The 274,787-nt window shown below is 38.2% G+C and overlaps 38 protein-coding genes, 4 long non-coding RNA genes, 1 other non-coding gene and 2 pseudogenes across 60 annotated transcripts in view; 27 read left to right on the top strand and 18 right to left on the bottom strand.

Annotated features, from left to right (window-relative positions):
• Window positions 1–5,156: 5,156 nt before the first annotated feature.
• LOC117621966 (zinc finger MYM-type protein 1-like) lies at window positions 5,157–7,142 on the bottom strand. Its single transcript, XM_034352488.1, has one exon. It carries the CDS (start codon window positions 7,140–7,142, stop codon window positions 5,157–5,159), a length of 1,986 nt encoding a protein of 661 aa, XP_034208379.1.
• A 2,298-nt stretch (window positions 7,143–9,440) lies between these two features.
• Window positions 9,441–10,776, top strand: LOC117621965 (protein trichome birefringence-like 19). Its single transcript, XM_034352487.1, has 2 exons — window positions 9,441–9,914; window positions 9,994–10,776. Exons 1-2 carry the CDS (start codon window positions 9,441–9,443, stop codon window positions 10,774–10,776), a joined length of 1,257 nt encoding a protein of 418 aa, XP_034208378.1.
• Window positions 10,777–11,232: 456 nt separating this feature from the next.
• On the bottom strand, window positions 11,233–12,450 carry LOC117622881. Its single transcript, XR_004585046.1, has 3 exons — window positions 12,132–12,450; window positions 11,937–12,048; window positions 11,233–11,404 (listed from the first exon to the last, which is right to left on the bottom strand). It is a non-coding gene; the product is annotated as an uncharacterized LOC117622881 (long non-coding RNA).
• Window positions 12,451–13,145: 695 nt separating this feature from the next.
• On the top strand, window positions 13,146–16,204 carry LOC117623299 (protein FLX-like 2). The gene is made up of 5 exons (XM_034354213.1): window positions 13,146–13,418; window positions 13,712–14,300; window positions 14,428–14,573; window positions 14,669–14,766; window positions 15,468–16,204. Exons 2-5 carry the CDS (start codon window positions 13,756–13,758, stop codon window positions 15,912–15,914), a joined length of 1,236 nt encoding a protein of 411 aa, XP_034210104.1. The 5' UTR covers window positions 13,146–13,418; window positions 13,712–13,755; the 3' UTR covers window positions 15,915–16,204.
• Window positions 16,205–17,073: 869 nt separating this feature from the next.
• LOC117622114 lies at window positions 17,074–21,308 on the top strand. Of its 3 annotated transcripts, none has more exons than XM_034352662.1 (8): window positions 17,074–17,450; window positions 17,747–17,895; window positions 17,993–18,126; window positions 18,544–18,727; window positions 18,882–19,025; window positions 19,392–19,997; window positions 20,174–20,350; window positions 20,781–21,308. In XM_034352662.1, the coding sequence occupies exons 1-8, from the start codon at window positions 17,276–17,278 to the stop codon at window positions 20,955–20,957; spliced, it is 1,746 nt and encodes a 581-aa protein (XP_034208553.1). In that variant the 5' UTR covers window positions 17,074–17,275; the 3' UTR covers window positions 20,958–21,308. The 3 variants fall into 3 exon arrangements, with proteins under 3 accessions (XP_034208553.1, XP_034208555.1, XP_034208554.1); XM_034352664.1 differs by lacking the exon at window positions 17,074–17,450 and adding an exon at window positions 17,458–17,624; XM_034352663.1 differs by lacking the exon at window positions 17,074–17,450 and adding an exon at window positions 17,458–17,637.
• Window positions 21,309–33,237: 11,929 nt separating this feature from the next.
• Window positions 33,238–34,130, bottom strand: LOC117622629. Its single transcript, XR_004585011.1, has 2 exons — window positions 33,692–34,130; window positions 33,238–33,595 (listed from the first exon to the last, which is right to left on the bottom strand). It is a non-coding gene; the product is annotated as an uncharacterized LOC117622629 (long non-coding RNA).
• A 4,636-nt stretch (window positions 34,131–38,766) lies between these two features.
• LOC117621788 (protein trichome birefringence-like 19) lies at window positions 38,767–41,795 on the top strand. Its single transcript, XM_034352336.1, has 2 exons — window positions 38,767–39,439; window positions 40,823–41,795. Exons 1-2 carry the CDS (start codon window positions 38,900–38,902, stop codon window positions 41,648–41,650), a joined length of 1,368 nt encoding a protein of 455 aa, XP_034208227.1. The 5' UTR covers window positions 38,767–38,899; the 3' UTR covers window positions 41,651–41,795.
• An 18,498-nt stretch (window positions 41,796–60,293) lies between these two features.
• On the top strand, window positions 60,294–61,647 carry LOC117621964 (protein trichome birefringence-like 19). Its single transcript, XM_034352486.1, has 2 exons — window positions 60,294–60,767; window positions 60,859–61,647. The coding sequence occupies exons 1-2, from the start codon at window positions 60,294–60,296 to the stop codon at window positions 61,645–61,647; spliced, it is 1,263 nt and encodes a 420-aa protein (XP_034208377.1).
• Window positions 61,648–62,013: 366 nt separating this feature from the next.
• Window positions 62,014–64,546, bottom strand: LOC117621559. Its single transcript, XM_034352112.1, has 6 exons — window positions 64,092–64,546; window positions 63,644–63,766; window positions 63,325–63,513; window positions 63,119–63,200; window positions 62,578–62,642; window positions 62,014–62,467 (listed from the first exon to the last, which is right to left on the bottom strand). Exons 1-6 carry the CDS (start codon window positions 64,380–64,382, stop codon window positions 62,171–62,173), a joined length of 1,047 nt encoding a protein of 348 aa, XP_034208003.1. The 5' UTR covers window positions 64,383–64,546; the 3' UTR covers window positions 62,014–62,170.
• A 979-nt stretch (window positions 64,547–65,525) lies between these two features.
• LOC117621962 lies at window positions 65,526–69,287 on the bottom strand (annotated as a pseudogene).
• Window positions 69,288–70,681: 1,394 nt separating this feature from the next.
• Window positions 70,682–72,775, top strand: LOC117621961 (probable endo-1,3(4)-beta-glucanase ARB_01444). Its single transcript, XM_034352485.1, has one exon. It carries the CDS (start codon window positions 70,682–70,684, stop codon window positions 72,773–72,775), a length of 2,094 nt encoding a protein of 697 aa, XP_034208376.1.
• Window positions 72,776–74,259: 1,484 nt separating this feature from the next.
• On the top strand, window positions 74,260–76,878 carry LOC117622121 (probable endo-1,3(4)-beta-glucanase ARB_01444). Its single transcript, XM_034352672.1, has one exon. It carries the CDS (start codon window positions 74,456–74,458, stop codon window positions 76,658–76,660), a length of 2,205 nt encoding a protein of 734 aa, XP_034208563.1. The 5' UTR covers window positions 74,260–74,455; the 3' UTR covers window positions 76,661–76,878.
• Window positions 76,879–76,952: 74 nt separating this feature from the next.
• On the bottom strand, window positions 76,953–78,228 carry LOC117622122. The gene is made up of 2 exons (XR_004584951.1): window positions 78,141–78,228; window positions 76,953–77,373 (listed from the first exon to the last, which is right to left on the bottom strand). It is a non-coding gene; the product is annotated as an uncharacterized LOC117622122 (long non-coding RNA).
• A 1,871-nt stretch (window positions 78,229–80,099) lies between these two features.
• Window positions 80,100–85,683, top strand: LOC117622313 (proline-rich receptor-like protein kinase PERK8). Its single transcript, XM_034352957.1, has 8 exons — window positions 80,100–81,847; window positions 82,550–82,960; window positions 83,304–83,390; window positions 83,919–83,989; window positions 84,250–84,326; window positions 84,442–84,589; window positions 84,841–85,002; window positions 85,083–85,683. Exons 1-8 carry the CDS (start codon window positions 80,857–80,859, stop codon window positions 85,422–85,424), a joined length of 2,289 nt encoding a protein of 762 aa, XP_034208848.1. The 5' UTR covers window positions 80,100–80,856; the 3' UTR covers window positions 85,425–85,683.
• Window positions 85,684–85,886: 203 nt separating this feature from the next.
• Window positions 85,887–88,401, top strand: LOC117622428 (cinnamoyl-CoA reductase-like SNL6). Its single transcript, XM_034353095.1, has 5 exons — window positions 85,887–86,580; window positions 86,891–87,063; window positions 87,151–87,336; window positions 87,472–87,619; window positions 87,827–88,401. Exons 1-5 carry the CDS (start codon window positions 86,355–86,357, stop codon window positions 88,120–88,122), a joined length of 1,029 nt encoding a protein of 342 aa, XP_034208986.1. The 5' UTR covers window positions 85,887–86,354; the 3' UTR covers window positions 88,123–88,401.
• A 3,236-nt stretch (window positions 88,402–91,637) lies between these two features.
• On the top strand, window positions 91,638–95,800 carry LOC117623459. Its single transcript, XM_034354452.1, has 9 exons — window positions 91,638–91,995; window positions 92,910–93,018; window positions 93,205–93,299; window positions 94,024–94,149; window positions 94,256–94,376; window positions 94,470–94,554; window positions 94,780–94,893; window positions 94,996–95,035; window positions 95,406–95,800. Exons 1-9 carry the CDS (start codon window positions 91,819–91,821, stop codon window positions 95,556–95,558), a joined length of 1,020 nt encoding a protein of 339 aa, XP_034210343.1. The 5' UTR covers window positions 91,638–91,818; the 3' UTR covers window positions 95,559–95,800.
• On the top strand, window positions 95,621–101,084 carry LOC117623458 (isoprenylcysteine alpha-carbonyl methylesterase ICME-like). Of its 3 annotated transcripts, none has more exons than XM_034354451.1 (11): window positions 95,621–95,724; window positions 97,165–97,241; window positions 97,851–97,920; window positions 98,004–98,084; window positions 98,299–98,373; window positions 98,911–99,012; window positions 99,107–99,247; window positions 99,630–99,695; window positions 99,797–99,940; window positions 100,355–100,445; window positions 100,615–101,084. In XM_034354451.1, the coding sequence occupies exons 1-11, from the start codon at window positions 95,696–95,698 to the stop codon at window positions 100,774–100,776; spliced, it is 1,038 nt and encodes a 345-aa protein (XP_034210342.1). In that variant the 5' UTR covers window positions 95,621–95,695; the 3' UTR covers window positions 100,777–101,084. The 3 variants fall into 3 exon arrangements, with proteins under 3 accessions (XP_034210342.1, XP_034210341.1, XP_034210339.1); XM_034354448.1 differs by lacking the exon at window positions 95,621–95,724 and adding an exon at window positions 96,309–96,867; XM_034354450.1 differs by lacking the exons at window positions 95,621–95,724; window positions 98,299–98,373 and adding an exon at window positions 96,308–96,867.
• Window positions 101,085–101,287: 203 nt separating this feature from the next.
• On the bottom strand, window positions 101,288–102,576 carry LOC117623460. Its single transcript, XM_034354453.1, has 2 exons — window positions 102,495–102,576; window positions 101,288–102,006 (listed from the first exon to the last, which is right to left on the bottom strand). Exon 2 carries the CDS (start codon window positions 101,980–101,982, stop codon window positions 101,650–101,652), a length of 333 nt encoding a protein of 110 aa, XP_034210344.1. The 5' UTR covers window positions 101,983–102,006; window positions 102,495–102,576; the 3' UTR covers window positions 101,288–101,649.
• Window positions 102,577–102,749: 173 nt separating this feature from the next.
• Window positions 102,750–106,373, top strand: LOC117621960 (protein GAMETE EXPRESSED 3). The gene is made up of 10 exons (XM_034352484.1): window positions 102,750–102,977; window positions 103,078–103,265; window positions 103,393–103,719; window positions 103,918–104,164; window positions 104,262–104,546; window positions 104,633–104,719; window positions 105,014–105,046; window positions 105,120–105,179; window positions 105,271–105,413; window positions 105,619–106,373. The coding sequence occupies exons 1-10, from the start codon at window positions 102,887–102,889 to the stop codon at window positions 106,216–106,218; spliced, it is 2,061 nt and encodes a 686-aa protein (XP_034208375.1). The 5' UTR covers window positions 102,750–102,886; the 3' UTR covers window positions 106,219–106,373.
• Window positions 106,374–108,499: 2,126 nt separating this feature from the next.
• Window positions 108,500–114,844, top strand: LOC117622620. Its single transcript, XM_034353363.1, has 9 exons — window positions 108,500–108,671; window positions 109,262–109,839; window positions 110,046–110,127; window positions 110,277–110,352; window positions 111,067–111,147; window positions 111,541–111,677; window positions 112,728–112,980; window positions 113,625–113,688; window positions 114,009–114,844. Exons 2-9 carry the CDS (start codon window positions 109,311–109,313, stop codon window positions 114,611–114,613), a joined length of 1,827 nt encoding a protein of 608 aa, XP_034209254.1. The 5' UTR covers window positions 108,500–108,671; window positions 109,262–109,310; the 3' UTR covers window positions 114,614–114,844.
• Window positions 114,845–114,964: 120 nt separating this feature from the next.
• On the top strand, window positions 114,965–126,068 carry LOC117623169 (histone acetyltransferase HAC12-like). 3 transcript variants are annotated; one of them, XM_034354049.1, is made up of 17 exons: window positions 114,965–115,030; window positions 117,038–117,266; window positions 117,377–117,479; window positions 117,814–118,072; window positions 118,164–118,439; window positions 119,138–120,645; window positions 120,777–121,058; window positions 121,142–121,420; window positions 121,910–122,038; window positions 122,184–122,384; window positions 122,487–122,629; window positions 122,798–123,101; window positions 123,602–123,741; window positions 124,294–124,372; window positions 124,578–124,967; window positions 125,160–125,469; window positions 125,557–126,068. In XM_034354049.1, the coding sequence occupies exons 2-16, from the start codon at window positions 117,049–117,051 to the stop codon at window positions 125,388–125,390; spliced, it is 4,542 nt and encodes a 1,513-aa protein (XP_034209940.1). In that variant the 5' UTR covers window positions 114,965–115,030; window positions 117,038–117,048; the 3' UTR covers window positions 125,391–125,469; window positions 125,557–126,068. The 3 variants fall into 3 exon arrangements, with proteins under 3 accessions (XP_034209940.1, XP_034209939.1, XP_034209941.1); XM_034354048.1 differs by lacking the exon at window positions 114,965–115,030 and adding an exon at window positions 116,072–116,189; XM_034354050.1 differs by lacking the exon at window positions 114,965–115,030 and adding an exon at window positions 116,206–116,469.
• Window positions 126,069–127,053: 985 nt separating this feature from the next.
• LOC117620795 (protein CROWDED NUCLEI 1) lies at window positions 127,054–134,232 on the bottom strand. Of its 2 annotated transcripts, XM_034351019.1 has the most exons (8): window positions 133,520–134,232; window positions 132,364–132,573; window positions 131,603–131,856; window positions 131,145–131,415; window positions 130,984–131,067; window positions 128,396–130,509; window positions 127,976–128,135; window positions 127,054–127,670 (listed from the first exon to the last, which is right to left on the bottom strand). In XM_034351019.1, the coding sequence occupies exons 1-8, from the start codon at window positions 133,796–133,798 to the stop codon at window positions 127,425–127,427; spliced, it is 3,618 nt and encodes a 1,205-aa protein (XP_034206910.1). In that variant the 5' UTR covers window positions 133,799–134,232; the 3' UTR covers window positions 127,054–127,424. The 2 variants fall into 2 exon arrangements, with proteins under 2 accessions (XP_034206910.1, XP_034206911.1); XM_034351020.1 differs by lacking the exon at window positions 127,976–128,135 and having other exon boundaries at window positions 127,515–127,670.
• A 5,590-nt stretch (window positions 134,233–139,822) lies between these two features.
• Window positions 139,823–145,849, top strand: LOC117621959 (annotated as a pseudogene).
• Window positions 145,850–148,362: 2,513 nt separating this feature from the next.
• On the top strand, window positions 148,363–150,436 carry LOC117622185 (probable transmembrane ascorbate ferrireductase 2). The gene is made up of 4 exons (XM_034352773.1): window positions 148,363–148,682; window positions 149,129–149,177; window positions 149,674–149,873; window positions 149,977–150,436. The coding sequence occupies exons 1-4, from the start codon at window positions 148,536–148,538 to the stop codon at window positions 150,283–150,285; spliced, it is 705 nt and encodes a 234-aa protein (XP_034208664.1). The 5' UTR covers window positions 148,363–148,535; the 3' UTR covers window positions 150,286–150,436.
• Window positions 150,437–150,930: 494 nt separating this feature from the next.
• LOC117623016 (translation initiation factor eIF-2B subunit delta) lies at window positions 150,931–154,236 on the bottom strand. The gene is made up of 7 exons (XM_034353850.1): window positions 153,466–154,236; window positions 153,227–153,361; window positions 152,730–153,097; window positions 151,890–152,634; window positions 151,690–151,783; window positions 151,519–151,573; window positions 150,931–151,320 (listed from the first exon to the last, which is right to left on the bottom strand). Exons 1-7 carry the CDS (start codon window positions 153,980–153,982, stop codon window positions 151,258–151,260), a joined length of 1,977 nt encoding a protein of 658 aa, XP_034209741.1. The 5' UTR covers window positions 153,983–154,236; the 3' UTR covers window positions 150,931–151,257.
• Window positions 154,237–154,955: 719 nt separating this feature from the next.
• Window positions 154,956–157,187, bottom strand: LOC117621023 (cyclin-B1-2-like). Its single transcript, XM_034351282.1, has 4 exons — window positions 156,975–157,187; window positions 156,773–156,873; window positions 155,829–155,926; window positions 154,956–155,264 (listed from the first exon to the last, which is right to left on the bottom strand). Exons 1-4 carry the CDS (start codon window positions 157,098–157,100, stop codon window positions 155,164–155,166), a joined length of 426 nt encoding a protein of 141 aa, XP_034207173.1. The 5' UTR covers window positions 157,101–157,187; the 3' UTR covers window positions 154,956–155,163.
• An 8,808-nt stretch (window positions 157,188–165,995) lies between these two features.
• LOC117621958 (transcription factor DICHOTOMA-like) lies at window positions 165,996–167,346 on the bottom strand. Its single transcript, XM_034352483.1, has 2 exons — window positions 166,095–167,346; window positions 165,996–166,003 (listed from the first exon to the last, which is right to left on the bottom strand). The coding sequence occupies exons 1-2, from the start codon at window positions 167,344–167,346 to the stop codon at window positions 165,996–165,998; spliced, it is 1,260 nt and encodes a 419-aa protein (XP_034208374.1).
• Window positions 167,347–179,883: 12,537 nt separating this feature from the next.
• Window positions 179,884–180,441, bottom strand: LOC117621024. The gene has a single exon (XM_034351283.1). The coding sequence runs from the start codon at window positions 180,338–180,340 to the stop codon at window positions 180,185–180,187; it is 156 nt and encodes a 51-aa protein (XP_034207174.1). The 5' UTR covers window positions 180,341–180,441; the 3' UTR covers window positions 179,884–180,184.
• Window positions 180,442–184,768: 4,327 nt separating this feature from the next.
• Window positions 184,769–186,120, top strand: LOC117621018 (AP2/ERF and B3 domain-containing transcription repressor RAV2-like). Its single transcript, XM_034351276.1, has one exon. The coding sequence runs from the start codon at window positions 185,026–185,028 to the stop codon at window positions 185,968–185,970; it is 945 nt and encodes a 314-aa protein (XP_034207167.1). The 5' UTR covers window positions 184,769–185,025; the 3' UTR covers window positions 185,971–186,120.
• Window positions 186,121–187,015: 895 nt separating this feature from the next.
• Window positions 187,016–187,086, bottom strand: TRNAG-CCC. The gene has a single exon. It is a non-coding gene; the product is annotated as a tRNA-Gly (tRNA).
• Window positions 187,087–187,249: 163 nt separating this feature from the next.
• LOC117621021 (allene oxide cyclase, chloroplastic-like) lies at window positions 187,250–188,546 on the top strand. The gene is made up of 3 exons (XM_034351281.1): window positions 187,250–187,633; window positions 187,752–187,873; window positions 187,964–188,546. Exons 1-3 carry the CDS (start codon window positions 187,606–187,608, stop codon window positions 188,366–188,368), a joined length of 555 nt encoding a protein of 184 aa, XP_034207172.1. The 5' UTR covers window positions 187,250–187,605; the 3' UTR covers window positions 188,369–188,546.
• Window positions 188,547–189,326: 780 nt separating this feature from the next.
• Window positions 189,327–195,146, top strand: LOC117621017. 3 transcript variants are annotated; one of them, XR_004584883.1, is made up of 8 exons: window positions 189,328–190,472; window positions 192,575–192,868; window positions 193,173–193,298; window positions 193,580–193,660; window positions 194,051–194,110; window positions 194,188–194,264; window positions 194,351–194,472; window positions 194,661–195,146. XR_004584883.1 is itself a non-coding variant. In XM_034351275.1 (6 exons), the coding sequence occupies exons 1-5, from the start codon at window positions 189,590–189,592 to the stop codon at window positions 194,077–194,079; spliced, it is 1,413 nt and encodes a 470-aa protein (XP_034207166.1). In that variant the 5' UTR covers window positions 189,327–189,589; the 3' UTR covers window positions 194,080–194,110; window positions 194,351–194,465. The 3 variants fall into 3 exon arrangements, 1 of the variants encoding a protein (XP_034207166.1); XR_004584882.1 differs by lacking the exons at window positions 194,051–194,110; window positions 194,188–194,264 and having other exon boundaries at window positions 189,327–190,472; XM_034351275.1 differs by lacking the exons at window positions 194,188–194,264; window positions 194,661–195,146 and having other exon boundaries at window positions 189,327–190,472; window positions 194,351–194,465.
• Window positions 195,147–196,757: 1,611 nt separating this feature from the next.
• On the top strand, window positions 196,758–199,565 carry LOC117621020. The gene is made up of 5 exons (XM_034351280.1): window positions 196,758–197,188; window positions 197,269–197,313; window positions 197,436–197,726; window positions 197,848–198,023; window positions 199,124–199,565. The coding sequence occupies exons 1-5, from the start codon at window positions 196,978–196,980 to the stop codon at window positions 199,304–199,306; spliced, it is 906 nt and encodes a 301-aa protein (XP_034207171.1). The 5' UTR covers window positions 196,758–196,977; the 3' UTR covers window positions 199,307–199,565.
• A 214-nt stretch (window positions 199,566–199,779) lies between these two features.
• LOC117621019 (thylakoid membrane protein slr0575-like) lies at window positions 199,780–202,968 on the bottom strand. Of its 2 annotated transcripts, XM_034351279.1 has the most exons (10): window positions 202,728–202,968; window positions 202,497–202,697; window positions 202,371–202,417; window positions 202,148–202,250; window positions 201,757–201,843; window positions 201,183–201,266; window positions 200,871–200,924; window positions 200,345–200,425; window positions 200,121–200,166; window positions 199,780–199,999 (listed from the first exon to the last, which is right to left on the bottom strand). In XM_034351279.1, the coding sequence occupies exons 1-10, from the start codon at window positions 202,851–202,853 to the stop codon at window positions 199,932–199,934; spliced, it is 897 nt and encodes a 298-aa protein (XP_034207170.1). In that variant the 5' UTR covers window positions 202,854–202,968; the 3' UTR covers window positions 199,780–199,931. The 2 variants fall into 2 exon arrangements, with proteins under 2 accessions (XP_034207170.1, XP_034207169.1); XM_034351278.1 differs by having other exon boundaries at window positions 202,497–202,968.
• Window positions 202,969–203,517: 549 nt separating this feature from the next.
• LOC117620596 lies at window positions 203,518–207,995 on the bottom strand. The gene is made up of 12 exons (XM_034350711.1): window positions 207,522–207,995; window positions 207,200–207,300; window positions 207,029–207,115; window positions 206,759–206,927; window positions 206,292–206,645; window positions 205,681–205,832; window positions 205,368–205,574; window positions 205,187–205,274; window positions 204,932–205,106; window positions 204,577–204,690; window positions 204,385–204,487; window positions 203,518–204,267 (listed from the first exon to the last, which is right to left on the bottom strand). Exons 1-12 carry the CDS (start codon window positions 207,642–207,644, stop codon window positions 203,865–203,867), a joined length of 2,076 nt encoding a protein of 691 aa, XP_034206602.1. The 5' UTR covers window positions 207,645–207,995; the 3' UTR covers window positions 203,518–203,864.
• Window positions 207,996–211,255: 3,260 nt separating this feature from the next.
• Window positions 211,256–214,128, top strand: LOC117622199 (RHOMBOID-like protein 9, chloroplastic). 2 transcript variants are annotated; one of them, XM_034352787.1, is made up of 7 exons: window positions 211,256–211,532; window positions 211,976–212,420; window positions 212,505–212,718; window positions 212,837–213,002; window positions 213,220–213,390; window positions 213,487–213,641; window positions 213,748–214,128. In XM_034352787.1, the coding sequence occupies exons 2-7, from the start codon at window positions 211,982–211,984 to the stop codon at window positions 213,986–213,988; spliced, it is 1,386 nt and encodes a 461-aa protein (XP_034208678.1). In that variant the 5' UTR covers window positions 211,256–211,532; window positions 211,976–211,981; the 3' UTR covers window positions 213,989–214,128. The 2 variants fall into 2 exon arrangements, with proteins under 2 accessions (XP_034208678.1, XP_034208679.1); XM_034352788.1 differs by having other exon boundaries at window positions 211,257–211,532; window positions 212,083–212,420.
• A 397-nt stretch (window positions 214,129–214,525) lies between these two features.
• On the top strand, window positions 214,526–215,812 carry LOC117622401 (membrane protein PM19L-like). Its single transcript, XM_034353062.1, has 4 exons — window positions 214,526–214,867; window positions 215,045–215,222; window positions 215,332–215,380; window positions 215,463–215,812. The coding sequence occupies exons 1-4, from the start codon at window positions 214,735–214,737 to the stop codon at window positions 215,613–215,615; spliced, it is 513 nt and encodes a 170-aa protein (XP_034208953.1). The 5' UTR covers window positions 214,526–214,734; the 3' UTR covers window positions 215,616–215,812.
• LOC117622400 (ultraviolet-B receptor UVR8-like) lies at window positions 215,757–219,959 on the bottom strand. Its single transcript, XM_034353061.1, has 11 exons — window positions 219,779–219,959; window positions 219,484–219,628; window positions 219,184–219,294; window positions 219,024–219,084; window positions 218,554–218,672; window positions 218,340–218,425; window positions 217,948–218,149; window positions 217,159–217,212; window positions 216,801–216,914; window positions 216,364–216,420; window positions 215,757–216,139 (listed from the first exon to the last, which is right to left on the bottom strand). The coding sequence occupies exons 1-11, from the start codon at window positions 219,805–219,807 to the stop codon at window positions 215,942–215,944; spliced, it is 1,176 nt and encodes a 391-aa protein (XP_034208952.1). The 5' UTR covers window positions 219,808–219,959; the 3' UTR covers window positions 215,757–215,941.
• Window positions 219,960–227,887: 7,928 nt separating this feature from the next.
• Window positions 227,888–231,321, bottom strand: LOC117622177 (14-3-3-like protein A). Its single transcript, XM_034352761.1, has 5 exons — window positions 231,041–231,321; window positions 229,830–230,343; window positions 229,612–229,734; window positions 228,681–228,797; window positions 227,888–228,228 (listed from the first exon to the last, which is right to left on the bottom strand). The coding sequence occupies exons 2-5, from the start codon at window positions 230,313–230,315 to the stop codon at window positions 228,166–228,168; spliced, it is 789 nt and encodes a 262-aa protein (XP_034208652.1). The 5' UTR covers window positions 230,316–230,343; window positions 231,041–231,321; the 3' UTR covers window positions 227,888–228,165.
• A 1,585-nt stretch (window positions 231,322–232,906) lies between these two features.
• On the top strand, window positions 232,907–234,755 carry LOC117621235 (uncharacterized protein DDB_G0275933). The gene is made up of 3 exons (XM_034351590.1): window positions 232,907–233,070; window positions 233,188–233,335; window positions 234,440–234,755. Exons 1-3 carry the CDS (start codon window positions 233,016–233,018, stop codon window positions 234,516–234,518), a joined length of 282 nt encoding a protein of 93 aa, XP_034207481.1. The 5' UTR covers window positions 232,907–233,015; the 3' UTR covers window positions 234,519–234,755.
• A 247-nt stretch (window positions 234,756–235,002) lies between these two features.
• On the bottom strand, window positions 235,003–240,137 carry LOC117621234 (T-complex protein 1 subunit zeta 1). Its single transcript, XM_034351589.1, has 15 exons — window positions 239,880–240,137; window positions 239,734–239,797; window positions 239,221–239,356; window positions 238,888–239,039; window positions 238,693–238,740; window positions 238,454–238,546; window positions 237,871–237,977; window positions 237,360–237,474; window positions 237,170–237,256; window positions 236,456–236,660; window positions 236,191–236,285; window positions 235,951–236,019; window positions 235,744–235,851; window positions 235,535–235,653; window positions 235,003–235,418 (listed from the first exon to the last, which is right to left on the bottom strand). Exons 1-15 carry the CDS (start codon window positions 240,011–240,013, stop codon window positions 235,343–235,345), a joined length of 1,608 nt encoding a protein of 535 aa, XP_034207480.1. The 5' UTR covers window positions 240,014–240,137; the 3' UTR covers window positions 235,003–235,342.
• A 2,162-nt stretch (window positions 240,138–242,299) lies between these two features.
• LOC117622543 lies at window positions 242,300–246,419 on the top strand. Of its 5 annotated transcripts, none has more exons than XR_004585002.1 (12): window positions 242,300–242,643; window positions 243,253–243,358; window positions 243,728–243,798; window positions 243,930–244,046; window positions 244,144–244,305; window positions 244,614–244,679; window positions 244,795–244,948; window positions 245,022–245,057; window positions 245,176–245,291; window positions 245,469–245,679; window positions 245,896–246,048; window positions 246,142–246,419. It is a non-coding gene; the product is annotated as an uncharacterized LOC117622543 (long non-coding RNA). The 5 variants fall into 5 exon arrangements; XR_004584999.1 differs by having other exon boundaries at window positions 245,142–245,291; XR_004585000.1 differs by lacking the exon at window positions 245,022–245,057 and having other exon boundaries at window positions 245,142–245,291.
• Window positions 246,420–248,867: 2,448 nt separating this feature from the next.
• On the top strand, window positions 248,868–250,035 carry LOC117622963 (probable carboxylesterase 17). The gene has a single exon (XM_034353782.1). It carries the CDS (start codon window positions 248,903–248,905, stop codon window positions 249,944–249,946), a length of 1,044 nt encoding a protein of 347 aa, XP_034209673.1. The 5' UTR covers window positions 248,868–248,902; the 3' UTR covers window positions 249,947–250,035.
• Window positions 250,036–251,108: 1,073 nt separating this feature from the next.
• Window positions 251,109–252,494, top strand: LOC117621957 (F-box/kelch-repeat protein At3g06240-like). Its single transcript, XM_034352482.1, has one exon. The coding sequence runs from the start codon at window positions 251,109–251,111 to the stop codon at window positions 252,492–252,494; it is 1,386 nt and encodes a 461-aa protein (XP_034208373.1).
• An 18,706-nt stretch (window positions 252,495–271,200) lies between these two features.
• Window positions 271,201–274,787, top strand: part of LOC117623346 (NADPH-dependent diflavin oxidoreductase 1) — a 4,213-nt gene continuing 626 nt past the window's right edge. The window contains exons 1-12 of one of the 3 annotated variants that reach the window (XM_034354284.1): window positions 271,201–271,451; window positions 271,578–271,655; window positions 271,773–271,877; window positions 271,986–272,077; window positions 272,163–272,347; window positions 272,692–272,789; window positions 272,966–273,043; window positions 273,134–273,244; window positions 273,456–273,575; window positions 273,920–274,039; window positions 274,123–274,339; window positions 274,437–274,787. The exon at window positions 274,437–274,787 is cut by the window's right edge and continues 626 nt beyond it. In XM_034354284.1, coding sequence (XP_034210175.1) covers window positions 271,296–271,451; window positions 271,578–271,655; window positions 271,773–271,877; window positions 271,986–272,077; window positions 272,163–272,347; window positions 272,692–272,789; window positions 272,966–273,043; window positions 273,134–273,244; window positions 273,456–273,575; window positions 273,920–274,039; window positions 274,123–274,339; window positions 274,437–274,787 — 1,711 coding nt within the window. In that variant the 5' untranslated portion in view covers window positions 271,201–271,295. Of the gene's footprint in view, window positions 271,452–271,577; window positions 271,656–271,772; window positions 271,878–271,985; window positions 272,078–272,162; window positions 272,348–272,691; window positions 272,790–272,965; window positions 273,044–273,133; window positions 273,245–273,455; window positions 273,587–273,919; window positions 274,040–274,122; window positions 274,340–274,436 lie in introns of those variants that run through there. The other 2 variants (XM_034354288.1, XM_034354285.1) reach the window with 2 other exon arrangements.

Below are 274,787 nucleotides of genomic sequence, written 5' to 3'. Positions count from 1 at the left end.
CCCTTCAATCCCTTCATCTTCCTTTTCCTCTCCCTCATTTCTGTTACTTGGCCCTTCATCCCATTGAATGTCATCCATTTCCTCACTTCCCTTAAATAGATGTGAGATGACACAACGATTCGTCCTCTCTTTCAGTAAAGCTAGGTCCCTCCTTACTTCCTGCTCAAACTGAGGACCTAAATAGTGGTCCAAAATTTTTTCCATCCGTATGACCTTTAACTCAAGGACGTCTTTTTCCCGCTTTACTTGAAACAACTCGGACCTCAACAAGCTTACCACCTTGTTCAACTCATCAAGATCAGCACATGAAGAAGGAATTGACTCTGCCGAGACAACAGCAGGGCGATCCTGTGGCCAACTCCAATATGGTTGTCTCATTTCCTCTTCACTCGGACATAGCGCCAGCAACTGAACTGACTGTTTCAGAATACAGACAAGAGTCATATTCAATCATTCTACTTCATAATTTCATTGAATCTTATAAATAGTTCCAAGGGCTGCAAACCAAACCTCTTTGCTCTGGAAAAAATAATTGTTCAACTTTCTCATCTCTAGAACAGACGTAGTAGTTCTCCATCGCAAAATACGCGGGACAGCGGTCGGATCAACAACCTTGCAGTAATTCAGGTCCGCCATTCTAGGAATTAATTCATATACCCAAATCTACACAATTCACAGGACAAAAGTCATTATTTAAGTTTTAAAGAAAAAACAAAACATAACTGACATGAACATTATTACCATGTACCTGGAAAGCATACGTGAAACCTTTAAAACTCCAGCCACTCCTTTGCGCTTCACCATGCTTATCCTTCTTGCCCTTCTCATTTCTCGGGCTTGTTCCCGTTACCTTACTTTTCCCCTTCCCTCTTCCCTCTTCATTTTCAAAGCTTTTCACATACTTTGTTGGTGCAGAAAATAGACTGTCTTGGGTTTTGTCAAAGGACACCGAACCCCCCGGATACCTGTTGAACGCATCCAAGTCCTCTACAAGGGTCAGGTAATTTAGATTGATGTTCAAATGTTTGTCCCTTCCCAAAACCACTAACTCAGCAAAGTAAACAAAAGCTAGCTTGTAGATGTCATCTTCCTCTGTGCACCTCAGAAATGCTTCTTCTAAAGCATTGCATGTAATTCCTTCATCTATAAAATATCTTTTCTGAAGTCTAATTTCATCACTCTCTCCACTGGAAACTTCAGGCACTTCCCCAAAACGAAGCCCTGTGATCAAACAGAAATCCTGACAAGTGAACTGAGCAACGTCACACCCTATTAAGAAACTCAGTCCATCCAAGTCTTTCACACCCTGCCCCGCTACTCTATGCAACACAACCCCATGCACAATCTGCCCGCTAAACTGAATCTTATCTATATTCAGAAGATGGCCAAAGCATGATGTCTTGAATTGTTCTAATTGTTCCGCACTCAACTTCACTCGAATTGCAGCTAGAGATGAATTTGCATGTGAGCAGTTGTTCACCCATGATGAATATGCCTCTGACTCTGGCCATACCAGCTCCACGTTGGATCCCATTTCCTAAAATACAAGATGAAATAACGTGAACACATATACTACCACGTATTTGCACAATCACATTGGTATTTACACAACTAGTCAACCAGGCACATTACAAATTTTACAAAGTACATGAGCATAGGGATTACTGATCACAGGCTTTAACATCATCAAAGCAATATGACAAATTTTGTGCAAATACCTGTTAATGCAATGATTATGTGAATTACAAACAATTTCATGTGTTTTATTTATGGATCCAAACTCCAATCAATGGTTGATGCATGAGTGAGTGTGAGTGCAATCTAGGCAAGTTCTGCACTTCACACACATGACAATTATTGTCATCTCATACACAATACAAAATAAATAAATAAATAAGAAATATAGTGGAAGGAAGCAAAGCAAAGCATCTACTCTGCTATCTGCTTGCTAAGCCATTGCCACATCCTTCTTTCTTTCTAGCTTTTTCTTCAGTCAGCCACAATCGTCATAGATCAACCTTTATTTCAAATGCTTTGCACTTTTATTCATGAGTTTATTATTATCTGTTCTCATTTATCATAGGCAAATTTAGTAACAAATGAAATAATATTTATTTCAAAAAATATATAAATTCTAGCGCCAGAGAGGTAATCTGCACTCTGCACTGCTTCAAATGTGGAAGGTTTTGAGGGCCTCCTCCAATTCAACACCATTATCTTATTCATATCATTATTAACATGTTATTGATATGTTATTGACTTGATTTTCATTCGTTTTTTAACATATACCCAAGCAAAAATTAACATGCAATTGAAGCACAAAGAAGAGATGCCAAATCCAACAACATTGATGGTACAAATTGGGGAAAACCATTACTCTAACCCTAAACTCAAATTCCATAAATTACTCATCAAATGCTTTGCACTTCTATTCATGAGTTTATTATTATCTGTTCTCATGTTTCTCAGGCAAATTTAGTAACAAAGGAAATCATATTTATTTCAAAAAAAAAATATATATATATATATATTCTAGCGCCAGAGAGATAATCTGCACTATGCACTGCTTCAAATGTGGAAGGTTTTGAGGGCCTCCTCCAATTCAACACCATTATCTTATTCATATCATTATTGACATGTTATTCACTTGTTATTGACTTGATTTTCATTCTTTTTTTAACATATACCCAAGCAAAAATTAACATGCAAGTGAAGCACAAAGAAGAGATGCCAAATCCAACAACATTGATGGTACAAATTGGGGAAAACCATTACTCTAACCCTAAACTCAAATTCCATAAATTACTCACCAAATGCTGGTTATTGAACAATCGCAAGGTGTCTGTGCGGGGTCTTTGTGTTGCTTTGCTCCACAAATGGAACCTACCACTTCCAACGAATACGGCTTCTCTCCTTCCCCTTCCCCTGCTTCGCCCCTTCACTGTTTCGGAATCCACACCTTTGCCCCTTCTACTCAAAATAAATACTTTTTCAGGGTCTGGAGAACGGAGTGGCGTTCAACCGTTGCGTTCAACCATCGTTAACCGTTGCCTTCAACCGTTTCTCAGAGCTATGGGTTTTGAAGAGATGAGTTTTTTTCTGTTCACACTTCGAACTTGCCTCTTCTTCTTCTTTTTCGGACCTGCTGGATATTAAATTCGGGTTTGGGTTCCTCACTTACCCGATTGTAAAACTTTATCTCAATTCTCCCCAGCCCTTAAATTGATCTGATGTCTATAAAGTAAACCCCTTATAACTTTCCACTCATTATAGTCTGAGCGTTTTTTTTATTTTTTTATTTTATTTTTTATTTTATAAAATTTATGTAGTATGAAATAACAAACCCAGCATACCTACCTCAAGTTCCAATCAATATAAATGGACCTTAGCTGTGCGTTGACTTGGTGAAACAATGAACCTTTTTGTTTTGAGAATAGAGAAACAATTAACCTTAAAAAACTTTAATTTAAAACCACATTTACCCATCAAATTCTTGTTTAAATTAAAACCACAACCCCTAGCGTAGCTTTAATATTGTAACAATAACATCAAAAAGAATTTTGAGACAAAGAAACCAGTAATACATCAGCTCCAACGAAAAAAAAAAATGTAATAAAATGTTTTTTTTTTATAGGGATAATAAATGTTATCTTTTATCTCCTTATACCATTTATGAATCAAAATTTTGTTTCCCAAATTTGAATTTTTTTAAAAGTTAAATGTTCAAGAAAATAAATTACGATGATATGAACTAAAATAAAATTAAGAAAAAATTAAACATTAAATTATTTTAGAGTTAAATTATTTTTAAACAATTAATAAAGTTGAGTATGAGATATACATGAATAGTTCTACTTTAGATCGGAAATTTGGGTTTGAGTTATCTAGCATTAGAGATGGACTTAATAGGTTTATACGCAAGGTAAATTTAGCCAACCTCATTTTGAAATCCTGGGTCCGTCCCTGAATATATATATCATCACGGTAATAACGTCCGAAGGCATAGGAGAGAAACTGAATATATATATAGGAGAAAGCTCATCAGACGACAGTGGAATCAACCCACTCCATTAATATAATTATTCTCATGAAATTCAAACCATTCTTATTCTAAAGACTAGCTTCTCTATACGCGCTTCCGCGCCTGCAAGAGGTTTTTATTTATTTATTTATTTAAATTTAAATTTATTTTAGAATTAAAAAAGATAATGGATAGTTGTGTTCCATAAAAATAGGATCCATTATCTGAATTTTCTTTTTATTTTAATTTTTTAAATACGAAAAATTGTGAATTTACCCTATTATCCTTATTTAATTAATAATTTCAATTCTTAATATTTGATATTTTAACTCATCTCTTTTTGCAAAGAAGATATATCATCAAGCATATGATTCTTTTGATCATCCATTTCAAAGAGATATTTGATGATTTAGAAAGGCCTTTCTTGGTTGGCAGGGTGATTTAAGGCCTAGGGCCAAAGTTCAAGAATGTGCCCTTTATAAACAAATAAATAAATATAATTACAATTTTTTATCAAATAATAAATTTTATTAAAATTAGGCTTATTATCACAAAACATCCCTGAGGTTTACGAAACTATCAGATTGCATCCTTAATGTTTTTTTGTGTCACTTATGGTCCTCAAGGTTAGTATGTGCAATCACAAATGGTCCCTGACGTTAGGGTATGTCAAAAACTATGTTAGTTTGCTATCGTGGCATACATATATATCACAAAACATCCCTGAGGTTTACACACTTATCACAAATGGTCCTTACGAATTTTTTTTAAAAAAAATTAAAATTCATAAAATTTTGGTTTTCTTTTTAAATTTATTTATAAATGAAAAAAAAATTTATAGAAGGATTTTAATCTTGAGGACCATTTATGAACCCTAAACCTTTAGTTTTTTTTTCATTTTTAAATTTTATGAATTTTAAATTATTTTTTAAAAACTTCATTAGTTTGTTGATAAATTATAAAGTTTACAAGTTTACAACCAATAATATAGAAAACTTTGGGCCTCAAACGAAGGAAAAAGAGTACCCGATTGAAAACATTACAATCAACAACAAATTAACTTGCATGTCCCTATGCTTCACCTTCATATGCACCTACAAAATAAAAATAGCAATGAAATCCTAATCACAAAAGATCACTTAAAATGTCTTCTTGTTGCAGTTTTAGAAGCAAAATCATCAATTATACTATCATATTTAATGTTTTCCAACATATCTCTTTCAATGCATAATATAGCTAGTCCATTTAGCCTATCTTGAGCCATGGTGGTCCGCAAATAAGATTTTAATAATTTTAATTTAGAAAAACTTCTTTCAGCAGATGCCACAGTCACAGGTATAGTCAGTAATATCCTATAAGCAACCATTACATTTGGAAACATATCCACACTCTTTACAAATTCTAGAATTTTAATGGATGTCGATGGTTTATCTGTTTCAATTGCTTCACTTGGTAACATCACTTGCAACACCTGTAATTCTGACTCTAAATCTCTTGCATCAATATCAGTATCATTGTCATTTTTTAAAGCATTTTCAAGATTCAAACAAGAGCTTCTCAATTCATTTTCATCCAAAGAAGTCAATTTTGCAGCATCAAATAAGAACCCAAAAATAGATTCAAAGATATGCAATTGTTCAAACCTACTTTTCAATTCACCAAGAGCAATATCCACTATGACAAGAAAGTAATCAGTTCTAAAGGATTCTTCAGATGATTGTTGTTCCCTCTCATTATTGGAAATCTCATCAAAATGTCTCTTTCTACAGGTTTGACGTTTTTTAAGAAATATAGGCTCAATTTCCATATCTAATGCAATTACTTTAGCATCAATCATGGCAGAAGTAAACCCATTTATCCTATAGTTTTCAAAAAATGAAACGAGTCCTTCTAATTGTCTTACAGCAACATCAAGACGCATGTCTTCAGATTGTAATTTTTTACTAACTAAGTTAATCTTGTGCAAAATGTCATACCAAATAACCAAGCTTAATATAAACTCGAAACTTGAAAGCTCTCCTGATGCTAAACTTTCAGCATCCCTACTCAATTTAGCATCTTCACTAATTTCAGCTAATTTAAATAAAGCTTCTCTGATTTTAGAAGCTTGAGATTTTATTGCTTTAACACTTTCTATGTGACTTTCCCAGCGTGTAGTTGACAATGATTTCAAAGTTAAACCATCAATATAATCAAGTAACACATTCCACCTTTTTGTTGAATTAGAGAATACCGTATATATGCATTGACATGCTCCAAAAAAGGATTTCGCTTTGACACATGACTTGGCCATATCACAAAGTATTAAATTAAGACAATGAGAACCGCATGGCATGTAAAATGCTCTAGGATTTATATCAAGTAATCTTTTTTGTACACCCATATTTTTCCCTTTCATATTTGATCCATTATCATAGCCCTGCCCCCTTACATCATCAATATTTAGTTCAAGCTTTTTTATTACATCTTGCAATTCATTAAAAATTCCTAATCCAGTTGTATCTTGCACAATTAGAAACTCTAAAAAGTACTCTTCTATATTTATCGGAGTACATGAAACATCTACACACCTTAATATTAAAGTCATTTGTTCTTTGTGACTTGCATCAGGAGTACAATCAAGAATCACTGAAAAATACTTTGCCTCTTTGACTTTTTTAATAATTATTTGTTTAACATTTGATGCTAAAATATCTATCAACTCATTTTGAATTTTATGGCTAAGATAATGATAATGAATTTTCTTATCTTGAATGAGACGAAAATGATGTTGCATTACTGGATCAAACTCTGAGATCATTTCAAGTAGGCCTAAAAAGTTACCATTGCCATCTTCAAAAACTTTTTCATTTGTTCCACGGAATGCCAAATTATGTGTAGCAAGACATTTCACAACAGCAATGATTCTGACCATAACATTTTTCCAGTGTAATGTATCTTTCTTGATTAGCTCTTGTAGTTCTTTATCAATTGTTTGACTTGTTTTCAATCTTATTTGCAACTCAACACAAGACCTCAAGTTAGTAATGTGTTCAATACTTTTTTCATGTTGTTTAAGCTTATCACCAAGATGTTTCCAGTCTCTAGATCCTTCACTTGCTAACTGACTTCTAGCATGCATTGTTTTAAACAGCTTACAACAGAAACAAAACACTTTATCCAACTCCTTTGAGTACACTAACCATTTTCTATCATGAGTCTCCCCATTTGGTAATGTTCGAAGATAAAAATGTGAAGAAAAATGTCTGCATTGTTCATCAATAGGGAATTTGTGATTATTTTCTCTTATAGGACCATTTTCTAAAAGTAAATCCCTCATTTTTAGATCAAGATTATCCCAGACTCTTGGATCATAAATGTTCAAATTAGTTTCATTTTCATTTTCATTTGTGTTCTCATTTTCATTATGTTCTTCAACTAAATTTGGTACTTCACGGTTCAAATTAGTTTCAATTTCATTTTCATTTTCGTTCTCCTTTTCATTTATGTCATTTTCATTATGTTCTTCAGCTAAATTTGGTGCCTCACTATTTTTAAGGAAATATTTATTTAAAGATCCTCTTAGGTTTTGAGCAATTTCTTCTTCCTTTTTCTTTTTTTGTCTTTTGAGATTTCCAGAAAGTTGCTTTTTAGAAAACATTTTAAAAAATTTATCATAAACACACAAGCAATCAAGAACAATAAAAGTAAAACTAATTAAATGAAGACAAAGAAAGAACAATAAAACCTGTATTTTGGGTCCTGTATGCTGTGCTCTGGTGTTGGTGCTCTCAATTTCGGAGAGAATAATCAGCTTCCAACTCAAAGTATAGCTTTGTTCCTTCCTTCCACACTTAGTTCCAGAGAGAATTAGAAATAAAAATCGATTTCAAGCCAAACTGCAGACAGAGAGGTTTTGCTTCTTGGGAAAACAATAAGGACGTTGACTTTGTTTTCTTCTAGATCTGTTGACATCCTTTTTGTATTATTGTTTTACAATATCAAGTAAAACTCTTAACTAATATCACATATGCCCTTCAACTTTTAGTTTTTTTTTTTTTTTTTTGCATATGCATATATATATATGGACTAAAAAAATTTTGTGTGCCCCAATCAATTGTGGGCCCCGGGCGATGGCCCTAGTTGCCCTGACCAAGGCCGGCCCTGTTGGTTGGACCAACCAGATTTCCGAGAACTATTTCTGTTAGTGCAAAAAACGAAACTACAAGTGAATCTTATGATCTGGGAAGGCATACGGAGGCGGACTTTATAGTAGGCCTAGGCCTCCCTTCTTACAGACTTTGTAGACTTCCCTCTGGTTGGCCTTGTAGTAAGAGGTTGAGTATGGAAGAGGCACACGGAGGTCTGAATTGCTTTCTCCATTTTGGTTTATGGAAGAGGAGTGTTGCAGCTCGGGTTTGTCATTGGGCCCCGAGTTGGACTTCTTGGACTTAGTTTATTTTTTGGGTCGGACTGTTCTAATTTGGGTTTTCATTTCTTACACAAGCTTATAACATACAACATCGAGCTTCTACTTGTTCACGTAGGAGGCTATAGTTTTATAAGAACAGAGCTCAACAAATACTTTATGGAAACACGCTTGGGTATTGCAAGAATCGAAGCATAGGTAGATAGGTCTTACTGATTACCCAAATGAACAAATAAAGGAAAAACTTGCAAGAATCAAAGCACATATGGGTATTAATTGTTGTTTCATACAATTAATACAGATAAACAAGTTGGACGAAATGGTAAATCTGACTTTGCCGAGAGAGAGAGAGAGAGAGAGAGATTTGATAGTTGGTGTCTTTTGTCCTTCAACTACACTTTATTCTCAAGTTATCTGTCTCATTAGTTTGTAATTTAGCATAGACAGATATTGTTCAGTTCAAAGTTACAGATAGATTGTAATCTTTGTAACTTGGAAAGCACCAAATGACTGTCTTTTGTCCTTCAACTACACAACATATGCTTACTTAATTAACTGGGAAATATATGGACAATTTTTTACCTCATCACTGTAAATTTCAGAGCAGCATTTAGATCACCTGGTTTGTTTTGGTCCAAAGATCACCTTGTTTGCTTGCCAAAGTAATTATGATAGCAACCAAGCAACTGCTTGGAAATGGTGGCAATTACTCAATCTTTGAAGCCATCTTTCGGTCATTGAAGACTGAGAGTTACCACCTTTTTCTTTCTTTTCTTCTCTCTCTTTTCTATGGGCGTTAGTTCTGCTTTATTATTCCAGACCGCATTATTACATTCCATTATCAAAGCAAAGAAGGACAGTGTTAACAGTGAACAGTGAAGGGCATGAACATGATGCCTCGCCAACTAGTTGCTTGAAAAAATATGATTGTTAGTTTTGCTAAATTATCCAAAGCCATAAGTATATATATATTGCTTGAATCTATCTTGCCTCACTTTTCTCTTCTCCACCATGAAATTTCATGCCATTGATCTCCCTAATGGAAAATACACACAACCCAACAACACCCACAAAAATCTTTTTCTACTTGCCCTTACCTTAGTTTTTCTGATTACAATCCCTCTCTGTCTAAACAACATCTCAAATTCCGCATTGCCGTCTCCTAAGAGCAATGCTGGAAGTTCGAAAAGCATCGAAAAAGAAGATCAATGCCAGATATTTAGTGGGAACTGGGTTCCATATCCTGATGGACCTGCTTATTACACAAATGAAACTTGCAATCTGATCATTGATCAGCAAAACTGCATGAAGTTTGGGAGACCTGATACTGAGTTCATGACATGGAGGTGGAAGCCTGATGCTTGTGAGTTGCCCTTGTTTGATGCAGCTCAGTTCTTGGAGCTTGTTAGAGGCAAGTCATTGGCTTTCCTTGGTGACTCCGTGGGAAGAAATCAAATGCAGTCATTGCTTTGCCTCTTAGCCACTGTAAGCATTCAAACTAGCCTACAAAGATTTGAAACAATTCAAGATTTACAAGATTGTGTGTTTTTTGTTTTTCTTTCAGGTGACTTATCCTGAGGACATTTCTCACAAATATTCCTCAAACACAGATTACTTCAAGCGCTATGTCTACAATGATCACAATTTCACCATAGCAAATCTCTGGTCCCCCTACTTGGTTAAATCTAGAGACGTAGATCCCAGTGGACATGACTTTAACAGCCTCATGAGCCTCTACTTAGATGAGCCGGACGAGGCATGGCTAACTCTGGTCGAACAATTTGACTATGTGATCGTCTCAGTAGAACATTGGTTCTTCCGGCCACTGATATACCACGAAAATGGTCGCGTTATCGGGTGTCACAAGTGCGAACAAGACAACATGACGTCGTTTGTCACCTCCTACGGATACAGAAAGGCCTTTCGAACGTTGTTTAAAACTCTTGGAAGCCTTAAAAACTACAAGGGGGTGACATTTCTGAGGACGTTTTCTCCATCACACTTTGAAAACGGGGCATGGAACGAGGGAGGGAACTGTGCGAGGACAAAGCCTTTTACCAAAGAAGAAACGAAGCTAGATGGGTATGTTTTGGAAATGTACTTGACTCAAGTGGAGGAGCTAAAAGCAGCGGAAGAGCAAGGCCTGCAGAGAGGCCTGCAGTTTAGGTTGATGGACACAACAGAAGCTATGTTGCTGAGGCCTGATGGACACCCAAACTTCTATGGACACTCACCTCATAGGAACATGACTCTTGCCGACTGTGTTCACTGGTGCTTGCCAGGCCCCATTGATGCGTGGAATGAGATCTTGCTATATATGTTGAAGACAGGGTACAGGCCACCTTGATGAGAAGAATCTATGCAGAAATGCTTGATCAAGCAAACGTCATATACATTATATTTATATAATATATATGTATTTATACACACATTATTAATTTTTATTATTTGCATCATATACAAAAAAAAGTGTTTGATAGATGTGAATAGGGTTGAGTTTGAGTTGGAAGAATCTTGATTATGTTAGCATTAGGGGTGGGCACGGTCCGGTTTGGACCGGTTTTCTCATAAAATTAGAACCTAAACCGGAAATGAAGACCGGTTCGGTCCGGTCCGGTTTTGACAAAAATCCACAAATAAGCCCGAACCAATCCGAACCTACCCGGTTCCGGTTCGGTTCCCGGTTCTCACGGTTTTGGGCTTGTTGTAAAGCCCATTTTATTTTCTTGGGTATTTAAGCTTTAAGACCATCTGATTTTTAATATTTTTGGGCTTCAACATCACAATTGGCCCAATTCCCATATTGAAACAACCACTATTCTTTGTCAAAAATAATAAAACAATCCAATATTCAATTTAAAATTACAACCCAACAAAAAAATACATAATAAAACAAAATAAATTACAATCAAATTTAAAATTACAACTCCATTCTTTTGCTCTTTTGTTGCTGCATCTCCGAACACCAAGTGAACCTACCAGATCCATGTATTGCCATCAATAATCTAAATTTGTGGAAAATAAAAACATAACTCCGGAAACCCAGAAGTGAAAATGGATCAAGAAATGCAACAGCAAAAGAAAATTATCAGAAAACTAGACCATTTTCATGATCAAAGACAGCCAAATGAGTTACCTGCTTGCCCATTTTGATAACAACATACACTGCTTCTCATGTCTCTAACATGTTCTCAGAATACCCAGAATACCCATCATGTTCTCTATTGGATCCAGATTTATGTTTGTTTTTTCTTCACAGATTGAGACAACCACATGCACATATTCAGACAACCACAACCCAATCCAATTTGATATATATTTGATATACTGGAACTTCAATTTGATATAGTTTCAATCTGCCTTATTTCAATTCATTTCTTCTTTTGACAGCATAATATCAAGATAGGCATATAAAATACTTTTCATATCACCAAGAAGTGCTAATCAATTTGATAAAATACAAGCAGTTGGCATTTGGAGGTTTTTTGGCGCATCACAGTGACATACCTGAGAGAGAGAGAGAGAGAGAGAGAGAGAGAGAGGATAAGATGAAGAGGTGGACTGCTGGATCTGCGAACTACTGGTGCTGGATCTGCAAATTGTTGGAGGACAGAGGAAGCTGCGAATTGCAGACAGAGAGAGTTGGTCAGAGAATCGAAGGGGGAAAAGGAAAAAAAAGGAAAAAAAGATAGAGAATCTAACCTGTATGACGACGACGACTATGAAAGGTGGCTACTGAGAGGAGCAGCGGCTGAGAGAGGTGTGGTTGAGAGAGAGGTTTGGCTGAGAGTGAGGTTTGCCTGAGAGAGAGGAGGATGGCTGAGAGAGAGCTTCGGCGGCGCGACGGCTGAAGGATAAAGAGGATGGCTGAGAGAGAGGAAGGTTGAGAGAGAGGTTTGGGTGAGAGAGAGGATGGCTGAGAGAGAGGTTTGGCGCAGACAGAGGTTTCGGCGGCTGAAGGAGAGAGGAAACGAAATGGGAGGATGAAGGAAGAAAGAAAACCCTAATCGCGTTATAATTTTTGTGATGAATGTGTGTGCGCGCGCCTACGGTAACATCATACACAACCAATAAAAAATGGCCACATGTTAAAAAAAATATAATATAAATATAAATAATATAAAAATATATAAAATAATTATATTGGACCGGTTCGGATTGGACCGGTTCTGTGTGGTGGAAAACCGAAACCGGAACCGGTTTGAACCGGTTCGGTTTGGATTTGTCTCGGTTTTTGACTTTTTTGGTCAATACGGTTTTTTTTGGATTTTTTCGGTTCGATTTGGTTCGGTTTTGCGGTTTTGCGGTTCCAATGCCCACCCCTAGTTAGCATTATCTTCTGGTGAAAACGAGACTACTTGCACAAATTTGGTGTTTGCTGGCTACCAAAAGATTTTAATAACTGTACGTGCATATGTGAAATCATTGTACGAATGAATATGGGATCTTGATCGATAGCCTCAACAATATCATTTTAAATTGTAAAACATTCAAAATACTAGAAAATATCTTTATTTAATATAAATATTAAAAATTAAAATTATTAATTAAATAAAGATAATATGCTAAATTCGTTTTTTTTAATACTATTTTTTTAAAAAAATTAAAAATAAAATTAGATAATAAATCCTATTTTTTTGGACACAACTATTTATTATCTTTTTTAATTCTAAAATAAAATAAAAAATTTGAAAAACCCAATTGGCACAAGGGAAACATCTAGCTCTCTCCTCAGACGCTACTCTCTCTCTCTCTCTTTTCTTTCTTCTCTCTCTCCCCGCGCTGTCTCACTTTCAGACCGGCGATTCGTCGCAGTCCGGTCGCGGCGACCGGCGCCATCACCCCCAAACTATTCCTCTCTTCCTCCTCTACCTAACCCACCCATTGATCGACGTCAACAACTCGATATCGTGCCGGATTTTTGACTGGAAAACTGCCCACGCCGGCGCCGATTCCGGTCACCTCAGGCCGTGCCACCACTTGGAAAAGGTATCCCTATCCTCCATATATCTTCCCCCTATCTTAATCGACGCAGTTGACGGCTTTAGCCGCCGGCCTGAGCTCGGGAAGCTCCGGCCAAAACTCTCACGGTTTGGCCGTGGCCGGAGTCCAAGAACCAAAAACACTCCTCTCATTGTGCTTGACATGTTAATATAAAGTTTGCCCGTCGATTCGAAGACACCCACGCGCTGTGATTCTAGAAAGCAATCCTATTTTAGAAATCTAAAGAAAAATGTTTGCAAGATTGCTGTGATTCTTATAGTGTAGTTTTGATTATGCAGGAAAATTTGTCAATTGTTAGGAGGGTTTGAGTGAATTGGTGAAAATGGGAAGCAAAGGTCGAATTCCACCTGCTCATCTTCGTCGACCACTTCCCGGACCCGACCCGTTTGGTCCGGGCATACGCCCGCCCCATGGTGCCTATCCTCCATTTGATATGTTGCCTCCTCCACAAGTTATGGAGCAGAAGTTGGCTGCACAACATGTCGAGATGGAAAGGCTTGTAACTGAGAACCAGAGACTTGCTGCCACACATGGAACCTTGAGACAAGAACTGGCAGGTGCTCAACATGAGTTGCAGATATTGCATGCCCAGATAGGTGCTATCAAGTCTGAGAGAGAACAGCAGATGAGGGGCCTTGTGGATAAAATAGCCAAGATGGAAGCTGAGCTGAAGTCAGCAGAGCCTGTTAAGTTGGAGCTACAGCAGGCTGGAGCTGAAGCCCAAAACTTGGTTGTGTCAAGGCAAGAACTCATTGCGAAAGTGCAACAACTCAGTCAGGATCTTCAGAGGGCTCATACAGATGTGCAGCAGATTCCTGCTTTGGTATCACAGCTTGATAGCCTGAGGCAGGAATATCAGCATTGCAGGTTTGTGTTTTATGTCCTATTTTTCATATCTTCAAACTTCAACGCCTGTATGCTTTTTACTTGGGTCCGTTTGGTTTTTCACTTATGCAAAACCCATCGTCATTTTCTGTTGTTTTGAACTGTGCAGGGCGACTTATGACTACGAAAAGAAATTATACAATGACCACCTTGAATCGCTTCAGGTCATGGAGAAGAACTATGTTACCATGGCTAGGGAGGTGGAAAAGCTCCGAGCAGAGTTGCTGAATAATTCTAATGTTGATAGAAGAACTGGTAAACTTAATTCGTTTTATTTGAGGTCGTTTGGATACTCTTTACCTTGATCTTTAATACGTTGTGGATGGCTTCTCTGGGGCAATGAAATGTAGGTGCTCCTTATTATGGAACTCCGGGAAATAATGAAAATGAGGCTACTGGGCACGCAATAGGACAAAATGCTTATGAAGATAGCTATGGTGTTCCCCAGGTATGTCATCTTGCACATCTTGACTTTTGTTAGTTTTTATCTTATTCTTTTACTTCTCTCCTTCAAATTCCAAAATTATGGTACTATGCCAGGTTGTTTAAGTCCTTATTGTGTGAGCTGGGATTGGTTGTTTGCAATAACATGGTATGTCTTGGTGAAAAGCAATGGCTTATCCATCCACACACTCTGACACAAGACTATTGCTTGAATACTTATCAGAATAGTTTATCGTCATGTCAATACCACCATGCTCATCAGATTGAAGCCTTATTGAAAATGCTTGAAGCTCAAATTTTCATTTTATGAATCATGACTAAATGGAGGCTAGAAATTGTATCAGCGGTTGTAAAAAATCTTTTATTTTTGCTTGCATTTTTCTCGAAAGGTGTTCCTTGCCAGACAGTGAAATCAGAGTCAGAAGGTATTTGCTGGAAAATAATGTGTAGGTGACAACCATACAACGTTTTATCACACCTTATTACTGGAACACTAAAACAACTTCAATTCAGTCGCAAAAACCAAGTATTAACTTTCAGTTATGTAAGACCTGGTAGAATATGGTTGCTGATAACCTCTCAAGAATTTGTTGTGCGATCTTGCTTTTCATTTTTTTTTTTCCAATTAAACAGTAATATCCTCACTGCCTCCAGAGTGATTCAAATGAAAGCTTACGCACTTTTGCTCTGTATTTTGTATAACAGGGACGTGCCCCCTTCCCTCCTGCTGCTGCTGCTGCAGGTGGTGGTGCTACAGCTGCTGGAACTCCTCCATTAGTGGGAGCTCAACCTGGACCACCTGGAAGGACTGTTTATGATGCACCAAGAGGGCCTGGTTATGATGCCTCTGGAGGATCTGGTTATGATGCACAGAGAGGACCTGGTTATGATGCACAGAGAGGAGCTCCCTATGATGCACAGAGACCTGGATATGATGTGCAAAGACCAAATTATGAAGTGCAAAGAGGACCCGGTTACGATCCATCCCGGGGTGTCAACTATGATGCACAGTCTAGAGGTGCTGCTGGTCCTCAAGGACATATGCCTACAAGCAATGCGCCTTATGGTTCCGCAACACCACCTACTCGTGGTGGAAGTGGGTATGAGGCACCACCACCACGAGGGGGAGGGGGCAACCCCGTTCGAAGATGAGCTCAAGTCATTACCCAAATTATCAATGAAATTGTCTAAGAAATAGTGTAGTTGTTAGGATATCCACTCCACTAAATCTCCGATCGCCTGTTACGTTGTGTTTTTTGCCTGAGTTGGCTATCTGAATCTTTATTTAGTCTTCAGCTTCTTTCTTGATTCTTGAATCTTGTATGTGGTTGGGGAAAAGAAAAAAAAAAAACAAAACAGGTATTCTGTAACCAGTTGTGCTGTGGGCAACGGACGTGGTGTTTGTTATAGAATTCAAATGAGAAGAATATGGTTTTCAGTCACTCCTTCCACAATCATTAGTGTTTCAGAGATTATCAAATTGGATCCCTAAGCGAAGGAGAGCATCGAGGCTACATAGAACCATATGCACGTTAAGACTCTCAAGTATAACAAATTTAGTATTTCTAAAATTGCTAGTCATATGCTGCGTTAATATATAAATATATATATATATATATATATATATATATATATATTAACCAAGTAAGTTTTAGGTAGGGATGGCAATTTTCCCCACGGGTAAGAGTCTTCATGGGAATTCGACCCTAATGGGTCAAGTATGATGGGTACGGAGAATTTTTTTGGTATGGTGGGTGGTGGTGGGGTGCGCGGCGCGGGGATGGTATTTTAATCCGAAACCTGAACCCTCCCCGTTTAGAATATATATTATGGTATATATAAATATGTTATTAAAGTGATTCTACCAACTAAGTTTTATATTATATTTTATTTTATTTTATTATATACTTATATAATTTATACAAATCTTAAACCACACTACTTATTTATTTAGTTAACTTTCAATACATATATAAACATTCTTATATTGTTTTATAAGTTATAAGTATATATTATATATATTCATTATCTTGAATTAGTAATTTTTTTTTAGGAGACTTTGAAAAAGACCAAAGGAGAGAGAAATTTAAAAGAAGTCAAAATGGACAAAATTGCCCTTATTTATTTTTGGATTTCCTAAAGAATCATTTACATTTGCATGTTTTTGATTTGAAAGTTGAGAGGTTTTTCTGTCTTTTTTGAAAAAGCTTTGGCTTTTCCCAAAAGTGAAAGTTTTGTTGTTGTTAAACCTAAATTTACTTTTTTCTTCTTCAACAAAGTAGTTATATATTGATTTTTTTTCTTCCGTAATGGGGTGGGTCGGGGAACCCATTCCCCAACGAAGGTGGGGATGAGAAATCCCCGATATGAATATTACGGATATGAAGGCGGGAATGGGAAAAAAAGCTTAAAGGGAATGGGGATGGGAATGCCATACCCACCCCCGATTTGACCCATTACCACCCCTAGTTGTTGGGGCAAATTAGACAAAAAATTGGGTGTCGGGTGTCCAAATGTCGCTATTGGGTGTGTATAGAGTGGTTTCGGGTAAGGCCCAGATCCGCGGCATTTATGAAGACATTGGCCCTCTCCGTCGTCTCTGGAAGATTTCAAAATTTTCGAATTTCCCGCCAAATCATTTTATTATGGCTGAGCAACACCACCCGCTTCGCCGTACCCAATCTCACGGTGAAACTCCCCCCCCTCTCTCTCTCTCTCTCTCTCTCTCTCTCTCTCTCTCTCTCTCTCTCCAAAACCCTTACTAAGCTCGATTCGAAGCATATTCTGTAAGATTAGGCCATTAGGGTTGCTCTGAAGTTTCCTGATCTAGCAAATTTTAAATGTTTATTTAATTTTCTCTTTGTGCGTTAACAGAGTAAGATTTTAATATTTTATTTATTGCATTTGTATATACCCATCGATTTGGTTCGTGGAATCTTTGATTTTACAAAGATCCAATTGCTAAAGTGTTCGTATATTTGCAGAGGCTATGGGGTCTCCAATTCAAGGCATGGAATCGGTGATCGCAACCGTGAGTGGGTACCACGGCTCGGACCGCTTCAACCTTATCAAGCTCATATCTCATGCCGGCGCAAGCTATGTCGGTGCGCTGTCCCGATCCACCACTCACTTGGTTGGTTTGAGAACCCATTTTTATGTATTATCTGTTCTAATTAGGCAAAGTGATTAAATTTGTTTTCATGGGTGCGTTGTTTGGATGGGGTGATTAGGTGTGTTGGAAGTTCGAAGGAAAGAAATACGAACTGGCTCACAAGTTCAATACGATAGTTCTCAACCATCGGTGGATTGAGGATTGCATAAAGCAAGGAAAACGAGTTCCTGAGCGTCCTTATATTCTGCAATGGTATGCCTAAATTGCTTAGTTTCCCATTTCTTTACAAAATGGTGTTTTAGATTACATCTGGGTTGTTAGTATTTTCCAGTTTAAAATGCAAAAATGACTGCTTTTTTCCGAATTGAGACTCTAAATTGCCTACATCATTCGCCGGCTGTTCACTCCATTGATTTTACTTAACTTTACTTAAGATTAAAGATGCTAGCTTCAGCGAGCTAATTAGGTGCCATATTCCTTGGTTTAGGATCTAAGTTTTTAGCAATAACCAATAAGTGATTTGATAGGGGATATAGATGTTAGCATAAGTGAGCTGTTACTTCCAGATTACTAGTTTAATCTTGCTGCTGCTGCTTAATTTGTGTGTTTTACTTGCAAAATAAATTTGTGATCAGGGATTGATGCCTTTTGGGTTTCAATTCTTTGCAGTGGACAGGAAGTCGGACCCTTATTGCTAGAACCTCCACCTGTTGCTAAGGTGGGTGTCTCGACTAGGAACTGGAATGTGCTTTCTGACACATCAAATGTTTGTGATGACTCTGAACAAATTATCGAGTTGGGGTGTGGAGCTTCTCGCCGTTCTGTTTTGACTGATTCATGTCTTTTAAACGAGGTGGCTTCCGTAAAAATCTATCTTCTACAACTAATTTCATTGTGCATGTTTTCTGTAGAATTCCTTCGTTGAAGCATTTCTGTATGTCTCATTTCGGCAGGCTTGTTTGGTTCAGAATGATCTGATAATACTTATTCATGTGAATTTACTGTAGGATTTGTTTCCTGAATTTAAAGAAAACAACAGTTCTCTTAAGTCAAAGCAGAAACATGTTAGAAGGAATTCAAAGCAAGAACTGCGATCATGTAGCAGACCCTGTTTTCAAGATCCTCCTTTAACTAGATCACTTAGAATGGAGGTAATAAATTCAACTAATTTTATGCGCTCTCTTATTTATGCATCTTTTTTTTTTTTTTTCCGTTCTTCTTTTGCCTCTGGTGGTCTTCTCTTGTATATTGTTTGTGGACTTGGGTTGCGACCCTTATAAGCTTTTTTGCGTTTCTTTTTAATGGATAAGTGTTTATGTAATTGTCAAGCAAAAGAAGTTTATGGAATTAAGCTTCATATTTCTACGAAATGTTCTATAAGGCCTGATAGCTCTATGATTAAGTAACAATGAATGTATGGCCTTCAATTTTCAATATCAGATAATTAAGATTAATCACTACCATTATGCAATCTTAACACCCTTTTTCCTTTTTCTTTTCTTTTTCTTGGTGCGAAGCTTCAAGAGTCTTCCACATATTTGGCAAGAGCTAAAAGAGATATTTCCAGTGGAAATGGAAGCAGCATGGCTGAAACTTCACGAAAAGGAAGAAGACTTGCAAAAAGGAATATCGGTAGAGATATGAAAGAATCAGCACGCTCAGACTCTGATCAAGAGTGCCACCCAATCAGATTTCAGAATATGCATAAGGACGTTGTCACAGTCCTTTCTGACGATTCAGGTGAAGAAAGAAATGGTAATATATTGGGAACTGAAGGAAAAACTGACAATGGTTTGCATATCCGAAGACGAATCAGAAATCGGGGTCTGAAAGGTGTTCTGGAGGTTGATGAGAATCACCTATCTCCTTCCAAGGATCCAAATATATATGTTGGGGATGCACCAACTTCTCTGGAGGGAACTCCACAAGATGGATGCTTTGAAGTTGAGAACTCGAAAGAGGAATTCAAAAACAGGTTTGGGACTGAAGATACCACCAGAATTCCTCCTTCGATGGAGTTATCATGTGTAATATGCTGGACAGAATTTAGTTCAACCAGAGGAATTTTGCCATGTGGTCATCGGTTCTGTTATTCATGCATTGAAAGCTGGGCTGGTCATATGGTAAAAAAATTATGCTCTCCTTCACTTTATAATTGTATAGTTTGTTGTGCAAGCTTTTTAAATTTCCACAGCGTTTACTTAAATTCTGAAACAAATTTTCATTCTGGTTCCAATCGTTGTTGACCGTCTAAGGGTACACAATTCACAATTCATATTGGGTGATGGTTTACATGTAGGGTTCGAAGAGCAAGAATTCAACATGCCCTTTATGCAAGGCTAGTTTTACAAGCATTACCAAGGTTGATGATGCTGACATGATTGATCAGAAAATATACTCCCAAACCATTCCATCAGCCCCAAAAATGGACATACCAGTTCCTACTTACCGAGGAATACCCAATTTTGGTGCTCAGGTATGCAAACTCCCCTTGTTGTTAGATTTGGCGTTAGATCTCATCTGAGTGTTGGTAAGCTTGGTGCTAGGTAAACTTCGTTTTAAACCTCTCTTGGTATATCATTTGGCAATATGTCGGTAGGGAAATCTTTTCTGTGTGACATCTAACTCCTGCTTCATGACTGCTTACTTTTGTTAGGAGTTGAGTGTATTAGTTGTCTTTCCAATTGAAAAAATCAGTAATCTGCGGTATTAGCTAAACACTCCTGTGCTGTTATATTAAGTATAGGATTGCTGATTAAATTCTTTTGCTGTTTAACCTAATACTTATGTGCTATTATATTAAGTACAGGATATTGAAGGTTGTATGATTTTAAAATCTTTTGCTGTTTTGGTAGTCTCTGTGGCTAATTGTTCTTTTTCTTTTATTGCCCTCTTGGGTTAAACAGTCCCCATCAGGAACTGTTTGTGTTGCATGTAGTGGTCGGGAACCTGAAGAACTTCTGGTCGCTTGCAATCTCTGCCACAGCCGGTGCATCCATTCCTACTGCCTGGACCCTCCCTTATTTCCATGGACGTGCATTCACTGCAAGGATCTCCGACTGGTCTACCTTCTCAACCATTGATGTACATCGCCGAAAAACATCAAGAATGCCTCAATCCTTCATAGAGTAATGGAAATGCTGATATCGTGTTTGTACCAAGTATCTTCAAGGGGTTAAGAAGTCATGAGCACTGGCAATGAATGCGGTCCTTTAGCTCTACCATTCTTAATAGTCCGTACTCTCTTGCAGAAAGCTGGTATTATCTTCTCAAGCTTGAGATGAAACCAAGGCATTTTGATCAACAAATGTTTCTAAATATATCTTAGATCTGATTGTCCAGATTGTGTTTTAATGCAGACAAATTCTTATAACATTTGAAACTGTTTTTGATTTCACATATAAATATAATTTCATTTGAGGAAGGTTGGTCAATTCCTATTACTTGTTTTCGTCTATTTTTGCAATAGTATTTCGTTATATATTCAAAATATTTTTTCATGTATTCTGCTCTTCTTTTCGACCATTTCTTACGTCACTCTCGTATCCCTTTCTCTGCTAGCTCTTTTATAATCAAATTCACGCTAATAATTGACCTTTGGCTTTTCAATATCTATAAAGTATCAGGCCTATAGGTAGTAAAAAACGGAAGAAGTATGAATAAAATACGTACGTATTTTATTTGATAAATTTTTTGTAAAATACAAATGAAAAGTTTGGCCACTCCATAATATTTAATAAATATTATTTTTATTCAATAATATGTGAAAAAATATATGTATAATATGTGAATTTTTTACGTATGATTGAAGATTTTATAAATATACATGTATTAAACATGAAGAATACTATGTATGTGTATAATGTGTATTTTACATTTGATTTTTAAAAATGTTTATTTTATCGAGTCTTTGAGATATGTACGAAAACCGGAAATGTTTTAAAAAATACGTATGTACATATATAAAACGAATATTAAACGGGAATTTGGTAACTAATAAATCACAATATTTCGTAACATTTTTCTCATATAGAATGATTGATACTAAAACCAAATAACGATAACAAACTTAATGAAACATTTTCTAGAGTGCTTTCTATCACTTTCTTCTGTTTTCTATCACTTTATCCATTTATATTGATTCGTGGTCCTATGACTCATTCGTTCACCCTTTTGCGAAAAAAGAAGAAGATAAAAAACCCTTTTTGAAACCTTTTTCAGTGTAATATGTGGACAACCTTAGTCCTAAATGTAGTGGAAAATGAATGTGGAGTTGCTTTTCAGGAAGTAATAATGTAAGCCTTTGAAATGATGAGTGAACTTTCTGTCTCTTGCCTTCTGTCCTCCATATATCTCATTCTATGACCTAATTTTATTGCGTTAATCTTAATGACTTCGATCAAATGGAACATTTGCTAATACACAATAGAGCTTTTTATACAGATGATGTATGTGTTTATTTATCTTGATGAGGTGGAATGACATGGGATTTCTTCCGCATTAGGTCGGAAAGTAGTAGAAGATGCATGAAAACAAAAATGCATGACGACAACCGAAGGGAATTGCTTAATTTCCAAATTTTAACCACGTTTCATATTTTATGTCCACACACTAAAGTTGAGAGGGGATAAGAAAACGGTGCAAATATATGTATTCACATGGGTTCTTGCTTCTTTTTGCATCTTTGTGCTATTTGGGATTTCATTACAGTTTCAAATTCTATGCTTCAAAGGATCCAGAAGCTTGGGCAAGAAAGAAAGTAGTTTTGGGCTGTTGATGCGAAAAAGTGGTTTATCCACGTGGCTCGCCCAACTTAGTGATATGATGTCTTCGGAAGGGAGTTAGTCTTCGGAAGATCGAGGTCCTGCAAAAGGACACGCTCGGTAAGACCTTGGGGTACCGGTGTGGTACCGGCCGAAGGCTCTCCGATGCTTAAGTAAGTATGAATTTAGTAAAGATTAGACTACAGATCAAGCGGTAGCGTACCGTTTTGTGATTCTGTCCCCCTTTTTGGGAATAGGGTTATCCTTATATAGGCCTTGGGAGGCGTGCTTATATCCATTTTTCCGATGTGGGACTGCAGGGGCTGATCGTGAGCATGACACGTGTCCCAGGTCAAAAGTAGCAAGATGTATAGGATTCGGTAGGGTACATGCCGAAGGGCGGGCAATGGTGCTGACTCCGACCACGCGTTAGGCGGTCATTGGTCGTTAAATTATGGTATAAACAGTAGTCCCCCAAGTTCTCTGCCGAAGGTTCTTTGGAAGGGAATTTGGTTCTCAGTAGGCGATTCGTAGGTGCCCTGCCGTTCGGCAAGTTCGTTTGGGGGAGGTCCCCCTGGGACCCGATGGGTCGCCGATGCTCAGAGGGGAGAGGGCAGAGATGCCTCGTTTCCTGCGCCTGGCGTGTGGAGGCGCTTCGTCTTCTGCGCCGGGCGTGCAGAGACGCTTCGTCTTCTGTACCCGGCTTGCAGCCCACATCACCACCCATTGAGCGACACGTGGCAGACGACGTGACGCCTGACGGCTGCCATTATGAGCCGTTTGGTTTCCCGAGAAATACCGTTGCAGCCATCTCCCTATAAATTGAGGCCGTTCCGGGTGCAACACTCACTTTGCGTTTGAGAGTTGAAGCGAGAGCTCTGCGTAGGCGATTTCCGAAGAGTGTTTACGACAAACAAGGCGATTTTCGCACGAGTTTTCGGCAACCAAGGCGATTTCCGAAGCGCGTGGACGGCAGTCAGAGCGATTTTCTGAGGAGTCCTCGGCAATTAAAGCTTGAACAACACCCAAGGTAAGATACCGTTCGGTATCCTCACTCTCCTTTAATTCTCGTATTTCGTGCATGCCTTCTAGTATAGGCCTCGCCGATCGTCCTAGGAGCTTTCCTCCGGTAGTCTAGAGGACTATAGGTAGTGGCTTAGGCGTCGGGAGGGTAGTTTACAACACATCCACCTTAGCCTTCGTTTCCTTTCCTTTTTGTAGATGTCTGCTAGCGAGTCTTCCTTCGGCAGTGAGCCCAACGCATTCGATGAAGAGTTATCATCGGGCTTGGACACATCTAGTCCGTCTGTAAGCTTCGACGCCGAGGGTCAGGAGGACACCGATGTGGAAATTATCGGTGAGGAGGCGATCTCCGTTCCTACCCATGGTGTCGGTAAGGGGCTGATGACGGGGCAGCCGTTCCCTATAGCTGCAGTGTATAAGGATGGTACCCACGTTGGGCCGTTTGATGACCAGCCCGTGGCCTCCACTTCTGGCCGTGGTGAGGGTACTGCCGGTCCTTCTCGACCGAGGGTGACCATCGTCCACCGAGGGCCGCCTAGGGTACCGGTGGGGATCCCTCAGAGGGCTCTGTTCGGGGTCGACTACCTGGAGCCGAACAAGCTTACCGAACGGGAGCTCCAAAGGATTAGGGCCGAATACCACATTCCTGACTCGGTGAAAATGAGGATCCCGAGTCCGACCGAGTCCCTCAGCGACCCCGGAGATGGCGAGGTCGCCTTCTTCACCGATATGATGGTGCAAGGAGTCAGGCTGCCGTTGCAGCCTGCCGTCCAGAAGATCCTTGCCCAGATCGGGTACGCCCCGGGCCAATACAATCCCAACTTCTGGGGGGCTCTGATGGGGGTGATAACGGCATTTGGGATTGCCGGGGAGGGGGAGCCCTCCTACGAACAGTTCTCCCACCTCTACAGCGTCACCAAGTCAAAGAGTGCCGATCATGGTGGCTGGGGTCAGGCGAACTGCCTGAAGGCTTCCGAGCGGGGGCACTTTATCAGCTCGGTGCCGACTTCCCAGAAGTCGTGGAGGAATCGGCGTGTGCTACTCTCCGGAGATTGGGAATCGCCGTCGGGAGTGCGCCCGCTGTTCCCAGTGCCCACGACTTTCCAAACCGCCGGTAGGGTTCCTAGTTGCAGATCGGTAGGCAGTCTGGCTTTTCCTCTTTATCTTATACTGATTATTATTGTTTTTTTTTTTTTTGGACAGGCAAGCTCAAGCAGCCGACTCCTACCCAAGGCGAGATTCGACAGATCGACAGGGTACGGCTGAAGGTACGCGCTGCCGAGCGAGTGTATCCGCGTTTCCTCTTCACCGATAATCTCATCAGAGCTAGGCTTGTCGACCCTGCCGAGAGTGAGTATACATGCTTTTACGTTTTGTATGTTTTTCTTTCGTTTGTGTATACCGACTAACAGGTTGTCCTTGACCAGTGACGGACGCAAGGATGGCTGCCGAGGCCAAGAAGATGAACGAATCTTCGAGGCGGCGCTTCATGATGGGCCTCGAGAAGAAGAAGAAGAAACAACTCGAGGCCCCTGCCGTTCGGCAAGAGGCGGATCCGGAGGACGTTGTCCTCTCGGAGCGTCTGCGGCAGTTGGCCTCTGAGCCCGCTGTCAGGCCGACTGCCGAGGTGGAGGCGCCGAGGCTGTCGGCTGCCGACGCCGCGGCTTCAAGGGCGGCAGGTAAGCGACCGGCGACGGTTGATTTGGAGGCTTCGCCAGTTTCCAAACGGAGCCGTACTTCGGAGGCCCCAAGGGCCGTCTTTGCTGCTGAGGACGAGAACGGGCCTACCGAGGCCGTCACCATCGCCTGTCCCTCGAAGACAGTGCAATTTGTCAACCACATGATCCTCGGATCCCAAATGGAGCTGCCAGAGGTTGACGAGTTGCCGAAGAAGCTTCTTCGGGAGCAGGCTGGCCGTGCCTTCCGATTGCAGGCAGCGGTAAGAATCTCACTTTCGGCCTTGCCATTCCTTCTTTTTTACCGATGTAGGCTTTCTGACTGTTTTATTTGTGTGCAGGCGTCCATGGAGATGTGGCTCTGCGCCAAGCGAGCCATCTCCGCTGCTGAAAAGGCGAAGAGGGCTTACGATGACGGCAGGGCTAAAGTCGCCGAAGCTGGCAAGGCTATTCAGGCCCACGCCCAGCTACTAAGGGAGAAAGAGGCTGCCGAACGGCGGGCCCTTGCTTCGGAAGCGATGGCGGGCGAGGCGCGGGCAGAGCTGGAGGCTGTGCGGGCGGCTCTGGAGGCAGCGCGGGCGGCAGCTCGTGATGCCGAGGCCGTTTCTGAGGCCATACAGGACGCCATGCAAGAGTCCGAGCGGAACAAAGCTGCGGAGGTAGAGGCTGCCGTGCAAACGGCAATCCAGGGATATCGTTCGTCGGGGGAGTTCGCTGCCCTGCTGGACGGGGAAGTCGGCTCCGAGATGGTGGGTATGTTGTACCGATTCAAACGGTACAACCCTGGCCAGAAGCTGAACCTCAACTTCGCCGCCGATCCCCCTCCCCTTCCCGAAGGAATTACTGAAGAGATGATCGAAGAATACGAAGGGGAGGACGCCGCCGAGGCTCCTGGGACTGCCGACGCCGCCGCCGGTGACGAAGCCGCTGCCTGAGGGCTTGTATCTGCACCTTTGTAATAGCTTAGTTTTTATTTTCTGTTTGTTCAGAACACATTGGTGCCGAGGGCACCGCTTAATTTTATCATAAGTTTTTATTCAATTGCCAAGTGTTTGTTTATTTATATCATATGATAATTGCCGTGGGCTAATTGCCGATTGAATTTTCTTACTACCGTAGGTTAATAAGAAATCAAAAGCCAAGTCCCAAAGGGTTCTGTAGTGTAAAAATTTGAAGTCATTCGGTGCCGTAGGCTAGTACAGAATGCCGTAGGACGTTAACATTTAATTGCCGTGGGCAAAAGATAATTACAGGGAGGCTAAAATAATAGTGCCGAGGGCTTTCTATTAATTCCAGTAGAACAAATACATCGAGTAATTACAGTTCCGACCTGCCGTAGGCTAGATCACTTGTAGTAGTACTTGAGGTGTTCTACGTTCCAAGGATGGCCGAGGGCCTTGCCGTTGGAGCCTCGCAATCGGTAGGTTCCCGAGCGAAGGATGCCGATGATTTCATAAGGTCCTTCCCAGGAAGGTCCGAGGGTTCCTTCCGTGGTATCCTTCGTTGCAAGCGATACCTTGCGCATGACCCAGCCCCCGATTCGGAAAGAGCGGGGTCGGACCCTAGAGTCGTAATACCGAGACACACGCTGCTTGTAGGCTTCATTCCGAAGGTTGGCCTGTGCTCGGTGTTCCTCGAGCAGGTCAAGGCTAAGAGACATTGCCTCCTCGTTCTGCTTGGGCGCGAAGGTTTCCGTTCGGTAGGAAGGCTCGCCGATTTCCACAGGCACCACCGCTTCCGAACCAAAGGCCAAGGAAAAAGGGGTTTCTCCTGTGGACGTTCGGTAGGACGTCCGAATGGCCCAAAGTGCCTCTGGAAGCTTTTCCGGCCAGGCTCCTTTGGCCTTGTCTAGCTGCCGTTTCAGTAGTTTCTTCACTATTTTGTTTATTGCTTCAACCTGACCGTTCGACTGGGGATGGGCGGGCGATGCGAAAAACAAGTTGATCTTCAAACGGGTGCAAAATTGCCGGAAGAGTTCCGAATCAAATTGCCTGCCGTTATCGGTGATGATTGCATACGGGATACCGAATCGGCAGCAAATGTGAGTCCAGACGAAATCTTCAATCTTTGCTGCCGTTATGGTTGCAAGAGGTTCGGCTTCAACCCATTTGGTGAAGTAGTCAACGGCAACCACTGCATATTTTACCTGCCCCTTGCCTTGCGGCATTGGGCCAATCAGGTCCAGTCCCCATTGTGCGAAAGGCCAAGGACTTATAATCGGTGTGAGAGGTTCAGCAGGGATATGTGGCACGTTACCGAAGCGTTGGCATTTGTCGCACTTCCTCACCAGTGTATTGGCGTCCTGATGCATGGTTGGCCAAAAGTATCCATGCCGAAAGACTTTGTAGGCGAGGGATCGGGACCCGGAATGGTCGCCACATACACCGTTGTGAATTTCCCGAAGGACATAGTCCCCATGTTCTGCCGTGAGACATTTCAGATACGGGGTGGTGTAGCCACGTTTGTAGAGTACATCGTTGATGACTGTGTATCTTGCTGATCGGTATTTCAGCTTCCGGGCCTGGGCTTTATCCTCAGGAAGGGTGCCGTTCGTCAGGTATAAGTAGATAGGAGACATCCATGTATCCTCATACCGTACGGCACACGCTTCGGAGGTTGCCGTGCTCGGTTGGGCAAGGATCTCCACTGGTACCTTTCTTCCGACTTTGTCGTTTATCGCCGAAGCGAGTCTTGCCAAAGCATCGGCATGGCTGTTTTCGCCCCTGGGGATCTGTTTGATCTCGTATGCTTGGAAACTTCGGAGTAGCTGATGGGCGGTTGAAAGGTAGGCGTACATGGAGGCATCCTTGGCGGCGAAGTCTGCCGTTACCTGGTTCACAATGAGCTGGGAGTCGCTGTGAATTCGGACTTGCTTTGCATTCATGCTCTTGGCTAACCAAAGGCCGGCCAAGAGTGCCTCATATTCCGCTTCGTTGTTGGAGGTCCGGAAGTCGAATCGGAGGGCGTACTCGATCTTCAGTCCGTCCGGTGTCGTCAGTACCAAGCCTGCTCCGCCCCCTTGCTGGTTTGCCGAGCCGTCGACGTGCAAACCCCATATGGGAGTTGTGGTGTCAAACCGTTCGGTGTCCATTGCGTCCGGCAGAGCGATCCCGGTAACTGCCTCGGGCGTCGGCTGTGCCGTTGATGGGGTGAGCTCGGAGATGAAATCGGCAACAGCCTGGCCTTTTTCGGCTGGCCTCGGGACGAACTGTATGTCGAATTCCCCGAGTTCGATTGCCCATTTGATCAATCGGCCAGAAATTTCTGGTTTCTGGAGCACTTGCCGGAGCGGTTGGTTGGTCAAGACTTTGATTCCATGCGCCTGGAAGTACGGCCGAAGTCTTCGTGTCGAGACAACAAGGGCTAGAGCCAGCTGCTCTAGTGGGGGATACCGAAGTTCCGCACTTTGGAGTGCCTTGCTGACATAGAAAATTGGTAGTTCTGCCTTCTCCGGTTTTCGAATTAATACAGAGCTGACGGCAGTTCCTGATACCGAAAGGTATAGGTAGAGAATTTCTCCAGGCAGCGGTTTTGACAAAAGGGGGGCTTTGCTCATGTAGTTCTTCAGGGCTTGAAATGCGTTATCGCATTCGGCAGTCCATGTGATATCCCGTTTGCCCCCTTTCAAGGCTTTGAAGAACGGTACACATTTATCGGTAGCCTTCGATATGAAGCGGGTCAGGGCGGCCACGCGTCCGGTAAGGCTCTGGATGTCCTTCATCGTCCTCGGCCTCTCCATATCGATAATTGCCTTTATTTTTTCGGGATTTGCTTCGATCCCCCTCTGACTGATCATGAATCCGAGGAATTTCCCGGAAGATACACCGAAGGCGCATTTCTTCGGGTTCAGTCTCATCCGTAATCTTTTCAGTATGCCGAACATGATCGATAAGTTCTGCAGGTGATCTTCGGCGGTTCTGCTTTTTACCAGCATGTCGTCAACATAAACCTCCATGATGTTGCCGATGTAACCGGCGAAGATTTTGTTGACGAGCCTTTGATAAGTTGCCCCAGCGTTCTTCAAGCCGAACGGCATGACATTATAGCAGTATAGCCCTTTGTCCGTTATGAAAGCGGTGTGTTCGCTATCGGGAGGGTGCATGAATATCTGATTGTAGCCGGAATAGGCATCCATAAAGCTCAGCAGTTCGTGGCCAGCAGGGGCGTCCACGAGCTGGTCTATCCGTGGTAACGGAAAGCTGTCCTTCGGGCAAGCCTTGTTCAGGTCGGTATAGTCTTGGCACATTCGCCACCCGCCCGTGGACTTTCTTACCATGACGGAATTTGCCAACCATACCGGATACGTTGCCTCCCGGATGAAGCCGATGGTCTGAAGTTTTTCAACTTCGGTGCGCATCGCCTCATACCGTTCGGCGTCGTATGAACGGCGCTTCTGCCTTACGGGCTTATAAGCGGGGGAAATGGTAAGTTTATGGCTGATGACGTCCGGGGCGATGCCGGGCATGTCCTCGTAAGACCACGCGAATACTTCCGAATGGTGCCGCAAGAATTCTATGAATTGCGTTCGGAGGTTCGCAGTGAGTCTTGTGCCGATCCGGACTTGTCGATCGGGTTGCTCATCACTCAAGGTTATGGTCTCCAGTTCCTCGGCGGGTTGCGTGTGAATGGTGGGCGATTCATCTCGGGGATCGTCAACCGGTCCCGTACCGTTCGGCAACCCTTGCACAGTCATGGTCTCGTCGGGGAGTTTGAACGAGGTCGCCTTGAGGGCCGTAGCGTAGCAAGTCCGCGCACTCAATTGATTTCCCCGGATTGCCCCCGTGCCGTTCGGGGTTGGGAACTTCATCAACAGCATGTGAGGTGAAAGGTGCGCCTTGATCTTCGTCAGTGCCGTTCGGCCAACGATGACGTTGTATGCCGTCGGGCAATCGACGATGAGGAATTGATCGTACGTCGTCGCCCTTCTCGGCGAAGTGCCGAATGTAATCGGCAGCCTGACACTACCGATGGGCTGGACCAGGTCTCCAGAGAAGCTCAACAGCGGCGTCAACTGCCGATCGACTTGGTTGTCGCTGATTCCCATTTCTCTGAAAGCTTCAGCGAAGATCACGCTCACGGAACTCCCAGTATCGATCAGCACTCGCCCTACATCATAATCGGCAATCTCGGCTCGGATGATCATCGGGTCGTCGTGGGGATAGAGGATTCCCTCTTCTTCCTCTTGGCAAAATGTGATCGGCTCCCAATTCACTTTGGGTACTTCCTGGTGCCGATTCACCTCTATTCCGAGCACCTGAGGAAACTGTGCGGCACGCACATACTGTTTCATAGAACGGTGGCTCATGCCCGCAACGGTAGGGCCACCGCTGATAGTGCTTATCATGTTTATCTGCCGAGTGGGGTTCGGCACCGGCGCCGTTGGCTGCCGGGCGATATACTGATCCAGTTTCCCCTCTCGGATCAGCCGTTCCACGATCTTCCGTAGGCTTATGCAATCTTCGGTATTGTGGCTGTTGTGCTGATGGTATCGGCAGAATTTACCGGTGTCCCGGTTGTCTTGCCGATTGGGTCTACGCTGATTCGGTTTTGGGATGATTTCTTGTTCATTCATCAAGACAGCCTCATAGGTGGTATTCAGCAGGGTGAAAACTTCGACGCCGTGGTCGCGATTGGGTAGGGGTCCTCGGTTGTCGTTGCGACCATACCGTCCTTTCCCTTTCTTCGGCTGATCTCGTCGATCGGCACGGTTGTCTTTCCGCTTATGGTCTGCCGAATATGAGTCGACCCTCTCGTAGGACGTTGGTTTTGCCGGGTAAACATTTGGCTCCGCATCCTCTCTGCGTGCCGAAGCGATGGGTTTTGAGTTGAAGTACTCGGCCTTGGCGTGCACCGCCGCCTGCTTCATCAGCTCGTCATACGTGCGCCAGTTGCTGCTGTGTACTAGGTATCGGAAATGCGAGGACCGAAGGCCGCTCTTGAAGGCGCCGTAGGCTGCCCTGTCATCTGTTTCCGGACACCTTGAGTACTCGTGACTGAAACGCGCCGCATACTCTCTCAGCGGCTCGTCTTCTCTCTGCCGAATCGTGTACAGGTCATCGGCGGAGTACAGACGGTCCGTTTGGATCATGAAGTGGTTGAGGAAAATTTGCTTCAACTCGTCGAAAGAATCGACCGTTTCTGGTTCCAATCGGTAGAACCAGTTCAGGGCTGCTTCGGTAAGAGAAGACGGGAATAGCAGACACTGCCCCTCGTCGCTCAGACCCTTGCATCCGATGGCGGACTGAAAAGAATGAAGGTGGGTCAAGGGATCTTCGGTACCAGTGTAGAATGGTATGCGCAGCGGCTGTACCTCCCTGTCCTGCCGAGAGCTTCGGATGCGTCTCGTGAACGGCCCGGGCCGAAGCTTTCCCCACTCGGGTTCCTGGGAGCGAGCCTTGTCGTTTTCCATTTTCTGGACCTTCTGAAAGAGGAGTCGGACAACAGGGTCTCGGCTCGGAATTTCTTCGGCCCCATTATCTTCCGAGCGCCTCCGCGGGCTCACGGAATTATCCCCCGAGTATCGTGGTGTTTCCGAACGGTAGGTGGAAGTCTGCGTATTGGAATGTATGTACTCGGAAGCCGACTCTTCCGGGGTTTCCAGTCCCCTGATCCTCCGAATAGGCGACTTACTTCCTTGGGCGTTCAGCCGGGACTCCCTAAGCCGAGCGTCTACTTTGATCGGAGATCTCTGTCTCTCTGCCTCCCGATCGTTAAGTCGGTGTCGGCAATCGGTATAGACCTTCTTCGGGACGTGCGGTTGGTCCCTCGGCGTCGGCACCACCAGCTGTTTGGAGGGCGCGGGCGTTGCCCTTGCCGCCCTTCGGTGCCTCCTCCTGTGGGGGGTTTGTAAGCTCTCGGAAGATTGAGTTGGCTGGATGTTCTGCGTGGGCTGCTGGTACAGCAGCTGCTGAGTTTCGTCCACCTTGGACGACAGAAGGTTGTTGTGTTCCTGAAGCCTAGCCATGTCCTTTCGCAGGGACGCGATTTGGACCATTAGCTCGGCTTCAGCGGTTGTTTGGGTTGAGGGGGCGTTCCCGAAGGGAGTGCATGGGGGTAGCGCTGGGCTAACTCCAGCCTGCCTTCCGAACGGCACCCCTTCCTCCGATGGGAAAGTGGGTACTGGAGTGGTCCCCATGTGTATAGGGAATAGTGTGAATTATTTTTGTTTCCCACAGACGGCGCCAAACTGTTGATGCGAAAAAGTGGTTTATCCACGTGGCTCGCCCAACTTAGTGATATGATGTCTTCGGAAGGGAGTTAGTCTTCGGAAGATCGAGGTCCTGCAAAAGGACACGTTCGGTAAGACCTTGGGGTACCGGTGTGGTACCGGCCGAAGGCTCTCCGATGCTTAAGTAAGTACGAATTTAGTAAAGATTAGACTACAGATCAAGCGGTAGCGTACCGTTTTGTGATTCTGTCCCCCTTTTTGGGAATAGGGTTATCCTTATATAGGCCTTGGGAGGCGTGCTTATATCCATTTTTCCGATGTGGGACTGCAGGGGCTGATCGTGAGCATGACACGTGTCCCAGGTCAAAAGTAGCAAGATGTATAGGATTCGGTAGGGTACATGCCGAAGGGCGGGCAGTGGTGCTGACTCCGTCCACGTGTTAGGCGGTCATTGGTCGTTAAATTATGGTATAAACATGGGCCATATTCATATTCTAGCTATCTAGATGCTTAGCTGCTTATGCATATATGGAAAACAAAAACATGGAGGGAAATTAATAACCTCTCTCCAAAGATTGTAATCTTGGAAAAATTCACACCTTGTTTTCTTGATATTACAATGTTATGAATAATATGATTCTATGAGTGATTGTTTGTGTGTGTGTGTGTGTGTGTGTGTGTGTGTGTGTGAGAGAGAGAGAGAGAGAGAGAGAATCAAAGTTAGGGAGGCAAATTATCCAAAACAGGGGAGGAAGGCCCTCCTTAATCACCTTATTCTATTGCATGAGGGAGCATACCCAAAAGAGAGGGGAGAAAGAAAGCATTAGCTTTTGATGTTTTGTGACTTATATATATACATATACAAATACAATCATAAAAAAGCGAAGGTTTTGGACTTGGGAGAATCTGCTACTTTCAAAGTCTTTTCAATGAGCTTTCTGGCCTTCTTGCTCCTTATTTCAACTCTCATGCTCTCACTCTTTTCAATCTTGTCATAAGGCTTCTTGTTCACCTTCAAAGACCTCAACTTGGATTTCAAATTCAACACCAACCTCTCCAATCCCAGCATCATCATTTCAACTCTACCACACCTGCAGATTGAGCAATGAATAAGAAAACCAAAACCCAAATTCTGGCTACAACCCACCAAAGGGAACTGAGATTTGAGACAGAGAAAGTAACATAACCTGTGTTTTTAGCAAAACAAAGTTTGAGATTGAAAGGTTGAGATTTGAGAGTGAACTTGAAATCTAGCTAATATGAGAGAGAGAGAGAGAGAGAGAGAGAGAGAGAGAGAGAGAGAGAGAGATCATGAAGATGAAGGGAGTTCGGAAAGAACAAAGTTGGAGAGGTAATATGAATGAATCAAAACGGTTGGAGGAGTTGGAGCTCACAATGTAAGCGTTTAAAGAACTTGGAAGGCTTACCACGCGATACTTATGAGCCTTATAGATCTCCACCCCCTCTGACTTCTCTTTAATGCCCACTTTTTGGACAAACACTTCCTCTCTGCAGGTTTCTATATAATTTTATGTGTCTATCTTTCTTATAACGTGAAATTTAAGACTTTCTCCACATTTGGTTGGTTTTTAAGTAGCTTGAGCTAGGATTATATGTTTTTAGTGTTTACAAGAACGACTTGATTCTCTGTAAAATCCAAGGGTCATTTTTCTCATATTTCTTTATTTTTTTGAAAGAAAAAAAATAGAAGGAAAACAATCATATTTGTAGATTTTTGTTATTGTGTCCTTTTCAGTCTTGACAAGGGCCATTGCATTTCATCCCATGCGGTACCATTTTCCTATTAAAGTTATCTGTATTTATCTATGAGCAATATCACATGTATGATAATTTTGAAAATGCCAGAAAACATAAAAGGGAAAATTTGTATCTTTCAAGAAAAAAAAAAAATATATATATATATATATATAAATTGGATTTGTTAGTCAGTTACTAATTAATAATATGCTCCATGAATTAACAATAATTGGTGACAAGATAAGGCCATAAAAGCAGCCATAATTTTATACATTTAATCACTTTGAAATCTGTTAATTACTCAAATCCTTCCCTTTTCGCAGTCATTTTAATGGAAATGATGAAATTACCATAAATAAATAAATAATGGAAAATAGAATTCATATGAAACATCTTTTGTTGGCCAAACAACACAAAATGGAGTGGTTTGCGTCCGTCCTTAAAGAATGAGAAACAAGCTGATTGCTCACTTAGCCAAAGGGATGGTGACAAAAAGTGTGAGGTGGAAGAATTTTCTTTAATTATTTCTTTAGTGAGAGAATGATACATGCACATATAGCCTAGAAGTGGACATGCAGTGACAAGTGAGCCTCAAATTTTGAGATAGAAATGCAGCCACCCACACACATGGATATTAGCCATGCATATCCATCTTTCCCCATCCAAATAAGCCACTTTCCTAGAATTGGAAAATCTCCCTTTGAAAAGGACTAGAGTTAAACTCATTAGAGTTTTTCTTGCCTACACGGAAAATTTAATATCAAATGGCAGATGTCATCATATAGGTCATAAGATAGTCAATAACTTCAATTATATATCTTGTGTTTCTTATGCATCTCAATCATCAACCCTAACCCACATATTGCAGGTTGAGTGAATCCTCATAAAATCTCAAACATTAATGTCACACAACCAGAGCTTTTTTCCTGTACTTTATGCCTCTTGGATTTCATATTCTATAATGGACACTTTTGTTTCATTCCAAGGACAACAAAAGTTCAAAATATCATGGTATATCAACCCTAACTCATTATTAACGTTGTTATAATCAATGGAGGACTCATGAATTTAGGGTAGGCTAATATTTTTCTTGTCTTTGGGGACTCCAAGTTATAAAAAAAAAAAAAAAGTAACATCTTTTAAAATATTTAAAAACTAAAAATTAACATCTTTTTTTTAATAAATAAAACAAACCCTTTCTCATTCTCTTTTCTCTTCTTGACCTTGAGAAGCAGAGAACCTCACCCTGATGTTTTGAGTGGAATCTCAAGCAGAGAAGCAACTTTTCTTTCAAATAGCATAAGAAAAAAATCCCAAACATTTAACAACCAAATCCAAAATCTTAAAAACCTAACAATTAAAATTAAAATTTAACAACCATAACCTAAATGTTATCACTGTGAGAGGGAGAGTGACCGTGAGAGTTGAGAGAGAGAGAGAGAAAGAGAGAGATAGAGAGAGGGTCGGAGAGGTATAGTTGAGAGAGTCAGTGAGAGAAGCAGAGGTGAGAGTAAGAGAGAGAGGGTCGGGAGAGGTATAGTTGAGAGAGTCAGTGAGAGAAGCAGTGGTGAGAGTAAGAGAGAGATAGAGGGAGAGAAGCAGTGATTCACGGTGAGAGTAATCTCAGAGAGACTCATCGTGCTTTTTCTTCAAGTTGAAGAGGTGGTCAACTTGCTTCTTGATCACCCGGTAGGAAGTATACACCTTTTTATAGGTGAGGGCTAACTCTCTGAAGCTGATGATAGACTTGGGCGCTAAGGTATGAAACCAATCTTGGGCTGCTCCCCCGCACGGTCATGGCAAACACCTTGCATATCAGTGCATCATTGCCTTTGTAGAGTATCATGACACTCCTGAAATGCTTGAGGTGGCTTTCGGGGTCGGAGTCCCCTTTGAATGGTGTTAAGGTAGGCATTGAAAACCTCCTTGGTGGGGTTGCTTGCTCAATTTCGTCGGTGAACGGTGAGGAGTTCACTTAGTCTACTTTCTTGTGCAGGGCATCCAACAAATATTCTTCGACCCTTAGGCCTTAGAGTTGATTATTCACGAGCTTGTCGACATCTTCTACTCGCAAGGCTTGTGGCTCTTGCTGACATCGTACGTAGTGTCGGTGTCGCTAATCAACCTCATCATCAACTGAAGGGGGTTGTTCTCTCCGGCTGGCTTGCCGACACTGTGCATTGGTATATTAAGCTTGAGAAGGATTCTCTGCAACATGTGACCTGGAATGTACTCTTCTGATTCGGGCAAGTAAGTGTCTTCCTTCACGCTCTTTATGTAGAGGACTATGAGGTTGGTTTGCCTATGGGCTTAGTCTCGAACGAATGCTTCTTTATGGGCCCAAGCGGGTGTGGACATCATATTGTAACCCCAGTCTTGAGTGCACGTTAGTTTGTGGGCCTAATCTCGAACAGAGGCTCATCTTGCTTTGGTCGCGGCTCACGGATGCTCGTGACATTCCAGCATGTTGAGCATCTCGTTCTTGCCTTCCTTATTGCCTGCTGGTCCTTACTCAGTCTCCTTGGGATTTTCGAGCTTTCTGCTGGTGCACTCATTATCATTCTCTCTTCACCATCAAACCTTGGTTCAAAGTCTCGAACCAAGTCGATCTGCCTAAGTAGTCGATCAACCAAGTTGCTTTGGTGCTCAACTCGCCTAGTTGGCTCATGCAACCTTACGATTAAGATCTGCTTGGCTGTTTGGGCAGGCATGAGAGAATTGTGTGGAGCCAAGTTAATGATGACCTAGGGTTTTTCCAGAGGCGTGAATAAGTGCAACATTTAAAGGGTGTGGCGACAAAGGTGGGTGTAGCTACACCTGCTCCAAAATCGGTCCAAGCAGGGCAACGACAGCACCAGCAAAAGAAAGATATAGGGAGGATTTCGGCTGGAGAGAGAGAGAGAGAGTAATTTTAGGAATTTTTCGAAGTTAGGAATAATTTGATTGAGGGAATTCCCTCAACTTAAATAGGTAGCTTCCCTATTAAATATATTATTAAACCTGATTTATTGATTTAAATAATATATTTTTAGAATTAGCTTTTTTTTTATATGACGTCTTCTAATTGGACGTCGGATTTATTTGCTCCCACAACCATGACCGTGACCGTGACAAACAAGAATTTCTGGGGGGAAAAGCCTTTTTAGCTCAACCAATCACTTACCCACCTTTTTGTAGTCTCATCGCCATAGTTGATCAATAAGTTGTTGTGGCTACAAGCCTACAACTAGTAAGCAATATATAGAAATCCATCTTTGGCCTCTTGAAACTAATTAGTTGGGTTTCTGCGCAATAGTTCTAGTGGGCTTAACTTGTTTCTAAATAACCGTTGAACTTAGGCCAAATCAAGAAGAAAATATATGTGACACCAATAAGTTTCAATGTCTTGAAGCACATACAACAATCATATAGTTAGCCAATCATACTCAGTCAACATTCATGATGGCAGATATGTAACAACCACTTAAAATAAATTAAGAAAAAAAGGGGAACATATTAAATTAGAAGAAGGATACATTTGTATGAATTATGATGATGAATGATGATGAGAAAACACAAATAAAGACCTAATAAATTATATAAATATATAATTAAAAAAGGATCAATAATCTGAGTTTAAGTGGTGGAGCCAGCATACAATGAAGTCTGCAGAAAATGATATCACGGTGGTTATGATTAGAAGCCAACCTAATTTTTCAGCTTAAGCACACCAATGCCACACATATATCATAAATTAATTTATAGCTGCATTTATAAAAATAAATAGAGGGCAAGGTCGGATTGAGTATATGATGTTAATGTAATACCAACTGATGTAATGTGTAGGTTGTGACATATTATAGGTGTCTTTTCCTGTATTTTTGTAAGCACTCAATCAACATATAACCAATCAATTATTTTGCTTGAATTCAATTATTTTGCTCGAATTCAATGAATGAACACATATAATTGTTCATTATTTAAATTATATATAAGATTGAAAGTTGATCATTTACGTAAATTCTGAACTTAGGGATCGTAAAATGAAATTAAGAAAATATTAGAAAGATAACATAATGAAATGGTTGATGCGAAGTAATTTCCCATGCATAATTAGCAAACTTTTCAATAAACCACTCATTGGTCTCACTGGGAATTAGGAAAATTTTAAAAATGTCAAATCCCGATTTATATATTATTCATGAAACTAATAATTAACTTGTTGAATAGCTTGTATATCCCACTAAATTACAACTAAATCCTTCACTCGATTCTCAAAGATGTGAAGGTGCAGCCTTAGATTTTTTTTATTAAAATTTTTTTTTTTAATCTTCTATTTAAAAAAAAATATCGATGATTCTCTTGAAACGTTCTAGGGTCATATGCTTCAAATGAAATAGGGGCTAGCTAGTAGATAATAGAAGAGATCGGTTAGAGAGGTAGCATCATGCACATTGCAACACAACCACAAAACCATATAATATAATAAAATTATTTATAATAATCACTAACCACCCTCCCTCCTTGTGATCTTTGAAACTTTCCACACCCATATGTCTTTCAGCCTAGCTAGCTATCTAACTCTCTAATTATTTCCCATTGCCTTTAGAGATCAAAACTCTCTCTCTCTCTCTCTCTCTCTCTCTCTCTCTCTCTGAATGAAGCACCACGACATTGAACTTCCCTTTGGGAAAATATGCCAAGCACCACAAAAGGCACCAAAAAAAGTGGTGCTTCTAGTGTTTGCCCTACTTCTTCTCACAATCATCCCTCTCTATTACCCTTCAATAAGCCACTCCTTATTTGTGTCGGAAACTGTTAATTCAAACCCATTTGTGCCCTCTTCATCATCATCATCACAAGATCATTTAAATGATCATGTTCATGAGGAGGATGATTTGCCATCCGTAACTAGCAATTTAAAGTGTGACATATTTACTGGAGAATGGGTTCCAAATCCAGAGGCTCCCTATTACACAAACAAAACATGTTGGGCAATCCACGAACATCAAAACTGCATGAAGTATGGAAGACCAGACACAGAGTTCATGAAATGGAGGTGGAAGCCAGATGGGTGTGAGCTTCCTATTTTTAACCCGGCCCAGTTCCTAGAATTGCTTAGAGGCAAGTCCTTGGCCTTTGTTGGAGACTCTGTGGGCAGAAATCAAATGCAGTCCTTGATATGCCTCCTTTCTAGGGTACGTATTATCCTCTACCATCTATTTTTTTCCTAGTTATTATTTAATGTCACCATAATATTAACCAACAAAAATCTTGCATGTTATGATGACTTGTTTTTAATTGGACCCTCTACTTATAATTTTGTTCTTCTTTTTTTTTTTTAAAAAAAAAAAAAAGAAAAAGCGATAGTAATTATTGATGAAACATAACAAATTTTTATGACAATGCTAACTTATAACCAGGATGCTTTGATTACAAACACGATATCATTACAGAAATATAAATTTATAATATATTTTGTTGTATGATCTAATGATGTGTAAACCTAATTATATATTTCTCACACAGAAGAATCTGTATTTGTTGTGATAAAAGAGCTTTATGTGGCCCCTGCGATGAACAGGCATGGTAATTAATTATTGACTTGAAAATCTGGAAACTAAAAGCGAAAATTTTAAAATTGTGGATTGGATCTCGAAACATGTGTCATTTTCTCGTTTAGCAAACTAATTTTGTCCTAATATGCATGAGTTTCAGATCTTCACAAGATTAGTTGACCTAAGCCTTTATAATTGAAGGATAAAGGGGATTAGGTAAAAACAGTACGCCCTTTTTTATTATTAATTACAATATCTTGTCCAGCCAGCTAGCTAGCATGATAGGAATCTTTGCCACCCCCCTTTGTGCCAATGAGTATGTCTTGCAATATTGTTTCACATTATTTATAATGTAATTAAAATTTCATCCTAGTTCAGTGAAAATAGATTTTCAATTGCAGGTTGGTGGTCTCAAATTTAAATTTTCATGATATCTTGATAGTATGTATATGTGCGAAATCCCTAATCCCTATAATTTAGACTATTATTTATATTAGTATATAAATAAATCACTGAAATTGGGATCTAAGAAATTAAGCTAACACCAAAATTTACATTATCTCATATTCGAATCTCATCTTTTCTATATTGAAAAACATCGAGATTGAAAACAAAAATAAAAAACAAAAAACAAAAAGACTTTAGAGAATCCAAGATGGGCAATACCTAATTTGTCCATGGGGGCCCCTTGACATATATTCGATCGAATAACAGACATCCTTGTCGAGACAACTGTCGTCCAAACAGATCTAATTGCTGAAGCCCTCCAACCCTTTCTTCTCCATGTGTTCTTGTCTATTAACTATTTAACTAACAATTATTATATAGATTAGTTATCTGAAACCTTGTGCTTTGTTCATTACATGTATAATATCTTTCACATGGGTCTGGCATAAAATGATTAACCCTACACTTCTCTAAGAAATAAAGTTCTTGGTCTGGAAATCAAGACAAACTTAATTAAATCACAAATCACAAATCTGTACAAATTAAATAAATTTTGATTTTGGTGTTCAATTTCAGGTGGAGTATCCAATAGATGTTTCAATCACACCAGATCCGACTCAGAAATTCATACGCTGGAAATACATGTCCTACAACTTCACCATGGCAACATTTTGGACGCCACATTTGATCAAATCCAAAGAAGCAACCTACACGAACGGACCGACAAAGACGGGCCTTTTCGAGCTCTACCTCGATGAATTTGATGAGGCATGGACAACCAAAGTAGAGGAATTCGACTACATTATACTTTCTGCAGGCCATTGGTTCTTCCGTTCGATGGTTTACTATGAAAATCAAAAGATTTCAGGGTGCCACTATTGCCTCCTAGACAATGTGCCTGATGTAGGCATTTTCTATGGATATAGAAAGGCTTTTAGGTCAGCTTTTAAGGCCTTAAACAGCTTACAAAATTATAAGGGCATAATCTATGTTAGGACTTTTGCGCCGTCGCATTTTGAAAACGGGTTGTGGAACCAAGGAGGTAACTGTTTGAGAACGACGCCGTTTCGGAGCAACGAGACACAATTGGAGGGTGCCAATTTGGAGCTTTACATGATCCAAATTGAGGAGTTTAGGAACGCTGAAAAAGAAGGGAGAAAAAAGGGTTTGAAATATAGGTTATTGGACACAACACAGGCCTCATTGTTAAGGCCAGATGGTCATCCTAGTATATTTGGGCACTGGCCACATGAAAATGTGACTTTGTATAATGACTGTGTGCATTGGTGCCTGCCGGGACCCATTGACACGTGGAGTGATTTCTTGCTGGAGATGTTGAAGATGGAGGGTATGAGATCAGCTGAGGAGAAGAAGCTGCTTTCAAAAGACAGGAGATTGAATTAAAGTCAAATTCACAGATTTGATGATGAATAAGTTGGTATTCAATGGATATTATTCATTTGTTCAGCGTTTTTTGGTGTCAAAGTTTGTTTAAGATGTAATTGGTGGCTACAAAGTTTTAACTAAAAAACAAGGTGCAAATTGTGTAGTTGCATCACTTATATATATATATATATTCTCTGGAGTTGAGAATTGCTAAAGAGGGTTGAAAATAATAGGGGAAATTATCTCAACTATTTATGTCCTTCCAACGGAAACTTAAATTAAAAATAAGTTGTCATGTAAGATAATATTTGTCCTAATATTACACACTAAAATACAATCTATGCCACATGCACATTCATGTTTTGTGAACTAATGTTACATTTTTTTTCATAATAAAAGTTCCTAATTTCTAGCATATCCATAATGCTATTTTTTTTTTAAAAATTTAACGTTGAATAATTATATCCTCAATTTTAGAGATTATGTTTCCCAGGATTCAAATCCTAATTAATTTTAATTATCGTACTCAAATAAACTTATTTGAGGGACATCCTTGTAAGGCCTACTCTGTATTGTATTTTATTAATTCAAACAGTTTATTTTGTATATACTAATCCAATGGGTTGTTTGCCGGGGAGCAAAGTAGTGAGTGTTCATGTGTTGTTGGGTGTTAAGGCCTCAAGTTTAGAGCACATATAACTTGTTGCCAATTGAGATTTGCAGCAGCTTTGTAAACCAAGGTTCCACACTACTACTGACAGTTGCAATAAAAGAGACATGTGAAGGTGAGTAACGATGATATGAAATAAAATTATAGAGAAGATAATGAGTACCTTTGTGAGGGATCAGCAGTGAGGAAGACGATAAGGTGGGTTTGGGTACTAGTATGTGATTAAGAACATAATCTTTTTGCCAAACAAGGGCTTGTTTGGGACGCTGAGAGACTCTGACAAGTGGATTGGTAGAAAGATGGGTAGTAGAAGGTGGAAGAGGTGCAGGTTGTTCTGGGTTTGTAAGTGCAACATATGATGATGTAGTAGAATCGGCTGGAGAAATAGGTTGGTCCATAGGAGAAAAAGAAGAATGGTTAGCTGGAGAGTTAGACGTGGCTGGAGAGATGATCTCATCTGGCTTGGAAGTGTGGAATTGGGCTCATGGGAAAAAGATGAATTAGTTGGAGGAAAGTCATTCAGGCCCAAGGTTGGATGGCATGGATCAAGGTTTGTTATGTGTGGTGTGGGTAGGACAAGTAATTGGATTGATTTTGTGGTTGGGCTAATGGTGGGGAAAGGTTTTCATAAATTTAAATAATTATAAACTTTTAATGTTGTGCAATTTTGTATGGGTTCGGATCCTCTGCTTTGTTAGGATCTGTTTGACTTTTATTATTTGTATTTCCAAGCCTAATCGAGTCCTTAGTATTTCAAAAATGGATTTTAGTCTCCAAGCCCTAAATCCAAGTCACAACGTGATTCATAATATCAACTACTGTTGAAGTTTGAATGAAATATATGAACTTGACTTCCACATTAGAAACGAAGAAAAAGTCTCTACTCCTTAGATCATCTACAGCGCAAGACTCAAACCGGGGGAGAGGCCCCCTAGGCGAGCCCAACAGCGCTCCAGCGCGAGAAAATTAGCCCGGGCAGCTGCTGGGTCCCACCAGCCCGGGCAGGCCCAAGGGCAAGTTCCGCCTGGGCTTCAGCCCGAGTTTTGTGACGTCAGCGCACGGTAACTCAAATTTTTTTTCCCGTTGGCGCGTGTAAAAAAATTTGATTTCCGCGCGCTGACGTTATTGATGACGTCAGCCTTGATAGAACCCAATGGACAAGTGCCACGTGTACCGACAGGGACGCTCCGATGGTTTTTTTCCAGAAATCCGACGGTCCTCGTTTTTTTGACTTAAAAATTACAAAAAAAATTCTAAAAAATTCTGAAATTTTTTTAAAAAAATACCAAAAAATTATGTATTTTTTCCCTATAAATACCTAACCATTTTATTTACTTTCTGTGGGGGTCTTTTTCTTCCGGCAGCTGCAAATGGGCTGGGCTGCCGTAAAGCGGAAATAACTGGAATTGCCCCCTGTGCCTGAGTTCAAAAATTAAGCCCCAAAAGCACTTCGAAAGGGCAGTAAAGCCTTAGGAAGTGTTCTGGTTACCTTCACCAACGAAAATGATGGCTGCTTATAGGGGATTTATGCTTGCTTACAGATAAAGTTTTAGCTTAGCATGAGGAGATTGTGGCATGGGAGCAAGGTCAGCATGAGTTGAGCACCAAAGAGGAGAATAAGGCTTCCTAGGGAGAAATGGGAGTGTTTAAGATGAGGGAGACAAGGTTTGCAGGATGATCTTGGCTAAAAGGGGCTAAAGGAAGGGCATTACTTCTTCCGGCAGCTTGACAGACTTTGAAAATAGTCTGTTAACAGAGAAGAACGAAGAAGAAGAGTGAATAGGGCTACTGGATTTTTGCTAGTAAGAGAGGAAGCTTGCTCTCTCAGCCTGGGTTGGTTTTTGCTAGGTGGAGGGGACCTCCTTTTATAGCTGCGGGAAACCCTCATTCCCCAAGAAACCCTAATGGTCTCTTCCCCATCTTAGCAAGGTTTTCCTTCCCTTTTCCTTTCCTCTCTTGACTTTTCCTGTTTTAGTGAGATTTTTCTCTATCTATTTGCACAAAATCAGGGATTTTGGAGCTCAAGGCCTCCTTTCCTGCGGCTGCTTCAGGAGAAGATTTCTACTTCCAGCCATTTTCTTCCTTTCTTTCTCACTCTTTCCTATAACCAGTTTTGATAGGGAAGGAGTTGGGATGTGTATGTTGGTTTAAAGAGTGTCTCTCTTCCTGGCAGCTTGCATGTTAACATCCCTTGGTTTCTCTGGTGTTTTGTCTTGGAACTTGATCCATTCCTACGTGCTGGCACTTCCCAGCAGCCTTATTCAATGAACTTTCAAACTTCCTTTTCGTGGCTTCTATTCCAGCTAGGTGCTGGAGCTTGTGGTTCATCTATGGCAATTGTATGGGCCAAGGTTCACTAAGTAAATGGGCTATTTTTGTTGAATGATGGGCTTCTTGGTTGGGCTAATTTTTTCTTTGATTGGGTTATTTTGGTTGGGTCATTTTGGTTGGGTTATTTTCCCCCTTTTTGCTCACCCATATATTTGGGCCTAAGAAATGGGCTTGGGTTCCGAGGCTCCCAAGCAACCCGGAACCTCCATTTCTCGTCCCATCAATGGGCCTCATGACGACCTATTACCATCCATACCACAACCCACTCAAGCAAGCCCCGGGCATCTTGCGTGGCTTGAGCCCACTTAAGCTTGTAGCATGGCATGTTGTTTATTTGCTTGGCGTGGCATGTGTATAAGTGCATATGGCGAACTTTCGCGTGCCCAAATTGGGTTTCTTCTCGGTAAGATATTGCATTGGGCTGAGAATTTATTTGGGCCGAAGCGTGGATTTTTTGGGCCTCAACATTAGCCCCCTTGATTATTGGGGCCATGAATGTGTGTTGAAATGGTCCAAATAATCAATTTCTAGCCCAAAAATAAAATGCAGTGGCATGGCATGGCATGGGTTTAGGAGCAACTCAAGGATGACCAGTTAAGTGTCTCTGAAATTACAGCCAAGTTTTTTCCGGGAAGGTTGGAGGGGTCGCAATGGTCCCGCTTAAAACCCAATCCTTCTTAAACACCGAGGGTGTTGCCTTGAAGAACTTTCCTAGACACTGTAATTTTGGAGATTACTTACTAGAGTTACCAAGAGTTGACCTATTTTGTGGCATGATATAGGAGAAAATGCTTGGTGGATTAGCTCAAAATAACTTAGCTTGCATGATTTATTTCCTTGAGTGACTAGAGAGACTTGATTTTGCATGGTTGTGATTTGCAAGAGTTGTATTGATTTGCACGCTTGATGTTGGCATGTATTCTTGGTATCTGGCTTAACGCTTGGCATTGACATATATGCTTGGCTTTGACTTGTATGCTTGGATACTTGGCATTGGCATGTATGCTTGGATGCTTGGCATTGGCATGTATGCTTGATTTTTGCATGTATGCTTGGTATTGCTTGGCTTTGGCTTGTGTTGAGTTTACAGCACCAGCCCTAGAACACTTGAATTTGCAGACAAAACCTTAGTGAACGTGATAGTGTGCGACATGATGGCTAGATATTGGAAGAATGCTTGAAGTAGAGCATGTGCTGGGAGGGTATTTGGAATAGGGCATGTGCTAGAAGGATATTTGAAACAGGGCAGGTGCTGAAAAATCTTTTAAATAGGGCATGTGCCGGAAGGATGTTTGAAGTAAGGCATGTGCTGGAAGGATGTTTGAAATAGAGCAGGTGCTGAAAAACGTTTTGTTTGAAATGGGATAGGGCATGTGCCTGAAGCACGTGACTTGTCTTGCCATGATTTATCTTCTGGTTTTCCCTCATTCTCTTCTTTCTTCTTCTTCTTCAGGACCCAAACCCGTGGGTATTGTGCATCAGTACATAAGTCATATTTCGGAAGCTCGGATCAGAAAACTTCCTTGATGAAAGTTTCTCATCTGCTCGAGTACTATGGCCTGTAAAATTTGTAGAATTTGTAGAATTTTTCTGATACCTCAAAGCTGGTCTGTAACTTCTGCATTCATCCATGGCTGGTGAGTTTTTGCAGATTCTGGTTTTGCATGTGTCTTTAACTTAAGATGCTTGGATGATTGCACTTGCTTCACAAAATTTGCTCGAAATTATGTTGTTTATAACATATCCAAAATTGAGAATCATCCACCCATCCTAGTGCTTTCTGCCTCCATTTTTCTGAAGCATGTTCATGAGTTGATGTTGATGCCTTTGTTGCATGCTTGTCTTCTATGCTTGAATGCTTGATGTTGATGCCTCTGTTGCATGCTTGTCTTCTATGTTGATGCCTTTGTGAACTAGAAATCGAATTCAGAGGTTGAGCTTTTGATTTAGGATTCTAGCTTGGTGATAAACAAGAGGCATACGAGTTCACTTGGCTATGCATGCCAAGTGTTTGTCAAAATATCTCAAAGTAGCTTGCTGGTTGTTTTTTGAACTTTTGAAATGTTTCTTTTCAAATCTGAGTTGGAGCTTTTGAGACATGAAAATGGACTTCTCAATGGTTATGTTGGAATTGGTTTTGCGTCACTTGAAGAAAAAATGAATTTTCGGTGGAATTTCAAAGTAAGGGTTAAGTTGCTGGAGCTGTACAGTTTCTGCTGCATGGGCTGTTTTAGAAATCTGTTTGACATGCTTTCCTAGCTCGAAATGCAGCAAAATTTTGGAAAAATGAAGCTTGATATGTCTAGTTCTAAGCTGGAAAGTCTGGGATTTGTTGGTTGTAAGCTTGATTTATAGTGATTTTCGAGAGGTGGGATGTTCTAGCTAGGATGGTTGGAAAGCTTGTGTATAAGTTTTGCTTGGCATGTTGCTTTTGCTTGGGAATTTAGCATGTCCTTTCTGTTGGCATTGAGTGGTGATCTGAGTATTGCTAGAGCATGTTCTTGAGCATGATGTTGAAAGGTATTGTCGTAAGAGCATGAGTTCTTCAAATTGCTTGAAATGCCCGAATTGCTTGGAATGCTTGAATGAAATGAAATTTTTTTTTTAGCATGTGGATTGGTATCACGCCTTCTGAATTTAGTCAAATGCTTGATAGATGAGTTTGCTTGCACTTTGAGAAAATTATGCTTCCAGCGCCTCCCTTTGCGTATGAGTTCCTTTCCGGCGTCTGATTTTGGCTAACATATTCTCTTGTTTAGAATCTCCAAAGCATGAGAAAGCATGAGAAGTCTAATTTTCTAGGATTTTGATAGCATGAAAGTGAGTTTTGGTATCTTGCAACTTGTCTTTGGAAAAATTTATGCTTCAATAGCGATTATGCTTCCAGCATCCCCTTTTATCATGTGGTGGCCATTTTTTGAGCTTGTGAAAAGGCTGAACTTTGCATGATGCGTTTTTTTCTATGTAGGTGTATACGTCTCTGGCACAAGCAGGGGTAGGTACTGGAAGCCTGCGTCGTATTCCTTGCCGCTGGAAGCTTCGAGTGTATTGATTTCGCAACTTGGCAATTCGGATTTCTATCTCGATTTCTCAGTAAATAGTTCTGCTCCTTCACTGGAATCGTAAGTCTTTCTTTCGGCTTTGTAGGAATAGACATAGACTGGTGTTTGGCCTAGGCTTGTTTTTCTTGTGAACACACGCTTGATTAAATCTGGACTTTTCTCCGATCTTGTGGAAATAGAAATTGACAGAATGCATGCTCTGCAATGCTTGAATCTTCTTGCATTTTGAGGGAGAATTTGTTTGTCATGGGAATTGCTTGAGAATTTTGCTTGCCATGGATAAATTGCATGCTGCTTTGCTATTTGCTTAAGCCTTTTCTTTGGCGTGAGCTTGACTTGCCATGCTGGGCGTCTGCTTTGCGTGTGCTACGTTCTTGACCACCTTCTTTGATTGAACTATATGCATCACGAGCATATGCTTGTAACCGCATGATTAATACATAGGGTTAGAGGCTGTGGAAAGCTGGAGGAGAGCACCATTTGTTTCCTCTTATGAGCTTAGAGTTTGGACATGGCTAACTTTTTTCTTGGCTTTATAGGGATAGATATAAACATGTATATGGTGGGTCAGCAAGAATGTCTTGTAACTCATAGGGATTTTTTGTTTTTTGTGAAAAAGGTTACTAGGAGGTAAGTGGTGTTCAGTTTGTAACACTTGCTTTGTGAAAGGGTCTGCTGGAATGATTGATTGAGCATGAAATGGGAACTTTGCTTGTCATAAGCTCGAATAATAGATTGCATGATGCTTCAAAAAAATTTTTGTTTATGCATTTCGCTTGGCATGAGATGGCTTGCTTTGCTTGGCCTGTGAAGTTCATATAGCTTGCATGCTAGCGTGGAGATTTCTTGGCTTTAACACAGAGAACCTGCTTCATACTTTGCCCTTTTACAGCATATTCCTCGTTGGTAATTCTTGTAGGGACTCACATAATAAGTCCCAATGATCTTTGTGATGAGTGATGGCCTATTTCCCCTTGCACGACGGGTTGAAGAATGGACAACTACCTTCATAGCTTAGAAACACTTACCAAGACTCGATCATAGGCACTGAGTAAGCTTAGGAAGCTACTCTCATTCCCAGGTGTTGTATAGAACAAAGACACGTTTTCGGCAGCCACCTTACTTTTTTTTTTTTTCAATACCCTTGCAGCATCACTAAGGGTTGGCCACAGGGGTTCGATTGCGAGTTGACAGCCCCAACTACCAAAGATGTTTCGCGAATGATTGAAGGTTGCCAAGGAAACTTCGTTTTTGACCTTACAGCAGCGTGTTGAAAGGGCTTAAGGGTGTGTCTTATTAGGATTTTGCATGGTCTTCCCGATGAATGCTTAGAAGAAGTTATAGCACACTATTTTTAGAGCACGAGCTGCTTGTAGCATGAAGATGTATGCATGATCCCCTTAAGCAAGAGTTGTCGTTAATGCGTTAAGCCTTCAGGAACACGAATTGGAGAGCCAGTGCCGTAAGTTACTAGACCTTCTCCTTGACTGAGAATGGCGCTTGGTGCATGGTGGAAACATCGAAAGGATCATCCATAGCGCTTCTTCTATTCTGTTTTAGTCATGCACCGTGATCTAGTTGAGATACCCGATTCTCCTTCTTCGCACCGTAATATATATATATTCTTTTAATAGAAAGGGCATATCTTCCAGCACCATCTTTCTCTACCACTTGTCCTTATTTCATTTTGCAGGCTGCATTTCTTTGTTGTAGGGGCTGGCTGGCTCAGTGGGTAGTAGCTTTTCCTTTTGAAACTGTAGGGTGTATCGATCTTTAGCATAGTTGACTGCGTCTGGGCTCGAGTTGTACCCCTTTTTTTTTTGGAGAGCCTAAAGCTCATGTTGTCGGAAACTTGGAACACAACATTGTTCCATACTTTCTGTCAGAACTTTTGATGTAGAATGCTTTAGATATTGAGCTTCGGCCTGTTTTGTATGCTTTGCTTGGTTGGAAATAATGAAATGCATGAATTGTTGCGATTTGGAATGCATTGAGATAAAGATTTCCAGCTTGTTCTGTACACTCTACTTGGCTGAAATGCATGAGTTGCTTGAGATTTTAACAGGTCGGGTTGTGATAGATGCCAGGTATATGCTACCAATTTTTTTTTTTAGGTTGAGAGCATCTCACGAGTCGCGGAGGATACACTTCCTACTCCTCCTCTTGGGACGTCCAGCGTAGCTGCCGACACTCCCCTGCACCTTCCAGCAGCGCAGCCTCCTGCTCATCCTTTCATAAGCACATCTGACACAACTGCCGGCACCTCTCCACAGCTTCCAGCAGTGCTGCCTCCTACTCCTTCTTTCATAAGCATATCTGACACAATTACCGGCACCTCTCCACAGCTTTCGGCAGTGCTGCCTCCTTTCCTAAGCACATCCGACACAACTTCCGGCACCTCTCCACAGCTTCCAGCAGTGTCGCCTTGTGGTGAGATTATTGATGACAACCATAAGGACGGTGATGTTTCCACCTCCGTAGGGCATTTATCGGAGAAAAGCATGTCTTGGCAAGATTGGGAGAATTCCTTCATGGCGTTCAAAGCCTTCTTTGATGGTGGTGCTTAAGATATGTGAGGCCATAACTCTAGGCTCTCATGTGGACTTCTTCATCAACCTTGTGAGGAACCTAGCATGTGCTGTCTTTGGAGTGCGGGCCATTCAAAGCATGAAATTATCACATGGTTCCAGTGAGGTAAAAGCTGCTGTCGACACTTTGATCATTAAGCAACAGGAATTGGACAAGCAGCGCCGGGAAGTGCATGCCCTTTTTTTTTTTTGCTAAGGGTATTTCTGCCGACAATGCTGAGTGTGTGACGGAGGCAACAGCCAGATCATCTCCTAGTGCTTCTTTCGTTCTTTTTGGGCATTCTTCACAGCTTCAAGGTATATAATTCCTCTCTTGTTTTTTTTATCGGGCTACTCCTTCCAGCATCCCTTGGTCTTAACACACATCTTCTTCTTGCAGGTTGTCTCCTCTTGGCTTGGTGACTGATTATCTTGGCGCGTGGTTCTGTTCCCTTGAAGACCATAGGCTGCATGGGTCTTTAGCATGTGTAGTTTTATCTTGCTTTGACTGTAGTTTTTTTTTTTTTAGACACTCTAACGACCATGTCGTTATGGCTTTGTAATGTAATGTTGAATCACTGGAGCTTGTATCCATTTCTGAATGCTTGAGGCATGTTGTAATCTGCATGTCTTATATATATATGTTGCTTGGTTGGCAAAATTTGTTTTTATGAACTGTTGGAGATTCTTTGACAGGTTGGATATCCTTAAAAACAAGGTATATGTTGCCAAAATTTTGTCTGACCACTAGGCCTGAAAAACACCCTCTTGTCATACCCAAAAAGGGTCAGACTAGTGTATGTATGGTCTTTGTAAAATTCCCAGATGTTTTGCATATTCTGGTTGCTCATCAAAAGAGGACAATGGTTTCGTTGTTCCAACAGCTCAAGAATGCATGCCCCATATTATTTTGCTTTGGCGTGCAGCTTGTTGATGGCCTCTGACCCCATCCAAGTGACTTTGCTTGGCATGTCTTACTGCTAAGTGGCGTGCTTGACATAAGATTAACTTAGCTGTAGTAAAGCTTGAGCCACTTTGCATTAATGAATACTCCCATCAAATCAAGCCCCCAAGTATGAAAGGACCAAGGAGTGTGCATGTCTTGCAATAGCATGAAAGGTTGTGGCTTAGATTGACATGTATTTGGCATGTATTGTAGTAGGCTGTCATGCTCTGTTTAACAGAGCCACAGCTACTGCTTTACCTGCATGCAGCTCATAACCCAACTAATCAAGGAGTGATTTGCAGCTCATAACTCATTGTACTTTTTTCAACTTTTGTGAGGTTATGAGAGGTTACGGCAGCTGTCTCTTGATAATCTTGCTAACTAAATGAAGCCCCCAAGTGGCGTTCTTCCGGCATGTCCAATTTGAATACTTCGCTGCTGGAACCATTCATCCGTCCATCAGTAAGTGGCCATGGAGTGCTATAACTTGAAGGTTTTGAATATTTACACCTGTGAGCTTTTTCCATGTTTCCATAAGGCTCCCAAATAGCCTTTGATGGCTTTGGGTATTGCATGGCAAGATGAACTTAGGATATCCCTCTATTGCAATGTTGACAATTTGGCATGATAGCATGGCTTCTTCTCTGTGCTTCCGGCAGCTAGAAACACCAAGTGAAATGCTTGAGTTGCATGATTTTGGAGATGGATTGTTTTTTTCTTGGCATGATTCCTCTTTAGACCATCTCCTATGGCACAATTTTGTTGTTGGCATGGCTTGGCGCTGCTGAGCGTGTTGAGATGCTGATCGGTACAGGAACATAGGGTCCCATGCTCCTTGAGGCTTGAGGTGTAGAGAAATGTACTCATCATCTTTAAAAGAACAAAGTGCTTGATAGATATATAATTTCTGCATGACCAAAGCAGATGGTGGTTAAAATAATACATATGTTGCAACTTGTAAATGAATATAATTGATATTTGTCGATTTCAAATGAATGTCATTCAACATCATTAACTAATGAATGAATCACACATCAATATTAAACCAACAAAGGTTGCTTTTAGTAATATGCAAGCATGTGATGCTTTGGCAATTATTAAAGCACATGATGATATTCGTGCTTTGAGTAGTGTGTAAATGTCTAGTGTTTGTATTCCTTTCAAAGTGAAAGATAAGAGATAAAGGAAGCTGAATAGCCCAACTTCACTCTGTTGGTATTGGCCTAAAACATGATTTATATATATATAATAAAAAAATTTATCATTACATGTTTATATTTGAATAGATGACATGCTCGTGCTGCTTTTACAAGTATGGCATGTGGCATGATAATATATATTTTATTGTGAAATCTAAAAAGGTAGGAAAGAGAAAGAAAGAATTTCTTATCTTTGGCTTCCAATAGAGAGCATGTGGATTGTGGAGCCGATAATGGCATAGAAAGTCAGGGCATTCTGTGGGCAGTGCCAAAGATGGAGGTGATGCAAGCAGCATTCCAGAGAGGACTTGTTCAATCTTGAGTTGCATGGATAAATTGAGCTTTGGGGGTTAAGGAGCGCATATACTAGCATGATGTTTGAAATGGGGCAGGGGCTAAGAAGATTTGAAATGAGGCAAGTGCCATAAATTCTTTGCTTGTAGAGTAGGAGCTGGAAGAATGTAACTTGGCTTGGAATGATATAGTTGGACTTGCTGATGTGAATAATGTTCACACAGCTCTTGGAACCAAGGCATACCTTAGTTTAGCATGAGAAACTTTGAAGTGCTTGTGCTTGACCTTTTTTTTTTTAATTGGCAGGAAGCCCCCAAGTCATTTGGAACTGAATTTTGACTCCTCTTTTCTTCTTATACAGATTTGCTTGGCACGAAACCCCCAAGTATTTTGGAGTTTGCATGTGTAGTTCACTCAAATGCATGAATGATGAATTTGCCAAAGCCCCCAGCCCTCTTACAAGATCTTGTCTTACTTGAGAATGGAGATCTAAGGCATAAACAAAGGGAGCATGTGAGCAATCTATATCATGTTTGTTCTGCAAAGCAGATAGCCAAAAAAAAGAAAAGGCAGGAAGGAATGTTCTTATCTCTTTATTTTCTCTGGTTTATTGCTTCTAGCAGCAGCTCTTCCAGCGATGGTGTTTGGATGACAAGCTTGGCTCTGTCCTTCTTCCTTGGAGGCATTGATGAAGATAATGGCTTAATCCCCAGTGAAGTCGCCAATTTATGTGGGGGTCTTTTTCTTCCGGCAGCTGCAAATGGGCTGGGCTGCCGTAAAGCGGAAATTACTGGAATTGCCCCCTTGTGCCTGAGTTCAAAAATTAAGCCCCAAAAGCACTTCGAAAGGGCAGTAAAGCCTTAGGAAGTGTTCTGGTTACCTTCACCAACGAAAATGATGGCTGCTTATAGGGGATTTATGCTTGCTTACAGATAAAGTTTTAGCTTAGCATGAGGAGATTGTGGCATGGGAGCAAGGTCAGCATGAGTTGAGCACCAAAGAGGAGAATAAGGCTTCCTAGGGAGAAATGGGAGTGTTTAAGATGAGGGAGACAAGGTTTGCAGGATGATCTTGGCTAAAAAGGGCTAAAGGAAGGGCATTACTTCTTCCGGCAGCTTGACAGACTTTGAAAATAGTCTGTTAACAGAGAAGAACGAAGAAGAAGAGTGAATAGGGCTGCTGGATTTTTGCTAGTAAGAGAGGAAGCTTGCTCTCTCAGCCTGGGTTGGTTTTTGCTAGGTGGAGGGGACCTCCTTTTATAGCTGCGGGAAACCCTCATTCCCAAAGAAACCCTAATGGTCTCTTCCCCATCTTAGCAAGGTTTTCCTTCCCTTTTCCTTTCCTCTCTTGACTTTTCCTGTTTTAGTGAGATTTTTCTCTATCTATTTGCACAAAATCAAGGATTTTGGAGCTCAAGGCCTCCTTTCCTGCGGCTGCCTCAGTAGAAGATTTCTACTTCCAGCCATTTTCTTCCTTTCTTTCTCACTCTTTCCTATAACCATTTTTGATAGGGAAGGAGTTGGGATGTGTATGTTGGTTTAAAGAGTGTCTCTCTTCCTGGGAGCTTGCATGTTAACATCCCTTGGTTTCTCTGGTGTTTTGTCTTGGAACTTGATCCATTCCCATGTGCTGGCACTGCCCAGCAGCCTTATTCAATGAACTTTCAAACTTCCTTTTCGTGGCTTCTATTCCAGCTAGGTGCTGGAGCTTGTGGTTCATCTATGGCAATTGTATGGGCAAAGGTTCACTAAGTAAATGGGCTATTTTTGTTGAATGATGGGCTTCTTGGGCCTCAACACTTTCCACACAAGATCTTCATACAATTCTTCTCCATCCCCAATATTTTTTACTCTCCACTCACATTATTCACTTTCCTCACCAATTCTCCATACAAACTCTTCTCCTTCCAATATTTTTTACTCTCCACTCACATTTTTCACTTCCCACACCAATTCTCCATACAAACTCTTCTCCTTCCAATATTTTTTACTCTCCACTCACATTTTTCTACTACTTTCCATTTGTATAAAAAAAAAAAAAAACAAATGGCATCTTCTGTCGAAACCGGAGGCTCGTGGTCAACTCAGGAAGATATTGCGTTGTGTCAGTCTTGGGTGAACGTTAGTCATGACCCTATCACGGGCAATGAGATGAAGTTCCATCATATGTGGAGCAAAATTCATGGAGAATTTTGTCAAAGATCGGGTTCCATTCGGACCGAAATGGCGTTGTCTAGTAGATGGAAACTTCTGAATAAAGAGTTAGGCAAATGGAGAAATGCCTTGACAAAAGCAAGGGAGAACATTCGAAGCGGTCAAAATCTATCCGATGAGGTAAAATATTTATAATTGCCATTTTCATCAATTTAATGTAACTTTTTTTTTTTTTGCATATTCTATTTCTTTTTCTTGCATAATCTTTTTTTTTTCTTTTTGCATTTCCAATTTGTCTATATTTTCTTGCATAATCAATTTTATTCTTGCATTTCAAAATAGTTTATATTTTCTTGCATAATAATTTTTTTTTTCTTGCACTTCCAATTATTTATTTTTAATAGATCATACAAGCACAAATGTGGTTCGGTGCCATGGGGCAAGGCAAAAAAAGTTTCGTGCATTTTCAATGTTGGGAAGTTGTGAAGGATTGTTCGAGATTCAAAATTATTCCCACCGGTCCGCCGGTTGTGTTGAATGAGACGCCGCTCCACGATTCACCATCAACCGATTCGCCATTGGACTCCCCAATGGAAACGGAGTCACCACTCCCACGTCCGCCGAGACCTATTGGGAGAAAGGCGGCAAAGGCCAAGAGAGGGGGCACTTCGAACAATGAATGTGTACAATTATTGGAGCAAATAGCTAAGAACACCTCACTAAGAATTGAGAGAGACTTGAAAAGAGATGAAGTGGACAAGGCACGAGAGGAAACATTTGCAATTCAACAGCAGCATGCACAAGAAAAAGACATGGATGATAGAGAGATGAAAATCATGGCCATGGATATGAGCCATATGTCTCCTGAAACAAAGGCCTATTGGAAGCATAGACGAAGGGATGTGATGAGAAGAAAACTTTTCCATGACGACGGACCTAGCAATACGGATTGGTTAAATGATGAAAACCATTAGGTTGTATTGAAACACCTTTGCCATATGTTGTATTGTTGTATTGTTGTATTGTTGTATTGTTGTATTATCCTTTAATTTGTTGTATTGTTTCCTTTTCATTAAATAAAAAAAGCATTAAATAATATGACTATTTATTAAAAACATTTGAGCATCAAAACAAAGATTAATTAAAACCAAACCTTAATTTATTGCAAACAACACACAAAACAAACCATACATAAAAGCATAATAATAATAAATAAAAGCATAATTCCAAAAAACACCACACACAAAATAAAGCATAATTAAAAACAAAGCATAATTCCAAACAAAGCACTAATCTTGACTTCATCCATTGTGATTGCCTTTCATCTCCCACAAGTGCTCGATCAAGTCAACTTGACGTCTCTCGTGAACATATGAAGATTGCATTTCTTCATAACGATCAATCATGGGGTTGTTGAATCGACCATCCCGAACTAACGGTTCGGGCTCCATTGGTAGTCCATTTGGTCCCATCGGCCTTTCATATATTCTTGTCAATGCCGTGTTCATGGGATCGGGTTCAAACACCTCTGGAGCATCGTAGTCATACTCATCCTCCACAATCATGTTGTGGAGGATGATGCAAGTCATCATAATACTCCTCAGCACCTCCTCATCTAGCATCCGAGCAGCACCCCTGATAATTGCCCAACGAGCTTGCAAGATACCGAAACACCTTTCCACGTCTTTCCTGTAACCTTCTTGAAAGGAAGCAAAGCTTCTTTCCTTCTCGGATTGGGGATTCGGAATTGTTTTCACGAATGTCGTCCACCTAGGATAAATTCCGTCGGCAAGGTAGTATGCACCAGAGTATACGGTATTGTTGATTTGGTATGTGACCTGGGGGGAATGACCTCGCAATACCTCGTCGAACACCGGGGATTGACCAAGGACATTGAGGTCATTCTGAGATCCGGCAACCCCGAAGAAGGCATGCCAAACCCAACAGTCGAATGAAGCTATGGCCTCCAAAATTATACTTTTTTGGCCCTTTCGATTCCCGTACTCTCCTTGCCAAGCAGTAGGACAATTCTTCCACTGCCAGTGCATGCAATCAATGCTTCCAATCATGCCTGGGAAACCTCGAGCCTCTGCTTTTTGTAGCAACCTTTGCAGGTCCCTCGGCGTGGGTTTGCGAAGGTACTCCCTCGTGTACAAATTTTTCACTGCATCACAGAATCTCACCAAGCACTCTAGGATAGTTGATTTTCCCATCCTTGCAATCTCATCCACCTGCTCTGCAGATGCCCCATAAGCAAGCATCCACAAAGCAGCTGTAAGTTTTTGCTCCGGGATAAGACCCAAAACTCCAACAGCATCATGCTTTTGAATGAAGTATGTGTCGTAATTACAAATATCATGCATGATTTTTTTGAAACAAATGTGGCTGCATTCTATATCTCTCTCGAAACTTATGAGCAGGATATAATGAATTTGGGATAAAGTAATCCTCCAAGAGATTCTTACCCCGAGACTCTCTACGTCTGTCCACATTTGGGGCACGAGGACGACGGTGTTGCCTTGATTGATTAAGCATACACACCGCTGCTGCAAGCATTTGTTCCTCTTCTTCATCGGCGTCCCGATCTTCTTCAGCACGTCTACGCCGGATTTCTTCCCTTTCTTTCTGTTGCCTCTCTAACACCCTCCTCAAGTTTGACATTGAGAGTAGAATGTGTTTTGTAAAATCTGAGAAATGAAGGAATAGATAAGAGATGGTGTGAGAGGTATGAGTTGATGGTGTAGTTTTATAGAGGGATTCAGAAGATAGAGATGACACGTGGCACAATTTTAGAGGATGAAAATCTTATCTGAAATCTGAGATTATAATTTTAAAAAAATATCTGAAAATCTTATCTGACAGAGATGACACGTGGCACAATTTTAGAGGGTGAAAATCTTATCTAAAATATGAGATTATAATTTTTTTTAAATATCTGAAAATCTTATCTGACATGGGACACGTGGCACAATTTTAGAGGGTGAAAATGTTATCTGAAATATGAGATTATAATTTTTTTTAATGAATATCCGAAAATTTTATCTGGAATAAGACACGTGGCAATCGAGATTCTCATCCGAAAATCTTTTCTGAAAAATAATGGACACGTGACAACCAATAATATTATCCGAAAATTTAATTACAAAAGATTATCAAAATTAATGGTTTAAAGTATAAAAAAAATAGAAAATAAAGTACAATGAATAGTATTTGCCTTGGACTTGCCCCAGACTTAGCCCTCATGGGTGGAATCACAAATGGCAAGGCTGCCACTATTCATGTGAATAGTGGCAGCCCTTGCTTGCCCTTGCCTTAGACTTAGCCCTTATAGTTACAAGCCCTGTGGAAAGTGAATAATATTGGTTCTATGTATAGAAAAAATTTCCAAAATTTTTTGATATATTTTTTTAAATTTTTTGATATATTTTTAAATTTTTTTTAGCCAAAAATTGGACAACCGTTGGATTTTGCAAGATTTTTTGATCAGAGGCTCCAGGAGAAGCCACGTGGCTTGTAACCATTGAGCAATGTGGGCTGGTGGGTCCAACAGTAAAAAAAATAATTGAAAATCAGCTGCTGACATCAGCAGCCCGCAGGCAACAGCCCAGTCAATTTCTGCCTGTGGGCTTGCTCGGGCTGGTAGGTCCCATGCCTTGCCCAGGCTGGATTTCCTGCGCTGGAACCGTATTGGGCTTGGCAGGAGGGCCTTTTACCCAGTTTGATAGCAATGCTGGAGCTGCTCTTATAAGTGGGAGTCTTCCCACATGTGCTATATGAAAGGGGGGCCTAGTGGAGTGGAATTTGGACCTCACCTTTTGATTGGGCTTGGATTATATATATATATAATGATTAATATTTAGTAGCAAGTGGACTATGCTAGCCACCTACAGCTTTAAGCCTGATCATTCAGATAATGATTGCATCCTCTGTTTTACCGCGGCTGCTAGCACAAAGAAAGCCGATGCTTTCTTTGCCTCTTCTACCTCTACACAGCATTACTCTGTCGGACTTTCTCCCATTGCGGAGAATTCCCCACTACTGCCTGAAAGTTACTAGAGCCATAGCACAATGATTTCATTATTACCTAAATTATAAACACACCAGCCTATTATTTGGTATTTGATAAAGCTTTGTTTTTCTCTTCTATTTTAATTTTTTGGGATATAATGGTCGAAGTCATGTCAGAGAGGTAGGTCCAAGAACGCCTAAATTATAGGCAAAACCCAACCAGCCTATTTCCTCAATGAATTAGGGACTATCTAAGCTAGTGAACAATTTGCCAGCTCTAAGTAAAGGGATGAACTTGTGGATTTGATACATGTCCGTTGGCCGGCGACGAATGTGGATTATTATATTGCTGATTAATTGTATAAAATGAGAGGCATATATATATTTGATAATTGGTGTCTTTTGGCCTTCAACCACCCTTTATTCTCAAGGTTTTTTGTTTCATTAATTTGTAATTTAGCAGAGACAGATATTGTTCAAAGTTGTAGATAGATTGTGATCTTTGTAACTTGGAAAGCACCAAATGACACTGTCATTTTCCTATATATTTCCAAGCTTCCACACAACATATGCTTACTAAGGTAACTGGTAAATATATGGACAAAAAATTTACCTCAAACACTTTAAATTTCAGAGCACCATTTTAGATCACCTGTTTGTTTGGTTGCCAAAGTAATTGTGATAGCAACCAAGCAACTGCTTGGAAAATGGTGGCAATTTACTCAATATTTAAAGCCATCTTTCGGTCATTGAAGACTGAAAGTTACCATCTTTTTCTTCATTTTTTCTTTTAGTTTTTGCGTAGGAAAGGTAGAAAACTCTTGGCAACAGTTTTGTTTCTAGATGATATCGTGAAGTCCATAGATATGTAGACAAAAACTGCATTATTACGTTCCATTATCAAAGCGAACATGGACACTGTGAACTGTGAAGGGCATGATTTCAAACTTTACAATCATTTATGACTTCACTCTTAAGGCACGCCAGAGTTTACTTGGTCATCAAATTCGAATCACTTCTGCCACAAAATACCTGATGACAGACAAACCATGAAGTGAATCAAAGTAAATACATGGACGGACTTAATTATTGTTGGCAAGTTTTTAGCCAAAGAATTTAAAAAATAATAATCAAAACCATTTGTTTAAAATTATTACTTAAAAAGTCATTATTCATCAAGTAATAAGATTTAGTGGAGATGCCTCTGTTTTAAAAGGTAATATTATTCAATTATATGTAAATTTTTGCATCATCATGATGGTGATTTGGTGGGTAACCATGGCCAACTAGTTGCTTTGAAAATATATGATTGTCAGTTTTGCTAAATTATCCAAAGCCATAACCTTCAGCTAATCACATTATTATTGGACCCATTTATATATATATATATATTGCTTGAATCTATCTTGCCTCACAGTTCTCTTCTCCACCATGAAGTTTCATGCCATTGATCTCCCTAATGGAAAATACACACAACCCAACAACAGCCACAAAAATATTTTTCTGCTAGCCCTGACCTTAGTTCTGCTCACTACAATCCCTCTCTGTCTAAACAACATCTCAAATTCCCCATTGCCGTCTCCTAAGAACAATGCCGGCGGTTCAAAAAGCATCGAAAAAGAAGATCAATGCCAAATATTTAATGGGAACTGGGTTCCATGTCCTGATGGACCTGCTTACTACACAAATGAAACTTGCAATCTGATCATTGATGAGCAAAACTGCATGAAGTTTGGGAGACCTGATACGGAGTTCATGAAATGGAGGTGGAAGCCTGATGCTTGTGAGTTGCCCTTGTTTGATGCAGCTCAGTTCTTGGAGCTTGTTAGAGGCAAGTCATTGGCTTTCCTTGGTGACTCTGTGGGAAAGAATCAAATGCAGTCATTGCTTTGCCTCTTAGCCAGTGTAAGCCTTCAAATTAGCCTACAAAGACTTGAAACATTCTAAGATTATTGTTTGTTCTTACAAGATTGTGTGTTTTTTGTTTTTCTTTCAGGTGGCTTATCCTGAGGACATTTCTCATAAATATTCGTCAAACACAGATTACTTCAAGCGCTATGTCTACAATGATTACAATTTCACCATAGCAACTCTCTGGTCCCCCTACTTGGTTAAATCTAGAGACGCAGATCCTAGTGGACATGACATCAACAGCCTCATGAGCCTCTACTTAGATGAGCCCGACGAGGCATGGCTAACTCAGGTCGAACAATTCGACTATGTGATCGTCTCAGCAGGACAATGGTTCTTCCGGCCACTAATGTACCATGAAAATGGTCACGTTATCGGGTGTCACAAGTGCGAAAAAGACAGCATGACGTCGTTTGTCACCTCCTACGGATACAGAAAGGCCTTTCAAACGGTGTTTAGAACCCTTCGAAGCCTTAAAAACTACAAGGGGGTGACATTTCTGAGGACGTTTTCTCCCTCACACTTCGAAAACGGGGCATGGAACGAGGGAGGGAACTGTGTGAGGACAAGTCCTTTTACCAAAGAAGAAACGAAGCTAGATGGGTATGTTTTGGAAATGTACTTGACTCAAGTGGAGGAGCTAAAAGCAGCACAAGAGCAAGGCCTGCAAAGAGGCCTGCAGTTTAGGTTGATGGACACAACAGAAGCTATGTTGCTGAGGCCTGATGGACACCCAAACTTCTATGGACACTCACCTCATAGGAATATGACTCTTGCCGACTGTGTTCACTGGTGCTTGCCAGGCCCCATTGATACGTGGAATGAGATCTTGCTGTCTATGTTGAAGACGGGGTACAGGCCATCTCGATTATAATATATGTATTTATACAAACATTATTAATTTTTATTATTTGCATCATACCAAAAAAAAAAAGTGTTTGATACATGTTAGCATTATCTTCTGGTGAAAACGACAGCGTACTTGCATAAATTTGATTGTGTTTGCTGGCTACTAATAGATTTTAATAATTAATATGATTTATTTAGTGCCCAATTAGGAAAGAATATGGACCACTTGAAGACGACAGAAATTTCGTTGTTAATTCCAGTCTAGTTTCGGTGTATATGAATCTTGTCAAGTGCACCACCTGTTCTGACGGCTAAACAAATATTGAGACTTGCATTGCAAAATTTGAAAATAATATTTATTACCTATAGATAGAGTGTATATGTGAAATCATTGTGTGAATATGGGATCTTGATTCATAGCCTTAACAATATCATTGTAAATGAGTAATTTCGTTATATATTCAATACATTGACAACGCCTTTTACAATACAAGACACATCAGGTTGTTTGGCATACAAACAGAATTTGGAAAGATTGATAACACCCGTCAAAATGAGATCTTGATGAAGACCACGATGTGCAAAGCTAAAATGTAAAGCACAAAACCGGACCTGAGCAACATGTGCCTTTGCTGACTCTCTGTTCGGCCGTCGGCATATCTATGATGAGCATCAAGAATATAATCAGAGGAAGCAGATCCTTTAAAAGATGTGCTTCGCCCAAACCGGTTTCTAGCAGTATTCATCTCCATGTTGCTGCTTTCAAGCTTTCTCCACAACCCATTCACTCTTTCTAGCTCCGTCTCTTTCAAATGAATTTCATTCACCAGGCCTTCTGCTTGTGCCTATAAATATAAGAGAAACAATGAAGAAATTTTCTCCCAAATACAAATAATTCTAAATCCATTAGATAAATAAGAAAATTCAAATATTAATGAAAAGTTAACAGAAAGACCTGTTTTGCTGCAAGCTGCTCAATTAAACTGTGAAGTTGTTTATCCAAAATCTTCTCTCTTTGAACTGCACCCAAAAAAAAAATGCTTACAAATTAGTCTTACTACTAGCTAGAATGCCCTAAATATGCATACAAGGCAGTTCAACTAACATTGCAAACAGTTTATGAGTTTATCCCATAGCCACATGCGGCACCATATGCACCACTGAGCAGCCACAAGGCAAGATCCCCTGCATACATGGCGTAAAAGCACCTAGGTTTGACTCTTTGTACCGGACCAAAACAAGACGTTAGGAACTCTAGATTTGACCATAAATTTCTTCCACATCTGGGACATAATTTGAGGACCCCCTTCCCTTTTCCTTGTCAAACTTTAATGTTTTTAATTCCATACAAACCTTCTTTGGTTGAAAACCCAAGACCAATAAGATGTCTAATATAAAACAAACTGCATTGCTATTGTAAACTGGAAGTATAAATGCATTCGAAGAGCAAGCATACAGAATATACCGAATAAATAATTTTGATGATGTAAGATTACCTGGAGAAGGGTGACTGAGTGCATTATCTTGAATTTCTGCCCATCTCCCCTCTAAATGTTTTACTACTTCTTCCATTGAACTCTAAGAGAATAAAACATTTTTTCAGCAATCAAGATGAAAAAATTTCAAAACCACACAGACCCATACATTAAAAATGGAGAAGGCATGAAAGAAGAGTGAGATAAAAAGGAAAGGTGCAACGGACCAACTCTTTCTTCCTCTCCTCTAACTTGTCAAGTATAGCTTTCTTTGAGGCTTCAATGTCAAGTTCAGTTTCGATTGTCATCTTTGAGTCGCCAATGGAGTCATGTGATTCGCCAGAACGACTCACATCCAATGCACTTTGTGCATTTTCAAGCTTAACTCTTAAATCCCTCTCAGTTTCCTCCATTTCCTGATAACAATAATCATCAAATTTCAGAAACACGTGTGGATTTTCCATTAACCAAAATACAATATCCTTAATGTCATCATATAGAAGACTACTACACATGTATAAGATTAAATGTGAAGAAACTTCTCACCATTAACTTCCTTCTAAGTAAATCCGCTTCTTGAATTTTCTCCTTTATTTTAGTTTCACAATTTGAAATGGCCCTTTCATATGCAACGTTCTCTTCCTGCAATGTCACCTCTCTCAACTGGGCCTGTCCACAAGTATAAATGGAAACTTTTTAGAAACAAAAATAAACACATCAGCATATCCCCTCCTTCTGAGTACATGAAGCTTAAACTAGAAAGTTTCGTAGGCTGTCAACAATCACATACACAGAATGTTTTTTTTAAAGTTCCAAAATTTGAATTAAATATGCAATAATTCAGAGTTGTACATAAGAATTACAATCAAAACAAAAGACCCATATATAAAAACGTCCAATTCGAATCAAAATATCCAATTGCGCAAGAACCACAAACAAAATCAAGGACCCGGATAAGAAAAAGCCACATAAATTCAAGAACTAAAAACCGAACCTGTTCGCGGGTAGTGGAATGGGCATTCAATTGGAGAGCAAGAGCGGCATTAGAAGCGACGGAGTGGGCATGGAGATCAGGGAGCCGTTGTGAGATGTCAGAGGGAGGGAGTCTGAGCCGTAGATCTTGGATCGAACGGCTGAGAGAAGTTGCTTTGTGATCCAAGTCTAGAGCATACTTTTGCTGCTCCGGAGTGAATATAAGCGGGATCGAATTGGAACCGTCTTCTTCGTTACCTTGCCCGCCACCACCTCCCACTACGTCTGCTGCCCACGCTAGCAATCCAGCCATCTCTTCTCTCTCTCACTCTCTGAATTGCAGTGTTGCGGTTTCCGAATTAAAACCGGAAACGACACGGGTTGGGAGCAATTCGCCAATTGGCTCTCTCTCTCTCTCTCTCTCTCTCTCTCTCTCTCTCTCTCTCGCTCCCTCCGAATTGCAGTGTTGCGGTTTCAGGAAACGAAGCGGGTCGGACGAACTTGAGGCCCATTCGGCTTTCTACCTTGCCTTTTAAAGTTGTAAGTGAAGTATTGGATTTAAATTTCTTACATTTTCTATTTTTTCAGACTTTTTTTGTTTAATTAAATTTAGCCACTTACAGCATTTTCAGCCGTGAGATGTAAACTTGGGGATATAAAACCACTTTTTATATGCTCAATTCCATTTCTCGTGGGTGTAAATATGTTTTTGCTCTGATAAAAAGATGTATACTTGGTGATCTACATTAGTCTTTCTACCTTGCCTTGTAAAGAACCCAAAAACCAAAACAAAATCATAATAATAATAAAATATTGGATTTAAATTTCTTACATTTTCTATTTTTCTGATTATTTTATATCCCAAAGCCAATTTTATATCTTTCAAAAATCCCAAAGCCAATTTTATATCTTTCAAGAGAAGCAGGACCACTGTCGTACCTTACCAGATCCTCTCAATTTATATCCTCTTTTAAAAGAGTCAAAACTTAATCTAGGATGCAGAGTCTCTGTGTTTCCTTGATCGAATTCCTTAAGTACTTGTTTCTTTTGTTGCCAAACGTGTTCAATAATGAACATATCAATAGGCACTTAGCTTGAGAGCTTGTACTGGCTGCTGAACTGATAAAGATCTTGGTCCGCTACAGAGTTAACTTTTTCGCGCTCTCATTTTATTTCTCATCTTTCAATATAGAGTTTGGTTCATATGATTAGCCTTGCAAGAGCATTAATTAGCAACTAATGACTAGTAAAGACATTATCCAAGATAGAAATGGAACATTATTTTAATACTACGTGTTGCAGATCCACAGTCAACATCACATTTTTGAAACACTATTTATTAATTTTCATTTCTTATTTTCATACAAAGACTGTTGCAACATCAACTCCATTAGACCAACATAAAATTCATATATACATAACCGTTTATTTACTTCATCTGATCAGAAAGGAAGTTCTAGACATGGGATTTCTTGGAACAAGCTTGATCAGAAGCTGCAACCATTTTTTCTATGGTTACCCCAGCATTGCATATGTTGGCTATAGCTTGCCTGTATTTCATTCCGTATGTTGATAAATGTCCACAGTACTTCTTATAAATCCTCAGCTGCACAGATAGAATTCAAAACCAATATCTCAGAGATAAGATTTACTGGTTTACTTTAAGTAAACAATTAAATAGATAAGCATTAAACTTGTGTGTCTGTATTAATTTCATGTATGGAATTAGAGGAAGACTTACAAACTTTTTGAAGCAGTCCCAATCATCTATTACAGGTTGCCCGAGACCTAACGTTCATCAACAGGTCTGAGCTCTTCTGGTGTCCAAACAAAAGCTCCCCGATTTTTTGGATGATGTAGTCTACATGTTTCCTATGAGCAATTTCATCAAGCAGCTGCTTTCGAGCTTCCAGTTTCGCACGATATCAGGCAGACTGAAGAATAAAGAGAAATGGTTTGTAGATATAAATCATATTATCAAAATATATGAAAGTTTGTGCAAACTAAAAAACATTTAAGTTTAGGACTCATAATAAATTAAGAGCAGAAACCTTGTGCTGAAAATAAAGGAGGTTTGTGTCACGTTGGTTAGCAGCCCTTGAGACTGAGGGTGAAGAGATATCACCGATGGAAGTATAGCTATCCTTCACAAGATCTGCACCCATGTAAGTGAAGAGGAACTCCTTTCTATGGCTCATATCTCCGTACTGCATAACATGAGACTCATTTGTTCTTCTTCGAACCTGTAATTTAGTCAAGATGGTCATATTATTCTAATTTTCCTTGGCATTATACATATACTTTATGATCTGCATCTGACAAGCATTTTCAAAATATTTTATCTAATGACTATTGTAATGAAAGCTCCATAAATATCTAAAACTGTGAGAAGTTTTCAATATTTTACCCTTTCATATTGCTTCTCCAAAGTTTCTTTGCGCAAATCATTGCTGTCACTACTCTCAAATGTCACAATAAGTTCCAAATTCATTGAAACAACAAAGTAATTAGTACGAGTCAACGATTCAAAATATATTGGAAACTGATAAAGTAATGTACTCTATATAATAACAGCATCTTAATAAAGCATTGCTTTACGAATCCTCCAACCAGGAAATACCATACAAGTCTCCTAAACAGGTATCATACTCCTCAGGTTCACCTGAACAATATGTTCCATAACTACTGTGGGAACCAAATTCTAGCAAAACCTAGGTCAAATATTTCCTTCTATTTGGGGATTATTTGACCTAATTGGGAGTTACTCAATTTTGATTGGGAGTTACCTGATTTAATTGGGATTGATTTGATCAAATCCCTAATTAAGCCAATCTCGCCAAATCAGGGAAGAATAATTCCTTTCCATCTACGAAATTATTCCTCTGAAACCCTAACTTCGAGGCCCCTATAAATAGATGGCTACGCACAAGGGTTGAGGTACGTCTAAACTTCTATCTTAAACTCTGCAGAAATTCCCTCTCACAAACCCTAGCCGCCACACTCTTTCTCCCTCTTACACAAGGCTCCAGCCACCACACACTGCTCCGGCCACCCGGTTCACACCATACATACAACTCTGTACCCTTTTAGTTAGCTATTGTTTTCCTACAAACTCTCGAACTAACTTAAGCATCGGATGGCCTTTGGCCAACACCCCCCCGGTGTGGACCTCTTATTCCGATCTATTTTGCAGGGAGAAAGAGGCGATGAAGAAGAAAGAGGAATCAATCAATCGAATATTCTCGTGGGAAGCACCAATTTGTGGGAACGATTTCTTCCCACGAGAATATTCGATTGATTGATTTCCCTTTCTTCTTCGTCGCATCTTTCTCCATGCAAAATAGATCGGAATAAGAGGACCACACTTGAGGGGTGTTAGCCAAAGGCCCTCCGATGCCTAAGTTAGTTCGAGAGTTTGTAGGAAAACAATAGCTAACTAAAAGGGTACGGAGTTGTATGTATGGTGTGAACCGGGTGGTCGGAGCCGTGTGTGGTGGCCGGAGCCTTGTGTAAGAAGGAGAAAGAGTGTGGCGGCTAGGGTTTGTGAGAGGAATTTCTACAGAGTTTCAAATAGAGTTTGAGACATACCTTAGCCCTTGTGCGTAGCCATCTATTTATAGGGGCCTCGAAGGCTAGGGTTTCAGAGAAATAATTCTGCAGATGGAAAGGAATTATTCTTCTCTAATTTGGCGAGATTGGCTTAATTAGGAATTTGATTTAAATCAAATCCCTAATTAAGGTAGGAATCAAATTAATCCCAATTAAATCAGGTAACTCCCAATTAGGTCAAATAATCCCCAAATGGAAGGAAATATTTGACTTAGGGTTTTGCTAGAATTTGGTTCCCACAACTACTCTCTTCTGCATTTGCTGCGGTAGTAGCATAAATATTTATTTTATTTGGATGGAGGCCCTCAAATATGCTCCCAAACTCGCAAGCTTCGATGCATATAAAAGCCTAAGAAAGTACTGAAACTCAGCAAAGATTGATAGTAAACTAGAGGCTAGATACTTATCAATTGCTATTGAAATGGATATTGATCTTACCATGCTTTTGAAACCTTTAGAAAGATGCTTCTTCTTTAGCACATGTATAAGATCTTTAGCAGAAACAGAATCATCATCGCTAGGCATCCCTGAATACAAAATACCACTCACATGTAAATGCCATTATCTAATTTCACAGAAATGTTACCTTGTTCTATCTTTCAATCAAGAATAACTTCCGCAGAAAACAAGAGTTGGTTCTTCCTTGATTAGATCATGCGCTCGCTTATTCCTTTGTTTTTACAAATGTAACTCCAAAAAAAAATCCTAAATATTTAAAAGTTAATTAAAAGCTACTAACCAAGTAATCCTGCAGAAACATTATCTGCATAATAGATGAAAACATGGTCATTTGGACCACTTTTCAGAACCTTGCCACTACCTCCAGTCATGGCCCTTTGGCTTGTTGACGATGACACCTTGTCTAGGGTTTTCCGGGTTGTGTGCAGTATCGTCGTACATGAAAACAATGATGTTCTCTCATCTTTCAGTCCATCTTTCTTCAGTATCTGATATGCATGGCATATATCAGCCTACATGGAAAATTAATCAAATGCACTATTAGTAACATATTATAATCATTGATACTAATACTTAATGATGAAATTTGGACAAATTTAAACCTGATGCCTATAGTTGTAGTAACCATTTGACCCAGCCATTAGAGTTGCCCATCTTTCCCCCTTATCCTTAGTGGTACTTGCAGAGCCATTTTCACCATCAGCACTGAAATCAATTTCTTTTACATTTTCAGGGAGGCACAAGCTAATTCCATTACTCAAACTTAGCAAAGCAAGGGATAGTAATATTAAGGGGCGGCCCTAAGGGTGTGCAAGTGGTGCCACCGCACAGTGCTCCGGATTTTTGAGGGCTCCGAAATTTTTTTATATTATATATAAAAGTTGACAAATTAATGTACGTACGTATATGTAGTACCGTTGATTAATTTTAATGTACTTTTGATGGTACGTATGGGAGCACATATATGCTTAAAGTGAAGCTCAAACTCTCTAAAGCTCACTAGCTCAGCCTTGAAGAATATTGAGAAAAGGAAATGAAACTAGGAGATATATTATTTAATGAGAAAGACCAACCTTCTTACCAAGAGATTTTCAAAGAAATTGCTCAAAAAGATTTCACTCAAGCTCTCAGTGAGTGCATGCTCTTCCATTGAAACAAAGGACTCAACTTATAGATGCTTTATGGTTGAAATGAACGGTTGAGATAAAATCTCCCATACTTGCTGAAGAAGGAAGTGTCTAAATGTGTAGATGAATAATTGTTTAATCACCCCACTCCAATTAATATTCTTCATCATCAGTTTTGTGATCCTTGACGTGGCTGAATTCTAACTGTACATCCGAGGCTAAGGTAACAATTTTTCATTTACCAACCTTACACAAAAACTGATCACAGTGATTAAAAACAAATTAAAAACTGGATCAATGTTGAATTTTTTAACATCTTGATACTTTAAAAGTTTAACTTCTTGAGCAATAGTCCTAAATTGATCTGGTTAAATATCTTATATAAAAAGTATATGAGCACACGCACACGTACATATTTTGAGCTAATTACTTAAAAATTTAAGTTTGTGACTGTATATTTTAAAGGACACTACTTCCCTCGTTCCAGGGAAGGAAGGAGGCATTCTTATTTTTTGCAAATAACAACTTGACATATATGCGAAAATAATTATAAAAAACTCAAAGAAAAATCTCTAGACACATGTCAAATTGTAATTGGCAAGATAATAGCCAAGGATGGAGGCAAGTATTTTCCTATTTTAAAATGGTATATAGCCATTAAGTTTTGGGCTAGGTCATCTTAACAAGGATTATCAAAAAAAAAAAAAATCCTGGCTTTATCACTCAAAAGAGGGAATTACTTGTGCACAAATTGCTTGACATGAATGGTTTTGGAGTCTATGCCGGTATTAATAGCTATGAATGAATTAAATCGAGCAAAATCTGGATAAAAATTTTTCCATTCAAAAATGCTCCCGTTGATATATTTGCCTTTGTTTGAAATTATTTTCTTAGCACCACATTCCAAATATACACATTGGAATTTTCAGATTTCTTGTCCTCAATTTTATTTCTCGTGAATGTAAATATGTTTTTGCTTCCATAGAAAGATGTAACACTTGGTGATCTACATTTCATTTCTAATATGGAAAAGCTCAATTTAACAAGGATATTACTCGATTTGAATCATAATTAGTAAGTTATCTAGGGCTGTAATTTTTTTTTTATGGGAATGTCAAACAATAAGGATAAAAAGAAAAAGGAAAGTTGCTGTAATTGATTAAGAAACAAAAGAAGAAACTCGTGCCAACATATTAAAGGCTACATCATCAGCGGATTCTGAAGTTTTTCTTGTTTGTTTGGTCTTATCACGCTCTTGAATTTTCTCTATCTTGTTTCTTTTTCTTTGTTTGTTTGGTCTTATCAATTTTCTAAAGAAACCCAACAAAAAAAATATTCATGAAGAACTAGGAAAATCTTGAAGAAAGCTTATAAATATGTTGCTAATTGAAGAGAGAATTTACCACCACAAGGCGCAATGGCAAACAACAACATCACTACTTATGGTTTCTCTTTTGCTCTCATCATTTGCATGTCAGCTTTCTCGCTAATTCCAGAGACCACCTCATCATCATCATCCCCATTCCAATTCCCTCCAACCCAATCCACAATCCTCCCTGAACCGTCGAGCTTCTTCTCTCCAAACCTCCTCTCAACCCCTCTCCCCACTAATTCTTTTTTCCAGAACTTTGCACTCAACAATGGTGATAAACCCGAATACTTCCACCCGTACAGCATCAACTCCTCCTCCTCCTCTCTATCTCTCTCCTACCCATCTCTCTCCTCCACCTCTGCTTTTATCTCCCAAACCTTTGCCCCTGACCTCACCATCTATGCCTCCCAAACCAGCACCAACATAGATGCAGCAAATAGCAGCCGCCGTGTAATCTCTGGCTTCACTGATCTTAGTGTCACCTTGGACTTTCCCTCGTCCAACCTTCGCTTCTTCCTCGCTCGAGGAAGCCCCTATGTCACCTGCAATGTGTCTAGCCCCACTGCAGTTTCTGTCTCAACCATTCACGCAATCCTCGAATCCTATTCGAGCAACTCAAACACCAAGTTCATCGTCCAACTTAACAACAATCAAACATGGGTTCTATACACCTCATCCCCAAGTAATTTGACTAGAAGCAGCCCATCAACCTTAACTTTTGATGGCTATTCTGGGACTATTCGGATTGCATTGGTGCCGGGTTCTGATCCAAAATACGAGTCAATCCTTGACCGGTTTAGTTATGCTTACCCTGTTTCTGGTGAAGCTGTGTTCACAAAGTCATTTACTTTGGAATATAAATGGGTAAAGTATGGACAGGGAGATTTGCTTATGCTAGCTCATCCTCTCCATCTTCAGATTCTGTCTAACGCTAACGCTACAGTTTTGGATGATTTCATGTACAAAAGCATTGATGGTGATCTGGTTGGTGTTGTTGGTGATTCGTGGGAGTTGAGATCACATAATGTTTCAGTCACTTGGCACTCAATTGAAGGCGTCAAACAAGGTTCGTACCCTGAAATTGTTTCTGCACTTCGTCACGATGTGGAGGTTCTCAGTTCGACTCCAATAACAACTGCATCGTCATATTTTTATGGGAAATTGGTTGCCAGAGCAGCAAGGTTGGCTTTGATTGCTGAAGAGGTGGATTGCCTTGATGTGGTTCCAGCAATTAAGAAATACTTGATGGACGCAATTGAGCCATGGTTGGATGGTACTTTTAGTGGGAATGGTTTTCTGTATGATCCTAAATGGGGTGGACTTCTCACCAAACAAGGATCAACTGATCGGGGTGCAGATTTCGGGTTTGGAGTTTATAATGATCACCATTACCATCTAGGATATTTTGTGTATGGTATTTCAGTGCTTGCAAAGATTGATCCAGCATGGGGGATCAAGTACAAGGCCCAAGCTTACTCTCTTGCAGCTGATTTCATCAACTTGGGCAACCAATCGAATTCAAACTATCCAAAGTTGAGATGCTTTGATATGTACACACTACACTCTTGGGCTGGAGGACTGACTGAATTTGGAGATGGAAGGAACCAAGAGAGCACAAGTGAAGCAGTGAATGCTTACTATTCAGCTGCATTAATGGGCCTAGCCTATGGAGACACCAATCTTTTTGACAGTGGATCAATGCTTACAGCTTTGGAAATTCAAGCAGCTCAAATGTGGTGGCATGTAAGAGAAGGAGATACACTTTATGAGGAAGCTTTCACAAAGGAAAATAGAATTGTGGGAGTTTCATGGGCAAACAAGAGAGACAGTGGACTTTGGTTTGCTCCTCCAGAGGCAAAAGAAATGAGGCTTGGAATTCAATTGCTGCCCATATCCCCAATCACTGAGATCTTGTTCTCTGATGATGGCTTTGCTAAGGAAATTGTGGAATGGGCATTGCCATCTCTGAGTAGAGAAGGAGTTGAGGAAGGATGGAAGGGTTTTGTCTATGCCTTGCAAGGGATTTATGATAAGGATGGTGCTTTGGAGAAGATTAGGAGCTTGACGGGTTTTGATGATGGAAACTCTCTCACTAATCTCCTATGGTGGATTCATAGTAGGATTTTAGGTTCACAGTAGGATCTTTGATTAGTCTTTAGGTTGAGTTTTTTTCCTTAATTTTTTTTTTTTTTTGTAGTTGGTAGCATGCAAATTAACAAATTCTTTTGTATGTGACAAAATTTAATCAATTAAAACTATACTCCGATTTGTGTTTTCCATTTTGAAATTGATGCAGCTAAAGTTTGGTGGCATGTCAAAGAGGGAGGTAAACTTTATGAGGGAGATTTCACAAGGAATAATCGGGTGGCGGGAGTTTTATGGGCTAACCGTAACGAGAGGGACAGTGGACTTTGGTTTGCTCCTCCAGACCGGGGAGAGTGTAGGCTTGGAATTCAGGTCCTGCCCATATTGCCAATCACTGAGGTCTTGTTCTCTGATGTTGGCTATGTCAAACAACTTGTGAAATGGACATCACCTGCTCTACATACTGAGAAATGGAAAGGGTTTGCTTATGCCTTGGAAGGGATTTACAACAAAGAAAATGCATTGAAGAAGATCAGGAAGTTGAAGGGTTTTGATGATGGGAATTCTCTCACAAATCTTTTATGGTGGATTCACAGTAGAGGTGAGGGAAAATGAGAGGGTTGTGGACATAGAATGGGGGCTTAGACAGAGTTATGTTTTGTTGGTTAATCCTTTCTATGCCATTTTGGATGACTTCTGTTTTTAAGTTCAGCTTCTTTGTCTAAGCTATATTCTGTTCACTTTTATTTGCTTTTCTAAGTGAATTGCGCTCTGTTTGCTGGTTGAGCTTCTTTCGGAATGCGCCATATGTTGTTGGCTTCTATTTGTTCTTCCAAGTGAATTGTGTGTTTCTTTGTTGGTTTCTCTGTCATTGTTCTTGTGCTTCTCTGAAATGTGACATTCAAGATGCATTTCCAGGTTATTTATAAACAATGTCTACCACTCACTTACCCAAAAACATTAACATCTATATAGCTTGGCAATTCCTTTTCATGCCAAGAAAGATGCATTCCAAATAGCAAGCTGTTTTGCTTAGTTTTCTGTTCACAGAATAGACGTGTTCACAAGGAAGCATTATCTTTAAGTAAAAACAACCAGTACCAGCAGTGCGTTTTTCACAGCATGAAAAGAATTGAACGAAAATGCCATTGTAAAGAAAAATAATAATGTTCCATGATTGATTCATTTTTCTCATTTTTGTTTCTTTAATCAAGTCATCAATCACACATTTCCATTTCGTTATCTAGAATCTAATTGTGTGTTTTTGACCTTATCTTTCATTTCAGGCCAACTAAGTCATGAGCCCAAATGACTAAGATAAGAAAAATTCACATTGTTCTTGTTCTTTTGGGCATTTCTTTTGCTTGGCTCTCAAGCATTCTGAAAACCCACCTTGGTATTTTTATCCCTTCCTTCAAATTCAAGTACTTTTTTGGATATCTTGCAATCCTCTTAAACCCAGAAATTGGGTTTTGTGGGGTTCCAAATTTCTAAGGTATATACAAAACTACTTCTTCTTCTTCTTCTTCTTCCTCCTCCTCCTCCTCCTAGTTTGGTAACTAACAGCTAAAATCCTCCCACCATTTCCTCCTACTTTCCCTCTTGGCTCCATCCATTTCCCACCAACCCATCAAAAAACAATATTTCTATTTTATTTATTTATTTATTATTATTTCAGAGTCGTTCATTCCGCCTTCTGTTGCATTAATTCGACTCGTTTTCACACCAAATCCAATGTTGAAAAAAATTAAAAGAAAAGTCAAAATCTTAATCACCAAGAGTTTCAAAAAACCTCGCAAGCCCTATAAACCCCCTCCATCTTCACCTTCATTTCCATCGCCACCATCTCCTGAAGAATCCGAAACCATGCCACCGCCACCACAGCCAGCCCTCAAGCCACCAACCGCCACCCCTTTCCTCTTCCCTCAAACCCAATCCACAGTCCTCCCTGACCCTTCCCATTTCTTCTCCCCCAATCTCCTCACAACGCCTCTTCCCACCAACTCTTTCTTCCAAAACTTTGCCCTCAAAAATGGGGACCAACCTGAGTATTTTCACCCCTACCAAATCAAATCCTCCTCCTCCTCTCTCACCATCTCTTACCCATCTCGCTTCTTCAACTCTGCTTTTCTGTACCAAATTTTCATAGCTGATCTCACCATCTCTGCCTCACAAAACTCCAATTCCCAAGAGACGCATAAAATCTCTTCATTCAATGATCTCAGTGTCACTCTGGACTTTCCCTCCTCCAATCTCCGCTTCTTTCTCGTCCGGGGAAGCCCCTTTGTCACCTGCTCTGTTTCTAGCCGCACTGAGCTTTCAATCTCCACCATTCATGCAGTTCTCTCTTGTTCTTCCAATAGCTCACGCACCAAATACACCATCAAGCTCAACAACAATCAAACATGGCTTATCTACACATCATCCCCAATTGATTTGACTAGCAGCAGCCTGTCATTGATCACTTCTGGTGGGTTTTCTGGGATTATTCGGATTGCCATATTGCCGGATTCTGATCCACAATACGAGGCAACCCTCGACCAGTTCAGCTCGTGTTACCCGGTTTCGGGTGAAGCTGTGTTCACGAAGCCATTTTCTTTGGAATATAAATGGGAAAAGAAAGGATGGGGTGATTTGCTTATGCTGGCTCATCCTCTCCATCTTCAGCTTCTTTCTGGTGACGATTGTGATGTTACTATTTTGGAGGATTTTAAGTTCAAAAGCATTGATGGTGATCTTGTTGGTGTTGTTGGTGATTCATGGGTTTTGAAACCAGACCCTGTTTCAGTCACTTGGCATTCAACCAGAGGTATTAAAGAAGATTCATATGCTGAAATTATTTCTGCACTTCGGAAAGATGTTGAAGCTCTGAATTCAACCCCAATAACAACTACATCTTCTTATTTTTATGGAAAATTGATTGCCCGAGCGGCAAGGTTAGCTTTGATTGCTGAGGAGGTGGCTTATCTTGATGTGATTCCGGCAATTAGGAAATATTTGAAGGATACAATTGAGCCGTGGCTGGATGGAAGTTTCAGTGGAAATGGTTTCTTGTATGATCGCAAATGGGGTGGAATTGTCACTAAACAAGGAGCAACTGATTCTGGTGCAGATTTTGGTTTTGGAATTTATAATGATCACCACTATCATCTGGGGTACTTTCTTTATGCCATTTCGGTGCTTGCAAAGATTGACCCTGCATGGGGGAGGAAGTACAGGCCTCAAGCTTATTCGCTTGCGGCCGATTTTCTGAGCATTGGTAGGCGATCAAATTCACATTATCCTCGTCTGAGGTGCTTTGATTTGTACAAATTACACTCGTGGGCAGGCGGGCTAACTGAATTTGCAGACGGGCGGAATCAAGAGAGCACGAGTGAGGCAGTGAATGCTTATTATTCAGCTGCATTGATGGGGTTAGCCTATGGAGACACTCATCTCGTGGCCACAGGATCAATGCTTGCAGCATTGGAAATTCAGGCGGCTCAAACGTGGTGGCACGTAAGAGAGGGAGATAGCATGTATGGGGAAGATTTCACAAGGGAAAATAGGTTGGTTGGAGTTCTGTGGGCTACCAAGAGGGACAGTGGTCTTTGGTTTGCTCCTCCAGAGTGGAGAGAATGCAGGCTTGGAATTCAGTTGCTACCACTATTGCCAATCAGTGAGGTCTTGTTCTCTGATGTTGGCTTTGTTAGGGATCTTGTGAAGTGGACCTTACCAGCTCTGAGTAGGGAGGGAGTTGGAGAAGGATGGAAAGGGTTTGTTTATTCCTTGGAAGGGATTTACGACAAAGAAGGTGCTTTGCAGAAGTTAAGGAACTTGAATGGTTACGATGATGGTAACTCACTTACAAATTTGTTGTGGTGGATCCACAGCAGAGGTGAGGAAGGAAAGGAATTTGAGGCTGGAGGGAACGTATGCTGGTTTAGGCACTATCACTGAGTTTGGTTGTGTTATGATTGTGTTTGTGATTTTATTCTTTGTTGCAGACAGTGAGCAGTTCTAAATACCTTATGATTTACTATCGTGTTTTCATTGGCTTTCATTTTTTCTTCCAACTGATTGTGAGCTTTATATGTATTTCTTTCCTGTCGATGATGAAATATGTCTCATTTTAGATGGCTTTTATGAAATAAATCTACCACTATGCTACCTTTCCATTGGCAAGAAATATGTGCTTCACATAACCAAACTAACATGTCATGCTTAACAATTTGATTAAAGGGGAGATAGGTGCCATAAAGCAGCCAAATAAATTGCACAAGTCAAAACATCCACAACCACAGGAGTTTCTTCACAACATGAATAGAACTGAACACAAATGCCATTAGAAGTGCACTGAACCTGAATAAGGTCTGGGATGTCAAATTGCTATACAAAATCAACCCTAACTAGTTACGAGTTACTAGTTACGTACTTGATCACATAGTTGAGCAGTATGGTGAAACAGATGCCTGACAAGAATCCAGACCAAAATTTGTTTGGCTTTTTGGAACTATCACCTTTCATGTTGTCCAAAAATCCTCTAATTGTTCAATTTGGCGTATAAAAGCAGTCACTGCATCTCTGCCAGGATATTCATCATGAACTTCACTATCTGGTTGGTCATCTTCCCAATCTTGGTATCGACACATTTTGATTGCTGTTGGTGGTTCCTGCATAATATAGTATTTTTTGTTATAAAACAGAGGGGTAAGAGGAAGAGGTATTCATATTCTAAAATAGTATACGGTGCAAACTGGATCTCTTCCTACTTTAGCTCGCTAATCTAAATACTAATGTTTGGAAACTATGGATTGTATCATTGACAATACAGATTGCAGGGGCTTAACATTTGCTTCCCCGCCTTCCCCTCCTCACCATCCACTGGACAATCCATTAGAAAGGAAAAAAATAAAGCATGGGCAAATTCATCTCCTCCTTCAAATGATGTAAAGATTGTGTGTCATAGTATGAATGCAGTGAGAGAACAGAGAAACTAAACTTATGAATTCAACATTTAGCGTTTAAAAATCTTTCCAAAAACGAAAAAATGGACATATAATTCTTGAAGCCAGAGTTGTAGACAAAGTTTCCACATAAACTCATATACAAAGACACAATACAAAACAGAATTTGGATAATTTCTGGATAGTGAGACATGGATTTCTATTTACAATTCAAATAGCAACCACTACTAGATTCAAATTTCGCTACACATACTTTGCTGGACTTCATCACTTCATATTGGAACTAAGAAAAATTGGGTTCGTTTTCTTTGCGGCATTTTATCAGTAATCAAGCAAACAAAACGCGGCAAAACACAAGCATTCAACCAAAGAAAATAGGAACAGTATATCAAATTCGAAAGAAGATTACGAAAAATGAGGTCGCAATTAGTAAATTTTCAGTATGGGAAGACCGAGGATGAAGAAGCGCGTACCTCTGAACTGGAGCAGAGAGAGTAAGCATTCGAAGTGCACGCTTTTTATGTACGCGGTTTCTGACTATGGGAGTGCTTTCTGTTTGTTTTTCGGGTCAGGATCCGGTTTTATTCAATGGGATGGCCCAAACAACAATTGGGTTACAAAATGGTTGGAGCCTTTTGGAGGAAGAGAAAGCATTATTAAATATTATTAAGCCCATTTATTCATAGCCCCATAAGAATTTTCCTCTTTATTTAAAAAATTATATATACAAAGCATGGGTAAAAAATAAATAGATAAACAAACTCGTTTTTATAAAATAAATATAAAAAAATAATAATAATAATAAGATATTTAGTCATATATTCATTCTTAGCACTAAAACTATTACACCATTTAATTTCTATAAACAAACAAAAAAAAACTCAAAAAATGACAGCTGGCCTTATTAAATTACTTTAATGCCATATTGAGTGTTTTGAGCTTTTTTATGAGGTTTTGAGGTTTGGTTTATTTTAAGAAATCAATAGCAGTTTTGTAATTTAAAAGAAGTTAAAAACATTTTTGTTATGTAGTAAATGAGCTTTGGGTATGTTTTTAAAGTCCATTTCATATAGTTTTTTTTTATAAATAATTTGAGTTCCTGTATTTGGTATAATAGTGAATCTCCCTAAAAAAAAAGTCATATTGCTAGAGTTTTATTTGGGTAACTTATTAGAAAGGGTCTCATTTTCTTTCAAACTTAGAGATCTCATCTTAAAATATTATTGTTTTCAAATCCTAGGGCAATATAAGCTTAAGAAGCTACCACCATCATCTTCACTCACATCACACCTTTTTCTCAAAACTCAAAATTGTATCATTCTTAATACTCAAAGAAGAACCTTGCTAAAAGACAAGCAAAAGCTACAATGAGTTGTACACCAACATATATAAAAATCAAAGAGTGGAAGGTGCTACATTTCAATTTCAGTTAGCTTGTCACCATGAGAAGAATGCATGCCATCTTCCATCATTAGGTCAACCAACCAACCTCCTCCCTCATCAAAAGCCTTGAAGTTGAAGATTTCAAGATCATGAGCATGGCTTTTTCACATTAAACCACCTCATAAAACAACCCATAAGACAAAGCCCCCTCCTCTCCTTCTCCTCAAACAAATTAAACAAGTTAAAAGGCTATGTGTTTTAAGAGTTGTTTATTGCCGTTTCATCAACATGCGCACATTGGGACAACATGGCAGTTGGGAGACCGTGTTGGCAGTGAGAATGAGATCTCACAATTTATTTGATAAATCACCTCTTCTATTATAACCTTAAGCGCTGACTATTGGATTACGCGGCCTCATTCTTTTGACCCTTCTTTTATTTATCCCTTTTTTAAATGAGAAAAAAGGTTTTTTTTATTCACCTCCATTGATGCAAAATTACTGCAGATGCCAATTATTTTTAATTTTCAAAATCCAGAAAGAAAAAAACCGAAAGGTTAAAGCTTGAAAAGTTTGTTTGTTTGTTTGTTTTTTTCCTTTTCAAAATATAATTGGGTTATTAAAAAGTGACTAATTGGATAAGACAATAAAAATGAGCCCTCACATTTGTACATTGCTTGGTAGAGCTAAAGAGTTTAGCTTTGCGTAAAAGATCCACTAGTGTAGCGGTTTAGAATAATTATTTTCACAAGTAAGATTCTTAGTTCGAGTCCTACTATGCATGTAGTGTGTGTGAGTTTAGTATTATCGCTCCTCTCAATAAAAAAAAAGGTAAAAAGAGTTTAGTCTTGCATTTTATCTTCTTTCTATTGGGTTGATTATACTTTTCTAATTTATACCATTCAAAAAGAAAAAAAATATATAAAACAAATAAAACTCAATTAGAAGGGGGGAAAAAAAAACACAATGGTAGGCTTAAGCACAAAATTTGTGATCATGCGCAATGGTAGGAGTAATTTTACAATGATTGTTTTTGGCTGCCACTGCCGCTCTGCATGTGGAGTCACCAGTGAGGAGGCACTCTTCTTCCAAAGTCGCCCCCACGTTTACTAGCGTGTTTTGTGGGCTACACCTTTTGAGAGTCTTCACCATTTTCCACGAAAATTGCTTTCTCCGGAAAACACCGGTGGCATTCGAAGATTCCATCCTGTAAGAACCCAACTCTCCCAAACAGCATACCCCATTTCCGTTTCCGGGAGGGAGAGGTATGAATTGCTCCAGTTTTTTAGCTTCTTGGTTTTCTCTATGCACAGTCTGGTGATCTGGGTTGCTGCATTTGCCCAATAAAGTTATCAGCTTTTACTTGTAGTAGTAAATCTGGGTTTTAAAGTTTGAAGCTTGCGCATGGTGATCTGATATTTCCTCAATTTTTTGGTTTTTGGGTGTTAATGTTGTTCTTTCAAGGGTTTTGTGAACTGGGTTGTGCTTACTTTTTGTGAATTTTGGGTTCATCTAAACTTTCCTGAGTTTTGGGGACCAGTAAAGGAGTTAGAAGGCATTGGTTTTGCCTGGTCCTTTTGAATTGGGAGTTTCTGGCATTTTCAGTTTTCAGAGAATCGGTCGTTTATAGTTAGTTGTTGCTGTGGGGAAGACATTTGGCGATTGTATTTTGTTATGTAGTGTTAGCTGATGTTTGATTTTCAGCGAAAGTGACTTTTCCTGTCACTGATTTTGGCTAGTTTGGTAATGGAATTGATATAATAAAGCAAAAAAAAAGTAGAGAATTTAGCATTCATTTCATACAAAGATGTCTTCAACATCACCTTCTCCAAATTCTTCCCCTTCTGCGGTCCCACCAACTTCATCTGGTACCTCACCACCCCCACCTGCTTCCCCTGCCCCATCAAATTCGTCAACTACTACAACCACTGCAACCCCTTCTGACGCTTCATCCCCTCTTCCCCAGTCTCCTCCTCCAGCAACACCAGCTGTTCCCCCTCCAAAATCATCACCACCACCATCAACACCGCCGCCTTCGCCTCCTCAGGCTCCACCCCCATCCCCTCCTCAGTCTCCACCCCCATCATCTCCAACTGCTCCACCCCCATCGCCTCCTGCGGCATCACCCCCACCATCACCACCCGCATCATCACCACCTTCGCCACCAGCTTCCCCTCCTCCTGCTGCATCTGCACCCCCACCAAATGCGTCCCCACCACCTCCATCAGGAGGTTCCCCTCCTCCCCAATCTTCCCCACCACCTCCAGCAGAAGCCTCACCTCCACGTACATCCACCTCAGATTCGCCACCTCCTCCAGCCGATGTACCACCACCTTCGGCCAATTCTTCACCACCACCACCACGGGGAAAAGCACCAGAAAAATCTCCTCCGTCCCCCACTGGTACACCTCCTCCATCTGGTTCTAAATCTGCTCCTCCACCAGCTGATAACTCCCCCCCTGAACCCTCTTTGCAATCACCACCTCCTTCAGTCCCTTCATCTTCTTCACCTCCTCTTAGTTCTCCAGCTCCACCTAGTAATTCATCAAGTCCAACTCCCTTACCACAGAAGCCAACTGCAAGGTCAACTACTAATGCCAATGTAACGTCAAATACCACATCTAGAAATACAAGCGGGTTAAACACGGGAGGAGCTGTGGCAATTGGAATTGCAGTTGGATTTCTGGTGCTCAGTCTTGTTGTTATGGCGGTTTGGTTTGCAAAGAAGCACAAGAAAAGAACTGGATCAAATCTTCGTTACACCATGCCTTCCCCCTTCGCTTCATCTCAGAATTCAGGTAACACAGTGAACATGCACAACAATAATTATTTCATTTTCTTGTTGGTTTGTTGACACTCTTAAGTATTCAAATTTGCTTCGCGGACAAGGAATTGTAGCAGCTGTTCCAAGAGAATCGGAAGAATTATAAATGTTTAATTCACTGTAAAATGCTAATTATTTGCCTTTTAATATTTTCCCAGTTGTGATTTCATTTAAAATGGACATCACATTTGAACATCCAGGAATACAAGGACTATAACGTTTGATAGGTTATTGGTTGACAAGAAGCATCTGACACTAGTAAATAGGAACAACATTAGAACAAAAGGAAAATTACTGTAACCATAAATAGATATCTTAATCACTACTAATCACATGCTAGAAACTAAAAGCTTATTACAATAAAGCCTATTTAGATAGGTAATCCCAAAATAATAAAGTACCTAAATTATCCTAATGTTATAGAAAAACTGAATGTAATAGGGAACCTTAAAAATCAGTCCCTAAATTACTATAAATAGAGCCAAATAGATAATTACCTCTCTAAATTATAGTATTAGTAGATGAAACTAAATGGAAAACTCGATTTCTATGCTCTGGCTAAAACATTGTATAAATCTTATTAAAGTCAAGCTTCTGAATTAACTAACAAGCTGTAGATGAATGCGCAAATGAGGTCATTTAGTTCAAACTAATGGATCTTTTTTCTGCTCTCCAGATTCAGTATTTCTGAAGCCGCATTCTCCAGCTCCCCTTGTAGGAAATGGTTCTGGTAGTGATTTCATGTATGCACAATCAGATCCTGGTGGAGTAAACAATTCAAGATCATGGTTTACATATGAAGAACTACTCCAAGCCACAAATGGTTTTTCGACAAAGAATCTTTTGGGCGAAGGTGGATTTGGTTGTGTATACAAAGGTGTTCTGGAAGATGAAAGGGAGGTTGCTGTAAAACAGCTAAAAATTGGTGGTGGACAAGGGGAACGTGAGTTTAAAGCTGAAGTTGAAATTATTAGTCGTGTACACCATCGCCATTTGGTTTCCCTGGTTGGTTACTGTATATCTGAGCATCAAAGATTGCTTGTCTATGACTTTGTTCCAAACGATACCCTACATTACCATCTTCATGGTGAGCTTTCTGATTTTAAAAGGAAGACAAATCTAAAAGGCTTGGGAACCAAAGTAGGGCTTGTGTTATGTACCTGTTGGTTCGATATCTATAATTGTAATTGATTTACTAACTAATAATCTTTTAAGAGGTGGCTAAGTTGACTGTTGCCAATAGACTTGCTTAGTAATTTATATTTCAAATTCACTGCGTGTAGTTCCCATGTCTACATGCAGTAATTGTGATGCATAAATTATCTTGCAACATTTGGAGCATTAGTAAATTCGAAGCATAATTCTCGTCTGCATGTGGTGTCTTGTGAAAATTTGTACCTCTTCTAACTATCCTCTATTGAAAACTGCAGGTGAGGGCAGGCCGGTTCTGGATTGGGCAACCAGAGTCAAGGTTGCTGCTGGTGCAGCTCGTGGAATAGCTTACTTACACGAAGATTGTGAGTTTCTTCTTTGTTTTTTTTTTTTTCTGGACCTCTCAATTTGGGATTCAACTTTTCTAGACCTTGGTTTGTTTGAATACAGACACACAATGAGAAATGTAAACTGTTTTATTATTTGTTAATTCAATGAACAGTACCCTTTCCTTTGTCATAGTTTCCATCTAAGTATAAATAGTAATTTATCCTATGCGAAACAGCATTAGTCAAAGTTTATATTTGTTTCCAAGGCCTTCAACCCTCTGAGTAGCATTATCAATTGAGAAAGAATTATTTGTTTACAGAATTGACATGTCCAAAACAAACAAGCTTCATTTCTGGAATTTAATCATGGTCTGTGCTTTTATTTCCAATATGGTAACCCAAAAGAAAAATGATATAAATGAAATGACTATTATACATTAGAAAGGTTGGCTGTTTTCAAAGTTGTGCAAAGTTTGTTACTTCAGTGCTGTATTTAACGTCATGCCTTCTAGCATCTAATTCTCTCTCTCTTCTCTTAATATTTTGTTTTAATGTGTTTATTAGGTCATCCCCGCATTATTCACAGAGATATTAAGTCATCAAACATCCTTTTGGATAGCAACTTTGAAGCTCAGGTATTGTACAGCCTTAATTTTCAAGAAAAACAGAAAAGTGCTTCTATCCGGTTATAGTGATTGCTTATAGTGCTTCTCACATAGACGCATTTCCATCTTTTAAATAAGAGCCTTTTCGGAGTCTGATATTTATATATTCATGGAATGACTACAAAGTCCTCTTACAATAACTGGCAGCCAGACCACGTATTTGCTGTCTGTTATTGTTAATCATTTGACAGCAATTAATCTTCTAAAGATTAATTTTCTCTCACTAACAGGTTGCAGATTTTGGGCTTGCAAAGCTATCATTGGATTCAAATACGCATGTAACCACAAGAGTAATGGGAACATTTGGGTAGATACCTTCACTTCTTTGGATCAGGATCCTTCCCATTCTTCAATCTCTCTATTCATGGTATCATTTGCTTTTATATGTTCTTCTGATGAATGGAATTTGTGTGATTTTCCAGATACATGGCTCCAGAATATGCAACAAGTGGAAAGTTGACAGACAAGTCTGATGTTTACTCTTATGGTGTTGTGCTATTGGAGCTAATTACAGGCCGCAAACCCGTGGATTCTTCTCAGCCATTGGGTGATGAGAGCCTAGTTGAATGGGTAAATTCATAAACATCGTTATTATCTCCTTGTACGTGGTGGAAGTTATTCTTTTTCAAACGTGTGTTTATGCAAATCATTGTGGGACTATTCTATTCTCAGTAATGCATATGATTATGCTAATTTAGATTACTGATTTTCCATTGGCATGTTTTAAGTGGGTTTTTACCTGTATTATGCTAACTTTATATGACCAGAATTGTATGGTTGTCTACAATGCCTAGATTATAACAGCTAAACTTTTCCTCCAGGCTCGGCCTTTGCTTTCTCAAGCACTTGAGAATGAAGACTTTGAAGAGTTGGCAGATTCAAGGCTGGAAAAGAATTATGTTGAGAATGAAATGTTTCGAATGATTGAGGCGGCTTCAGCTTGTGTGCGTCATTCAGCTGCAAAAAGGCCACGGATGAGACAGGTACTTACAAAATATGGTATGAGCCTTTCCAACATTTTGTTTGTACTTAAGTGAACTAATACACTTTCTCCACTTGCTAGGTGGTAAGGGCTTTTGACTCCTTAGATGAATTATCAGATCTCAGTAACGGAATGAAACCTGGACAAAGTGAAATTTTTGATTCCGCACAACAATCTGCACAAATTAGAATGTTTCAGAGAATGGCATTTGGTAGTCAAGACAACAGTACAAGTTTTTTTAATCACACTCAGAGTAGCTGGAAAAGTAGAGACTCTAGAGAGCACGGGGGCAAAACCGGGAGTAGCTGGACAAGTAGAGACTCTAGAGAGCATGGGGACCAAACTCAGAGTAGCTGGAGCAGAGACCAGAGAGACCAAAGTACTGTAATATCCATTGATAGATCTGGGTTATGGAACAACTGAGACAAGTTAAGGGTGCAGGCCATTAATTTCACTTCACTTTTGGGACCCTTTATTGTGCTATTGGAACCAGGCTATGTTGCTCAAATCTTGTAAATCTTACCCAAATCATCATTTTCCATAATTTTTGTATTCTCTGCTAACATGATTTTGTTGTCAGGATGCACATTTCTGTATTCTTTTGTAATCTAGATTCATTGATACAATATTGTATGTATCTGTATTTGTTGTTTTCATATATATAATATATAGTTCATGTTTATGAATTATCCTTCTCTTCAAATGCCATCATCACTGAGGCTCTATCTGACTCTTAAAAACTCAAAATGTTTATAGGGGGCACCTAATAGTAGCCCAGTTGCTGCGGTGACCCACTGCTATTTAAAATTTCAAATATATTTTAATCCTCTAAACCAATGGGTCTAGGTGAGTGAAAAAGGGTCTTGACATGTATTACCTTGAAAAAAATCCTCTAATGCACTTGCAGTTTATCTTTGTTTTGTCATTAAAGCCCCGGCTTATGCTTATTATGGGTTGTGATTAAAGCATGTAGTAAGTTATTGTTCTGGTCTGTAAGAAACCTGGATAGACATTGCCGTAGATGACATAGTCCCAAGTCAACCACAGATGGATAAAAAAAAAATTATTAAGTTGGTTAACTGTTTTAATTTCAAATGTAAAAAATTCTGATGTACTAACAACTAAAAGTTGCATTTGACCAATAGGATGTCACATTGTCACCCCCTTGACTGGCTGACTCTCTAGTTTGAATGCCACTTACCACCCTCGTGCCTTTCATCTAATGTTCTTCAACTACCTTCTGCATTTCAGGCCCCTCATGAAAGACAAGAACAAAAAAGAAAAAGTTAAAATCAATTATGAGCAGCCAGCCTTTCTTGTTTTAAATACTCTGCATGAGAGTTTAGAGAGAGAATGAGAAAGATGGCAATGGAAGAATTCGCAGTTCTAAAACCTCAAGTGCGTTGTTTAGGGGAGGAGGAGCAGAAGGTTTGTGTGAACAATGCCTTCAGCTGCGGTTTGGATGCAAGAGAGAGGAAGCTGGTTTGTGTGACCGGTGGGAATTCTAGCTTGGGTTCTCACATAGTTAAGGCTCTATTGGCACGTGGTTACTTGGTCCGAGTCACAATTCAAAACCAAGGTACCTGGCTGTAGTTTTTCTTGGCAAACCTTCTGTGCTTGTCTGCCTCTTAATTTCAACAAGCATGATCACAAAACTTGCAGGTTCTCTTGGATTTTGGTGATCAAAATTGTTCTCACCTGTCTTTTTTCTTATTTTCTATCATGGGTTGTTGCATTTTTAGACAAAACGACAATTAATCGGGCCGGCCTTTGAGTCTAAATTGCTTTGAGGCACACAAATATGCAGTCCAATTGTACTATTTTCTGTTTTTCATATATTGGTTACTATGCTTAATTTTCATCTTCAAACTACATCCTATGATGAGCAGTGGATTATGAAGACATGAAGAAGCTAATGAGAGATGAAGAGATAAACCAACTCGAGGGCGTTGTTGTGGCGAAGATGGGTAGTCTGGACAGTCTCTGTGAGGCTTTTAGAGGTTGTCATGCAATTTTTCATACCTCCTCCTTCATTGATCCACACGGTATCTCCGGTTATTCGGTAAGTTTTGCCATACGCTTCCATTGTACTCACTGATAGAGAGTGCATTTTGGTTTTCTTCTGAAGCTGATAGAGTGTGCAATTCAGGAACAAATGGCATTTCTCGAGGCTGAAGCGGCAAGGAATGTTATTGAAGCTTGTGGCAGGGCAGCATATGCAAAGAGATGTATCTTCACTTCCTCTCTTCTTGCTGCCATTTGGACTGGTGACAATGAAAACAAGATCATTGATGAGTTTAGCTGGACCAATGAGGAATTCTGCAGAGAAAACAAGGTATAAAAATAGGTACTTAAAAATCTTTACAGGCCTTAGAGTTGTTGAATTTTTGCTGATATTTGAAAATTAATCACACCAAACAAATTATGGACGTCTCTGAAAAATTCATCCTCTTATTGCGATCATGAACAGCTTTGGCTAGCCTTAGGAAAGACCACTGCAGAGATGACTTGTTGGAGGAAGTCCAAGGAAATGAAAGTGAATCTTGTTACAGTCTGCCCCGGCCTTCTCATGGATGCATCTTTTCCAAATGCTCACAACTATGTACCATATCTTAAAGGCAGATACTAAATACATCTCATTCTACCATATATATCTTAAAAACAGGAAATATTCTCTCATCAGACAGTCTGGCATTTTAATATAAACAACGGACGGTCAATTCAAATTGACATTTTAACAAACAACTTAACATGTCAGATCGTGTGATAAGAGAACATTTTGGATTAAAAAAATGCTTAACCTTCATTTTGTTATGCCTATGTAGGCGGCAAGGTCATGCTCAAACACGGTCACCTAGCCGTTGAGGATGCGAAGAAGGCGGCAGAAGCACATGTCTATGTTTATGAAGCCATGGACTATGGAGCCTGTGGGAGATACCTCTGCTATGGGAAGGTTGTAAGAAAAATGAGCGAAGCTATTGAACTAGAAAATGGATTGAAGATTCATGGTTTGTTATCAGGAGGAAGACATGAGGCCTTAGATGAAGAAATACATATCATGCTTAGTAATGCAAAGCTTGTTCGATTGATTCAAGGTTCTCAAAAGTTATCTTGCAAGTAGTGTAAACCGTGGCTGCATCATATAGAATATTTTATTTTGACAAAGCTCCAAAGTGGGGGGGTGTGGTTGGGGGGGGAGAGAGAGAGAGAGCAGACAAAAGCTTCATGACAGGCTTTGCAAGTTGAGCAAGTTCACAAATCGAAGTAGATAGGGAGATTGTGAATGGCCAGACAAATTAAGCTGAAACAAAATTCTTGCTCGTTGGTCCTTGCCATAGATAGAAATGTAACCCTATTGAATATTTGAACTTTTAATGAATTTTTCTTACCATTGAGCCTACTGAAATTGTGGAGGACCCTTGTTACCGCCTAACCAAAAGATTAGCTATCTTATTTTTTTTGCAAATACTTGGAATAGTCTATTGCACGATTCCCCAAAAAATAGGGTAAAACTCCCAAACAACATCGTTCCTAAACATAGCATTGTTCTTAAATAACACTACTAGTGTAACAAATCGACAATGACAACAGAATATTCATATTTTATCTATGTTATGGACTAATTGCTATTGATATAATGAGACAATATCGACAACATTTCAAGATGATATCGATACAGTAAGACTCTTTGCTATATTGATATGCTATTTAAGAGCAATTTCCATAATAATAAAACAACTGTTCTTAAAAAAGAAACAGGGAAATTTAGAAGGAAAAAAATGAGTGTTGCTAAATGAACCTTAAAATTAACTGAGGACACCCCACTATCAAACTATTAATTGAATTACTAATTTACCCTAATATAAAATGACCAATTTACCCTATTAATTGAATTACTAATTACTATGATCAATATGTTAATAATAATACAAATGTAATTTCTATCCGTACATACATAAACAATGAGTTTCATCCGCCTGTCGTAGAATCTGAAAATTTTATTCTAACGTCTAACAATCAGTTTTCTGATCTTGCTGGGTTGAGCATCTTCTCCAAATGCCTTTATTGGTGTTATCCAAATGCAGACTTTCAACACCTCTGTTAGCTAGGAGAAAACTTTTCTATTTCCGTTTTATTGTTCCCCGTTTCCATCTTTCTCTCCCTCCTCTGTTAGAGCAATTGTAATTCATTTATTGGAAAACTGGATTGCGGGTTCAAGTCAGTTATCAAGAAGGTTGCCTTTCAATTCTCCACTCAAGGCCCTCAACTATTTACAATTTATAAATCAATTTCGAGTTTCCGAATCGGATTCAGATATCTTGGTTAGCATTCCACTTGTTGTATCATGGGGTGTTACACTAGTTTCAATTGTCGACATGACAACCATCATCAATATGTACACCATTTAGGTAAACACTGCTACAAAGGACCCTAAGTTATTGTGATGTTAAAACTGAAGCAATCTTGCTCACCTTGCTTGTTCATGTTCTAAAGTGTTGGCTTCTCAATCGACCAGCTCCTATCTTTAGCCACAACTGCAGTTGAAATTTTGGATAAGCCAACGCAATTTGACAAATCAACACAAATTTCATTCTGTTGAGGCCCAAAAAATCCACGGTTGGGCCCGAAAATATTCTCGGCCTAAAATGATATATTATTGAGAAAAGACCCGATTTAGAGCACACGAAAGTCTGTCATGCACAAGTCACACTCCAAGTGCCATGCCAAATAAATAATCCGTCATGCTAGGAATCAAGATTAAGATTATAAAATCCATTAGCTCTACAAATCTATGCTAATTATCCCACCAAGCATCATAATTAAAACATGCCAAGCGACATGCCATGCCAAGCACGAAATCGTTATCTCACACCCAACCACGCTACAAGCCTAAGTGGGCTCAAGCCCCTCAAACGCTTGGGGCTTGCTTGAGTGGGTTGTGGCATGGATGGTAATGAATCAACATGAGGCCCATTGATGGGCCGAAAAATGGAAGGTCTCGGTTTTCTTGGGAGCCTCGAGACTCAAACTCATTTTTTAGGCCCAAACATGTGGGTGAGCACAAGAGAGAAAAAATAGCCCAATAGCCCAATAGCCCAATAGCCCAAGCCAAATAGCCTATTGACACAACCAAAAAGCCCAATGTTTAACAAAAATAGCCCACTTGCTGAAGGAACCACCTTGGCCCATACAAAACCCCAAAATAAGCCACAAAAATCTCAGCCCTTTGCTGGAAAAATAGAAGCCACGTAGAGAAGGTCTGCAGGATTATTGAACAGAGCTGCTGGGAGGTTCCAGCACATGGAGGGAGCAAGTTTCAAAGCCAAAATATCCAAGGAACCAGGGGGTATTAGCATGTAAGATACCAAAGAGAGAAACACCCTTCGAACCAGCATATATATCCCAACTCCTTTTCTCATCATACTTGGCCATGGAAAAAAGGGAAGAAAGCAATAAAAGAGATGGTTGGGAATGGAAATCTGCCATTGAGACAGCTGCAGGAAAAGAGGGCCTTGAGCTTAAAAAAAACTCTGATCTGGTGCAAATAGACAAAAGAGATTTCATCAAAATGAGAAGAGTCAAGGAGGGAGATGAGAAAGGAGAGGAAAAGCTTGGCTAAAATGGGTAGAAGCCATTAGGGTTTCTTGAGAAGCGGTGGTTTCCAGCGGCTATAAAATGAGGCTTCTCTTACCTAACAAATCCAACCCAGATTCAGAGAGCAAGCTTTCTCTCTAACTTGCAAAAACCGGCAATCTCGTGCACTGTTCACCCTCTTCTCCATTCTTCTATTATGGCAGACAGAGTATCTGTCAAGCTGCCAGAAGAGCATTGTTCTTCATTTCTCTCTTCCTAGCCAAATCTCCTACAAATCTCTCCTTTCTCACCTTAACACTTCCCTTTTTCCCCCTAAGAAAGCCTAAATTTCCCCTCAGTGCTAAACTCATGTTGATTTTGCTTCCATGCCACATGCCTCTCATGCCAAGCTCAAAGTTTATCTGTAAGTATGCAAAAATTACCTATAAGTTGTCATTGTTTTGGCTGGTGAAGGTAACCAAAATACTTCCTAAGGCTCTGTTGCCCTTTCGAAGCATTTTTAGGGCTTAATTTTCGAACTCAGACAAAGGGGACAATTTCATCAGTCTGCCCTTTACGGCAGCCCAGCCTATTTACAGCTGCCGGAAGAAAAAGTCCCCTACACATTCATGCACAAATCCAGTCCTTACCAATTTCTCTCAAAAGTACTGCAAACCCAAAATCGGAAAATAGAGCACGAATTCATGTAAAAAGAGAAACCTGACTTAGGATTGGTTAGGGTGTTGTGTGATAGAGTGTATAAGTGTGTACCAGGGGTATTTTTGGTAGTTAACTAGGGTGTACTTAGTTAATTTTATATTTTGATTTAAATATTAAGATATACTTAAATTATAGGATGTACTTAATTAATTTTAGAGTTTGTTTAGCAGCACTCAAAAGAATTGGGTGCTGGGTGTGGAAAGCAAATATGCAGAGAGCTGTTTCACTACTGTTTTCACTGGGTTCTAAACGTTATTGGACCTAATAAAACTACATTGAACCCTTACCTCAGTCCAAGCCCAATGCACCTAATAACATTAAAAAATGTCTCCAGAACGTCGTTTCTCTCGGGTCACCCAAAAGGCGAAAACAGAGCAACCCATAGAAAACGACCAAAGGAATTGGAGAGTGTGGAGAGGGATAGACTTTGGGTTCTTCTGTTGTGCAGTAGCAGCAAGAAAGTAGAACGACCGACTGTGTGTGTGAAAGAAAGGAAGCAATCAATCAATTAAGCCATCAAGAAATGGGGGAAGAGAGAGAGGACCCACAGAAGCTGAAGAGAATGGCAGCGGCTGCCTACGACTACGAGAACGACTCAAGATGGGCCGACTACTGGTCCAACATCCTCATCCCTCCTCACATGGCCTCTCGCAGCGACGTCGTCGACCATTTCAAGCGCAAGTTCTACCAGCGCTTCATCGTCCGTTCTCTCATACCCGCTCTTTCTTCTTGTTTTCTTCACAATTTCTGCACCCAGTACTAATTGATTGCTAATTAGCATTTTTTTCTTGGGAATTTGGACTATGGACAGTTGAATCTCAAATGGGTTTTTCTGTTTTGTGTATTTGGGGTCACTTTTCCAATTGGGTATTTTAGGTTTTGTTCTGGGTTTCTTTGTTTGTTGATAATTTTGGGTATGAATTTTACTTTCTTTGCTACTGCGATCTTCTGTGAATTGCTTCATTTTCCTTTATGGGAATTTGAATTCGCTTGCCTATTATGTCTTTTGCATCTCGCTCACTGTCACTTGACTAGATGCACCTCAGACGAATAGAAATTTCATTTAGATTCAATTGATTTTGTCATTCGGGCTTTGATTTTGGAGAGCCTACTTGGGAGCACACTTGTTTTTTAGTTGTTCATTCAGCTCAGTTAATTGAGCAATTGAGTTCACATGTAATGGTTAAAACAATAATTTCATCTTAGGCTGACCTGGTTTTGGTTTCCATAAGTTGTCTCTTTTCCCAATTTTATGTTAATTGTTTAAGGACATTTTCTCTGTGATTAATTCCATTGATATCCCAGCAACATAATTTGATTATTTTACTGGGAGATAGATATTTCATTCAATGTTTGCTTGTTAAATTTTCTCACAACTTTTCAAAAAAGAATTTTTACCTCATGAGTGCACCTATAAAGTCATTTGGTTGAAGAGTTATGCTATTGGGATTGCGATATGAGAATGGCTTTGTTGGTTGATGTCTTCGGGATTGTAATTGGTAGGCGTTGCATGGCTTTTGGAAGTAGATGAAAATACAAAATATCAGATTTTGATTTATCTACACACTAAGTATAGCGTTTCCCTAATTCTTTGCATCTTGATTTCTTGAATAGGATCCTGATCTTATGGTAGACTCAATGTCAACTAGCAGTTCTTCTCAGCCAAAGAGACCATCTGCATCCTCCCGACCCACAAATGACCAACCTCAGTCACGTAGTGCTGGTTGGAATACTTTCATTTTCCGTACAAAAGTTCAAAACAGAAGCAAATTGGCCTAAATTGGCATTTTCCCTTAAAATAAATCAAGTTTATCTGTTTATTTATTTACCAAAAAAAAACGTTTTAATTGCCTTCAGTGGCCTGAAATTTGCTGATTAAAGTGAATTGAACTTGAATTGGTGCTTGTAGGATCAACTGCCAGAACTTCAGGTACATCAGCAACAAGTCCTCCAACTTCTCTGCTTTGGGATCGACAAACCATTCAGTTTTCTGTAAACGCTTGGGTATGGTCAAATCTACTCATGCTTTGATATCCACATATACGTACATAGAATCAACTTTGTTTTTATTTTCTTTACTTCTTGTTGAACTTTTCCCTTGCTAGGGTGTATAATGTTTATAAAATCTGCCTGATTTTCAAGAAATGCTGTATTACTTCGTGTAGTTTTTCTATGTTATTGGCTTTCTCCTTTAATCTTGTTCCCTTGAAACCAGGCACTGTGTTGACAGTCATATACATCAACAAACAGTTTTCTGTAGGTTAGAGTTTTTATTAACTGCTGGAGTCAGAGAGGGTGGGGAATGCAACAGTATCCCCTTCCCAAGATGTCCTGAAACTTTTTTCAAATCTGAACTGCTGTAATTTCAAACAAGAATATCTGCATGGTCAAGGTTCTTTCTTTGCAAATCTGATATGCATGGTCCACTAGAATACATTTATGCACTCCTCAAACAAGAACAAAAGTAAATGATAATTCTTCAGATCAAAGTATGAAAACTATGTCTGCTTCTTTTGAATCCAAAGTTTTCTCTGATTCGGAAAAAAGTTTTCAGTCATGTATACTTTAGGCACTTGATTCTGTGTTAGTGGGCTTGATAAATCATCATTTTTTTTTGCTTAAAGTTAGTATATCATACATAACTCTTAACCACTCTGGCTATGTTCTACTTACATTTAAGATTTTTCTGTTGTTATTTGTCCAATGTCTACCTCTTTCTTCCCTGCAGGTGTTTCTAGTGGCTGTGCTTGCAATTTTTCCATTGGTGCCTAAAAACCTTTCAAATAGGGCATATCGGCTTTCCTTTATGGGCACGGCATGTTCCTCTCTGTATTCCTTGTACTCGCAACATGGGGTAAATCTACTTTTTCAGATTCACTCACTCACTTTGTGATCTTATTCCATTAACTTGTATACGCTGTCCATGTTCCTATTTCATTAACACACCCTTACTATTTCAGAAACCGAGGGCTTGGAACTTGCAGGCTTTGCAAGTTTACTTTCAGTCAATAATCATGACTAAGGATTTTATCTACTTGATTTACTGCCTTACCTTTGTGACATCACATCTTTGCCTCAAATGTGAGCATTCCTTAATCCTCAAGTTCTCTTGTCATTTTTCTATAGGCTCATTTTGTTGTTATTACTAGTATAATGATGTGATCTCCATAGCAGTTGCCCTGATTCCCATTCTCTGTCGGGCTCTTGAACATGTTGCCAAGTTCCTTCGGCGCAATTTTAGTCAATCCTCGTTGTACAGGTAGAAGAGTTAGTTCTTAACAACGTTGTGTGATATTTTGCATATGTTAGATACCCCCCTCCCACAGAAATAGTGATATTTCATTATCATCCCCTGTTATTTGAATTCAATTTTATGATGTTGTGAATTGGTAATTCTGAGTGCTGGGCATGAGGATTGTTTCTTCTTGTGCTTTTCTACTTGTATTCTTTACTGAGCAATATTTTCTTTTGTCATGGTGAACAGGAAGTACTTGGAAGAGCTTTGTGTTTGGGTGGAGTCAAATACAACTACCCTCAACATACTATCTTCACACGCTGAGATTGGACTTGGCTTCCTTCTGATTATATCATTGTTCTCGTGAGTTGATTGGAACCATTTTGTGTGCTGCTTTTTTAGTCACAGATACATTCTATTCTTTTCATTTATAACATTTCTTAATTTCTGAATGTATATTTGTAGGTGGCAGCGCAACATTATACAGGCATTCATGTACTGGCAGGTGCAGTTCCTTTCTCTTTGTTCCTGAAGCGTAATTGTTTCAATTATGTTGAATACCACCCACCCACCCATACACACCACTCATGCACAAATGCATACAAGTGTGCATGTTAGACATGCATTGAGTCGATACCACTAGTTAGAAATGGTTTGTCTTATTGACTAGATTAGAGATTGAATATTTTCTGCAAACTGTAGCCCCAGTTGATAAGTACTTTGTTGTTCATTTTGGTTCATGCTCTTGTTGCTCCACTTAATAGTAGAGTCAAGAACTGTATTCACTGATTTTTATGTATTTATTTATTTCCAATATCTGAACTCTATAGCAGAGTCTAATGAGTTACATTCCCTCCTTGGAACACATTTTACAGCTATTGAAGCTCATGTATCACGCCCCGGTGACTTCTGACTACCATCTGAGTGTGTGGACAAAAATTGGAAGGACAGTTCATCCCCCCATCCACCGCTATGCCCCATTCTTGGAAACACCTCTTTCTGCTGTCCATAGATGGTGGTTAAGGTAGAGAGGCGGCTCAGGGAGGAGGAAGACGACGATATTTAAAGGGAAGGACGTCAATGGAAATTATCTTGAATTCATATAATCTAAAGATAAACTGACGTCAGATCTACTGAATTTACCAAACTGTCATTTTGATGCTAGATGGATGAAAAAGTATATCTCCTACTGAGGTAGTGTTGAATCTATAGTGCTACTACGAATTATTTCTCTTAAAAGCAAATTTTATCCAAATCCAACTCTTTTTAATTCTCGGGTCCTCCAAATTTGCTCCTCATGGTTCCAAAATGGCAATTGGACAGTAGTTTTTGCTGAGTGAACGTTCTTGTGCTACCCTAATCATACTTAAGAAGTGTTCACCATGTGACTTGTCTATGCCTTATATAAAAGAATTCTTTAGATGAAGGCAATTGTTATCCGTATTCTAAAAAAGTCATTATGCACTTTTTTATAATAATAAAAGGAAAAAATTGCATTTTAACGAGTTCACGATGAATTTTTGGAATGTCAATAATAGCCTAAATCAAAACCACAATTTTGCAATAATGTCCAAGTTATGAAAATATGAACAATGCTTTCTTTGGTAGATCTATATATTATCAGAATCTGGACTATAAATTCATGCACAAGAGTTCAAATAATCAAATGTCCAGATTCTTCTGAGTCAAATAAATGAAGAATATATTTCTCATTATAAAGTTAGAAATAAATCTAGCTTTTTATTTGTTGGGAATGAAATCATAACGGTGGGGATCGGATAATTTTATTTCTATGCGATTTTAGGAAATGCTAGAACAGCTTCCAGCGCGTCTTATTTATTTATTTATTTATTTTTGCATCTGAGAGCTTTCAAACGGGTCGAGTCCCTACCACCAGCTTCAGCTTCAAACATCAACGGTTTAACGGTAAATAGTAAAACACCGCCCAACCCAATCCACGCAAAATTTAGCAACCGAATCATCAAAAGCCTAAAACCAATCTCAGATCCATCCTTTTTGCCAAATTTCTGAGACATTGCTCGGATTGGAGCTCCCAGCTATGGCGTCGGAAACTGATTGTCTTCTTCGACACGCTTCGTCCTCCGCAGCAGAGGACGTGGCACAAGATATGGACGCGAAGCCCTTACTTTCTAGGTTTTTGAGCTATCCTATTGCCAATACCAATATGAATCCCCAGAGGCGTCGCAGGCTCTCTGCGCAGCTCGCCTCCGCGCCTCGGCCTCTTCGGCAACAGTCTTTTGGCCGCGACATCGGCCATGCTGCCAAAGAGACCTACTTGATCACTAGCCTCAGCTTCACGCTCCTTCAATACCTCGGGTACCTCTTCTCCTTCTTCTTCTTCTTCTTCAGCTCCTAGCTCGATAATTGGATGTATTTAGCTCTGTTTGATTGCCGAGAAACTCGATGGAAACAGAAAGAAAATAGAAACGTTGAAAAAAAACGAAAGTCTAGCAAATTCATTTTATATTGAATAATATTGAAGTTTATGTATTTATATAATAATGTGCTTCATTACTTTTCTGTGACTCCATAAAGCTTTAATTTCACTTCATTCTTTTTTTGCTGCTCAACTTTGAAAATTTGTGTTATTTCTAATCATTTATTTTCATTCAGGGTAGGCTACCGGTGGATGACAAGATTACTTGCTCTTGGTTGTTATGCCATGTTACTTATGCCCGGGTTTCTTCAAGGTGTGTGTTATGTTTACTTGTTCCTATAACCACCGTCAAAATACGATCAAAATAAAAATAAAAAACTTTGTGACTGTGTAATGGCGGAAGGCTCATGGGTATCACCATTGAGGCTAAATTGGCTGTTTGCTAAAAATCCTCAGCCAGTCTTGGAAGATATTATTTAATGTTCATACTGATCAAATCATAATGTCTGCCGATCGAATTATAAGAAAATCTACAGTTATCTTTGTGTAAAATAAAAAAGCATCTGCATTTAAGATTAGCTTCACTGTCATGATTTGTGTGGTTTGGTGCTAATCGAAGAAAGAATGTTCCATCTAGTAAGGATTGTGCCCCATCTAAATCATCTTTTGGAAAGGGCTCCAAGTTTAATTAGTGTTGATGTTCCACTTCAATATTCCAATCATTATGATAATTAGTACAGACATGTCAGTAGAATCCCCACTGCTGTGTTAAGACATTCTTTGACATAATCAACTTCCTAAACACAGCTTTGTTGTTTGCCATGTGATGAGACTTTTGTTTACTCTGTTTATTATTTTATTGTAGTGAATAGTAACTTGTGCTGTTCAATGGAGCATAACTTGATTGTTTATTTTTGTCCAGTTGCATTGTGTTATTTCTTTTCAAGCCAGGTCCGGCGTAGTATTGTGTATGGAGATCAACCAAGAAATAGGTAGGTGAATTTTGTTAAAGGTTTCGATTTTGACAAGTTCTGTGAATTCATTTCTTTAAAATTTTGCCATGTATTATTTACAGGTTGGATCTCTATTTACCTGCAAATAGCGATGGAAAAAAGCCAGTAGTGGTATTTGTAACTGGTGGAGCCTGGATTATTGGGTGAGTAATTTTAAATGGATGAGGGCATTGCTTAAAGGCAGCTGGAAGCTGTTAGTTCAGCAATTCTTATAAATTTCTTTCGTGAATTGTTACAACGGTCTAGAGATGATATTCTCTGCTTCTTCTCTTTCTTGAGGTGTATTATGCAAAGTGTTATTAGGTTAAGTTTCTGGTTATATGACATTTAAGTTTCTATAATTTCATACTGATTTAGGTATAAAGCGTGGGGTTCTCTTTTAGGTCTGCAGTTGGCTGAAAGAGACATCATAGTGGCATGCGTTGATTACAGGTTATTGCTTTTAGTTCAAGAAGTACAAATTGTAATGCATGATTAGATTAACTTTTATATGGTGCTTTAAATGAAGTATTTGGAAAATATTAGGCACTGATCGACTTGTAGACACCATGTTCACGTTGTGTTGATTATTGGAGGGATGCATTAGTACACTAAACTATTCGTTTTTGTTCTATTCTGTTAAAAAATTGTAGTAACAATACCAATAAAACTGCATAGGCATAAAATATAGACACTTCTTCGACCAAAAAAAATAAAATAAAAGACCACTTCTGTTGATTCATGTCCAAAAAAGTTGATCAAGCATGGCTAATTTATGCCAGTTTTTCAGTTTAACCATATAAGGATTGCTCCCTGAAACTTGACTATATGCCATTCTAAAGGTTAAAAAGAGCCTCTTGTTTTGTTACGCTTGTTGTCTATGCATTGAAGATTTGTATTATGTGTATGTCACCCAAACGAACAGTTTTCACATTCATTCTGTCCCTTCCTCCACAAGATATGTTGATATGAGTCATATGATGCATGCAGAAATTTTCCCCAGGGTACCATCAGTGATATGGTGAAAGATGCTTCTGAGGGTATCTCATATATCTGCAACAATATAGCAGATTATGGAGGTGACCCTAACAGGTGAAAGTCTAACAATTTTGTTCTTCCCTTCCCCATCTTGAAACTGATTGATTTCTTTTTCTTACTTTGGTCCTTCGGTGATTTTTTTGAGTAGAATCTATCTAATGGGACAATCTGCTGGTGCACATATTTCTTCCTGTGCTCTTTTGGAGCAAGCAATCAAAGAATCTAAGAAAGAAGAGAGCATTTCTTGGAGCGTCTCCCAGATAAAGGCTTATTTTGGTTTATCTGGCGGGTAAAGTTTTATTTGTCGCATTATCATGAATCTACGGAAATTTACTGAATTGAAGAAAAAAATTTATGAATTGGTTGCACCATTTGCAAAATTGGGGCTTCACAAAAAAGTCTAAATGTGTCTAAAAATGGGCAAGACAAAATCAGACTTCTAGAAACATAAATTTTTTGAAGCATGGTATATGATAGTGGAAAGAAATCTTTCCATCAGATACTTCACCGTAAATACTGCACTGCTGCATTACTTGCATGGCTCATTGTAGCATCAAGCTGTATTAGAGACTGATGACCAGTCATTGCTTTGGTACTATGTTGATGGATCTACTCATTGAAGGCTATGGATGGATCAATACATTGAACCTTTTTTTGAATTCTCTTCACAGGTATAATTTGATTAATTTAGTTGATCATTTCGACAATCGTGGACTATATCGTTCCATTTTTTTAAGGTACTTACCATAAGACATTTTGCTGGCGCTACTATCAATTATATTATGTTTTCTTTCTTGTTTGTTACTTCATGATGCTTTTGTTGTGATGTGTCATGCAGCATTATGGAAGGTGAAGAATCCTTGCATCAATTTTCTCCTGAACTTAAAGTAAAGGACCCAAGCAATAGGAATGCTGTTTCTCTCTTGCCTCCTATTACTCTTTTCCATGGAACTGCAGATTATTCAATACCATCAGATGCCAGGTTAGAATGCCCCTGATATAATAAATACATTCATATGGGATTTGATGCATCCTGTGGATATGTTATATAAATAGTACCCTTAATTTAACGCTATGCTCATATTCTTCTGGAGCAATAAAAGAAACTGATATGTAGTAGATGTCTAATTTGAATACTTGGCTTATTATGCCTCCTGTAAATTGAATTCCAAAAATGTTTTCTTAAATTAGAATAGATATAATGCCTGTCATCCATGGCTTGTGTTCTTCCTTTTTATACTATCTGTACTGTACCGATTAAGACCTTGAAAGAAACATTTTGCCTTCAGTGGAAAGCTTCAATTCAATCTGTCTTGATACAGATATCTGAATACCACTTGAATCAAAATATATTATGGTTTGGTATCTTCAGAAACTAATGTGTCTTTATGTGCAGTAAAATTTTTGTAGACGCGCTTCAAAAGGCAGGCGCTCAAGCCGAGTTAGTACTATACGATGGAAAGACTCATACAGATTTGTTTCTTCAAGTAAGTTATACTTCGGAGTTGAACCTTTTATTGTCACTTTTACAAACTTCCGACTCAATTTACTACTCATATTTTGGCGCACGTACACTAGTTTATAGTTTAGACTCTTGGATAGCAATCTGAAATAGGATATCAGGAATTCAATTATATATGGAGCTGCACTTTGCAGGATCCTCTAAGAGGTGGTAAAGATGAATTGTTTGACCTACTAGTTGCTGAGATACATGCTGGTGATAAAGAAGCTCTTGAGAAAGATGCCATGGCATCCCCAAGAAAACGCCTGGTTCCAGAGATCTTGTTGAAGTTGGCACGCAACATCAGTCCCTTCTAGGTCACACTCTGGTCATTATTTATCATAAATTATGCCCATGAAAAAGTGGTTGATTAGCTCGCGGAGATCTAAATTGTTCGAAAGAGATTATGAGATATTCAATTTGATGAGGTTGCTGCATTGTAATCCCCGAGTTGAATATTGCAGTTGAAGATCAGTAGCCTCAGATATTATCTAGAGATGTCCCCCCTTGTAATCCAATTATTTTAGACGATTGGAAGAATTTGCTTTTGTAGTCCATGAATGTAGTCTTAATTCTTAAACGCCTTCAAATATTAAATATTTTATTATAGTCGAAGTTTGATTTAGGGACTAATTCTTTTTTCTTTCTTTTTTTCATATTAAACAGTTTTTTTTTTCTTTCCAAAAGGCATGACGTGAAAATAAGAAAGAAACACAGGCAAACGATTCAAATTGAAAGTGAAGTTACTTTAATAAGGAAGAACAACAAATTCAAGAAGTGTGAGCTTCGCTTAAACAAATATTCTAGACTCTAGTAGAGTAAGATAACTAGGCATCAATCAAACCACCATCCATTTCACTGCATCCCCAAAGCTCAATTTACATTGTTTTCCGCAATTCCTTTTTGACAGTAATACAACCACCTATTGACTTGGGGCAAAATAGAAAGTCACCCATCATTATTTATAAAATGATGGTGAAGTCTTACAAAATTTGCATATAAGAACCTGTTTCTACACAAATGTGTTAAATAAGAGTATCAATTTCTAACATTTTACCCTAAACTACCAATGAATTTGGACTCTCCATTTCTCAGCCACAGTATGAGGTCTCATGCAATCTTGCGTTCAAACTCAGAAGAATATTTTTCTAGGGTAAACGAAAAACGAACGGCATTGATCAATGACCTAACTATTTGGAGATTTTATCAGCAGGTGGTGGAACTGGAACCTTTCCAACTGTGGTGGGAGGGATTGCAGAAGCCTCTTCGGCGGCATAATGCTTGCGTAATCTGTCCTGAAGAGCCCGTACTCGATCCTCAGTCTTGCGGAGCTTTCTCCATCTGTAAGCAGTCCAGAGGGCAAGACCACCATATACAACAATATAGGAACCCCACACATAAGGGTAGGTCTCTGCGTGCTCTTTGATTTGTCGATACTTTTCTACCACGGCTCCTCCCAAACCAGCAGCAGCTTGAGTACTTGTGGTTTGCTGCTTTTCTTCTCCTTGTTCCTCAGTTGCCATCCCTCAATTTAGCTATTGAAACCACTGCAATATGAAGGAAAGTAGAACAAAAGTTGCAGAGAGATTTAAATATATATTAAATCATAACACAAAGTTACACAATCAGAAGAATGATCCGAGTACATTAAATCACATCCAAATTTCTTAATAGCAACTAAAAACCCTAAGTCCAAAACCAAAATACAAGATACATTGATACACACAAAATTACCAAATTGAACGCTTTAGCATTAAACATCACACAATCAGATCATGGTAAGCAATCAAAATATAACTATGGCTTTCGCCATTTAGGTCACACGAATAAACGACAATTCCCGTACTGCAAATCGAAACATTTCAAGATATTATCAGATTGCAGGACAACACACAGTCAACCGGATTGAACAACTCACCAATTAGCTTTGGCAATCGGAAAATCAAATTTCTAGACATACCCAGATAAGAAAATTCAATGAAAATGGAAGTAGACATTAAAAAATTGAAATCAAAAGTTAGAAATGGGAGCTTACCTATGGTGGGAAACGCTGAGAATCTTCAGAGATGGCAAAGAAGAAGAGGAAGCCTGACCTGACCGAAGTAAAAGAAGGGTTTGAGATCCCCAAACCCAAGCTAAAAAATATGGGCTTAGATCAAACGACAAAAAAAATTGGGCCAGCTAGCATGTCAAAAGTGGGCCTGTGGCCTGCAAAACGGCATGACCCGGATCGTCGTATGACGGGTCGCCCTTTTCAAGTCTACATGAACCAGGCAGCCCTCCGGTTACTGGGTTTGGTTTCCCCACGTCCAGAGCGGTTAAATAACCGTTACTTTTCAAATGACGAACTATCTCCAAACCAGCAGAGCCCAATAAAACTCTCTTTTTCTCTCACATTGCCACACAAACACACTGCTCTTTGCTGCAATGGCAGTGCTTCAATCTCTTGTCTTCTTGTTCCTAATGGTTTCTTTGGCTTCTACCCATTCTCAGTCTACGCAATTCCAGAACTACCCAGGTAATGAAATTCTGTAAATCTGTTTGTGTTAGAGGAATATGTTGCTCTAAAGGCTAGGCTTTGAAAGTGATTGTGGTTTTCATTGTTTTCTCTGTTGCAGCTAAAGAGCCAACAAGAAGAAATTCTCGTAGACTTTCGAGGCCTCTGATTGGACATGATGGGAAGGTTTATACTTGCTCTGAGAAAGATTTTCTTGCATTTGAAAGTAATGGGTCCATTGCTTGGACCATGCATTTGAATTATACATGCAATTCTGATATGCCTCCTGTTCATGGTGGTAGAAGAAAGGTATGTGCTTTTCTTAATATGTCATGTCTAATATGATCTGATATCTGGTCCAAGTTTTTCTTTTTATTGGTTTCTTTTTTCCAATATGCTACAAAGAAAAGTTGTAAATTTATGCAAATCTTGGCAGATGTATCTGGTTGCAGATAACAGGGTGATTAAGATCAACTTGTTAAACAATGGAACTTCTGAACCAGCTGCAGAAGTTTTACTTAGTGCAGAACCAACTAAAGAACAAGGTGGGATTGTTGGGCTCGCAGTTAGCACAATGAGTTCATCTGTGTTTGTAAATATTAAAAATCGGGGACTCTTTGCATACATGACACGTGGACAGTTGCTCTGGAGTGCTGGACCTGTGATTGATCTATTTGGCTATCGTCAAGGTTGTAGGAAGAACATTGCGGATTGTTTTTTTAATTCAGTCCCTGTGATTGATGAATGTGAGGCTAGTATTTATGTAAGGTCTGCTCATCCTTGCTTTCTTTCCCCATTTTTCTTTCAGAATTACAATTTAGGGGCATATTACAATGTGATCAGTTTCTCCCTCAGTGTACTATACACAAGTTTGAAGAATGTTTATATAATTCAGGAAAGTAATTTCATTCGGAATTTTTTTTGTCAAATCAACAATTTATAGTGTCATAACATCGTGCAGATCTCAAATACTGGAGGAGAATTGTATTCGTTATCAATCCGCCGTCCACACTTCAAGTGGATCCAGGATTTAAGTTCTTATGACAAAGTTTTCACTATAACTCCTGGAAACAATGGTAGATTGTATGTTACTGTTCCAGTTAAAGCTCTTTTGTTGGCACTAGATGTTTCTTCAGGAAATGTTTTGTGGGAGGGAAGTATTGGGCCATTAAGTACCGCAGATTACGCACCAGTTGTCGATTCTAATGGTAAACTCCATGTTTCTTTATGAACTTTTGCCCAAATTCTGTTTATAACTCATGGTGAATTGATTAGCATTCTCTGCCACTTCATCTGCTATAATAGGTTGGATATCTATTGGTTCATTAGATGGGTTCCTATACTCATTTTCACCAACTGGGGTTCTCAAGAAATTCTCAAGAACAGCTGTAACAGATTCTGTGATCCAAGTCAGTCCTACCCTTGACTGCACTGGCTTTGCAATTTATATTTCTCAGACAGAGATGGAGGGGAAGATCAGCCGCACAGTAGGCGAATATACTTATGTGTCTGCTATGAAACCCAAAAGTGTTCTTCTTACCTTGTATGTTCCAGCAACTGGGTCCATCTACTGGTCTGAAAGCTATCCTGGTAACTCAATTTATGGGGTGTTTTCTTCCTTTTTCACACCATTTTTATTGCTTAGCACACCCTAATTCTTTGGTCGGTTGTACCAGGCCAATTCTCATCTTTTATGTCTCAGAGTGATCTTCGCCATTTTATACTAGACGAGAGGATTCTTCTTGCATTTGTGGCAGCTTCAAGTGAGATTCTAATTGTAAAGCACATGTACTTCTCAACAAGAGTTCATCAGTCATACAATATTTCGGTGTGTAGAAATATTGATTGCCACTGTAGTCTAATTGAGAAACATGAGAAAGTAGTGTCTTATCATTCTTTTACCATAGAGACATATTAGATGTGCACACCAATCCAAAACTCCCTTGAGGTTGACAACCCCCCTATAATGTATTTAGATGATATTATTATGTATATCTTCTGTGGAGCTAGCAGCAATTGGACTCACATATTGATATGTCTTCGTTGAATGAATGCAGAGACTGGTAACCCACTGGCATGCCGTTCTACACGTAAGAACTAACTCCACAATTGACTTGGCACTCATTTATCTCACATTGAATATAATTGTCTACTTATACTCAGGTCAGAAGCTGATGTCTAGCTGCTCCCAAGTAAGGCCGAAGCTTGTCAGCATCTACACTGGTAAGTAGCAACACTATGCAAATGCCATAATTGTAAATCTTCACCTGAAAGTTTTCAGTTGCCAGTGCTTTCTTGTTTTTGTTCCCATCAGGTAATGAAAGGGCAATACTCTGGTTCCTGCTTTTTGAATCTGCAATCATGGTAGTACTAGCTGGACTTGTGCGATTCTGTTGTATATTTTGGAGTAAAAAGAAGCTTAAAGGTGAAAACCTTGGAAATTTTCTTGAAAAGAGAGTAAGCTTTAAATCCTTATCATATGCTTCCTTAAAGTGTAAGTTTTCCATTAAAGAAAGGGATAGAGGTGAGGCAGATCAAAGATGCTTAAACTTAGACTAGATTAACATTTATCAGTTACAGTTCTTGCACTATAATTCTTGTAAAGCCATGTTCCCCTCACTTTCTCAAATATGCTTGCGGCTCTTTTTATCCTTAATTCCAGCGTTCTCTTCGACTCAAAAAGAAGGCATTTGATAGAACCATTACAGAACTTGAGCAAAAAGCTGCAGTTGAAGCAATGGCCAATGAAGAGGTGCTTGAGAAATTGGGCAATCTGCTACAAAAAAGGGAAGGCATAGAGAGAAAGCTATCAACAACCTATAGCTTGGGCAGAGATGGAGGCAGCTCAAGGTCAAAAACTCTTCTTCCATTATACGATGGAAAAACCAGAAGCTATTATCTTCAAGGTGGAAAGAAAGAGAGTGTTGCTGTCTTCCACACATTAAGTGACACATCAACTTCGATAGAAAGCAGCAGTGGAGGAGGAGAGGCTGGCTGGACTTCTTGTGAAGACAAAGGGAAGGCACCATTGGAAGAAGAAGAGAGCTCAAGTGATGGTGGGTTCTTTACAAGAGAATACAAGAAAAGCCCATCAGAACCAGCTTCAAGCTCAAGAGAATTTGTGAATCCATTGCTTGGGGAAAAAGAATGGACAGGCAAGAAGTTGCATTATGAGGATGAAGTGGATTCAGAGCCAAAGATAATGATTGGTAGCAGGAGCTTATCATTAAAAAGAAGAAGGGCTTTATCTTCAACTAACTAAAAAATAGATCACATAATTACACATACCACATACACGGATGACTTGCAAATTACAAGGCTGCAGTGGTTGTTTATCTTTTTCTAGTGCAAGAGGCACAGTGTGGCTTTTGTCTTTCACATTGCAAGCCTCGTGCAAATTACAAGCCTCTTATTTTATATTGGTAGCACCAATTTTTATGTAAATGGTAAGTTTTTTTTTGGTCTTTGTCAGGCAAGTTCGCATATTATATGTGAAAACAACAAACACAGATACATACAATACTGTATCAATGAATCTAGATTACAAAAGAATGCATGCATCCTGACAACGAAATCATGTTTCGTCCAGCTACTCCGGGTTGTGTCCCCGTGCTCTCTAGAGTCTCTACTTTTCCAGCTACTCCGAGTGTGATTAAAAAAACTTGTACTGTAGTCTTGACTACCAAATGCCATTCTCTGAAACATTCTAATTTGTGCAGATTGTTCTGCGGAATCAAAAATTTCACTTTGTCCAGGTTTCATTCCGTTACTGAGATCTGATAATTCATCTAAGAAGTCAAAAGCCCTTACCACCTAGCAAGTGGAGAAAGTGTATTAGTTCTCAGCAGTGCAAACAAAATGTTGGAAAGGGTCATACCATATTTTGTAAATACCTGTCTCATCCATGGCCTTTTCGCAGCTGTATGACGCACACAAGCTGAAGCCGCCTCAATCATTCGAAACATTTCATTCTCAACATAATTCTTTTCCAGCCTTGGATCTGCCAACCCTTCAAAGTCTTCATTCTCAAGTGCTTGAGAAAGCAAAGGCAGAGCCTGGAGGAAAAGTTTAGCTGTTATAATCTAGGCATTGTAGACAACCATACAATTTTGGTCATACAAAGTTAGCATATGATACAGGTAAAAAATTTGGTTGTCTTCAGTTGTTGTGACATGATCTTTCCTCACCTCCCTTTTGGAGATAGGACATGCCCGAAATCCTACATTTTCGTGTACATTTGTAAATACCTGTCTCATCCGTGGCCTTTTCACAGCTGAATGATGCACACAAGCTGAAGCCAGCTCAATCATTTGAAACATTTCATTCTCAACATAATTATTTTCCAGCCTTGGATCTGCCAACCCTTCAAAGTCTTCATTCTCAAGTGCTTGAGAAAGCAAAGGCAGAGCCTGGAGAAAAAGTTTAGCTGTTATAATCTAGGCATTGTAGACAAACCATACAATTCTGGTCATACAAAGTTGGCATATTACAGGTAAAAATTTGGTTGTCTTCAGTTGTGACATGATCTTTGAATTTCTGTTCTCCATAATTCAACATTGCCAGCTATATCAGGGGTTAGAGAGCCCGAAACAGTTGATGAGCCGCAACGTTCAGTGCTGTGTAACATATAAATCGTTAACAAGGTTGGGCTGGAGTAATCGTTGTTGCATATTAATGTTTTGATGTAATCTTAAGCCAACAAAAACTAAAAGTACCTATATGTTTATATAGATACTGGTAATGTGGTTAGTTCTCCATTTGTCAACTTCTCTGCTTATTTGTTTAATATTACAGAGCTAGTAAACAAAAGCTTGAAGAACTATTACAGCAGTGGTCAGAGTGGCATGCTCAACATGTTCCTTCATCTCAAGTAAGACTCCTCATTTATACTAGGGATGGGTTTTTCTATAAAGGATCTTTATGACCTGGGTATATTCAGTTTGTAATAAAAAGTTCCAAGGATGAACCTAGCCCTCAAACAGAATATTAAAAAGTTCATATAAAGGATTGTTAGCTCTTCTGTTTTACAGGTTCTAGAGGACGACTTGGTTGGTCACACTGACCTAGTTCGGAAGAATTGTCCAACCTCGATCTCGAAGAGATCAATTTCTTTTGAACCAATTTAGGCATCAACAATTCATATATACGAAATTATATTATGTACTGTCAAATTAGATCTATATAACACATCCAAACAAAATTGTACATATCAAAGAAGAATTTTACTAATATGAATCATATAGATAACATAGCATGTCAAAATATATAATAAGAATTGTTGATATCTATAAAATAATTGTGACACGAGGCCTTGAAATTTTCCTTGAGAGATCGGATAACAATTTTTTCTCAAAAAAATTCATTTGACTGGATAGCAAATTTTATTTATTAAGGACAAACTATTTTGTGTGTCGCTTTGAGATTGGTTTAGTGGGAAAGCAACCCGTTAATCTCTTATCTAAAGAAGGTAAAGAAAAGAACAAAAAAAATAAAGAAAAAAAGGTCAATGATTTCTCTACACTAGAAATAGCAAAACAAATAGCTGCGGCGGCCAGCCCGAGTTGTACCGTACGCCGCAGCGCATTCAATCATTCTCTCTCTCTCTCTCTCTCTCTCTCTCTCTCTCTCTCTCTCACTCGGAATCCGAGGTATCTCCTGGAGTTCGATTCAAGCTGCTCTGCATTCTAACAAAACTCTAATCCCACTCAACTCAAGGTAATTGCACTCTTCAAATCCCTAATTTCGGGTCCCTTTCTATATATTTTCTCTTTTCCGTTTGGCTGCCGAGATACCTTGGAATTTTAGGTAAGAAAGCAAATTAGCTTTGAGGCTTTAGTTTTATTGCGTGTTTGTTTTCCCGGCAACTAAACAGAGGTTGAATTCATTGACAATCATATGCTTACCTTCCTCTTTCCTTTTGTTTTAAATGGTATTTTGTTTTATTGTTGTTGTAAAGATTTGTCATAATTGATTGTGATGTCTGTTTCAAGGTTGAATATTTGAGTTGAGGTAGTGGTGTCTCTGGATAATTGATTCTACTACCAGATTGTGGTATATTAAGTCTTGGTCTAATTAATTTTAATATTGGTGGTTTAATGATGGTGTTCCTGACTCTTCAAGCTTTATTTTTATCTCATAGTCTTGTATATCTGTACCTGAATACCGAATTTAAGGCATTTTTGTCTACATATAAATATATACCGGTATACATGTGTTTGTGCACTTTAATGTACTTTAGTAGTAGTATTTGAGTTTTATATCATACTTGGTTTTCTCGTGTCCTGATGATTGTTTATGTAATGCAGATTAGTTTCCGTGTAGTCTGTTACAAAAGAAGTTGCTTCTTCATTGAAGATGGAATCTGAGGATTTTATCGGTCTCCCTCCTTCTGGAGATTCTCTTTGCGGGAATGTGAATGATGAACCTAACAATTCTAATTGCGACTCTAAAGAGGTTGATTCTCAACCCACTAATTCAGAGGATAGAGAAGATAAACCGAAAAGTGAGAATCTGGGGAATGACAGTGATGCTCAACGTGAAGTTAGCCATTGCGTACCAGAAGAAAACCTTGAAAATGAATTGGTTGGTAGTGGTTCAGATATGGAAATTGAGGACATAAGCAACCTCCCTGCTCTGAACAGGTCTGGTTCTGCAGATGAAGAAATCAAAATAAAGGGTAACAAAGATGGAGACGCTCATTGCCTACAGCAAGCAAATCATAACAATGATTTATTTGACGAATCATCTTTGCTAAGTGTTGCACAGTCTGAAACTGTTACAGTTGCACAGGAGTCAAATGTCTTCTGCTCAAAGGTGCACAAGAATGGTTGCCTTCCAGTCGAAGATGCAAGTCCCTTTGGAACCCATAAAACGGGTGGCACTAGTATCCTTCTTCCACGTTTGTCATCTTATTGTTTTCATCTTGCACATATTCCAGCTCTTTCCAACTGAGAAACTGGAAAATACATGCAAATAGGTTTACCTCTTAAACATATGATGCATGTTAATTTTTAGGATGCTGAAAATTTGGTTGTCTTCAGTTGTGACATGATCTTCGAATTTCTGTTCTCCGTAATTCAACATTGCCAGCTATATCAGGTGTTAAGAGAGCCCGAATAACAGTTGATGAGCGGCAACCTTCAGTGCGTGTAACATATAAATCGTTAACAAGGTTGGGCTGGAGTAATCGTTTTTGCATAATGTTTTGATATAATCATAAGCCAACAAATACTACAAAGTACATATATGTTTATATAGATATTTGTAATGTGGTTAGTTCTCCATTTGTCAACTTCTCAGCCTATTTGTTTAATATTACAGAGCTAGTAAACATAAGCTTGAAGAACTATTACAGCAGTGGTCAGAGTGGCATTCTCAATATGTTCCTTCATCTCAAGTAAGACTCCTCATTTATACTAAGGATGGGTTTTCCTATAAAGGATCTTTATGACTTGGGTATATTCAGTTTGAATTGTATTAAAAATTTCTAAGGATCAAAAGTCATCCTTGTTTCAAATTATTAGACTTGACAATATCTTATGTTCATATAGTTTCCTTCAACAGAAAAACAAAACCAATTCTTATGCTCATAATAGTAAGATGTATTGATAAATCATATGTAGGCAAGAAACTAATACAAACTATAAAAAGAAAAGGAAAACAAAAAATCCTCAAATGAGAATGAATATAAATGTCCGGATTTTAGCTGGCTCAACATCTTGAGTATTTTATTTTGTGACATCATTTTCAATGGGATAGATTATCCAATGTATTAAGTTGTAAACAAAGCACTTAAGTTCCATTTTCTTTGCCTCTGAAGATGTCAGTCAAAACATGTGGTGGGTTTGTGCTTTGGAAGTACTTTTTAACATCAACTCTGAGAGGTGGTTTGTGAAGTGGACTAAGCTTTGGAGAATGATTTCTTTGGTTATATTTCTGGTCATATGGAATGAAAACACGAGTATCTTGGACAGTGGGAGGTCTTCAATTGGCTGTTACCTGTTTTGATTTGTTGACTCAATTATAATGCTATGTTTTTATGTAATATATTTTGTCTATCTTTTGGCTGTATTGGGTGTATGAATACTACTTGAATTTTGTAATCATTCAGGATCCTATTGAAGTGGTGGAATCAGGCGAAGACACGTTCTTTCCAGCTCTCCATGTTGGCACAGAGAAGACGTCTGCTGTGGTGAGGGTCCCGTTATTGTATCTATGCTTTATATACATCCTGTGTGCTTGATTTGTGGCGTTTTTCCAATTACTTACCAAAAGCTTGGAGGCAAGGGGTTGTTTACCCTACTTGGTTGCTAAACTTATGCAACCACTACTTGTGGCAGCATCTCCTGGTTTAACTTTCCTCACCTCCCTTCTGGAGATAGGACATGCCCGAAATCCCACATTTTTTTGTACACCTGTACTACAACGATGATAAAATAATGGTACCCAAGATATGTTTAATGATTTCTTCAGTTTGTTAATTTTTCTGTTTGGCACAAAAACAGGAAAAAAGGAATGTTGTTTGTGATATTTTATTTCTTAGTACTATGCCATTAGTTCTTCTGAAGTGTTCTTTCATGTGCAGTCTTTTTGGATGGACAACCAAACAAGGAATGCAGAGAGCAAGGAATCCACTCCTTTGGATAGCAATTATGTGCCTCTATATGATCGTGGTTATGCCTTAGGCTTGACTTTGGCTGGTGGCTCAAGTAATTTGGAGGGGTAAACACTTTTCCATTATGTGATCTCAAGTTCAATAGGAATTTAGAAAAAAGTAAAATAGGAATGCAACAATGTCAGTAAAGCTGACTGATAATAAACTGCCTGCCCGATGAGACATTGTATTGGCATGTCTACATAAAGTATGCTCTGATATATATCAAGGATCTATGGTTCAGGACAAGGCAGAATGATTACTACCATCGCACTAGAAGGATTCTAGTCATCACCCTAGGACTCGATTGACACAATCCTACACTGCAGCATATGCTGCTGAAAAGAATTCTATAAATTCTTTCATCTCTTCTCTTGCCTTTAAGTACTTACAAATATGCATAACTGAAGATGCCTCCCTCTTAGACTAGCATTATAGGTCTCTCAATTATCATGAGAACCTTTCAACTCCCCAACAAATATTTGATGCATGTAATATTCCTTGAATTTCGGAAACTTAAAAGTTCTTATTTTTACCATAAGATGATGATGGATTGATTATATGATCTCTTCAATCTTTTCCTCTCATGAAAGCTAAACATGATCTCTTCTTTCAAGTGCACTTATTGCAAATAGCAAACTTGGTTTTGTTTATTACAAATATATTTGTGCTCTTGCTAAGTTTCATTCAGCTCTAATAATACATTAGCATTGTGCTATTGGTTTTTTCTTGTATGATGGCAATATTACTTTATTTAGCTGTTGAAAGTTTTGTATTGGGTTCCTTATTTACCACGTTTTGATTTAATCTTCTCATAGACATATTTATGTCCTTGATCTTTTGGATGGGAGTAACAACCAGACCAAAAAAAAAAAAACATGATAATGAATAGCAAGAGTAAAGGGCTGGCTTCTTGAATCAGGTGTCTAAGTAGAGGCCTTCATTAAATCCTTAATCTCGTCATGGCATGACATATAGGCTGCTTCATATGGTAATCTTGTTGGTGAAATATTTGATTCCATTTTATGGCTGTCTTGAGCAGCACTTCTATTTTTAAGAAAAATTTGTGTTTGTTAGAATGCCTTACAGATCTTTTTCATTCTTATTTAATGTTGTAGAGGCTTGGAGATTATAGATGATGCAAGCCGTTGTTTCAATTGCGGTTCTTACAATCATGCCTTGAAGGATTGCCCTAAGCCTCGTAACCATGTTGCTGTCAATAATGCCCGCAAACAGCTCAAGTTCAAACGAAATCAGAATGCTAATTCTCGCAATTCAACACGATATTATCAGAATTCTCCAGCTGGAAAATATGATGGTTTAAGGCCTGGTGCTCTCGATGCTGAGACAAGGAAGCTTTTGGGTATTGGGGTAAATGATAACTCATTGTGTTTAGTATAGAAGACTTGTTAATTTCTAGTGGTGCTTCTTATAATTGCGAGGAAAATATTGATAATTGAATGTTAAGCTCCTATGCCTGATTTTATTAGTTTAAAAGGTAATGTTTGATGTGTTCGAATGACTTGAATTTGGATATACCGTATTCTGTGTTGCACTTTTAAGAAGCAAACGGCTTACAAGAGAATATGTGGCTGTGGATAAAAGCAGTCTAATTGGTATGCAAGATTTGTCGATAAGGGTTATACTATTACATTTCTATTAAATGCAGTAAGTTTAGTTGAGTTCAAATTGCTTCGCAAATATATTAAGTTTCACATTGCTGAAGCTGTATAACTACTGTCACGCTCATTTCTTTGGTTGAGATTACAACCTTCTGAGCAACCAAACATGCTATGGCTTTTTTATTTATTATATCAAGTTAACATGTGAAGATGAATTTGATGAATCTACCAAGGTTAATGTTAGAGTTTGGTTCTTTTTTTTTTTTCTTTTGGTCCGATAGAGTTTGGTTTCCTTTCTAGAAATTTTGTTTTGTCAAAAAGAAAGTTCTATTTAATTTTTTTTTCAGTTATATATGCATCTATTTATTAATTTATCTATTGGGGTTTGTGCAGGAGCATGATCCGCCTCCTTGGCTTAACAGAATGCGAGAAATTGGTTACCCACCGGGATATCTAGGTATTTGAATATATTTTACTGAATGTAGTCACTTAAAACAACCAGTTAGGAATACTTATCATAGTCCACAAGCAGTCTGGGTGTGCATTTCCTGGAGAGACCCAGTTCAAATGTTTGGGATTCATTGCTAAGTTTATGGAGAGTGTTGTGCTAATCTCCTGACCCTTGACTATCCTGTTTTCTGGAAATTATCAAACTTAGGGTTTTAGTTTCAACAAGCTACTTGCTAGTCATAGTCTTAGTTTATTGTACTTGTCCCCTTGTTGTTTTCCATTTAAATTCTTTTTTCTAGCCTTGACACTTTATCTTAACATTTTTAGATCCAGATGACGAGGATCAGCCATCAGGGATTATAATATATGCTGATGAGGAAATTAAGGGAGAACAGGAGGATGGGGAAATTATTGAAACCGATTATCCTGAACCACAGAGGAAAATGACAGTTGAATTTCCAGGATTAAATGGACCAATCCCAGAAGATGCTGATGAGAGACTTTGGGCACCTGGACCTTCGTTTTCTGATCACTCTAGGAACCGCTCATACAGCAGATCGAACCATTATTCAGAACCCGTCAGCAGAGGGCATCACCGTGAGCAAAGGTGGTCCAGGGATTATAGAGATGACGGGCCTCCTGGCGTTGAACCAGGTTCTGGCCCATCTAGTTACCCTCCAAGATATGGTAGTTATGATTATGGTTACAACTTACCAAGAAGCCCTACCTTTGGAAGGTCCCAATCCGACAGAGGTAGAAGAATCCCTTTGTCCAATGAAGGTTCTGTTCCATACTCAAATCCTCGTCATTCGCCAAAGGATTATGACTCAGCCAATTTCGAAAATTGGAATGATGAAAGCAGGAGTGACTACGACCTTGATAGTTCAACTAGGGATAGGCTAGACAGGCATCGCCATCACCGTAGGAGGTAATGAAAATGATATGTAACTAGTAAAGATGCTAGTTGTGATGGATGTAGAGACGATTTAATTTCCCCAAGGAGGGATTTGTACAAATAACTAGATAGAGGTTGATGAGTTTAGATGGCTCTTTAATCAGCGATTGTTGTATGCTACTCTAATTGTATGTACTGCTTCCATTCTTTCCTTGTTTCTGTTGCTTTGGCGTCGTCGAAAAATTTATGAGATGTTGGGTTGATTTCATGCCTTTTGTTTCTTGAAGGAATCTTTTGTTTATTTGTTAATTCCTGCTTAAGTGGTAGAAATACCATTCTAATTTTGATTTGATTTGATCTTTTTAATTTCATACAAGGGGAAGGAGGAATCAAACTTAAATCTCGGATGTGGGGTTAAATGCTTTTAACCACTTAGCTGTCCCTTGCTATAAAGGTGAGAATTGATACCAACAATTTTCAAAAAAACTAAAAATCGTAGGTCTATACTATAGTTGTTGTGAACTCCAGTAGATGGTGGTGGGTTCGGGTTTATAATTGTTGAGAATAGGTCGTCTTGTAAGGTGAATTGCTGGGCAAAGAGAAGAAAAATAGTTGAATTTCATTGCTTTGTTTATGAATTTTAGTCATTAAATAATATGACTATTGTTTGCTGAAATATATTATGTCTAGAATTGGTTTACATATAAAGGAATAAGATATTCTCAAATCATTTAGTATACAAAATTTTGAAACTTTCTATGTTGTGGGTGTAAATAACAATTACACTTTAAAACATATCTTATTAAAATATTATCGTGGAGTCATATTGAGGTAGGTAGTTAAATTATTATAATTTCAAAATATATGTTTCCATTGTTTGCCACTGTTATTAAGAGAAGTAAATGTAAATTTAGGTGTCCACTAATTTATACATACATGTGCCTTAAGATACTTTTGAAATAATAATTTATTTATTTTTGAATGGAAGCGATAGTCTAAATTATAGGGGGAGTTTTTCACACACACTACCAAGTGTCATGGGGGTTTGAACATGAGATTACTAATTTGCAAGCCAATGTCTTTCTTCACTGAGCCAAACCCCGTTGACGAAACAACATTATTTTAGGAAGAATATCAACGCTAAGATATTATTTCAGCCTATGAGATAAAAATAGGTCCATTTCCATCCAGCCCTAACTAATTGGGCTTTTTGTTTGTATTTTGTTGGGTTTTGTAACTAATGACCAAAAAAGAGAGAGATAAAAATGGGCCTATATTTCTATTTAATATTCGAAACTTGGGGCTCAAGTTTAACAAGTTATATTTCTATTTTCTGAAAAGATTAAATATAAATTTCAGATAAGCTTCCAGGTTGAAAAATATGTGGAAGGGTGGTTTCGTAATATACACACCCGTCTCCTTCTGTGGTAAAGAAAGTCACCTTAGTTTAAAAGTCGTAGCTATTCCTATTAGACTCTGGCTTTGCTTTGTACTTCCAAACTTCACAGTACTTATAAAATCATTAAAAAAGCTTCGTGGCCCACCACCCATGGTAATGTCGAGGAGGCAAACTTCAACTTCAAACAGCCAATAAAGAAAAGCAAAGAAAACAGGTTTCTTTCCTTAAACCCTTATTTCCAATTTTAGGGTTTTTCGCTCTCCCTCTTTTCTTTCTGGTTCTGCTGTTTTTAGGGTTTATGAATTCGGCAACGTCGATTATCGTCGGTGACGTTTATTCTGAATTCTTGTATCTGCCTCTCTGACAATTCGGTTGCGTAATCTGACAATTTGACCGATTTAACGGTCCCTTAGTGAAGTAATTTGAGCGACAAATTACGGAATTTTGGATTGGGGTTTGGGGGAATTGGTTTTATTAGGTCTCACCTCAGCAAGGTAAAGATTCCTAATTTGTTAGAATGCTTTGGACTTTGATGGGTTTTCGAGGATATCGTTCGTTTTGTGATGATTGTGTTTGCAAATTTTTGAGCGGATTAATTTTATAAGTTTTCAGAAGAATAAAAATTTGTTGGACGTTGATGGTTTCACGAGTAAGTAATTAGTGTTATAACAATTAATTGCACGCAAATACTGACGAGGATAATTTCGAATAAGCAGAGCAATAATGATCTAGGACGTGAGAAATATTGGTGCAGTAAATCACGCACTAGCTGGTTGCCAAACTGTAATATGGAAATTGCAGTGAACTATTATTGAGGAACAGACAGTGTTAGTTTGTCAATGATGTAATGATCTAAGCAATTAGAGTCTGCCAAAAGTTGCGGTGAAACTTAAATAATTGCACAGTGTTCATGCACACTCAAACATTCTGTTTGTTTTAGATAATCAAGCTCCTTAAGTTATTTTGATGAATTCTGTGCATTTAGCTATTTTAATTACACTTTTCACAACTCTTATGATTGATTCTTCTTACATTTCGTACTCAACTCTAGGTAATTTACAGTTTCAGCATGAATGAAGTCTCATAAAATCAGCAAGATGGATGTACAGAGATACAATTCAGACCAAACCTTTTGCCATATATCTAACTACCCGGTGCTGAATTCAAGTCCCTTTTTGCTGGGAGGGGATGGTTTACGTTGTCAGTCAATAAAATGCCAACTAGGCTACTTGAGTGATTGGCGCAAAGGTCCTAGAGTTAGCAGCGTTCGTAATTTGGTTAGGAAAAAAATGTAAGTCTCGTAAGTTTTCATTTTGAATGTAAGTGGATGTATTAGACTAAACTTGTGTAATCTTAATCACTACTAGTATATTTGTTCTGACTTTTGGAATTCTTCCACAGTTCTGACATCTTCTTTCTAAGTACCAATTATGTGTTGGGAGAGCTAGCATCTGATTTTGTGGGTGTCCTGGAAAACCAGCTATTTATGGAGGCTACTTCAGAGGTCTGCTATTCTATATTACATTGAATATTTATTTAGAGAAGTTTGTTTGTTTATTTAACTAGATTTTGTTCTTGTTAAATAGGAAACACTTCATAGCCACTTATAGTCATGCAATTGGTAATTCCTTTAGAAATTTGAGGCCTAACTATTAGTCCTTGTAACATGTTTTTGGGTAATTCTGTGACCTTACCAGCTAGCTTCAAATTCTTTAAGGGGGAAAGAAACTAGTTACTTGAACCTTATAGGATATAATTCTGCTATATCTTCTCTAGTTGAAAATTTATGAATGCACATGTTAAATATCCTGAACTTTTAACTTTTGGATATATTCTAGGAGGAGTATGTGAATGAGGAGACACTGTCTCATCGGCTGCAAATTTTACTCCAGCATAAACTATATGATGCAAACTCCAATGAAAAAGTAGGTTTGCCTTTGTGTACGCCAATGCCAACTTCAGGGCTGCCTCACGGTTTTTGCGATTCAGGTGCTGCAGAAACACCTTCTAACTGCTTAAGTGGTACTAGTAAATATGACTCCATTGGTCATAATGCTTTCATAGCTAACAATGCTGATCACGTTAACCTCATCAAAGGTGGGCCATTTTAACTTTCCAAAACAAACTCATTTAACAATTGGTTAGTTTAGACATATTTATCTAATGGAGTAATGAATTTTCTTTGTAGGGTCCCCTTTTAATGGTTATAAGCAGGGATATGCCAATAGATTCATTGCTTCCAATGAATTGGATATGTCTTTTTCGTCAGGCCTAATGCAGGTTGCTTCTGAGATTTTTCTTCCTCTTGAGGACGCCTCAGCATCAATCACTGCATATTCCAATGCCAATGAGTTCTCTGTTATTGGAGGTTTTGATGATGGGAGATTCGCTCCTCAAGGGAATCTGAATTACAGTTCTGATATATCGTTTGATTGTCATGTTCAACAGCAACATCTTGACCATGGTATGCTTTTGCCCGCATTATGTTTAACCTCTTCCAGTTTATGAAGTCATGAATCATACTTGAGTTTTAGTTGCATGATTGACAAAATGTGTTATTTTGTAACTTCTGTTTGTTTTAAGTCCTCAGATCATGTATAGTTTCTTGGTGTTAGACTACTTTATTGTTTCTGTCGTGCCTGATGAGAAAATTATTGATACCAGATTTAGCTATAGGCTACAATGTAGTATCTGAATTTTTAAAATTTTTTTTTTACTAAGAAATATGGCATACTTCTTTCAGATTTTGGATGGCTTGACTCAGATGTCTTAGCTTACTCACTGGACTGGGGTAGAAGTGGCATTCTTGTACTCATATTATGTAACCACATAGTTAGATCCAAGTTCTCCCATCTTATGTTTGATCAACTTGATTGATGAATTGTATGTTCATTGATTCAATATGTGCTTTTGAAGCAGGTATCTGTTCACCAATCTGCATAGAGTCATTTAGAGTTATTTTTGAAACTATGTTAGAGGATCTAGATTTCTATAAATAAATATATTATAATGGAAAACATACTTACGCATAACAAGTCTATCCACTCAAACATATGGTCTCGTTTTCTATTGGGTTCTTTCTTGGTCTCCTCATTTCTGTATACTGTTTTCCTGTTCTGACAAGTACTTTTTCTTGTGAAATTGAATCCTATGAATTCAAAGGTGGTTTGGGGAATGCTCAATCCATGGTTTTTCCATCTGCAATGGATGAATTTTCAGCGGTTTCCTCTTCTAACTTGCTGATCTCCCAACATATTCCAATAGAAGTTCCTCAAGTTTCTAATATTCTTCCTGGCAGAATCTTCAGCAAAGAGATCTCAACTCTTGAGGATATAGTGCAATCTTGTTCCCTGATAATGAAGTCTCAGCATAACCAAAACCGACCCCATCCTTCATATTTGCAGCCTCGGGTTCCTCCAGAACAGTCACATGCTGCTCAACAGTGTGCTTCAGATGGGCCTAGTTCAGGAAACATTGAAGATATTCTTCCTTCGTCGAAAAGGTTGAAGATGGAGAACAAAAATGGAAGTTTTCATCTTTTGGCCCCTTCAGTTGTTCAACATTGTTCTCCTGAAGGACTTTCATATCTGCAGCACCAATCTGAATCTCCTCTATCTATTAATTCTGAGGATACAGTGCAATCTTGTTCCCGGATGATAAAGTCTCAACATAACCAAAAACGACCCCTTTGTCCATATTTGCGGCCACAGGTTCCTCCAGAACATTCACATGGTGCTCAAGAGTACGCTTCAGATGGACCCAGTTCAGGAAATATTGAAGATATTCTGCCTTCGTCAAAAAGGTTGAAGGTGGAGAATAAAAATGAGAGTTCTCATCTATTGGCTCCTTCAGTTATTCAACATTGTGCTCATGAAGGACTTCCATATCTGCAGCACCAATCTGAATCTCCTCTATCTATTAATTCTGAGGATATAGTACAATCTTGTTCCCAGATGATAAAGTCTCAACATAACCAAAAACGACCCCTTCATCCATATTTGCAGCCTCGGGTTCCTCCAGGACAGTCAAATGGTGCTCAAGAGTATGCTTCAGATGAACCCAGTTCAGGAAATATTGAAGATATGTCGCCTTCGTCAAAAAGGTTGAAGATGGAGAATATAAATGAGAATTCTCATCTATTGGCTCCTTCAGTTGTCCTGCCTTGTGCTCCTAAAGGACTTTCATATCTGCAGCAACAGTCAAAATCTCCTGTATCTATTAATTCTGATGTAACGCATGTGGAAATAGAACCAGCTAAAAATTCTATACAAGATTCCACGGGGATCAGTGGTGTTAGAAAATGTGATTCTGACAATATCAATAAACTGGATTCCGAAAGTGTGCCTCTTCCTTCTGTAGGAGTATTTATTTGTCATCAGATGGAGCAATTAGACCCTACTAGCACTAGTGAAATTATAGACAATGTGAAAGAAGTTCCCGGAGGAATGGAGTCCAAGAGTTTATCTTTGCTCTCACAAGAGCTTAGTGTTGAATTTAAAGAGGGGGAAGTAAGGACTGAGTTCATCCAAACAGAGCCAATACCAGACTCTGATCTTAAGGAAGTGATAAAGCCACAGAATCCAGAGACAAAGGGTACCCTTTTAACTGAAATTTACACAGAAGAGCAAATCAAGGAACATTTATCAAGTCTTGGGCAGAGCATTGATCAGGTAGTAATTTTTCCATTCACCGTTATTGCTTTTTTTAAGTTTCTCCAAGAGTTTCAACCCATTTATATTTGTCTAGGTTTACATTGATTGAACATGAACAATACTATTCTTATGCCTTTATTTTAAAACAGAGTATCGTGACGGAAGAAAGAGTAAACAGTGAGAAAGTGTGTCAGTTGTGTGCGTTGGGTAAGCTTTTTTTTGCCCCCACACCAATCTATTGCTCATTCTGTAGTGCCCGTATCAAGCGCAGTGTAAACTATTACTGCACACTAGACGAGCATGATACACAATATTGTGTTTGTACGTTGTGCTATAAGGAGTCTCGAGGTGGAAACATCTCATTTCGTGGTATTCACATTTCAAAGGCAAAACTCAGTAAAAAGAAGAATGATGAAGAAACCGAAGAATCGGTAAGTTTAAGTCATTTGGTCTTTTTATTTCTGAAATCTTGAAATTAGTGACTCAATTCCTGAGGCTTTTTATGTACTTGCAGTGGGTTCAATGTGATAAATGCAATGGCTGGCAACATCAGATATGTGCTCTCTTTAATGACAAAAGTGCTTTGGAAGGCAAAGCTGAATGCATATGTCTCAAATGCTTGTCAAAAGAGACAGAATGTGGAGAGCTCAAGAACTTATCAAATAATGCTGTTTTCAGTGCAAAAGATCTACCAACTACCATGCTTAGCGACCACATAGAACAAAGACTCTTTAGGCGCCTCAAGCAAGAGAGAGAAGAGAGAGCAAAGGTCGAAGGAAAAGAATTTTTTGAGGTAAGAATAAAACTCTGTTTAGGATGCACTTTCAATTTATCTAATTTATTTTGCATTTCAAGAGAATTTTTTATGTTTTGAGAGTTGGACAAAAATATTGTGACCACTAAGATGGTTGTCTTGAGGTGAATGCCTAGCGGTTATGTCCTAATCAATTCAATCATGGGCCTAGTGGTTATAAAGTTTCTTGTTTGAAGCTGCTTGTCTTCATACGGAGATGGTTCATAATCTACAGTCCTTTGAAGCTTCTTGTTTGTTATTACTATGTTTCTTTCAATGAGATGTTAGGTTCCAGGAACAAAGGATTTTGTTGTCTCAGTGGTTTATTATGTTGAAAATGTAGAAAAAGGGCATTCGAATCTAACAAGACACTCAATATAAATTAAATTCGCATCTAAATTCCTGTTTATATATTCACAGGGAATGTGTTTATGATATACAATCCCTTCTATCTGCTTACTGCTTTTGTTTGATTTGATGGGTTGTTAGGTTCCAGGAGTCGAAGATCTTGTTGTCAGAGTGGTTTTATCTGTTCAAAAAACACTAAAAGTGAAGCAAAAGTTTTTGGATCTCTTTCATGACGAGAATTACCCTGCTGAATTCCCATACATATCAAAGGTGGGAAAATTTTAACCAATCCATAGATTTCTTTGTTGATTTATTATAGACTTTCGTCCTCTCTCACTCTGAATCTCTTCTATTTTAGTGTCACTGCTTGTTTATTATAGTTAACCTATACCATTTTTATTTTTTTTGCATTCAGGTTATTCTTTTGTTTCAGAGGATTGAAGGGGTAGATGTATGCCTTTTTGGAATGTATGTGCAAGAGTTCGGTTCAGAATGTAGTCATCCGAATAAGCGTTGTGTTTATATATCATATCTGGATTCTATTAAGTACTTCAGGCCAGAGACAAAAACTGTGAATGGAGAAGCTCTTCGTACGTTTGTTTATCATGAATTATTGGTAGTTACTTTGTTTCCCTATCATTATTTAAGCCTATGTTACTGGTACAGCTAATTGACAAATGGTAACTCAAATTTTCTTTTTACTAATTTTTGTCTTCAGATAGCTTACCTTGAGTTTTGCAAGAAAAGAGGTTTTATTACCTCCTATATATGGGCGTGCCCTCCTGTGAAGGGAGAAGATTATATTTTATACTGCCATCCAGAAATGCAGAAAACACCCAAGCCTGATAAGCTGCGGCAATGGTCTCTCTCTCTCTCTCTCTCTCTCTCTCTCTCTCTCTCTCTCTCTGTGTGTGTGTGTGTGTGTGTGTGTGCACAATTCCCCTATCTTGTGTGTTTGTCTCTCTGTGCATGTGTGCATTCATTTCTTCATATGTGCCTTCGCTGATTTTAACTAGTTCACTTGTGCAGGTATCAGTCAATGATAAAAAAAGCAGCAAATGAAAAAATTGTGGTCAGTTTCACTAATTTATATGATCGCTTTTTTATCCCTACTGGGGAATGCAACTCCAAGGTAACAGCAGCTCGTTTGCCGTATTTTGATGGTGACTATTGGTCTGCCACTGCTGAGGATGTGATCAGGAACATTGAAAAAGAAAGGATGACAGACTCAAAGAAGAAAGCAAAGAAAACAATAACAAAGAGAACTTTAAAAGCCATGGGACATAACAGTCCTTCTGATGGCTCTACCAAAGATATTCTACTGATGCAGAAAGTAAATATTCTTAACCTTTCCCTTTCTAGTTCTTCCTACTAAATTGGTGGCTTAAAAGCAACCTTCTAATATTCTAATTCTTCACTTTGCATACTATAGATGAAGCAAACTTGGTGGCTTAATAAATAAATATACAAAGTGACAAGTGTGCGAATTCTGATAGATAAGGTTACAAATAAGGCAGATAACTAATGCTTGATTCATATACTCGCCTTCAACTTTTACTTGCTACTTCCCTAGGATTTAATGAGGGCAATAAGTTATCCAAATGCTGAGGCATGCCTGGGTAATATGTCCATTCCTTGATCGCAATATCACTAGTGAAGCAAGTGTAGTGGCCACCTTAATTTTTAACAATGATATAATGAATAGGTCTTGGGCAGGAAGAAACATCTGCACCAGCATTGTCAATTTCATTAATACTATTAATATTTACCCTTTTCCCCCTGTTAGACATCTTACTTACTCTCCAGTTTGTTTTGGTGTCTCTTCCTTTTTAGCTGGGGCAGACCATTTTACCAAATAAGGAGGACTTCATAATTGTCGACATGCAGTATGTTTGCTCCCACTGCCATGAAGCAATCTTATCTGGGGCACGCTGGTCTTGCAGTCAGTGCAAAAATTTTCACCTCTGTGAAAGGTACCAAATTTCTCTCAGGTCTTTCCTGCTCTTCAAATTTTTTATCCTTGCTTTAATCAGAATAGTTATGGTGCCTGGAGGTTCTGAGGTCCCTCTTGTAGTCTTATGTTATTTATATCTTATTCCCAACAATGTGCAGTACATTGAGAATTGAAAGTGATGGAGATGTGTCCGTATGTGGTTTGAGTAAATACTACATCATAGGTTGAACAAGTAATTCAAATAATAATAAATAAATAAGAAATGGTTACGGTAACTGAGTTTGTTGAACAAGGGAGCACAAGTTATCCCTGAAGCTTTATAATACTTGTATAGTACTTCAGTGTTCTACTAGCTTTATAGGTTGAACTGATTGACTATCTTCTTCTTTTTTGTGTCTCTCAATAATTGAATCTTCTCTTCGCCTGTGAATTATGTGCGGCACATTGTTTGCCTTTCTTGCCAAGATTCTGTTGTCCGGAAGTATGGTATTTCTGGGTTTAGAACTTGATTGAAGTGGAAATTTTTTTATTTAAATTTGTATTTATTGTTCCTTTAATTTGTATGCTGTAGATGCCATGAAGCTGAGCGCAAAAGTTATGGGAGGGACATGCACATATCAGTCAACATGGAACAACATGTGCTTTCTCAGGTGAATCCCAAACCTTATAGGCCCGTATGGTAATTCCCCCCCCCCCCCCCAGTAAAAATCTAAACCAGTCAATTAGTGTTCTAATAATATGTAGCAAATGTCAGATACTACAAACCAGCCTAGTAACAATTCTTCAAATAATTACTCTCCTTCAAGTTAGAGTAGCATATCTATGCTCATTTCTTTGACTTTTGCCCTTTTTCAGGTTATGGTGGAGAATGTGCTTTCTGATACTAAGGACGAAGATGTTATTTCGAACAGTCGTTTACTTGAGAACAGGCATACTTTCTTGAGCTTGTGTGAGAAAAATCACTATCAGTTTGACACACTTCGCCGGGCGAAGTATTCCTCAATAATGATTCTGCATCATCTCCGAAATGCTACTGTGCTGACTGCTGGGAACACGTGCAGTATTTGCCATAAGGATGCTGTGGTTGCTCAGAGCTGGGTATGTGAGATCTGCCCAGAGTTTGGTGTTTGTGCAGCATGCTATCAAGAGAAAGGAAGTTCTTGTCACATTCATAAGTTGACTCAAAGTTCTACCACAGTTAGATGTAGGACAGAGAGTCGAGACTCGCCACAAAAACCATTGATGGTAAGTTATATTTTTAAATACCCATACTATCCTCCTTGCATGTTGTGTGTGTCCATATCTCTATTAACAACAATGATTTTCATCTCTTTCCATAATAATAATATTACTAGCGATAGGGATTAACAATAATTCATGTAGCTTAGTATGCATATGTTTTTGTGATGCTCAATGTAGTGTATATATGTGGTGCAGATAAGGGAACTGCTGGATGTTTTACATCACGCACGTAAATGTTGCTCAACCAAGATTCAGCCTTGCTCTTACCCAAACTGCCTCAAAATAAAAAAGCTACTCTGCCATGCAACAAAGTGCACTGTTCGGACTACTGGAGGTTGTCAATATTGTAAGAAGGCATGGTACGTGATAAATCTGCATTCGAGAAACTGTAGAGAATCAAATTGTGGCATACGACGGTGCATGTGAGTTACATTCTCTGCACTTAGCCACCACCCTCTCCGTCTCCGCAAAGAGGATAGAAAAAAGAGGTTCTACTGCTTTCTAGGTATTTCCTTTTATTCTTATTACCTGCATCACAATAATTGTTCTAATGTTCGCTCATTTATCGGTTGATTTGGTGTTGATTTTGAAGGGATGAGATCTGAAGAAGCATGCAGAACTACGGTTGCAGAATTAGTCGGATAGTGAACAGCGAAGGTTGCTACCAATTGATAGTCTCAAGTGTACAGATAGGACGGGATTGTCAACACCAGCAGCCTGGTGTATAGAAAGTTGAGAAGCAGAATAATTTATGGTTTAGTACCTTCAGAAGGGCTGTAATTTGAGGGCCTGATTTTCCAAGTTGGTCATGAGCTACACCCAGAAAAAGCTGGTATGGATCCAAAACAAGATAGGCTTAGAAAAAGTTTGCTTTTAATATTTAGATAAGATAGTCTAGTTTTGATGCCTTGACCTCATTCTTTAGCCCTTACATACGGTCGCCTTTCCTGAAGATTGTTGTTTTCTTGGACATCAGTAGATGAATACAGGTTTAGAATTAGGTAAATCAGAATTTCTAGTTTGAGGCAATCCAATTGATGTATAAACTCATTCTTTAACATTAACATTCTGATATGATCTTCCAATAATTCAACCATTACTGTATTTTCTGCATGTAAAACCATTGTTGTTTATTGTTATTATTGTGGAAAGTAAACAGGAATGAAAATAAATTGTGTATTGTAGAAGCAGAATGAAGTGTTATGTACCAGAAAGAAGAAAGCCTAATTTCATCCAACATCTTGCCTCTTTTGTAGTTCTCTAATTTTCAATACACCACCTTGCCCTTGGCCAAAATTTGTGTTGATCAGGGAAACAAAGAATTAAACAGAAATGCAACATCCTCTCGGAACATTTATATTATGAAATTCCTTTATTTCGTTCAATATTTGGTTAATTAGCTTAAGCAAAACAAAACCAAAAACCTTTATATCTAAATCTAATCACATGGATTGCCTAAAAAATTTGCGTTCTTCACAGGTCTTGTCTGAGGCATGCTATCCAGTTAGCTACTGTTGCAACTACTGATGGCATACATACTATTAGCAAATTCTTCTTAGGACAAACACTAACGCACCTTCAGATTAAAACAGTTCAAAATGGTTGAGATTGCACCTTATATTAAGTATTAATATTAAAAAAAAATTATTAATTCACATTGGAAACATCCATACTTAAATGCAGTCATTGTATTTTAATTTCTATTTTGTTCAAAAAGAAAATCCTTTTTAATTTCACATTTCTTCATCACTTCACTTGTCGTGGACAAGTATACTTTGTTGCCCAGCTCATAATTCCCACCCCTTATTTTTTCACCATAAAAATACTCAATTCAGAAGCTCAAGCTAATGGAGGCCATGGCTATGAGTAATCGTCATAAACTCATACTTTGGATGACCATGAATTTGAAGATTGCTATGGGTACATCACACAAGCGTACTGTTGGGTAGCCATGCATCTGGGTACTCAGATCGATGAGAGTGAACAAAACCAAGCTTTTGAATTTCTCCATCATACCATCATCACTGTAACTGTGAGAGAGAGAGAGAGAGAGAGAGAGAGAGAGAGAGAGAGAGAGAGAGACATGAGGTAGTTAAAACAATCAGCCCAGAACGAACGAGATACAAACTTTGATACAAACAATGTAGAAATGGCGGAGCTCAGTCCAGCGATAAAATATGCACTGGCTACTGCTGCTGCTACATAAGAATATCTAGCATTGGCGTACAAAAATAAGAAACAGCCCAATATTGTCCTGAATCCTAAAAAAAATAAGAAAAAGAAAAGTGAGGGTAAACAAAAACCCTATCCCTCCGCCTCAAATACTTCCATAGTTCTAACTACACTTAAATCGATAATGCACAATTATACTACACATTAGAAAGCTAACAGCAAAGCTAAAGAAGTTGATGCAGTCAAGTTCCAACTGAAGCCACCCCTACTGGAAACAAGTCTTTGTTATTATGTTGTGAAGAAGGTCCATAGCTTCTTTCCTATTGAGGCTTCACCAGGATGTTCAGACTCTTCATCGTCATCATCTTCTTCAATGGGAGTACCATTCTGGGATTCACTCCTGTACTCGTCTCCATCAACATACTCTTGACCCCCTTCTGTTGAACCATTCACCTCTTCACTAACTGCCGTATTCTCTTCCAGATTTTTTATTGCATCTGCATCACCATCTTGAGTGTCTCCAAGAGTCCCACACTGAGCACAAAGTAAAAAAGAGAAATCACATCAGAAAAATATTTTGAAGAATCAGCTTTTGACTTCTTGAAAGATATAAAAACATATGAGGACAGGGCAGCTCTTAACATGTTTTCTTAGACATCATTCACTCCTAAAGATAAATACTGGCAGACCAACTTCTCAGTAACATATTGAACTTGTGTAGTAGAAATTGATTCTAATCCATAAAACAAATAGAAAGGCCTCATTCACACCCCCACACACACACCCCTACATCCTATCTAGTGAAATTTTAATGGGCTAGTGAAGATGCCTACACTCACCCGCACAAAGTGTGTGCTTCCACCATTCTCGCTACCAACTCCTATTGAAGTAGCAGGAGCAGCTTTAGAGTAGTGCTCAGTAGCTCTAGCATTATCGACCTCTTCCTCGTTATCTTTGACAAGGTCACGCGATGCACTTGCAGCAGCAACTGTAACTCCACTGATCACATAACGTGTAAACTTACAAGTTAGTTTCATGGAATGACCACCATAGAATGGCAACAGGATCATAAGTTTTATCCCTTTCATGATGCTAAAATATAACTTTTACATCCATTATCTGATACAGTGCTCTAGAAATAATTCTTAATTGTGGTAGCTTTATTCCAACCTAAAACAAATGATATTTCAATTCAAGAAACTGCAATGCATTCCAATGTTTTTCAATGGTACTTAAGATATAACAATTTAAATACTTACGTTTTGGGTCGCCGTAGATTGTATCGACTTTCCCCTGGAGCTTGCTCAGCTGGAATAACTTTTTCTCGCCTCTTCTTGCGCTGGGCACCCATGACACTGTCAGAACGTCCTTCACTATCATCCCCACCACTCACAGCGATTTGAGATGTCTGAGCACGGCCACGCTTCCGTCCATTTCTAGCTGATCTTTTATCAGCAAGACTAGAACCACCATGGCTTTCAGTATGCATATCAACAGAATCCTCAGCAGTCCCATTTGCATACTCACTGTCATTTGTTCCAAAAGCCTCCCCAAGTATAGCCTTAGCATCTTTAACAACCGCTTTCACAGAGCGAGTTCTCTTAACTGCAGGCCTGCCTCTCCTGCCTCCTCTCCTACTTGGCTTTTGGCAACCACCCTTCAAATCAGAAGGCTGAGAATCTTCTGGAAGATCAGGAGCCTCACTATTCATGTTGCTATGTTCATCGGGTGAAGGATATTGAACAGCTTCAACCTCTCTGATTCTGTTGTCGGATTGAACCCTCTGGACATCAAAAGAATCACTTGCAACTCCAAAAGATAGTTCAGCCTCATTTTCAATGCCACATCCTCTTTTGGATGCTTCTACATTTTGCTCACCAGAGAATGGTGCTTCATTTGCCAAATTTTGAGGAGAGCCAAACTCAATCTTTTTCCCTGGTGAGAGATTAAATATCTTTGAAGTGCATTTACGGAGCCAAGAGATGGTACCACCAGAAACTGGAGATCTCAAATCAATACCAAGAGATATCTCATTATTTTGTCTCTGAGCCAGATTTTCATTGAAACCTCCCTTCAAATAGTCATCACCCAGTCTTGATGGGGGAATAACCTCTGCGTTTTCAATTTCAGCTAAAGGTCGTAGATTAGAAAGCACAAACTCAGAGATCATTTCACCACAGTTTGTGCAACTCTTGAATTTCTCAATAAACGAAATAAAGGATTCTCTCTCCTTAATAAATTGTTCCCGTTGGTCTCTCAATTTCTGGCTAAGGTCAAGAAGTTCATCAATGTCTTTTCTTATTTCAATGTGTTGCCTTTCAAGATGCTCCTTATTTGCATCAGCTTCTTGTCTTTCTTTTTCTATTTTAAGTCTTTCAACTTTAATTTCTTCCATTTCTCTTCTAGCTACCTCTCTCAAGTAATTAACATTGTCTAGTTCTCTTTCTCTTTCTTCTGCAAAAGACTTCTCTCTTTCACGCAAGGGTTTCTCCATCTCCTCCAACCGATTCTGCATATCAGTTTCAAGTTCTCTTTTCCGTGTTTCCAATTCATGAAGCATTTGGCTTCCCTCACTTTGAGCTTTCTCAGCTAATACTGACTTCTCATGCTCCATATGGGCTTCAAATGATTCCTTGGCCAATTTGAGATCATCTTGCTCCCTTTGTATGTGGTCCTGAGCCACCACCTTTTCACTTTTCAACCTTTCTTCTTCAACGTGTTTCCATTTTTCTACTTCTTCCTTCTGTTCATTTACATTCTTCAGCTCTTTCTCAATCTCAGCTCTTTTGTCATCCAGCTCTTCCCACTCTCTCTCAAAAAGCTCCTTTTGCTGCTTCAAGTCTTCAGCTTCCTTCAGAAGCAGTTCTTTCTGTTGCATGTACTTGTCAATTTCCTGTTTTAACTCTGACTGCAGCCGGTGATACTCTGACTTCTCCTCTTCACTTACTTTCAGTCGATCCTTCTCCTCACTAATCTTCTGTAGCTGTTCTTCATTATTAGCCCTAATCTTCTCAACTTCAGCCAAAAGCCTAACCAAATCCTCTTTATCAGCAATTAGTTGTTTCTTCTCACTTTCCAAATCCTTCTCCTCAGATTTAATGGACTTCTCCTTTTCCTTCAAGGATTTCATTTTTGATTCAAAGTCCTTCTCTTTTTCCCTGACCTTTTCCCCTTTCTTTTCCAATGCCTGCTCCCGTTTTGCAACTTTCTCCTCCATGTGATTGATTTCAGATTCCTTCTTCTCCACATCAACCAGCCTGTTTCTCAATTCATCATCCAAGGATTTTCTCTTTTGATCAATTTCCAACTCAAATTCGCATTTCTTTGCATCCAAAATGGCGTTGTGTTCATCAATAATCTTCTGGAGCTCAACCTGTGGGTCCCATGAAAAAGAAAAGAGTCAGGAGCATGACAATGATAATAGAATGATGAATTCACTCTGTATACCAAGCCATTCTTTAACAAAATAAGGAGATCAGATCCACAAAGGGGGAAACAAACAGGAAATAGACTTTAAACAGATTGAATAAAACGAAGGGTGTAAAGAAGAAAAGAAAAGAAAGTTTATCTCCCCACCCCCCACAAAAACAAAAAAAAACAAAAAAAACAAAAAAAAAAACTCCCAGACGTAAGAGTTTTAAACCTTCTTGAATACCAAATACATTGACACAGCTACTTTTGTGACCAAATTAAACCTACATCAGGTATAGACTTGTACGCGACAATTCATACCCCTAACAAGTTTCCAGATGTTAGTTGTAAGTTAACTTAACGCCATACAGCATCATTGCATAAGGTTCAAATTGCTTTCAATGTGTCTCTCTATCAACAGTGATATAGGCCTCACCCTTTCTCTAGCATTGAGCTTTTCTTCCAATGCAAGTAACTCCTTTTCCTTCATCTCTAGGTTTATTCTCATAGTATCATATTCCTGCACATAAAAAAAACAAACTTAAACAAATGAATTATGAGAAATCCAAAAACAGCTCCCCATAAAACACTACTCGCCTTTTCTTTCAAAGTCAGATTTGCTAGCCTGCTGCTTATATCATCTTCTTTCCTTTTCAATGTCTCATTAGTTGCATCGATCTTCTTCTGAGCATCTTCCAGGTCCTTCTCTTTCTGCTTAAAAATCCTATCGTTCTCATTTGCCCTCTCTTCTCTTTGGTTGAGAATTCTTTGACCCTTTGCTAGCCTCTCTTCTCCCTCTTGCAGTTTCCTTTCCCATTCTAGCAAGTCCTCCCTCTGCTTGGACAAAGAATTCTCATGTGCTTCCTGTCTGAGAAAAGTCAAACCAGCTACATTAAAACAAGAAACAGCTTTCATATTTAAGACGTATAGATTGCAAACAAGTTGATTCCACCCTCCCACCAACCCCTCCCGAAAAGGGAAGAAAAGAGGATGCATTGACAAAGCAAACATATTAGACAACAACAAAAGGAAAATATCAAGGGGCTTCATCATACTCTGAATTGAAGGATAACCGATCTCTTCGAAGTGTACTTTCTCGAGCCTCCAAGTCTTTTGATTTCCTCTCAAACTCTGAACTTTTCCGGCTCACCTCAGCTAGCTTGGCATCGGCTGCACGCGACTTTGCCTCTAGCTCCAATGATTTCTCTTCTATGCTAGCAACCAAAGCATTTGCCTCGGCCAACTTTGAATCAGCAGTAAACTTAATTTCTGCATTTTCTGAACGAATCTCATGCAAAGCTTTCTCTAGCTGCATAAGAAATGTACCACATATTAGCAAATTCAACCACAATCAGCTTTCAAGTTAATAACATAGATTGCCAACAATAACCAACAAACCAAAAGCTTTAAAATTTATCACATTCAAAAAATAAAGAATTAAAAGGCTGGTTTTCATCTAACTAAAGAAAATTGTTTAAACACATATATTTAAAACCACATGGAGTGACTACACTAGAACACAAAAAGGAAACTCATATATACATATACAAGAACATTTAAACTACAAAAGAAAATGACAAATAAGGCTTTATTGATAACATCCACTTTATTTGGTTGTACAATTCTTTAGGAATTTATACTTTGCCAGATCATAGTCAGACAAAGGCAAAGTAGAAATTCCAAGAATTGTACACGAAACAAATAAAGTGGATGTTATACAAGGCTTTCCACAAATTGAGAGCTGTCCGTTAAATAGTCTGGAGAGAGAGAGAGAGAGAGAGAGAGAGAGAGAGAGAGAGAGAGAGTTAAATCTTACATCATGCACACACTGCTTCTCAACCCCCAAGGCCTTCCTCAAATTCTCCTCTCGCTTTTCAATCTCAGATATTGCAATCAAATGAGCTGCTTGTTCTCTTCTGACAGCATCTTTTGCTTCTGTTAATGACTGCCTGAGTTCTTCATGCCTAGAAGTCCACTCCTTTTTCTCAATCAAGAGCAGCCCCATATTGTATTGGTATTCAAAAAGCTGGACACAGTAGCAGTTAGTCAATCAAAAATAATTTTTAACAAAAACGCCTATCTAAAACAGGAATATGGACTAGAAGCTTACAAATTGTGCCAATCCAAATAATTTATTGTTAAGACTGTACATAGAGAGTGGATAATGAGCTAAAGCACTTTACAACTACAAACTCTATATCTACATCACTCAGATATCACAAGGCAACCAAAAAGAAAGAGGATTTATGAACAAGTAGACTACTGTCACAATGATAAAAGTAATACACAGGTTTTTACTTATTTCTTTATACTCCTTAACCTACTCCCAATGTTTTCCCAATATAGTATACATTCAATTTTCAAAACAAATCAAGATTATTCCATTACGATTTAATCAGATAGTACCAAACCTTGACTCAAATTTTAACAAACTCCTTTTCTTACTCTTTTAAGCTTAGCATCTACCGAAACCAAAATCATCTTAAAACCAATTGGTATTTACGGAAATACTAATAATACAAACTACCCAACCGTTGAGACTTAGGAGGTGGTGTTATTTTTTTAATGCTACTAACTAGCACTGTAACGACACAGCAGCACTTCCGAGATGTTAATTTTAATACTAGTTTTGCAAAACCCTATTGAAGTTGACTTGGGAATTTCTCCTGCAGATGATGGATAAACGACTAAAATTTTAGGTTGCCATCAAATCATAGAGATGAAATCAAAATGCATAATCAAAAGGATATTTATGTTACTGATTCTATGCAAGACAATTCTCCTAAATCACAAATGCCCATGCCATGAAAAAGAATAAATTCGAATACTTTCTCACTGCCCGATACTATGCACAACTTGAACGCCTTCCCCATTACCCAAAAAAAAAAAAAAAAAAAGCAAACGAAAGAATATCCACATACTTGAAACTATTAGAACCAAACATCACAAGATTCAAAATACACTCCACCAACCTCATTTTCGAGCTCTGAAACCCTCTGAGCCAACTCTTCGCGGTCGGTGGCCCCCTCGCCAGACTCCACCTGCATATTCCCACCATTCTCAAGCACTGAACCCGAAGCCGGCGTCCTGGGTTCAAACAAGGAGAGACCTTTCCCCTTCGCAACGACACCATCCCCAGAGTTGAAGTTCGGAGCCCCGGATTTCATGTTCGAGCCCGACCCAGTTCCGGTCTTCTCAGCCCCAGTTTTGGGTGTGAGAGACCAACCCGACCACCGCTGCGGCGTAAACATCAAAAAACTCTCCACAACAATAATCCCAGAATGACAGATCGTAACTTCAACTTCATAAGCACATGCACGCCAAAGCCAAGTGAGCGATTCGACAAACCCCTAAAATTCAGAAACTGAACCAACTTTCCTCCAGAGAAAAACCCTAATTAAAGCAACGAAAGAGCGTTCAGGAGTGAAAACCCTACCCTGGAACGATCGGAATTCCGAAATTCCGGCGAATTGAAGTTCGGAATTCGGACGAAAAACAAGAACTTCTACTCAGTAACCAGTGTCTCTCTATCTGCTTTCAGTCTTTTAGCAGAATCCCTAGTCCGGACGTGAACAGAATTCCCAAATTCCGACGAATAGGAGATTTCAAGTCCGGTAACCTCTTGAAGCACACAGAGACACACACTCTCTCTCTGCAGCCACCTTTGTGTGCTTTGCGCGGATCACTCACGTTCCTTCTTTTTTTATTTATGGGCCCGCCAGGAATTTCATCTCTTAAAATTATCATTTTACCCTTCGTTTTCCTGTGGTTCAATGCTCCACCTCTAGGGTAGTTTCGGAATTTAAACTGGTAGCCTTTATAGAATGAAACGTGGGTGCTCGGTTGTGTTATTCGTCATGACGAATTTGCCCATGGTTGGTAGTGTCCGTTTGGGTGGGTGAAATGGATAAATTGGCAGAGAGGCAGGGGTATTTCGATAAAGTGGGCATGTTCTTATGTTTCCGAGAATATACCATGTACCGAGATGCCACGGTGTTAGAGAGCTGTTAAGTTGGGAAGAAGGGGATTGGGTCTTGAAGATAAGCATTGCTTTGTCGCATGTGGCTTTTGGTCATCATCACGACTCACTCTCTATAAAAGTAAAATAAAAAAGTTTCAAAATATTATGTTATTCATTCTGAGTCTGGATCCTCCTCCTTTTTTCTTTTTTTTTTCTTTTTTTTTTTTGGGGTGTTCGCTTCATGTTGTGTTTTATGACATTCATTTGATGACTAAATTTGTTTTATAAAAAAACTAAGTCATTTCTTAAGAAATGTTTAGAGTAACTATAGTAGACGCAATATCCTACAAAATAATTTCGTATTAGCTAGGTGGATGCCAATATAGGCTAATGTAGGATATTGCATCCTAATTGAGAGCTTACACGCCAAAATTAAAGCTTTTATGTGGAATTTAAAGCATGCATATGCTGAATTGAAGCCTTCAAATATGACATCAAACCCTTTAGGTCTATTATCAATGTTTGTACCCTAATTGGCCAAGTAACTAACTCAATTAGATCAATCATGTGTCATGTATTTAGAGGCAATTGCACTAGCCAATGGAGTGTTGTTGTGTGTCGCCACCAAAATCAATCTCAAGAAGTCTCATATCGAAGTATTGTAAAAATAGAGACTCTCCCTCACTTTAAAAAGGAGATTACTCTCCCACTTTGGATCTCTCTGAATACTCACTCTTTCGGATCATGGCTTTTTTTATTTATCGAAAGGAAGTGATTTTCATTAGCCAGAAACCTTGGTTACAATAAAGTCATCAAGAATACAATTCATTAGCCATGCAGGGCCTTCTTCTAACCAATAATAAGGACCTTGTTCATGTAAAGCAAAAATGGGCAATAGCATGAGTCACTTTGTTACACTCCCTAGGTCAAAATTGTACTTCCTTCAAAGAAAACTGCACGAGCAAGTCTCTCACATCATCCACAGTGTTGCCAACAGTAGCCCAAATAGTCTCTCCTGAATTAATCATCATAACAGCCTTAGAAGAGTCAATTTCTATGAGAGAAAAAACTAGCAGTTGTATCAAATAAAACTCCTCTATAGATCACTTGCAATTCTGTAGCTAGAATGGAAACCCCGCGAAGGCTTTGCATGGCTAGGGCACCCATTAAAACTCCAGAATTGACAGGACCCGCCCCAGAGTTCCCGGAAACCGAAGCTGACCCCGTCTTTGTTCCGACATCTTCTCGATGTCGGGCCCACTTACTAAGAAACCGAGACTTTCTACCGAAATTTTGGCAAAGTCTCCTTTGTAATTTAAGCAAACCCAACAAAAATTTCAACCTGCAACATACATAAAATAAAAATATCCCAACCAGCAGCATGCTTTCATAATTCAACAAGTCATACCAAATGGCCTCCGGCCTCACAAGTAAAATCTACCATGGGCGATAACAGAGCATCTACTGAATTTAGATTACCAGAACAGTTGAGTATAAGAAATTACTCAAATCCTAACTAGGAAGGTTCACAGTTCGAGCCTCGTACACCACTTGCACGCTTCCTGGAGCGACTACTGGCTGGGGGGCGCAAAACAGAAAACATGTGAGTGGACAAAAACCAGATTTGCACTTAAAAACAATATAGTAACCCCACCGTGTAAAAATAATGCTCAAGTCATGCAGGTTCACAATTCAATATTTAATTACTCAAAACATAATTCATTTAAAACTCTTCAAAACATAAGTCATCTCCTTCGTAAACCTCATTCTCTTAATCTTGCAACTCCTGCCAAACCACTGAAAAACTCTAATTTTTCACTCACTCAACTATACATATACATATAAATATACATATATATACATATAAATATACATATATATATATATAACTATACATAGCTATATGATATACTCATCACACTACCTAGGTACCGGGGAAACAATCCAACTGGGGGATCGTTTGACTAGTATGCAGGATTTCCAGGTGCTATCCTGCGTCTAGGGATGAGCGGTCCAACCGGGGGACGAAACTCCAAAGCTCACACACTGGAACATCCAACGCCATGTGTAGCTCCCAAACTATGTCCTACGCACGCAGACTGGATCATCACACACCGGAACATCCAACGCCATAAGTGATGACCCTAAACACTATACAGAGTCTTTCCATACGCCGGAACATCCAACGCCGCATATGGAAAGTGTCTCACACGCCGGAATATCCAACGCCGCGAGTAAGACGGATAACCTATTCTTCCCACACGCCGGAACATCCAACGCCGCGTGTGGAAAGTCTAATAACTGGGGAAGGTACTTACATAGTGTAATCATACAACTTCTCTCAACAACCTCTCATAATCAAGTTCTTCCACAACACACTACAACAACCCAAGTATCTCGCCTATAGAGAATATATATATATATATATATATACTTCCCCAAATTCCTTATAAAATACGCTCTCAATACCCAAAATGCCAAACTCACAATATATTGCCAAAGCGCTATACAACATCAAATTCATCTCATGAATATAATATATTCAATATGCCATTAAAACATTATGCAAAAATCCTTCATCAATAAAACCATGCATATGATTGAAAACAAAGTCTACTCACAAATATTCACACGCTGCCTGACCACGTGAAGGTCCTGCCTGCTGAGTACGTGCAGTCGAAACACCTATTTCAAGATACGAACCTTTAATTAATATAAAATTACGTCGAAGTGGAAATCACAAATTAAATACTTAAATTCCCAAATTCCCAATACGTGCATGTTGAAGAAGGTATCCTTAGGTCCGATTACAGGTTTAGGAATCGTTCACGATTGTACGGTTATCGCTAACCCGCAAACTTTGCATTATTGAATCTGAACATCCGGGGCTCCGATTCATTATACGGTCCTAGGAATACCTAGAACAACATATTTTAATTCGGAAAAGATCTAACGGTCAGAACCTATCGAACCCGGATAACGCACAATACGCACAATATGCACTCGTGACAACCTAAGTATCTCATCGGGTCAAATTGCAGCTTCACCAACCTCGCCCATGCCCCTGCAGCGCGTGGGTGTGTAGAGTAAATTCTAGTGACGAAAAAACTCCACACCCGAGCTCACCCTTCCTATCCTAGCTTCTACTCAAGGTCAGGATCACTTCATTCAACTACGGGAAGGTCCAATTCGGACGGCAACTGGCCGGAATTTCACTTTGAAATCCGGCCAAAACCTAGGTTTTCAAAATCAGTTTCTACCCAGCAAATTGATCCAAACCTATACAACAGTCAACTAGAACTCGGAAAATGAATGAGAAACCATACCTCACCCGTCGGAATTAGTGGTCGGAGGAGAGAGATTGAGTGATTGAAATTTCGGACGAAAACCGGCCTGAAATTTGTATTTTCCGGCGACTTGGCGGCGGCTGATGGCTGGAGGTGGACTGGGAAACGTCGGCGAGGTCTGGTCGGACGTTTTGGGTCCTGTCTCGTGGCTGGCCGTGGCCTGTGACGGTGGCTGCACAAATTGCAGTCGGAGGAGGGGAGAAGGAACGACGCAGGAGAGAGAGAGAGAATTGGGAGAAAGAGAGAGAGTGAGGTAAAAATGAAAATTCAGATTTTTACTCTAACCCTTTTTCAAAATAATTACAGTTTTGCCACTGATAATGTTTTGCTCGTAACTTTTTCGCTACAACTTCGATTCAAGCCTACTGCGTGTCTACGAATTTGTCTCAGTACCACATACCCAAAATACCATTCGTGGTCTCAAAATCTTTCCGGATAAGAAAATGACCAATTTACCCCTATCTCAATGGTAAATTCGTAATTCATTTTAAATCAATTAAAATAGACATTTAATTTAGAGTCGGGGTGTTACAAGAATCATTACGAACAACTGCATCAATACTATGCAAGCATGTTGAGTTGTCAGTAGCTCCATCAACATTGAGCTTATAGAAACCTTCAGGGGGACAACTCCAAATCTCATTCTGATTAACCCCACAACCACGTGGTTGGTTTTGAGATTTATGAAATTCTTCATAGAGCTCAAAACTCCACTCAAGAAGATGGGTAGGATTATGCACACCTTGACCATGAAGATTGTCATTTCTAGCTTTCCACAACATCCAACAAATGTAAGCAAATTGCTCCAACTCAATAGAAGACAAAACTGTTTACCTTTCTCAAAGAAATCGATGAAGCTCAACATATGCCACTGCTCAACAGCAAATCCCAACATAGAAAGCCTCCATACTTTCTTGCTTAGTTGCACTCCCATAAAGCATGGATAAGAGATTCATTGGACTTGCCACAATGAAAAAAAAAAAAACCTTTTGGGATTACTTTCCTACTCACAAAATGACGCAAGTGGGGAGGATATCATGAGAGGCACGCCACAAGAAATGCTTAATTTTATTTGGGATATGGAGGCTCCAAATCAATTTCCAATACAATGCCATTCGAGCGACATTGGAACCACCAACACCACTATTAAGATTAATGGTTTTCTTCTGCACAACAACTTGATAACCAGATCGAATAGAATATTTTCCATTCTTAGTAAGGAACCAAATCTGCTGATATGTACGTGGATTGCAACTTGAAGGGATGCTTTGAATTAACTCCACCTCCTCTATAAAATAAATAAATAAAACACGACTGTAAAAGACTAACATTCCAGGCAGAAATGAGAGGAAATAAAATCACAAACCTTAAAATTCGTTGGCAAAGAAGGAGGTGAATATAGTTTAAAAGTAGACAATCTGGGTATCCATTTATCATTGTAAACATCAATCATCTTACCATCACCCAAACGCCAATAAAAGCCTGCATCTAATAAATCTATTCCCCACAAAATAGAACTCTAAACAAAAGAAGGAGCTGAACCAAGAGTAGCATGCATGAATCTGAGTTAGGGAAGTAATGCGCCTTAAGCATATGAAAAACAATGGAATCATGGTTTGGAGCATCCGTCAAGCCTATTTACAAACCACAGCTTGATTAAAGCATTCAAAATCCTTCTACTTAAGCCAACACTTGTATCATGTAATCACAACTATTACATTAATGTGAACACCTATACTTATGTGGATGTAACCTATTCGGGTGCACCACATATATTTGTGCTTGTTTACTCCTTTTTTGTCATCCATCCTAACGTGCTGAAGAAATTAACATGTCGAAGGCCCTCACCTTCCATCTAATCTTGTCGAAGGACCCTAGCAACCGAAAACATGGAGGATAGAGAAATTGATTGCATGAAAGAAGGGTAAAAGGGAGAATGGATTGGAGGGATTGAGGGAGCTATCAACATGGAGGAGGTCCGATGCCCAACTCGTAGGCAGAAGAAGAAAGGTGAGACAAAGTTGGAGTCATTTTTAAGCCATGTTTGGTGTTTTATGGGATGGATTGAATTGGATAACTCATTAGAGTCATGGCTTTTCCAGGAAAGTGACATCAAGGTATACAACATGTTGAGAGTAAAATTATATGCTTTCCAATTTGACTATGTGTACAAACTTACCATCTTATTGTATCGTGCCACTGAATAAGCATTGTTTTTCAGTATGTGTACTGTGGCATGACATGAACCTCAAAACTGGTGGTGTTGCACCCAAAGTGTCTATAAGCTATATAGAGCTAATCTACATAGTTTGTGCTTATTGCTCCTCCAGGGTCATCATAATAAAATGATGCGAATAGTGAATTTGAGTAACTTTTGTGCTTCAAAACCATTAGTGTCTACCTCGTAGGGGTTGTTGGATGGGAAGTTTCCTTAATCACCTTTCAACTGGATAGGCAGACAAAATCAAATCCTTAATTATTCTAAATCCTTTTGTATTTGGGTTTGAAAGTTTGCCATAATTCTCATATTATTTTGCGAATAATATGGATAGTCCAAATGTGATTCTATGTATATTTAAAATATATATTTATGTTAACTATTGAATTTCTTAGTGGATATATTCTTTTATCTTGTCTCTTCATTAATTTTGACCATGGCCGCAGCCAGGGCCGGTCTTCAGATTTTGAAGGCCCTGTGCAAACCTTAAATTGGGGCCTCACATAAGCTAACACAAACTTACACCATTATGTAATGTCATACAATAAATATTTTTTTTTTTTCTTCAAGTGATCAAAGTACCCCAAGATGGAAAGAATATGGAGAGTAAAAGAAAAAATTTATTTTCTTTCTAAAATTTGTTTTATTTTTAGGGTTTTAGAAGTCATTTTACATAGGGATAAATTTGTCTTTAAATTTTTTAAAATAAGGTGGGTGAAAAAATATGAGGTGGGTGAAAATAGCAGCACTCTACATATATTATACACATGAAAAAAAATTGAGGCCCCTAAAAAATTAGGGGCCCTGTGCGGTGGCACCACTTGCACACCCTCAGGGCCACCCCTGGCCGCAGCTCAATGTGGAATAGCCAACTACTATTAAGGGTCAGTTTGGGATTGCTGTCATTTTTGAAAAAAGTTGTTTTTGTTGTGCTTTGAAATTAATTAGTTGTAAAGTAAAGCAGCTACATGTTTGGTAAACAATATTTTTAAAGTGCTGTTAGTACAAATGTCTTTCATATTCAGATTTCATCTTTAGGAAGCTTCTGCTTGGAACATTTGGAGAGGATCTTTATCTCTAGATCATTATATCTAATTTACTTATGACAATTTGTCTTTATTCAAGCCATTAAAATTTTCAGTCTATATGTAATGCCAGTGTACATAAGAATGGTTTCTTCCCCTATTCTTGTGTTCAATATACCTATGTGCCCTTTTGATGTATGATAGTATCTCTTTACAGATCGAAGACGACTTGAGATGCTATTTCTCATCTAACACCTTGTTTGAAATCTCATTTAGAATAGTTCGTATATATATCAATGCCATATGACGACCTCAGATACTTTCAATTTTTTTCAAAACTCTTTTCTTCGTTGTCTTATTAGACTGTTTTGTATCCATTTGCAGGGAATACAACACGAACTGATATATCTCATAGCAGAAGGGCAGGATTGTCAAGTGCAATGAGAAAAAAGCTATCATTGGATTTAATTCATAATTACGATGGATACATTTTCGAAAGTAAATTCTTACACAAGCAATTTTATACCATGAAATTCAAGATTCTTTTATCCCCAAAATGTTGGTGGATCCCTATTTTTTGTTGTTGTATTTATGGGTTTAACCCGTATTATTTCTTATAAATAAAATTCATTTTTTATTCTTGCATAATGGGCTAATAGCTGGAAATCATTAGAATTGGAGGCGTTGGAAAGGATTAAAATTATCATTCCCCAACATCACTGGTATAAATAAAATAATTGAAAAAATAACTCTATCTTAATTTGCAAAAGTGGTATTTTAGCCCTAAACCCTAAAATAACATGACAAAATTGTATATTTTCAGCTATATTATTTAAATATACTACTTTAACGGTACAGCCATGCGGCTCAAAGATAGCCACTTGGCTATACTCTTTATATACTCTTTAAATTCATTCAAAACGAACACGAAGCTTGCACTCGCAGTCACACAGCCATTTCGCTTACAAACTTCACAGAGCTTCTGTCTCTCTCTCTCTCTCAACTCAAGCTTCGATTTTTTTTTCTTTCGTTTCGGCTGCTGCGTTGATTGGATTGGACTGCACTCTCTCTATGAAAACCATCAAATGTCATTCAGCTATTGAAATCTCCACTAAGATAATAACTCTGATGCTATAAGGGAGTTAGGCGGCGCCTAGGCGGCCTGGGCGGATCTAGGCGGCTCCTAGGCGGCCTGGGGTGATCTAGGCGGCCCCTAGGCGGCCTGGGCAGGTATTCTTGCATGCATCCTCTGCAACTGGTCGTGCAGGTATTCTTCTTAGTAGTTACAATTCTGACTTTTTAGTGGTAGTACTTGCGTAGAATAAAAGACGAGTGCTTGTGCGAATTGGGCATTCTGCCTTGTTTATATTATTACATTCTACATCCAGCATATGAGTTGATTAGTTAGAGATATATAGTTTTTTCTGTAAGGACAATGTGCAGCACTTGCACTTAAATGGTACAGTAATTGTTCCTGAAAAAGGCGCAGCTTTGATTTGTCTAATTATTTATTTTTAACAATTACTCTTTGACTCGGATGATTTGTACCTTAAGAAAGTAGAGTTTTCACCTCCTAGCCTCTTCTCATATCTTTTGGGTTCTTTTCAGGGTTTATGGTTTGATGGGGATTCTTCCTTATGGATGATGCGATGCATAAATGTTGAACTTGCCGACTGGATAAGCAAAAGAGGACTATTCAGCGTGCAGCAACTATTGTATCTCCCCAAGGCAACTTTGCAGACCATGATTGGAAATTTTCCTGCTTCAAAATTGTATCAGGTACGGACTTATAAGATAGTTGACGCCTGGCTGACTAACCCACTGGTCAAGATTTAACATGACTGGACAACTTTTTGATTGGGCCGGGTAGGTTATTGAAATACAAGTCAGTTATTGGCTTTCAGGCATGTTAACTGATTTCAGTAGCTTTGCATCAAGAATATTTTGTTCTTCTAGGATCTGCACTCTTTTCGACGCATCGAAGTGAAATTAAAACTTCAGCGGAAAGTCTCGCTCTTTAGACATCACACTGGTGAACACCAATTTCAGGCAAGAAAGTGGAACACCTCAACATGGGAATTATATGCTCTCATAAGAGAGTATCTTTCTCTGATCACTTGGTTATTTTATTGGATCATTCTACTTGAATTTGAAGCCAAGGGAGTCAATAAGAAGGTAGTGCATGTTATTACGTCATTGGGTTATGATAACTCAAGATGCCAATTTAACTTCTACTAGTGTGCTTTAATTTTGATAGCAGAAAAGGGAGGAAATTGACTGCTGGCTTCTCAAATCCATTGGTAGTGAACACCCTTCTGGATGTTTTGTCCACTCTAGAAATACTAGCAGTCTTCCTCTTTATCCTCTTCTTAGCTTGGAATTTTTATGCACGCATCTCAACTGATTTCAAGAACTTGAAGCCTGCTAAATCACTAATGCTGAATTCGTGAGTTCTAAATCGGAAAGTTTTCTATTTCGAACATTTAGAAACAAGAACTTCATCATGATTGATGCTTAAACTGTACCTCAGATGGCAACTCAAGTACCTAAAGGTGGAAACTCGGTTTGGTTTGCTAGCAGAAGTCTGCCTGGCTTTTCTTCTTTTCCCTATATTAAGAGGTCTGGCCTTATTTTGGTTGCTTGGCATCCAGTTTGAAGCCTCTGTAAGATACCATATATGGCTTGGGACTGCAATGATATTTTTTGCCACTTTCCATGGTGCAAGCACTTTGTTCATTTTGGGGGTCAGCCACTTTATCCAGGAGGAGGTAAATCCTAGTCCTTTTTCATTTTGATCATTTCAATCATTTGGTTTTCTGTTCGGTGTTAACTCTGCTGTATTATTTTGGTATTGGCATTATTTAGTTTTGCTGATCTTTTTGGTGCAATTCATTCAATCACAGATATGGGAATGGCAGAAAACCGGGCGGATATACCTTGCTGGGGAGATCTGTCTGGTCACAGGGTTAGTGATTTGGATCACATCACTTCCTCAAATAAGGAGAAAACAGTTTAAAATATTTTACTACACACACCATCTCTACATGGTTTTTCTGGTATTCTTCTTGTTTCATGCTGGAGACCGTCACTTCTACATGGTTTTCCCTGGAATTTTTCTGTTTGGCCTTGACAAGCTCCTTCGGATCATACAATCTAGACCCGAAACATGCATTCTTTCTGCACGAATCTTCCCCTCCAAAGCTATAGAGCTTATTCTACCAAAAGATCCAGGTAATTTTTCTAGACCTTGTTTACTAACCAGAAGTTTTCTAAAATTGGAGAAATCATATGAAACATCACATTCCACTAATTGCAGGGCCCAAGTATACACCAACAAGCATTATATTTGTGAAGTTACCAAGTATATCCAAATATGAATGGCACTCATTTAGCATTACTTCCAGCTCTAGGGTTGATGACAACACAATATCTATAATGATCAAATCCGAAGGATCGTGGACAAGTTCTCTCTCCCATATGATCCAAACTAGGCAAGAGTCGGATGGCGATCAGACGAAGTACATACCTATTGCAGTGGAAGGCCCTTATGGACCTGTCTCTATGGACTTCCTAAGGTGCATAAAAAATTAACTTTTCATTATAGAATATATATTGTGAAACTGCTCAGTGATGATCAATTAGCATCTCAAAATCTGGTGAACATGAATCTGAAATCTTGTGCAGATATGATAGTCTACTTCTTGTTTCTGGAGGAATTGGAATAACCCCGGTTCTGAGCATCATACAGGAACTTGCTTCGTCCCAAAACAGCAGCATAAACAAATTCCTACCAAGAATGCAGCTTATATAAGTTGTGAAGAAGTCCCAAGACATTTGTCTGTTGAACTCAATCTCACCTCTAATATTTGGCCAGCCAGCAGAAAAATGCCTTCTGAAAGTTAAAGTCTGTGTGACCCAAGAAGAGCAGTCTAATGCAACAGTAAGAGAACTATTGAACGAGTTTTCTCAAGTGCAAACAGTGAACTTTGGTACAAAGTTCTTGAATTTTTCAATCAGTGGACTCGAAAACTCACTTTGGATGGCTGCCATAGCTGGAATTTCCTTTATCCTGTTTCTCATCTTTCTCATTATGTTCAACCACATTTTTGTTCCCTCCCAGAAAAATCCCACCAAGGAGAAGACTCCATCTTGGGTTGCAGATCTTCTTATCATATCTTCCTTCATTCTGGCATTAATTTGCAGCATCTTTGTAGCCCTTGTTATAAGATGGAGAAGGCTAAAGAAACAGATTCCTCCTAGCCTCCAAAAACAAAGCAAAGCTTTAGAGAAAGGGTCAACACAAGCAAGTGATGCTCTTGAGGAACATGAAATCCATTTTGGAGGCAGGCCTAACTTTGAAGGTACTTGGATTCTTTTTTTATCCATGAAATCTTTTCCAAGTTTCAAACCTTTAAAAATTCCTTGTACTGGGTCTGGCATACAAGACAAGGATATGTTTTTAACATTTGTTGAATTGAGCGGATATCTTTGCAAAGTTTCCCGGTGAGACAGGTGGATCTGATATTGGAGTGTTGGTCTATGGACCTGAGACTATGAAAGAATCAGTGGCATCAATTTGCCAGAAAAAATGTGGAGCTAAGAAGCAGAAACCCAATTTCAGCTTCCACTCCCTCAATTTCACACTCGAATCTCACACCAGAAGCCATAATAAAAAGTGAAGATAATAACAGCTAGATTTCCATCCAAAATAGTATACTGATCAATCAACTCTAGATATTTGGTATTTTAATCAACAGGTCTATCTAGATTGATCAGTTCTTGTAATTGCTTCTTAGGCTTCCAAGATAATGAATTTGAGCAATGTACATATATATATATATAAATGTCTCTTTGTACTTTGTAGTATAAATATGAACTTTAATGATTGGAACTTTGCTTTTTCTCAGTTTCTTCCACTGCAGATAGTTTACTTTTTATTGTGTGGAATAATGGGGAGCACTCACCCAAATTGGGAAAATGTGGAATAATGTCTATCTAGATTGAAATTCAAGTTGTCAAAAAGCAATCAAATAATTATATCATAACCATGTTGGTTAATGGTTACAGGAAGATCCATGAGGAGCCAAATCTTTCATTTTAAAAAAAGAACAGACAAAGGAGGAGCCAAGTCTAATTCAATTTATTATTATTATTATTGTTTAATACATTTGAAAAATGGGTGATTTTATTAGCACCCCAAAATTTTCTCTTTGCACCCCATATTTTCTTTATATCCCACTAAACTTTAGTAAAATTTAAAATTACTCACTACACTCCATTTTTCTTCCTAAATTACCCTCATGAACCCCATTTCTTAACTTACCTTGTTTCAGTGGGAGTTCACCGAATTTACAATGGATGTCCACCGAATGTGTTTAGTTTTTTCAATGATAGTTCACCAAATTTGTTTCAGTTTTTCAATGATAGTCCACCGAATTTGTTTCCGTTTTTCAATAGTAGTCTACTGAATTCGTTTCTTGTTTCAGTGATTATCTATCGAATTCGTTACTAAGTTTTTAGATATGAAGAAGACTCACAGAGATAAAATTATAAATTTGTTATGACTTCCACTTTTTCAATTTTGTCATTTTTACTAAGGCGTTGAATTCAAATTCATTACAGGTGCATGACGAGCGTATGTTGTCTTTTACTAGGTCGCTCGTGGCATTAGGGGAAACAGTTGCATTGTGTACAAGACCTTCCTAAGTTTATCAAGCAATTGAGACCTTATAGCAAATTTTAGAGGGTACAAACATACGGTCTACCATGACATATCAACGTCGTCATGGTTAACTGGCTTGCTAGCATGCCTCTATTAGAACTCATGAAACTTCTGTTGTTTTGATTAGTTCTTGCATGTTTGAATTAGAACTCATGGAACTTTAGAACTCATTTAGACCCTTATGAAGTTTGTCCTACCAAAAAAAGGAATATAAGAAAATAAATAGAATTATTATATTTATATTCTCAATTCTGTGGTGGGTGCATTTTCGTCAGTCATTAGGATAACCGTATCTGTAGTAGCTACATTCTCCATTCCCTGAAGTTGTTGAAACGTATCCACATGCTCTTGATACCTCCAGTACAAATGTGTTACATTACATATGTCACTTTGTTCATGCCACATTCTAGAAAGTGGTTGAATAGGATGGTCTAGAGACAAATGAACCTACAAAACAAGAATTCATTAATATACGTATATCATATAAAATTACACTATGTAGCGTAAACAAATAAATTCATACCTAGACATAGTGATCATCATCAACAAAACCAATGGCAATGTCATGTAGCTTGGTTTCCCTTGATTGAACTGAGAATGGAAGAAATGTATGGCATTGACGCATGCTTAGAAGAATTAAAATCACATTATAACATGTGGCGATAATATGCCATATATCATGCATGGTCATCCAACAAAAGTATGGTGCAAATCCATCACACATTCTATTCTAACATTGTTTCTTTCAGTAGGGGCGTCACCTTGTTTTTGTTCCTTCAATGGGAGTAAGGTCAAAATAGCTTGCATTAAATTTGTAGTCAACAATAAGTTACTGAAAAAATAAATATATTTCGGTTCGTTCCCACTGAATTGTAGGTAAAAATTCGGTAATACACCACCGAATACCGTTCTATGTTACAATAGATCTCCACCGCATCTTAAGTTAATGGTTGGTCAAACACAACCGAAATAAGTGCAAAGTTTCGATGGGATCCCACGAATTTGCCTATCGCATTCGGTACTGATGTGCGGAACGCAATCAGCGACCATCATGAGATCCTAAACTACAAAAACGCCAAAAAAAAAAAAAAAAACTCATGTCTCATTCGAAGCCTCTCTAACTTCAGGCTCACCCTTTATGAATAAATACAAGATATTTTTCAGTAATATAAGCGTATAAACCTCGTTAGGGTTGTAGGAATATAATGGTTTGAGAAAAAAGTCTAACTAGGATTACAAGAACATATATGGAATGTAATAAGCAAATTTAATTTTTATTTTAAATAATTTTTGTTCTTAACGATAATTATATACAAAAATAAAATAAGTTATTTATGTTTAAAATTAATATATGGCGTAAAGAGCAAATAATAGAGCGACAATAAAATCACCATAAAAGAAACTCAACAAAATGGACACCCGGAGAAAGAAAGAGAGCAGACAAGGAAAGCAGTATGGTCCGACGTGGACTAATAGTCCCACGCGTCACCTCCTAGTTTTACAGTTTTTTTTTTTTTTTTGGGGTTGGTCAATCAGTTGAAAAAGTTGAAAACCTGAAATTCTTTCGTCCGCCATCACCTTCGTCCCTAAAGAAGCAGCCCGCAGAGTAAAACAGATCCAAATCCCAAAAACCTAGAGAAACCCTTTTTGTTTTCTTCCCAGAACCCTAAATTTTCTATCTCTGAAAGATTTCAGAGCTGAAGGAAGAAGAAGTAATGGGGGCGATTCCAGTGGTCCGCTTCCCGATCTTCAGGGCAGTGAGAGTGATAGGAGTGATAGTGGCTGCTCTAGTGCTCATCTGGACCATACGTTTCCGCGGAGGATTGGCTCTCATCTCAGACAACAAAGATCTCATTTTCAATGTCCGTTTCTTCCCAATCCTCTTCTTCTTTCAATTTCTTTTCCTTCAAGTTTTAATTTTGATTTTTCATATATTGTCATTATATCTATTGGGAATTCATTTTGAACCTTATTTTTTGGGCGGAAATGGTTGATGGGTTATTTAGCTCACTTCTTCTGGGTACTGGTTATATCACTTAATTTGTTTTAATGCTCATATTACTGTCAATATATGCAAAAATGTTTCTTTTCTTTACAACTTTGTATCTTTAACTTGTTACATTAGAATTTATATAGTTCATTATCATCTTGAGCTGGAAATTGATGCTTCTTTGATCTAGGAGAAATTCCTCTTTGTAAATTAAGCATTTGGTTCATTCCCATGACAAATTGATAGAGCATTACTCTCTCTCTAAATTGTTTAACTTTTTAGTGTTCCATGAACTTATGGTTGTTTTGTCACTTGTAGGTCCATCCCGTGTTGATGGTGATTGGACTGATACTCTTAAATGGAGAAGGTAAATTTTCTGTTCTTATGGCGCTTGGCCCAGTATCTAGTTACTGATTTCTCCATAATTCCTCTCTCTCCCAGTAATCTTGACTTAAAATTGACGTGACTGCCTTAGATGATTATATACGCCAGTACAATGAGTTTAGTAGAGCATGCTAAGGATTATAAGAATGAGTTTCGAACTGTTAGTGAAGGTCACATATAGTTTCTTAGTGACCTTTTACACTTGAATTTGATTCACAGACTTTCTTAGTCAATTGCCTTTGAACTTACAAGAGTTTCCGTAACTATAGTTGAATGTTAGAACTATTCTTGGTGGGTTTTAGATGTATTTAGATATTTTTCTTTTCCTGCTTTTTCTAAGAGTTATGAGAGAGCATTATGTAGATTTTTAGTGCATCTTGTTCTTGATAGCATATAGCTTTATTTCCTTTGCTTGTATGGACTACCCATATGTTTACCGAAAATGATTATGAATTAAAACCATCTCTAAAATGATGCAGCCATGCTAGCATACAAGACAGTTTCAGGAACAAAAAGCTTCAAAAAACTTGTTCATCTTACGCTACAATTCCTTGCCTTTTGTTTAAGTATTATTGGCGTATGGGCTGCTTTGAAGTTCCACAATGATAAGGGCATTGACAATTTCTACAGCCTGCATTCATGGTTGGGTCTAGCTTGCCTATTCTTCTTCACCCTCCAGGTACCGTCATAGATACTATTTCTTCTTCTTTTTTAGCCTTAGAAGATAGCTTCTATCTACAATTACTTTTATCTGGTTTTCACCCCCATTTTCTTTTGCACAGTGGGCTGCTGGTTTTGTGACATATTGGTACCCAGGCGGCTCAAAAAATAGCAGAGCTACCTTACTGCCATGGCATGTGTTTGTTGGTATTTATACTTACGCCCTTGCTGTTGTTACTGTAACTACTGGTATTTTAGAAAAAGTCACATTCCTTCAAACCAACCACATAATATCACGCTATTCAACTGAGGCTTTGCTGGTGAATTCTCTTGGAATATTGGTCGTTGTGCTGGGAGGTTTTGTGATTCTTGCTGTTATTACTCCCACCAATAATAATAGAGGCGACGTTCTCAGAGGATCGATAGAGTAAAGCACAATTGTACTGTCTTATAGTATTTAAGCAGACCTAATTTTACTCTATATATGGATTACAGGATTTTGTTATTGTCAAAAGATTAATGTATTAAAGTAACAATTCCCTTTGTTCAATTAGAGTTGAAGAAGGCTCCGTTCCTTTCTCATTGTTTGTTCTTCATTTTAATTCACATCATCTTTCTTTTCGCAATGCGTCTTCATTATTCATGTCTTGGCGGGTTCCATTGTGTTCATCTGCACTTAGAACGTGACCTGTTCAGACAAATATTTCCAATAAGCTAAGTGGCCTCTTTGTTCTTTGGTCCATAGAATATTCTGGCTTATGAACATCAACTTATTGACCAAAAAGAAAAAATCAACCTGGGCGTTCCTTTTTCTTCTTAGAAAAAGCTTGTTGTAAAAGCCTTATATTTTTCTGTTTTGCCCTGTAAAATTGTATAAGAATAATGATCGATTGACGTGTCTCCGCATGGTGGCACTTCATTGCCCACATTAAACAATTCTACCCTCGCAGATTTGGGAGTTGGACTTTTGTTTTTAAATCCTGATCTGGTGGCTTAGCGAAAGGAAGACAGATCCCAAACCATTTATATAAAAAATAATTTTTTTATTTTTTTATTTTTTTAAAAAAACAGATAAATAAAAGATGGAACCCATGAGTATGCATCCCATAATAATCCCAGCGAAAGCAAAGCATGGTGCATATACACGCAAGTACAGCATACAAAACTTCTGTCACAAGAACTTAAGCGTCTAACTTGTTTCTCAATCTATGGCCAAAGAAGAAAAAAGAAATTGTCTCAATCCAGTGAGAGATCAAAAGCTAAAAAGAAACTTCTGGCTCTAGTCTTGGACTCTTATCGTTTGTTAAATGCTGCTGACACTGAATCACTGATTTCAGCATGCACAAAAATTTTTGGAGAAGCCTCACGAATCACGATCCACTTCCGAGGAGGCACTTTCACGATCACATCCATAAGTGTTCTCTTCGGTATTCGCGCACAATGACGGGCACACTTGTGGGTGGAACCTAAAATAACCACAAAATAATCAAGTCTTTTTCCCAGATAAAGTGGTGAAACTGATAATCCACAAAAGAAATCTCATGAGCCATCAGTCATATGATAAAGAACTAGAATGCAAGTTCAAAATTTGGAACATAAAGAATTGCGAAACATTGTCTGCTCTTTAGGTCTTGCAACAATAATTGAAGAAAAAATTGATTTACCATGCCATAATCCGTGATTATCATTGAAACATAATCTGAAGGAAGTGCGTCATAACTGCCATTAAGAAGTCAAAATAGGACTGCACAGTTAGTAGGGGGAAATCAATAACAAGTCAAAATAAGTCATAACTGCCAATAACAAGCACATCACTAAAATGATAAACGCTTTACATCAGATTTAGGGGTTGAAGATTTTCACAATTAGCTTGACCATCCAAATAGATTTCCTCCCTGCCAGGAATCTTTGAAATGGCATCTGGGTCACCTGCAAGAAGTGGAACAATTACCCGAGAATTCAAGCAAGAAGAGCAGGAGACTTATCAAAAACTGTCAGAATGACCATAAATTTTTTTGATGCTAGGAGTGCATACCAAGCTCGTTGGAGCATATAGAATCAAGCTGTACCCTTTCATGAAATTTATATGCCTCACAACATACTAACACGGGTACACGGAATGCATGAGCTACCATAGCAACACAAGCAGTCCCAACCCTTGAGTAAACTGTTCCATTAGACAGCACTGAAGAAGCACCAAGAAAAACTCGAGTAACTTCATGCATGATATAGGAAGCAGCATTTATATGAGTGTAAGTACAGCTGAGGCCCTTTCCCACCAACCTACGAAGTAAACGCTGGCCTTCAAGCTTTGGACGAGAATCTACCACCACAACACGAAACTGTTTGCCAAGCTCATGGGCATGTAACAGTAACATTTCAACTGCAGAGGATGACCCATATGTTAGAAGAACATCACCATCCCTGATTTTGCTAACTGCATGCTTTACAATCACCTTATCTGCAAGTATGATCTTCTCAGTTATGAACCGTTCAATATCTGACTGGAGAGATGCTTTTGCTTCTGACTCGGACATAGACAAAGGTAACTTGGCAATTCGGCTCTTCAGAAACCGAATTGCATTCCCCATGGTGACTGAAAGCGGCCTGCACTCGATAAAAAATGAAACATAACTACTTATTTTTGCTGTCAAATCCCTACTGAGATTTTTCTCAGGTGGTGTTGAATAGTCTTTAATGGCCTCTTGAAATGCTAGAAGCATGGCTATACAACGAGCATTCCCACCAGATATATCTCCTGATAAATACTGTAACCCAACCTGACATTAATACAGAAAGTAAAAATTAGATAGAACCATAATTTCACACTTTGATCTCTGTCATAATCACACCATAACAAGCTGATATAACGTACCTTATAAACAGCAGGGTGCACGGGGTCAAGTTGGAAAAACTTAGACTCGAGATCAGGAAGCTGAGTTCCATGCTCGTACTGAGGCAAATGCCTGAACAGCTCAACCCTATTCCTGGCCTCAGTTTGCTTGACCACTGAACGCCTTTTCGCCTTCTCTACACGACTGGTATCATCATATTGCATTCGTGGATGGGGAACTTCCTTCTTTCTTTCTTTCTCCGGCAGGCGTTCGCCACCACCCTTCTTCTCGGAAGCCGCCACAGATATTTGTGACACGAGTTTCGTAGCCTTGGATGGTTTCACATTCGCTGCTGCCGAAGTAGAAGCAGTAACAGTAGCAGCAACAGAAGGTGTTTTACTTCCGTCGGCTAATAACACAATGCAAGGTAGACATTCATAATCACTATAAGAAAATAAAATTCATTGAATTCAATTACATTTCTATTAAAAATTGTTTGTGATTCACGAAATGTAATAAAAGCCTAGAAAGAGTGTACCTTTTGCTGCGGCCTTAGCTGCTCTTTGAGCTTCTTGAAGAGCCCGCCTTTCGGCTTTCGTGGTTTTCTCTTTGAGTGGCTTCGAATTCCCACCTCGCTCGCTTTGCGCTTCCACTGATGCACCTCTACCTTTCTCTGCGTTTTTTCAATTTTTGGTATAGTAAATTGCTTAAATAAAATAAAACTAAATTAAATTACATTTCTGGTGAAATCAAAACAAATGGTAATAGGAAAATTACCAGAAATACAAGTAATGGGCATCTTGACCACGGAGACCGTCGTTAAGCCACTCGCGGGAACACTACTCGCCTTCACGGCAGCCGTCAGATCGAAGCCTCCGCCAGGAAACGAAGACGACGTCGTTATGCCCGCAGCCGCTCTTACCGAATTGCCCCTGAGTGCTCGACCCGGCGACATAACAACGTCGTTCAGGAACTCACCACTGCCCATCACCATTCCGTACGAGGACGACGCCGTAGGAGGCGAGGCGGGGAAGAAATCAGAAGAGTTGTTGTAACTCCCGGCGGGTATGGAGTCTCGGCGGACCGGAGAGGCGGGGACCGCAGGGAAGGGAACCGGACGGGGAGCGTCGGAGTGACGTGGCGGGGGGATCATAACCGGAGAGAGGGAGTTACCGGAGGGGGAGATGTGAGAGACCGGAGGAGAGGAGGCGGCGATGGGCTCGGGCGAGGAGAAGAACCCCACTTGTCGGACCTTCGGGTTGCTGACCGTGCGCGGAGGTCGGCGAGTGTCCATTTGAGAATTTTCAGTCTGGACCGAGGGTTTTGAGGGTATGGAGAGTGGGTTTTGGGGGTGTGGAGAGAAAAGCAGGGGGGTTTGTTTTGAGGTGAGAAGACAGCAAAAAGCAGCACAAAAATGCAGAGCGCAAAGGGAGAGAGACCCACGTTTTTAAAAAAGAGTAGAAGAAGAGTGCCAATTTCCCTTTCGTTTTCAGATTTTTTATATTTTTTATATTTTTTATATTTTTTAATATTATCATTATGAAAGTAAGAACAACAATTGTGGTTAGGCACTGGACACAGGGCCATTGACGATGACCCATCAAAGATACCCACTAGATACGTTCTTTCAAAATTTTGGAATATGATTTTAATCATTTGATGATTGCCTAAATGTTTTATGTACGTGATCACATTCATCTAAAAAGGAAAATACTTTTGCAGACATGGATTAGTCTCTTACACAAGTTTGATTTCTCTCATCGTATATTGAAGTTTTTTTACAAAATAGTATCGCCGAACAGTTATACTAAATTTTTTTTATTTTTTTCAAAAGGGGTTATCGCCGAGCGGCTATACTCGATTTTAACACGTGGAGCTAATCGCAAGGAGGGTCATCTTTTTTATATATATAAATCGTATCGATGCGCGGCTATACTCGGCTTTTTCTGATTTTTTTATTTTTTTATTTTAAGTACAGCACCGCTGCTGTATTATTTTGACACCAGAGAGCTGATCGCAAGGGTCATCGTTTTTATATGGGGAGTATAGCCTTGGTTTCTTCTATTTTTCTTAAATCGTATAATCCCAAGGCGGGTCAACTTTTTATACTATATAGTATAGTGTTTTTTTTAAATAGCATAGCCGCGCGACTATACTTATTTTGACTATACTTATTTTGACTCGTGACCCTGATCGCAAAGAGGGTCATTTTTTTTATATATAAACGACTATACGCAGTTTTTTTGAATTTTTTCAAAATAAAATCGAAATATCAAATACGAGAATGTAATTAGATAATGATACCCAAGACTACTACAAAGTATCTGTAACACCACATATCCATGAACTAGATTTTGAACTCACAGGATGACTGCCAATCACATCTTAAAAACAACATTGACACGGAAGTATAAATCCATGAATAAAAATCACAAGGTTACTAATCCCTCTTCTTTCGGCAATGACGTACTAGGATCACATAAAACTTGGGGCGACTGGACCCTTTGACAGCCCGAGGCGAACTTCCATTGCATGATGTGTGTCTACAGGCCGGAGGGTTTCAGATTCACGAGGGTCTGCAATTGGCACAATGAAACATATAAAAACCAACACAACCAAAAGGTTAATGGGGCAAAACAGCGAAGCACCAAACTTCTCTTAGGCATTGTTCAAGAAAATGTGATTGGCTGAAGAAATTTGCAATAAACTGAAGTGCTCCCGTCCCATATTTTATTAAGAAGATTTCACCTTCTTATAATCTTGGTCCAAGATTCTTGGATTCTATATGCATACCCCTTCCCCTTCTTAGAATCTAGCTTTTATATGTATACCCTAAAATGAAAATTCAAAACGTATGTCTACCAACTGAACTCGGGGGAAATCAGACTAGGGCAGTATGAAATTAAAACCACATAATCCAGTTCTAGGGATAAAAAGATTCACTAGTTTAGGGCAGAAATTTGACACTTTTTACTCAAGAAAAATTTTCAATTTATTACTTACTGATCCCTAATTGTTAAGACTCCAACTGATGAAAACATTAGACGAATTTAAACAAACTTTTCAAAGAGATAACACTGAACAGTTAGATCTTACAAAACTAATACCATTAAGTTGGTTTATGAAGAGTGTTTTCTTACCATTCAGGTAATCCTCAAAGCCAAAATCATCTAACCTTCCAGTCATAGCCTCCAAACCCAGCATTGATGAAGGAATTGCTCCAGCAGGCCTCTGAAATCTGTAATTGTTCAAAGAAATACATACAAAACGAAGGCTCAAATGCAACTCTGAGTCAATACATTTATTGAAGTAGAAGTAAATAAACACTCAATGTTTGATGGTGCATTACTGCATGTAACACAAACAAAGATTTGATTGATGCTATAGCCTGCAGAAATGTTTGCAGTATATGGACTTCAGAACAAACTCAAACTTCAAATCAAACGATTCTATAAGATCTTTGATTCATACTCAGTATGGATACACAATAAAACTAAGTAATCACAATGAATATATAAAAACACCCCAAACTTAAAACGAGTAGGTGATTTCCTTATCTATATGGTATAGCTTGAATGCTATCGAGCATGGCAACGACATCATTCATCCAGTTCAAAACCCATACTAATAGAATTAAATTTTCAGCTGATTAGTGAGATATAAAGATGCAGACAGGGCACTACCTAAGAGCACAATCTGTATAGCGAAAGTTACACCTACAAAGACAACCGATAACCAATTTCTAAAGCAAAACTTTCCTACTCAACAACCAATAATCACACAAACTGTATAAAGAGAGAGTAACACCTACAAAAACAAAAACACTAACAAACTTCTAATGAAAAAATTTCTTACTCAAGGACCCTTATACATAATCAACAACCAATAATCACACAAAGGGACCCCAAAAAAACTATTAATTCAACTAGGTTTTAGCATAACTGGGCGTTAGAAACCATGGTATTATATATTTATAAAAAAACCCAACTTGCCAACATAGCACACACATTTTCTTCTACTGTAAATCATAACAATTTAGAGTAACCCATTACAACAATTCATAACAGCAGTCAGAATTTCATACCGAGAAAGGATTTGCCTTTCGAGATCCATCTTCAGTGGAAACGCACTTCCATAAGTGTATCCCAAGACTTTCCTATTAATCTGCTCCTGCTTCATCTTTGCCTAAACCCAACAAATAATTAAACACAAATCTCCAAAATTGACCACATATCTTCAATACTAAACAAGCTGCAACAAAACCCCAAGAAAGAGAGAGGAAATACCGATTCGTAAGCAGATTCGAGAGGGTGAGAGCCAACGAGGTCGCTCTTGACGCCTTGAAGTCCAAATCGAAGCGCATCGTTTTGGACTCCTCCGATTTGGTGCTCTATTGTCTTCGGTGCCTCCATTTTTCCTTTCTCTTCTCCTCCTCCTTGTTCTTCTTTCTCAGCAAGCAATGTGTATTGTATTGTATAGAGTCTACAGACTTTCGCTACAAATTATAAATAGGAGAAAGAGAGTCTTTTACCCTTTTTCTTTCGCTCTTAGCTTTAATTCTTTTTTCTTTGTTAATTATTTTTGTTGGGCCAATTGGGTTTTAGCAACGAGCCTATTTGGGCTCGAACAGGGCCCATTCTAATTCAGTTGGACTTAAAACATGTTCGTGTTTGCTTGTTTGGGCTAGGTTTTCGTACTAGTCCCTGTTTTTATGAAGCCCCTTGTGTAATTACCATAATCAGTAAAATATGGGATTGGTCGTAATTTTTGAAACTCTTCTAAAAATCATAGGGTAAAAAATTCGGCTTGTATTTTATTTTTTACTTTTTATATTTGTATAAGTGTATTACTACAAAATATTTTAAAAAAAATATGTATTATTCTTGAAAAATACTAAGCGCAATGCGCGAATATTATCAATTACGACCAATGATTGTAGACCAACTAGCACCAATTAAATCGTTACCCTAGAACAGTGGCGGATCCAGGAAGTTTTAGAAGGAAGGACAATAACATTTTGATAGGACGGAATTAAAAAAAATTAAAGAACATATTAAAATGATTATTATAATGAAATATATATTACAATAGCTATAATCAAGTAATTGAAACAAAATAATCAATCTTAAAACTATTTTTATCTAGGCTGAGTTGCTAAAGAAATAAGAATAAGCTAGGGGAGGTTTGTAGAATTATACATACATATATGCTGTAGTGATAACGATTTAGTTTTAATAGATTGGTCAAGACTCAACATTTCACTTTTGTCAGAGTTTGGGATGGAAAAGGAGTAAGGTTTTGTCACTTTTGTCAGATTTGTTAGATTTGGTTTTAACTAGTTGGGCTGTAAGTAAGGTTTTTATTCATTTATGGTTTCTTTATTAATTTTGTCAGAGTTTGGGAAGGAAAAGGAGTTTTATTTCACCAAAACGGTAGAGTTTGACTTTTAATAAACTTCAGTGAAACGTGCATTTCATTAAGCAAAAACTAAAGGACGACGTCGTTTGTGAAAAAGAAAATTAGGGTATACAGTTATCTTCTTCCCTTCCTGAACCATCGCCTCAGCCTCCATTAGAGACACCTCTGCAACACATCGTGCACCTCGCATCGCCTTGAACCATGCTATTATGTGTAACTTGCCAAACAATTGGCTTCTTAAGGCGATTTCTAGACCCCTTACATAACGCTTTAAAACCTTGGGCGCTAGCACAGAGGGGCAAATCTAGCACCTCCATGGCTTTTTTCCAACGAGGGGAGGTGCAGGTGGACCTCCTTGTGCCTCTGTAGGTCTGTCACTGCCCCAGAAGGAACTTATATAATAAGGGAATATTTTTGCTCACTATTTTAACACAAGGTCACCCTTTTCAACACTTGACACGTATCTATAAGCATAATTATAGTTACATAAATCAAAATAAAAAGTCCACTATGATCAAGTACATATGGACACGTGTCAAGTATTAAGAATGGTGGTGAGCATGCGCCTTGGGTTAAAGTTGTGAGTAAAAATATTTCCTATATAATGAGGAAGGCTTGGGGGAAACTTCATGCCTAGATTGAACAAAATGGGGGATGCACATTGTAATAACCCAAACCAAAATATCTAAAAAGAAAGAAAATATCTAAAAAGTAAGGAAAATATCTTCTAGCAAAAAGATTATTTTGCCCTCGCATTATTTAATAGGGGAAAAATTGACTTTTTGATCGAGAAAGAATTTGGGAATGCCGCTTGCGACATTGCGTAGAGCACGGCGAAATGAGTTCGTAGACACGGAGTAGACCCGAATCGGGGCTGTAACGAAGGAGATATGGTCTAAAAACCGCGAAGGGCAAAACGATAATTTGGCCAAAAAGTCAGATTTTTATCCCCCTCTCTCTCCTCTCCCCCGTCACTTTTCTCTCTCTTCCTCTCTCTCCTTCCGCGCGAACTGAGCCGTGCGCCCGTTCGACTTCCAGGCGACGGCCCGGCCACCTGCAAGGCCGAGCCGATTTTCGCCGTGGGTACCATCGGGTTCGCCTCCGTGTCGCCGTTAAGACCTGACCGACCTTAACCCCGNGGGCCGCCCTGAGCTGGCCGGAAAACCATGTTTTCCGACGGAGGTTCGTCCTAAGCCACCCGAACTTCCAGCTCAAAATTCTCCTTCATTTCTCCACCAAATCGATCGAGTAAGGTATGGTTTCTCAGCTATTTTTCGTGTTCTAGCTGATGGATATATGGGTTTCGATCGATTTTAGCTCTAAGGGGTTCGATTTTCGACTTGAAGTTTGGCCAAAACTTCGGCCGCTCGAAACTACTGTTTCGGGTCACTTTTTGGGGTATGTCCAAGAACAAAAGTGACTCCAAATGGGGTGTTTTACCTAGTGTATGAGTTTGGAGTCTTGGTTCTGAGATTTTTCGGCCACCCGAAATCGCTTAGGACACCCAAATCTGACCGCGCGTGCTGGGATGCGTGGGCGAGGGTAGTGATGTAATTCTGTGCAGTTTTGTGACCCTCGTGTCGTCACGAGCGTGTGGGATTTTGCGGATCTCGATTCGGAGTCCGTTTGAGTCCCGAACGGATTTTCCATATCGCGCGATCCGTGGGTGCAGTGTCGTTAAATAATCGGTTCGCGCTGAATTTCGGATATGTCGGTCTACACGATGTCAGGATCGTGTAGGATTCGACGGATTGCGAATCGGAGCCCCGGATACTCCGGAATCGCGAACCCTGGGGCTAGGGTTTGGATTTTAAGCGATAACGCAATTTTAGCTAATCCGACCGTCCATTTCAGACCAAATTCGCAGAACACGGTTCCCTCTCTGTAAGGAACCTTCAGGGAAGCCCAGATTGGCCATCAGAGATCGTGGACCCACATGGTCTCGGGTTGGCCGATCGGGCAGTGTATCGCATAGCTGAGCGTCGGACCTTTTAAACCTGATCCAAGTGTCTGAAAAAGCTAATGTGGGCTCAGGAGTAACTTGGATTTGAACGCACGTATTTCTAGGAGCCGGGGGCAGGGTGTTTAATTTAATTCTTTTATTCAGTGGTTTATTGATTTATTATTCGTGGATAATCAGGCATCAGAGGTCCAGCCGACCAGCAGAAGGAACCTTCAAAGGGTCAAATTAGCTCGGACCATCTGTGAGTGGACTTTCTTTCATGAATTATTTTATATAAATAAGTATATAGAGGATTCCTATAAACAAGATTTCATAAGTGATTTTATATTGATTTTATATAAATGAGTTTTTATAAATGAGTTTATTTGAATAAATTTCCTTATTTGATCTTGAGTAAGTTTTATTATGGTTCCGAACACGAGTATTACAGTAATAGTTCTATAAGTCTGTGCTGCTTATTTACCAGTTATAGAAACAGAGTTTGAGTTTCGAATCAGTTGAGACCACAGCCCGACTTGAGCTTTACAGTTATTATTCAGATATTTTTTTTAAAAGGGAATTTATTTTAAAACCACCTCGTACCCATTTTCTTTGGTGATTTCCCAGAGTTGGACCGATGTCTACGGACATCCAGTCCGATTTCAGTTTATGTCAGTGCACTTGACTTTGCCTCACGAGTTACGGGGATGCTCGGACCGTGAGTGCCAGGATTTGCGGCTCGCCAGACTTGGTGTCCCGAGACCTGCCAGGATTGCAGCTCGGCTGACTCTGTGTCCCCGAGACCTACCAGGATTGCGGATCAGGATGACTACGGTCCCCTGCATCCTGCCAGAGCGACTCGAGCTGACTTGGTGTCATCGAGAAATCTGCCGGCGGGACAGGCTAATCATAGTCCCCTGATTTCGCCAGTTTGCAGCTCGGGTAGACTGCGTGGCGCCCGAGACCTGCCAGGGAATTGACGGATATGACAGGGGTACAAATAGGTGGTATTTCCAAAGGATTTTGAGTTTTCTTTTATTCAAGGATGACTTTCAGTTATTTTATATCGGTTTCTTAGTATTTGCACATTTATATCTTTATATATTTGTTCGGTTATACCAGTTCTTTGATTTCTCCATGCAGTGATATCTTTGATCAATTATGTAAGTTTATTCATCAGCATACTGATTCATGCTTATAGAATTTCTTATATTGAAATATAGTTAAATTATCGATATATATATATATATATATCCTTAGTTATTTCAAAACGGGGGTATTATATTCTGACTTGTTTTTAAGAATTTTATTTTGTCCACTCACAGTTTAAAACTTGTTTTTCGCCCCCAGGCCGTAGAAGTACGCGGGATCCACCACCGGGCCATTCATAGCTTCCGCGCCATCAAGTAAGGTAGAGTTTAGTAGAAAATCCCTGAAACCCTGAAACTTAGAAAATGCTCTAATATCTCGTTGAAACTGAAAAACAGGAGTTGTGATTTGTTATTTGAATTATTCTGGCAGTTGGCGTGAAATTATTGATTGTTTAACATGTGGAAAATTTTGGGATTGATCAAAAAACATGGGAGACTCTACCGAATTTTCGGCAGAAGTCGAAAAGAAATTTAAAAAGAATTTGAGATAAAAAGGGTACAAAGGTCATTTGTGCCCGACATCAGCCAGGTGTCGGACACGCACAGGACTTGGCCCGAATTCCAAAGTGAAAATTGGGTCGGGTCCTGTCACACATATGAAAATTTATCGAATAAAGGGGTTTTTTTATATGTAAGCCTATAAAATATAGAAGAACTCTACAATATCCAAATCTTAGAAGGAAAAAAAAAAAAACCATTTAACTTTTCAAATGGGTTAAATATACCATACAATCCTTGAAAAACCTAAAAATTACAACAATCCCATCAGTGGTTTTTTTCTTTCTAAAAATCATAATGCAAGGATAATGATGGTATTTCACACATCATTCAAATTATATAAAAAAATTATTACAACTAGCCTTTTTTGGGGTTTTTTTTTCTTCAATTTATAAGTTTTAGGGTTTATATATAAATTCAATGCAAGAAATGAGATTTAGTATAAATTTCTCATAAGAAGCAAAATAAGGAAGTTTTTATGGTGACTTCGATAAAGCCATCATGCATTCATTTATTGAATTCATATAAATGAGGAGTGTATGATGACTTTTTTGACGTTGATGACTTTTTTGACGTTCCAACAATAGTTGTCTACAATAATACAACGAAGGCAAGATTCTAGTATTATTTTTTCATACAAGCGTTATTATGGGCAGGGAAGAACCCACAGTGAGGTCAATGGGGTCAAACGACCCTATGGACCCCATGGAAATAAGCATGAAGGTCCTCCTAAGCTAACTGTGCGACCTCATGAAATGCCCTCCACTTGTTTGATATTTGGCCTGAAGAAAGGGTTTTTGCGCAAGGAAGAAGAAGAAGCACAGCACGCTTCTTTTTTTTTTTTTTTTTTTTTAAACAAATTGGTCGTTTTGGCCCACACTTTTTTTTTTTTAACACGTTGGCTGAACACGGCATTGTTTTGGCCCAACGCTTATTTTTTTTAAACGAGCTGGCCAAAAAGACGTCGTTTTGGTCCAACGAATTTTTTTTAAAAAAAAGACCTAGCCAAAACGAAGGTCTTTTAAAGATAAAAATAAAACAGTTTCCAAAACCCCCTCCAACCCGATCCCAGCCTCTCCAAAACCCCCATTCTTTTCTCCCTCAACTCTAAATCCCCAATCTCCACCCACCCCCCCAAACCTTTAACCCCCATCTCCTCCATTTCTTTCGCCACCAATAGTGCCACCGTCACCAAAAAAAAAAAATTGAACTTTTACACTATGACTCTTTGAGGTAAGATTTCTGGGTCCGTCACTGATTATAGGAGGGGATTTTCTCATACACACCGTCGTCAACGTATCATAAGAATTCGAATCTGAGATCGCTAACATGTAAATCAAAGCTCTTTTTTCACTGAGTTAGATCTCATTGACAATACGGAGGCAAGATTTGAAAATGATAAGGGGTTATCATGATGGACGAAAAAAAATCCCAGCCATCAATAATTATTGAGGCATGATCAAACTGAAAGCTTCTGGGTGGTGGGTGTCTTTCCCATATCTTATTATTGATGCATGCATAAAGAAAATTACTCAGGACTGACCTATGCCAATCTCTATCTATATACAGAATAGGTATAGAGGTACTAGGGCACCATACCTGAATGTTGTAGTAAATAATTTTATTTCTTGTTTTAGGCATTGGGGGAATTAAAAAGAAGTAGATTCTGTTGGGTATTATATTGGATATGGGGTATGTCCTCCCTGACAAAGTCGGCAATTATATTAATATTAATACACAAATCAGTCACTGTTCATCCATTTCGTACACCATATTTTATATAATTAGGTACAAATAGTCCGTCACTATCTGGAGATCTCAGTCTCCAGTATTATATACGTATAGAAAATTACCAGTACAGTATCTATATTATACGTCATGCCATGGCCAATATAAGCCACACCTTCAGTCAGTCTGTAAGTAGAAAGTAAGACCCTCTTTATTCTCACAGCGCACACAAATATCTCACTGCACAAATTTAATGAACAAATATAGAAGAAAGAGAGAAAGAGAAGAAGTTAACATCACCGCCGTCACTTCCACTGTTACAGGTAGCTCTTCAACTTCACCGTGGGTATGTATGTTTGCACTCTCTCTCTCTCTCCAAAGGCTGTTTATGCAACATGAGGTTCCTTTTTTTAATTTATTCATCTGTTTCTTTCTTCCTTTTTCTATAAGGTGCATGCTGTTGTCAGCTTCAGTTTCATAACTTGAATCATTTTATACACTTTCCGAGCCTGGAAAGTCTCCAAATCTAGATCTCTCTGTTATTGTTTTAATTGATGATCCAGTTCTTGCATGTTGTTGGGGTTTTTTTTTTTTTTTTTTTTTCCCTGTTAATTACAATGATAAAATATTTGAACTTTATCTTCTGTTGTCTCGACCCAACAGCTCATTTACCACTTGAGAGGTAATAATCATGACCATGCAAGTCTTCTTCAATCTGCAGGTGACGTAATTTCACTCCAATTTGTACATTTCCTATGTCTGTTAAAGTTTCAAAGTCTGATGTGGCTTTGAAATCAGAATTGACTGTTCTAACTTTTATTGTTCTGGAAGTGTCCTTCATTTTTTTTTTCTTCATATCTTCTCTTTGAAACAAAATTCCAAGTGCTTCGTCAATCCATTTTCTTTCAAATGACTTACAAAAATTTGCTCGAGACCGACCCTCTTTACTTGCTCTCCCTCTCTCTCTGTAGACTCTAAAAAAATTAAATAAGGACATACTTCTTAAAAATTCTTGGGGTAGGTAGAACAAAAGTTGAGTAAATTGGGGAGGGAAGCCAGGGGGAAAGCTAGGGTAGGGCAGTTGCATTAAAAGATTTCAATTATCTCTGTCTACCGGACCACTGATTTGCCTTAGCAATAGAAATCAAAGTCGATGACTAGCTAGTACGTACGTACAAATTAACTATATATATGTATGTAGATCAATATAAAAATCCAATTTTAATATAAAGAAATAAATCTTATGGGATGCGATACTGCTAGTAGAATTTATCTGTACTTTTGTGTGTGTGTGTGTGTGTTGTTCAATGCATGAGAAGCATATTAGAAAACAGAAGCCCTTTGGACTAAAATAATATTTCATTCACTCTATGCAGACATAAATGGAAATAAAACACATGTTAATACTCTTCTTGTTACAAATCTCAACTTCTGAGTGTCAGTGAAACTCATACGGTTTACCATTATATTTGATGACTCTTTTTGTTCACACATTAGCATAAGCTTATATTTAGTCATATTTCCAGGCTTATCCCACTTAGTTTTATCTCCTCCCCATGGTATGACATATCAGTCTAAGGCATCTTGATCAACATATGAAACGATCGATGGAAGTCATATGATTGATCACATTTATGGGGAGATTCTCCAATAAGTATTTAAGTCAAGGATTGATTACATACTTTTAATCTATCAACACATTTAACTGCAATTCAACGGCCAAAATTAGAAGTATGTAATCAATCATTAACAAAAAATACTTACTGCAGAATCTCGCCACATTTATGATAAATCCAGAAGGTACGCACATACGTACCAATAAACTCATCCTCTGATGGAGATCTAGACTTCCTAATAAACTCCTCACAGCGTCACAATGTTATATGAGACAACCTTTCACTTACCTAGAACTTGGAATACTGTAACATAACGAAGCTTGGAAGAAGGAAATTGAATCAGCAACCTTTCCAAATTTAAACAACTGATAAGACATTAGTCCTTTCCTGATCCAAAAATGAAATTTGAAGGAACTTGAATTTCTCAGCTTCTTAATTGATTAAGAAAGCCTTTGATCAATGGATGTGTGTGTGTGGACAGAAAGACAGACCTACTATTGAGTTCTGAGTGTTTTGTATATAGCATATATATACATATCCCTGCTTAAATTGTGTCCTATATATGTATATTTATGTTGTATCTGGCTAAGTTAGCCAAGCCAATGAATTTAACAGAAAAATATGTTACCATTAGAAGTGAAAAATGCTGATCATCATTTGTGGTTTTGATAAGTGAATGCATAATTGAAGTGGTATATATAACTTTGATCCAGTAGTACTACTACTCATGCATTGTTAAGGAAAACCATCTTCAATTCGATCATTCTTGTAACTCCTGGCCAACTGTAAAACACAGTGGATCAGGTGGCTCAATATAGATCTATAGATAATGAGCATACAAAGAAATACATGAACAGAAATATAGCTTACACTCCAATGTTAAGAATCTGGACGATAAATCGAGGTAATCGATGATAAATTCGCAACAAATTGCCCCCCAAGTTTTGCCAAGATTTAATTTCCTACAGATTTGAGATCATGATTATTAAATCTAAAATCAGGAACAAAAAGAGTAAAAGGGTTTATATTTTTGGACAATATAAAGATATATACCGGTAGAAAGATTGATGCTGGTAATGGCACAATGAATGTTAGGGCATGGGAAGGCGCCATTGGTGTCCCAATTTTGAAATGCATTGGGAAATTGGATGTGGCTGTTGGAACTCTGATCTGTATTTTCTGCTGACACCACATTGAGATACTTTTGCTGATTATAATTGGAATAAACTGATGAATACTGCTTCAACTTGTTTCTTTTGATGACATGAACAGATGGATCGTCCTCATGATGATGAGCTAATTGATTAGCTAGGAGGGAGCCCAGTTCTTGATTCTCAGGATGATCTCCAATATTGGCCTTTCCTGAAGATGATGACATTGTTTTACAATTATTGTTAGATTGATGGTGATCAAGCTCATTGAATAACTTCAATTGGTTCAACATCTGAGGCCTGCTCCCAGTAGTGCACATTAATTTCTCTCTTGTCCTTTCCCTTGCCCTTGCTCTTGCCTTTGCCCTCGAGTCTTTCGTGCCATAAACATTAGCAGATTCAGATTCAGATTCTTTCATCTTTTTCTTCATCATCAACATCACCTCTTTTTCTCTGCTTGCTACGTTTTCCACCTCGTTTGTGCCTGAATCGGCGTCATCGTCATCACACTCTGAACTCGAAGTCAAACTCTTGGAACGCCCAGTACTAGTACTGCAGGTCAAGTGTTTGTTCCGAGTCCCAAGCTGTTTGATGGCCCTTCTTGACTTGGTGAGAAGCCATTCTAGGGTTTTACTTGCCTTGTCAAACCCTAGCAGGTCTTGGAGGTCAAAGAATTGACGGGCAACATTGATGGACAGTCTAACCCTCCGGTCCCTCAAGCCCTGAGCAGTGAAGATCTTGCTGTGCCGATCTTTCTTCATCGGCGGCGCTACTATATCTTCTCTAGAAGAATGAAGGAAATGAGGAAAAATATTATCATTGTTAATGGCACCATAGTAATTATGGTAGGGATGATGATCATCAGCGTTTATGCTAGGAGGTACAGTGTTTGATGAAACTCCCAAATGGGTCAAGCTTTGAGGAAGAGGAGGTGCCATTAAGGCATTGTTATGAAGTGGAAATTGACCAGATATGGGGTACCCTTGAATATTGTGGTGAAGGAAAATGTCTCCACTACAAGCCTCTTGGTTCACACAAGGAAAAGAAGGTGGAGGAGGAGGAGGAGGGTGGTAATTTGAAGAAGACAAGGGAAAGTAAGGTTGAAAAGGACTTACAGAAGTACTATTAATATTGCTGCTGCAAGATGAAAACATGATTTTTGGTTTGAAAATCAATTGACAGCTCCTTCTTGTACAATATATATCTTTGTTAAGAGAGATTCTTCATACCCATTTATATCTTGCTCATAACTTTACCTTTTCAGACAGAGCCACTGATCTCTCTCTCCCTCTCTCTCTCTCTCTGCAACTTCATATATATGCATCCCTGCGTGCTCGGAAAAAGAAGGGGATGAAATATTATGAGTGAGTGAGACCGAGAGATGATGATGAATTGATAAAAGCCCAAAAGCAATAATACAAGTGTGTTGGAGACAGGTGATGGATGAGTTTTTGATTCTTTTCTCTTTGTTTTTTTCCAGTCAACTATTTCTTGGGTAGAATGGTTATCCCCAGGGCAAAGTCTTGAAGTGTGCAGAGAGATATTAAGAGGGGGGGGCTAATGGATAACTGGACATGGAAAGCGCACGATGTGTGGGTTTGTACCACTGAGTTTGGGATACACACCATAACAAAACGGGGGACTGATGGGCAATTTGACAACCCCTTCAACTTTTAGACCCGTTATAACTTATAATTAATTCATCTTCGGAAAAAAACAAAGAGAATACAAAATAATTAACTAGGGTGATCTAGGGCCAACTAGGGCTAGGCTAGGCATCATCACCTGCTCCTATGGAATTTGAAAAGTGATCAGGTAATTAACAGTAGCTGGGTAAGCTACGCTACTTTTTCCTTTTCTTTTTTGGGTAAGCTGCTGGTGGTTACACTTACATGCACCTCCTGGCTCCTCCACCATGTACGTGCGTCTAATTCGAATTGTAGGGGGCCCTATTTCGTTATGATCAATTATCAACAAAAAAGTTTAGGCGTATGCAAGGGATCAAATCCTTTTTGGCTTCGAAAGGAAAAAAATGAGTCTTTAGGTTTTCCAAACGCCGTGAGTTGAATTGTTTGTGGTGGCTGTAAGCTGTGCATGTGCAAATTGAAAATGTATGGATATATGCTAGCTTTTCTGCACATGCTTTTGTCTTTGACCGGCTTTAGTGAAATTAGATATTTGTATTGCTTTCATATAAGAAAGTCTAGAAGAGTGATTATAGGGAGGAGGCGAGGATCAATGGAAAACAATAGTTCGTGTCCTGTCGAGTGTTCCTTTGTGTTGTATTAGTACAACATATATAGCAAATTGTTATGAATTTAGGCAAGTACTAGCGTGAATCCATACTAATTCTAAATCCGTAACACTAATTTTTAGTGTAATGATATTTTTCTTTTCAAAGTTGCAAAAGTCCCACTTCAAATCATCCCTCCTTACTTGAAGTGAGATAATTTTTTTTTTTTTTTAGGCCTACTTTGTTATTGGTATAACATTTTGCTCTCTCTCTCTCTCTCTCTACTGTACACCCTGCACCCAGGCGCCACAGCCGTTCACAGCCATTCACAGCTAGCTGTAGGAAGACGATAGGGGCATGACGACTAGGCATGCTGGCCAAAAGACATGAAAACCTTTATTTGAGCCCTCAAGGGTTTTGGTTTTTTAATGTTGTTTCAAGGACAATGTGATTAGATATATTCGTACCAAGAAGATAAGGTTATGTGCTCACGATGGGTGCGAATGGTTGAGAGGTAGCTAGTGTGCCATGTACAAATCCATTAATAAAAGGCTAGCTTGCTTTCAATTTAATGCATTGGCTTTCGCCTGCAAGAGTACCTAGTTCCTGTCAAATAATAATGTGGTGGTCATTTCCTTTTCAATTCCACTACAAATGTTCATATAGACAATGGTCCATGCTCCTCTTTGTTGCATGTCCCTTTCTGATATAATTAGGAATTAGACACCAAGGTATTTGTAATTATTATTAAACTCTAACAAAGGCCAATTTATTAGTTGGTATATATCTGCCATACCCACACGGATGTTTGCTGCTTAATTGCACTCCACATGCTCAACTTCCCTTTCAAGACAGGGAGAACTGTCCAAACCCCACTTAGGCAACTTATTCCCTTTCCATCCAAACTCATTGAGCACCAATTATATATACATGGGTTTCCGTATTGTGTACGACTTTTATTCATAAGTTTTTTTGTTTGTTAGTTTGATACATATTGTATATCAAAATTCTATATGTTTATCGAAAAATCCTAGCCGACTAAGAGAGAAAGCACTTCAGGTCCGGGGGTTTCTCTGACTTCTAGTTAATTTATTACGATATGGTTTTTCTTTAGCAGATCTATGCTCTTTGAGATGTTGTTGCTTAGTCATGATTGTTGATTGGCACGTTGGAGCAATTAGGTGGCGCTCTCTATTTCATGTCCCGGATGAAGATTATCGAAGTTGTTTTAGAATCTTGGTCTTTTTTGGTCAATAAAATCCAAAAACTTGGTTGAGTTTGCTGGTTGTTCTTAGTCTCTTTATGAGAGTCATGTCGGTTAGCGATCAGTTTTTTCCTTGATATCATTGGACTAAATTTGGGGAAACTATATCGGTATAAGGGGGTTATAGAAAAGTTATTTTCGAGAGTGATTCTCTCCATACTATTTCAGCTTTTCGGCTATACAAGTCACAGGGAAGTTTTTACCCATATCTGTCATATTGCTATTGGGATAGCTTCTTTTACAATATGTGTCTTTTGTACTCTTTTTCCTTATTGATCTACTAAAATGCTATCACCTTTTTATATTAAAAAAAAAAATCTATATGTTTACCTAGAATGAGAACTATTCTTGTTTAATATGAATGTCTAATGATAATTGTACTCTAAGAATCAATATTATAATCTACACGCAATTAGAAGAGAAGCCTCTACATATATAGATATCCATAATGAATTAATCAACATTACATATCAATAGAGTGTTAGTTAGATTGGCTCATGCTTTTGGTGTGCTCCCAAGTAGTTCTGGATTCAAGTTCCCATAATACCAATGGCGGATTCAGGAATTTTTATAGAGGTAGACTAAATAATTTTTTTTTTAAAGAGGAGATATATTATAAGTCTTTTTTTCTCTTGAAACAAAAATATAAATAAAATTTTATAAATCAAACAAAGTCACATTACAAGCAAATATAACACAAAGAAGTACAAAATATAAATAAATATAAAATCAAACACATTGTCCAACCTCAAAAAAATTTAAAGAGTTTGCCCTTCGAATCTCATCACGTTGATTGATTGAGTGTTCACAAATTGGAATGCGTTTCCCAGGATCCTGTTCTAAAGAAGCAATATCAAACTCTTTAGGTTCAACTACTTGAGATCCGAGTTCAAAAAGTTCTTCAAGAATTGAAATATCAACATTAGATGCAAAATATGTATCCTTGTTATCGTTACCACTATTTTTTAGAATGAATAAATAGTTTTTCCTCTCTTTTGCCGGTCTATTATCATCATGTGACATGATATCCTAACAAGAAATACTCGACACAAAAAATCATATATGCTAATTAATAATTCAAGTTGCAAAAATAAAACATATATCAATAATCTCCAAATAATTTCACCCAAATCCTAAATCATAAAAACTTAACAACAACAATTAAAATTGAAAATTGAAAAAAAAAATATATATATAATAAAAATAAAAAAAGAGAAAAACTTACCAAGATTGAAGAACCCACCAAAGATAGGTTGGTACAATTTTTTAGAGGAGGAAAGCTATTTCCTCTAGGGCTCTCAAGGTTCAAATATGGCATTTTGGGTGGCTAGAAGAAATCTTTTGATGTTGCTCTCTGTGGGTATAGCCCAATATCAGTACCATTAGAATATCTCAAGTTTGTTGAGCCTAAGCGTGAGTTCTACTTCTAATTAAATTTATATATGTTTGGATTAATATTTATTATTTCATATATGCTTCAGGAGTGGGCTTATTTTAAATAGAGAACTGAGCTATTATTTACTTTACTTAAATTGGACTATTATTAGTTTATTATATTTATTTAGTGCAGTGGGCTAATATTTATTGGAGTATGAATAAACTTATAAAATTTAAATCATATTTAATATTTAAAAATCTTCCCCTAGGCCTGGGAGGCTAGAGCCCACCCTAGCCTAGGCATAATTCCACCCATGCATAGTACCCGTGTGTGTGAGTTTCCCTCCTCCTCTTCTTAATAGTAGTAACAAATTAAACTCTTCAAATTAAAATTTGTTGACATATGTGATAATTTAAAAATATTTATCCCAATAAGATACCTTTGACAAAGCAGGAGTTTTGAGTGCATGTAAAGGGATTGCCTTTAGTGTTCATGACTAGGGTAATGGGTAGAGAAATAACAATTTAGATGTTTGAGATTTTATAGAATATTTTTGAATATTTTTTAGCAATTAAAAGATTAATTATAACTCAAAAAGCAAAAGGAAAAGAAAGAAGTAGGAAAACTGTTCGCCAACAAAACAAAGGGGTTATAACTCACAGGGTACCTTTCACCTACAGTTATGATCTTTGTAACACATTATGTGAGTTATCAGTCTTGTGACATCTGTCATCAGATACACTTAGAAATTAATATATATATATATTGCGTACAAGCTTCTACTTATTATCTATATATCTATATATAATATGTACCGTGGCTAGAATATTGTATTACCTAGATGAAAATCAAATCAATAAATCTACCATAGCTATAGCTAGTTAGCCAGTTAGTGAATACTTTAAAATAAATAATAGTAAGTGGTGAAAGTAGATGGGTTTTTTTAGGTTATATTTAACCAGTTGTTAAATGATTTCATAATAATTTATTTTGACCAAAAAAACAAAAGAGGGAAGATTTTATTCTTCTGCTTTTCCCAAAAATATTTTTTTTTCTTTTTTCTTTTTTAATAGAAGGTTTTTTTTTAATTTTTTTTATTTATATATATACATGCGATAATATACTTTATCTAATCTAAACTATGAAGAGGGTGATTCGTACTTGGGTATAGAGTGAGTAGCACATCCACTCTAGCCAATCTCAAAATTGGATATATTGAAACTTTTAGTAAATTTTCTTTTTAGAAAAATAAAAAGAAGCTGCCTAAAATAGTTTTTATAGATACTAAATTGTTTCATAACCTTTAAAGGGAAAAGAACACCAATCAGTAAACCTAAACTCTCTCTCTCTCTCCCTCTCACAAACACACACAGAACGAGGTTTATGTATGACGAAGAGTGAGTACGTAAATATTTAAGATAAAAAGGAATACGAACTAAAGCTAATCAGTATCATCACTGATAGATCTGCCTGCATATAAGCTCATAGGAAACTTTTGTGAAGAAATCTCTGATCTCAGGTAAGTTGTTGTTCATTTGCAGATTAATTTGTTTTCTTTTCCTGCAATCGAAATAATATTTTGGTTATGTTAGTTTGAATGGAAAGCAATTTTCCAGGAAAAGAGTTTCTGGGTTCTTCTATAACATTGAATCTTGTCAGGCCCCCTTTTTTTTCAAAAAATTGTCAAGATTGTATGTATACACAAGCTGTGGGATCTTTGATTCTTTTGGCACATGAATAACCTTTATGCTGTCTAGATTATTTTCAGTATACATGTAGAGAGATGTATGTAACTAGTGTGAACTTAATTATGAAAGATGTATGTAGCTAGTCTTATGAATTGTAGGTATATATCCCTTAGAAATTCTAATGAATAAATTGATTGAGAAACCCCAAAGAAGATCGAAGATTGTTGAGTGGGACCTTTGCTGCATAGTTTGTGGCTCCTTTGGTGTGTTGAGTATGAAACAATGATACAGTGCTTAATTAGCTTTCTCATACAACATCATGTGAATAAAAACCTCAAGCTTTACTCAGGTTAATTGTTATAACGGTAGACCAATTCTGATAAATTCTAGTCTTTAAGCTTTGATAGATCAGCCATAACTAGCCGTTTAAGGCAAGAGATGAAAAACATTTTGTGAAAAAATCGGCAAAGTCGGTTTTTAGGGACAAGTTTTACTCATGAGTTTTTAACACAAGATTAATCTTCTAAGCCATGAAACTTGGATAGCTCAAGATAAGGCTTTCATGAAATGTTGCTGATTCAGTTGCATTCCCTTGGTAATAATAGAGTGCTGCCTCTTAGTTAATAAGTTGGTTCCTCTTGTTGTATGTGCTGACAGAATAAATCTCACATGTAAGAATGTATAGTTTTGCATCACAATATATATTAGATCTTGTGTGCCTCTCCTCCCACTTTGGTTTTAACAGTCCCGATCTCTTGGTCCACAGGGGTCCAAGAGACTGTGGTCACCCATAATTGGATGTTACATCCAACGGTTCAAAAAAGTTTCTTAAAATGAGTGCAAGAGTGAGTGAACCGTTGAATTTACATCCAACGGTGAGTAACCACAAATCTCTTGGACCCCTGTAGTCTAAGAGATCGAGACTGTTGGTTTTAATACCCGTCTATAGTATATGTAGAGTTGTTGACATATTAAATATACATATTTTCTTTTATGTGGACGTCCGGAAGTTATTATCGTGTGGACGTCATATATTTTTTACATTTCCTTCGTGTTTACAATGGCGTCTGCATATTATTATTGTACGGATATCCGTATGAAAGAATAACTGATTATATGTACCCGTTTTAGATTTACTTTGTGATTGTATATAAGGGTAAATTTTGACTTATGTTTATATATAGTAGCGTTTACTGATCATGCTTCCCATAACACATGTATATCAATTATGTATATCTTCTTTCATAACGCATGTAAGCTTTTTTTTTTTTTTTTTGTAGCTTTTGAGGCATTGATTGTGATGCTGGAGTTAGTCGTTATTATTTGATAAGGAGATGTGATGGAATACCTAAAATGAAAATTTGAGATATTCTCTTTCAGAGCTATTGAAGTAAGTAATCATATTTGGTAGGTGGACTATACAGGATAGAGCCTCATATTTGCTGTCAGTAGTTATCATGTACAAGAAAGAAATCCAATATCTTTTGTAGGCCGATTTGGATGTGATTGGTGCTAAAAATACCAGACATGGCATTAGTTGCTTTAGGGAAAGTACTTGGCAGCGTATGACTTTTTAGGAGGAACAAAATGTTGTCTCTGATGGATTATTGGTTGTCTTAGAGTATTTTTAGTCATTTGTCATTGTAAAAGATAAAGGAAGACAATGATTGTTATTATTTACATGAATAGTGTTTACCCTATCAATTTTTTTGTTGATTTTCTACCCATTGTCATGGCAACCCAATGACAACCACTATTCACATGAGATATGAAGAAATGAATTTGTATAGAGTTTTGGTGTGAGAAGTGAAGAATATGGCTATGTATTTATATTTAAAAAAATTCTGAAAAATCTATATTTTTTTTATTTTTTGTTTATTATTTAAATTGGTTGTTGATGTTAGCATTAAGTCATCTTGCTCAGGCAGTAGCCCAAGCAAGTCTTGTCTTGGGCCTTGTCCGGGCTAGTAGAGCCCAGTACTTGCCCTGACAAGCCTTGATAGCTGGAAACTGGATTAGGGGCCTAAGGGGCCTCTTGCCTGGGCTAGCCCCTTCCGTTGGAGTTGCTCTTATTGGAGGTATTTTCTCACATGATCCAGCATTTAATCAAAATTATTTGCCCCTCCCCCGTAATATGACAATTTCTTCTAATTCTGGAAACATACTATAGGTTTTGATTTATAGGAAAATTCTCCAATAAGTATTTTATGTTAAGGATTAGTTACATATTTCTAATCTCGATCATTGAATTAAATCTATGAACACATCTAATAAATGCAATTCAATGACCGAAATTAAAAATATGTAACCAATCTTTAACTTAAATACTTATTTGAGAATCTCCCTGATTTATATCCCTTTCAACACTTTACATTCATATTTGTACCATAAGGGGATCAAAAGATTGGTACAAATGTGTTGAGTGTGCTTGTGTCGAATTTACATTTGGTTGGTTTCTTTGAAAATTAGGAGAAAATAAATGTTATTTGGGGCATATGGTACTAATTATATGTGATTAATATGAGAAGTGAGATGCTTTGGTTGTGAAATGAGAACAAGAATTATATATTGATTTCATTTTTAATAATAGCTTCATTAATTTCTAATGGTAAAAATTTGACTAAGTCTCCAGTTTTTCCTTACAAGCTTATATATATAGAGAAATTTACATCTATACCTTGTCAACTGGGGACAGAAAAACCCGAATTGCTGCCTTTTTGAAAATGAAACAGATATATGAAGAGAGGATGCAGTTGGAAGTCCTATTGGAAGTGCTAAGCCAAGCTTAACTTTGATGACAGAGAAAAATGCACGTCTGAAAAGCTTTTGATGTACATTGGACATAGCTCAAATATGAGGTTCAGCATGTCTTAGTTAGATCACAGTTCATGATTTCCTTTTCTTGTAAGCCGATCTGATAAACACGATCGGTACGTGTTATATATGCGATACATTATTGCATCACATTATGTCACACATTTTGCATATCTGAATGGCTTAAATGCAGATGAAAAATTCTTAATTTCATAACTTGTGTCAGCCAAATTGATCTCATCAGCTTGAATGGTTCTTATAGTTTTCTCATCATGTGTTTTTGTGCAGGCATTGGCTTAATTTCCTCAATTTTCCACAAACTGATATGTGATCCTTCCTTACTAATTGGGGAATATGTGCAGATGTAGGCTACCGGGAGGACACCGGTTTGCCAGTGAGAGAGAGTTGGGTATATTTTGTACATTACTAGTCTAGTTTGTAAAGCCTCAATGGCTGGACCTTTTTGCTGGTTCATTTCCAATCAGAAAGAGGATGGATGAGGCAGGCTGGCTGGCAGGCATGCTCTGCGGGCCTGCACCCCAAAAGGCTCTAAACACATTGGGCCCCGGAAACAATCACAATATATAATATATATGGAGCAAGTCCCAATTGTGTCATGGATAGCTTTACCGCATGCACTTGGGTTGTTTTTAACTTGTATCATAGACGTCTGCTATCTATAAATTAGACCAAAAATTACGTAGGGACAGATTTAGAATTTCAAAATGAAGTGGGAAAATGTATCTTACGAGTAGGTTGTTAGAGTATCTACAATCATGTTTTCTATTTTTTTAGTTAAAATTTAGCTAAAAACGTATAAAAGTTATTTTGGGAGCTCTGTATAAAATTTTAACTCTAATCATCCTCTCTAGTTTAGGGAGTCATAAATGCTATAACTCTTTTTTAATTGATCCATTTTTATAATATATATATATATATATATATATATAAAATCGTTAGCATTAATTGAAGGTTTAAAATACTCATAAAATAAAGCAGCATCAAATTATAAGGAGCAACTATGAGTTTTTTTATTTATATCTCCTTAGATTTAGGAGCTCCCAGAAGTCTCTCTATTTTAAGGGGTGGATATGAAGCATGATTGGAGTTGTATTTTTTCAATTCATTCATAAACTTGTCTAATGAGGTGATTTAGGGAGGCCATTGTGGATGCTCTTAGATATTAAGTTGGACTAAACCTGAAAACCTATATAGCTTAGGTTAGACACTTCATCGGTCAGTCGCTAGAAATATAAGAGTCGAACTTTTATCATAATTAAAAATAAGCAATGATATCTCAAAAAAAAAATACAAAAAAAAATACAAAATCTATGTAATGTAAGTACTATGCTATAAAGGAGGATGGCATTGGCATTGCACACCCTATTTTGTGCATAATTTGGGTTAAGATGAGTAAATGATTTGTTTGTAGACATGTTAATCCAGCGAGATTTACCATCTTATCTAAACAAAGCTAAAAACAAAAAAAAAGTTAAAAATAAATAAAAAGTTGAAAACTATAGTATGAACGTAAGAACAAGTCATCTGGCTTGAATTGAAAAAGAATCAGACAGTAGTTGTGGAGGAGGCAGAGGTGGGGCTTGAGTATTAAGGGGTGCACGTGGGCATGATAAAGCTGCCATTTTGACCAATCACACACTTTGTCGCTTTCTCAATTATGAGGTGGCGGATTGTGATTGGCTCTAGAAGAATTTTAAAAAGATAGAGTGGTTTACCTTTGCTTGGCCTACTCGTATATTATTTTTTTCACTGTCCTCTGTTTGGGTTGGGACCAAACAGCAAACAGTAGGGAAATACTGTTGGATTCTGACTCATCTGGGATTATTGCACATTGCACGTGCATGAGACTTATATCATCAACATATTCATAAATTGCATGAGGTTCATAACTGGTTTTATTAGACTTCTTTATGCAATTACATCCTTTAACTTCACAAGATGTTTCAAATGGGTTTAGACATTCAAGTCTGTTAATTTGTCCGTCAAAATGAGGGTTAAAAACGTCATTTTAAATTACAGAATGATTTTCTAAGAATGATTAAGAACAAAATTGAATAAAAGGAAAATCTTGGACAAAATTTCATAGAACCCAACTGTGCTTAGCAAACCATGTGGCTCAAATTGAGGTGGGTTATTCTTTTATGAATTCTGAGAGCAAAGACCACACAAATTTTGTACTTTTTGGTAAAAATATAGAAACACCAAAGTGTTAGAAGAGAACCCATTTCTTATAATTACCGTTCGATCCTTCTTGGCTTTCTTTTGAGCTAAAACCACCAAGCCTGTTCTTCTATTTGACAATTTACAGGTTTCGTTTGTGTTTGCAGCGAAGCCTTGAAGCAACGAGGAAGAACTCCATGAAAGAGTCGATGTTGTGGATGCCATTGCCACACTTTCTTTCACTCTTACACAAGCTCACACTGTCTCTCTCCCTCTCACACATACACTCTCTTGGGCTTTATGAGATTTATGAACAGGTTTGCAGACATGGAGCTGGTCATCGTGAAAACTCCAATATACCCCTCACAATAAGAGCACGTGTCATTCACACGGTCAAACTTGACGGATTCTGTTACGGCAGGATCCAAATGGAACTACTTGTTGAGTTAAAGGATGTAATTGCCTCAAAAAAAGAAGTTCACAAACCCAATTGCAACTGGGGGCAAAGTTCAGGGGCGTCTACAGTTAAAAACTTTAGTTTTTATATATACTCGTGAGCAAATCAACTATGTTTTAGATATGAGTTATAGAGATATCCCATATATCTTAGTTCATATTTTTAGAAATGTTCGGGATAATTTCAACATCATTTAGGTGATTAATTCTTAACCGTTATTGCATTGTAAGTTCCACTTGCATCAACCACTAACATCAACGATTATTTCAAACATACCCCGAATGTGAGCGGCATCACCCAAACCCATTCCCAATGAGCTCCGCTCCATTCCGCATCTCTAAGCAGCACATGAAGTCTTGACTTAGGTCTATTTTAGTCTGCAGCTTTCATTAGGGAGTTAGGTGGCTGTGTGTGTACAAGACCCATACCTAATTTCATCTTGCTGTTACAGCTAGCGCTTCATTAGGTATCTGTCACGTACGCCTTCCTTCTTAAGCGCGTTTGCAGGAATGACCCTGCTTACAAATTTGTAGGTATATGTGCTTCAAATCTACAGATAAGGTTGCTAATTATAACAAAATGACAAGCCTATTCACATTGTCCTACACAACTCATGCTATTCTATTTGTATAAACAACATTATCCTTCTATTTGCGCTCATGCTAGTGTGTCTTCATCAAAGCATGGAAATTCGATGGACCATATATATCTGATAGACTATATTAGTTTATACATTGGTTTTATTTTATCTTGATAGGAGAAATGTTGGAGTGGGGATTTCGAACAATGGACTTCAACTGCACGAGTAACTGCGCTCTTAACTACTTGAACTATTATTAGCACATCAATTCTTAGTTTATACATTGGTACTTATGTATCAATGTAACTCATGAATAAGATGTTAAACTGGGTTTGTTTTTGTATGTGTGAAAATAGCATGATGAGTTGAATGGTGGTAAAAGTAATAGTAGTATTTTTGTTTTGGGATGAAGAAGATGAATCCAAAGTAGAATTAAAATTGTCCAATCATATGGTACGACCCGCATGTGATCACCCATACTTTTTTTCAAGATGCATTTGAAAGCTGAGTTGACAACACCATAAAATTCAACAACAAAAATAAGAAAAAAGTTACACAGAATTTTGACACGATATACAAAACACTCATCACCATAGACATTACTTGGCTAGCAATAATATATGAAATCCTGCTTTTTTTTTTTTTCTTCCGGGAATATAGAGCTAGCTCCCCCTTTGGATCTGCTTCTGCTTCTCCCTGCTTTATTTATATGACTAAAGAAATGTAGCTAGTATTTTAACCAACCTTCCCTCCCTCCCTCTTTCAAATAAAAAAAGAAAAAAAAAAAGCTGTAAACAAGGGGCTGAAGAATCTCTCCTTTACTAGCTATAGCTACTAGTGATCCTTTTATATCTATGTAGATTACTTTGGCACCATTAGAATGAGATCGATCCCTGCATGTGCAAAATTATAATTGACAAAGTTATTATGTACTTACTTTCTTTCACTGTGCTTCACCTTTATTTACACAATAAATTAATTAATCTAGTGAACCCGCTTGAATTATGGAACCAAAGCTAGCTAGCTAGCTGAACTGAAAATTCTGAATAACTGGTACAAATATGCACAGAGAGAGAGAGAGAGAGAGAGAGAGAGAGAGGTGAAACACAAGCTTCTCTAAAATTGGTTCCAAATATCTAATTAATTCAAAGATTTTCTGTCGTACAAATTCTGCAGGAAAAGAAAAAAACAATTGTGCATCATCACTGACATTTCTCATTGCTAGCTATTTACACCTCATCATTGTAGAAGGGTGACAGAGAGAGAGAGAGAGAGAGATGATTGATGATTTGCTGAAACTTCACTGCAGCAATGGTTGAAGATGCTTGCTTGCTTTGCTTTGCTTCAAGTTGGAAAAAAATTAGTGGCTGATGTTGAAAACTTAAACCAATTGCAAATTAGTCATGCCAGCAGAGAAGCATAACCACACATCTCCTAATGATGTAGAGCCTCCCTTTCTGCTGTCTAAGATACCCTCCAAGCCTTCTGCATGAAACCCTATTGCTCCTTTTGTTGGACTGATCAGCTGCCATGGCTGCACTGTTAAGCTTCATATCTCTCTCTTGCGTTTCTTCTCCTCCTAGAGTTTGCCTTAACACACAGAGGCTTGTAGCACCTTGGTTTTGGTATGTTTGAGAGGAGAGGCAAGAAGGATTGATATAAATAGAGGGGTCTGTGGTCCAAGGGTTCCAAAAGAAATATGCTCAAAAGCTAGCCCAGGCCCCCACCCAACCCAACCCCAAATTCCAAATTCCATGCACTTAAAATTTTTCAATTTCCAATTTCCAAATTACCCCCCAACCCACCTCTTCTATCTCCCTGACACGTCATCCTCTTCATCAACATTTATGTTGGCATCAACCACCGAGAAAATTGGTCGGCCATTCATCAAAAAGAAAATAAACAAAAACAAAAAAAATCCTCAGAAAATTTTGAGTTTCTTAGATATTTGAGCAATTTGGCATGCCAGTGTTCCCCAGACCCTGAATTATTAAATATTTCGTGACAAAATTTTGTTGTTCCTTTGTCATGTCTTGTGACTGCATGCTGCACAAGGAAAACAAGCATAATTGTTGGTATTGACCAAAAAAATAAATAAAACAGAAGCATACATAATTATAATTTCATGATGAACTCTGCTCCATATATTGACTCTTCAAAAGAAAAAAAAGAAAGAAAGAAAAAAAACCCTGCTCTCATATCATACGTGAAAATTTTTCCATTATAGTTTATAAATTTTTGTTACACATTGTATTTTTAGAGTAATTACTCCTTAGGAAATGTTATAGGTTCGAATCCTAACATCTATGTAATGTGTATGAATTTAATATGTTATCGTCCATCTCAATAAAAAATATCTTTTTAAAAAAAGAAAAAAGATTTCGTTGAAGGTCAAATTTCCAAATATCCCTTTTCAGAATCATATTGAACTCAAATGCTCTGAGAATTTGAATTATCAATGCAGTTTAATATTTCATAAAAAAAAAATTCATAAAAATTAATATAACAATATGACTGTAATTTTTGTATATGTAAGTCTGTGAGATCAGGGGAGGTGTCTAGTTCCAATTACATGGGATGTCCTGTAGGAGAGTACTGGTGGAGCTCATGAAATGGACAGAGAGACAGCACAGTGTGTACAAATTACTATAATATTGAACCTCAAAACTCAAAATTTGCAATATAATCTGCAGTGCCTTCTTCAAACCCAACCAAAGTTCAAATAAACTACTTGATTATGTGATTATTTAGCCTAAGACGAGACATAATCCCACATGTTTAGTCTCGTGCTCCTCCCATATATTTCACTTTGGTGCATTGGGAAAAGGTCAACTCAACCAGACCATGAACCCCGTCCTCCTCCCTTTCTTTAGTCTTGGGGAGTTTATACATAATCATTTGCAGTAATTTGACTTTGATCTCAAGCAAATAGGCCTCACTTGGTAATGGTGACCATTTTACCAAGAAAACCAGAACCCGACAACTCAACGTATTCTCATTTTCATCTCGTACTTACTAAAATACGGAATGAAAAATTATCAAATTCATCTTGTCGGTTCATTTTAGTATTTGATATTAAACTTAACTAATTCAACTTGTATCCACTCCTAATTAGGATTTGATTACAAGATCTTTTCAATCTTTCATATTTTGGGGTTCTGGAACTAATTTAACTCCAAGTACTAAAATAATTTTTTGGGTGAAGCAAAAGGTGGGTGTTTTTATTTTAGTTTTTGTGGTTCTAATAGGATTAGGATGAGTATATTTTGGTTTGCGAGTAAGTTTGGTAATGCTTATTCTAACGGTCATCCACCCAAATGAACGGATACATAAATATAAATAAACCCATCAAATCAAACAAATTATGTTCATAATTGGAATTGGTTGATTACAGAAGAGTCCAGACATGTCTTCTCTATCATTTTGATTAAAGACTAAATAAAATCTAAGCTGAGCTGAGCCTTATCTGAAAGTGGGCCTAGCTAGCCCAAAATTGAATAAGATCTTTCAGTGCTGCTTGGCTTGCAGGAAGCAACCAAAAGAAACAGTATATTTTGGAGGGCCCATATTAGAAATGAAAAATAAATACGCGCACCTGTAAGACTAAGAGAGGTTTTGGTCACAGGAGACATAGTCCATCAAAAACTAATCTCAAAATGCACTCTCTCCACTGTCAAAAATGAGTCCAGGTTCTTGTCTCATCATTGGTGGCTTACGATCGAACTCAGGTGTAAAAAGACGGATACACTATTTTGACTAATTAGCCTTACTCATGTTTGCTCATGGGCAGGTATTTGATTTGTTTTTTCTTCTTCAATAAGTTGCAGAGGATGACATGGCCAAGCGAGTCCCATTGGCATGGCTGTAAAAGCACAAAGAAGACAAACCCTGCACGTGAAAGCCTCGTGAGGGACATGGACACTGCCTGTGATATGCTAAGCAACCTAGATTTTTGCTGAATGTTCATCATTAGGGGGGAGCTGTCTGTCCATTCAATGTTTCTTAATTCGTTACAGCTGTTTTAAATGTGGCATCAAAACAAAAGTTACAGTGGACAAAGTTTGTCTTGGTAAAACCAAAGATTGTGTTTGTCTTCCACATATCTCTAAACTGTGCTGTTCACTGTATTAAGTCGCCTAAATTTTCAATTAGATTCTACAGATCTGAACTAGGATTTAGCTGCTTCATCTTTTGTTTTTCTGTAATTAATAGTGCCAACCAATTGACTAGATTGTAAGATGCTTTTGATTCCAACAAATTCTAGGGGAAACTGAGAGGAACCTTCCTATCAAAAGATTAGATTTAAGAAAGATGTTACAGAAGCTTAACTTTTCTTCCAACATTTACCTCAACTTTTCATATAATAGGATTAGTCCTTCCTACATGGATCATTCTATATGAGATTGAAAGAGTTGGGTTTTTCTTGTTTACGTGAATTAGGTTAGTTGGCTAAGGCAATGCGTCTGTCCTTTGCACCCGAGCTTAAACCTCTTTCCATATGTTAGAATAGTTTCAAATATCACATTGGTAAAATTCATGTTGCAGCACAACCCAAAAAAATGGTGTTGTTGGGGGTGTGGTAAGGGGTAGGTGTTGGAATGGTAAGTGATGATAAAATGTGAAATGATTGTTGCTGATTTACTCTCACAAGGGAGAATGATTTTTAGAAACAAGTAGAAGACAAAGAATGAAGATGAAGGTTTCACATTAAAACTCCAGCAAATGTTTAATATCTATGCACAACACTCCACAAATCCCAAACAAGATGGACCACCATGTTCTCTCCAGAATTCCTATTTTGTGGCTATCTTATCTTCTTCATTTGTGCTTTTGTTTTGGTTGATGATGGGTGCATATAGCAAACCTCACACAAGACAGGGTGGTCCTTCATCTTGTAATCTTTTAGACGGTGGACACTTGTTTTCACATTGCTTGAGCTAGATGCTTGATACAACCACATAGGACTTCTTCATCTTCATCTAAAACCTAACCAAGGGTTGCATGACCACATAAAAAAATGGTCCCATGTTTGATCAGCCTTGTGACTTGGTTGGTCCTCTTCACTTGATAATTTAAAATACACAATGTCTATAGACTAATAGGGCTCGTTACATTTGAATTTTTTTTTAATGTAAGCAATAATCTAAATCACTCTAATTTATTCAATGCCCGAGTTTCTGGTGGAGTGCTCTTGGTGACGGTGGCGGCGGTGGCTCTCGTGTTTGTTTGGGGTTGGACCTCCTTTCTTGTTACTTTGGGGTGTAGTTTTGCTCTTTTGGTTGGGTTCGTTTTTATTATCACTTGTTTTTGTTTGTATTTGTTGGGTTGGCTCTTATATTTGGATGGGCCTAATATGTAACTGGGTTAATGGTAATTGCATATGTTTTACCTTCTTTTTCCTTTCTGATGAACTAGGAAAAATAAAGTAAAATGTGCATTTCACCGTCCAAATGCATGCACAGACAAAGAGAACCAAGACCTGAACCTGATACAGAGGGATAACCTGCCAATTTTGGGTGAAGTATATATATACATTATGCAACACTAGTGACTTTCACAACTACCATATGCGAACTTAGATAGAATAAGACAAAATCCATTTTTCAAGCAGCCAATGAAAACAAGCCAAGTACACACAGAACCAATCAGAACACGCCACGTTCAGCCTAGGAAATTTCAACCAATCCCAACCCAATCGAGGAAAATCCCCTCCCCCCACATTCAACACATAATAATTTAACCCGCTGCAGCAACAACAGATCATATCATTATCATAGTGGTGAAGATATTGTTAGATAAGGTTGGGCGGGGGAAAGGGAAATGAAAAGAAAAAAGGAAAAGGGTTTTCAAAGTCTTGAACAAAAACTCAATACATTATTATTCTGGAGACGTGAAAAGCAGGCAACTTGTTGGCTGTGTGGACCATAATATCAGATCAAGGTATATATAACAGCGTAGGGTTTTTGATCAGGGGGAATGAACTTTGCATCAAACAACGTAAAATTCTATGTGAACCCATCAACTTGCTCAGTTGGGTCCTACTTTTCATATACATCCCACACCAACTATAATAATAACATCCCATATTCCATGAACCAAAAAAAGTTGTTCCTCTTCATCTTCAATTCCTAAATAAATACACGAAAAAAGAAAGAGTTCGATTCTCGTTCTCCTCTTCTCTTGAATCAAAATACTCACAAAACCTTTCAATCCATATAGTCTTTGTTTATTGAGATCAATGGATGTGTTAAATGAGAGCACAAGTGAGGCTGCAAATTCAAACAAGTTACCTTCTTCTAGGTACAAGGGAGTTGTCCCGCAGCCAAATGGCAGATGGGGAGCTCAAATATACGAGAAGCACCAGCGTGTGTGGCTAGGAACCTTCAATGCAGCAGAAGAAGCTGCTAAGGCCTATGACATTGCCTCAATAAAGTTCAGAGGCCTCGAAACCATCACAAACTTCAACCAGAATCAGTTGAAGCCTTACATGGATGGTGACAACGAAACCCTTTTCTTGCAATCTCATTCCAAGGCCGAGATCGTCGACATGCTTCGAAAACACTCGTACACCAATGAGCTTGAGATGTACAAGCTCAAGCTGTTCAATGCTGGTGATGATGATGCTGCTAGGAAGAGAATTAAGTGTCACGTTAATTTGATGGAAGGTTATGATCATCAGAGGGAGTGGCTTTTCGAGAAAGTGGCGACGCCAAGCGATGTAGGGAGATTAAACCGCATGGTCATACCAAAACAACATGCAGAGAAGCATTTTCCGTTGCATCTGAGTGAGGAATTATGTAAAGGGGTGCTGTTGAATTTTGAGGATGGTGAGGGGAAAGTTTGGAGGCTTCGATATTGTTATTGGAGTAGCAGTCAGAGTTATGTGTTGACGAAAGGGTGGACTCGTTTTGTGAAGGACAAGAAGTTGAAAGCAGGGGATGTTGTTAGGTTTGAGAGATCGAGAGGGGAGGAGAAGAAGATGTTCATTGACTGTAGACCAAGAAACGTCGAGGTTTTGGGGCTCGGAGAGATGGCTAGTAGGGTTGAAGTTGAAGAGCCTTTGTCAAGGGTTCAAGAAGATGATGGAGTGGTAAGATTGTTTGGAGTTAACATTGTGGAAACATGTAGTTGTATTGTAGACAATAACATGTGTTGGAGGCTTGGAGCAAGAATAAGTTCATAGAGCCCCATTTCCATGAAATTGGATTTGTATAAGTGTGACAAAGCTTATTACCATGGCATATAGAAAGAATTTTAATTGTAGTGGGATGTTTATCTTTTTTTTTCCTTGTTTTATCAAAGAATGAAAAAATTATAATCCCATCTTTTTTTATCTAAATCATCGAATTTAAGTTGTTAAAAGTAATTTTGCTCGAATTCCGCCTCTCTCAATATCGTTTGAATCAAACAAAGAGAAAAAAAAAATTTATGTTGTCAGAGAGAACCGTCATCATATAAATTATTTGGTTGTTGCTCTAGTGTTCGCATCAAGCTTTTGAACAATAAAATGCCTAGAAATATTCAAAAGATTGAGGGAGTTCTTGTATTATGCTTTGGACCTGGGAGTTGACTGAAAACAGAAACTAAATTATTTGGTTGTTGCTCTAGTGTACTGAAGCTACCCACTGTTCTGTTCAGTTCAGTTCAATTGCTATGTTGTTGTCTTGATGATAGGGAAACAGCTTGTGCCTGTGGCCCTGTGCTTTTCAGTACTCTAAATAATATAACAGCATCCCACACGTTTATAAAGCAGAAATTGTTTCTTAGAGAAGCAGTCTCAAACGAGCCCAAAATATATAGAAAGAATTAAGTATTTTTAAAAGGGAAAAACGCTTATGTTTATAGAAATAAGTAAAGTATAACCATATTTTTTGGCTTGTGAATCTTGTTGGGGTTCAAATTAAGAAAAGGCAAAGAGAAAATTGTAGCAATCACAGATTATTATGTGAAGAGGCTGTAAGTTAATAGCATTATGGGTATGTATGTAGTCAATATGAGAGTGTTGTGAACGAGTTGTGTGGTGCGACATGGGATGGGATGGGTTTTTGTTTGTTTTGAGTACACAGAGACAAGACCCATCAATGGTGACTTTTTAAGCTTTGAAGTTTGGTTTGGTTTGTTTGATACGTCTTTTGGTTTAGGGTTTTTAGATAGAGTAACTTTATTTTATCTTTTTCCTTGTAGCAAATCAACCTTAACAAAAATAAACTATCAAAAAAATAAGGACATGCGCATCCAGGGAATCGAACCCTGGTCAGTACCGTGGGAGGGTACTATGATACCACTACACCAGATGCGCTTGCTTGTCCTTTCTAATTAGAAAAACCTTTAAATTCTCACAAATCCGAATAATAATTTATACTGAATCAGACGACTCATTCTTAAAACTTCTCATTCTAAAAGCCTTTCAGAAGCCCAACTCTCCATTTCTTCACTTTGTTTATGGATTCATTCAACCCAAGACCGTTTGAACTCTTTGACTGGTTGGTCTTCGTGTGAGGCTCCACCGGCCATCTGACAAATCCTCACTCGTTTACAATGAAAGTTCCGCACTTTCCTTCCACATTCCAAAGTCTCCATCCACATGCTCATTTCCTCATTTCACATTTTTATGAAGACTCATTGACTTCACCAACCGTCCATTTCTATACCCCCAAAAAAACCCATGTGGTCAACTTCCACCATTGATTGGATTGAATCCTTCCCTCTATATAAATAAACACCCTTCTCCTCCTTTCTTCACAACCCATCTCCACATCTTCTCTTTCATCCTTTCCAATTCCCATTGAGAGAAAAACAAAACACTCTGCAAACTTCAATGGCCTGCTCAAGCGCTTCAAGACCCAGTTAGTGTTTTTTCCCCATTAATTTTTCATTCATAACAATCTCATTGGTATGTGGTTGAGTTGATTTGATCCCCTTGTATTGATAATTGTTTTTGGGTAAATGTTGTTGTTTCTGCAGCCAAAGTTCAAGAACTCCATGTGTATGAGATCAATGAGAGAGACCGCGCAAGCCCTGCATATCTCAGTTTAAGCCAGAAACCTGTTAATTCTCTTGGAGACCTCGTCCCCTTCACTAACAAAGTAATTTAATTCATTATTTCTTATTATGTATTAATATATATAGCAATATTTTCTTGTGGGTTAGTGCTAAATTTACAAATGTAATTGCAGATATATACTGGGGATCTTCAGAAACGCTTGGGAGTGACAGCAGGCATCTGCATTTTGATCGAGAACAAGCCGGAGAAGAAAGGTGATCGATATGAGGCTATTTACAGCTTCTATTTTGGAGACTATGGTCACATTTCAGTTCAAGGACCTTATTTGACCTACGAGGACACGTATCTGGCTGTGACTGGTGGCTCTGGGATCTTTGAAGGAGTGTACGGGCAGGTGAAGCTGCACCAGATTGTGTTCCCTTTCAAGATCCTCTACACTTTTTACCTCAAGGGGATTGAGGATTTGCCTGAGGAGCTTACTGCTGTGAAGCTTGTGGAACCAAGCCTTGCTGTTGAGCCCAGCCCTGCTGCCAAGGCTTGTGAGCCTCAAGCCACAATCTACAACTTCACCAACTAATACTAATAACCACAAGCTTCTTGCTGCCTCTAGTTTTTTGTGGGTTGAATTGAAGTTATGTTGTCAGATGGTGTAGTATTTTTATTTTATTCATAAATAATTTATCATCTGTGTTTAGTGTATTTGAAGGCAATGTAATGATCAGTGGTTTATACAATGACAATGCTTTGCTTAACTATGTTTTGTTTACTCTATCAACAACTAAATCACTGTAATTTGAAGATATAAACACTCGACTCAACTGTGTTTTGATTTTCTTTTTTGCCGTGGTTTAAAACTCATTTGTTTTTTGGGTTATATGAAGTGCCAAAGCTCAAAAGAATATGACCAAACAAAAGCCCGGGATGGGAATATGAACAAGCCCATTAGAACTAACAAAGAAGCAGGTTGATCATTGTTTGGAGGAATCGAAACTAGAAACTATACTTCAAGTGTTACTGGTTTACATAATGAATCCTGCACGGATAATATTTGTAAACTAATGACGTGGCGTGATATAAAATACAAGTAACTCAATTTAACACAATAAGCACATTAGACTAATGGAAATATTTTTGCTCACTATTTTAACGTAAGGTGTATCTTTACTATGCTTCTTAGTACTTGACACGTGTTCATAGGCATAATCAAAGTTAACTTTTTATTTTGTATTTATGAACCATGGTTATTCATACAGACACGTGTCAAGTGTTGAAAAGAACGATGGAGATACACATTTCATTAAAGTGGTGAGTAAAAATTTTCTCTTAAAACTAATAGATATTTGAAGAGACACAGTTTTGTTGTACCAATTTTGGTATAAATTTAAGACATTTTTTCTTCTCATGCTTTCTCATTATTATGTTCAAAGAATTGTTTTCCAAGTTAAAAAGGAAAAAAATCCCTAAAACCTGAGTAATGCGGACATCATGACAATAAACAATTTGTACTAATCCAGGATTAGCAATTTGGACAGCCAATCCAAAAGCTTTTAGACTTCTTTGCAACAGTTTAATAATCATACCTTTGGATCTGTCGTCAAGTCTCAAAGCCTCCCCAAAAACCAAACCAAAACCAAACCTGACTCAAAGAAGAACAAAAATACAAGACAATGCTCCTCTTGTTCCTCCTACACCATTGCAATCTCTTCTAACACAGACTACAAGTAACTCAACACAACACAAGACAACAAAAAATCTCAGACAGTTGTGTTGTTATTGGGTCATCTTCAGTCTTCTTCTAATGGTTGTTGTCCAAGCTTCAAAGCTAAGGCTCCCCAACCCTTCCCTCTCTTCCCCTAACATAACCTCCCTCCTCTTTGAGCCCCATTCTCTCTCTCTAGCCCTCATGCACTCTGACTCCACTCTCTCTCTCTACCCTTCTATCTCCCCTCTTTCCCTCTCATCTCTCCCTCCTCCTCAAACCCTAATTGCTCCTCCCTCTTCTTCCTCCACCTTCCTCCTCCTCCAAAACCCTAACCCTAACCCCAATACTCGCGTTCTATTCATTGTCTCGGGTCCTTATAGAGGTGGGTCTCAGGTCCTGCTCAGGTTTTATATTTTGCACAAGCAGAAGCAATTTGTGAGAGCTCAAGTTGTTTGCACTCAGAAAGAGCTTCAATTTGATCAGAAATTGGGGGTTTTGGTTGATGCTCACCATGGAGTTTCGATTAAGCTTGCCGGGTCGGTCAATTTCTTCGCCATGTACTCTGTTTCGAGCTCAAAGATTTGGGTTTTCGCTGTGAAATTGATTGATAATGAGGATAATGATGATAACGATGGGGTGGTTGTGAAGTTGATGAGGTGTGCTGTGATTGAGTGTTGCAAGCTTGTTTGGTCGATTAGCATTTCTTTTGGGTTCTTGATCTTAGGAGAAGATAATGGAGTTAGGGTTTTCAATTTGAGGCAGCTTGTTAAAGGGCGGGTTCGAAAGGCCAAACTTTTGAATTCGAGTTCGAAAACCGAGGGTCGAAATTTGTGTTTGCCTAATGGGGTGATTGGTGACCATGCCCATAGTGATTTGGGGGATAAGGGAAATAAATATGGAGGCGGAAAATTCCATGGCACTTCGGAGATACCTTGCAATGGGGACTTGTGTGGGAAGAACGATAGGAATTATGTTTCTGGTAAGTATGCAAATTTTCCGTTTTGCTTTTACTTTTGCTGATGTTACCTGTGTGCAGAAAATGCAAAGCAAACGTTCTTTGTATGTTTACGAAATATATCCATTGCTCCTTGTTGAGTTAGTACTTAATTGAGTTGGATAGCGGAACTTTATGATCAAACCTGTTGCAAAGTGAAAGCTTTATGTCATACATTGGTCTTCTAAGGATGGCAGAACTTAAGCAAGATTCTATTGGTGTTATGATAACAACTATGGCCATACAACCAATGAGGATAGTTTAAACCCCTGTTAACTGTGTTACTCCAGGCCTCTTTAAGGATACGCTTATTTATAGTTGTTTGTGTACCTTAGGTTGTGTCTTGATAATTGGATCTATCCTCGTTATGTTTGTGGGACATTTGGGCAACAATTTCAGTGCGTTTAGACATTTATTTTACCTAAATTTTATCATATCTCCACAGTTATTGGGTCGTTGACGTATGCCGAACTATAGTAGGAATTTCTTGGTTATAAAACTGGGATTTACTTAATATGTCGATAGGACTTGCTATATATACATATACAGTCATATTGATTTTCTTATGAAGTGCCTATTTGGTATACTTGTTGAAATAGGGAAAATAAATAAATAAATGTTTACTCATAAATGAATACGCTTGCATATAAGATATATTGTTTGCATATGATGGAAAAGATTAGACTTTCATGGCTGGAAGGTTGCTGAATTCCATATTGCTGTGCCAGGACTATACAAGCAGCAGCTACTTTTGACAGTTTTGGGGTTCAAGGGTCATGTTTGATGGTGGGAAGTATTTAATAGAAGGGGTTCTTATTGGAAAACTAAATAAGGAAATAAATGAGGTTGGCTGCTCTTCAGTCGATTTTCAGTCATGGCTTAAATTTAGGGTTCATGATGTTGAAAGATTCGTATGCATAGGCATCCACTTATTGCATCATAATGACTATCTGGATATATTTTGTAAAACTAAATAGCTAGTAAGATGAGATAAAGATCCTCTAGTAAATTAATGCACGCTCTCTAAATTTAGAAGTTGGAGAATATCCTTTAAGTGGACGGCTTCTGTGTTTTATGCAAGTGTGTAAGTAACAAGGTATTCTTGAGTGCTGCCATCATTTGATCAAGTGAGTGAAAATTTATTTATAGTTCAAGCTATCTCAAAGATTGTGATTTGGATTTAAAATGGCCTACCATGATTGGCCTAGCTAAGTAGTCCTTTATTACCTTGTTGAAATCTTGTTATTTGGACTAACATTTTGAGCTTAATAAGTTCACAGATATACAAGTTAAAATGAAAATTTATTGGGTTTTTGGGTGTTCTAGCTATTATTAAAGTGTCATGATCACTTTATGTCTTTAACCCATATAATATGCTTGTGGACCAGCATGTCCATTCTTGTACCTTGATCCTTATGGATAAATTCTTGTCTTAATGGTTGTACACAATCTCTCTCTCTCTCTCTCTCTCTCTCTCTCTCTCTCTCTCACACACACACACACACACACACACACACACACACACACACACACACAATAACTGGTCACATGATGGTTTAAATGTGAGAGGAGGGGTTGTATTGTATACACAATTTTTTCCATCATATGTTGTAACATGTAACTTTAGTTTATTGACTTTAGTTGGGCCTGTTTCTTGCACATGCATTACTTGTAACATATTTATATGTTTATCTGTTATCTGCACTGACAAATTGCTTTTAGGTATTTCTTTTTTACCAGGACATGGGTGCTACTCATTTAAGCAAGGTGCTGTCCTTGGGTTAAAATCATAAGCATGCCTCTAGATGGTAAATCACTGATTAGAAAAATAACTTCAGTTAGGGACTGTGTTGTATTTCTTGTCATCCAATTGCAATCTCTAGCTCATGACTGATTGCCAGCCTTGACCCCCTAAAAAATTATCTAACTTAGGGCAGATATACCTCTGCAGTATGGTCACCAGATAATTACACATTTCTATTTTAGATGGAAGTGGCTTCCATTGCGTCTTGGTACTATATTCATATGAACTTGTATTGCCCTTGGCTGTTTGACTACTGCCACTAACATTGTGTTGAACCTTGCAGCCAAGCAGCGGTCAGTTAAATTGAAACAAGACTCACCTGAAGAGGGAGTGTGTTTTGTGACATTCAAGGGCAAGGAGTTTGAAACCTCAAAATCGACAAGAATGATACCAGCTAAGGCAATTTCCATTGAGGCACTGTCCCCCAACAAATTTTTAATCTTGGACTCAAATGGAGCTTTACGCATTTTGCACATCTCCAGCCCTGCACTTGGATCAAATATAACTTCTTACTTGCGGGAGTTGCCTCACATTATGAAAGTGCAAAAGCTGGCTGTTCTTCCTGACATAGCTTCAAGTATGCTTCTCCTACCTCTTTCTTTTTAATTATTTTGCAGATGCTTACATGTTGGAAGCTGAAGGTGGATTTGCAATTGAGTAATTCCCTGTATTAATAGAACAATAGAACTTGATGATCTTAATGTGGGGGATACTGCTGGGGCGTGTAGCTTGGTCTGTGTTTTTATGAGTGAAACATTTAATGTTATGGTAGTTCATCTAAATTTTAGACATATGCCTCTTGACCATAGCTTCAACCATGAGGTCACTTTTCACTATCTCACTAACCACTGAAACTTAAAAAATTTGCTATCATTTTGCAGGAACTCAATCTGTTTGGGCTTCAGATGGATTCAATTCTGTGCACATGATGTTAGCATCTGACATGGATAATGCGGTTAACGAAAATGATAGAAATGATAGTGAGGAAAAGTTGATTCATATCTCAGGTATCCATTTTCCCATAATTTTCTAGTTAAATTTAATGCATTTTAATTTCAGATAATGTCACATCTTTCTTCCTAACATGTGAAAGAAACTTACATGTTTTTTCAATAATTTTATGAGGTTGCAATTTATCCTCATCAGTGGAGTTCTATGATGGTGCAAACTTGTTCATCAAGCATTTGAACCCAACGATCAGATTTAGTTGGGATCATATGCCCCTTTCTGGATTTAGTTTCCAGTTCAGTTCCAGTATTTTGCACTGACTTTCTGTTTTCTGTGCTAGTTGTTCTCACAATTTTTGCTAGTGAAAAGATTCAAGATCTTATTCCGTTGGCTGCAAATGCTATTTTGATTCTTGGCCAAGGTAACATGTGGTTTTCTTTTTTCCATTTAGACTTACTTTGTATACAATGAGTGTTACTGGACTTCAAATATAGATAAATAGGTTAATTGGCATCATGCATCAGTTCAATTAGCCATGTAGAATCAAGTTTTTTCTTATTGTTGAAACTAAATTTTTTAAATTGAAACTGCTGGAAATCTGATATCATAAGTTTTATAAACATGATGTTGGCTAAGCACAGATGTTATGTGTCGTTTGTGGTCAAGAATTTTGTTCTAAATTGGATATCATAATTATTTTCATTATGCAAGTATCATGTGGAGTATAAAACTTAATATCCCCTCTATCATCTTTTTTATTTTATGTTATTTTTTCCTTTTATTTCTGTTGATGTTTATCCCTCTTAAGCAGGAAACTTATACACCTATGCGATTTCTTGAAGTTGCATAGCTATAACCGCCTTTTCTACTGGTGAGCAGCTTGTCTTAAATTTTTGCCCTCGAATATATTTTTTCTGTGGATATGATTTTAAGCTGGTTTCTTTGTAGGACTTCTAAAATCCAGGCCTTGTTAAATGAGCTCTGCCAGTTTGATTGAGGTCCTGGAGAAATGTTCTGTTTAAACAGTGAGTGTTGGAACTATAAGTTGTCAACTTGTCATGTATAGTCTGTATTTTAGTATGGAGTCTGAACTCATATTTTGATTTTTTAGGTGCCCTTGTGTTGCTTGATTACCATGGTCCCATGCGTCGTTTATGTTACTGAAGTCAGGAGCTGCAGTTTCCTCATCAATCTAAAAGTGGTTAAGACTTTGAGAATGCTGAACTCTTGAAGGTATGTAAGATCTTAGAAATTTTTTGGTATTTGTGTTTGGATTTAAAGAAGGCTTGCCATCCATGGTAACCCAATAGCATTGATTGGAAGAAGGTTGTGGACTGGTATGGTTTGAATTTGGTATTGATTTCTTAAGTCTCTTGTCACTGGTTGGTTTGAGCTCATCAAATATTTTCCCCCTATTTTAGGTAGTATGGAATCGGGACCAGTTGGGTGCCTGTCATTGCTTTCCACATTCTAAAGGTTGATTGTTTCAGCAACTGAAAGCCACTTCTGTTGTTCAACCTAACTCCACGAGCTGCAACTTTTGTCATATGTGAACGTATTGGCTGTGGGTTCTCCCGTGTTGCCTCATGTGGTGCATGTCTATTCTACGGTTGTCAGCTGGAGAACTGAACCTGCATTCGACCGAAGGTCAATAAACCCATGAGACAGCTTGCAGGATAGCGTCTGATATGGATGAAACTCCAGACATTCTGAGACTTTATGAGTTCTTAGAGTTTGTAATGTCTGTAATAACGTTCACCAACACATATTAACTGGGTGAATGCCCATGGTTATTTTTTCTGTTGAACTTATATGCTTGTGATTTTGTCTGGTGCGCTTTCAGAATTGATAGAAATGAAAATCTATAGGTTGTTAGAACTCTGTTTGCCTTCATAGCTTTGAAATCAGGATTTAGCATCTGCAGATGTAAAATGAAAACCTTTATAAATTGAGATGAGCTACTAATATTTCCAATGATGAAACACTTTTCTGTAAAGAAAGCTTTAGCTTTGGGTTAACACCAAACACTTCTTCAACCAGAAGAAGGTTTTTCAAGGACAATAATACCTTAGCTGAAAATGTAAAAAAAGGACAATAATATCAGAGATTCAGATATATCATCCTTGAAATGAAAACTTTAGAAATTAAATGAAGTGGATGGGCCCCGCCTGTCACTTTACTGAAACCTACCTTGCTTACACATTAGACAAAACTGACGACTATGATGAGGTCCAGTGGTGGGGCCCTCTGATCCCCGTAATTGGAGGACCGCACCACCCTCAATCCGCCCTTTTTCAAAGATGTTAACAATCTCATGACATGGATATGCACAGCCACACAGACATTCTCACCCCCACTCCACCCCTCAAGCCAAGTGCCCTTCTCCCTCCACTTCTTGCTATCCACTCTTTTTCTTCGCCATCCAGCCCAGACCGAAAGCAACCCAACATTAATATCTGCTTCATCAACTTGTTAGCTCTTAGAAACCATACCCCCAAAAGTAAAAATCAGATGTAAAACATTTGTTTTCCTTTTTAATAATCAGAATTTTATGCAGTCATTGATGGAGAGGTCACAGGAGGGAAACAATTGTTTGAATTTTTCAAATTCAAAACTATTTACAGTAAGGACAATGTTTTTAAGACTAAAGAGCCTGTAGCTGTATCTCAAATGGTCATCGAGTGCGTGATTTTGAATACAAGTATCACTAGCATTAATGCAAAAACTATTAGATTTTGTGGTTACCTTGAGCCTATAAAAGGCAATTACTCAAAGGGCTTGGAAGTACAAAATATACTTTGCTTGATAAAATATGTACTTCTAAGTTAACCTTCAATTGCCTCACTGCACTTGAGTTGCTCAACAAGGCCATCCAAGTACTTCCATGATGAACTTCCATGTTACCCTGTGCTCCACCTGATTATAAAAGTTTCTTGACACTTCTCTGTCAATTTGAATACATTTTCACAAATTAATCAAATCATATCTTCCCTGACTTCAATCAAACAGTTTCCCACTAGGGAAAAGTATAATGCATTCACATTCAAATGCTAAATTTGGTTGGATTGTTGGATTAAAAAAATTTCAACACATCGTACTATTGCAATGTTACTCTTTTCATGAGCAAAAATACAACAAAATTGTGACCCACATTCCTGTGGTTATTTATCAATTTTAAGATTCTTTAGATCAATTCCAGTGTCAGCTCTGCAGACACCTCTCACATCTTACCTGCCCACAAAGAATGGTGAATGATCTTTCAACCTTTCGCATTTGGTAAAAAAAACCCAAGAAAATTATTGGAAATACATACCCCTTGGTTTGCAGTATTTAAAAATCATACCATAAAGTTATGAACTTTGCTGGTGTATAAATTGAAACTTTGTGGAAGTAAAAATATATTCTTGACTCTTAAAATTTGTACTGCAGCTTCTCTCTTTTCTTTTTTGGAAGGAGAAGGAGAAAGCATCACCCTTTATGTGTACGTGTCAGTTTGTGTGTGTGCGTGTATGTGTGGAATAGGCAACCAAAGCAATATGCACATTGCATATACCGCCATGTTTAAACTGATACAAATGTAGCAGCTACTCTTTTTAATCATATCTTCCCAGAAAGAGAAATACAGTTTACATATTTTGAAAGTTGCTCTGCATGTTTTCATACTTGTTCATGTGGCCTTCCGTTACTGATTATAAATCTTGAGAAAGAAGGAAAAAAGCTCATTTTACGTTCTCCACCATGGAAGAGTCACCATATGGTTCAAGAAGGCGAGATGAGACAGAGTTCAGTTTGAGAGAATGGGCTGTGAAGGCTAGAATCAGCCGTGAAAACACAAATTCCAGAAGGTTTTCAGCTTCATATGTTAGAAGCTTCAGAGAGGACACAAGGTCTTTCAGATCAAACATAACCATCTCTAGTACTGCTTCTTCTCCTGGCTATAACTTAAGAGGTATACTTCTCTCTGTTTTATTCAAAACCCAGCTTGCATTTACTAGTTCTCATCATTTCCTCCCCTTTCTTTTTATGCAGACGAAATCGACCCGGCAACCTACTCATTCACCACTGCCCTCAAAGGTAAGATTTTTATAATGATTTAAAGAAATTAGCAAGAATGGTACTAAACTGCAAACATGATCATGAAAGCATGTTGTTAGTTCAAATTATAACATACAGGTTTGTGGTGTTTTTTCTTGCAGCATTGCAGGCAAGGTCAGCATATCATAGTTGGGAATCTTTGTCACCAGATGGGTTTGCTTTGAATTCTAAGTGGAATGAAGCAGAGAAATATATATGCAACCCTCTATCAGGGCAGGTTCCAATGGAGTGTTTATCTGCAAAAACACTGAGTGGAAGATCGTTTCGAAACATAACCAATAGAATTACAATGTCTGCACCTCTTGTTTACTCCTCCCACTCAAGACCAATTCATGCCAAGCCTTCTTCTAATCCTGCAAAAGAAGATTTTGTTCGTCAGTTTCCAGTTCCAGGTTCAACCCTCTATCTTACCTCATACTCGTCATTTTTCACTCACAAAAAAATGGTTGCTAGCATTGGAATTTGGATATGCTAATTAATTTACAACTACCATACGTTAATTTCTCAATGCAGAGAAGAAAACAGAAGGCACGACCAGAGATGTGGGGACTCAAAGCACACCTCCTGATATGAGTTCAAGTAGTCCTCCTAGCTCTGCTTCAACACCTTCAATCATAGAGAGATCGTTAAACCGATTCCGAGTAGGAGACTCGCCTAAATCAAATGCAAAATTAAAATCTGATGAAGAGGTATGTTCTCGCTGATATCCCAGTTAACATGCTAACACTTAGCCATGTTGCTGTAGGTTTTTAAGGTTAATTGTGTGGTAATAATTAAGGATGTTTCTAATTAATGATGAGTTTCTCAAAGATGGGACAATTAAATGAAGGTTGCATTTTATGGTTGGTGTCATAAAAAACTAAACTATGCCCTTCAAAGTGGGGGGACTAGACTAGTAGATTAGATTGAATTGGTCCCTCTTCTTGGTCCTTTTGTTTTCAATGGCACATGCCTATCCAGTTCTGTTTCCTCGATATTTTCTCCCAAGTGGCCCTGCTTTCCAGCACATAAATTCTTTGGCAGGGAAAACAATTTGCCTCTTGCCTCTGCAATAAGTGTTCTTTCTCAGAGGCTAAAACCCCGGATGACTCATTTTCACAATTGCGTACCAAGTTGCAAAAACCACACTATCAATTTACTTTACCTTTTTTCCCTTGATTGATGAACTATATGTTTCTTTTTCTTCTTTTTACGCCACTTCCTTTTGTTTTATGTGGAACCCCTGAAGATTCCTCAGTGCACATGTTAATAAGGATTCTTCACTTTTCTGGTCCTTTCTAATCCTTTGGGGTTCTCAGTGAAAGTGCCCCATCACTGATGATTTTTTTTTTTTTTTTTCCTTTTCTGCTTCTTTTTGGAAAAGATGGTCATGTGTTTCAGGGTTGTTACTTGGTGATTTATTTCACTGTTTAGTACAAGTTTGTTGCTCCAGAGAGTCATGTCCTTGTAAACTGATGCTAGACTTTGTGACCATCAAGTTGTACCTGATGTGAGGAGACTATCATTTCATTGTGACCCTTGTGATCAAATTTCATGACTGGAAGGCTGATGGTTGTAGAAAGTGACAGTAGTGTCTTGAAAATGATGGTCCCTCTCTATCTAAGAGCTTAATTATGCCCAACATGGACTTCATTTTGCACCATTTGTTTGGCCTAAATTTATACCATTTATGCTGGAACCAATGAGTTTGGGTCAAGCTCAGAGCACAAACCCCATGTACTAATTTCCTAGTCAGATAACCAAATATTAGAAAGTAAGATATTTTATGCGTGGGTTATATTAAGTGCAGGTGGAAGTGAAAGATACAAGAGAGCAAGAAGAAACAAAAAGAGAAAAGGAAGAGAGAAAGAAAAGTGATGATGAGCAACAGCGCAGGCAAGGTGGGTGCTTGTCATGGATGAGAAAAAGGTACAGAGAAAAACACAAACCAAGAAAGAAGAATATCTTTCTTTCTCATCTCAAAGGGTGCTGAGAAAAATTAGAGAGGTGGAAATTTTTAATGATAATGGTAAAAAGAATATTGGAGGGCCGAAGGAGAGATTCTGTGTGTGCAGAAATCTTTGCAGGGTCACTGAGTGCGTCTGTGATTAAGAAAAGAGAACAATCATGTATGGGGTCTTTGGTTTGGTGGTTCTTTTATCCCTTTTTCTTTGTTGTAGTATATTGCTCACTCAGTGATGTTAATGCTTTTGTTCTTGTTCTGTTTAAATTGGCTGACAGCTTGAGGTTCACGTGCATGCTTTTTATTTGTGCTGTAAAAGTGGTAGGCCTCTCTGTCAAAAATAACTTCATACCATATGGGATATTTTACTGCTCATATAGTAGGGAACTGAAAATCTAAAAAATCTTAGAGGAGAAACGAAAATTAAAATAGGATTCAAATTTGATATGAAGATCTTGGAGTAAATATATCAGTCATGGGAATTCGTGACAGAAGAATTTGAATAAAAAAACCCAGATTTTGTCATGTTTCTGATTCTCTATTCAAAATTGTATATATGATACAATAAGATTTTGTCAACTGAATTTAAACAACAGTTTTACAAGTGACAAGAGGCTGTGTAATGATTAAACTACATTGCATTTTTTTACAAGTGTTATGCAGAGGGGTCAACGTTGGAGTTAGAAATGAGTCGGACTTCATATAGATTCTTCTCTCCCTTCACTGCACCAGAAAATAAATATTATTTCAAAACGTTTGGTGCAAGCAAAATTCAGATTGTTGTATGACTTCAACCCTCTAAATTTACAAACTTCGAAATTGAAGCATTTAGGTATAAACTCACCGATTTCAGCTGTGATTCCTGGTCCGAAGAATGACGCAAATTTAGCCTAAAAGTTGTTAAGAACACATAAATCAGTATGCAGTATCTTTTGCTATTTGGAATTACAAGGGTTAATAAATCTTCAAAATGCAAGAAGGTCAAATAATTATTATCCTGTGAAATTTAGGAGAACTTTAAAACATGGTCTTCATGCTATCAATCGTAACAGGACTCTCTGAGTTTACCTGTCTTTGTTCAAAATCTGATAACTGCAGAGCTTTTGCCTCAAATACCAGGACTAGAGAGTATCTACCATCTTCTGTGACCTAAAACCATACAGTATAATTTGAAATAGTAGCAACTGGGGAATAATGATGGTCACGCTCTGACACAAATCAACTAAAAGCCTCATCAGCTATCAACTTAGTAAGCAAGGCTGAAGGAAATAAACGATTAAAACCTTAAGAATCTAGCAAAAAAAATTCAGGGTTATCAGCCTGCTCTTGTATATTATCAGGAAAGAATAAAATTCTACTTTTCTAGAAATTCCTAAACTGAAAATCAATTGCATTAGAGCTATAAGCCTATGACCACAGAAGTTGCTTTTAGCCTGTTAATACATCCCCAATATCACTTGTATAATATATATATATATATATATATATATATATATATAAAAGAACACCCGACATTAAAAGGATTTCATTGAATGGGAGGTAATCAAAAGTTTACACGCTTGAAGTTGAAACCAAGTTTAGGTGAGAAGCATACCTCTTCGCGAATGCTTTGGAGAGTAGGTGCACTCCTCCGAGCAATTCCCCCACCCTGAAGGTAAAACAGGTAAAAGAAAAATGATAAGCACAAAACAGAGTTTGAAGCAGATATTCCCATCACAGTGTAACTGTGCACTGTGCATAAGATTATCTACATCTAAATAATATTAGAAGTGAAGTGTTGTGATAACAAGTAGCTTCCAAATAGGATATGAAAGACCAAACATTTCTTTCCCTCATGCAGAATATTCCGAAACAGCTGCATAGATGAATACATTTCTCGTATTTAAACACAACTCAGACAACACACCTGACCATACTGGAAAATTCGTTTCAATGCCTCATCCAAATGCTGCTCATCTCCATAGCGATACCTTGTAACATCATTCCTGACCTAATTACATATATCATATCATTTGGCCAAAAAACCCAGTATTGAATGCATCAAATGTTGATACAAGAGACCAAGTCTAATCCACTCATGGACTCAACAAATCAGCCAACATTTTGAAAATTTAGAACTAACCACTAAGTCGAAAGGGGTTGATAATATTTCCTCAACATTCTATTTAGTATTTCAATGATATTGATTCTCAAGCACACATTTTCTCATAAGGATCCTATTCCCATCACCCCACCGGCATCCAATATTGTTATGAGTAAGCACATGAAGAAACTACAGAAATATGTCTAACTGCAAACATCTCAATACAGACTGGATAATAAGAGATAACGATGAACACCGCATTACTGGCCCATTACATTCCAAAGTTTTTGAGGGTTGATGCAATAAATTTACCACACCATATATAAACCCTTACAACATCAATTTTCTTAAACCACCACACATTCATGTCAAGAATGAGCCAATTCAACGTAATTACCTGCGTAAGGATTGGGGTGGCACTTGTTTCCCTTAATTTCAGAGCATCCGAATAAGTCAAGCATGGTACTGGCTTTAGCTCTGCATACTGCAAAACAGAGAAACATAAATACAATCAGCAAATAGAAAGACAAATTACTTCAAGTCAAGAAATGAATCAAGCCAAAATTTCAGTAAATAGCAGAGCAAGGACCTAGGTGTGTATTTGTTTGACAACCAAAATTAATGAACTAGACAGAAAGTTCATGCAACCAAATCAACAACCAGTAATGTGCATAGCTGGGAATAGCCTGGCTAACACATAAACTATCTTAAGAAGCAGAACCATGCAAAATATGTTCTTAATTACTGTTCACAAGCTAATTTACACAATATGTTACTTTTAATTTTACCTTGAAAGCCATACCAATGATTGCAAGTGGGAAGCCATATGTGAGCATCAATGCTGACCATTCAGACCCAGGAAGGATATTAAAATACGCCCCAAAACCATACCTGTTTGTTCACAAACACATGAGTTATGAACAAATATGTATTAAAAAAAATCAAAATATGCTTCACAAAGTTAGAAACTTTAATGCTATCCAAGTACCAAACAGAGGACAAAGAACTCACGACAAGAGTGAAAGCCCCCCACCCAGACCAATAACCCCAAACGAAACCTGCATACATCACACAAAAAATTAACTGAAATATTTGTAGGTGCGTGAATGAAATGTGAGGAAAGTAAAGCAGAGGTACCTTAGCGAGGGAGAACTGGTCGTCAGGAACGACGGTCTTGTCGGCGGTGGAGGAGACGGTGGTAGGCTGGGTTGAATCGGCGGCTCGTGCTCTGGTCAATTTGGGCTTTGGCTTTGAGTGTTGGTGGGCCCTAGGCCCAATGGGCTCCAGATGGACGAGGAAGCTGGTGATGGGCCTTGGTTTTGATGAGCTAGTGTTATGGTGGTGGTGGTGGTGGTGGTGGTGGTGGTGGTGGTGGTGGTGGTGGTGGTGTTGCAGAGAGAGAAAGCGGTGGCGGTTGAATTCGTGATATTGGTGGGGGCAGAGGAAGATTCCTTTTGAACTTGCAGTTACAGTTGATAGTGCTTTGGTTGCCATTTGAGCTCTCTGTCTTTCTCTCTTCTTCTTCCTTAAAGGTTGAGACTTTCAGAGAGCACAGCAGTTATGCAGTGGCTGCTCCCAACCGCCAAAGTTCTGATTACGTGTCCTCATGTTATCCATTTTCTTTTTTTTTCTTTTCATTCTCCTTTGAGTTTCAAGTTTAACCAGAAAAATGAAAAATAAAATAAAATAGATAGCCACCATGTAAAAGTTGATGGGCCTGGACCTGCATATGGCCCAAGTCTGATATTATTAGTAGGTCCAATTAGGCGAGAGCTTCTATAATAAGGCTATGTGGGGAGGAGTTCAATCTATCTAGCCGCCCAATAATAACTCTGTAATTGTTCGGATGACTATCGAGAACACAAGTCTGATATGGCTCTCATTAGACCTATATTTGGCCTAAGTCTGATATTATCACTAGGCCCAACTGACTAGGAGCTGCTATAATGAGGGGCAATGTTGAGGTGTTCAATCTAGCTGCACTGTAAAAACTCTACAACTGATCAGATGACTGTTGAGGACCCATAATTGTAACCCCTCAGGCAGTCTCTCTGAGCCTGGGCCTGGACCGAAGACTTCAAGTCTGGCCAATCCATTAATACAACCTAGAGAAAATATTGCATGAACTTAAATGATCTTAAACCAGGAACAAAAATCAGAGATGGATCTGGAAACATGAAATTAATAAAAGTTTCCAAAATGCATTCAGAAAATACTGAAAAAAGGTTTATCCCCAGAATAAATACAGAGTATGATCCAACCATTGAAAGGTTAAGAACCACACTTCTGTGCTGAGGCAGCTGGCCTGTTTCTGAAAGTCGCTTCTCTTCAAATCAGCAATGCCATAGAGAGCAAAAGCCAAAGTAGGAAACAGCTTTATGCAGAAACTGGGGCAGCCAACTACTTGGATGTTATCATCCTTATTACATATTTAGACGGTTCTGCATTTAAAAAAACAAAAACTAAAATGGACTTGAAACAACTGTCTTCTGATGGCTAAAAACTCTAATTAGCCACAAGAATGAGCTCCATGTTTCCTTCATTACTTTCAGAAGAACTGAGCTCCATGTTTTCTTCATTGCTTTCCGAAGTACTGAGCTCCATGTTTTCTCCATTGCTTTCCGAAGGACTGAGCTCCATGTTGTCTTCATTGCTTTCAGGACTGAGCTTCATGTTGTCTTCATTGCTTTCGGGACTGAGCTTCATGTTTAGTTCATTGCTTTCGGGACTGAGCTCCTTGTTTACTTCAGTACTTTCAGGGCTGAGCTCCTTGTTTTCTTCATTACTTTCAGGACTCAGCTCAATGTTTTCTTCATTGCTTTCAGGAATGAGCTCCATGATTTCTTCATTACTTTCACAAGAAGTTTTGGAACGCTTTTTCCTCATAGCCCTCTTTTCCTTTTGTTGCCTGCAGGCCAAGCAAACAGCTTATGCATCAACAACCAGTTCATTGGAAATGAGAAAACGGTTCGACATCAGAACAATTCAACCTAACTAACAATGCAAAACAATTATATGCGCATACTTTAGAGTTAGATGAGCGAGGTATTTTTCGACCCCCTCTTTGCCTTCAGCACCATAAACGAACCATTTTTCGTGAGACGGAGATGCATCCCATTTTCCCATATCTGTACAATACTCGAAAAGAAGAATTTTAGCGTATAAATAACTGGAAAGTGGAACTCTATGCACTTTGTTTGGCGCAGTTTGAACTAACCTTGAAGCAAAACACCACCTTCACCACCAGTATGGCTGTTTAATTTCCAAAATACACGACCATCAGCATCCACAAGATGAGGCTGTGTTCTCATAGCATCAGAAAATGGCTTCTCTGTAAAATAAGTCAAAACAATTTTAACAAGTGCATGTATAACAAGGACACATGGAAGATACGGAAGCTTAATAATTAGCAAAATGGTAACCAGATATTCATGAAGAACCAAAACATAAAAAGCACTTCAACCAAAATAAAAATAAAAAACATCTCAAGTATTCCTAAAGATAGTTTTAACAACAATTCTGGAAAAAATAATAATTGAAAGACACTGAAGATATTAGAAATGGGAACTTACTTTTAGGTACCATGGCTGCTGCTTCAGCGACCTCCGCCTGAGCTTGAGCTACCTCACTTTCTAGTCGTGAAACCATAGTATTAGTATCATGTTTTTCAATTGAGACAGGACCATCCTTTTCTGCATTTACCCTCTTCGCCTTCTCAACCTCCAACCTCTTTTGGATTTCTTTCTCCTGTACATACGATTTAGTTAAAAACGGAACTACATGTAGGCTGAGGCTCCAACAGATGCTTGCCTTATTTTTAATATTACCTTATCCTTTGCTGCAGCAACTTTTCCTTTTGCATTCTTTGTTTCAACAGATTCTTCACTTTGCATATCTATCCAGTCCCTCAGTGTACTGGAAAAAAGATTGAAAAGTTCTCGTCAGTCTTAACCCAGAAAACAGGACATTACAAAATTATAATTTACATATTACGTATCTTCTACTTACTTAGTACCAAGAGCCTCGTCACAGAGGAAAGTTAAAAGCCTAAGTCTCTGTGAGAAGTTTAACATCTCATATCCAGCACTGCCTTTGCTAAAACACTCTGGGGGAAGTCCATCCATTACATTGCCCGAGATGCCGGATTTAGAAATGCGTTTCCCCAAATCTTGGAACCATGTATTCTTATTGCTTGTTTCACCTATACAGTGAGACCTAACAGGAAACAATGTTAGCAGAAACTGCATGAATTCTTTCCACCATTAAAGCTTACTAAAGTACTATATGCATAAATATCATATATACTAGGTAGAGTTCTTACTCCTTTCCTGTATCCTCCTGTATGAAGGAGAGCATCATGATATGAAATCGAATTATTGAGGAGTACTGTTCTGGGCGTCCACTTCGCCCCCTTCCTCGATGCAATAATTCTTTAAGTAGATGTTCAGCTTGGTCTCTTTCAAAGTCTAGCACCTAGAATTAAAAAAAAAAAAAAATTAAATAAAGAAAAAAGAAGAAGAGAGATTTCATATCAAATGCAGTGGACATTTATGAATGTTTAAATGTTTTAGCACAAAAAATTAAAGGGGCTGTTACTCGCACTAAATAAAAAAAAAAAAAAAAAATTCATCATGCATTCCTTGAAGTGCATTTTCTCTCTTTTTTATTTTTGTGAGGAAGGGGTGTATGATAAGTCTTTTGGAGTGCTAATAACAGTTTCCATCATTAATATGCACCAGATAAGAACCATTTCATGTTGTAAAAAATATAAGAATCATGTAGAGCCCAGTATCGAGTATAGTGCATAATGAAGTGTTCAATGGCCAGGCACAAAGCCATGGGACAAAATGATATAGCAAAAACAATTAAAACAAGATCAGAGCACCATTTAGACTTTTAGTTCGATATTTGATAGAACAAAGTGAGAATTACCTCTCCAAAAGCTGAGAAAAATTCCAAAAATTGCAGAGCATTTCCAGCATCCTCAGGAGGTATCTCTATCTGCGCTGCATCTGTTACAGGTTTGCCCTGAGGCAGGACGGCATCATCCTCACCCTCTTCTGCTTTGTTCTTTTTCATGCTGCATTCCTTGCCTCTGCGGCGCCCTCTGCCAGTCTTGGCCTTGGCATCATCTCTGCCCTCATTACCAATTTCCATCAACCTTCCCCGCTTTGCTTTCTTACTTTTCAGCTCATCAGAGTCCAGTGTTTCATTCAAATTCACATCATCACTTCCTTCAACAGAATTCTCCTTCCCTCGTTTTCTCGGAGAATCAACAACAGGATCCTATTAAAACACAAAAGCATAAACCCACTTTAAACATCACTCATCCAAACAAGATAACATTAAAAAATATCAACTTGCAGCAGCAAAATACTATTAAATCAAAACCACCAAACCTCGTCTAAAGCAACAGCCTTTTTTCGCGAAGCACCCTTGCGTCCAGCATTCTTGTCACGACCTAAGTTCTCTAGCCCTTTCACACTCAACATTTCAAAAACAGATTTGAACCCTTCTGCCTTGGCTGTTGGTGCAAGAAGACCAGTGGGTTGGAGACCTTTTTTGTTCCTGGGAAAACAGGTATGTCTAATCAGAATAACAAAACACCAAAAAAACTGCAATACAATTTAATAATAATGATTGCTAGGCTACTAATTTCAAACACTTACATGCAAGTACTACAATTACAGATGCCTCTGCATTTGGGACAACTCCAGTTACCCTCACGATCCACCTCCTCAGCTATTTCTCCATATCTATTTTCAATTTGATATCCCATACCAATTTATTCCGCAAATTTTATTCGAAAAACCAAAGAGAGAGAATTGTTTTAATCTAACCTGTTCAGGAGACATCTGCAACATACATTAATTTGACAACGACGACCCTTCGTCTTGATATTGGTGCATGAGGCCGCAAAATTCAGTGTCTTCTGCCGGCACTGCGGAATGTAACCAACAAACCATTAAATAAATTGACCAAAACAAAAAATCCCACCTTCCATAATTTCCTACATTTTCTATCATCCGAACAAGAAAAACAACAACAACAAAAGTCTAAGAAAGTCTACTCTCCGTTTCTTTCAGAAATTTTCTCACCAACCAAACACACCACAAATTGGGTACGCAAATCCCACTAAAAATTAAAAAATCAAAAAATCACCTGATGACAGGTTTTTCCCTTAGCTCGGCCTCCGTGCACACGGTTTTTGACTTGGCCCACCATATCATCCCTGACTCTTTCGCTCTCATTCTTCTGAGCCAAGGAGCTCGAAGAACTCGCCATCTCTCTCTCCCTCTCTACCTCTCTCTTCCTCTGGATCTCAACTCTGATGCTCACTCGGACTTTAAAGCCTCAGATTTCAGTTTCAGACAGCCTGTGGCTCGACACTTGAAGAGCATGCCGAGCCGCTCTTTGTCTTCGTCTTTCAAATTTTGGCCACTTGGCGGGAGAGTTTTGGGCAGAACTCGAAATTTAGGAGTTACGAACAGACAGACAGACAGACAACCCATTTTCTAATTTTCTGGTCTTTTTTTTCTTTTTTGGATTTGTAATTCTTTTTTGGATGGCCGTGAAAATGGAAAGGCGCGGGTGTGGTTCTTAAGATATATTTCCTTGTATGGTGGTAATATTTTACCAACTTTACCCTGCTTACCATTTTAAGTTGTATGCTTTCATATATCTTTCCATAGAAGAAAAACATGTTTCCATTTCTGACTGCCAATAGATTAGATACCATATTATCTAGATACATTTCACATTTCCATTTTTTTTTTAATGCCTGTATTTTGTTAATACTTTTAGATTTCCTCACTCTAGATATTTTATATCTCGTAAATACCTCTTTTATATTTAATATAAACTAATCTCTCAACACATTATGTATACTTTGGTAAAGAGAATAACAACTTATTAAATTGAACTCGACTATTTGGTCACTTGGTTTGGGATGGATTAATATTCTAGTTAGTGTAAGATAAACCTATATAAGAATTGGACAACAATTCAATATATTGTGGCTTACAAATTTCCTTTGAAAGGGCAAAACGGGGCCAAGACTAGATTGGACCTCAATCCCAATAATGTCGAGTCTCATACACCAAACAGACAATGTCAACCACAACTATGGAGAAGATAAATGAAAAATGAGTTCAACTTTCGTCATTGAGTCGAGCACATAAAAGTTTTTTATTTTTTATTTTTTCTCAAACTTTTATTTTGAATTTTATTTATTTCAAAAAATTGATTTTTAAGGTTGTGGAATCTTAAAATAAAGTAGTTTATTATATAATTTTCTTCTTATTAATTGAAAATTTGTTCATTAAAGAAAACAAAATCCACCATTTCATCAATTCACATCATGGACAAAACAAAACAAAGCTATTTTACTCTTAACATAAAGTCCATCAATCTCAAACCATCAACCAAACAAAATCTAAAACCCCTAAAAAATGTAAATATACATGATGAGCAAAAAACAAAACTCCATAAGATATGCATTAATAACCTAATAATGCAAGGGACATTTAGCTTAAGCGGATAAAATCATTTATTTATGCACTCTTATAATCAATTATCATCTCTCTGTACTTCTTATATTTAAAAAAAATAAAATAAAATCTAATAATAGATCTAGCTAACGAAATATATGCACTTACAAAATTTAGGGAAAAAAAAATCTATCAATTACACACTTACAAAATTTATTCAATTGATTAGTAATCACCAAGAAGATATAATCTAGTGAAATCAAACATGCATTTATCAATGCATTTCAAAGTGACAATTTTCATTCACAAGATCACTATAAATATTGGAAACACCCCCTAATTTGGATTATAACTTAAAAAATGTAATTGAAAAAGAAAAATGATGAATATTGGAGTTTCTCACCTTTGAGGGAGAGTGAGAGAGATGCAAAAGAAAAGCAGAATTATCGACGGAGAGAGATTTTGAGAAAACTGCAAGATGAGATAGATCTAGAGGTGCGAATGAGAGATGTCTGCTAATATGAGAGTGAGAGGCGGAGACACAAAACACTGAAATAGGGGCGTCTAGGGTTAGAAGGGTACTTTTGTAATTTTGTTTATATTAAAAAGGAAAAAAAACCGGTTTTACTTCGCTTCCCAATATAACGTTCACGGTTTTCGTGGCAACAATTATAGGTGAGTACATTGTCATAACGTTGATTGTCACACTCTAACATGATGATTTTCTTATCTTTCAAGTTGGGCCGGCCCATTTGTATAATGAGGAGGCATGTTCCTTCTATCTTAAGCTTGACCCAGGCCTTGAAGCTTGGACATGAAACATAATTTTTCACTAAAACAACAATATTAAGCCCCGTTTGGTAAGTTGGACTGGACTGGATATTTTCAATTGAAATGGACATAAGTCATAGTCACCGTTTAGTGGGCTTAAAGTGTGTTTAGGACTGGATATGGACTTTGGATCCAAGTCCCAAATAATTGGGGCTTAGAAACCCAACCCCAGACGTGGGTTTCGAAGCTAGAGAGCACGCCTCCAGCCATCTCTCTTTCCCTATTCTCTTCTCTTCTCTTATCTTCTTCTCTCTCTTCTTTGTGCTATCTTCTCTCTCTTCTCTATTCTCTATTTCTTCCCCTCTTCTCTCCTCTTCTCCTCTTCTCTCAGATCCTCTCTCTTTCTTCCCCTCTGCCAAATCTTCTCTACTGCCACATATAGACCTTAGATCTTGGATGAAAGGCATATGGTGGAAGAAAAAATTGGTGAAAGGCATATTCATAACTTCTTCCTCTTTATATTATATATAATTTTGAATTTTTTTGTTCTTTGAGATATGAAGGGAGGTGGCTGAGAAGTCTGCAGATGACGACTTATATTTGTATTATTATTATTATTATTATTATTATTATTATTTTTGGTTAGATTGAAAATCGATTTTGTTGTAATTAATTTGGAAATGAGAATGTAGAAATAAAAAAAATAAAAAAATGGCATACTAATCTCAACTTTGGTGTTGTATTGCATCAAACAACTTCTTAAAATTCAGTCATATTCCAACTAGTCCAGTGTAATGTAGAAAGGTTAATCCAATCCAGTCCAGTTTAGCTTACCAAACAGGGCCTTATGGAATTACCAATGTCAAACTACAAACAAAATAAGTCCACATATAGTTTTCATTTCTATAATTTTACCTATGTAGTTGTCTAACGTTTGCAATCCAATGACAAATCCTTGTTTTTGGGAATTTTGTAGAGAATATGACAACATGCCGCACAAATATGATGGATTATCGTGACCTTAGTGGAAACCGAGTCAAGTTTCATGGTTTATTGTTTATAACTTGACAAAAAATGTCTAAAATGTCTCCCACTATACATACGGCATGTAATCATGTGCTGTCCACTCAACTGACGAAAATAAAGACTTGTCCTTGAATTGCAAAGTTAGAAACTTAGAAAGGTAAGATTACTATAATTGAACCTATGAAAACCTTAATGAAAATGAATCAAATTACAGGCCAAAAATAGAAAGGAAAAAAAAAATCAAAACTACATGAACCATTTGTGTAAATTATAGGCATTAGAATGTGAGCATTCAATGCAAGATTCCTTTTTTGAGTCTTGAAAATATTCATAACACGCTCTTTTTATGTATAATTTCTCTTAAGTTCAATATATGTTCAATTTATATTAGGCGATGTAGAAGCTCATGTATCGAGGGAAATATACGGTCTAACAATAGAAACATAACACACAAATCACGTATGTCATTGTCACAGATATGACATTGCATATCACATATCTTTGTACAAAATCAATAATCCAGAGTCCAGACAAGACGTTATCCATTTTTTGTTGTGCTTTGTTTGACCGTTAGCTTTTTAATAGCTAATAAAGAAAGGGTGTCAAATGGAGTTTGTCCACGCAAACCATATCAGCGGTGAGCCACTCGTGGCAAAGCCCTAGTGGAGCAACAGAGATAAGGGAGGTTCCACTTGGGATTTCACTCGTTGTCACTGCCTCACTATTTCTTTCAATCCTAGGTTTTTCATGGGATTGTTGTTCTTTGGCCACACAGACTTCTATTAATGGGAGTATACGAAGAATTACATACAACCTCTGACCTTGTCCCCCTCAAAAGCTCTGCAAATTTAAATTAATATCCATTTTGGAAAATCTGGGAATTGAGGTAAGCAATGCAACTGCCTGTTTTTTTAATTGGCATCTCCATCTTTATTGTTCTTTTGGCAAACCCTCTTAAGCTTTTTTTTTAATTTTTAAGTTCAGTAAAGTTGGCCTTTTTGAGTGGCCTCTTTGTGTTTGGCTGCAGAGAGAAAGAAAGTCTCCTGCTTTTGCAAACTGTTTACAACTTTGGTTGCTTTTATTATGCATATAAATTTATATTCATAAACCAAACAGATTCTGTATCAGGAAAAGATTTTGTTGTTGAAAACTCTACCAAATACACATGCACCCACCTGTTTCACTGTTTTCTTCAGCACCAACTTATCAGTATTGTTCCATATTTATATGCATAACTTTCACACGCAAAGACACAATTATCTGTTAGAGTTAGGTTATGAACTTATGATACCCTTTTGTTCTTTCTTTCTTTCTTTCTTTCTTTCTTAGGAATTCATGGCTGTGGTTCCAATATGCTACAAAATCCCATACAAAGGCAATGCTCAACTGAATCATTATGCAATGAGACAGAGTGATATGTCTAGCAATATGTGCAGGAATTGGCATATGTCTTCATTTCTTAGCACTGATGTGTTGACACAAAAGAAGACAAGAGAGGCAAGTGCATCTAAAGAACTAGAAAGCCATCCAAGTTTCATTTTAGCAAATAATGAAAGAAAGCAGAATATAGGCATGGTTTGGTATGCATCAGATTCTGGTACAAATGAGAAGCAACTCAGATCTTTAGATTCATATCTTAGGAAACTCCAAAATGGCACAAATCTGCCTGCAGATAAGTCAAACAGGACAAGGGAGCCACTCACTAGAAATGGTCAGTTGAGATTAAAGAAGGGGTTGGAGTCTCTTGATGTTTATTTTGGAAAACTTAATAAAGGTAGAAGTAGCTTCTTTCTAATATATGTGGTGAGTAATTATTTCTAACAAAAGGCAATTAATTTTATAATTTTTATTACTTCAGATGGAGACTCAGAGAATTATACATTTAGTTCTGTTGATCTTACTGAAGACAATCCTACTGAAAAACTATCATCTATCAATCAAGATTCTGAAAAATCTGATAAGAGGGAAGAACAGAAGAGCTACAGAAATCCTGTAAGTACAAGGGATGATCATGGTCCTCAGAGCTCTCAAGATTCACTGCAGTATAATGAAATCTCTGATCTCTACTTAATGTAAGACCCTGCAACATCTAAATCAATATTTGAATATGCTGCAACTTAGTTTTTCCGAGCTGCTATATTTCATTTCATAGTCAATGTTAAAATTCTTTGTTCTTCATCTTGGATGCAGAAGCATATTGGGTTCTATAAATATTGCAGTTTTTCTGTTTGAGATAGCAAGTCCAGTTAGGAGTTCTGACTTAGGGCTCTTTTCTCTTCCATTACTATATGGAGCAAAGATAAATGATTTGATCCTGGTTGGAGAATGGTGGAGGCTTGTGACACCCATGTTTCTGGTACAAGATTGACAATTCGGTTCGTGTTTCCGTTCTGTTTCCATTTAACATTTATTTTGATATTATTAGCTCTGTTGCATTAGGAAGTTGGGCAGTGATTTGGATGTGAAAATATTTATAAAAAAATTATAGGGTATTTGCATTAGGAAGTTAGGCATTGATCTGTTATATGGTTTGGCTCATAGAACTTCCTCTCAGAAACATTTGGTATATGCAGCACTCCGGACTCTGTCACATAGTCGTTGGCTGTTGGGGGCTTGTGACATTTGGGCCTAAAGTGTGCAGAGGCTATGGTTCATTTACATTTTTCTTGATTTACGTACTTGGAGGAATCTCTGGCAACTTGATTAGCTTTCTTCATACACCAGAGCCAACTGTTGGTGGAACAGTAAGCTGCTCCTCAACTTCTTTATCTGACTGATTCCACATTTCAATTTTTTTTTTGTTTTCAAAATTTTATTTAAGTCCAATAAATTGATCACAGGGACCAATATTTGCCATGATGGGAGCTTGGCTCAGTTATCAGGTCCAGAACAAAGACATAATTTCAAAGGAAGTTTCAGAGGGCATGTTCCGAAAAGCAGTAATAGCTACGCTTCTTAGCTTCACATTGAGCTGTTTTGGTCCAATTGATGACTGGTAAGGCTTCAAACCAAGTGAATTATATGAGTTACACAAATTGACCATATGCCATGGGATCTTTAGACATTGCTTTTGACACCCTTTTATTGGGTAAATGTTGCAGGACACATCTTGGAGCTGCATTTACAGGCGTGGCATATGGGTTTTTGACATGCCCAACTCTTCAACTGGACGATGCATCATCTTCAACAAGTGGCCAAGAGGAAGGCATCACACTTGTCAGAAGTTATGCTGATCCTTGCAAATCACTGTTTTTCTTTACCTTGTTTGCTCTTGTTTTAACTTGTTTGCTTTTCTTTTTTGAACCTCCACTGAATGTCATTGCATCAGACACTTCTTTGTAAACGTGAAGAAGGATACAATCATCAATTACACAACATACTAGCTTATATATGTTTCTGGCCTTGTGTACCAGACAAGAGAAGAGGGCATTTGTAAGTTCAAATTTGACAGCGCTTATTATGCAATTTGCACCATTTTGACATTACCGTAACAACGGTAACATCAACACATGATTTTACTAATTGACACATATTAATTAGGACACAAGGTGGCATTTGTAAGTTGTTCAAATTTGACAGCGCTTATTATACAATTTTGCACTATTTTAATGTTACTGTAAAAATGATAACATCAACACATGATTTTACTAATTGACACATTAATTAATACTATCCGTCACTCACATATATTATAATACGTAAATAAGTAACACTACATTTCTGTTTTTATACTAAAAAAACTTAAATAAACCCTCGTCAGCCTACATGTGATCCAAGTGACTTTTTGTTCTACATGTCTCACAAGTCCAAACTAATTTCTTCTTTTTTCTGCTTTTCTTTTCTTTTTCCGAACCAAAATTCTTCATGGTTTATCTCCACGTTAAAGGCACCATGCCTTTGGTAGTGACACGTTTGTAATTGGGTTCCTAAAAATAAACCACGTAAGCAAAGCTCTGTCCTTCTGTTCCATCAACTTGGATGACCAACCATGAACCTCTATGAGTCACTCAGGCTATGTGTTGAAGAGTGAGATTCCATGTGAACGTTAAACTGTAACTTGGTTGCCAGCTTGAGCTTGAGCTTTGATAATGGCGGTTGGAAGGATTGGTAGAGGCTTAATGGCTCCTCTTATAGCAGTGAACTTGGTGGTCCATCTGATCATGCTTGGACTTGCTGGGTGGTCCCTTGATAAGTACATCAATGGAGAGCAAAATCACCCTCGTATGCGCTCTCTCTCTCTCTCTCTCTCTCTCTCTCTCACACACACACACACACACACACACACACACACACACACACTTAATCACCATATAAACTCTCTTTTTCGTTGTAATCGGTTAATTTATGCTCATTCTAGATAAATTTAATGGGTTTTGAGCTCTGAGATTTTGTGTACAGATTTGGGAGGAAACCCATCAACAAGCTTTATGTTGATCTTTGCATTGATAGCTGGGGTTGTTGGTGCTTGTTCTATGCTCTATGGGTGGATGCATCTTCGGATATGGCGAACTGATAGTCTAGCTGCTGCTTCTTTTTCAGCTATCATGGCCCAGGCTATAGTTGCCCTCGCTTTCGGGTAGTTTACTTGAATCTCACCTCTCCACACCAAAATCAACAAAAAATATTTGCATTTCATTAGAAAAATTAAGAAATAAATCAGTTTTGGTTGGATGTTTTTTATGCAGTTTCGTATGTAAGGAGATCATAATAGGTGGGCACAGAGGAAAACGCTTGGTAAGAGAATTAATCAAATGCAAATATTGACAATTTGAAGCAAAATTAAATTCATTAAACTAATTGTTGACTGGTTTTTCAGCAAACATTGGAAGCTATGATTGCAATATCACTACTAAGTCAATTGATGTACCTGGTGCTTCTGCATGCTGGGATGTTTAAGAGCAGATATAGATCAGGTGGAATTGCCACGGGTCATCACCCCCGAACCGCCGGCACGACAACTGTTATCTGAGACTTCTGTTCATATCATAAGGTGTAGATTAAATGACACACTGTGTTTGTATCAGTTTTTGTACGCATGGAACTTGCATGAGTGTTCATTGTGAATTTTGCCAGTCAATCCACCCAACTCAAATAACCAAAGAAAAAAGCATGCAGAACCCACTTTTTATGAAATCAACTCCATAAGGAAACTAGTTCTTCCTCCTATATAGATATGTTACTGGTTGATCTTAAATAATACTGTTAGACAGAACCAACAACGGTAGTGGTTATTCGAGCAACCGGGTAGTGGTTATTCGAGCTACCGGAAAATTTTCTGAAACAAGTTCATCGGTTTTATGATTCTTCTGCTTCATCGGCTTTCCAATCTACTATCGCCAGAGTATGGCGTCCCCCACAAGCAACAAGTTTGGCAATCCAGTGTCCATTGTCTTCAGTGCCATTTCTGGGAGGGATGTTGATGGGCACTTCCATTGGTTGACCGGTTGTCACCTTCCTTCCATATCCAAGACGTCCATGGTCACCTCGACCAAACTGCCAATACAAAGACAAGCCACTATAATTGGAACTTCAACTGTTTTAAGGAAAGCAATCCAAATAATCAAACCGGTGGAACCAGATATGATGTAAAAGAGAAATCAGGAGAGAGGAACAGCAAAATCAAGATATTGAGAAGTTCACGTAGAGCAACCAGATGAATAAAGATTGTTCAATAGTTTACTAAGTTTATGAGCTCAGAGCATTTCAGATTTTCTTACCGAAAACATGCGCCCATCACGTGTTAATGCAACCGAGTGAGTGCCTCCACAAGACACCTACATCACAAGTAAACACAATCCATCTCAAACTGTTGGAAGGAAATGAGATTTATCACAAGTGTGCAGGATTTTGAAAGCTAGAAATCAAAACAATGCCAAAATAACAAGAAAAGTTTACATAATCGGTAGGTCATTCCTTAAATTATGATTTTGAACCCAAGTGCATGAGATCTCTATTACAATACATTTTTCAAATCCAGAAGACATCAATTTTCTATACATTACCATGACCTGCATAAGCAATGTTGAAATAATTCCAGGACCCCCAATTTAAGTCATGATGCACAATGTTACTTTATATACTCAAAAGGTTACCTAAACACCATATAGTCCATCTAAGCTATTTAGAGGAGTGACAAGGAATACTGTAATCGTACCTGAACAATATCCTCCCCAGCTAAAAGATGAACCCTTTGGGGCACCATTTTACTGCTTTTATCATTATCGCCAAATCCAAGCCTTCCGTGTTCCCCTCGTCCCCAACCATACACCTGCAATAAAATAATATACGCACAGAATAAGGTTGTCTGTTGGCTCAGGGTTAACAACTCAGGAATGGTTGAACTATGGCACATTGATCTCAGATGGTCACTGATGCCTGATTATTTAAAAAGCAAGACTATCTAATACAGCTAAAAGCACTTTTTATTTATTTATTTATTTTCATGGTGCTTAATTGGAAACGCCACTTGGGTGGTATCCCTTGGAGTAACAAGCGAGGGAGCGAGTAATTACCTCTCCATCATCTGTGAGTGCAGTAGAATGCCATCCTCCAGCAGCAATATCCACCTATAGGTGCAGGTAGGTTAAAAAACATATTAATACATTATAAATTACAAACATTCAACTACAAGCACATGAAACCTACGACCCATCATATCATAATCTTTGTGGCTACACATCAATAAAATAATCAGGGACAAGCAAGTCAGAATCAGATGAACAAGAATAGGTGTAAGGGACCAAGGCCCCCATCTCTGCCTAATTTGAAGGGGATCATAAAATATTTTGTGACTAACACACTTGCATCTTCAGTTCTTTTAAATGATATAAAGGGATTTTATCAGGGCTTCACAAAGAAACATACCCATGTCTTCAGAACTGTTTTTGCAATACATGCAGTTTAAATGTTTCTATCGCTAAAGGTATGTGCCAAAGGAAACCCAGGTCTGTATCAGCAAGCCTAAACATTAGCAACTAACAGCCACATAAGTTCAGCTCTATAGATGCCCCACTTCTGCCTTAAGCCTAAGCACATTTTTCACACCAATACATTACATGCTCCCAAATCTGCTGAACCAAAATCTGTATATAGGGACAATATGGTCTGAAAAGATTTCAAAACTTCTTCACAAGATAACTCAATCATGAAGAAATAAAACTAGGTCTGGCACAATACACTTCAATGGATGATAATATGAAGAAGGCACACATTCAGATGAAATTGAGATAAGCACACATGGTGCTAGGCATAAATGACTACCAGAAATGAAACAGACAGATAAAAGGCAATGTATTACAAACCAAAGTAAGACCAGAAAGACCCTGGACAGGAATAGGTTGTGATCTAGGCTGGGTATCTCCAGTTCCAAGCTGTCCATATTCATTGTTACCCCATGCCCATAAAGAACCATCCTCTTGAAGAGCCAAATTATGAAATGCCCCAACTGCAATGAGCTTCACTGCATCAAGACCTTGTACTCGCACAGGTGTTGAAATTTGTTTTCTGAAAATAAGAAGAAAAGTTCACAGAGCATTCTAGGATAAATAACAGTCCCATGAGTTCTCAATTACAACTATGCAGGTAAACTATTAACGTATGAAACATGTTTGATATAGTACAACCCAGAAAGTAGGCTGCCATCTAAGGAGTGCTTGAAAAGAAATTGATGGAGTCAAGTCTAAGGGAAACATACATGTCTCCCGGAGGCCACGGCTGACCCCAAGTCCATACTTGCCCATCACGTGTAAGTACCACAGAGTGAGTACCCCCAGCAGCTACCTGTGATGTAAAAATCAGAAAATGTAAAAACTTTATGGAAAAAGATGTCACTCGAGAAACAGAGGCATCCCACATCCAAAAATTTGTATCATGCAGGTCAATGTGACTCTTTGGCATTTGTAACTCACCTGGCGGACTACAAGCTTCGGTGCACAGCGCTGAGGGATCACTATATCCCTTCTCAAAGGTCTACCAGTATCATCTTTCCGCTCAGGTTCTTCACTACACTGTCCATACTCATTTCCACCTGCACCAAACAACTTTGGTACGCTTAGAATGATAAAAAAGGTAACCTCTGGGGTCTAGTTCAACACTCTCAAGAAAACCAAATAAAAGCCCTACATGGAAGCAGAAGAAATAAAATATCCTAGATGTTGTATATACATGAATTAAAAAGCAACCATCAATATCCTAGATGTTGTTATATACATGAATTAAAAAGCAACCATCTTTTGGTATCCGGCTTAAAAGTGTTACATTTTGTTCTTCTATTGGATTCTGAACAATCAAAACAAGATAACCCAATATTATGCAATAGCTTCTTATCCAAAATATTCACGGTAAACAAAAAGAGAGTAAAGAGAGCTCGATTAAATACCCCAGGCGTAAGCACGGCCTTGATCATCAACAGCCAAACAATGCCATCCACCAATAGCAGCCTATATTTCAAAACACCCACTAGTTAAGTTCGATGAAAACTTATGCAAACAATTAGCTCTTTCCAAAGCCAAGCATGGTTACGATGATATGTGAATTACCTGAACAATTTTAACATTGGCAAGAGCTTTAACTTGGCTAGGAATGTTCTCAGTTTTGGTCTCTGGAGGGTGCCCCAAGGTTCCTCTTTGGTTCCAACCCCATGTAAACAACTGGTACCCAGTTCAATTCACAACATACAAAATTACAACAACAAAATAAAGTATCCAAATTTCAGTAAAGGAAGACCCAATACTTTAAAAAGTGCAAAATACACACAAATAAAAGAAAAGGGTAAGAAGCAAAAGAGTGATAAAGACAAAGTAAAGAAGAAGAAGAAGATAAAGGGGGAAGGGGCCCACCTTGCCATCATCGCAAATGGCAAGAGAGTTTCGGCTACCAGCGACAACAGACCGGACAGTCCGTGACTGGAGGGCTTCGACAACACATACCCACTCCATCTCCTCGTTGTTCCCGATTCCCAATTGTCCATCTTCACCCGAGCCCCTGTGTGTAGTAAGACAAATACAATGAAACGTGTTTTACTCTCTGTGTGTGTCTCTCTGTGCTTCACCAACCAACCATAATAGCACAATACCACAATACCACAATACCACAATAGCATAGTGAAAAATATGAGAGAGAGCAGATAGATACCAAGTAACAATGGCAGCATCGGATGCCATTTGAACCTGAAACAGTGTTTGAATTGAAGCAGGGAGACGTTTAGAAACTAATAAAACTATAAACTAGAAAGAAACCATAAAGCCAGCACAGAGAGAGAGAGAGAGAGAGAGAGAGAGAGCGGAGCACTGTGACTGTGTTTATCAATATATCATATCATATGTATATTGTGCCATTTATACTCTGTTGCAATTTGGGCAGGGGAACTAGGTTCCAAAAGTCCTTTAGTGATGGAAGTGGTCCTTCAACGACGCCGTATAGTTCAACCAGTGACAAAACTTCTGTATTAAAGAATAAATAGATAAGTAGACGTGGATTATACTAGTTAGCCGAATCAGTGTGCATATTTCCTTCCATTCGAGTCTGATCCCCCTCCCGATACCCTAAAGTAGTTACTAGGATATCACTTTGTTAAAAAAAAAAAAATAGATAAATGAAAGCATTTGTGAAAACATTAAGCCCGAACTTATAATTGGGCCGAACTTGAAACAATGACAGGACCCAAATTGAATTATAGGCTTAAAACGGACAGGGTCTTTCATTTTAGTCCATCGAGCCCACCTAAAGTCAAACAGTGGCTTTGGCGCCTGAACATTTCCTTCTCTCCCTAACAACTATATAATGTCAAGAGACTCAAAGCACATAACGTGAATCTGTGATAGCTAAAGAAGATATTAGAGAGAGAGAAAGAGAGAGAGACGAAACAGTAGTAAGAAGATCGCAGATTCACACAGAACCATCAGAAGATATGATGATCCTTGAGAAAGAAGATGCACGTTGCTCCACAGAAATGAACCAACAACATTGGTGGCCGAACGCGCAAATGTTTCCAAGACTGTATCTTGATGTTCAAGAACTGGGTTTCTTCAACCAGTTTGATCTTCATGATCACAGTTCTTGTTCTGGGCATGCTCTGTTGCGTCGTCGCAAGTGAACCAGAAGATCATCGTCAAGAGCAGCAACGAGGCCATGATCAGATTCTGTATAAGAGTGGGATGATGATCAGAATCATCACAAAGATGATTACTTTGGCAGTTTTGGCCTGGTTTAACATTTATTATCAACGCCTCCTGCTTGATGAAGCACCAGAGGAAGAGAGAGACCAAGAAGCAGAACAAAAGGGGCACATAATGATAATGGTGGTGGCCGAATGCGCATTCAATGGTTCCAAGAATGCATCTGGGTTTTCAAGAACTGGGTTTCCCCAACAAGGTTGATCACCGTCATCATCACAGTTCTTGTGCTGGTGGTGCCCCGTTGCGTTCTCGCAAGTGAACCGGAAGATCGTCGTGAGCAGCAACGAGGTCATGATCATATTCTGTATAAGAATGGGATGATGATCATAATCATAAAGATGATTCTTTTGTCAGTTGCGGCCTGGTTTGCCATCTATTATCAAAGCCTCCTGCTTGGTCAAGCGCCACAGGAAGAGACAGAACAAGAACCAGAACAAGAAGAGGCACATAATGATAATGGTGGTGGCCGAATGCGCATGCAATTAATGGTTACAATACTGCATCTGGGTTTTCAAGAACTGGGTTTCTCCGATCAGTTTGATCATCATCTTCACAGTTCTTGTGCCCCGTTGTGTCCTCGCAAGTGAACCAGAAGATCTTCGTGAGCAGCAACTAGGCCATGATCATATTCTGTACAAGAATGGGAAGATGATTATGAAGATGATTCTTTTGGCAATTGTGGCCGTCTTTGCCCTCTATTATCAAATTCAACTTTATCAACGACAAAGACGAGGGGCACAAGATTTACATGGTGGTATCAACAACAACAACAACCACCCCGATGAGGGTCATGGGGCAGAAGATTTACATGGTGGTATCAACAACAACCACCCCGATGAGGGTAATAATGCAGGGAACTTCGCGGCACAGGTTGCAGCTCAGAATGACCAGGAGGGGTTGGACAGAGGATAAGGACAATGACAATGAGCATGCATTGACGAGGAGGTGATCAAGATTACGCATGAGTTCTAGGTGATCATCTCATGAAATTAATTGATATATTTACTTCTTTCTTCTTTAAAACAATCTGTGTACGATATCGTCTGAACCAGGCATGCAACATACTGGGTTGGTGGTATTGATTTCTATACTGTCTGGTCAATTTTAACTTCATGTACATGTTTTCGGAAACATTGAGGAATTACTACTGCATTTTCAGAGGAATGATGTATATGGATGCTTAAGTTGATTGATTAAACAACTTTAGAGTTCAACTAATCTTGTTTGTTTTGAAAATTCCCAAATTCAGGTTATAATTTTCTTTCATTTATGCATATGCAAATGCTTGTCAAAGTCCATCTGTCTGAATAAATCTGCAATGGATTGATTGTACTAAATTATTGTTTGTATTGGTGTTGCAGTTGGTTTTAGAACTAGGCTCTGGTTTGTATCTCTCAGTAATTGTTGGTCCCTTGGGCCTCTGTTTTCTTTTTCTTTTTTCAGATTCAAAACTATATATATTATTAGTTCATGAAATTCCATTTCCAGGAAGGAAAAAAGAAACAGATCTTCCAAACAACAAATTAATGGTAGGCAACTCACAATGTCTATAGGGCCGTTTGTAAAAAGCCAGTTATAGTTGCTAGCTAGTTCCTGTTAACCCCGAAAGAAAGAAAATGATGTAAATACAATAATGCAGCCTCTCCGGTTAGGAAGACCGTTTACAATGACCTTGAACCAGTTAATCTAGCTAGGTATTGAAAATACAAGACTGCTGGATACTAGAACAACAAATTTAATCGAGAAAACTAGTTTACCAAAGACTTGGAGTGAACCAGACAGGTCGAGTGTGAAATAAAGTAAGAAGACCATAATTGGATAAACGGTAACGTCCTAAGCTTCTCTTTGTCATGAAAAATAATCCGTGATCGTTGCTATGCGACGATAATGATGCTAAACAAGCATAATCGAAAGCAAAATAGATACAGTTTCTTTCAAGTGTCTTATCATCATGACTAGGGATGAATTTGTTGGCCGTCTCGCTTAGAAACAATATTCGATCACCTAGGTCAACAACTTGGACCCATTGAGGACGATCGTCACTGTCATGCTCCAACTTGAAAACTCGAAATCCCTTAGTCTTGGGTGGATTGATGTAACTGTGACGTTTGATCTCAAACAAAGGAAATGCTTGATCTGCCTTGAAATCAAAATTAATCCTACGAAAAATCAAAAACAGCTCCATTGATGTAGCATCTGTTGCTAGGTGCATGACCTCGTAGTCACTCACACGCAGGACATCACCCATTCTCCATATATTGTACCTCAGGAAAGGAATTCGCATGTCTAGCCTTTGAGCCCCATAGCTAATGGGGCCATTGGCATTGGCATCTTGGATGATGTCAAAGACCGTTACAAACTTTAATCCATTATCAGTTGCAGCATATAATTTTCCATCCATGAATTCTATATCACAAAAATTGATTCCTTCATGGATGAGGGTCCAGGATTTGTCTGTAGGCCTGCACAAAGCTAAATGGCCTACTGAGCAAAGGCTAGCCACGAAACAAAGTTGGCTTGTTGGTGTTGCGGAGGCAACTACTTTAACAATGGGAAGGAAGATCCATTGTTGCACCCGCATGGGAGCAGAGTACTGGATTGTGAGGATGGAAGCATCACTCGAGCACCCGAAATCGGATTCAAGAAAAATAAGATTATATCTAAAGTGCTTTGCCGACCCCGATTATGCAAGTATAATGAGCATGATTTAGCGAAATTATTACGCTCTGGACGCCACAAAATGCTATCAACCATGACCATCCAACCCTCAATTGACCCAACACAAGCCAACCTATTCATCATATTTTTGTAAATAGCGGGAATATAATTTGGTATTGGCCTCTTGAGAGTTTCTTTCGGGGCAAGACTCAGACTTGTAAAGTAATGGTCTCTGAAGCACGAAGGGTGAGAACCGAGCATAAGCACTGGATGTTGGCGAGCAGGAGGGCAATTCTTGGTGGCAATTGCCATGTCAACAGAGGCTCGCCAAGAATGGCACACTGCCTTGCATCGTACATAATCTGATATGGAGAGCCTTTGCAGAATTGATTGCATGATATCTTCAGGAACTTGTTCTGACCACTTGCTGATGCTGCCCTTCTTTATCCAGAAACCAAGTTTTCGTGTAACGAAATTTCTTCGCACCCTTCCAGCAGAGATCGAGAGCTTGCGGCAGATAAAATCGAGAGTCAGCAAGATCAACATTCTTGTCAGGCGAAAGTATGGAAATATAACTCCAAGCGCTCTAACAGCAACCCTAGCCCATTTCTCCCTTGTGTTAAAAGAAACCTTCTTTCTAATGTATCTAGTGAAACACTTATTTAGTAGTCCAGTACCGATCATGTAGGCCACTTGTAATGATATCAAAAGATCTAAAACTTGATCCAACCAAAAACAATATTCCATCATGGTCTAGAATGGATGCACAGAAATCTTCGTCTTCCTCGATAAACCTTCAATTCAACCTCTCAAAGTCAGAACGCCTATTTATAAGAAATAGAGAGATCCCTAATTTCTTAGCCTGTGTTTACTAATACAATTATGAAACCTACATGGACACGGTTTTCTCGTAGTTTTTGTATGTTAAACCTGAATGAAGTTAACCTTCTTGTCCTCTTCCAATTTGATATGAAAAACAAAACTTTACCACCTACAAGGCTTAGCCTACAATTTTTCTTTTTTTGCTGGAGATTAAAGAAGAGCATAGTTGGATAAGTAGACATGAGTAGTATTGACCTATTAATCCGGTAGCAAATAATAAAAAGTAAATAAACCACTTAAATTCAATACCTCAAATGGAGGCTTTATTAGAAACAAACAGTCACGCTGACACCCTTTTTTTTTTCCTTTTCCTCACCTTACTTGGAAGCAAAAGAAATAAAATACTAGATGTTGTTATTGATAACCATGGCAGGAGGGAGAGAGAGAGAGAGAGAGAGAGAGAGAGAGAGAGAGAGAGAGAAATGTAAACCAAGCTCTGGAATTTTCTGATTTTTATTTATCTAATTAATTACAAATGAAGCTCTAATTACTTTCTAATTAAGTAATCTATTATCTGTTGGAGAACAATCAAAATATAACCAAATAACATAATAAAAAAATATTAAATATATTCTATATATCTAATCAAATCAATACAGCAATAGAATAAATTCCAAACTATTGACTTGGATTAGATGATAGAGTCCTGCAGTGTTGCAGTGTCCTTTAGACAGTATATTATCACAAATCAAAGCCTAAGCATTCTGGCATTGATTTCTGGCGAATAGTGATATGCTTTCTCTCAAGAAGTATTAATGTGTGAGAATAATAATGCAATTCCAAATTCTATATCTTCTGATTTGGACGAATTGTCAATATTACCTCTTCATCCAACAATTATAATAATTGTTTAAACATATATTCGAATTTCAGATAATGATTTGATCAAAAAACGAATATCTAATTAATAAAAAGAAACAATAATTAAATCAATAGAGTCCAAGGCCCATCTTTTGACAATTAAATATATATATATATATATATATATATTTCAAGTCCAAACCAAGATGAGGCTCAACTTTGCCTCCAATAGACCCATATCTTATTTAGTATTTCTAAAGTACTAGTGCTTATAAACCATGAAAGGAAACAACTCACTTCTAATGTCGGACTAAATGAAAGTGTATTTTCCTATACAAGAACTCTAACAATACCCGACATTTGTATAGGAAAATTATAACGTGCATATTTGAGAGAAAACGTAGATATAACACACATCAGGAGATGTGTCTTTTGGACTTGAACCTACCCTAGTGAATACTTATCGGATTTACTAGGTGACACAGTGAATATTAAATCTTGAACTGTTCACTTATTGTAGTAAACCAAGACAACAAGTATCACATATGTTATATCTTAACATACCACTTATTCATACATTTGTGTTCATTTTGTTTTTAAACAAGTCCTGGATTCATAGGAGATTTAGAGAATTTAGCCATCTCAATCTCATAAATGCGACCCCACATTTACTCCTACATAGGTAAAGTTGACTAAGAATAGTCTGCCATATTCCTCTTGATTTCAAGAAATCAACATCATTAAACTTCCGTACCCTAATAGACTTCTTACAAATGACACACTTCTTTCCATCATAGGAATGAGATATAAGTGTGTTAGCTCATTTGAACCATGCCTAACCAATTTGCCTATTGAACCTAGACCATGAGATCTCCAATCAGCTAGGTTAGGTTTCCGTTAGGCCGATTCATTTATTGAATTGGCTTTAATCCCATTCCCTTCGATGTTCGTTTAATTTGCTCTTTTGACAAGCCTTTTGTAAGTAGATGAGCAAGATTTTGTTTTGACCTTATATAGTCAATGGAAATTACTCCATTTGAGAGCAACTGCTTGATTGTATTACTCCTTCGTCTAATATGTCTAGACTTTTCATTGTATACATTATTTTTAGCCCTTGAATGAGCAGCCATACAATCACAATATATACAAACAGCCATTACAGGCTTAGGCCAAATAGGTATAGCCTTCAAAAAAATTCTTAGCCATTCGACTTTCTTCACCAGCCTTATCTAAAGCTACAATCATCATGTTGTTGTAAGCGGCGACAATATAATCTGGTATTATTGCTTTCTTGTGAGTTGTTTTCGGGTCAACACTTGGACTTATAAAGCAATGGTCTCTCAAACACGAAAGGTGAGAGCAGACCATAAGCAATGGATGTTGGGGAGCAGGAAGGCTATGCTTGGTGGCAATTGCCATGTCAACTGAGGCTCTCCAAGAATGGCACACTGCCTTGCATCGTACATAATCTGATATGGAGCGTTGCAGAATCGATTGCGTGATATCTTCCGGGACTTGTTTGGACCACCTGCTCATACTGCTACTCTCTTATTGGGAACCAAGTTTTCGTGTAACGAAATTTCTTCGCATCCTTCTAGCAAAGATAGAGATCTTGCGGCCTATAAAATCAAGAGTGAGCAAGAGCAACATTCTAGCTAGGCGATGGTACGGAAATATAACTGCAAACGTTGTAACAACAACCCTAGCCCATTTCTCCCTCGCGTTACAAGAAACCTTCTTTCTAATGTAGGTGTAGCTGGTGAGCAACTTTTCTTGATTGATTAATGAGTGATCTAGTATAAAACAGATTATGCAGGCTACTAGTGATATCAAAAATTCTAAGACCAGTTCCAACCAATGTTCCATCCTCCTGGGTCTGGAATGGATAGGTAGAAATCTTCTTCCTCGATAAACCTCTAGTCTCTCAAAGTCGGAACGTACGCCTTTTTTCTTTCTTTCTTTATTTATTTATTTTTCCCCCTTCTAGTACAAGTAATAATCTAAACTATAAGGAATGGAAGTTTCTCACACACACACACACACTTGTAGGGAAGTCTCTTACACACACAAAACTAAGATGTCACGAGGTTCGAACCTGAAACTTCTAGTCTTCAAGACCATTTCCCACTAAACTAGGCTCCCACTAAGCTAGGCTCCGTTGACCCATGCCTCCTTATAATAAGTAGAGGGATCCTAAAATTTTTTGGCCTATTGTTGACCTAATAATACAACTATGAAACCATTGTGGACACGGTTTTTCTTGTATTAATAATGCAACTATGTAACGTATACTCATCTCCGAATGGACACAGTTGTCTCGTAATTTTGTATACTAAACCTGAATAAAGTAGTAAACCTTAACCTTTTTAATTTGATATGAAATTAACTTAAGAAAAAACTGAACGTAGTAAATTTCCTCTTTTTCAATGGCTTACAGCTTACAATCATTTTTTGTTGGAGATGAAAGGAGCTTAGTTGTGTTAATTAAACTCTATACAAATTAGGCACGAGGCCTCTTAATCTAGTAACAAAAGAAGGGAATAAACCCCACTTAATCCAAGAAAAAACAATTTATTTGAATTTCTTTTCCTTTTCAAATTCCAAGTACTTGCCGGCACTTGATTGTCAAGTGAATCGGATTTAGCTTTGGCACAATCCTGTCGCACCAAAACACACTCCAATAGAGGCAAAAATACAAAACATCACATCTTCGCAACATTGCAAATCAGAAGAAAGAAACATTTGAAACCACTACTTTTTAACACTAAATCATATAGCGCAGCACGCAAAGCACTGAAGCAAATTCTTCTCGCCAATTATAAGAAAAACAATTTTGCGATCCCTTGGAATACTCCAACCCTAAGCTGGAATATTTCAACTTTGAGTGCAGCAGCACTCAAGATCGTCAAGTTCATAGAGAAATTCTGCTACAACCACATGGCATCTATTACAAAGGTCCCAAGATAAAGGTACACAATACAAATCCTATGAAACAGAGCCTTGTTACTGCTGAGCTTCAGCTGATTCACGCTTTGATGCTTCCTTGATTTCATCCCCGGCATCATCCTAAAATACCAGATAAACAATTACATTTTAGTCGACCAAAATAAACAAACACTGATGGGGGGAACTTAAGAAAAAGAAAAGCTCATCAGACGGCTTTGCAAGAATGCAAAAGTGAAATGATTGGTTGCATCACAGGTAGATGAGAATATTATAGTGACACATCCCAATCTTATTGTCCCCTTGCTTTTCTCCCTTTTTGGAGTAAATGTAAGAACTATCACCAATCATATCCAGTGAGCAGCAAACTTTAAGGACTCTAACAAGTGATCCATCCATGGACACGATAACAGAGGAAAAATCTTTAATGGATTTTAAAAATGAATGCGCCAAACAAAGGGTTCACAGTAAATACATGCATACACATCCTATTACGAACATTCATACATAATTGTGAACCTGGATACAAAGAGAGAGAGAGAGAGAGAGAGAGAGAGAGAGAGAGAGAGAGATACCGTGATATCAGAAGTCCAGAGTGTCAGATTGTCCCGGAGAAGTTGCATGATCAAAGTACTGTCCTTGTATGATTCCTCACCCAATGTGTCAAGCTCGGAAATAGCCTCATCGAAAGCCTGAGCAGGTAAAAAGGAACACATTAAACATCCAATTCTGACGTTTATTTTAACACTTACAAAACCTAAATTCAGCCTGAAGCGAGACCAAACATCATTACCAAAGAGTAAAGACAATTTCATTTAAGAACTTGATGTCAGAAAGTAAAACACATATAACTTCATATGGTGAACTCCAGAATGGCTAAACAACCCCTCAAGTAAGATAATGCACAGCATTCACATACAGATAATAGAGCATGTCAAAATACAATATAGAACATGATAGCTAATCTATGTAGTAAAATTACAAAATAGGGCATTCAAAAGTTCACATCCAGAAAGTATATTCACTACACGCCAACTCTTGTCCAAATACATTAATCATTATTCTGAAAGTGGTAAAAATCTGATGGGAGGTGTTCTCGGGGTTGAGAGAGCATTTCTCGTAGTGCTTAATGGACAACTATTCAGCATTTCTCAAGAGACATAACCAGACAAAGCAAAGTACAACAAAGGCTTTTCCAAAACTTATAGACAACCTATAACATTCTCAAAGAAAGTTGCAACCAATTGCCTTTAGGAAAAAAAGATTTCTCATTGATCAAGCAAATGCCAGCTGCACTAAAAATCCATCATTGGGACCTAAAACTTTCATAAAGGAACATGTAAACTAGAAAGAAAAAAACCGATGTATATTGAATGCCTATGTAATCAACAACCATTGAAAGAATTAGGCCAGACTACAGAGACTAGGATGCAATCATGTAAACAATCATACACAGAAACAGAAAAACAGAAAATAAATAGCAAGTATAAAGCCTTGAAAATAAACCTGTTTTGCCAGATTGCACGCACGGTCTGGTGAGTTAAGGATTTCATAGTAAAAGACTGAGAAGTTAAGTGCAAGCCCAAGCCTTATTGGGTGCGTTGGAGCAAGCTCAGCAAGGGCAATGTCCTGCATCAAATAACACAACATAAGCTTCACGATCTCCACAAAAATGACAATACAATTAAAAACTGAAACTGGCAGAATGGCAAGCTGAAACCAACCTGAGCAGACTTGTAAGCCAACAGGGTGCTCTCAGCTGCTTCCTTTCTCTCACCTCCAGTCTTAAATTCAGCAAGGTACCTGTGGTAATCACCTTTCATCTTCAAATAGAAGACCTTGGACTCAGCAGATGAGGCAGATGGAATGAGGTGTGATTCAAGAAGATTCAAGATACCATCACAGATCTTGCTCAGCTCGGTCTCGATCTTGCTCCTATATTCCTTGATAATTGCAACATGATCCTCATTACCCCTGCTTTCCTCCTTCTGCTCAATGGAAGAAATGATTCTCCATGAAGCTCTCCTAGCCCCAATCACATTCTTATAGGCCACAGAAAGGAGGTTTCTTTCCTCCACAGTTAGTTCCTCAACATCAACGGTCTTTGCAACTTTTTCCATAAATTCAACCATTTCCTCATAGCGTTCAGCCTGTTCGGCCAACTTTGCCATGTACACATTGTCCTCACGTGAAGAATCAGTTGGCGACATCTTTGCTATGTGTAAGTAATTATCAAACCTGGGTATTAATTCAACAAACGTGAATTAAATGCATGATCTACATGCATACACAAGGACAAGCATATCACATAATCCACTAGAGAACCAAACATCACAGCATAAATGATATTAGTTACATACAAAACTAGAAAGAGAGAATCAGACTATCAAACGGTTACTCAGATCTGTGGAAGTTTACACTCATACCATAGTTCAATTATGTACGGTTGGGTAAAAACATAATAACTTCATCAAAACCTACAATTAAAAAAATTTAAATGCCAACTTCAGTCCTACATGAATTTCGTGGCAACCAAACAGATCAGGAATTCTAATTCTATTGTCACAAAATCAGTATACAGCAATAATCTCACTCCCAACTTAGTGAAATAGAACTTCCAAGCTTTATTTTTTAAACCCCAATTAATAAATTTTTTCTCTTTCAAAACACATTTATATTGAAATTGAAGAACCAAACAAGCCATAACTAGAAATCTTATCGATCCTGGGTCAAACCAACTATATACAGCTTAAATCAAGCCAGATCCAACAACAAAAACATACATCCATAAGCACCCAAATAAAAGAACAAAGAAATCGTTACCCTAGATCTCAGACAAACAGTCATCATAAACACAGTAGATCAACAAGAAAAAATAAAAATTGAAACAAAATCAGAAGCACCCTAAGCTAAACCTAGCGAAGTAGCTTCGTACCTTTCTGGTCCACAAGGAAGAAGATCTAATCTTAAGCTCGTAAAATGGAAAATGGGAATCCGGTTGGGGGCTTAAAAATGGTCGCGACGAGGAAGGGGAGAGAGGTAGGTCCAATGGGAACGAGACACGTGGTGGGTGGCGGAGATTCCGTGGAGTCTTTGTTTTGGAGTGACCACGCTGGCGTTGACGGTCAACACAATCCCTAACCTTGCATTTCGTTGACTGTCGTCGTGTCGTTGATATTATTGCTGCTGCGTGCGTTGTGAGTTGTGAGTTGTGAAGTTGAGTCTTGTGCGGACTGACGGATGGACTTGACGGTGTCCAAAAATCTTTATCTTTTTTAATGCGTGGCAACAAGATTCACGCACCGTTTAACGTGGTGGTGCTGACGGTTTTTTTTTTTTTTTTTGCCCTTTTCTTTCCAGTTAAGTCAAATGTTCAATAATTGGGATTTGGTGAAGATCACCTTCATGCTTAAATGTGAGTTTAATGCCTTGCTTGATTTGGTCAAATATGCATTTTTGACGAATATAAATGTTTTGCGTTATGGATACGGCCTCGAACTTTCGTGTAAGGAGACGAATAAACTATTCTAACCAACTGATCTAACATGTATCTTCTCTTCATACTTATTATATTTGTAATTTTACACCTTTGTCACCGCATTGGTTCTTATTTCCTCCTTTAGTATGTTATCATCATACAAATCCAAGACAGAAGCTAATGAGCTCTAACTTAATATGAGGATGTTGTCAAATTAAGCCAACCAATTAATATGAGGATGTAATCAAGCAAACAAATCAAAGGCGATCACAAAAGGGCTTCACCAAAAGAAGCAACCATGTTGGTATGGCGTTATATCAACCACAATTTGAAAAGGTTAGGGATCAATCATAGGTCAGTTAGACCAAGACTAATCACACCACAAATTATCTCCTTAGCTTAGTTGGTATCCAATTTATTTTTATATAAATAAAACCTTAGTAGATCCCATGTTAGGTGCCATTTCAACACTTTGTCTAGACATGTGAAAATAATACATATACACATAAATTGTACTTGAACTATACTCCAATTGATTGAACAATAAAATAATTAAATCCCATAGTGCACCATTCATCAAAAGAAAAAAAAAATCACATGATATTTACCTTGTTATATAAGTTCTGTTGATGCTCAAAATGGCCCGGCTAATATTAAGTCCAATTTAGTGATGATGTGTGTGGAGTCTTCAGCAGGGAAGAGGGCTAAGGCCCTTTGTGAAATAGGCTGGTGAGGGACTTGCAGAAGACAAAATGGGAGATGCAATAATTAAGCTTAGGACACCTGTGTGGTGCCGGCCGAAGACTCTCCGATGCATAAGTCAGCTATAAGTGATAACATTGACAGAGTAACAGTAAAAGTGAGAAAGTAGTTACCCTTTTTACTTGGGTACTGTTCCCTATTTATAGGGAGGTGAAAGTAGGAGGTTTGCACAAAGTTTCAATGTGAGACTTTGTGCAAGTTATTGTGGTGGCTACACGTGTCCTGGAGATTAGGTTTGGCAATTTGGAGCTTCGACAGGTGTCTGGCACCTCGGAAGTGTGTCTTCCTTCGGCAGGGAAGAAGGCGTGGCTGTCTTAGTACTAGTCGCTTTGATGCTGGGTCTGCTCGGTTCACTATGGTGTAAACAAGTTCCATTCAAAAGCCATAGTTTTAAAATAAATAAATAAAAATCTGCCATTACTTTTTTTTAAAAATAAATAAATAAATAAAAGGATTGGGCCATATTCAGTGATAATATGGGCTCGAAAAGCCCACATGGAGCCCAAAGCCCTAGCACTTAGACCTTGACATTTAATATTGTGACCCGCCGGTGAGCAATCAGCCAGTCTTGTTACTGTGAAACAATACTCGAGTCGATCCTCGGCAGCGAAGTCCATCGTCTTCAGTGGCTGAGACCCAAAAAGCTAGAGAAAATCAGAGAGAGTGCTGAATGGGATACATACAGGAAGCACGTGAGAATCACGTGAAAAAGAAGGTAGAAGAAGGTATATATGTATTCAAAGCTCAAACGCTAGGGCTCAAGAACTATTATTTTTCTTTTTTCTTTTTCATTTTGTGCTACAAAAGTTGTGTAATTTGGTTTGTAAATTAATGGTCCACAGCATTGCGGAGCAAAATGAAGCAGAAGGCGTTGCAGGAATGCAAGGATTTGGCGTCCAAGTATGCGGAATGCTCTTATGGGAGAACCATTTCTGTGGTTTGGCAGTGTCGGCAACAAGCTAAGGAATTAAACGAGTGCCTTCACCAATTGTAAGCCCCAATTCGTCTATTAATATCCCTCTGATCATTCATTTTTCACAACAAAAATGGAAAAGATTATTAATTTATTTTAATTTTATTGTAGATTTTAAAACAGGGTCTTATAAATTTCACATAGTTAAATGTTAGCAACAGTAGTGTTGTTTAAACTGGCCTGTATGAATGTTGATTTGCTCTTGCGGCCGTTTTCGATCGAGCATATCAGACTTTCAAAATTGATCAGATTTTATCGAGACTTCTTGTGATGCTTGCTAGTTTGGTATTAACTTAAGAAATTATTTGGCTCTCTATCTGTTATGTGTTGATTTAGTCTGGACTTGCTTTTTAGAAATGGACCTAATGTATCATATTAGTCATAGTTTACATAAGTGGGAGGCAGTTGAGGTGGTAGAGTGGTATTTAGATCATGAGATACTGCAAAGATGGTGGCAGTGTTTGAGTTCATAAGGCGTTATCTGCCTTAGGGCTGAGTTGTGTGGTTTGGATAGATATGGCATTATCTGCCTTATTCATTGCCGATCATTTTTCTTTAAACTTTGTAATTACATTTAGTTTTTGGGTTGTTTGCATTTGGTTTTCCTAGTGTTTGTAGGGACCAGAAATACAGAAACTGCAGAATGTTTTGTGAGATTAGAATGCCAGGCACTGTGTTCCATGGATTGTTTTTCAGTCCAATTTTCAACTGGTTAGCTTCATAATATCGCAATGTTCACCGGCCATAGGAACAGTAGAGGCATCCAGGGCAACTTCTTATGCCATCTGTTTGAACCTACGTTTTAAATGTTTAGATTTTGGCACTCAATTGTAGGTAGACAGGAAAATGTTCTAGTTGTAGGACAGAAAAGAAAAGTATCCCATCTGTTCTTGCATTTGCTTGAGAGAGCATGAAGAGAGAGCTGAAGGAATGGTCAATGCAGTGATGTGGGGCATGTTGTTTTGTTGCTTGTTATTGCATCAACCTCTTTCTTATAGTCTTTGAGTAAGAGGAACGAATTTGGAGTTGACTTTAGGAAAATATATACCTGTGCCAACACATGTTGTTTCCTATAGATAATTGAATATGCAAGCATCCTCACATTGTTTTGATTTTTGCAGCACTAACGATGACGTCTTGGAGGAAATGAAGAGAGACTACATGCTTCAACAAGATGGTAAAGTGTCTGCAAAAGGCTGAGCTCGTGCCTCTCAACAGAAACCGAGCATTGTCGTAGAATTTTTTTGTTATCACGTATTCTGGCGACATTTTTTTTCTTCAAAGCGGATATGCTAATCATCACTTGGTTCATATTTTCACAAATTCTCAAGTTGCATGATTTTGTTTTCTTCTGTGGTTCAGCCAATGAACGGGAGTGGTGTATGAAGCATTTTCGAATGAAACTTATGAATTTACTAAAGATTTCATACAGATCTATTTTCGTCGAGTAATTTTGCCGCCAGTACTGGCATTATGTAGTTATAATACACGTAAAAACACACTAGCAAAATTGTTTCTTGGCTAATTAATTGTTATAGATGGGGTTCTCCAGTGGATGGCTAAATTATGAAAAGCCTTGAATGATGAAATGCACACACATATATATTTATCTCTTCTCATTGGTGATATTAATATTGGAACCATTCATTCATTATTTGTTGTATATTATTCTATAATTAATACAAAGAGCAATAACTCGAAAATTATATTAATAGTTAAAATTTCATAGGACACAGGCCCAACCAAAATCATATAATTCTTCTCCACCCTGGTTGAACCGATTCAACCTAAAAAAGGAGTGGAAAATAAGAACACCTCGAAACATTCAGCCAAACTAGATGTATATTACACAAATTCCTCATTCATAAGAAAATTCCACAGCAGATGCAAATACAGATTCCCTCTAACAATCCTCAACACAACTGCCCTTAGTCAGTTACATGAAGCTAGTTTCAACTTTCAATCAATTCATTGCACTGAATACAAAAAGAGAAGCTTCAGCCAGCCAAAAGCATCCGCTGAAGCTAAGTTGGCTTCCGCATGTTGCGCCCAGCACGAATTACTTCATCAACCAACAACAATTGAGATGCAATTACGGGTCTGCATTAGAATAAACGAACGTCAGTGAGATATATATAAAACAGAAAAAGCTTACAAAAATAATCAAGGAATAATGAAAAAAATAAGGAATTCTTTTTTACAATCATGAGCCATACCCTGAGTTTATAATTTGTCGCTTCACAGAGTAGTTGTCAAAGATACCCTCCATTTGTGGGTCAATTGGTTCTCCAGTGTGGTGATTTAATCCCACGACGTTTCCCCGATCATGCTCTCCCTGAACAAGCATCCACATACATGATTATTTTTCAATCACCTCAAGAAAGATAACCAAATGAAAAAGTGAGGAACTTTCAAAGAAGTATACCGTAAGAGCAATTATCACATCTTGCGTGTCAAGGCCAGAGTTCTCAGCAAGTGTTTTGGGCACCACAAGGAGAGCATCAGCAAAAGCTTCAACACCAAGTTGAGCTCGCTGTTCCAAGTATGTCAACGTGAGAGCGATAAAGGCTGAGAAAAGATGAGGTGCTTAAAAGTATTTCCTATGAGAAAATTTAGGGAAATATTCAATTACCCCTTGAACAGTTTTCTTTACTTCATTTACTAAATGTTGTCTGGCTGCAACTTCAAAAGCTCCAGCACCCTGAGACACATATGAGAAACATACAAAAATCACAAGCTGATATGTATACCAGAAACCAAACTTATGCCCAAAGCATTACAACATGGAGAAGGCGGCACAATTCAAAACAAAAAAGGAAAAAGATATGAATATGATGGGAAGATTTCCTAGGAATTTCTAACTCAAACTTACTAAGATGACAGCTTCATCTTCAATTGTATTTTTGACTGCCCTCAGGCCATCACGAACAGCATCCTTAATCTGGGCGATTGTATGGTCATTAGGCCCTGCACCATTAAAAGTGGGCAATAAGGATTACACCCCCACAGGACTTGCCAAAGGCAATAGAACGATGTAAATCATGTAAGCATTACCATGAGATGGGTGCAAGATAAATTACAAAAGAAAAAAGGCAAAAATTATATATGGAAATAAAGTGAAACTACCAATGGAGTACCTTTGATTAAGATCGTGCAAGAATGAGGGTTCTTCACATTTTCAACAAATGTATACTTCTCTTCACCAAGGACATGCTCATATACAAGTCCAGCCCAACCAAGGCAATCAGGAGTTAAATCATCTACTGAGTTTACAGCCTCCCCTCCACAAGCCAAAACCAACCGTTCCATATTCCTCCTCTTTGCTCTTCTCAGGGCAATAATCTACTAAACCACGGGATTAGAAAAAAATACCAAACAAGAAAAAAACAACAACAAATCATAAAAATAGCTGTGATGCATATCTGGCCCTCTCAATTCAAATTGAAATGTTTATAGCGTACACAACATGTCCAGTGGTCTATCAAAAACATGAATGATGTTAAATCATAACTTCAATGCAATAATGTCAAATCTCTCTCTCATAATCATAACTCCATAAATTTGGCAAAAACATTGGAGCATAATGGAACTTCTTGTAACATGCTCCCCATAGGTGGAGATTATTAAAGATAAAAGATGTAGAACCATTAAGCTGCAAAGACGTTTTTCAATATTGTTTTCCTTTGTGTATCACAAGAATATAGTTTTGGAAGGGTCTCCAAGATCTTTCCCAAAGAGATACTTTAGTACTTAAACAATTCATGCGCATTTGACCAGAGGTGATTGGGAATATAAAAAGATATTTTGAAAAATAATTGGACACATATGTGCAATAACGATCCATGACTTACCCCTGCCCTAGCGAGAAGGTCCAAAGATGGGGGATCAATTCCCTTCTGATTGATAACGACAAAATTATTATCATTACCAGAACAAACCTGCAAATCACCAAGTACAGGAAATATTTCAGAATCCGTAATGCAAGATATGCTAGGGTGCTACATCAATATCACAGATACAGCATGAATAACAACACTTGACCTTATTTTTCAGCTCAATGATTTTTCTAACTCTTTCATCAACCTGACGCCTTTCAGCTAAAACCATGGCTTCTCTCTGTTCCGCATTTGAATAGAAAAAGCCAGAATTTACTTCACTGAGATGAAAACCATCAAATTCATGATGATCAGGAAATCATATCCATAAAAGCAGAGGGTGTCAGCTGTCCAGAAGACTGCTATCTCAATTTTAAATATTGTATTAATAAAAGGTGAATGCAAGCACACTTCAAACGAAAATACTCTTAACACAATGGTTCTTGCACATAGATCAATTGTTTGTGAAAGAAATGAAGATCTCCATATGTAAACACTATCTCCATTATTTTATGCACGTGGATCAAAAACAATTACATAAAGACATCCTAACATAACTATGTAAATGAATGTGTGTGTGTGTGTGTGTGTGTGTGAGAGAGAGAGAGAGAGAGAGAGAGAGAGAGATATTGAAGGCAAAACGTAACAATTATTTAAACAAACTTCTATATATTTACCTTTTCTCGTACTCCAAAGATACATTGCTTGTCAAGATGTAACAATTCTCTGCCCATCGCTTCATATCAGGATGCCTAGAACCATGATCAAGGACAAGACCCTCAACCTACAAGAGGACATAAATGAACTGAGAAACCACATGGTAACAGCAGATTTTTCTATTCTGTAAAAAAGTAAAAAATAAAACACTATTATGAAGCTTGCACCATGCTCAGTAATTAAAACCTAATTTACATATAGGTAGCAATATCATGATTTACAATTCCATCATCAGAACTTGGAACTAAGAAACAAAATGAATAAAAAGAATCACTATACTACCAGCAGTAACGCTCATAACATAACATGCAATCTCCCGAGGTCTTCACTACGTCTACATGATTAAATACAACTTTACATAACCATAAACAGCCTATCATATAAGATTGCAACTCTAACAAAAAAGATATCTATAAGTTTAAATATTTGCAGAACCTTTGCAGAAGATTGAGAACCCATTATCAATAGGACTGCCTCTTAATATTCATCAAGAGATAAGGAGTATCTGAAAAGTAGAATAGAAAACATAAGATGTTAACATACCAAGCGTGTGTCAACATCAAACTTGTGTCGCATGTGCATAATCTCCACCATGAACAGATCAATGGATTCTTCAGGTTTGCGTATGCAAAGAACCTGTCATTTGAAAAGCCGTAATTTGTCACACATCAAGATGCAAGAGGTGAACTACAAATTCTGGTTTCCATAGAATGAGCAGAAAAATGGAAGGGGAAGTGAAATAGCAAACTTTCAAGCATTCTTAATAAGCCGCAAACACTCACTGAATTAACAACTATGTCAGTCAATTGATCCGCCAATGCTTCATATAACTGCACGATGGAACATGTCAGATTCAAATGACATATAATGTGTAAAACAATTCCAGTTATCTGAGCAGTATGAAAACCTAGGAGTAAACCGAACCATGCCCAAAACCATTTTTACAGAAAGAAATAAAATAAACAAAACACAGATACCTTTGTTCGCAACGTGGTCCTAGCTACCATTTTTAGAATCTCTTTGTCAGGCTCATTGCCCATCACCACAGGAGTTTTAAATTTCTCAATAAACTGAAGCGTTGCTCTTTTGGCAATCTCAAAGCCATCAACTAGGACACGTGGATGCATCCCTGTAACAAGCATAAACTCACTATTGTCATGGGTACACAAAAAAAAGGAAGAAACGAAACAAATAGATTGACTAGAGGAATTTTGCAGAACCACAAGGTGCAAGGATCTATAGACTTTTATCCTTCCATGAAGAATCAGAGAAATTGTCCCATCATTGGTTACTGATAATTGTGAACCAACCTTCATCAATGTATCGCTCTGATTGTTTCATAAGCTCGCCAATGAATAAGACAGTAGACGTGGTGCCATCTCCGCTTATGTCATCTTGGGCAACAGCTGTTCTTGCTATCATAATTGCTGTTGGGTTTTGAATTTGCTGCAACCAATTGATAGAACACCATCAAACAAGGCAAAATAGGGAAACACAAAACATATGCAGAAACATGCTGGATAAATACATTTAATTTAACATACAAATCCATACAAACATTTGGAGAAAACCCTAAACCACAGTTCAATGCACCTTTGGGTCCTTACAAAAGCAAATCCAGTAACATACAGTTTACTTCAAAAAATTTAGACCAGTAAACAGATCCTCAGCTAGTGAAAACTGCTTCATTTCGTATTTTGATCCAATGAAGAAATGCTTAAACCCTAATTTCACACACTCTACACAACTAATGGGTAAAACGGACAGTGTGCAAAAGCAACTGTACGAAACGGAGATCTAGGGTTTGGAATAAAGAACTGTACCATTTCTTTAAGCAAAGTGTTGCCATCTTTAGTGAGCTTGATGTCACCGGCTCCACCAACAAGCCTGCAAACATTATATAGCAAAACGTAAGAATAAAATAGACAGAAAAATGAGAAAACATACAGAAAAAGTTCAACTTCCGTACATTTTGATGGTGCCCTTAGGGCCAAGGTTGGTTTTGAGGACGTCCTGCAAGCCCTTGGCTGCGTTGATGTTCATGTGCAGAGCCGCCGATTTGTTCAGCACCTCCGCATTTGGATTCAAAACTCGTAGAGACATCTTCTTCTTCTTCTACTGCTCGACTGAAAATCAAAGTGGCTGAGAGAGTGAGTGTGAGGTTTTGAAACTTTGAGTTCGCGAAGAAGTAGAAGCTCTATGAATCTCAGGGTGGGTTTTAGGGCTTTCTGGAGCTTCGGTTATTTGAGTTTTATTTATTATCTTTCTTCTGAGCCACGACGTCGTATTGGATCTACCGAACGGGCCAAATGGGTCACGCCCATGGGTCAACCCATGATACCAATTAAATAAGCCTATTCAAAAGTCCAAAGCCCAAAACAAGAAATGGCCCACATTAAATAGGCCACAACTAATTAGGTTTAGTGTTCAGCCGCGGTTATACAGCATAAAATGATTTTCTTACGTAATATTTTAGCCTTTTTAATTACTTTAATGAGTAATTATTTTTTTAATTATCTTTTATTTAGTGAATAATTATAATATATTTAAAGATTATAGCCGTGCAGATATCTTATTCTTTTTTAAAAATTAGAAAGTATAGCCGATATGCTATACTATTTAAAAAACATTATAGCCAGCCAGCTATACCCTATAATAAGAATATTTCTAGAGTATAGCCGTCCGGTTATAATCTTTAAATAGAAAGTTTCAAACGTATAGCCGCGCGGCTATATTCTAAAATAGAAAGTTTCACAGGTATGGGCGATCGGCTATACCTGTAAATAGCATAATATGGACTTCTCTTTTTTAATTACTTTAATTAGTACTTCTGTTTTAATTATTATTTAGTTAGTGAATAATTAGTATTTAAATATTTTATTAAAGAAAAAAATTAATTACTACTTATAAAGTTAATTAAAATATTAAATACTAATTTTTCACTAAAGAAATAATAATAAAAACATAATTACAAATGAAAGTAACATACAAATGAAAAGAAAATAAAACATACAATGTCAAGGGTACAGCCGTGCGGCTATACTCTAAAATAGAAAGTTTCAGAGGTATCGCCGCTCGGCTATACACTATAAGAAGAATATTTCTACAGTATAGACTCGTTAAATTGAAAGTTTCAACAATATAGCCGCCCGGCTATACGCTAAAACAGAAAGTTTCAAACGTATAGCCAGGCAGCTATACATTTAAATAGCATAAATTTCTCTTTTTAGATTACATTAATTAGTAGTTCTGTTTTAATTATTATTTAATTAGTGAAAAAATTAGTACTAAAGAAAAAATAATAATTAGTATTTATGAAGTTAATTAAAATATTAAATACTAATTATTCAATAAAGAAATAATAATGAAAACATAATTACAAATGAAAGTAACATAAAAATGATAAGAAAGTACTTAATCACTAAAAAATATTATTGACCCAAAGATACTAAGTTTATGTTTATTTTTTATAATTACATGTCATGTGAAGGGTATAGCCGCGCGGCTATACTCTATAAGTTGAATTTTTCATAAGTTCAGCCACTTATAAGAATAATGTTTCCCGAGTATAGCCAGTCGGCTATACTGTTTAAATACAAAGTTCCAAAAGTATAGCCGGTCAGCTATACTCCAAAATAGAAAGTTTCAAAAGAGCATAATATGAATTTCTCTTTTTTCATTACTTTAATTAGTAGTTATGTTTTAATTATGATTTAGTTAGTGAATAATTAGTGTACAAAGTTTCAAAAGTATAGTCGGTCGGCTATACTCCAAAATAGAAAGTTTCAAAAGTATAGCCGCGCGGCTATACCCTTAAATAGCATAATATGAATTTCTCTTTTTTAATTACTTTAATTAGTAGTTATGTTTTAATTATGATTCAGTTAGTGAATAATTAGTATTTAAATATTTTATTAGAGAAAAAAATTAATTACTATTTATTAAGTAATATAATTTATGAATGAATTAAAATATTAAATACTAATTATTCACTAAATAAATAATAATTAAAACATAATTACAATTGAAAGTAACTAAAAAATGATAAGATATTACTTAAAATTACTATAAAAAAATTTATAAAAAAAAATTAGTATTTAATATTTTATCAACTATATACCGTCTGAAAAGGATAGCTGGGCGAATATTTCAAAAGTACAGCCGTTCGGCTATACACTACAAGTAGAATATTTCAGAAGTATAGCCGGGCGGCGATACACTATGAGAAGACTATTCCTGCAGTATAGCCAGGCAGCTATACTATTTAAGTTCAAAGTTTCAAAAGTATTAAACTAAATAAACTAATTAATCACTCTTTTTTTCGCACATAAATCATCAAAAACATATAGAATCAGTTTGTAGCTGTAAAAGGCTCATGAATTTGTTTGGAAGGATTAAGCTTCAGCATATATATATATAGAGAGAGAGAGAGGAATGCTGTAGCTGATTGTTTGGCTACTTGGGGTCACAACTTGGATCCGGGCTTCTGCTTGAGGGGAGTCCTGCCTGGCCTGGGCTCTGTTGCTTGATGTTTCGTTGGGGTTTGGTGTCTGGGGGTTTTCCCCTTTTCTTCATAAAAGAAAAACATATGGAATCTCTTAGCGCTTGTTGAAGGGCCTTAATCTTGATCAGTTCGTGCTCTTCGTCATGGAACTGTGAGGAAGCATCATAAGGGATATGAGGAGGTCATTCCCCCAACGCCAACAGCACAAATGAAAACCTGGGAAAAGCTGGTACCCATTCGTAGTTCCATCACTCTACTGCATGTTTATCATTTTAGTTTTATTTACTGGTTCTCAATATTCTTACTTAAATTTGATAATTGGAGATGACTTAATAGGAAATGCACACAAGTGAACCCCGAGTGGGGGAATCTCCTACATTTTTTAGATACTAGCTGCTCTCATAACTCTGAAATACTAGACATGTTTTTTTTTTGCTTTCCATGATCAATAGGAATTGCTAAGTTTATCATTGCTATCATTAACATTATCAGTGTATAAACTAGCCATAATAATTTGCGTTTCTGGTGGTTAAACAAATAGGATTGTCCTTGCTTGCTATTTCTTTTATCACCTACTCACATCTATTTCTGTTATTGCAATTTCTGTTTACTGTCCTATGCTGTGAGATTGAGATAACGGAGTTAGATGAATTCGCTGAAGCTGCTTTTCGTGGTTATAATTCTCTGAACCGTATTCAGAGCTGCATATTTCATACATTTATTACACTAATGAAAATATACTAGTAAGTTATTGATTATGTTGATTATGTGAATACCAAACCATTGCAGTGAAAGTGCTGATATGATATGCTTGAATGTCATTTCCATTTACTTGCAGGTTTGTGCTCCAACAGGAGCTTGCAAAACAAACGTAGCTATGATTTCTATTCTGCATGAGATACGGCAAATGATTGGCTATTCCTGGGTTTCTATTCTCATTTTTGGTAATCATACTTTTTCTCTTACTACTTTGGCTTGATCTGAAATTCACACATTTGTTTTTGTATTGTGTATGAGTTAATCTGGGTTAATTGCATAGTTAAAATGGCATGGGGATGGCTGTAATGTCATATGTGCTGGTATTGTATATATTTTTCTGGGAGGGTTAGTGTGTTAAAGATATCAGCTTGCAAAATAAAGCAAGGAAACTAAGCTTTTGGCTGCCTTAGTCGTTCGACTCCTTTTATATCATGGTGATGTACTTATAGTACTTTTCATGTTGAATTCAACCTATTTAGTTTTTGAAATATTCAGTATGGTAGTATATCATCCATTCTGAGATTTAGATACTGAGTCGGCATTGTCTGTGGCAGATTGCACAGCACTTCAAAGACGGTGCTTGCATAAAGATGAATTTAAGATAGTTTATGTTGCACCAATGAAGGTATCCACCCTAAATAACTCTCTTCCTTTTGTTTTTTGTTTTTTTTTTTAAATCTTGAGTGGGTGGGTCACTGGGGTGGGAAAGTAGCCATTGAAATAGTGGCTTGTTAATTATTATCATGTATTTTTCAGGCATTAGCTGCAGAAGTTACATCAACTTTTAGCCATCGCTTATCTCCATTGAATATAACTGTGAGAGAACTTACTGGAGACATGCAACTTTATAAGAATGAACTTGAAGAAACTCAGGTCACTTTTATCAAATTCTGTGTGCTCTGTGTGCTTTTATCTGGTACCCAAAAGAGGAAAATGAAAACCTTAATGGCTTCACTTTCTTCTTATTCAGATGATAGTCGCAACACCTGAGAAATGGGATGTCATTACTCACAAGAGCAGTCACATGTCACTTTCAATGTTGGTGAAGATCCTAATTTTTGATTAAGTGCATCTATTAAATGATGATGGAGGCCCTGTAATTGAGGCACTAGTTGCTTGAACTTTGCGCCAGGTAAATTTTTACTGAATTATTAATGATCTTGGCTTCTTAATGCTGAATAACTAACCCACTATTTAAATTAGTTGAGAACATTTGTACAGTTGCAACTTATGCTCATGAAAGTTGGAGAGGTATTATCTGTTTCTTATTAGGGTTAATGTGATAGCAGGATGTTTATATTTAAAAATGTTTATCAGATGTCTGTTACAATTTACATGTTACTTATGTAGTTTATGATTGTTTGCAAAAAATTTAGTTGCTTATGACCTTTGGTTTACTTTTTATTTATTTATTTATTTATTTTTTAATGTGTGTGGCAGGTGGAGTCTACACAGACAATGATACGCATTGTAGGCCTTTCAGCCACTCTACCGAACTATTTAGAGGTATTTTGGTCACCTGATGATATCTTTTGTCTGTATTTATTGGCCTTTAAATGCCGTACTCTGAAGTCTATTTTGTTTATTTGTTAATGTGGATTATTCTTTTATAACCACCCAGGTTGCTACAGTTTCTGAGAGTGAATCCAGAAGCAGGACTCTTCTTCTTTATTTCTAGTTATCGCTCTGTCCGCCTCGCACAGCAATATATTGGTATTAGTGAGCAGAATTTTACAGCCCATATTGAATTGCAGAATGAGAGATGCTACAAGAAGGTTTCTTTTTCCTTGGGCTCTCTTTTGTGTAACGTATGTAATTATTTAACTGATTGATACTTTTTTCTGCCAGTTTGTTGAATCACTCAGGAAAGGTTATCAGGCAATGGTATTTGTTCCTTGAAAGACAATTTAAAGGATATGTTAAGATGATTCACTTTTCCTTATTGTTCTTGAAATTTTCTCTATGCAGTTTATAAGTTCCTTGAAAGACAATTTAAATGCAGAGGTTGCACGTGGTACTGTCACCAATGTCAAGGAAGCTTGTGAATGGCTTGGATATATGTATCTTTTCATAAGAATGAGGCTGAATCCTTTGGTGTATGGTATTGGGTGGGATGAGGTACTCTATGTTGATTTGACTTTACCTATATGGTTGATTGGTTGATCCTTCTTGAACATTTTCTTGACTAGCAGCCTGGACATGATGTATAATTCATTTGTCTTTAATGGTGCTTATGTATATGATATTTGCTTTTGCTTGTTTCAGGTTATTGATATTTTCTTCTGCATTTTGCAGGTTGTTGCTGATCCTTCCTTGAGTTTAAAGCAAAGAGTTCTCATAGCAAATGCTGCACGTGCCCTGGACAAAGCAAAAATGATGCGCTTTGATGAGAAAAGTGGCAACTTTTTGTACAGAGCTTGGTCGAATTGCAAGCCACTTTTATATTCAATACTCAAATGTTGAAACATAGAATGAAATGTTGAGACGCCACATGAATGAGACTGAGGTTATTGTTTTTGTGAACTATTTTATCTTTATTTTTTAATTTATTTTCCTGCCAGTTACACCCCATTCATTTCTTCTATATCAAACTCATTTTCAGAAAAGAATCCTACGCATAGCCTCGAAATATGTTTCTCTGTATTTCGGTTAATATAGAGTTTCTTTTTAATAATTATCATTTGATTTGATTTCACTGATGCTGCTTTTGCTGTTCCTTCAGGTAATAGACATGGTAGCCCACTCTTCAGAAATTGAAAATATTGTTGTTCGAGATGAGGAACAGAATGAGCTAGAGACGTTGGTGCAATCATCGTGCCCATTAGAAGTTAAGGGGACTCCTAAAAAACATGGAAAGATATCCATTCTCATTCAGGTTGATTTATGCTCAACTCGTACCAAATGCTAGTGAAGAAGTTAGAAAAACGGAAATATTTGTTGACTAATTTATGGCTTATGTGGTTTGCAGTTGTACAGATCTTGTGGCTCAATGGATACCTTTTCGTTGGTTTCTGATGCAGCATACATAAGTGCAAGCTTGGCACGGATTATGCTTTCACATTTTATCAAATTTATAGACTGAATTAATTGTGTGTTTTTCATACCATACAACTCTGCTGTGATTTGTTTCTGATTGTCATCAAATAGTATGCTCTGTAGTTAAGTATAAAATTTTGATTTTGCACTTGAGGTTCCTTATTGTGCGGTGCGGGTGAAACATTTGGTGTATGATCTTTGTGTTCCATTACATGTAGGTCATTTACATAGCTCCTTTGAAGGCTATTGTTAGGCCACCGCTGGTCCCATCACATTGATCAATGGGCGTCGCAGCCCCCTCCTTCGCTGCTCCTTATTCTGTCTCGTGATGCCCTCCCACCCCCAAAAAATGTTTAGGATTTGGATTATCTTGCATCGGATCTATCTGGTGGCTTCGTTATCTTCCATCAACCAAACAAACAAGCTAGCAACTTTTAGTGGCAGTTGTTACCGCTGCAAAAGCTAAATTCCTTCGGGAAAGACTGTTAAATATCGTCGCAAAAGGTGTAAAAAACCGTCAGAAAATAATAAAAAGCATCATTTAAGACATGACTTGGCTGAATATTTCCGATTCCAAAGTGTTTCTCATCTGTTTTCCGGTAGAAATTTATGTACCTCCATTAAAAGCCCTTTAAAAATTTTAGTAAACCATGGTAGAAGATTGTGTTTACCATTTTCCAATGTTATGTACAATCAATACATGAAGAAGAGCTATTCCATATCAATAAATAACTTTGTAAATCGATATTTTCTAAAATAATTAACATGTACTTTTCTTATGAGTTGATCATCCGTACTTTACACAAAGTCAATGGTACGCTAAAATATCGATTAGCAAAATATTCACGATTCCATAAGTGTTCTTAATCTTATACTGTACACATCACATCAACATTTTGAATTCAAATGAAGGCACTAGCCCAATTTTTATTCCCATCCCTCTGCATCCATAGCTTTGCTTTCTAGTTAGAGAGAGACGCATTCATATATTAACTTAAAGCACCGATGGTGAGACGGTTGGGGTTGATTTTTGGTACTCATGATGAGAATTATCATGTTGAAAGCATTTGGTCTAATAAGAGCCCATGACATAGAATTTATCAGTATCCAGCCCCTTGTATCCTCATGCATGGTGGAGTAGTCAAAAAGGAGGAATAAAAGAGAGAATATTTCAAAGATAAAGATGGCTTTGGCTGGTACTGTGGGCAACCCGATTTGCAAATCCATGGGGATTGAAAGATTTTCTTTCTGTTTGGGATTCGAGGATGAAAGAATCAAAAACTTTTACCTCCATAATGCATGTGACTTATGAACAGTGAGGAGAATACGACTAGACTTCTGATATATATATGCATATAGGATTGGATTTGCTGAGGTAACTTGATATATGACTCAGTTCAGTGGATTGGAAGATTTTCAGGTTTCAGTAAATCTATCAAGGTTGAATTTGGTGGTACATAATCTTCTGAATACAACCGACTTAATGTCGAATTTAAGACACGTTTCATGATCTAGTATAGTTTGATCTATTCTGCAGTGAACCAGTCCTAAATAATCTGCAGATATCATCATTGGATACCATCATGCATGAGATAGGCTTTATGTGAAAGTCTAATAATACTAATGAAACCTTTGTTGAAGAATAATGACGTGCCAAAAGATGGACGGAAGGCAAATATTCCAAAGGCAAGTACAACACAAAGAACAAAATCTAATTTCAAGAATCTACTTCTATTTTTGTTCTCTTTACTCCTTTTTTTCTTTCCTTTTTTGGGGCAACTTGTGCAGGACAGGTACAAATGTACGTGTTCCAGTTCTGTGGCTGCAGAAAACAACAAATAGTCCAAAATTTCATATCTAAACCATAATCCTTATTAGGGGAGAAACAAGAACTTCATCAGCTGCGTAATCAGTGATTAATTGCATGAAATCTCATCAGTCTTAGGATTGTTAATTATTCAGTCTCGGATGTTTTTGTTTTTTCTGCTAACCCCAGTAGAGAATTTGAATATAAAGAGTCAAAAAGCAACTGAGAAGATAATAAAATATCTGAAGAATAAAGTTGACTGTCCATTTGCAAGTCCTTAGAGTTTTAAGAATATTCATTAATCCAGAATCAAAAAGCACTGTCGGCAGGCAACTCTCCACTAGCAAACCACCAGAGCTTTTCAGAAGAGGGTTAGTCATAATGCTTTGCATAACCTTACACATCACTTGCTGCATTAGACTTAAATTTGTTGTTTCTGCTGATCATGTCTGTGAGATGAATATTGCTTCGATTTATAGATAATGTTTCAAGAAAAGAAAATTTACCGAGGAAAACGATAATGCTTCAATCAAATCAACAAGAAGAAAATGCCAACAGAATATTTGGAAAGGACAAACTAGGAGGGGATGTGCAGCCCTCGTGATAAGTTTTATGTGTTGACTTCAATTTCGTTATCTTCTCACTGCTTGACCTTAATTATTGATTGTGAGGGGTGACCAGGAGATGTTTTAGACAAGTTGCTGCATGACAGCATATGCTGAGTTCAGATGCCGCTTGTCAGATAAAATGAAAGGGAAGCTTTCTTCCACAATGAACTAGAGCCTCTCATTTTCTATATAAAGAGCATGCAAGGCAAATCACAATCACATCCACCCCACAGAGGCCACAAGCCCACAGAACTATATTCTACTATTCCATACATCGCATGAAATTTAGAAGAATGTCAACCATTTCTCTTGATCCAAGGCTTAACCTCCAAGCCATTAAGAACCCTCCTAACCAACATGGAGTTGTTCTTGAAGAAATTGAAGGTCTCCTCAGAGTTCACAAAGACGGAAACATCGAAAGGCCTCCAATTATCCCCAGCGTCCCAAGCACTCTGGCACTACCACATGGTGTCACAGCCAAAGACGTTGTCATTGACAAATTTACCAACTTATGGGCCCGTATTTATGTTCCAAGCCACCCCGGAAACCTCCCCGTGCTTGTCTACTTTCACGGTGGTGGATTCTGTGTTGGCTCTGCTGCTTGGAGCTGTTACCATGACTTCTTGGCCAACCTTGCTTGCAAAGCAAGTTGTGTCATCATCTCTGTGAATTACCGTTTAGCCCCAGAAAACCGCCTCCCTGCTGCTTATGACGACGGATTCAAAACTCTTATGTGGGTGAAACAACAAGCTATGAGTGAGCCTAGCGAGCAAAGATGGTGGTTAAGTAGGTGCAGCTTGTCAAGCTTGTTCATAGTTGGTGACAGTGCAGGGGCTAACATAGCCTACAATGTCACCACACAATTAGTCTCCCGTGACCCCTCCAGTTTAAGACCTTTGAGTCTCAAGGGCACCATCTTGATCCAACCTTTCTTTGGAGGAGAGGCTCGTACTTGGTCCGAGAAATATGCAACTCAGCCACCAACCTCTGCACTAACTCTGTCGAATTCCGACGTGTACTGGCGATTGGCTCTGCCGTTAGGGGCCAACAAAGACCATCCATGGTGCAACCCTCTGGCAAACGGCGTGACCAAGCTGCGTGATTTAAGGCTCCCGGCCATAATGGTGTGCATATCAGAACTGGATATATTGAAGGATAGGAATTTGGAGGTCGGCAATGCCTTGAGTAGCTTGGGGAAAAGGGTGGAGACAACAATGTACAAAGGAGTTGGACATGCGTTCCAAGTTATGCAGAACTCTCAGCTCTCCTATTCCCGGACCCAAGATTTAATCTCTCACATCAAGGCCTTCATCAACCAATAGTGTATTTGTGTTTTTTATTTTTCCTTTTACTTTGATATTTTAGGGTATTTTGTATGTATTAAGTTATGCTAAAACTTAATATTTTGATACGTGTTAAATGCTAATGAATCAAAAAGTCTGTTATTACTTTGTTATGCATTATTATGTGTTTCTTTTCATGAACTTTAACCAGATGTGTATTATATTATCTTGCATAAACTATCTATTTTATATTACTCCCGATAAAAATAATAGAAATTCAGCATGTTTGGTATTCTATCCAACTTTGTAAATTTAAAAACAGAATTTGAGTACAATTCAAAAAATCTGTTTTAATCGAAGTTTAAAAAAAGAACTTCTTGTTTTTTAAGAAAAATAAAAGCTTTTGAATTCCTACTTAAATAGGATACCAAACACGACCTCAATTACTTTAATGTGTTTGGATGAAGGAATTCTAATTTTCATAGAATTTGTAAATGACGGAATTTGTAATTACAACATTTGAAATTATGTCAATTCCAAATTTCAGTGTTTGGATATCTTGTATATAAAAGTTAGGAAATGACAGAAATTACAATTTCCCATGTTTGGATAATCATAGAAGGAATTTTAAAATTGAGATTCGCAGAGAATAAAACCGTCTCTATCTCCCCTTCGAAAGTCAATACAACATAAGAACGAGTAAAACAAGATTTGAATCCCCTTCATTCTCTGAACTTGGCTGCTTCTATGAGTTGAAGAAAAAGACGATTGCATTTGACTCTTCAGCCAAAGTTGGATTAACCTAAAGCATGCAATTGTAAAGCTAGTAACATTCAAATCCCTTAAATAAAAAAAATCATAATCGACTATTGTTATTACTCAAAATTGTAATCAAGATAAAATCATCTATATTACTCAAAAAAACAAGCGTAACAGTAAATCAAAACAAAAATCCAATCATTCCAACTACTATTTAAGGTACTTGTTATAAATAAAAATAATTAATAAAAATTGACAAGGATAGAATAGAAGTCTCCTATTCTTGGTAGGAAAATAGATCGTCAAACCTCTCTTTATATATAAACCCAACTCTTCAATTCCACTACACATGACCCATCTGACGACACATTCTCTCTCCTTCTCTTGTTTTGTTTCTGATCGTGGATGCTTTAGGAAGGAAGAAGGCTAGCTAGCTAGGACTATGGAGGAGGCATCGATGCCGCTGAGAAGCAAGAAGAGAATGATGAAGCAATTGCAATGCAGCGAGAGAACAACGCAGTTGATGGAGCTCCCATTGGATATCCTCCTGGACATCCTTTCGAGGCTGCCCACAAGATCACTGTTTTCTTTGCTTTGTGTCTCTAAGAACTTGCGCAGCTTAGTCGACTGCCCATCTTTTGCTCACGAGCATTCACAATATATTGCTACCACCAATTATGAAGATTTGGACCCGTCTCACGCTATGGTTCTTACCAACTCCCAATTAATCACCTTGCGAGCTCTAAATCCATTGTCGCCCTTCAGCGAATTTGCCTTCGACATTTCCAACTCCCTTAGAAACGGATTCAATCTAAAGCTTGTTTCGTACGGCTTGCTTTTGTTTAACAAGAAAGAGTCAACAACAAATGATCAAGCCCTACTCCTCCTAGTCAATCCTCTCATGGGAGAAGTTCTAAACCTCCCACCACCACCAACCACCATTTTCTATGAAGCCCTGCCGCCACGCTGGAACTATGAGTTGTATGGTATGGGATACGATGCCCTGACTAGCACCCACAAGATTGTTCGTCTTTCTAGACCCGGCCCAAAACACAACCTGGTGGCCCAAATTTATGAGCTGGGCACAGGCTTCTCATTGTCATGGAGACAAATATCCTCAGTTCCTCCACCTTCTTGTTGTCTAAGCAGCAAAAACTGTGTGTCTGCATATGGAAACATGCACTGGCTAGTTAATGGTTTCTCTTCTGATCTTGAATTCAGAATACTTTCTTTTGACTTCAAAAGGGAAGAGTTCGAATGGACTCCTCATACCAACTTGCCAGACTTCGGCAAGCGTTCTGTTCTTCACCTGATTAATTTCAGAGGACGTCTCGCCATTGTTGATGTTACGGCAATTTCATCACCTAAAAATATTCATCACCATGACCAAATTGAGATATGGGTGATGAAAAGTTACAAAAACTTCACGTGGGAAAAAAAGTACGCAGTAGAAATCGATCTTGATCCTTGTTGCATGAAATCATGGGAGACTCCTTTTCGTTTCCATGGTGTTGGGCCTGGTTCTGTAGGTGCTTGGGAACATGGCATCTTTCTCAGAGATATTACTTCGACAAAATCTAAAAATATGGTGGTTTTTTTGGATGTGGATAGTGGCGGCATCAGAGCCGTACAAGTTGGATCATCTTCAATGAGCGATTGTGATGATCTTATGCCCGTCAATGTGTTCAGTTACACCGGAGGCTATATTTCTCTAAGAAAATATGGTGATTTGATGGAAGCAGAGACAGGGGAGAGAAATTTCTTCTCTGTGGGGAAGATGATGCAGAGGTCAATGTTGACAAGGTATTGTTTTGAAGTAGGTGTGTAGGAGGAGGACTGAGAAGTAATACAAAGGTTTAACTGAGACTAAAATTCTATTGATTATTGATTATGACATGTACTTAATGAATATCATTTTATTATATCTTGCTATGCTTATTTTGTTGAGCAACACCAAACTGTTTTGGTTACTAATTTGAGAAGCCTGAACTGAGTTTTGCTCTTCAAAGGTTGATGATTTGTTCAACTGCACATACCACTACTTATTGAAGAGGTTAATTATTGATGGTCGGATTGTGCAAGCCGATCAACCCTAATTAGAACTTAATTAGAACTCATGTCACTACTTCACTTGCATTTGATTTAAGATATGATTGCTAGTCGAAGCGCTAAAAGGAAAGGATAAAAAATGTGGTCCAATGTCATATGTTCGATTCCTCCTTCCCAATATCGCTTCTTTAAAAAAGACAACCACTACAACTAACTTTGAATAAAGAAAGAAACCAAATTGCTTGCTGTTACTTCAGAACCAAAAAAAAAAAAAACTCTAATTAATAAATTGGAATTTTAAGTCTATGTGAAAGCTCAAGGTAAAACCAATTACTTGTTGTTACTTACTTTTTGGTGTTCAAATTAAAAGACTGAATCATTGTTCTGGCCAACTGGTCTAACTCACATATGCAAATAACGTCTAATTGTTATGAGAGGTTGTGTTATAAGAAAATTGATAAGTATTTTAAAAGTCTATTAAACCTGTTGATTTTAAAAAGGAGTATATAGTTGTCATTTGTTAAAAACCAAAATTAAATATGAATGGGTGTCCAGAGAAATCCCTTGGGTGTGAATAGAGTCCTGAAATTAGAACTTTCCAACGTGGGCTGGAGCTCATGGCTTTTCTAATAATGGAGGCCTTTAGGCCCAACCCATTTTAAGAACAGACGACACAATCAGATTTTCTCTCTCACTCTGCAGAGACGACACAATTTTTTATTGGGGCGATGATGCAGAGGTCAATGTTGCCAAGGTAATTTTTATTGGGGAGATGATGCAGAGGTCAATGCTGCCAAACTGTTTTGGTTACTAATTTTCGTCTCTTCACTGAACTGCAGGTCTCGAGACGCAAAGTTCACTAGACTATGCGGATTTGAGAAGCCTGAATTGAATTTTTCTCTTCAAACGTTGATGACTTGTTGAAACTGCACATGCCACTACTTATTGAACAGGTTAATTATTGATGGTTAGCTTAGTCAAAAGACAAGATTGATGGTCAGATTATGAATGCAAGCTACCCTTGGAACTTAATTAGAACCCATGTTACTACTTGCATTCAATTTAAGATATGAATGCAAGTAAAAGCGCAAAAATAAAAGGATCAGAAAATGTGATCCAATGTTATTCATTCGATTCCTCCTTCTCAATGTTGCTTCTATTAAAAAGACAACAACTTTAACTAACTTTGAATAAAGAAAGAAAAATTGACAATGAAATGTGATAAGATTACTAATAATATGAAGGAATGATAAGTAATAAGTTATCTATAATTCACTCAAAAGAGACTATAAATATTGTTTATACCCATCTGATCGACCAATGCGAAGGTTACTGTGGAAAATGAGATGGCCATCAGTAGGAAAGTGTTCGGCATCCCTTATTGCCGAACGCAACACAAGACCCATTGCCAGTCATTTCTTGCTAGGACAAGTGAAGCCACCACATGCAATATCTATAGTCCCACATCAAAGTTTTACTCAACATGCACACCTCCCAAGATTTATAAAAGTTGGCACAAATCCCAAAAAAGCGTAACTCATACTTCTGGCAATTCAGCCATTATTCTGTTCAGATTACTATACACTCCGTACTTATTCTTACTTAAGCATCGGAGAGCCTTTGGGCGGTACAACACTTGGACCCAATGGCTTACCTAGCATTTTCTCTCTTGCAGATCAATATGGTTTAGGATTTAGAGTTAGGGAAGTCCAAAAAGTGCCGAAGGTCAAAACATCACTAAGTTGGGTGCAAAAATGCTGAACTATTTTTTAGCACAACGAAATATGATTCATATTGTTCAAATGATATACACATAGTAAGTGTGGTTTGTTTAGTTGATGGGAGAAATCACCTTAACGTATATTTTGCATATGATATCTGTGCAAATTAAACTATTTTCGCCTTTGTTTCAGTGGTAGCTCCAATTGGCTCTCTTGATTTACAAAATTTTGCTCCTCAAAACAATTATTTTCATCAGGTCTGTTGGATTAATCTAACGACACATACTTTTATTTGAGCGGGTTAGAATACATGGAGGGGGTTGTTTGTATAACAGAATGGTTATGTCTGAAATTTAATATCGTTGATTAATCAGGAGTGCTACTATTTCAACCCACCTATCATATTTTCCCACCTACCTTATATTCACACCCACCATGTAAATTTGAAAAAACAGAATCTTATCTTTCCACCCACCATTATTCCTAAAATACCCTTTAATTAATTAATAATGCAATTAAATTCAATCCCTCTCTCTCTAATTCTCAAACAACAACGCAGAAGAAGAGGGAAGGAGGAGGAAGAAGAAGATGGACTGCGAAAGAGCCAAACCATCACTAACAGCGTCGTCTCCATTCTCAGCTCCTTTGACCACTGCCTCTCCGCACTTGAAACCTCCATGCGTCCTACCCATGTGGGTCTTCTCCTAACTTTCTGTTTGGGTTGCCATAAAATCTTATTCAACAAGAATATGGAACCAATAGTTTTGGTTCACTTTGAGTTTGACTTGGCCTTTACTTTTCTTAATAAAACCAAATATGGGTCTTAGAGCTTCTTTATTATTATTATTTTTCTTTTAATTTATTAGTGACCAAACAGCGGATCTGGGATTTTGAATTTCTTTCACAATTTTGAGCATTTGTTCATGTTTTCTTATTGGGTTTGTTTGAATATTGGATAGTACACATTTTTTCCTGAAAGCACATGAGAACGTTGATAAGACGTTGTAGGTTACGGAGGTTATAGGTGTGTTGAGAGTTTTTCCTTAAGTTCTTAGAAGTCATTTTATAAAGGGGTAAATTTGTCTTTAAAATTTTGAAGATAAGGTGGGTGGGAAAATAAGACAGGTGGGTGGAAATAATAGCACTCTTAATCGGTATTGATCGGAAAAAAAAAAAAAAAAAGATTAATCAGTTGCTTATGGTCCCGTTCATTTTTAGGTCCTAATCTTTTAATTTTTCTCTCCCCTCCTTACTCTGCATCTTCATCATTCATGGACCACTACACACATTTTCTTCGTCTTCTTCATCTGTTATGCGTAAGTTGTAGATCTATTTTGGATTAATTAATATGGAAAATAGCAGCTAGAAGTATATACCTTGAGCTTAATTAAATTTTTGAGACAAAAGGCGATAGAATTTTATTAGATCAATATGAATAAGGAGTACAAAGGATCAAGGCCGTCTCTGAGATTTTGAGGGCCCTATGCGAAACTTAAATTGGGGCTTTACATAATCTTATACGAAAATACTATAAATAAAAATTCATCATAACTTAATGCTATAAACACTTTTTTTTATAACTAAAAGTCACCATCAATAAACATGTAATGACAATCAGAAATCCAACTCATAAAAATTTTAAAATTTTCATTTGATAAAATTAAATGAAAACAAAAACATACCTGACTATCCAAAAACATATTTGACTATCCAAAAATCAATCACATTGTATTTGCTGTCTTTATTTGAAGAATTAAAACTATTACGCGAGCTTTTTCCTCAAAAGAAAAAAAACACAACTAGTACAATACTAATGTTGAAAATTGATCTTCTTGAATTTTTTAAAAGAGAAATAATTAATCAAATGTTGATAATCGAGTTTTTCAAGAAGGATATATATACTCCTGGTGGTTAGCTTCGATGTTTCCCTTTTTTTAAAGGTGTTTTTGTGTTTTTTAATAAATAATTATGTACAACTTGTTGTTATAACAGTCCTGATCTCTTGGACTACATGAGTTCAAGAGATTTCTGGTTACTCACCGTTGGATGTTCACTCACTCTTGCACTCCTTTTAACAAACTTTTTAAAACTATTGGATTAATATCCAAAGGTGGGTGACCACAATCTCTTAGACTTCTGTGGTCCAAGAGATTTCTGGTCACTCACCGTTGGATGTAAATTCAACGGTTCACTCACTCTTGCACTCTTTTTAACAAACTTTTTTAAACCATTGGATTAATATCCAACGGTGGGTGACCACAATCTCTTAGACTCCTGTGGGCTCCTCTGTTGAGTGGAAACACGCTAGAAAGCCAACTCCACCACAGACACTTTTGTACAAATATTTAGCACACTATATTATATATACAATTCTTATAAATATTATATATATAATATAAAGAATTTTTTTTTTGGGGGCTCTCAAGAATCGCGCCACTTGCACCACCCCAAAGCCGCCCCTGCAAAGGATATATGACTTGAGCCAACCGAAAAACTGAAACGATTTGGAGAGAATCACTCTCGAAAATAACTTTTCTATAACCTTTCAATTGCCATAATTTCTCCGAGTGTAGTCCAATGACATCAAGAACCAAAACTAGCCGCTGACCGACATGACTCTCTTAGAGAGACTAAGAACACTCTGCAAACTCAACTAAGTTGCTGGAATCATGAGGAAAAATAAACATAGAAAACTCATAGAGTTTGTGTAATTTATTGAACATAATAAATTAAATTTAAAAACAAAAAATAACACCTGCAAAAGGAAAACCAATTGCCTAATCTTTCTCTAGAACATGGCAAAGGGAGCGTTTGTCACGCCCCGATTCGAAAATAGAGATTATCTTCAAATTAAGGCATGAATCATATCATAGTTATAGGAGTTTGTTTATATAACTATAGTATGATTTATGTCTTAATTCGAAGATAATCCCTATTTTTGAATTGGGGTATGACAACGTCATCTAGTTACTCCAGGGCCTCAACACATTAGTGAGCAGATGATTTATCATGATCAAGTCGCACATCACCTCAAAGAGGAACCTTGCAAGAATAGGCACAACCAAAACCAAATCGGATTTGAGACAATAGATTTACCAAAAGAAGAATAGATCGACATAGGTCTACCTAAAGCCAGAGAATACCGAAGATCCGACGGGATCCAAGAAAAAATCCCATCAATCTCTCTCTCTCTCTCTCACGTAGTACGAGGCTAGGGTTTTACCTTGGGCTTAATTAATTAATTTCCAGCTATGATATGTTATTATTTATAGATATTTCCTTATTATTGCAAAACGATTTAAATTAAATATTGTCATTAATTAATTATAACATCACAAGCAAAGAACCTTTTACAGAGGTATTGCACAAATATTTATTTTCTCTCATCACCTTGTTAGACGTGCTTCTCCAACCAATTCTATATTTGACATAGCTCTTTTCATCCTCAATTAAATTTTGACATAGACCGCTCTTTTAATCCCCAATTAAATTATTTTGACATAGACCGCTCTTTTCATCCCCAATTAAATTATTTTGACATTCTTCGCTCTTTTCATCCTTACTATTGCTTTTTTTTTTTTTTTAAATTAAGAAGAGGGCCAAAGCCCCAAACAAAAACAAACAGACTACACAAACTGGTCTAAACAGACCAATCTAGAATGAACAACTCCTAGCAGATCGTCAACTAGATAAGCACTTAACCAACTAGGGGCATGCTCAAGAACGCACAGCCCAAGATCCACTTGGTAACTCCAATTAGCCAAACAGTCAGCAACAATATTCGTCTCACGGAACACATGCTGAAGGGCACAACTGGGAACCTGTTGCATAAGGTCACAACAGTTCCTAACCAAAGCAGCTAAGGGATGCATAGCAAGCATAGAAGGATTCTGGCAGAGGTTTACTGCAATAGCTGAGTCCATCTCAATAGTGAGATTACAGATGCCCTTCTCAATTGCAAGCTTCAAACCAAAGAAAAGCCCCCATATCTCAGCCTCAAGAACTTGACCTTTCCCCAAATTAACAGCAAACCCACTAACCCAGTCACCAAAAGAGTCACGAATGACTCCCCTAGCACCACTGCAGCCAGTAACATGTTTCCTTGAACCATCAACATTCAGCTTAAACTGTCCAGGCTTAGGGGGCTCCCAGGCAACATGGATTTGAACTTTATTTTCTCCTATAGTGCGATTAGAAGATGACTTAATCCACTCTTGGGCTGCCCCGCAGATAACTTGTCTTGGACTGAAGGGAACAGTATCCTCATTCTGAAAAACATGCTTATTTCTCCAACACCATAACTGCCAGCAAGTGAACACAAAGACAGTACTCCAAGGAACATCACCATTCCATTTCGCCTTAGAGAGCATGTTAACCTTCATCCACGGCTGAGCATCTAAGCGGAAAAAATTATGGGCATAGGCAGGGAGAATAGCATTCCAAGTAGTTCGAGCTCGCTCACAATCACGAAGGATATGAAGAGCTGTTTCAGTAGGCCAAGAACAAAAGCCACATGAAGAGTCAGAAGCCAACTGCCTTCTAACACGCTAATCGTTAGACAAAATTTTTCCTTGAGAAGCCAGCCACATAAAGTATTGGAGCTTAGGAGGAACATTTAAACTCCACAAGGATTTCCAACAGGAGTCAGGAGTAGAACAGCCTTCAAAAAATAAGCTATAAGCAGATTTAACTGAAAAGTCGCCATTAGCACTACCCTTCCAAACCTGAGTATCAGGTAAAGAACCCAAAAACCCCACAGGAACACTAATGATCTGTTGGACAAGGTCTTCACAAACCACACCTCTCAACTTGTCAATATCCCACCAGCCATTCATAGAGAAACTTGAGACAGAACAATTGCTATCATGGGCGGTGAGAACTCCAGCCTGCTGCATTAAAGGGACATCAGTAACCCACTTATCCTCCCAGAAATTTACACTATCTCCCCAACCAACTCTCCAACACATCCCTTGCTTAAGCAACTGAATACCATGTAAGATACTCCTCCAAGTAGTGGAACAAACCTGCCTTGCTCCAAGAGAATTATCAAAAATAGAAGTCCCTTTAAGATACTTAGCCTCATAAATTTTTGCCCATAAACCATTGTCCCTAGAGTGCAATCTCCATCCAATCTTAGCAAGCAGGGCCTGGTTCATACTAGCAGTCTTTTTAAACCCCAAACCTCCTTTGCCTTTAGGCCTACAAGCCAAATCCCATTGACAAAGATGGATCTTATAATTCTTCTCACTGCTGCCCCAGAAGAAATTACGGTTAAGTTTGTCTAGATCATTACAGACACTAACAGGAAGTTTAGTAGTTTGCATAGCATAAACAGGGATAGAAGCTGTAACCGCTTGAATTAAAGTAGCTCATCCAGCTAAAGATAGGAGCTTACTCTTCCAAGATGCCAGCTGGCTATGCACCTTATCAACTAAAGAACTATAAGTGTGCTTTCCGATTTTGGAATGCAAAAGAGGCATTCCTAGATACTTCCCCAGGTCATTAGTGAGAGGAGAGCCACAGATCAAACTTATCTCCTTAGCAACTTCTTTACAAGTGTTAGGAGAGCAAAAGACAGCAGACTTATCAAAGTTGACTACTTGTCCAGAAGCAGCACAAAATAAATCCAGACAGCTCTTCATAATTTTAGCTTGGTTAGCATTAGCCTCCGCAAACAACACCAGATCATCAGCAAAAAATAGATGGGAGATCGCAGGACCAGACTGAGAAGGTTTCACAGGTCGCCACTTCTTCTTGCTCACAGCATCGCATATGATATGAGAGAGTTTCTCAATACAGAGAACAAACAGGTAGGGCGATAAGGGGTCTCCCTGTCTAATACCATTCATTGGCCTAAAAGGAGAAGTCAATTCCCCATTCACATTAATCTGATATCTCACAGACTGTACACAGCTCATTATCAACTTAACAACCGGAGCAGGCAACTTCAACTCAATGAGCACATACTCAACAAAATGCCAATTCAACCTGTCATAGGCCTTAGAGAGGTCTATCTTCCAAGCAACAAACCCTTTTTTCCCTTTAGACAACTTAAATTTATGCATTAACTCCTGTGCAATCAGAATATTATCTGTAATATGACGTCCAGGGACAAAACTAACTTGGTTGGGGCTTATAAGATCAGGAAGAATAGGCCTTAGGCGAGCCACAATGATTTTAGAAATAACCTTGTACAAAGTCGAGCATAAGCTTATAGGCCTAAACTGGATCATAGATTGAGGGCTTTGCACTTTAGGCACCAAAGTTATTAAAGTGTAATTCAGCTTGTCAGGGATGCAACACTTCTTGAAAGCTTGGGTCACCATTGCAAAAATATCAGCAGCACATTTATTCCATTGAGCTTGATAGAAACAAGCTGGAAACCCATCAACACCAGGAGCTTTCAAACCTCCAATCCCAAACAAACTCCGCCTAATCTCAGCCATGTCAATTTCCTTCTCCAGCAAATCCAAATCAGCCGAGTCAATAACAGGGAACAGATTGGGTAAGATCAACTCTCTATGCTCCATAATCTCTTGAGAAAACAACTGCTCAAAATACGCCATAGCCAAACCCTTAATGTCTTGAGCTTGCTCAACCCAAACCCCCTCATTATTTTTTAATCTCTTGATTTTATTCCTCCGCCGCCTAATAATCGTAGTAAGATGAAAGAATTTGGTGTTTCGATCACCTTCCTGAAGCCACTGCAATCTGGACTTTTGTTTCCAGAACATAGCCTCTTGCTCCAACACACCATTATATTCCTTGATCAAAGAAATTTCCAAGTTACTCAGAAAAATATTTGATCCCCTGCACAACGCTTTTTGAATACCATTAAGACGAGCCAACAAACAGGCCTTTCGCTTCTTAATGTGTCCAAAAACATTGACATTCCAATCTTTTAGGGGCTGAATCAACTGATAAGTTTTATCCAAGGCTGAGCCAGCAGCATGTCCCCAAACATCAGAAATAAACTCATTGAAATGCTCATGTTGCATCCACATAGCTTCAAACCTAAAAGGCCTTCAGTGTGGAGAAGCAGCAAAACGGGAGCTCAACTTAATCTTGATTGGATTGTGATTGGAAGTAGTCCTAGGCAAATGTTGAACATTAGCCTCAGGGAATAACCTTCTCCATTGCATATTACAAATAGCTCGATCTAACCTTGCATAAACTCTCTTATTATTCCATGTAAATTTAGGTCCAGAATAACCCAAATCAATCATCTCATTTCCAGCAACCCAGTTCCTAAAACCTTTAGATTTGCACTCTAAAACTCCACCAAACTTCTCATCAGCAGTAAGTAACTCATTAAAATCCCCAGCAATCAACCAAGGCATGTTATGACTTGCAGCAACAAATGAAAGATAATCCCATAATTTTGCTCTCTTAACAGCGTTAGGACTAGCATCAACACCAGTAAACAGCCAGGGTTCTTGACCACTGCGAGTCACACAAGCAGAAATCGTTTGATCAGAGGTGCCAACAACTTCTACATGAACTCTAGAATCATCCCATAACAGCCACAAACCACCAGAGAACCCCACAACATCAACAATTTCAAAGCAAGGGAAGCCGAGAGACTTAACTACAGCAATAGCCTTTGCTCCACTAATAATAGGCTCACAAAGGAACAGCATATCCAGGCGATGAGTGCGAATCAAATCAAGCACATTAGACTTAAATTTGGAGCTTGCTGCTCCACTAACATTCCAGCAACAAATATCCATGAAAAAACCCATCAAAGACAGAGTAACCTTAAGGGCTAAAACCCTTTTATTAAGCCTCAAAAGTCATACCTTCACCAGGAGTGAAAGTACTACTTGCCAAGCGTCCACCATGTGAACTAAAGTGACCTTCCGAGAAGTCCATTTTCTCTGCGGGCTCCAAACCCTCACTATCAGAAGGGATTAACACTTCATCATCACTGTTAGAACCAGAATTGGCATCCCCACTAGTAGCCACCCCCCCAATATTAGGTGGCTGATGCCCAAATATATACAGCCCTTTCCTCTGATGAACTGGTTGTCCACTGCCCCAGCACTCAAATTGCTCGGGTAAAGAACCAATGGTAACATTCTTTTTGCCTTGAGATCCCACGCTTCCTACAAAACCAGATACCCCAGCAGCTTGGCGACGTCTAGAGGTATTTTTAATTGCCCCACCAGTAATCTGCCAATTTTCCTTCACACAATTCTTCACAGGCAAGCCCAAGTTTGAAATGTCCTCCAGAACCTGCCTAGCAACAGACTTTTTACCCTTAGACTTTGTCCAAACCTTATTGCCCGTATTCAAATCAGCCGAGAAAGATTGCACTGGTCTGCTACTAGTCTGATCAAAAAACTCACCAACATTCCCTTGATCCTTCCCAAAATTCTCACCAACTTGCCTAAGAGCATCAAACCTTGAGCCCTTAAATTTAACCCCAGGATCCTTGCCTCCCACTCCCTTAGAATTAGGCTGAGGCCTACGCCTAGGGGGAACATTCATCCATGGTCCTCTCAAGCTCTGGTCAGACTCATAGTGAGCCCTATTAATTCCCTCTGAACTACTCCCTTCCAAAATAGTACTCCTGGCAGTAATAGTCTCACCATTAACGGTTTCAACATCCTTCACATTCAATTCACACTTCTCTCGTTTATGGCCATACCTCCCACATAAGTAGCAAATATCTGGCAGCCCCTCATACTCAATGTTATACCAGTTCTGATTTATTTGGACAAAGGCATCTAACGGCTTAGTGAGATCTAATTCCACGCACAACCGAGCAAACTTGCCCCTATTTTGAGCAGTGGTAAGAGAATCAATCTTTAACAATTTCCCCAATAAATTCCCAACTCGTTTCAACGACCAAACATCAAAACACTCAAGCTGGATAGCAGAGACACGAAGCCAAACAGCCATTCGAGTAATATGTGCAGTAGCTGGACAAAAGCCAGGCCTCCATTTTTGCATAACTAAATATTGACCAGCTATTATCCAAGGGCCACCAGTGAGAACAAAATTTAGGTCTTCCTCAAGCTCAAATTTTACCACAAAATAATCATTCACCAAATCTATCAATTTCCACTCCCCTCTCAGACTCCATTTCTGATTTAATCGATCACGTAGATAGTTATAGGTATGAGACCTGCCCAATAGCTTGATAATCAGGGCATTCCTCCAAGGCCGGCATAACCTATCCATTGCCTTATCAGAAAATTGAATAATAGGGCCGTGATCACCCCGAGAAATAACCACATCCTCATTATCATTGAGATCCTCATAAGCATCATCCAGACAATTAACATCTATACCCACATTCTTAGCCAAATTCACCTTATTCATAAGCTTATCACGAAAACTATCTGCACCAGGTTGAAAGCGAGATACCTGCTCAGAGCTAACAATAGGTGTCTGTTCCTGCATCAGGTGTGGATTAGAATCAACATCCATGTCACACTCAGGTTCAGCATTCTCAGAGGCTCGACTTCGCTTAGGCAAGCGATGAGGATTCGAAAAAATTCCAGGTGAGCCTTACGCCATGACCAACAGTAGACCAAAGGGAATTAGCCAAAACCGAAGGAGAAAGCTGCCTGGAAACCACCGCACTGGGCAGCTTCCAGCAAGAGGCGCTCAGAAACGAGCGAGATCTGAAAAATCAGGAAAAATCTCTCGTGCGTGGGGCGCGTACAAAAAAGCCAAAAAATTCTATATCTTCTTGGTAACTATCCTTACTGTTGCTTTAATCCTTCGGCACATCACCACAGAACCATATACAGGCCAGTGGCCGAGGCGGGCCCCAGCTATACAACCAAAATTCCGCCTAGCCCGACGACCAAATGCTCTGGCAAGCCCCACCTCCAAAAAGCCATCTGACGAATGTAAAATCCCCAAAAAACCAAATCTTTCTGAATAATAACCGTTCTGTCCAACACCTCCAAGAAGGCTATATAAGCAGTGAAGTGTAAGTATTCATCCAAAACTCATCAAACACTACTTGTTCTGACCTCTGAATTTTACTTTTCCGGTACGGAGAAGGTCATTCCATTCGATAAGTAAGTGCACTTCTTTTACAAGACCCAGAAAGAGATCCAGTAACTTCTTTTACATATATATATATATATGTGTTTGTGTTGGGTTCTGATGTGCATGTGCTGGCCGTTCTCATCAACTATGTTTTCTTATTTATTACTGTAGATTTAAGGAGGTTGCGCCCAGGATGAATCGTCAAGCAAGCAATCCTGTCAGTGTTAGCGGTCCTCTTCCTGCAGAGGCGTGAGTCTGCATACATTCCATACATACATTCATACTACTTTGGCTTTCATTTGTATAACTATTAATTTGTTTTTAGCCAACTTATTGCTTTAGCTGGAAAAGACCAAAGGGGGGAGAAATTTTTTAAAAGAAGTCAAAATGGATAAAATTACCCTTATTTATTTATTGGATTTCCTAAGAAATTCTTTACATTTGCATGTTTTTGGTTTGAAAGTTAAGAGATTTTTCTGTCTTTTTTGAAATTTGTTTAGCTTTTTCCAAAAGTAAAACTTTTTGTGTAGCCAAAACCTAAATTTACTTTTTTTTTTTTTTTTGGGTTAGATAAATAGCTTAGCTGCATATAATATGTGTACAAATTTAACTGTTTTTGCCTTCGTTTCAGATCGTAGCTCAAATTAATATTAAAGTAATGTGGGACCTACTTTAAAATAATATGGGACCTATATTTTTCTTTATCTTTTTTTTTAAAAAAAAAAGAAGAAGGAAACAAGCGTAAGTAAATAGTAATTTTTATTTTTATTTATAAAAAAAAAAAACTATACTAGAAAAGATTTAGTTGCGAAATCTTAGTTTTAGTCATAAAATTAGCCAAAAAGGTTTAAAATATTTAATATATTTCAAAATGAGTATTTTTTTTCAAGTATAAATATTACAAATGATCAGTTTTTAAATTGTTGCATAATATTTTGTTCTCAATGCAGTTTACACTTTTTTTTTCTTGCTGAAATATGTTTGGTACATGTTAATTTTTGACCACCCCAAAATTCAAATCCTAGTTACGTCTCTGTACAAAAATTGTTCCTATAGAGAAGAATCTCTCTTAAAAATTATCAAGTTGAGGTACTGGATATTTCATTTGGGGTACATCCACAAGTTATTATCGTGTAAATATCATTAGAAATAAAGAAAAAAGTAAAAAAAGATAATAAAAAACACAAACCATGCTAACCTCCACATAAGAGAAAATCTATATATAAAATCAATATGAAAGCCCCGCGTGATTTAATGAGAAAGACTTTTGGTGGTTGACGTGCTTGGTCGGTCTTTGTGGAAGAAACTCTCTCTCTCTCTCTCTCTCTCTCTCTCTTTGTTTTTATTTAGGAGACCTCCTTCCCTTCTTACTTCCCAAGAATTATGTCAATTTTTTTCCACGTTGGACTGAGTTCTCATGGCTAGAGGTGTCAAACGGGCCGGCCCAACCCATTTAAACTCGGGCCTTTAATGTATTCGTGTCGTGCCGTGCCGGCCCATTTAATTTATCGGGCCGTGCTGTGCTGGCCCATTTAGTAAAATCATTGATCACAGCCCGGCCCAAAGCCCAAGTCCATATTGAAACGGGCCGTGCCCGTGCTCGTGCTCGGGCCATACTCGGGCCCAAGAACAAGCCCATTTAATTTGAATTTTTTTTACTTGATTTTTTTTTCCCCACTAGATAATTAAAATTATAAACATAAAACATGTAACTAGAAGCAAGGAATGATGAACTATTTGAAAACATTAATAATCAAACATCCAAACAATATGAAAAAGGTGGAGGGCAAAAATGTGGCCTCGTTAAAACCTTGCCTTAAAAAACCCCCAAAGGAGGAAAATCCGGTTAAAGCTCTTACCTTGTAAATCCAATTCTGTAGTATCAGAGAAAGCTCGTAAGCCGCCAAATACAAGTATCGCAACAGTAACAGCACAAAAGAATTGATCGTTCGCAAGCTATTTAGATGCCTCCAACACAAGTTTTGGGTTTTTATGATGCTATATGGATCTTCCAACACAGATTTGGGGTTTTTATAATTGGGGGTATTTCCTAAAGATTTATGATATATTGGAAGACGAAGAGGAGATGCAGAAATCGAGAGGAAGAGGAGGAGACGCTGCTTTGTTTTCATTGCTTCTTCACGAATCACGCACGGCTCCTAGAGTCTAGACGCTTTGAGTTTGAGTCCAACTCCAACTCTCCAACTCCAAATCTATTTGTTATGTCATCAAGGCTGGGTGGTTGTTTGTCAAGTGTTTTTATTAAGTCACTTAAGTCTGCCGGTAAGTAATTGGTCATTGCATCAATTTTTTATATTTTTTATTTACTTGCTGTTCCAAGTTCCAACTTGGTAGTGAAAAAATGCAGTAGATGATTTAAGTGGGCTCGGGCTCGTGTCGTGCTTGGAGCGGGCTCGGGCTCGTGCCGTGCTTGGAGCGGGCTCGGGCTAAGCCCGTCTCATGTTGGGCCACGGGCCGGCCCAGTCCATTGGACCTTTTTTTAAATCCCAGCCCGGTCCAAGCTTTCGTGCCGTGCCGAACACGGCCCATTAATATTCGTGCTTGTGCCGTGCCGTGCCTCATTTAAATGGGCTGGACTCGTGCCGTGCTGGGCCAGCCCGACCCGTTTGACACCTCTAGGGCAAGGGCAAGGGCAAGAAGAAAAAAAAAGAATATGCAATAAAATATAAACTTGTTATGTATTTATAGGGAAAGTGAATAAAATTGTTATGTATTTATAGGGAAAACATCCATAATTTTTTGGTATTTTTTTATAAAAAAAAATTGAATTTTTTTTTGCTCGTTGACGTTAGCGTCTTTGGGCTGAAGCTCAGATAAGATCTGTCCTTGGGCTTGCCTGGGCTGGTGGGACCCAAGCCTTGCCCGGGCTGTTGGTTGTGCACTGGAGCCGTTTTGGGCTTGCTCGGGGGCCCTCCTGCCCGGTTTGCATGCAGCACTGGAGCTGCTCTTATGAGTTGCGGACGCTATTGAGATGCGAGTTCCACTAAGAACCTAATGATGTGTATTTAGTGAGCCCACTTAAGCTTAGAACCGCATGAAACGAACATGTGATATTTATCCAAGCCAGTCAAAGCCATGAGCTGTAACAAACAAACAGCTTTTTGGCTACCTGAGCCCCCATGATGACTTTTTTGAGTCCACGGAATGTGAACAGTGCATGTCCAATTACTTCAAAAAGGCCTTACGCAGAGCGAGTATTAAGTATCATTTGAAACACTCGCTCCAAAAGCTCTTCCTCATCATCTCTGAATTTTACTTTTCCGGTACGTAGAAGGTCATTCCATTAGATATACAACCGTCAGACGTTTACGAGAGTAACTGAGTGCACTTCTTTCACAAGACCCAGAAAGAGATCCAGTAACTTTACAAGTGTTTGATTATATATATATATATATGTTGGGTTCTGATGTGCATGAGCTGGCCTTTCTCCTCAATTCTGTTTTTATTTATTACTGTAGATTTAAGGCGGTTGCGCGCGGGATGAATCGTCAAGCAAGCAATCCTGTCAGTGTTATTCCTGCAGAGGCGTGAGTCTACATACATACATACATTCATACTACTTTGGCTTTCATGCCAACTTATTGCTTTTGCTTCTTTCTCGGCATTGAAACAACATTGTGCTTCTTTTCTTACTTTGGCTCCCATTTAGCTGGTTTTATCTTCTTTGTTTTTTTGGCAACTAAGCTTAGCTGCATCTAATATCCGTACAAATTTAACAGTGATATTTAGTCATATACCCATTCTTAGCATTAATAATATAAATAAAAATTTTTTAAAATAAGAAAAAAGGAAATTACAAATAGAAACCACGCGGCATGCAAGCCCAAAAAGACAAATCCAAAAAATGACAGTTGAGCCTATTAAATTTAATTATTATTATTAAATTACTTTGATACTCTATTGAGTGTTTTGAGCCTTTTTTTAATGAAGTTTTGGGATTTATGTTTGTTTTAAGAAATCAATGACAGTTTTGTAATTTGAAAGAAGTTAAAAACCTTTTTGTCATGTTATAAATGAGCTTTGGGTGTGTTTCTAAAGTCTATTTCATTTATGGTTTTTTAAATTATAATTTGTGCTCTTATATTGGATATAATAGTGAATCTCCCTAACATTTTCTCATTAATTGTAACAGCACAAGCAAAGAACCTTATATAAAGGCATTGCATAAATATATGGTTTCTCTCATTTTCATGCTAGGCGTGTTCCTCCAATTAAAGCAGACAACCGGTTTTGGGTTTTTATGATGCTATATGGATCTTCCAACACAGATTTGGGGTTTTTATAATTGGGGGTATTTCCTAAAGATTTATGATATATTGGAAGACGAAGAGGAGATGCAGAAATCGAGAGGAAGAGGAGGAGACGCTGCTTTGTTTTCATTGCTTCTTCACGAATCACGCACGGCTCCTAGAGTCTAGACGCTTTGAGTTTGAGTCCAACTCCAACTCTCCAACTCCAAATCTATTTGTTATGTCATCAAGGCTGGGTGGTTGTTTGTCAAGTGTTTTTATTAAGTCACTTAAGTCTGCCGGTAAGTAATTGGTCATTGCATCAATTTTTTATATTTTTTATTTTATTTTATTTACTTGCTGTTCCAAGTTCCAACTTGGTAGTGAAAAAATGCAGTAGATGATTTAAGTGGGCTCGGGCTCGTGTCGTGCTTGGAGCGGGCTCGGGCTCATGCCGTGCTTGGAGCGGGCTCGGGCTAAGCCCGTCTCATGTCGGGCCACGGGCCGGCCCGGTCCATTGGACCTTTTTTTAAATCCCAGCCCGGTCCAAGCTTTCGTGCCGTGCCGAGCACGGCCCATTAATATTCGTGCTCGTGCCGTGCCTCATTTAAATGGGCTGGACTCGTGCCGTGCTGGGCCGGCCCGACCCGTTTGACACCTCTACTATGACACCCCCCACATTTTTAAACTGTAACTTCTAATTTATATGATATAATATGGAACCTTGTATAATTTTGAGTAAACAATATCACAGCGCCTTTCAACACATTATACATGAATAACTTAAAATTAGTTTTATTATATCAATTTTTAATACTTTTATTTAATAGTCTTTCCACCTTACAATTGTTCATGAATACATGCTCTACCCCACCCACCCAAACTCCAAATACACCCAAGACACTCACAAACCTATTACACAAAAGAACAAATCTCAGGCTCTTTGCTCAACAAGTGGGAAGAATCTTGCGTAGTCAAAGAGAACTTTACATCACACCAAACAAAGAACCCCTTTCGTGTCTTGTTTGGCTTGAAATAAAATTCAGTATTGACCAAAAAAAGAAAGAAAAAAGAAACTGACCTACCACATCACCAAGTTGGTTGCCTTTGTCCTCCAACTTAGCAATTCAAGCACCACAACACCAATAATGAAGGCGAGAGCCTTAATCTCTTCCTTACCTAAGCTCAAGAAAGAATTTCTCCCTCAAGAAGAAGTAGGATGCTAGGAGTGCTCTCAAGGAGGTTAGGAGATGCTCTCTAATGTTTCCCACACAAAGCTCTTGGATCCCTTGGTGGACTTTAATACCCACATGCTCTCAACCACAATAAGAAATCCAATGCTGCACAACCAATACAAAAGGAGACTCTTCAAATGATGCGGGAGAAAAATCATGAAAATTGGGGATTAAGATTTCTGAGTTTAATTTTCGTCAAAATAAGCGTCATTTTGCAATTTCTATTGAGCAAGAATTAGTTTTCATTGGAATTTCTATCATTTAAAAAATTTGACTTACATAAATCCAAGCACTGAAACGATGAAGATTTTAATTCCGCCATTTAAGAATTTTATACAATTTTCAATTCCTTCATCGAAATAAAAGGTAAGTGGTTTTAAGTGATTTGATGAAGAAGCATATAAGAGTTATTTCTCTCCAGAATCACTTAAAATTATTTAAAGTAATTATATATAGGGATGACGAAAATTCCGGCAAGGGCAAGTCCCCAACTCTAACAGGGGGAGATTTCGAGGCTAAACGGGTATCGGGTACAGGGATCCCCAAATTTGAAAAATTCCAGACGGGTATGGGAGGGGATGATATTGGTGTCTCCATCTCTGAACCTGGCCCGAATATATGTATATATATATATATATACTTGAATAAATAAATAAATAAATATTTATAATATTTATATTTAACCCTAAGTTAACCTCCATCTCCTAATTATTCCTAATCTTCTCTGGAACTTCAGATTGATTTGATTTTGAATAGTTAAGATGAACTTTACAGTTAATTTGGATGTGTTGAATGATAATTTAATATGAAACTTAATGTTAAAATGTATAATAAATATTTTTTTATGCAAAAAAATGGGGGATTCGGGCCGGGTATGGGGGATAGTCCCCCAATGGGACAGGGACAGGGATTCCCCGAAACCTACTAAACGGGGATAGGTTCGGGGACGGGGGCAGGGATGGAGAGCAGAGATGGAGATTGTATTGTCATACCCGGCCCCTACCCAACCTGTTGCCATCCCTAATTATATAGAGAATCATGTGAGAGATGCTTCTTCCCAGAAGTGATTTTGGTATATCCAAAGTCACTCCCAAACGAGCTCTTAATCTCCTAGTTTAAAATGTGTCCCATGATATTTCTTAAAAATTAAATATTAATGGGTTTCCGTGAAATTAGTAGTTTTTTTGTTTTTTCCAACATGGGCTGGAGCTCATGACTTTAATAATAATGGAGGCCTTTAGGCCCAATCCATATTAAGCACAGACGACGGCACAATAAATTCTGTGTGTGTGCAGAGACGACGAAATTCTCTCTCTGCGTCTCCTTGAAGCAGCTGAGTTAGCTTTGGCCTTAGAGAGAGACATTGATGGGTTCATCAGACATGGAAGAGAGGCCAAAGAAACTACTCATACTCTACGCGACTCAAACCGGAAACGCCTTAGACGTTGCCGAGCGAGTGGGCCGTGAAGCCGAGCGCAGAGGCTGCCCCGTCCACCTTATTTCCATCGACCAATACGACACCGTAAGTTTTCCATTGCATTCTTTTTTGTTTTCTTTGTTTTTTGTTCTGGTAAACAACAATAACACATGAATACAAATTACCACTTTCGAATATTAAGCTAATTTTTGCTGTTGCTTACCGTCTCAGAGTTGCTTAGCTCAAGAGGGCACTGTAATTTTTGTTGTTTCAACTACAGGCCAGGGGGATACTCCTGATCCCATGAAGGTTTGCTTTTTCTTAGCATTTCAGTTATTTATTTACAACAATTACTAAATACTATATACCTTTTGAAAGAGGCCTAGTTGTTTATTTTTGCTTATGTACATATTTATGTGTATGCAGGGATTTTGGAAATATCTTCTGCAGAGAAATCTAAGTGGGCAATGGCTTGAAGGACTTCATTATGCTGTTTTTGGATTGGGGGATTCTGGTTACCAGAAATTTAATGTAAAGTGTCTAGTCTTTAATATGATTGATGAGTATAAAGTCGCTTTTCGACCCTTCGATTTAAATGGAAGAATTTATGTGTTTATGACTTTTGAGTTGTGGTTGCAGTTTGTGGCAAAGAAGCTTGATAGAAGACTTCTGGACCTTGGGGCAACCCCTATTATCCAAAGAGGTTTGGGAGATGATCAGCACCCATCAGGGTATGGTTCTTTTATTTCAGAATTAATTATTGAAATCTTGCTATATGTTCTAAATTTGGACACTATTCTTGTTTACCGTTAACAGGTATGAGGCTGCTCTGGATCCTTGGATGATATCTTTGTGGAATATGTTGAATAACATCAATCCAAAATACTTCCCAAATGGCCCAGAATTTTTGATTCCGTATGAGAATTTTATGGCTGAACCTAAAGTTCGGATTCAGTACCATGACATTAAGCAGGTGGATTCACAATTTTCAACTAATTCAGGTAATTTAGTTGTTCAGAGTTCCCTTCTTGGTATAATCATGTAATTACCTTCTTGTTGTTTGCAAACATCATTATGCAGATGAATCATTATAAAGCATGTTTTTTTAGCAGTAAACTTTTTACTTCCATTGATAGGTTTTCAGATTCTATTAGAAGACATGTTGCCAAAAAAAAAAAGAAAAAAAAATCATTTCCTTTCCTTTCCCACTTAACCCTTTGAACCAAAATCAGTTCTATGTTAGACATGGAATGTTCGATACCACAGTGTCATTTCTGTTAAGCTCATCCTTGCATACAGTTTGTATGTAGTGTCTAATTAAGCCATGCCTTTGTGGTTTTCTCAGACTTGAATCACATTGCGTTGCAGATTGAAAGGGCTCGCAGAGTGTCTCCTGTAAAGTTTTCTCTTGACAAGAACAGGCCTGACTGCATTCTTAAATTGGTAACGCTAGAATGTTACACTATAGTATGTAGAAAATTCTGCTATTTCTAACTGCTTAGGCACATGTTAATTTAAGTTTGTGATGTTTGGGGACTTGTTTGCTTTCTCTCTTTCTCATTACCAGATGATTTTTTGTCTCATGCTTTCCTCAGCTCATTTAAACTTTACTCATGTAGGTAAAAAATGAGCCACTGACTAAATCAGGAAGTATAGACAAAGAGGTGCATCACTTCGAATTTGAATTTGTTTCATCTGTAAGTTGCCTACTATGTGCTTGTTACGTTTCCTGTTGATTCAACCAATATGTATTCTTTCCTAGTGAAAAGTTTCATTTGATATGTCAGGCTATTGAATATGAAGTTGGTGACGTCCTTGAGGTTCTCCCTAGTCAAAATCCTGCTGCAATAGATTCTTTCATACTTCGTTGTAATTTGGACCCTGAATCATTCATCACTGTGAGTTTTTTTGCTTGTATATTGGTTGAATATTTGAGTGGTACTACCTTCAAATTTTTACTAAAATAAATTATTGAATAATATACTTCGATTATTTTTTTTGAAACCTGTGTACAAGAGAAAGGAAATACGTTAAATGGTTAAGGGGATTTTTTGCATTGTTCTTCGAAGTATCATTTTTTATTCTTATTTTTGGCATTGCTGATTTTAGGTTCATCCTTCAGAGATGGAGAATCAGCTTCTTGACGCTTGTACCCCCATCAAATTAAAAACTTTTGTTGAATTGACAATGGATGTTGCATCAGCATCTCCTCGGCGCTATTTCTTTGAGGCAAGAATCTAGTATGTAACTCATGGATTTATATTAGCACATTTCTTATAGAAAGCACCCCTTCCAGTTTATGTTATAGCCATATTCTTGCTTGCTTAGTTTTGCTCGTCATCCAGTTGGCTTTTTTTGTTGTTATTGATTTATTAGTTCAACTGTTTAGGCAATCTTAGAAAGTGATTTGAATAATAAGGAATAGTTTGGATATTGCTAAAATGGTAATGGTAAATAACTTTCAACCAAACACCTTACATATAAGCATATGGAATGGAAGTCTCATTAACGAACAATTTTTGTTATTGTAGACATGCTATGGCCATTAAATTGATCTTCCATGGAATTTTCAGGTCATGAGTATATTTGCAACAGCTGAACATGAAAAGGAAAGACTCCAATATTTTGTGTCACCTGAAGGAAGAGATGATCTATACCAATACAATCAGAGGGAACGACGGACTGTTCTGGAGGTGATGTAAAATCCGTTGATGAAGTGCTTTGTTTCGTCCTTTAGGTTTGTTTTTAATAATTTAGTTCATATATGAAAATACAGGTTTTGGAAGATTTCCCCTCCGTTCAAATGCCATTGGAATGGTTGGTACAGTTGGTTCCTCCTTTAAAAACGAGGGCTTTCTCCATCTCTTCGTCCCCTTCTGCGCACCCCAATCAAGTTCACTTAACGGTGAATGTGGTGTCATGGACAACACCTTTCAAAAGAAGTCGAGCAGGTCTCTGCTCAAATTGGCTAGCCAAGCTTGATCCTGAACAACGTATGTCATATACTGTACATATAAAGCATGTTATTAACAAAGCAAAATACGAATTACCCTTTCATGTCCTTGATTTTTGTTCTTCTGTGATAAACAGGCGTTTATGTTCCAGTGTGGTTTCAAAAAGGTTCCCTTCCTCCCCCACCACCATCACTTCCTCTCATTCTCATTGGACCTGGAACTGGCTGTGCACCTTTCCGTGGATTTGTGGAGGAAAGAGCCATACAAAGTTTGACTGGTTCAACTGCTCCTGTGATGTTCTTCTTTGGATGCAGAAACGAGGACAATGATTTTTTATACAGAGAGTTTTGGATATCTCATTCACAAAATGGTGGGGTGCTTTCAGAAGCAAAGGGTGGAGGCTTTTATGCTGCCTTCTCAAGAGACCAGTCACAGAAGGTTTATGTGCAGCATAAAATACAGGAACATAGCCGGAGGGTGTGGAATT

The sequence above is a fragment of the Prunus dulcis genome, chromosome 3 (genome assembly GCF_902201215.1).
Source record: "Prunus dulcis chromosome 3, ALMONDv2, whole genome shotgun sequence".
Taxonomy (NCBI): Eukaryota; Viridiplantae; Streptophyta; class Magnoliopsida; order Rosales; family Rosaceae; genus Prunus; species Prunus dulcis.
The sequence above is the reverse complement of the archived record's forward strand: the minus strand, read 5'-3'. Positions and strand labels throughout refer to the sequence as shown.

Excerpts from the sequence above, each read along its gene's own strand:
- LOC117620596 (XM_034350711.1), bottom strand. The coding sequence starts at position 207,644 with ATGGCGAGTTCTTCGAGCTCCTTGGCTCAGAAGAATGAGAGCGAAAGA. Across the intron at positions 207,301-207,521 it reads AGGGAAAAACCTGTCATCAG|TGCCGGCAGAAGACACTGAA; the intron begins GTGATTTTTTGA and ends TACATTCCGCAG. Across the intron at positions 204,268-204,384 it reads CTCGCTCATCTAACTCTAAA|GCAACAAAAGGAAAAGAGGG; the intron begins GTATGCGCATAT and ends CTTGGCCTGCAG.
- LOC117621019 (XM_034351278.1), bottom strand. The coding sequence starts at position 202,853 with ATGGCAACCAAAGCACTATCAACTGTAACTGCAAGTTCAAAAGGAATC. Across the intron at positions 202,251-202,370 it reads GGGGGGCTTTCACTCTTGTC|GTATGGTTTTGGGGCGTATT; the intron begins GTGAGTTCTTTG and ends GTGAACAAACAG. Across the intron at positions 200,000-200,120 it reads AGGAATCACAGCTGAAATCG|TGAAGGGAGAGAAGAATCTA; the intron begins GTGAGTTTATAC and ends TTTCTGGTGCAG.
- LOC117621234 (XM_034351589.1), bottom strand. The coding sequence starts at position 240,013 with ATGTCTCTACGAGTTTTGAATCCAAATGCGGAGGTGCTGAACAAATCG. Across the intron at positions 237,978-238,453 it reads TTGATGTTGACACACGCTTG|GTTGAGGGTCTTGTCCTTGA; the intron begins GTATGTTAACAT and ends GTCCTCTTGTAG. Across the intron at positions 236,286-236,455 it reads TTGCACGATCTTAATCAAAG|GGCCTAATGACCATACAATC; the intron begins GTACTCCATTGG and ends TTAATGGTGCAG.
- LOC117621958 (XM_034352483.1), bottom strand. The coding sequence starts at position 167,346 with ATGTTTTCATCTTGCAGCAGCAATATTAATAGTACTTCTGTAAGTCCT.
- LOC117622121 (XM_034352672.1), top strand. The coding sequence starts at position 74,456 with ATGTTGAAAAAAATTAAAAGAAAAGTCAAAATCTTAATCACCAAGAGT.
- LOC117621559 (XM_034352112.1), bottom strand. The coding sequence starts at position 64,382 with ATGGCTGGATTGCTAGCGTGGGCAGCAGACGTAGTGGGAGGTGGTGGC. Across the intron at positions 62,643-63,118 it reads ACTCAGTCACCCTTCTCCAG|TTCAAAGAGAGAAGATTTTG; the intron begins GTAATCTTACAT and ends TTTTGGGTGCAG. Across the intron at positions 62,468-62,577 it reads AGCAGCTTGCAGCAAAACAG|GCACAAGCAGAAGGCCTGGT; the intron begins GTCTTTCTGTTA and ends TTATATTTATAG.
- LOC117621964 (XM_034352486.1), top strand. The coding sequence starts at position 60,294 with ATGAAGTTTCATGCCATTGATCTCCCTAATGGAAAATACACACAACCC. Across the intron at positions 60,768-60,858 it reads TGCTTTGCCTCTTAGCCAGT|GTGGCTTATCCTGAGGACAT; the intron begins GTAAGCCTTCAA and ends TTTTTCTTTCAG.
- LOC117621020 (XM_034351280.1), top strand. The coding sequence starts at position 196,978 with ATGGAAGAGTCACCATATGGTTCAAGAAGGCGAGATGAGACAGAGTTC. Across the intron at positions 197,314-197,435 it reads ATTCACCACTGCCCTCAAAG|CATTGCAGGCAAGGTCAGCA; the intron begins GTAAGATTTTTA and ends TTTTTCTTGCAG. Across the intron at positions 197,727-197,847 it reads TCGTCAGTTTCCAGTTCCAG|AGAAGAAAACAGAAGGCACG; the intron begins GTTCAACCCTCT and ends TTCTCAATGCAG.
- LOC117622620 (XM_034353363.1), top strand. The coding sequence starts at position 109,311 with ATGGAATCTGAGGATTTTATCGGTCTCCCTCCTTCTGGAGATTCTCTT. Across the intron at positions 110,353-111,066 it reads AATATGTTCCTTCATCTCAA|GATCCTATTGAAGTGGTGGA; the intron begins GTAAGACTCCTC and ends GTAATCATTCAG. Across the intron at positions 112,981-113,624 it reads GGAAGCTTTTGGGTATTGGG|GAGCATGATCCGCCTCCTTG; the intron begins GTAAATGATAAC and ends GGGTTTGTGCAG.
- LOC117621021 (XM_034351281.1), top strand. The coding sequence starts at position 187,606 with ATGGCCTGCTCAAGCGCTTCAAGACCCA. Across the intron at positions 187,634-187,751 it reads CTCAAGCGCTTCAAGACCCA|CCAAAGTTCAAGAACTCCAT; the intron begins GTTAGTGTTTTT and ends TTGTTTCTGCAG. Across the intron at positions 187,874-187,963 it reads TCGTCCCCTTCACTAACAAA|ATATATACTGGGGATCTTCA; the intron begins GTAATTTAATTC and ends ATGTAATTGCAG.
- LOC117623460 (XM_034354453.1), bottom strand. The coding sequence starts at position 101,982 with ATGGCAACTGAGGAACAAGGAGAAGAAAAGCAGCAAACCACAAGTACT.
- LOC117621235 (XM_034351590.1), top strand. The coding sequence starts at position 233,016 with ATGGGATACATACAGGAAGCACGTGAGAATCACGTGAAAAAGAAGGTA. Across the intron at positions 233,071-233,187 it reads GAAAAAGAAGGTAGAAGAAG|CATTGCGGAGCAAAATGAAG; the intron begins GTATATATGTAT and ends AATGGTCCACAG. Across the intron at positions 233,336-234,439 it reads AACGAGTGCCTTCACCAATT|CACTAACGATGACGTCTTGG; the intron begins GTAAGCCCCAAT and ends TGATTTTTGCAG.
- LOC117623459 (XM_034354452.1), top strand. The coding sequence starts at position 91,819 with ATGGGGGAAGAGAGAGAGGACCCACAGAAGCTGAAGAGAATGGCAGCG. Across the intron at positions 94,377-94,469 it reads ATCACATCTTTGCCTCAAAT|TTGCCCTGATTCCCATTCTC; the intron begins GTGAGCATTCCT and ends TCTCCATAGCAG. Across the intron at positions 94,894-94,995 it reads CTGATTATATCATTGTTCTC|GTGGCAGCGCAACATTATAC; the intron begins GTGAGTTGATTG and ends GTATATTTGTAG.
- LOC117621965 (XM_034352487.1), top strand. The coding sequence starts at position 9,441 with ATGAAATTTCATGCCATTGATCTCCCTAATGGAAAATACACACAACCC. Across the intron at positions 9,915-9,993 it reads TGCTTTGCCTCTTAGCCACT|GTGACTTATCCTGAGGACAT; the intron begins GTAAGCATTCAA and ends TTTTTCTTTCAG.
- LOC117622199 (XM_034352787.1), top strand. The coding sequence starts at position 211,982 with ATGGCTGTGGTTCCAATATGCTACAAAATCCCATACAAAGGCAATGCT. Across the intron at positions 212,421-212,504 it reads TTTTGGAAAACTTAATAAAG|ATGGAGACTCAGAGAATTAT; the intron begins GTAGAAGTAGCT and ends TTATTACTTCAG. Across the intron at positions 213,391-213,486 it reads AGCCAACTGTTGGTGGAACA|GGACCAATATTTGCCATGAT; the intron begins GTAAGCTGCTCC and ends AATTGATCACAG.
- LOC117623458 (XM_034354448.1), top strand. The coding sequence starts at position 96,590 with ATGGCGTCGGAAACTGATTGTCTTCTTCGACACGCTTCGTCCTCCGCA. Across the intron at positions 96,868-97,164 it reads ACGCTCCTTCAATACCTCGG|GGTAGGCTACCGGTGGATGA; the intron begins GTACCTCTTCTC and ends ATTTTCATTCAG. Across the intron at positions 98,374-98,910 it reads GTGGCATGCGTTGATTACAG|AAATTTTCCCCAGGGTACCA; the intron begins GTTATTGCTTTT and ends TGATGCATGCAG.
- LOC117623016 (XM_034353850.1), bottom strand. The coding sequence starts at position 153,982 with ATGGACACTCGCCGACCTCCGCGCACGGTCAGCAACCCGAAGGTCCGA. Across the intron at positions 153,362-153,465 it reads GCCCATTACTTGTATTTCTG|AGAAAGGTAGAGGTGCATCA; the intron begins GTAATTTTCCTA and ends GAAAAAACGCAG. Across the intron at positions 153,098-153,226 it reads AGCTAAGGCCGCAGCAAAAG|CCGACGGAAGTAAAACACCT; the intron begins GTACACTCTTTC and ends TTGTGTTATTAG.
- LOC117621960 (XM_034352484.1), top strand. The coding sequence starts at position 102,887 with ATGGCAGTGCTTCAATCTCTTGTCTTCTTGTTCCTAATGGTTTCTTTG. Across the intron at positions 104,165-104,261 it reads ACCAGTTGTCGATTCTAATG|GTTGGATATCTATTGGTTCA; the intron begins GTAAACTCCATG and ends CTGCTATAATAG. Across the intron at positions 104,547-104,632 it reads CTGGTCTGAAAGCTATCCTG|GCCAATTCTCATCTTTTATG; the intron begins GTAACTCAATTT and ends CGGTTGTACCAG.
- LOC117622185 (XM_034352773.1), top strand. The coding sequence starts at position 148,536 with ATGGGGGCGATTCCAGTGGTCCGCTTCCCGATCTTCAGGGCAGTGAGA. Across the intron at positions 149,178-149,673 it reads GATACTCTTAAATGGAGAAG|CCATGCTAGCATACAAGACA; the intron begins GTAAATTTTCTG and ends AAAATGATGCAG. Across the intron at positions 149,874-149,976 it reads TATTCTTCTTCACCCTCCAG|TGGGCTGCTGGTTTTGTGAC; the intron begins GTACCGTCATAG and ends TCTTTTGCACAG.
- LOC117621023 (XM_034351282.1), bottom strand. The coding sequence starts at position 157,100 with ATGGAGGCACCGAAGACAATAGAGCACCAAATCGGAGGAGTCCAAAAC. Across the intron at positions 156,874-156,974 it reads TCGAATCTGCTTACGAATCG|GCAAAGATGAAGCAGGAGCA; the intron begins GTATTTCCTCTC and ends TGTTGGGTTTAG. Across the intron at positions 155,927-156,772 it reads GAAAGGCAAATCCTTTCTCG|ATTTCAGAGGCCTGCTGGAG; the intron begins GTATGAAATTCT and ends GAACAATTACAG.
- LOC117622963 (XM_034353782.1), top strand. The coding sequence starts at position 248,903 with ATGAAATTTAGAAGAATGTCAACCATTTCTCTTGATCCAAGGCTTAAC.
- LOC117621018 (XM_034351276.1), top strand. The coding sequence starts at position 185,026 with ATGGATGTGTTAAATGAGAGCACAAGTGAGGCTGCAAATTCAAACAAG.
- LOC117622177 (XM_034352761.1), bottom strand. The coding sequence starts at position 230,315 with ATGTCGCCAACTGATTCTTCACGTGAGGACAATGTGTACATGGCAAAG. Across the intron at positions 228,798-229,611 it reads CGTGCAATCTGGCAAAACAG|GCTTTCGATGAGGCTATTTC; the intron begins GTTTATTTTCAA and ends TTACCTGCTCAG. Across the intron at positions 228,229-228,680 it reads TCTGGACTTCTGATATCACG|GATGATGCCGGGGATGAAAT; the intron begins GTATCTCTCTCT and ends CTGGTATTTTAG.
- LOC117620795 (XM_034351019.1), bottom strand. The coding sequence starts at position 133,798 with ATGTTTACGCCGCAGCGGTGGTCGGGTTGGTCTCTCACACCCAAAACT. Across the intron at positions 130,510-130,983 it reads AGCTCAATGCTAGAGAAAGG|GTTGAGCTCCAGAAGATTAT; the intron begins GTGAGGCCTATA and ends TGGGACCCACAG. Across the intron at positions 128,136-128,395 it reads AATCTACGGCGACCCAAAAC|TGGAGTTACAGTTGCTGCTG; the intron begins GTAAGTATTTAA and ends TTATGTGATCAG.
- LOC117622428 (XM_034353095.1), top strand. The coding sequence starts at position 86,355 with ATGAGAAAGATGGCAATGGAAGAATTCGCAGTTCTAAAACCTCAAGTG. Across the intron at positions 87,337-87,471 it reads AATTCTGCAGAGAAAACAAG|CTTTGGCTAGCCTTAGGAAA; the intron begins GTATAAAAATAG and ends GATCATGAACAG. Across the intron at positions 87,620-87,826 it reads CTATGTACCATATCTTAAAG|GCGGCAAGGTCATGCTCAAA; the intron begins GCAGATACTAAA and ends ATGCCTATGTAG.
- LOC117621966 (XM_034352488.1), bottom strand. The coding sequence starts at position 7,142 with ATGCATGCTAGAAGTCAGTTAGCAAGTGAAGGATCTAGAGACTGGAAA.
- LOC117622401 (XM_034353062.1), top strand. The coding sequence starts at position 214,735 with ATGGCGGTTGGAAGGATTGGTAGAGGCTTAATGGCTCCTCTTATAGCA. Across the intron at positions 214,868-215,044 it reads TGGAGAGCAAAATCACCCTC|ATTTGGGAGGAAACCCATCA; the intron begins GTATGCGCTCTC and ends TTTTGTGTACAG. Across the intron at positions 215,223-215,331 it reads ATAGTTGCCCTCGCTTTCGG|TTTCGTATGTAAGGAGATCA; the intron begins GTAGTTTACTTG and ends TTTTTTATGCAG.
- LOC117622114 (XM_034352662.1), top strand. The coding sequence starts at position 17,276 with ATGTCGCTATTGGGTGTGTATAGAGTGGTTTCGGGTAAGGCCCAGATC. Across the intron at positions 17,451-17,746 it reads TCGCCGTACCCAATCTCACG|AGGCTATGGGGTCTCCAATT; the intron begins GTGAAACTCCCC and ends GTATATTTGCAG. Across the intron at positions 18,127-18,543 it reads CGTCCTTATATTCTGCAATG|TGGACAGGAAGTCGGACCCT; the intron begins GTATGCCTAAAT and ends AATTCTTTGCAG.
- LOC117621017 (XM_034351275.1), top strand. The coding sequence starts at position 189,590 with ATGGTTGTTGTCCAAGCTTCAAAGCTAAGGCTCCCCAACCCTTCCCTC. Across the intron at positions 190,473-192,574 it reads CGATAGGAATTATGTTTCTG|CCAAGCAGCGGTCAGTTAAA; the intron begins GTAAGTATGCAA and ends TGAACCTTGCAG. Across the intron at positions 193,299-193,579 it reads AAAGTTGATTCATATCTCAG|TTGTTCTCACAATTTTTGCT; the intron begins GTATCCATTTTC and ends TTTCTGTGCTAG.
- LOC117621024 (XM_034351283.1), bottom strand. The coding sequence starts at position 180,340 with ATGAAGCTTAACAGTGCAGCCATGGCAGCTGATCAGTCCAACAAAAGG.
- LOC117623169 (XM_034354049.1), top strand. The coding sequence starts at position 117,049 with ATGAAGTCTCATAAAATCAGCAAGATGGATGTACAGAGATACAATTCA. Across the intron at positions 123,102-123,601 it reads ATATTCTACTGATGCAGAAA|CTGGGGCAGACCATTTTACC; the intron begins GTAAATATTCTT and ends CTTCCTTTTTAG. Across the intron at positions 124,373-124,577 it reads AACAACATGTGCTTTCTCAG|GTTATGGTGGAGAATGTGCT; the intron begins GTGAATCCCAAA and ends GCCCTTTTTCAG.
- LOC117621957 (XM_034352482.1), top strand. The coding sequence starts at position 251,109 with ATGGAGGAGGCATCGATGCCGCTGAGAAGCAAGAAGAGAATGATGAAG.
- LOC117622313 (XM_034352957.1), top strand. The coding sequence starts at position 80,857 with ATGTCTTCAACATCACCTTCTCCAAATTCTTCCCCTTCTGCGGTCCCA. Across the intron at positions 83,391-83,918 it reads AGCTTACTTACACGAAGATT|GTCATCCCCGCATTATTCAC; the intron begins GTGAGTTTCTTC and ends TGTGTTTATTAG. Across the intron at positions 85,003-85,082 it reads AAAGGCCACGGATGAGACAG|GTGGTAAGGGCTTTTGACTC; the intron begins GTACTTACAAAA and ends TCCACTTGCTAG.
- LOC117621788 (XM_034352336.1), top strand. The coding sequence starts at position 38,900 with ATGAAGCACCACGACATTGAACTTCCCTTTGGGAAAATATGCCAAGCA. Across the intron at positions 39,440-40,822 it reads TGATATGCCTCCTTTCTAGG|GTGGAGTATCCAATAGATGT; the intron begins GTACGTATTATC and ends GTTCAATTTCAG.
- LOC117622400 (XM_034353061.1), bottom strand. The coding sequence starts at position 219,807 with ATGGCATCCGATGCTGCCATTGTTACTTG. Across the intron at positions 216,421-216,800 it reads CTGGGGAGGATATTGTTCAG|GTGTCTTGTGGAGGCACTCA; the intron begins GTACGATTACAG and ends CTTGTGATGTAG. Across the intron at positions 216,140-216,363 it reads GTGATGGGCGCATGTTTTCG|TTTGGTCGAGGTGACCATGG; the intron begins GTAAGAAAATCT and ends TTGTATTGGCAG.
- LOC117623299 (XM_034354213.1), top strand. The coding sequence starts at position 13,756 with ATGGGAAGCAAAGGTCGAATTCCACCTGCTCATCTTCGTCGACCACTT. Across the intron at positions 14,301-14,427 it reads CAGGAATATCAGCATTGCAG|GGCGACTTATGACTACGAAA; the intron begins GTTTGTGTTTTA and ends TGAACTGTGCAG. Across the intron at positions 14,574-14,668 it reads TAATGTTGATAGAAGAACTG|GTGCTCCTTATTATGGAACT; the intron begins GTAAACTTAATT and ends AATGAAATGTAG.
- LOC117621961 (XM_034352485.1), top strand. The coding sequence starts at position 70,682 with ATGGCAAACAACAACATCACTACTTATGGTTTCTCTTTTGCTCTCATC.